Raw genomic sequence first — 288,193 nt, 5'->3', positions numbered from 1 at the left:
CACACAATTTATGTCCTATTATTAAATTTGTGTATTTTCCGTGTTTTTTAAAATAAGTGAAAATTTAAATGATTTTATCTTTTCTATGTTTGAAACCCATTCTCTTGAATAAAATTTATCCCAAAATCATGTCTAAACTCAACAATAATTTGAATAGTGAATGAATATTTAAATAATGTGTATAAAAGTGGGCATTTTATATCACATTATAATCAAATTGAAAGATAATTGCCATATAATAGCACTTTTACATACTATTGTTGAAAATATATATTCAAACAAAATATGATATAATTGTTCTCAAAATTTTTAGACTGAAAAAAAACTCTTCATTTGCTTCCCATTACATTGGATGAGATAATTGATTAGAAAATAATAGCTTTTATTTTTCAATAAAACAATAAATATAGAAACATTTTTTTTGCTATAATTTGAATAAAAACAATGATTTTATAAAATGAGTCCATTTTTAATAGAAACTAATAAACGATAAAATACTAAAGAAATTTATTATATTTAATATATATTTCATTATATTAAATAAATTGTGATACAAAATATGTTACACAAATTTAGTATTTAATATTCAAAACTTGTGTAAAATTGTGTTTTTATAAAAAAAATGTTTTATATTTATTCAGATTTAAACCACGACATAGTGTTTAATCGTAAACATAAATCAAATACTTGTTTGTATCTAAAAAACAGTGTGCCTTTAATATTGCATTATATATATTATTTCATACTTTTAAAATCAGATTACATTTTATGTTAAAAAGTTTGAAAGGAGTATCCTTTTTAAAAAAAATACATTTAACATAATGCAAAATGAAATATATAATACATCCAAAAAATACATATTCAATTCAATTATTAATATTCAAATATCTGGTCATTTCTCATATATATACAGTATATATATATACATTATATATGGTATGTAGTAATGCAATGAACGCAACAGTTAACCAGTTTTGAGGATCACATCCAATGAATAGTAATAGGAATGAGTGCTTTGTTTTATGATGACTGAGCCGTCGGAAGTAACAAAACTACTAAAATGTTGTTTTTTTGTTGCATATAATATACTACAGTATATACAGTATGTCTTACAATTGATTGGACCCACAATTGAATGCTATTAAAGAATGAGAGACAAAAAGTAATAGAGAGTAAAAAATAAATACATTGTAATACTGTGAATGTCCTCTCTCTCTCTCTCTCTCTCTCTCTCTCTCTCTCTCTCAATGTTATCACAGTTGGATTGTAACGCAAGGTTTGATATGCCATTAGCCGACACTTTTTGTCCATTGAATTGTTTGTTTGCGACAACAAAAACCTCTTTTAGAGACAACAACTATTGCATTGTTTTTTGATGAGTAACTCCGGTATCTCATTCCGGGAAGAGATAAACGCTATACATATTTGGGATACTTTTTTATCCAAAGCTAAACTCATTTACATTATATTATTATTTTACCCGTAAAACACATAGAAATGGATGGCATACTAAACAATATCAAATGACTGATGTTTTTTATATGATTGCACTGTTAATGCAAAACAATTATTTTGTTTGATCTAAAAATGTCAACAAAATTATAGTTTTCCTATACATTCAAATTATAGTTGTCGCTAAATTATAAATAAACTTTAACATCAATATAAATAACTAAAAATATAAATATACAGTATTTGATAAAATATTATAGCAAATTTCAAATATATATTATTATTATTTAGCAATGTTTAGCCTATTTTTGCATATATTGTATATTTTTTTCGAAAAATTTTAACATATTTTTTTAACATTTCTTTATGTAACTATTGGACAAATCAACTTTAAATGCTATTTAATATTATTGTTATTTATCTAAATTATATATTAATAAATACTTTTCAATATTCTTTAAAACGTATTGAAACACTTCAATAGCTATATTAAACATATTTAATAAGTATTAAAATAAAATAACACAGATTTATGATTTGATATATCATGTGCTAAAATAATAATTTTTATAATAATATATATTATTATAAAATAGTTTACATATAGAGGGTTAATAAGATCTCACTATAATGGTGTTAAATAATAAAAATACAGTAATGTTATCAAATTGTAAAACAAAATAACAATATATACAATACTGTATATAAACAGTTAAAACAAACACTTGTATCAGTTTTTCACGAAATATTAATATAATAACGGATTAAATAATAAATGCAAAGTTTGTGTTCACGATTTGAGAATATATTGAATGCTTGAAATTTAAATTAATATATAATTTTGTGTATAAATTAAAATAAAATGCATTAATAATTAGATTATAAAACATCATCATTTGCATCTGAATTATATTATAATATCAAAAATTATTAAGTCATTATAAGTGTATATGAAGTCTATTGAAAAATTGATTAGTTATATAACACCAAAATTAACACTACATTTCTTAGAAATAGTATAAATTTATCAAAAAACATAATGAATATTTGTAGTCATTAACACTATTAGTTAGTCTTATTAAAACATGTCATCATTTACTCGCTATTGAAAACATAATAAATTTCATTTTAATGACTTTGTTTACCAGTCATATCCACACATGTTGTCAATCATTGGTATTGTATGAAACAAAAACACAAATTTACCACAAATTGAGAAAATGATTGTCAATCGTGTGAACAATTTTTCTTAAACAACATTAGTGTTTAGGGTTTAGTGAACTTCTTAATTGACTTCAAAAAAAAGTTTTAAAAAATAAATATATTGAAACATATCTTAATTTGTGTTGCTTTTGATAAGTAAAACATAGTTTTTTTTTGTAAAAAACATATTTAAAGCCAATTTGATTTCTAGTGACAATTTACTCTCAATATTACTGTTATTAAAAAATGTTAATAAAAAATAATTTTTGTGAAAATTGGGTTTTTTAAGTCAATACTATAAAATGATATAATATATTCATAAAATAATATGGTGAAAAATATATATAAACTATATGTAAAAAGATAATTAAATAAACTTTTTATTTAAATCAATGCATAAACATGCAGTAAATTTTTTGTATTACATTATAATTACTTAAGTAACTAATAATTAAGTTTTAATTAATTTAACTAACTTATAGCTATAAAAATAAATAAAACATTTAAATAAATGATTAGCAATACTCATCAGTAAAACCGTTTCTAATAAAAATAATAACATTTATAAACTTCTCGTAAACAAAAATCTATTGGGTTTTATTTTTGTTTATAAAGTTATTTAATAATTAATTATGAAAAAATTGTTTTTTTTATTTTGTTATAAAGTGAATAATTTGAATAAAAAACTTTAATATATGCTTTTCAAAGAAATTTAATGTCTAGACGGATATTGATTACATGATTTGATTAAACGTTTTTTGTTTTGAATTGAAAAAAATCAAATAAATTAAACAAAATATTATATCTTTTATTTAATTAGAAAATATATATAAAAAAAACTTTTCCCAAATATAGAAAAAATAAAATACAAATAAAATGCAAACAGTACTTAAATAATATAAAAATTTGTCTTCAAAAAAACAATTATGAATTGGGCTGAAAATGTTTACAAACAGTGTTTGTGTCGTGCAGTCAAACAAATAATTTTTTGTTTGTTTCATTACTTATATTATTCATATTATATACACAATGTTTTTGATGCCTCAAAATCACATTAAATACATATTTTATACAAATTTTTATTTCCTTAAATTCAAGTCAACGCCTTGCCTTCACTTCACTTCTATTCATATTTTCAAATGTTTTGTTATAAACCAATAAATAAAACGCAAAGGAAATTGTCTTAACTTTTTTATATATTTTTATTATATAAACAATTGAACGAAAACACACAATAAATAACTTAAGCCTGAAAAAAGTGATTATAAAAACAATTTAATAATAATTTTGCTATTTTTATTATAATCAAAGTCAATACACAACACAATTCAGTCCTCTTTTTTGTCAACAGTTACTCAAAATATAACTAAAAATAAAATTAATTATATAAAGTATATATACATCATTTGAAAAATTACATTTTGAAAGCAAGTTTCATATCATTTTATAATATATTTTACTTTAATATTTTGTAAAATAAACATTTTTTATTAAACTATAACACAAATAACTAACAATTCATTAATCAGATAACTGTCATAATAACATGATATAATTAGATATACTTTTAATTATTGTAAGTTATTTTTTATATAATATGATAAGATATAAATTTTAAAAATAAACACATTTAACTTAAATAATGTATTGTTTTGTTGAATTTTTGCCACTTTTGTGTCCAATTTAAATGTTAATCAATTTTTTAATGAGAGAAAAGACTCATAAAAACTATTAATTGTTATGAATGGAAATAATTTTTGGTTTGTAATTAACTTTTAAATTATTGCCGAAAAATTAAGTAAAACTATAAATGAGTGTTTAAGATATACTACTAAAAAATATTGAGCCCACATATATACAGTATATATCTATAAAAATAAGTAAATGTATTATTATATTAAAAAACATGAATTAATTTAATCTCTTTCCCAACGGGTGTTCACAAGTGATACATAACTCTTAAGGAAATTGAGAGCTCAATAGCCATCACATTAACTGATAAGACATCGTTGGGTATATCAGACCTGTTGTGTTCATCACTTATGGGTTGGTCTCAAACTTAACTCAAACTTAAAATATAAATGAATACAATATAATGAATATGTGTGTAAATCTCAATACAACAATAGCATGTGATATGAAAACTATGAAAAAATGCAGTTAAAAATCTAAAGCATTTTAGTATTAGTATTATTATATAAATACTGTGGTATAAAATAATATCACAATCAGTACATTACGTTATATAACATTTATCTAAAGTAAGCCATTGTGTGGTGTTTTGTGAATGCTTACAAACATTTGTATTATTTAAAATAACTATCATTATATAACATTGAATTCAATTTCTTCAATGTTAGACAATAAACAGTTAATGTCTGAAAATAGTCTCTTAAATTAATTTAAATATAATACTGATAATTGTATTTCATTTATATTGCAATAAATTCAAGCGTTGTATTCAAAGTCATAATAGCTGTGATTGAATCATATTTCTAACATTAACCTCATTTTAGTTGTAAATTTTTTAACAATCTTAATCTTAATTACATTGAATTGTATGGATATATCTAAAACAATAGTCCAGACATAGTATTTAATGACAAGCTTATAGCAAACTAAAATTTGTACACAAAAATAAAAATTAATGTCAAAATTATTGTTACATAATTATAATTTAACATATCTTGATAAAAAGATATAAATTAAAAAATAATATCTAATACCATTTAAACAACTTTTAAAATAAAAAATTATAATTTTTTATAATATTTTTTACGATTTTTAATTAGTTTCAATTTATATGTAAAGTATCACCAATTGTAAAACAATTCATTTAAAGTTGGAAAAAATAAAGAAACTAAAAAATAATATTAATAGTTTTTAAAAATTTTATCACATTAAAGAAATATATATTTTATATAACTTATAAAACATATTAATAGATAAGCTATAATAGTGACACACATTTTCTATTTAAAAAAATATAGACACAAACGTCGGACAATAAATTATTAAAACATTGTTTAAACATAAAGACTCAGTTTTTATTAAAATTATAAAAACAACACAAAAACAATTCATACAAATATAGCGGTAATTGTATTGAAATACAAAAACCAGTTCACAGGTAGAGGAGGATAAAGAAGAGACTATTTTATTGAATACCATAAATATATACACAATATATTAATAAATACAAAATTAAATAAACATTTCAAATGATATATATTATACACATTTATCCACTATTTTTAAAATAAAAATAACTTTAAAGTTATATTGTCTTTGATTTTATAATAAGGTCTTAACTGAGAATTGACATAAAAAACAATAAATATTTATTTTTCAAAAATATAAAAATTATATTGTTTGAAAACATTCAATATTCGCTAAAATTCAATTATAAATAAACTAAAAACAATATAATAATATCTATTATTTAAAATCTGACCCAAAATTTTCATCAAATGTCCAACAGTTGTAAACATAAAATTATCAAAATTGTTTAGAAATACACTTTAGATTTAATTATATGAATGAATGTATGTCTAAAAAACAGAGAAACGGAAAGACAGACAAACAGAGACAAAGAGAGAGAGAGAGAGAGAGAGAGAGAGAGAGAGAGAGAGAGAGAGAGAGCTGTCAACTGTCCTTCAATTAAATAAATACTGTATTTATAAATAGAGTTACTATTATTAAAAATAATTGTGTTAAATATTTCTTTACTTTATTTTAATTACGGTTTTATTTGGTTTATATAATAATTATTTTTAAAAATACAATATTTTTCTCATAATATGACTTTCAATTAAAGCATAATTTTATTAATTAGCTCACAATTAATAGGAAGTTAAATACTTTTTTATTATTATAAAACTTATTACAATTTAAGATTCAAATTATAAGTTATTTTTATTTTATTTTAAGACAAGTGACCGATTCAATGCAAAATAATTTTTAATTGTTAATTATGCTCTTATATAAAATAAATATTTATTATTTTAATAACATGTAGTATAACTTTTTTGTTATTTTTATTACATTTTATTTGTCTTCTACTTTTTGTTCAATATATAAACAGTAATATAGTATAAGAGATTATTTTATTGCTAAAGTAAAACAATAGGAAATTCAAGAAAAACAATTTTGAAGTCATTTCAATTTGTTTTAACTATAAAAAGCTATTTTACAGTAAATATGTTAAATATTTTGACACAAATTGTTGCCATTCATTAAGTTTATGCCACATAAATAAAATGCTAAATAAAAATTTTATTATTAATTTCTTTTGATAATCAATTTTGATTTTTGTAAACTATGTTTTTAAAATCAATTTTAAATAAAGTAATCACAAAACACTTATTTTACAAAAAGAAATTAAATTTTTGAATACAAAAAATTGTTTTACTATTAATCTCTCTCTCTCTCTCTCTCTCTCTCTCTCTTTCTTTCTTAATATTAATTTTGAAATTATAATATTTATGTTATTATTCAAGGATAGTCAACTCAAGTTAGATTTTAGGGTATGTTATTGTAGTTATGGTTAAAGTTTCCACTATTAGGTTCATTATTATATTTAATAATAAATTATTACTAAGTTAAAGCTCAGAAAATAAATAACATACCCATCCTATAAATTAAATATTATTTGCATACAAAACAATCTGGATTATTGGCCTATTAGCTTATAATATATTATATAATAATATACACTTCTTATAGAAATGTATAAAATATTTTATAAATAATGCTATTATAGTTGTCTAATATAAGTGAATAAAGCTTTAAATAAAAATTTTTAAAACTTTTATACAAAATTAAAAAATACTTTTATATAGTATTAAAACTGACAAAACACACAAAGATTATTGAAATTACATTGATGACCTAAAATATTATTATTATAATAATAAATGGCATATCAATTGTATAATACATATCGCAAAAATTGAATATTCATTAGAGGTTAAACCAAAAACTGATTTAAATGTTTGGCTTTAAATAAAAACACAATTATATTGACTATAACTGTAATATCGTTATAATAGTAGTATTACTAGACATTTGATTTTTCTATAAATAGTTTGAATTTAAAAATCAAATTAAAGCTTTTCCTTACATTTAAATTCAAGTATCCATCAGAAGACCTCAACATTGAAATTGATGTGAAAATTGCGTGAATTCTATATAAAAACAGAATTTTTTATTTTATTTTATTTTTTATTTTTAATCAACAAAAAGCATAACTAATGAGAATTAATTATAAAATCATTAAATATTTTTGATATTTTTATAGATTATGTTATATAAAAGAATACATTCAAAATAAATCATAAAATTATTTCAATATTAACATTCAATAATATAATATATTCAACTATAATTATCATTTAATATAAAACAGATTATTAATTACATATAGTAAATATTTTTTTAATTTCTAATTTATATATATATATATATATATATTAGAAATATTTACTATTTATTATATTGAATAATTAGTATAGCTAGTTATGAAAGTTTTCACTTATTTTATTAAATATACTAATAAATTATATCAATAAATATTTAAATAGTTTACATTATTTATAATAATATAAAATAAAAACATGTTTTTTGTAAGTAAAAATATAACATTTCTTATATTAATAATATTAAATTTAAAAGTCTATAATTGATTTGAATTTGTCTTTTTTATCTAAAAATATAAAAATATTAAATAATAACTTCAATGATAGAATCAAAAACAAAATAACTTAAATAATTAATATTTATTAAATAAAATACATTAAAAAATTAATAAATCATAAACTTTTAATCAATTATTTGTCAATATTATATATCTATATTACAAATATTTTTACCTAACCATTAAAAACGTTCAATAATTTTACAAAAATAAAAATTAATTTTTTAAAATTGATGAGACTTTTTAGTTTTGGTTCTTAAAATATAGTTTAAAATATCAAATGTTTTAATGTTAAAATTTAATAAAATCAAAAATATTATAATTATGATTTATTGAGTGAGAATACATATTTAAAATTAAGTAATAAAATATATTAAGTTGTTTTAATTTTTTATTAATTTATGTTAAAAACAAACCATTCATAAAATTTGAAATAATCTTCAATATATAATATTAAACAAAAAATAACTTTAATGAATGAGTTTTAATATTCAATTGTTTTATGTAATTAGTTTTTTAGTCTTATATTTCTTATTTACTCCAATAATGTTCAAAACAGTTACAAAACTTAATATAAGTTAAGGATTGGCTTTTTTGATAAAACATATATACTATATCTTCAATAACTTAATGGCTTTAAAATACAAGTATAGTATTGATATTTGTTTTGGATTTTTGTATTTTTAAAATTATAGCAAAAAAATAATTTGTTATCTTTTTATTATTATAACAATATTATGTTATATTATTATTTATATTATTGAAAGACAAATATCAATATATATATATATATATATATATATATATATATATATATTCTATTGTAAAATATTTTATATAGTATTTTAAGGTGAGGTCCAGTCTATCTTTAGTTAATGCCATTCCCTTGCAGCGCCCTATCCCTGGCAGCTATAGAGTGGTAATGTAGAGTCAGAGGGTTTAATAGTAATTACATTTTTAAAGATATAATGCCATCACGAGAATGATCTTCGGGTCAAATGATTAAAAATAAATTCAAATAAATCTTCTTTTTATAAGTCGACTCTCAGTGGCCGCCGGTTTGAGAATCGGTATTGTTCTCAAACATACTGTATGTTACATACAATTCCCCAAAAAAAACAGACACTCTTTTTAAAGAATCATTTATTTAAAAAATATATTAACATATTATTTACACTGAAAATCTTATATATATATATATATATATATATATATAAATATAATTATACTGTATATCCATTAAAATTTTAAGTATGAGCCACTTTTTTACAAATTATATAAATATATTGCTAAATATTACAAATGTTGTAACACTTTAAATAATTTAAAATATTTTTGTGTTCATTACTTATTTTTAAATGTACATTAATAATATTATATGTGATCGCTATTTACAATATATTAATAATGTACAGTATGTTTCCTAAATATACCGTATAAACTGTATTAAAACCAACATTTTGTATTATTAAAAAACAAACTTTTAAAATACAATTTTACTGTAAATAATGAATATATGATATAATAATGAAATAATACTGTAAATACAAATTTAAAAATTTAAGTGTTAAATTCATAACACATTTTAATCACTATATAAATAGATTTTGCAAAAAAATAATAATAAAATTTTATAGATTAAATAAGCTTTGCATTTATATCATAACACAAATTAAAGATTAATTTTTTTGATAAATATATACAATATTATATATAATTTAATATATGTTGTGGATTTGATTAATAAAAAATAAAATAAAATAATAATAAACTTAAATAATTGTTTTCAATACTAAAATGCATAATAACTGTTGATCTTTGTGTACTCATTTCACTTTGCAATTCATATGAGATTTATGTGTGAATTGATTTTTGTTATATTTATATTATATATGAAATCATTAAAAAAAAATTTATTGAGATTACAGTTGATATGAGCTAAAAATAAATGTTATTATTAATAATAATAATAATCAGATTGTTGTATACTATCATTAATATTAATAATATAAAAACTAAGTGATTGAAATTTAGTAAATTATGTGTTTATAAATGAAAATTAAATTATTATAAGATAGAAAATATTATAAATTATAAACTAGTTTATCATTGATTGAAAGAAATATATCATCTTAAATACATAAACAAAATTGATTTTTATTAAGCAGTGATTTTATTAGTAGTTTTAGTTATAATTATTGAAATGATATACTATTTCCATAAATTAAAACTCATCTTATGTTTGTTTGAATATACGTTTGCATATGACTTGAAACACGGAATTGTAAGTCAAACAGATTGAAGTTTAGACAATGAATTGGATGTTTCAAACATATTGTAAATGATGTGAATATATTGTATATATATTAGTATACTTTATAAACCATACTTTCAAAGTGATACACATAACCAAAGTTTAATATAATAAGCTATTAGCCTATAATTAAGGTTTCATTATGATTGTTGTTGTTTATTGTTATCATATTGTTTACAATCATTGATATTATAAGCGTAAGGTGTTATTACATCACGAATTCACTGATATATAGTTGTTATGACTTAACATAAGTTCATAACATCTCATGTCTCCCTATTTTCTTATTTATTTCTCATACAATCCTCAATAATAATAAAAAAAACAATAATTTTATTAATTAACTCTCATTATTGTTAAGATTTAAAAATATATATTATTATTATTTGTTTATTGCATCAAAATATACGTACTAACAAATATAATGCATGTCTTCACAATATAAACTTTAAAAATAAATAGCATTTGTTATATTATATAAATAATAAGCAATTGTTGGCTCATAAGACAACTATTTTTATAATAAATAGCATAATGTAAAAAGCATTTCTTATTATATGTTTTTAGTATTTCTTTTTCTCAACATCTATAGTATTTTTTAGATTAATTTAAATCTATTATAGTATTACATCTAATGTTGTCTAAAGTTATCTGAGAGAGAGAGAGAGAGAGAGAGAGAGAGAGAGAGAGAGAGAGAGAGAGAGAGAGAGAGAGAGAGAGAGAGAGAGATGGGATATAATACGAGCAATAATAAGACACGAAACAGTATAAGTTATGTTCACATCTTTTACATTGATTTTCCCAAACTTTATATAATAATTTGTGACAATAAATATTTTACACATAAGTAATATACACTCAAACCATTATTATGGCCATTGATAAAAGCAATGGTATATTATTAAGCGCTAACTTAGACATAGCGTAAAAATAATTGAAAAGTGCGGCAAACTTACCACAACATCCCCTCTCCTTAACAGTAATAAGAGTATCGCATAAAAACTATTTTTGAAATATTATTGCCACAAAAATTTATTTTTCACGAAAATAACTTTAAATACACAGCAAACTATAAATATATTTTCAATAGTAAAATATCTAATGAAAATTGATTGATAATGATTTTAAAAATTATCAATGCAAATTAAATTTAACAAAAATGCTATTGAAATTATTTATTTAATCACATTATTATTTAGTATTCAATTCACAATTTTTATTTTTTAAACATAAAAAGTGTAAAATTTTTATCAACAGCTATAATTTTGATTATATATAAGTAAAATGTAAATTAATATGTTTAACACATTTAAATATCCATCATAATTTACATAAAAATTATATTTGATATAAAAATTATAATCTTTAGTATTGAGTATATTTTGATTATATGTATTGATTGAATATGTAATACAAACACAATTAAACTCAACAATAAAAATAAGTATTGGTTTTATAACTCTATCTAAATGTTAACAGAAATCAGTACTGAAATGTAAGTCATATTTAAATTTCTGTGTTAAATATATAGGTATCTCTATGTTATATCTCATTCATGTTATCCGAGTATTATATCCGAGAAGCTAACTGTGTGTGTATTAGAGAGAACCGGTAATTGTAAATGCATGCCATCCCACCCTCAATGCCATTGAAAGCACTGGCATATATTGCACTCGTATATTGAGACCAAATCATATATGAAGAGAGAGAGAGAGAGAGAGAGAGAGAGAGAGAGAGAGAGAGAGAGAGAGAGAGAGAGAGAGAGAGATACCTGTGGCCATACACTTAACTGCCAGTGCACTACACTATCAACAGATGTGAACTATTGTTTGCATGCATTTCATCTCATAATATAACTGTAGGAAAGCCATCATTTGTATTGTGTTTGTTCTTTGAAATCTCTCTATAATTCTTTATATACTTTAACAGTCAGTCTATAATTTTTAGACTATATATAAAAAGTCAAAAGTAATTGCTTTTATGTTTTATAAATTATAATAATATTAGAAATAATTTGATAGAAATGCGTGCATTTAGTCTTCACAACAACAACAATCATATGGTTTGGTTAGACATTCATATATATATATATACAAAGTATTAATAATGTTTTATAATATTCAAAAGTAATTGTTCTCTAATTAGCCACTAATCGTATGAACCACTCATTCATTGTTAACAATTTGTTTTGCTTTGCATTATATATTTTTAATGTCCACTAATAACAAGATTTTCGTGAATCAAATTTCAAAATAAAATTCAATACAATATATTAATACATATAACAATATTTCACAAACATATTGTTCTGTGATTAATAGTTTTTTGCTTTATTTAAAAATCCTAATAATAAAGTATTGATAATTCACTTACTAATTGTAATATTTTCTAGATTTTTATACAATTTGCATAAAACAGTTTCATATATTTAATATAAACATATAGCTTTTAAAAAAATTAAAAAACATAGTTATACTAATTAAAATTTATAATAATATATTATTATTATGATACTATAAATATTAATGTTTTTAAATAACAAAATTATAATCTTTTATCATTATTACGTGTGTGTATAGAAAACCATCAAAAATGGGTGTTTTAATACTAAATAACATTATTGTGGCTAACATAACGCTAATAACAATATATATAAACAAAACAAACAATAAAATTTGCAAAAATTAAAAGTTAATGTCAAAAATGCTAAACTTAGTTAAACATAAAATTGTAATTTTAGTATAAATCCGATGATAAAACCCTTAAACAATTATTACTTTAAATCTTAAATTCAATTCAAAAATATGTAGAATAAAAATATAAACTTTAAAGTTTAATATTTTTAAAAATTTCATAATTATTAAAACATCTTTGTGGCTATTTATAATACTTTTAAAATTGCATATTATATTAATTTTTTTCCTTTAATGCTGTTTTTAATATTTATCATATTATCAATAGTTTTATTACATAAAATATAAGTAAACAATGACCGGTACATAAGTATTATTTGCAAACATTTTTATAATATTTTAGGCCTAAATCTTAAAATACTTATTTATAGTTAATCAAAAAATAATAAAATTGTAAAGCCTAGAGAAATAAAAATAGACAAAAATCAGAGAAATAAAGAGAGAGAGAGATATTTGAATTTTTTATATTAAATCTTTAATTGACTAATTAATTGTTAAAACATATAAAATATTAGTTAATTTTTTTGACGATAAATAAATGCATTGTTTTATAATTTATACAAATTTTTTAATATCTCACGAAATCATGGATAGTATGGGAATTAAGATTAAATTTTAAATAAAGATAAAAATTTTACAAAAAAATGTTATTTGAGTCTTTTAATAAATAAAAAAGTATTTTTGAATAATTAAATATATTTTAGTGAATAAATTAATTAGATATTACCTTTCTTTGTTATTTAATTTATATATAAAAAAATTAATTCATGAAAACGTTAGTCTATAATACAATAACTTTTTATAGATTATTAACATTTTCAATAGTATTTTTTAATAAATAGTTTTTTATATGAAAAAGGCTTTGAAATTTCCAATGATTGGCAATGACCTCAAAAAAGTATGTATTTTATAACATTTATGGCAAACAAATGGCCACAACTTTATGACCAATAATCATATTTTTTACTTAAATATTTTGTACTATAGTTTACAATAATGTTTACTCTATTTAGATCTCATCCTAATTTCACACAATAAACGGCAATCATTTCCTTAATATAATTGCATTTTTATTTTAATTACTCATTGAAATAATGTGAAATGATATGTGAATCAAATTAAATACCTAAGTTTGTTGACCATAAAAGTCAACTTAATTAACATTTCAATTAAATAATTAATTTCAACCTTTTATGAACTGAATTAAATGTTTCAAAATTATAATAAATTTTTTAAAAATAATTCGATGTTTTACAATAAAACACAAAATAGTTTTTTAATCTTAAATATAGCAAATATCTTGTTTTTATATTATATAAATTTAATATGAATTTAGCACAATTTTTTTAATATAAAATTAAAATTTGCAAATTATATCAATGTTGAAATAATTTGTACTTCAATATACAGTTCAAAATATATTGTAAGTTTTTTCAAAAAATAAGATAAAAATCATTTTCTAAAATTGAGTGTAAAGTTATTTGGATACAATAAGTAGATGATTAAATTTTTCGGCAAATATTTTATCAAAAAAAAAATTACAAAAAGCGATAAATATTTTAACTTAAACACAAAATAGTCTTTTGTAAGTCTAATGGTCACGACTTATGAAATCTATAATATAAAAATGAATCTTAGCTTAAAACCATATTTAACTTATACGGTATACTAAACTATAATAATAACAATAAATAACATTATAATATCACTTTGCAAAAATATATTGTTTATTATTTAAATGCTATTTTATAGTTATTGTGATTTGTGGTAAATAAATAAACAGAGTTTTTGATTGATAATAATATAGCGTATTGTAAAATAAAAGCCTATTGATGTTCCTTTATGAAGCACCTGTCTATCCTCCCTTTCCCCTACCAAACCAAACCAAACAAACAAAACATTACTGTTGTGACTAACTAACAGCACGTCTAACTATAAACTAGTCTATGAATATCAATAAACTATTATATTATTTATTCTCTATTTTTTCATAATTTTCATATTAATAAAAAAACAATATAATGATTACATCCACTTCAATGGTCTGCAAATTAATATCGATAACTTTTGCAATCTTTTATATACATGCAATAAAAAATTTTTTTTAATTTCATAAAAATAATGATCAATTAATCAAAATAAAAATATAATCAGCAGATTTAAACCAATATTTAATTTAAATATAAATTGAGTAAAAATTCATATAAAAATACATTGAAATTAATTAGAAAATTTAATGTACCATAAAATGATGAGATATGTATGTATGCCATATCATATAATCATTTATATTATTTTTATTATTATTACATTTAGTTGAATAGTCGGCTAACGGGCCATATCTGTGGGTGTGTAGTAATGCCAGTGCTCTGCACTCGTAGTTTTTTTCATAATCTTTGCTCAAATTATACACAATTTTATTCTTGCATTTGATTTAGTTAAACATAAGAAATCTAAAGATATCTCAAGAGATACCCTTATTTTGTTTTGTTTTTTATATACCGCTATATTTTGTTAAATAAAACAATAGCTGTGTAACATATAGTACATAAATATCTCTCAAAAATATATAATATTAAACTCAAAAACTTTAATAGCGATGCCATTCAAGAGATTTATGTTTTGATTAATTTGTTTATTCATTTGTTTCCTTTAGTTTAACACATTTTGGTTGATCTCTATTTGCTATCAAATTATATGTTTAGTAGTAATTTAACATCTAATACATTCATTTAATTATAATATTGTGTATAATGTTTTATAATTTACGATTTAATTTAAATAAATAAATCAAAGTTAAAATTTTATCTAATTTAATATTTTATATTATTTGTACTCCATTTGTTTAAGTTATTATAAATTACATAAAAATACATTATATAATAAAATGTATTGTAATCTTGAAAATATAAACAAAATATATTAGTATAGTATAAACATTATTTAATTTTTTTTAATTTTTACATTTTTAAAGCAAAAGTCTTGAATATCTATAAGATTTGAATTAAATCATTGTTAAAAAATGTTAAGACTGTTTCAATATTTAAATTAGTTATGAAAAAAGTTATAAAAAAGGGAAAATTATTTTTACTTTATTCAGACTATAGTTATGATGAATGTGAGAGCAAATAATTTTAATAATGAATTTTTCATTAAAATAATTAACAGTTGAGAGACTTTTCGTGAGAATAACCGATAAAAGTCATTGTATTTTTTACAACGCCTTCAATGCCTTCATTTAATTAATAAATTACTAATAATTCACTTTTATTTGTGTTGCAATCAAATAATGTATGAATTATATTGTAATTGTTAAGTGAATTAGAAATTTATAAATATTGTTATTATATTGTTATTATTTTTCAATTTTTCCAGAGTTAATAAAATTTATATTTATATGCCTTTTTGAAATTTGATAAATAATAATAAAGAAGGAAATGGTATTTAGTGATGACATTAAACTTGTGAATCTCAATGGACCGCAAAAACTGACATTTTTTGAATGAAATATAAGTATTTTTAAAATTTTCCTTATTTTCACAAATTATTTAATAGAAATATAGTTTTGGACATAATAGAGGAAATAAAGTATTTATATATATATTATTGTAATATTACTTGTAATACAATAAAAAATAATTTCATTCGCTTTGTTTCACTTTAAAATATATTTTTATATAAAGATCTCATTAAATGCAATTCATAAATAATTTATATATTATTTTTAATGTTAAAATCTATTGATATATTTCATAATTCATGCAATTTAAAAATATTTTTAGTAAAAAAAATTTGTTAACTGCTTGAATAAGTAAAAAATATTGGTTTAAATAAAATATTATTTATATATTAATATCTTAAAATGTTACTTAAGTTATCATAATTTAGACGTCAAACAAAATCAATGGAAACAATATTTGAAAACTAAATTTTAGAATTTTATATATTAATGGTATTAAATGATATCAATCAAAAACATAAGTCTATTGTATTGATTAAATTGTTATAAAACTAAATTTGCTTTCATAATTGAATCGGTTATTATAATTCAAATAAATAGTATATTCATATTTCTTTACGAGTAAATGATTATATTATACTATTATAACTATTTGAGTCAGTTTTTTGTTATTAGTAAAGATTATATAATAATGTATTCAGATATCAGTTCAGAGATGTAACACAAAACTTATTGATTGAAAAAATGAATAAACAATGAGTTTGAATATACAGTTATATTCAAATGATTTACAATATTGAGACAATAACTCTATTGTTAACTATTATTCATTGAATACAAAACGATAAAAACAGTAATTGTCTGCTTCTCATAGTTTGCGATGATATTATTTAATGATAAATGATTTTAATTATAATAAGTAAAGTACACATTGTATTGAATATTTCAATTATTTTCAATTATGTCATCTCTTAAATCATTTATATTTTTTAAATATAAATTATATTATATTTATATATTACTCTAATTTGTAAACTGTTCTTCTAATATAAAAGCTTTATGATTTATCTTATATAATAATATATTAAATTCATAAAATTATACATTTAATAATTATAAAAACAATATAAAATTAATTTATATTAATTTACATAAAATATTTGACAATTATATAAATATCTTAGTACATACAAGTTATTTAAAATTATGAATTTATTTGCTTACTTGTTATCTAAATTTTGCCAAAAGTTGATAAAATTGTTTGTAATTTCCAAAACTTTTGCTTAGCACTGGATATCCACAAATATATCGACAAATAGTTCAAAAATAATGAAAACAATAGTTTTTAGCTATTTTTTGTCACCAATTAGGTCCATAAGTGGCAAGATTTTAAAGGCATGACACAAATATATTCATTTGATAACATATGTTATACGAGACAACTGAATATTCATAGGAAACAACACATGAATAGAAAGCGGGAGAGAGAGGACAGTCTACTGACTGGATGTGAATATTTCCTGTGAATAACAGTCTCAGAGCGAGAGACACAACAATTGAGAGGAGAGGAGAGGAGAGGCCAATCGCACCTGTCGTTAGTTATAATGCATACCTTTATATTATAAGTTACATACAATCCAATGCCTTTACACACTTGTATGCAATAGAAAAGCATTTTCATACATACCTGTAGAGCACTATTGTATTATTAATACTGTAGTAAAGTATACAGTAAAGCTGGGCATTTGTAAGTAAGAAAAAAAATTAAATAATTAAGTAAATATATACAGATAAATGGATTATTATTTACATACAAAGATTTTATATCAAATAAATTTTATTTAAATTTATAACAAAAAAATTGTATTAATACAACACTAATAAATTATTAGTACTAATACAATATGGTCACATATTATATGTGGATAATATTTTCACACTTCTATGCTAAATCCCCTGATTAGTAATAGTACTAATAGTACTAATAGTAATAATAATAACAATTATAACAATTATTATCATAAAATTACAAATATAACAAATTTTTGTATACTTAAAATCTACTTATATTGTATATATGAAATAAATAATTTTTGTCATAACTTTCTTACTTTGCCTAGCTGTAGTATACAGTACTGTAGTCTATATATAACTATAGGAAACACCATCTATTAGTTGACTATTTTAACATTTTTTAATTTTTTTAGTAAAAATTAAATTTATATTTTTAAAAAACCAAACCTTTATTTTATAATATAATATATCACTTTTTGTTACATTTTTTTCAGTATTGTTTATATTTATAAATAAAACATTTATGAAAAATGTTAAACCTCAACAAACTTATATAAATAATATGATAGAATAAATATAACAACATAACCAAAAAAAAGTCACTAACAATTTAAAAAATAATCCTAAATTATAATAATTGATAATAAATTAATTTATGAATAGATTGAGTCAGTCATTGAGTAAAAATGTAATTTATATAAAAAATAAATACATAGTTTCATATTTATGTTTATGAATAATATTTTTTCTTTACCGTATGTATTGACTTATGTCATATTACTGGTAATTGCAAACTTTTTATACAATCAATTTACAGTATTGTTATTACTATATTGTTTCTTTACCGGTATATAAGTTTTATTATCACTAGTAATATATTACCGGTAGTATTGATAATATGTTAATTATATTAAAATTGACACTCATTATGATGATTATTGTGTACCGTAATTGTATTTGAATACTTGTAAATCATAAAAACACAATTGATTTTGTAAATTGAATGTATTCATTGTTCAATAAACAAATTATTTGATCAAAAAGTTTGCAACATAGTCAAATAAATAAATATCATAAATCAAATAAAATAGACTCTCATCAAACATAAACATGAAACCATGTACTGTACTAATAATAATAATAATAATAATAATAATAATAATAATAATAATTGTAAATATTTTAATATTAACATTGGTTTTTAGTGCCATATTTTCTTCTAAGTTTTGCGAGTATTGTATTATATATCATATTATTTCTCTTAATAAAAGGCAATCGTTTTTTTTCTTCTTTAGGATCGATATGTTTAATACCCGGCGCGTGAACTAAGAAAGCGTTGTCTAAAATACCCAAATCATAGCCTCGAAGACACATCTCATACATCTATCAGTATTGCGTAAAAAATTTAATTAAAACAAAAATATTTATAATTACCGGTATTTCATTTTTTCAAAATATATTATTAATATTAATAAAACTATTGTATTTACCAATATCTACAACACTATAACTAATTTAACTTATTTTAAATAAAAAATATAATAAAATAATAAATAGCAAACCTGTGACATTTTATCCCGTTTGCCATCCCATGTGAGTCTCTCATCATAAAGTGGCTCATCGTTAGTACCTATATATAGAGGTTCCCAATAATTTCGTGTCCGTGTCCTACGAGTGACCCGAAATATATTCAATGAATTATTTTCGGAAATCACATCAATCCACTAATAAAAAACAAAACAAAAATAATTGTATACTTAATTATATAATTCAATAAAACGTAAAACTAAGTAACGATACATACCTTATCTCTATCGGGAAAGTTCTGACAGGCATCACAAACCCATTTGTGAAAAAATATGGCATTACCTTAATATTTAAATACAATTTAATTACCGATAATTTATATATAATATTTATTTATCACTTATACCTGATTTTATAAGAGTCTTAAGCTGAGACTTATTCATTGGTGGCTCAATGTTAGCCTTAACTTCAAAGATGGGAATCACGTAAACGAGTGGATGAGTTAAGTTAATGTTAGGCACTAAACCTGAACTAATCCTATCGTGTAATCGCATAAAACCCGAAACAATATCAACACTGGGATAGAGCTCTATATCGGAAGCAAATATATATTTTGTTTGTGAGTTAAGTCGAGCGACATTTCGGACAACATTTATTGGATATGGAAGAGAATGATCACTCCTGAAGGTTGTATTGAATTTGCTGACAATATTATCAAAAGACTGCAAACAATCAAAGTTCATGTCCTCTACATAACTGGAGGGCAAAGAAGTGTTGGAATGAGGACTGTGTAGACTATCGTAAACCATATGCCACGTAGTCTTAGCACTAACACATTGGTGACCACATTTGCGGAGATAATATATCAAATTGACAGCTAATGGAAAGTCAAGACCAGGAGCGTAGACACCGACAGAGATAAAGCCGTCCCATCGGATACAGAGGTTCTCCAAGTGATAGAGGAATGAATACGTGCCCTGAGTTGTCAGCGTTACGTTCCTCATCCTATCAGGTGTTTCACTGCTCGGTATATAATTTTTAAGCACAGTATATGACCCGCGAGTTTCGGTTGACCACCAAATGGCTACTTCTTTATCAACGTTTGAATCAACCAATTGTTCTTCAATTGTATTCGAAGAAAGACTTTGTTTATCTAAAAGTGAATCACTATTGTCTTGAATTATGCCTTCAATTTGTTTGCTCTCTTTATTGTCAGTCGGATTGATGTTGTGATTGACCACACTTTCATCCGATTCATTCTGCAATCAAATCATTGTCAATAATTATATATCAAAAAACTATTATATATTATATTATAAATAATCAAATACTTTGTGATTAGTAGCCGTTTGTTTGGATGTATTGATAACAATAAGACAAGGATTGGATTTACTGGAAGTGGTTGTCGACTGAAGAGTGATTATGTTATAAACTGCTAAAACAATATTAAAGGCAATCAAAGCCCTCAGTAATAGTCGCGAATCAAATCTTGGAGTCGACACTAATGGTGTGTACGAGTGATTACTTCTGCTCTTTGACATGACTTTGAGGTGATAGTAGATCAACACAGAAGAAGACAATCTACAGATTATTGAATGGCACTCAACGCGGATATAATGACAAAGACATGAGTGGTGTCTCTCTTGACATCATTGAGTATATGTCATGAGTTATGGTTTGAATTATGACTTAATTGATATGATTTAGTGATAATAACGAAGACATCATTTCATTGAATTCAGTCATTAAGTAGTTTTGCCAAACATTTGACACTTTTTTTTAGTTATAAGTATTTCACGTCATTTGACTTATCTTTTAAATGTCTAATAAAACTCATAATAAATATTATAATTCAAATTAACAACAAAATCATAATAAAAGTGTCGTAAAAATATTTATCAATTCAATGATAAAAATCAACATTTTTTTGTTTGTTTTTATATATATATATCATATTTGTCTCAAAAATTATGAAATTAGTAAAAGTGTATACATTTGTCATACGTTTTGTTTATATAACGTCACCACAGATGACATACACAACTGGCCATTGATTTTCAATGATAGGGCTCTCAAAGTAAACCACTTTTAGTAACAATTTTATGAATGTCTCACTAATTTTGGGTGTTATTGAAAGTAATGCAAAAACTTAAGTGAAATACCAATGCAGTCAATAATTTCTATTAACTAAAAAAAACTTTTTTTCCTATAATTAAAATACTTTTGATTTTTTTTGAAATATAAATACTATAGTGATTTAATGATAAAATTGTAGTTTTCTTGATATATAAATTTATATACCGGTTAGTTTGCTAATTGAGCAATTTTATTACAAAGTTATATAACTTTGTTTGTATCAATTTGTATAGTACTATAAAAATTGTTTTTTACTATTAAATTGATGATAGCATTTATATTTAAAATAATATGACTTCATATTTATTTTACATAAATATTTAAGCAATTTATATTTATTAACACTTATATATTTTATTGATTACTTAATAATTACTAATTATATATTTTTTATCTTAATTTTTAAAATTATTTAATTTTTTTATATTGTATAGGTATTACAATTAAATAATTTATAATTAAATAAATGTATAAAAAGTCAATTGTTTATTATGTTATCTCTATTGTTATATATTTTATGAAACTTCTCACGACTTTTTTTGCACAATAATTTATATTCAATTAAATTTCAATAATAATAATAATTGAGATGTTTGTTAGTCATACTATAATATCCTATACTAAATAAAATTTGTGAATAAATTGTTTGATATTTTATTTTTATATAAAAAATCAATAAATAATTAATGATATCTGGGATTATATTCACTGATTTGTAGCTCAAACTTGACTTTAAACATGTTATTAACCCCTATATGTTGTACAGTACATGAACTGGCAATAGTTGACTATTAATACTAATACTCTCTATATAAGTGTCACTAACCGTCAAACAAAGTCCATTTTAAAATGAAAAAAAATGTTCATGGTTAATTTATTTTTGTCATTATAACTAGTAATAATAATAATAATAATAATAAATAATTTTTATACGTAAATGACCTTGCTTAATATTTATTTACAATTACGTTTTTATGTTAATTATCATGTTTTATAAAAAATGCATTAATTTTTTAGATAAATAAATATGATTACAATATAATATTATTTTATTAAATTATATTGATGATTGATCCAGGGACATTTCTATAATTCTATTGACTATAGAATATATTAATATTTACAATACATAAAGTAATTATTAATAGACAAATATAAAACTTGAAATATTTAATATAATGATTTTAATGATGAGAATACCTAACTATTATTAACTATTATTAACTATTATTAACTAACTATTACTATTACTATTACTATTATTACTATTATTTAATTGGTTTGACTGGTGATTGTATACTTAATGGTGTCATCTGGTGGTCAGTGACACACTGTTGATGGTCTGTCTCATTGAAATCGTATGTTTAGATGTATAGCAAGTGTTTGTTATATCTGTATAGTAGTGTATGATATGAGACAATGCATTGACTTGAATAAGGGGTACAACATTGGCATAGAGTGGGGGCACTGGTGTTAGGCATTGAACTGTAGTTATACTGTACTGTAGTGTGCGTTCAGTACTGGCATTGAGTGTTAAAGTGTTTGTTAGTATTGTTCATACATTTCATACATTGAAGTGACTGTTAATACATAGATATCTATAGCCATAGTATACATACATTTGACTGCTATTCATACAAATCATACAAACAGAGTGTCGTATAAGTTGGCCATTACTTTATAGACCAACTTTACCGCCGATTGATGCCATTGTGACGGATATGACAGACCAGTCGACACTTCTGCTCAGAAAACAACTAAATGGTAAGTCTTTGACAAATATCGAGAAATTGATTGAATTACTAATCCTTCACTTGAGAGCCATTACTACGCATTCAGTGCTTTCTCTGTCGTCTGATTTAAGACCAATTCCTCCGCTTATGTTATACTAGTTATTGATTAACTAATTGTTATTATGACCCGAATAGACCTCAAGAAGAATCCTGTGGAGGGCTTTTCTGCGGGTCTCGTCGATGACGATGATATCTACCTCTGGGAAGTGCTCATCATTGGACCGCCGGACACACTATAGTATGTATAGTATGACTATTTGATGTTATAATTGTCTAATTATTTATTGATTTGTTGTGATTGACAGTGAGGGCGGTTTCTTTAAAGCACAGCTAACTTTCCCCAAAGATTATCCTTTAAGACCACCTAAGATGAGGTTCATAACCGAAATATGGCACCCGAACAGTGAGTACACCGACCTATTGACCATTTGTTTAACAAATGATTGTTTTCTTATAATAGTCGACAAAAACGGAGACGTATGTATATCTATACTCCATGAGCCGGGAGACGATAAATACGGCTACGAAAAGGCATCGGAACGTTGGCTACCCGTGCATACCGTTGAGACAATTCTCATATCTGTAATATCTATGTTGGCCGACCCTAATGATGAGTCACCCGCCAATGTAGACGCAGCGGTCAGTCACGAGATATGATTGAAATTGATTTGTGTTTTAATAATTTTGTTAATTTATTTTCGATTAAACAGAAGGAATGGCGAGAAAGCTTCTTAAGTTTCAAGAAAAAAGTGGCTCAATGTGTCCGCAAGAGTCAAGAAATCTAATACTAAATTCTTTTTTACGGTGAGACACACACTCATACCTGTCCATCGATAGGATATATCTTTAACTTATAAAAATAGTTAATGCGAACTAACAAACAAAACATGTGTCCATTATTTTATTATTTGCTTTAATTTGAATTATATGTATTTATATTTGCAAAATGAATTAGAAATTTAAAATTTGGAACTCGTTTTAATATTTATTAAATTTATAAGTTTTTAAAACTAAAGTTTTTTTTTATTTATTGATGCAAACCATGATTATTACCGCTAATTTTTGGACACATTTATTGATTCATATTTGAATTTTTAAATAATAATATTGTATAATAATTAATCTCTTATTAATTATTATTTTTTCTATTTTTCCATTTTAGTAATAGAAGTCTAGAATTATTCATCACTTCATACTAACGAATCAATTCATATATTTTCTATATTTTTCCGATTTGGTTAAAGCGTTAATTATTTAATATTGATGTCTTATTTAATTTTATTTAAAGATTACCGTAGCTTAAAATGTTTTTTTAAATATTTACATTTATAATTAATTTATAAATATTAACAAATTATTTTAAACGAGTAATGATTTCAAATTTGTATTCATTTTGTACAGTAGTTGCCGACAAAATATACATTTGTCGTATAATTCATGAACATTTTATCACTAAATAAAATACTAATATTTCTAATAAAAATATTGTCTATTTATTTTGTTTATTGCAAAAATATATTTTTAAAAACGTGGTTTTAATTTTCGTGTAGTAATATATGACTAGACAATGAAAATACAATATATGCTAAAATTAGATTATCAAATAAAATGACTATTGTTTGCAAATCATTTTTATTATATATTTTAGTTGATTACTGTTTGATTAATTATTTAAAGATAATAATAATATATTATAGTTAATAAACGATTTTCAACATTTATTTAGACATTTTGTAAAATTTGTATGATTTGTGTCATTATTAAACTACTGTATGTAAGCGAAAACATTTCCGATAAACAATTTTAAATTTTTAAAATTAACATTTGGTTTGGGACTGTAACTTACATATACCCACCATTGGGGTAATATGTCAAGTCGTGGGGATAGGAAATGATTGGGGGATGAAATAATATGTAAGACCGGTCACTAGCTATGATTGTTATACTGATAATACAAATTCGCGTCAAATAAATAAAATAAAACATTTATTGAAATTTTTTATATTATTAAACAAATAATTGATTTCAATCACTGTTTGTCAGGTAATGTAGATTATATTATACAGTGTAGTTCACAATCACTATTATAATTACCGGTACTTTTAATTTTTACAAATTACTGTTAAATACAATTAAATGATTATTATTAGAAACTGTTTGATCATTGAAAACAAGCATTTTTAAGGAGTAATTACAGACATTAACTTAAAAAAAACTTATAATATATTAAAATATTTTCAATAATTTGATAATCGATGAAATTAAACATTTGGTATTTGACTGTAAATCACTTATTTTCCGCATAGTTTCACATATAGCCCACGATGTCTAGGGAGGGACTGTTTACGGTTACGGACGGTAATCAAAACTAATGCAGTTTTATAGTTATTGAGATCAATATAGCGGTAGTTTTATAACTTATAAGTGCAGTCTTAAACAGCGGCAATGATATTAACTACAATTATCTGATCAATCGTACATTGAATTTAAAACTAACAAATGGCAAAGTTATAGATATAATCAATAACAGTGTAATTAATTATATTTTAATTAATTGTATAATTGAACAGATAATTGCAATCAATTGTTTAAATAATAATTATAATTATCTGAACAATCATACAATTAATTAAAATGTTATTTATTATAATTTTATCTCTAACTTAGCCATTGGTTACTATTAAATGCAATGTTTGTTTGACCAGATAATAGCATTACCATTGATTGACACTCTTTCTTATAGGTGTTGTGTTGTGATGACCACCGAAACCATATTATAGATAATATTAAACTCAATATTATTGTACTTGATCATTTTTTAATTAATTGTAAAATTAACTATATAATAGCATCGACATAGAATAATTGTCTAGTGAAACTATTATCTAGTTAATTTTAAATAATTTTATAGTTAATATTATCTAGAGTTATGCCCTTGGTCATTTTTAAATTGAATGTATGGTTTATCATATATTTAATATAAACTAATGAGTCGATTACCTGTTTAACAGAATACTATCCCAAATGACAAAACTACTCTCACTATTATTAGAGACATCAAAATATGTGAAACACATATTTTTTGCGGTTAAATATATTAATCTGTGAATCGATATCTATCAGAATCATATAAAAAAGATTTTTTTTGACAAATTCTCAAAAACACATATTTCTACATTTTTACTACATTTTTACAAAAAATATATAATTTTTAAATCTATAAAACATTCGTTTTTATACAAAATTATTAAATTAGCAAATATTTGCAAAAAATGTTTAATAACAACGACTTGAGATTAATTCAAACATTATGTCATTAAAAATGAAATGAATTATATGATGAAACATATTGTATATACTTTTTAAAAATTAATATTATATAATATATTATTGCTATTTTAAGATAAATAATGTCTTGAAATTAATTATTAATAATATACTACTAAAATATTTAAATTTATTTTCTTTAATTTAACACATATTTTATTAGATATGTTTGAAATATTCACCCCATATATTGATGTCTTTTCGTTTTGAATATATTATAAATTATATCAGATTTTGATTACCAGTAATTAATTTATAGATAGATGTGAACCTATTTTGTAATAACCGATATATAATTTTTAATAAAAATTATTTTATATAAATGTCCGGTATTTACGATAATTAATTTTGTATTAAACATATATGTAATTTACAACTCTAACAAGTCTAGTAATAATTTAATAAAATATATATCTTTTATCTATTTTATTGAAGTTATTTTTGCCAATAATTTATTTTTGAATACAGTATTACCTTTAGTACAATATATCCATTATAATTATGTATATACAGTACTGTATAAGTAATGGACAATTTGATTAATAGTTAATTTTTGAAAAATAAAATCTTTATTAAAATATATGTTAATGTGTTTCAGGAAGTGGTGTGAAATGAAATTTGTATTTATTTTCGATTAAATAAAAGAATTACACAAAAGTGTATTTGATTTACGAAATTATTCTCTTTATAAATGAGTAAACAATTTAATTATTATTGACTAAAATAAGCAAAAAAATTAAAGTAAAATTAGATTATTATTATCTTTATCAAAATCATTGTCCATTTCAAATGTAGTATCCATTTCCTCAAACCTGGTTTGCCTAATGTCTTGGTAGTCATCAAAGTCCAAAACTAATAGTTTAGTTTCTTCGGTTCCATTTCGGGAACCGACAGCACAAACCAGTTTGGTATTGGAAGCTCTGATACGCCACACAACTCCACCACTTCCTCCACTACTAAGCGATACTAAGTTCTTAATAAATTCTCCAGTTTTGAGGTCCCATAGTTTGACAGTTCCGTCATCACTGGATGTGATGACAAATCGTGAGTTAAACTGAAGACATGTGACAGCACTTTGATGTCTGTTAGGTCCCGACAATGTTTGTAAACATTGACCGGTCGTAATGTCCCAAACTTTAACAGTTGAGTCCGCATTTCCAGACACTAATGTATTCCCTCTTAATTGCATTCCACTCGTCAATGACTGATGTCCTACAAGAGTGTGCTTAAGAGTGCCTTCTGCTGCCGACCACACCTTAATTGATGTATCCAGAGATCCGCTTACAATATGTAATCCATCAAATTGTAGAGAATAGACTCGATTTGTATGACCCTCAAGTGTATGCAGACAGGTCTCAGTACTTACATCCCAAACCTTAACCAAGTAATCATAAGCACCGGAAACGCATAATTTACCGTTGAATTGGACACAACGCACTGCGGCCACGTGTCCTGTTAATACGTGATTACAACATCCAGTCTTTATATCCCAAACCCTGAGAGTTGCGTCACGAGAACCGGAGACCACTTGATTCTCATGCAATGCCATACATCTAACGGTAGACGTGTGGCCATAAAGTGTGTGAAGACATTCTCCGCTCATTGCATTCCAAACTTTTAACGTCCTATCAGTTGAGCCGCTAATTATGATATTATCGGATGAAAGCTGTGATGACCAGACACCACCCGTATGACCAGTGAGTGTCCGTTTACAGCGACCCGTTTCACTGCACCACACCTTAAGTGTATTGTCATCACTTCCACTAACAATTAAATTAGAGATGGGATTAAACTGAAGACATGTGATAACGTGATCGTCGTGTCCTTTGAGATAAAGTATTTCCTTTAAAAGACGACCTCTTCCTGTAGGTGTTGTACTCTCTTTTTCTGTGGACAACACTCCATATCTCCAGTTATATTCAATATTTTTCTGTCTCAAGAATCGTATCTTATTCTCAGATCTAGCAAATGATTGCATTGGCGAGTCTGGAGATAAGGGACACAGCTTTGGTGATGAGCTGTTTGAAGGCGGCGGTGATGTCGGTGTTGAACACATGAGTGAACAGCGACTCGACTCAAGACGACGTTTGAAGAAGTCAGTGATACTTTCATTATCGTCGAGAAGTCCCTCTTCGCGACACTTTTCTCTCCATAAAACATTGTCTTCACATAATATCCTCCAATTACGACACGTTTGTGACGCTCTTAACAGATCCTTTGGATCTAAATAACCTAATATTAATAATGATAACTCTTTTGGCAACAATGATATGAAGTCTCTTTGGAGCTGAGGTTCAATCAAAGTCAGCAAATGTCTGATTTGTTGTACTTCGCAAATGCCCGTTGAGACCAAACTGTCTAACGCTTGTATCCTCTCGTTGTGCGACCAATTGTAGAAAGTTTTGAGCCATTTGTCTAAACCATTATCTTTACAATTAATGTTATTATTATTACATTTAATACTATTATTATTCGTCACATCCATGTCAACAAAAGACGAGTCCATGTCTTCCGTTTGTGTCCACTGTTGTATGGCTTCGGAAGAATGCTTTAAATTAACTAATAATGAGTTGTTGGCGGAGTTGTTGTACTGATTGGCAGTAATTGTTTGTGTTGTCGACAGACAGGTTGTGCCGTACTTCGCCTTCTTCACTGTCGTCACACTAATAGCGCAATCGGATGTCGAAGTCATCCTCAGCACAGATGGTGTCAATTGATCTCTAGTGTGTCCTAAACGGTGACCACCAGTGACGGTATGAATGTGGTCTTCATTGCCATTCAGATCAGTGTTCAGTTGGCAGATGTTGTCGATGGCGGACATGACTGTCACCCACACAATCAAGACATGCAAAACAAATCGCTAAACAAATATATTAAATAAAACGTCCGATTTTAAGACAAACAACTAAATGATTGACTGATAACAAGTGATAACTAAATCAACGGTTAATTTAATTGCAATTCAAATGTCATTAATATAACAAATGAGTCAAACAATTGACACAACAATTGGCAGCCATTTTGCAAACCATTTGACAAAACATTAGCCATTAGTATATAACGTATGTATCAATTGATTCATTCAACTCATTGTAATCCATTGCATGACAACAATCAGCTGTTATTACTTATAATCACCAAATAAGTCATATTATTGTCATTAATCTGTCATCAATTGATCCAATATATAAACAATAAGTAATTATAGTAATGATTGTACATTAATAACAATTTATACAATGTATGACATTTGACATTTGCATTACATTTATGTTTATATGTACTACTAGTATGTGAACAGTGCTCTCATTGATTGTCAAGTAATACAGCGATAATACTATTGAATAATATGTTTATCATTACATTAGAAATGTTTATATAGTGTGAGAGTAACAGTGCTTTCAATAATAATAATAATATTAATAATATTAATAATATGCTTATAATTAACTGTTGTTTTATTAAAACTACTAATTATTGTATGAATCAATTAACTATTGTTTTATGTATTGATGTATTTTATCGCTCAATAATGTTGTCAATGGACTTATAGTGTCAAACCCTATGTTTTTGAATGGCTTTTAAACATTTATATGTCATTTATTACTGTTTGTTGTCTAACAATCATATGATTTAAATGTTAACACTAACCATGTATTTAATAATGAGGTAAATTTATTATATAAATTAATTATTAAATAATAATTTATTACATTATAACAAATTTTTAAAAATCATATTACAATATAATACTTGATTTATATCTTATTATAAGTTAATTTAATAAACATTTAATTTCAAATTATTTGTGCTTTCAATCATATGATAAATATATTAATTACTGCATTATTTTAAAAACATTTATTATATATAATATAAAATTAATATTTTAAATATTTGTTTATTTATTTGGCATATAGTTTATAGTGTTATTTGCAGACAATAAAATAATGATATGATATAACTTTATATTATTTTACATATATTTTATTAGATTTATTAATATTAGATATCATATATTGATATAATAATATAAATTATTAAAATTACAACAATCGTTATAATTATTAAAATGGATATTTAAAAAAACATGAGTAAATAAATAATAATAAAACTTTATTACAAATTATTTTTTGAATAGTTATTAATTAAGTGATTGGTTTTGTTTGTAAATTGATATTTAATATCATATTCTATAGCGTTGTTAAAGCCTTATTGTATTTATAACTTTGTGTACTGTATAGTGATTTTTGTATTTTTTCAGCCAATATTTGATATGTTTATTAAATATAAGTTATTAGTATTATAGAGAATATTCTGTAGGTTTTTATATAAATAAGTATTAAATACACTACTAGTTTGTTATATAAACAATGACTTAAAATACAGGCAAACAGTAGAGTTATTTACATTAATGAAAGTGAAAAATGACAGAAAATTGTTGAAAATTTAATGTATTATTTAAGAAAATGTCAAACATTTATAATGATAGACAATAAACAGATAAACAGGATATTTGTATTCATTTATTATTAGTAGTACTTATCTCATAGTGTATAGAATATAGGTATAGAAATACAGTATATATAATATATATGTTTTTGCGAATAAAGCATATATAAGATAATATAACATTATCTGTGATTTAATTTATCAAACATTTTACTTAATTATTTAATGGTTTATTTAGTTTATAATAACTGACATAAAATGAAAATAGAAAATACTGTAATAATATTATTATTATTTTATTGTTTATTTTAATGTTTCTTTTTTCAATAGTATAGTCAAACAATTAGAGCAAAAGAGTTAATACTAAGAATTTAGTCAAGTATTTGATAAATCCTTTGATGTAATGGTTTGTATGAAAACAGTTGGTTTTGCAGAGCTGTGTATCTTTTTATGTGTATGTGTTTGTCATACAATAAATCCCATATCAATACATACAGTAGTTTTTGGGAATCAATACTATTGATTCAATAGTAGCTCTAACTATAGCTATGAGAGAGAGAGAGAGAGAGAGAGAGAGAGAGAGCATTACATATCTCTGAGTGAAGCACTTTATATATTAATTCTTCATTTGTTAAGAATATATTCTTTAGATTTTCTTTATTTATTTATCAAAGACATCCGTTTTGCCAATTATTTAGACATTAAAAGCATTTATTTTAGCGACAGATTTATCGATAAATTATTTTTATAACTAATTTAGTAAAATATATTAAATGATAAACTAATTATATATCTAAAATTGTTTTCATGACACTATTGATGACAATTACAGATACGGATACAACATTTGATGACTTGAGTGCCATTCAAGACATCGGTAAAAATGTTGATCAAAGAGTTCCGAATACCACTGCCATTATCTGTGGACGAGTACAAAGTGGCACAACTTTATATGATTGCCGTATGTCTACTAATATAACTAATATTTATATTTTATTAATTTTTTAAATATATAAATATTTTATTTTATTTTTGATTTATATAAGAATTTTTTAGTAAAATAGTTTTTATAATTATTTTGAGTTATGATTATTCATATTATATATATAGAAAAAAAGCAAAGAAGAAACACAGGGCGCTGGAAGTGGTGTCGAAATACTTGTTAATGAACCATATGATGAGGGACCGGGAGGTTCTGGACAATACACTCATAAGATATATCACGTAGGGTATCATTTACCAGGTATTTAACAAAAATTTAAATTATTTTGTCATTTATTATTTAAATTATTTATTGTTTTCAATAAATGAAAGGTTGGCTCAAAGCATTGTTACCTAAGTCTGCACTGACCGTTGAAGAAGAGGCCTGGAATGCCTATCCATACACTAAAACACGTTATACCTGCCCTTTCGTAGAGAAATTTTTCATTGAAATTGAGACCAAATATTATAATGATTGTGGAAATCAAGAAAATGTTTTTGAATTAAGCAATTCAGAAGTTAGGTCACGGGTTGTCGGTAAATATGATTTCAGAATAATATTTTCTAGTATTTTAACAAATTTATTATATAATTTTGAAAACAATATAATTTTTGTAAACAGATGTTATCGATATTGTGAAGGATCAGCTCTACTCATCTGATTATATTAGAGAAGAAGATCCAAAGTTTTACGTATCGGAGAAGACAGGACGGGGACCGTTGTCTGACAACTGGGTCGATGAGCACTGGAATGTACTGAAAAATGGCAATAAAGGCAAAAACAAGTGCATTATGTGTGCCTACAAACTCTGTAGGGTTGAGTTCAAGTACTGGGGAATGCAAACCAAAATTGAAAAATTTATACACGACTCAGGTTTTTATATATGCATTAATTTTTATACTATTAATATACTATTAGAAATATATTTATTTTTATAAATATTTGTATTATAAAAATTGCTTAATTGCATTTATTAGCATTGCGTAAGACTATGGTTCGGGCACACAAACAGGCGTGGAGTTGGCAGGACGAGTGGGTCGACCTCACTATGGCTGACATTAGAAAGTTAGAGAAAGAAACACAAGAGTATCTCAAGAACAGAATGGCTGTCAATAATGAAAATGCAAATGAAGTCAATGCTATAACACAACAGATCAATAGTCAGACAATTTCAGAGAGACAAGAGATTGATCTGAATGTTATAGACAAAGATAATGAACAATACGAAGAAATTATTGCAATGGAAGTTCCAAAATGTAAAACAATAACACATCCACCGCTTACTATCAAGCATTCCAAAGATCAAGAAGATGGCAAAAGAAAAATATGGTCCAGAAGTAGTTCCAAAGCAGGTCTTCTACATTGTAGGCATTGGTTTTTATATTGTTGTCGTAATCTTTAGAGTAAATTATAATATTAAACATTTTTGTTGATATTCTAGCAGATGATTATGAGTTACAAATAGCTAACTTACGAATGGAAAGTATTGTTAGAAATTCAGATTCCAGTTCTGACGATGAGTTTTATGACGCCGAAGGTATTAATTGATATCCATTATTACCGCTATTTGCTCCGCAATTCTCGCATATTATTTGTTATTATTATTTAGAAATATTAAATGTCAGTCCAATTACCAAATGGAGTTCACTTGAATACATACCATCAGATTTGGGACCTAAAGAGCAACAAAGTATCGATGCCGGCGATGAATGTAAGATAAACTATGATTTTGTTGTTTGAATTTTTAATAATTATTAAACTCTTCAAAAGCTGATAACATATTTTCTGAGGCATACATTAAACGCATACAATCAGAGCACTCGAAACACAAAACAGCTTTTATGAATAGAAATAGTGTGGATACGACATCTCTGCCGAATTCACCCACTCATACAACTCCCTGTCCAACAGATATACTAATTATTATATTACACGGCGGAAGTCTTCTCGATGCTGCAACTGATTTGAATTCAAACAAGACATCGGATATAACGACATTTCGGAGTTCATTTGAAGCAGTTGTTCGACAACATTATCCACGACTTAATGGCAGAATAGCCTTTCGTTTAGTTTCGTGTCCAGCAATTTGTTACGACGCTCTCGTAGTGTTGTCGAGTTTGAGTCCATATAGCTTTCAAGCGTCGCCCTCAGCTATTGACGGCGTTTATCATACATACGATGCTATACCTATTGGAGCACTTCCAGTATTTGCCATCTCATCGCATGAGTACTATGAGAATGTTTCTAAAGTAATATCCACAACAAATCATATCTATAGTGAGTTTTTAAAGAGCGAAGAAGGATTGGGTTTTTGTGGTCAGGTGTGTCTTATTGGTGATAGCATTGGATCCGTAATAGGATTTGATGCTATGTGTCGATCAAATTATCTTTGCAGTCAATATGGTAGTGAAACCAGTATTCCTGATCTACCAGACACTCAAAAAATGAGTGATTCTCATAACAAACCTGTACTAACTGGTCATAAAAATCCATTGATATCTATAAGTGATGGAAGTGGTAATGAAGATGTTGAAGAAAATCAGGAAAAAACAAGTAAATCAAAGATATTATTTCCCAAATCAAATGCTATTCCAGTAAACCGAACATATTTTAAATCCCACTCACATTCCGGTGAAACAACAGTTGTTGATGAAAGTGCAACACATCGTCTATTGACAGCTCCATTACCTCGAAGAAGGAGCTCGTGTTCCAGTGACCAAAGTTGTTGTCATCGCTTAGAATTTGAAATAAACGATTTCTTTATGTTTGGTTCCCCTCTTGGACTTGTTCTCACATTCAGGAAAATGCTTTCCATCGATGACAAGTCATGTAAGACTATGAATGCATTTACGACTACCGATAATTTATTTATACATTATATCATAATTAGGTCCATTACCAAAGCCTTCGTGCAGTCATATCTATAATCTGTTCCATCCGACCGATCCATCAGTTTTACGATTAGAGCCTCTGCTGAGCGCCAGATTCTCACACATTCCACCCGTCAATGTTTCCCGATATCAGAAATATCCGTTAGGCGACGGACAACCCATACATTTACGTAATAATTGAATTTATAATTTTATATTATAAAAATTATATTACAATTAAAAATGTATTTTTATTAAATACAATAGTCGAGTATTTGCAAACATATTGTCATTTATTTGCACCGGACACCAGTCCTCAAGTATCTCACTCTTACTCGACAATGGGTGGCCGTCGGACCAGTGAAGCCAGTATTTCCAGCAATATTTCTATGACTTTTGATTCCCTAACTCTACCAAATATTACTTCACGTAATTATATTTTATTTGCAATTTAAAAATAATATTTTTTAAAGATGAAAATCTTTATAATAAATGTTTATTAATGCGATAGTGACCCAAAAGTGGTGGGGATCTAAAAGACTTGATTACGCCTTATATTGTCCCGAAGGACTTAACAATTTCCCGACACACGCTTTGCCCCATTTATTTCACGCCAGTTATTGGGAATCAAATGATGTCATTTCATTTATTTTAAGACAAGTAAAGCTAAGCAAAATTATTTTAAGCATTAATTTTATTAAATAATTTAATTTTATACATAAAGATTTCAAGATCCGAATATATGAGCAGTAATACGATGGACACTGAAAAAGATGTCCAATGTTTTACTCCGTGTCAACCGAGAGAAAAGTGGCAAAAGAAACGAACTTCGGTGAAGCTTAAGGTGAGCCGAGTATGTCATACCCATACCCTTTTAAGCCTATAATTTCATTTTAATTGATCCATTGAACGTATTGTTTACTCAGAACATAACAGCCAATCATCGGGCAAATGATGTGATTGTCAAAGAGGGCGCAACACAAGTAATATCTGCACGTTTTATGTACGGTCCTCTCGATGTGGTAGCGCTTTCAGGAGAAAAAGTGGACATTCATATTATGAAAAATGGCCGATCAGGCGACTGGACTTATTTAGCTACCGAACTCACTGATAAATCTGGTAGACTTGCATATACTATACCCGATGATAAGTCATTTACACTTGGTTTATATCCCGTTAAGATTGTAGTCAGGTATATATATATATATATATATAGTATATATATATTATTTTGTAAAATTTTTAATTAAAGTTTAAATAACAATTACTTGATATTATCATAAGGGGTGACCACACATCCATTGACTTTTATATGGCTGTCGTTCCGCCCAAAACTGAATGCGTAGTCTTTAGTATAGACGGATCATTCACTGCCAGTATGTCTGTTACTGGAAAAGATCCAAAAGTTAGAGCCGGAGCTGTAGATATCGTAAGATATTGGCAAGAGTTAGGTTATCTTATAATTTACATAACTGGCCGTCCAGATATGCAACAGGTAGCATATATTTATAGCATTATATTTTATATAAAAACTAATTTTTATACAAAATTAATAAGCAAAAAGTCATCTCATGGCTCGCCCAACATAACTTTCCTCATGGATTGGTCTCATTTGCGGACCGTTTATCAACTGATCCTTTACGACATAAAGCTGAACATTTAAGACATCTTCAAAATGATGTAAATTGTGTTATTGAAAACAATTTATTAGTTATATCTATATTTTTAATATATTTATAAATTATTGCTTTAAAGGCTGAGATCGTATTTCAAGCAGCATATGGTTCGAGTAAAGATATTTCTGTTTATCAATCTTTGGGACTAAAACCGGAACAAATCAATATTGTGGGCAAAGTATCTAAAAAACAGCATTCAATGGCAAATGTAAACAATTTAAATATGAATTTTATTTATCATACTTTTCTATATTATTTGTCTCATTTTATATTTTTATAAATATTATAATCAATAGATATTGAGTGAGGGCTATGCTATTCATTTAAATGAGCTGATAGCTCACGGCTGCTCCCGACCCGCACAGGGCAACGCTCGTATGGTTCTTCCTAGAGGTGGCTTCGGCGGTGTCCGACACCGACGGTCGACTAAAGCCAAGCGCACTATTTCTTACCCATTGACAGCACAAGTGTCAGTGCCGTCTATACCGCCACTCAATGCTATACCAAATACTGCTCCGACAACAAGTAATTTTGAATCCGTTTCGTACGGATTTTTTAACACCAAATTTACTAAACAAAACAAATAATTTTACATCACTTATAATAATATCTCAAACAATAATATACCCAATAATACAATATATATTATATGAAAAATAATTGAAACCAAATACCGTAGAAACCAAATTTTGGCAATTTTTATCATTGTTCATAATACTACTTAATTTGATTTTTGAAAATTAATAATTGATAGTTAATACTAATTAAATTAATGCTCAGTTTTGTTTAAAATAGTATTAATCAGTATTTTTTGCATTTCAGTAGACAATAATGATACTATTAAATATACAAATTTTAAAATTGTTACACTATATAATTAATTGATTTTTAAATATACAAAATATAATTTATACAAACTAGTTATTTTTATTAATAATTTGTTGAAATTATATCATTTCTAACTTATTAAATAAAATAAGTGAAGCTCCATAGATATTATGACAATTACCGTAATATCAAAAACTTAATATGAAATTAAAGTCATAATTTTGAACCAAATGTTTATAATAATGTATAATTAGTTAAGTTTAGCCACTTTGTGATAATATAATCCCATATTAACTGTCGTCCCCTATATATTGATTGATTCATTATTTATCATCAATTTCATTGAATGTGATTATTCTTATTGTAATAATATCTGTTACAAACAATTAATAGATAAATGTTTTTGATGTTTGTTATAGATATTAATTATTTTTACTTTTATTATGTATTATTTAAAAATAGTTATAAATCTTTAAAAATATAATGTATTTCAGACAAATAATTTCATTTGAAGTAATTTATATGTTAAATGCAATTGTGAATCACTCACGTTTTTAACAAACAAACAAAATCATTAAATTAATAATTATAAATAATTTAATGTATTAATTAACTACAAAAATAATGTTATTATTATAGTCGATAAATAAGATCTTTTGGTTGTCGATAAGGCCTTATTTTTGGACGATTTTAATTAACTATAAGTTTTGAAAGGGTCTAAACAAAAGCAATAATTGATACAAAACTTGAGTTTTATTGCATTTAAGATAACAAAATATTATATAAGTATTAAATGTGTATTATTTAAAATATTAAAAATATGATCAAATGCAATGAAATAGGGATTGGACTCAGATATTGTTATATATATATATATAGTATATCTATATATTATTTTATTGATAGTAAAAGATATAAATTATTATATACATGAATATACTGTATATTTAAACATTTAGTTGTGAATAATTCGCACACAAAACACATGTTAAGTCAATCATTGCTTCAATTAATTCATTTAAAATAAATTATTATATAATACAACAATTTGTTCAAACATTTGTTATCACAAACTCATAAAATAATTATTTTTATAATTAATAAGATATTTAAAACGATAATTCATTTTTAATTCAATTTTTACGATTTAATTTTAAAAAATTAAAATTGCTTTATCTAAAAATTAATACGAAACAAACAATAAACTGGGAGAAAGTTTTATTATAAATGGTTGTTAATTATAGATTCTTGTTATAAGATTATTAATGTTTTTTAATTTGTTATTATGTTATAATGTAAATCAAAATTCACTAATTGTCTATTTTTATCAAATAATTTTATTGATATATTGTGATCACTATTCAGTAAACCTATAATTTGGGGTGATTTTTGATAGTCATAAATAAAATTTAAAAATAAAATTACTAATATTGTTGATAATTATTATAAATTACTTTAAATATAATAATATTTTATTGTAATGTAAATTTTAAACCCCAAACTTTTTTACTTATCAATAGTTGTTTTAATATTATTCTGTATTTTACAGTAAATAATTTGTTAATTAATTAATTTTAGTTTTTATATGAAAATATGTTGAATTTTTTTATCATTATTTAAATTATCCGATATTGAAAAATAAAATTAATTTTCAACACAGAAAACACTGCCATTAATTATTTTTAATGATAGCCTTTAAAATAAGCAACAAATACTGCAGACTTATAGATATTTAGTTTCTAAGTTATATATTGTACAACAATATCAATGATAAAGTACCCGTTTTTATGCTAAATTACATCAAATAAGTTTAGTTAGTCTACAATTACTTTATCATAAACTATAGTGTATCTATATATTGTATAACGTTATATACATAAAAAATATATACTGTAATTTTACTGTAATTTTACTGTAATGTTACTGTAATTTTACTGTAATTTTACTGTAATTTTACTGTAATTTTACTGTAATTTTACTGTAATTTTACTGTATTACTGTATACATTTGTGCATCAATGTTTAGGCTTACAATATACTGTACAGTATGGCAATTGTCAAAACTTCAGGTATATATTGATAATATAAAAATAAAAATTATTTTAATTTTTATCATTATATATTTTTTTCTTATATAGTCATTAATAATAGTTAGCAAAAATATATGATAGACTTATTTTGAGAATATATATATATATATATATTTTTTTTATACGAAATTCTAATAATTAATAAATTCTTAAAACGGGAATTAAATACATTTTGCAGAAAAGTTCATAGCTTTGGGTTATTTTTCATTAAAAAGTGAATCTAAAGTATATTATTATATAAAAAATTTAAATATATTATTTTCAATTCATTTTTTGGAGACTTCAAGCCCAAGGAATGTATGTTTTCGATGATTTTGTGGCACAAGAAGTCAATAGACAGTCGGATCAATGGTATGGCTGTGAACTCATTTGATTGAGAGATCCACTGACTGAAAGTCAAACTAATATTTATTAAGGCATTCATTCGTTAGTTTGGTTTGTGTCCCACGTTTTGCATGCAATCCAACCACTGATTCACTGATGATATGACATCTCATTGCAAAAAAACACGAGTTATGTATGACTTTAACAGAGTTGGGAATTCCCTCAATATTTCATCCAATTTAATATCATTGCTCTACTCTTCAGTGATGCCAAAGAACTCACAATTATTTAAATTATTTGAGATTTTTATCTGAGAAATCATTTATTTGTCTATTTTTTTAGTTAATTTATTATCATCTCATCCATAATGTCCTATATAGTCAACATTTGTCACATTTTATCCAATGTCTTCAAATTAATTGAAAAATATTTTAGGCGAATAAAGTTAATCTTAATGTATATAAATACTACATTTTGGTCTATAATGCAAATACATTTCCTCCCGGGGCTATACATATGATAGATGTGTTGTCATTTGCTTAGTTATATAACTAATATTTAAAATTGTAAAAAAATATTTCGCAACTCCTTTAATATTAATTTTCACATCTGTCTATCAATTTATAAGTTAAGCTACTATTAAATAAAATAATCATTAATTTATATCATTACATAGCTATAAATCAGGGTTAATCAAAAGGGGTATGGGGTAAAACCAAAATACCCCTAAGATCGTGATTTTTTGGATTTACCCCCCCCCCCATACTTTTTTGACCAAATTGAAAAATTGTAGCTTAAAAACAAGGAGAAATGACCCCTAAAATTATTTCAAGTTTAAAAATTAAAGTTTTAATTACTAATATTTTAGTTTTATGTCTTTATATAATTAATAAAAAAATATTTTTAGAAATAATAGAATTTATTGGGAATTTTCTCTTGACGTTAAAAAAATGCAATAAAAGTAGTTTTATCGAAATTTTTGTCATTTGACTTGTCCTATACCCCTCTAAAATCTAAAACCTTGCTTAACCCTGCTATAAACATAATGCATATTAGTTAATTTATATTATTATGTACATGTAGATTTTTATAAAATACCCTTTTGAATCATGAAAAATAAATTATAATTTAATTTTACAGTAATAATAATAATAATACTGTAATAATTTTACTAAAATATAATAAAAATAATTTCTTTATATTACAAATTATATCAAAATAAAATATTAAAATATCTAATATTATTTAACAACAAAAATTGTTTAATAAATTTTTATTAATAAAAATAAATTTGAATTAACTATTTATTTATATTTTATTAGCTTTTATAGTGATTGACTTTAAGCTAATGTATATTTTTAGCACATTTTTATAGACAGACTATTAATAGTGATAATACTGTAATGCAGTTATAAATGAATACTACAGTACTTTACACTATGTATTATACACTGACTGTACAAAGTGTGTACAAAACTGTATAATACTGTTAATACTATTATTACTACAGTATTATAGCAATAAGTTTATATAAATTACTAATGAATTGAATTCAATGTTATGTAATGTTTAGTCAATAAATCATATGATAAGACTTGGCTTAAGTTTAAGTGACTTAACCCACGAATGCGACAAATGTTTGGTTTAGTGACCAAAACTTTGACGACACGTATTGTGCGTTCACTTCACACGACATCGCAGTTATCAACACTTTTGGTCAATGAGTCCGACGGTGTCAGACATGTGGTGTTGAATAACCCGAAGAAACGGAATGTATTGTCTCTGGCAATGATTGAAAGGTTGCGGGAAGTGATTGTCGACAGTCCATCACTTCGTTGTGTTGTTGTTAGCTCTAATGGACCGGTATTTTCGTCGGGACACGACCTCAAAGAGTTGACAACACAAACAAGTGAAGAATACCACAGAAAAGTATTTGACAGTTGCGGTCAACTGATGCTATCTCTTCAGAAATTGAATGTCCCGGTCATATGTCAAGTGAATGGTTTGGCCGCAGCGGCCGGTTGTCAATTGGTGGCCGCATCTGATATTGTCATTGCGAGTGACAAAAGTAAGTTTAGTACTCCCGGTGCTAGTGTTGGTCTATTTTGTTCGACACCTGCCATACCTCTATCCCGAAGCGTTAACTTGAAAGCCGCCGCTTATATGTTGATGACCGGCAATACCATTACGGCCTATGAAGCTCTTAAGTGCGGATTAGTTAGTCGAGTGGTTTCTGAATCAGACATCAATAGTGAGACCCAGAATGTGGTCAATGCTATACTTTGCAAAAGTAAATCAGTAATAGCTTTGGGAAAACATTTTTTTTATTCACAAATTAACCAAAACTTGGAAACGGCTTATTGTAACGGATCTCAAGTTATGGTCACTAACTTAGGCTTAAGGGACGCTCAGGAAGGCATTGAAGCCTTTATAGGCAAACGGACACCACTTTGGTCTCACAGTACCGATAGATACAAATAAACAATTTATTGAATAATTATTTTTACGATTTATTTACAACAAATAATTTAAATTATTGTATATTTAATGGTTATATTTTTAAATAGAAAATATTGAACATAATGAACATAAATGTTAATTTTTAAATGAATATATATATTAATAAATGAATGATTTTGAAGACAATAATTTAGATGAGATCCGGAAAGAGCTCGGATAGTGTTTCCTTCCATTGCATATCAGTGGTCACATCAATGCTATTGTCAGACAAAACAATATGTGAATTGTCCGACTCATAGCCAGAATCGCTTTGAGAGGACATCGGACTCACGGGTTTGGTGTTTAGCTTCAAGTATTGAGAGAATTCAAAGTCTGTATAGTCGTCTTGAGTGCTGACATCCGACACTGGGATTGGGATATCGTTTGACTCAATTGGTTCTCCTGTTTGACAGTTTTCTCCATTGTCTGAGATTGTAATTTCAGAGTCGAGTAAATCTTGTGAACATTGCTGAAGGAATTGAAGCACTGAATCAGATTCAGAACCGTTAACCAAGAGATGAATGGCATCATCGAGTGAGACACAGCTTTCATATCTGTTTTGGTGGCAATCGTCGCGAGTTTCTGCGGCTGAGAAACATTAATGAGTTCTGCGGACTCAACGTTACAATCGCTTTCCTCTACAGATTTGACGCACTGTTGGCTCATCGATGATAACCTTTCCTTTAGTTCTCTGTTCTCTATTTCCAAAGCTTCATGTCTTGCAATCAACTCTTCATTTGTGTTCAAAAGGATTTGTTTCTATTAATCATAAAAATTATAATAATTACATATAATTGTATTGTTTTTAATTTATATTAAATAAGACATACTTCTCGAGTAAGACATTCAACTTTATCGTACAAATCACTCATTTTAGATTTTTTCCGATCTCTGGCCAACTGTGCGGCCGCTCTGTTGTGAAGTTTCCTATCGATGAAAATCACAATATATTAGATATATTTGGCATCAAATAGTTAATCAAATCAAACCTTCTTTTAATTTTCTCATCGATGGTCAAGTGGTCCAACTTTTCTCTTTTACGCTTTGGTTTGTCCACCGGTTTGTCAGCCGATAGCTGACCACTGGTCAAACATCTGGTTGTCATTGCCTTTAAATCTTTGATCTTAACTTCGATGAACTTTTGTTTATTATTAGTGTTGATATTTGAAGCCATCATTGGTAACACTTTTGCTATTAATATCTTTTTGTGAGTCAAGTCCTGCATTGTCTTCAATTTGGATCAAATGAATGATGAAGTGATGGATAATAATAACTATAATAATAATAATAATAATAATAAACTGAATAAATGTTTAGAGTTTAGTGTAAAACATTGTAATCAATGTTCACAACAATTGTCACACTTTTATAAACATTTGCTTAACATATGTGTCGCTCTCTTATTGGTCTAAATGTGGGGCAAAGAGACCTGTTTTGGTCATCAAAAACGTCATACAAACAATCGATTTAATCATTTAACACATTATTGCATATATTGTTCCCTTAATTACGTTATTGATGTTTATATTGAATGACTAATGTATACAATCGTGTGATGCAATTATTGTTTGCAATTACAGTACATATAAAATACAGTTTTTTTATTCAATAGTCTATTGAATGGCATTTAATGTGTTTTGACTCACTTTACAGTACTTTATAACGCAATGCAATAGCAATGATAAGTACAGTATATATTAGAGTTGTTTTTTAAAACCGACTGAAACCGGAACCGAAACAGTTTTAGTAAGGTTTCGGTTTCGATGTTTCGGTACTAAAAACGGTTTCAGTTTTAAATATATTAATTATACTGAATATTTGTTATCAAAATAAACGTAATATTTATTTTAATTTTAAAAATTGTTTATCAAATTAACTAAAATATAAATATGATATTATATCAAATTATCTGAATTTTGATGTTATAATTTTAATGTAATATTAGTTTAAAGTAGAATAACGTAAATAAATAATTAATACATTATAATGGCATCTATTTTGGCATTTCCAGGCATTTATTTCCTTAAAACCCTGATTGTAACTTAACTTCGGTTTGATTTGGTTTGGGTTTTAAGATCTTTTCGGTTCATACCTCTAGTATATATCATATAAGTATTATATTTATTAATAGATGTTTTTTAATCCATGCATTTTAATGACAATTATTACAATAGATGTATAAAACTTATTTCAATTTGTAATACCGGTATATATTTGTATTTAATTTTTATGCATATATTTGTCAAATTAGTTTCAAATTGATAATTAAAATTCAAAAATATTTACATATTAATTGATATGTCAATTGAAAATAGTTTTAACATTAATGTTATCATTCAATAGTTATATAACCGATAATTAACATTGAATTTTAATGACTTACATATGTTATGATAAACTAAATGTATTAATATTTTTATTTTAATAATAAATACAGTTTTAGTGTTTATATGAATTGAAAGTTTTTTATTGTGAATAATGATTGCGATAAAAGATGAAAATATAACTGAAAAAAACATTTATATAATTTTTTCGGTACATTTCAATGTCCATACAATTTACATAAAAATTACTAAATGTTTTGATGCATTGATTGAATAATTTTGCGATCATTTACTCCAATAAATTGTTTTGATTTGAATGTTTAGATAAAATATATTGCAATACATTAATGCAAATCTATATTTAAATGACAGGAAAAAACAACTTTTATTTTATTGCATTAATTAAGTATTATATTAACCTTTCAATAGTGAACTCTGTTTATAGTTAACATCCTTTATATATATATAACAAAATAATTTATAAAATCTCAACTTATTGTCAGTACTTTTAATTGATTTATACCTTAATTATAGTCAATAAAATAAATGAATACATGATATTATGCATAAATAATAAAAACTGTTAATAATATCTCTATTTTATATACTGTATATACAAAAAAAATTATAGGAAATTCAATTACTATTGATGTATAATATTTCTAATAAGGGAGGGATGGGGTCGGCGGTGGGGTTTTCCGGGAAGATTGGATCAAACATTATGTAAATCTATGTTTATATATTGAAAATACTTTTAATAGTCTTTAGTTTTTTATATTTTATTTCTAAATGATATTCACCTCAATTGACATCTAAAAAAATTCTTATATTACTAAAGATATAAATTAAGCTTAAAATAAAAACAAAATTATGTATAATTAATTAGTTTAATATATAATGCAATCTTAATATTATTAAAAATTTTGATGAAATAAAAAATTGATTAATTAATTATGTGTTCAAACAGTTATATAACATTGTATAGCATTTTGTCTGTAAAATAGAGAGCATTTAATAAGGAGAGAGTAGGGAAAGGTAGGGAAGGAAAGAGAGACTTGTTTTTCAAAAGCATAATAAATGGTAAAACAATTCAAGTGTTATGAGAGCCCAAAGCGTTTTATGAAATACCTTACACTTAGGTATCATCCGATTCGCACACAATTTATGAATATATTTTGAGTTCAATGTCCACACAATTTTGCACTAATTTTTCTCTATATTTTCTTCTAACTTTTACTTATTAATTGTTACCAAAATTATATGCTATTAATGTATAAACATTTAATATTGTATTTTTAAAATGATGAGCATAAGTTTATCAGATTTTTAAATTTAATTATTTTTAAATATATTCTAAATAAGTGATAATTAATTACTTACAATTAAATTATTTATCATTAGATAACTCGATTACAAGCAATTAATATTATTTTTTTTAGTTTAAATCATTTAATGCTATAAATTTGATAATGATTCAAATAACATTAATGTTATTTAATAAATTATATTTTTAAATATCCTTCTTATCATCATCTTATATATATAATTATAAATTCGTAATATATTAATATAAACAGCAATAAAAACAGTAAAATTAAAAAAAATAATTAATTGCTTTCGTTAAGGAAGATAAAAAATCAATTGTGAGTTTAAAGTTAGTTATTATATAAAAACTAATTTTAACACAAATAATAAAAAATTATATCCTCTAATTATTGAAGAACTTGACCTTTTATGTGATATAAAAACTTATATTTTAATTACTTATAAATTATATATTTTTAAATATTAAATATTATTATTGTTGTTTTAGGATATTTTAGAATATTTATTTATATTATATTTTGATTGATTGATTATTATTTAAAGATTTAAAATAAAAATAATTAACTATAATTACATGTTATAAATACATTAGTATGAATTGACATTATCTGTAATAGTTTACTAAAAATATTAAATTTTGTCACAAATGTTTTGCACAACAATAGTAATCAAGTTTTTAATATATTGGGAAAACTTTTTAAAGTGTGATTAATATGAATGATTAATATTATTTAAATTAAATTAATATTTTTGTTATCGTAAACTATAATATTGCAATTATGCTATCATAATATATTTATATCTTACAAACTAATACATCTTTATTATTTTAATTATTTTTTTTGGTTTTATTTTTATCTCAAAGCACCAACAAAACAAATATTAAAAACTTATGTTAATTAATAATAAAATTATTAATTAAAATTATTGTTGAATTAACTTAATTGATTCAATTATATATTAGTAACATTATAAATAAAATATAATAAATTACTATTATTTTAAACTTAAATAAAACATAAAATAATATAATTTATAATTGAATAAAAATGTTTGTTTAAATAGATTTCATAATAGATTCGTTACTTTTGCAAAATCTAAACAAATATTCATGAATTGTTTTATATTAAATGATGATTTAATTTAAACCATTTTAATTGTCATTAATAGTATTTCAATGTTAACTTTTACTGTTTTTAAAACAAATATCATATTATTAGCAAATGGTAAGCCATTAAATGAGAACACTCTTGAAGTTCATCCGCATCTATCCATTGTATTTGAATTTACATTATTTATATTTAAAACATATTTTAAAAATTAAAACTAAATGAAAGTATTAAATCTTTTTTATACTGTATTTATTATTAACATACAATTCGTGCGTTTATTATATTTAATCTTTTGTTTCTCTAATGACATCTAAATCGCTTGATTTTAATAAAATATTTTCAATTTACGTTATATTTGAAAACACTATATATTTGTAAATTCATTGACTTTGCAAATATATAAATGCTTATTATACATTATAATTTAATAATTAATGTACAGTATAGTATAGTTATAAAAATAACAAATCAAATTTAAATTGTTAATTATTTTTTATTTACAAAAAAAAGTTGTTTTGCTTTATACGAATTAAAGTCATCAATGATATGATATAACGATAATTGCGATATCATTTATTTAAAATACTATGAATAATAAATAAAAATGTGCAAATTATAATATTAATGGTATATTATTAGTAAACACATATTATAATAAATATCAATTAGTTTTTATGTTTATAATTTTAACAAATTATTTACTTTTATAAATATAATTATGACATTTGATGGCCAAACTATACTTACAATGCAAATGAAATATTTTATTTACTTATATATAGTATTAAAACAATATAATGTATTAATATATAGATATTTTTGATATATATATTTATATTTATATAAAGAATTTAAATATCTAACTCATCATTTCTGCATTTTATTATTTTTATACTTTTATTGTGACTCAATTTATTATAATTCAATGAAACTCAATAATATAATGAATATGTTTTTATTTTAAAAATCAAAGATGTTTTTTAAGCATAAGTTAAATATTAATTTTTCTTTTATACGTATGAATTACTGCATATTCTAATGCTATATTATTATACTGGAAATTATTTGTAAATAAACATTAAATAAGGTTAAAATGTATAAATATTATTATTGATATTTTTATATAAATATTAATATCATATACAGTATATAAATATATGTATATAATATTATAATATTGTATCTATAATATTTAAAAAATAATAGAATTTATTGTAACTGTAATAAGCATTATAATTTTTATTATGAAATATATAATAATTTTTAAGTATATATATTTAAATACTTAATGATTTAAATTTAATGTTTAAATTTAAAAAATGTAATTAGTAATTAATCACATTATTATTAAAAGTTTATGGCAATTTTATAGACATGTTTTTATTAAATCAGATGACTTATTATGTTTTTTATATTAATGATTATAGTAATAACAATTATTGTATATATTTAATATTATTTGTAAATATTGTTAATGCCAATTTTAAATCATTATTAATATTATATTATTTGCTTTTGAATATTATTACAAACCTATTGCTGTTCAGTATTTTATGATAAAAATGAGATAATGATTTGATAATTAACCATAAAGTTGAGGCAATCATTTGTATTAATCAATTTAAATATCGTAAATACAATATGAGACATATGTTAATAATGTTTAGTCACAGCTTTTATAGCATTAATTTTGTAGGGAATTCCTAATATTCCGGCGCCTTATTTCTAAGTAATACCTGTTTAGTAATATAACTATTAAAAGCATGATATCATACAAGCTTTAGTCAATTGATTTTAATTCTAAACACATTCTATATATAAATACAATTATATGATTGAATATTAAATATTAATTGTGTTTTTCAATAATGTTTTTATGACATATTTTATAAACAAATGATAGTATCAGTTGTAAAGAATTTCAATTATTTAATTAACACTTAAACAATGATTTGATGAGATTTAATAAATCATTTAATGTTAATGAATGAGAAATAAATGGAGAGGAATGACATGATATAAGAGAAATGATATTTAATAAAAACAACAGCTTTTGACTGATCTGTAGCCCAGAGAGTGGGCCATCAGTTAAAGTGTAACCAATGCATTGGCACAGGTATTCATTGGCATCTCTATAGATAATTCGATACATATTGCGGTCCAATGGTAAAGAAAATCACGATTTATTTATAAGCGATGAGCTATGATGTTGTGGCCTCAGGGAAGGTCGCACTAGCACTGGTAGTTCAGGACATTCATTCATTTCATCTGTAATTTTATTTTCAATGTCACGCAATCTTCTCTCAATTTTCAATTATTTTGTTATAGACTTATAAACACAAAAAGTCTAATTTGAAGCAATGAAAGTATTTTGACTTTAATTTTGTACTTTTTCACAAAAATAAAGATAGTTCATGGTTTATGATTTTATATTATTAAAATATAATATACTATTTATAAAATATATTGATTTCTATATTTAATATATTTTTTACTTTAAAAAAATTTTATAGTTGCGATTATTATTGAAAATTACTTAAAATATTTATTACACTATGCATTAATATTTTATTTCTAATATTATATAATATGATATATGATATGCATAAATGTGACAAATTAGTTTGTGATAAAATGATAAAATGTTTTACTGTACTTTATAATAATATTATTTGTTTAAAAAATTAAATTATAAAAATTATTAATATCACAAACAATATAGTACACAACCAATCATACAAAAAAGTACACACAATTTATTTTAACTAAAAATGATTGACTAAATCATGTATGATATCATATCTCTAATGTTTATAAATAGTTATAATAGTAATATTAAGAACACCGGAATATAAGGAATCCCCTTCAAAATTAATACATACTATAAAAAGTTGTGACTAAACATTATAAACATTTACATTAAAATAGTATATACTATATAGTATACAAATATAATCAAAATGTTTATTTAGATATTAAATCATTGTTTAGTTGATTAAACACCGACTCTCATCAATTGATTACTAAAATGAAATAAAAAGTGATGACTGATGACCACAAACTTTTGAAGGCTATATTTAGACACATACTGATTATTATTATTATTATTATTATTATTATTATTATTAGATTTTTTAATGAAAACTTGACGAATAAATATATTCATTCAATTCTAATATATTGTTGTATATATTATATTAATACATTATATTGTTTTAAACAACATTACACTTCCTTTTAAAATACTATATATAAGTAAATAAAATATTTCATTTGCATTGTAAGTATAGTTTGGCCATCAAATGTCATAATTATATTTATAAAAGTAAATAATTTGTTAAAATTATAAACATAAAAACTAATTGATATTTATTATAATATGTGTTTACTAATAATATACCATTAATATTATAATTTGCACATTTTTATTTATTATTCATAGTATTTTAAATAAATGATATCGCAATTATCGTTATATCATATCATTGATGACTTTAATTCGTATAAAGCAAAACAACTTTTTTTTTGTAAATAAAAAATAATTAACAATTTAAATTTGATTTGTTATTTTTATAACTATACTATACTGTACATTAATTATTAAATTATAATGTATAATAAGCATTTATATATTTGCAAAGTCAATGAATTTACAAATATATAGTGTTTTCAAATATAACGTAAATTGAAAATATTTTATTAAAATCAAGCGATTTAGATGTCATTAGAGAAACAAAAGATTAAATATAATAAACGCACGAATTGTATGTTAATAATAAATACAGTATAAAAAAGATTTAATACTTTCATTTAGTTTTAATTTTTAAAATATGTTTTAAATATAAATAATGTAAATTCAAATACAATGGATAGATGCGGATGAACTTCAAGAGTGTCCTCATTTAATGGCTTACCATTTGCTAATAATATGATATTTGTTTTAAAAACAGTAAAAGTTAACATTGAAATACTATTAATGACAATTAAAATGGTTTAAATTAAATCATCATTTAATATAAAACAATTCATGAATATTTGTTTAGATTTTGCAAAAGTAACGAATCTATTATGAAATCTATTTAAACAAACATTTTTATTCAATTATAAATTATATTATTTAATTAATTTTTTCACTTAATATTTCAATTTAATTAACATCATTTTATATCTCAAATCTTTATTTTTTAAATACAAATTCGTTTTGAAGCATTTTTAATTAATAAATAATTTTTAATCTTAATTTATATTTAACATTTTTAGCTATTTTTATTTGTAAATTACAATTCAGTTACTATTATTTGTATATTTAAAAATACCACATTTAATAAAAAAATTCTTATATAAATTTTGTATTTTTGTTAAATTTTTATTTGTATTATTTTAACTGAATTATATTATTTGGTCAACTGAAATTTGTGATTTTAAATAAATTATATTTTATATTATATTATTAGTTTTTATATTTATAATTAAGTAAATTCAATAATTAATAATATTAAATAAATTAATATATTGTTTTTAGATTTTAAATTTAATTTGAAATTATTTTGAATAATTAAAATAAATAGTAATCAACATTTTGTTGTAAAATTTTTATTGATTTCCGTTTATAATTAGAAAGAAAGTAATAAAAACAAAATGTTATCATTAGTTGATATATAAAATGTTTTTGTCTGTAATTATAATCATCTAATCGCTGCCGACTTCAATAAGTTATCGTTTCTATTGAATTGAAGCCAATTTTTGAAGACTTCCAATGAAACCATTTTTTCATTTTTAAAAACAAACTTTTTTATTGTTTTATTTCAAATCGTTTTCAAATAATTATTTATATAACAGTTAGTTATCATATATGAAAAATCTTTAGTATCATATCGGAGGTCAAGTTCTACACCAAAATAAAGGATATAATATTTTTTATTGTTTGTGTTTAAACTTGAAAATTAGTTTTCATGTTATGTCTAACTTTAACTTACAATTGATTTCTTGTATCTTCTTTAACGAAAGATACTAATTATTGCTTTTATTTTAGTATTGTTTTTAGTATTATTTATAAAGGATATAAACGGTATATATTTAATGTATAACCATATATAAATCATTTAAAATATATAATAGTAATGGGATAGTGATATTTGAAAATATAATTTATTAAATAACATTAACGTATTTGAAACAATAACAACAATAATAATACAAATAGCAAAAACAGTTATAACATTAGCTCAAACTTTTCAACAATAAATAAACAAAATGAAAAAAAGTAAAAAACAAACTTTTAATAGCACCTGATTTGCAATTTAATCGATGTATCAAATGATTAATAATTTAATTGTACAAGATTAAATGCCGTAAACTAATAATAATAATAATAATAATATTGTTAATACAAAGTTAAAAGTTTATATAAATGCTCATTTTTGTTATAAGTTACATATACTATATAAATATATAAGTATTGAATTATTGTATGGCATATAAAAGCATAATATATGTTGTTATTTAAGTTTGAAACTATCGATAAGTAAATGTTAGAAGAAATAGTAGTGAAAATTAATGCAAAATTGTGTGGACATTGAACTCAAAATATATTCATAAATTGTGTGCGAATCGGATGATACCTAAGTGTAAGGTATTTCATAAAACGCTTTGGGCTCTCATAACACTTGAATTGTTTTACCATTTATTATGCTTTTGAAAAACAAGTCTCTCTTTCCTTCCCTACCTTTCCCTACTCTCTCCTTATTAAATGCTCTCTATTTTAAAGACAAAATGCTATACAATGTTATATAACTGTTTGAACACATAATTAATTAATCAATTTTTTTATTTCATCAAAATTTTTAATAATATTAAGATTGCATTATATATTAAACTAATTAATTATACATAATTTTGTTTTTATTTTAAACTCAATTTATAAACAATTTATATATTAAGTTTTATAATATATTTTAAGTATTTTTTCGAGATGTCAATTGAGGATATTATCATTTAGAAATGAAATAAAAATTTAAAACCATTAAAACTTAATAAATGCTTTCAATGTATAAACATAGGTCTACATAATGTTTTAAAACACTCTTCCCTGAGTCTAAGCCCCACCGCCCGACCCCATGCGACCCCTTGCGACCCCATCCCACCCCCATTAGAATGGCTTCAAAAAGGATTTATAGAATTTCCTATTTTAAAATAATAAAATAAAAATCTTCTTTTCCGTGATTCAAATATACATTTATATGATATTAATGTAATATTGTATATAATTTTTTTTTATTGAAGGATTCAAATGAAAACAATTTATTTGAGTAAATGATCGAAAAATTATTCAATCAATGTATTCAAAACATTTGGAGTATTTAATTATTAAAATGTAATGCATTGAAAGGTACCGTAAAATATCATAAACTGTTTTTTAGAAAAAACATTTCTGTTATGTTTTTCTGTTACTTTGAAATCAAATCTCAACTTATGTTACAATCATTATCTGTTAATAAAAAACTATCTAATGTTATATAGAAATTACACTAAGATATCATTTAAATAACGACATAAAATGTCAATATATATAATAATCAAATCTTATGTAAATCATTAAATTCAATGCTAATTATTAGTTATACTGTTTATCTAATACTAATGTTTAACATTAATTTTAAACGCATTTCAATTGACATACAGTAATGAAAATTTACTAATAATTTCCTGTATTTTTGTGTAAATTATTTGAAATTTTATCATCAAAATAGATGCAAAATTCAAACATATCTAAAGTGAACATATAATTCATTTATCATTTTAATAACATTTATTCTATACTATTATATTATATATATTACAAATTTTTCAGTTAATTGTCATAATATTTATATTATATAATCTTTTGTTGGCTTTATATATGTTATGATTACAACACATAATTCACATGTGATATACTGTATGCCTCTCATTGCCGGACATTTGGGTCAATAAGAGCGAGACATAAATATTTTTATAAAAGTAAGTTTCTATCAAAGAGTCGACAATTTTGTTATAATTGATACAAATATAGCACCAAATGGTTTGATTGACCCGACAATCATGTAATTGTATTGTTGAGTTGACATTAACACGTGACCAGATAGACACGTTCCGGGGATACCAACTAAAAGTCATATCAATCGACAATTCAAAATCAAATAATAATGTCTTTAAAAAAGTTTATATACATCACACAGTAGTTGCTTTTCATTCGTTATAATAATAATAATTATTATTATTATTATTATTATTTAATTGTTTAAGACATCACTTCTTCACTAAAATCATTCTAAGCGAAGACATTGTAGAATTGATTTACAAAAAGTTTTTGAATGAGATTCAAATAATAACACAAAACTTAGAAACATTTGATAAAAAGTAAGAATAAAGATTTGAATGCAAAGGACATCAAATTCGTGACCAGTGGTCATCTATCGGCCAAGAGTTGGACCACTTAACCATTGATAAGATGATTAAAAAAAGTTTCTTTTGATTTACTTTTGTTTTGATAGAATAAATGTCTACAGTTTTGTGATATTTATCGAAAAATTAAATAAATTTTATAAAACTATTGAATGTCTTAATCAAAAGATTTATATCAATTGATTTTGATCTGAAAATTTGAAACCATTTGACTATATTATAAATAATTAATAGTTTTTGAATTGAATTAATAAAAACAAATACTCTTATCATATATAATATTAAGACTTTACTTATCAATGTTTGTCAATATGACAACACAAACACAGTCAGTATTTTTACACATAATGTCTTATTAATAATAATTTAATTAATAGATTACATTATCAGACATTTTATTTTAAGCTACAATACTATAAACTTGTCTTAACTTACTATAAATAATAATAATAAAAATCATTGATGATTGTTTGATTGAAAATTTGTTTAAAAATTAAATAAATTGCTACATAAATTTTCATAAAATAGATAAATTTATTTGGAAAATATTAAATCATTTTAAAAAAATAATAGATATTAATATTATATTGTAAATATAAAATTTATTTTTTATATCAATTAATTTTATAAATTAAAAAAATATCTTTAAAAACAATTTCCTTTAAATTTAGAGTTTATATTAGTTACAGTTATTTTTATTTTAATAAAATGTTTAAATAATTAATATATTTACTACTTTTACAAAATTATTACATGGTTTACAAACATAATAAATACAAAAATTATTATGTGAATCTCTTTTTCTGATTTAATAAAAAATTTAAATAGAGTATAATTTTTATTAATAATTAAAATTATTTTATCGCAAATTTTATAAACCAATTATGAAATATTAGTATTTTCCTTAAAAATGGATAATAAAAAATATATAAAAAAGATAATTTGACGCAAAACTATTGTATCAAAAAAAGTCATTACGGGATAATAGTTGTGTCAAAATGATGTATATATTGTAGATATAATGTACTAATAGTTTGTTCCGCGAAAATGTTGTCATTATTTAACTCCACATCAAATCCTTTGCAGATCATGACTTACCGGTAGATTTGATGAGTTAATGAAAAGTGAATACTTTGTATTACAGTAAAGTTATTTATGAACACACCTCTCCTTTTTTCTATTGGCTACCTGTGCTTACCTTGGATAGTTGGATAGCTATGTATTATATATTACCTGTATAACTTAGCTGTCGGTCACTTACAGTTTATATCTAACATTGTGCACATCTTTTTTAAATAGTTGTGTTGAAATAAAAACTTTTTTAATCAGTTTATTAATTGTCTTATTAATTAAGTATAATAACAATTAATAATAATAATAATAACAATAATAACTTAACCTTGCTTAATCTATCTTCAAAAAACAACCAAAAATTGTCATTGAACTTGGTCATATCAAAGAAATTATTATTATTATAGTTTTGATTAAGTTTAAATAAAAGTTTTGTTTAAAAAACGATTCATATAATTAGAAATTTGATACAACAATGTTCTAATAAGTTATAGGATTAAGTGTTGTATAATCGGGTCCAACGATGGACCTGAAGATGTTTTGTGGTCACCGGATGTGTGCCATATTAGTCGCAACCTTTGTCTTTCTGGTCATTTTACTTTCACCAGTATTTTCAGGTATTGTATTCATTACCGGTTATAATACCAATGATATTAATAATTCATGAAATGACTTATAGCACCGTTTCATTCATACGGAAGATACAGATCTCCGCGAGAAAAAGGTATGAAAAATAAGTTTTTTTAATAAATTCTTTAATATATTTAATTTTTAAATAAATTTTTTAAAATTACTTTTAAAGGCTGCTATTATTTACTAAAACATTATAAGAATGGCCAACAAATTGAAACAAATGAGCCCTGTTTGAACTGCACCTGTAGTAATAGTATGCTTATGTGCTATCTAAGGGTCTGTCCCTTTATCCGACCTCTTGGAGAGCGATGTATTATTGAGAAAGTCAAGGGAGAGTGTTGTCCAGCCATAACATGTCCGGACGGTATGTATTCAATAGTTTTTTTTCTCTAACATTTATCGTCACATAATAAAGTTTGACAAACTTTTTTAGTTAAGTAAACCGGTATAATGGGGACTAAATTTTTTATAGAAATTTATTTATTTTATTAGTTATTTATTTTAAAAATTACTTTATCAGTAATTAAAAAAATATATTTATTTATAACATACGCAACCCGGGTATAGAAAGTGGGAGGGGGTCTGTCAATTAAGTTTGATATTTAAATTTATAAAAATCATTCAAATAACTTGTTTACTAATAAGACTCAGTGCTTCCATCTATGTGTTATTGACCGCCAACTGTAAAGTTTTTTAACTGTAAAAAACAAAGTTTAAAATTGTATGAATCATAACTTTTTAGTTGTTTTCGCAATTTTAATAAAATTTACACTAAGTTTTTGCTTACTTTTATTGTTGAAAACACTTATCAATCACTAAACTAGTGATAATGTGAACGATAGGCCATCGTTTCGCTGATCAGTTTGGTCACCATATATGCACTGGTATTTTTTAGCCACCAGTGCTGTAAGCGATACGGGAGGTCGGCAGGGGTTGAGTGTTGTCACTCAGGGTGACACTCAACCCCTGCCGACCTTCCGTATCGCTTACAGCACTGGTAGTCAGTGGTATCAGCGAAACGATGGCCTATCGTTCACATTATCACTAGTTTAGTGAATGATAAGTGTTTTCAACCATAAAAGTAAGCAAAAACTTACTGTAAATTTTATTAAAGTGTAAAATAATATTAATTTCTATTAAAACTAAAATATTAACTTTTAGTATAAATTTTATATTACATTTTTCATTTAAATCATTGTAATAAATGATTTTAATTTCTATATATAGTTAATACGTTTAAAATGTATAAATACTATGATTCATGGGATTTTCAATAAATATTAAACAATAAATTATAAATATAGATATTAAGGATAATTGAGATAACTATACATACATTGATACAACTTCTAGGTTTAAGTGCAGTCTTTCAATTGATGCACAGATCTCCGTATATTTGATTACTCGATATTTCTTAATAAACAATTAATAATTAATTTTATAAATATTTATAAGTGTTGTTAGAAATACATGAAATTGTTATCAAAACTTTCAATTTGTGCTAAAGTCTCCAAATGTATTGATTTATACAGTAATTTAGTTGCATTATAACTACTGTAGTGTTGGCAAAAAAGAGATTTTATAAAATAATAGAGATATTTCTAGAAAGTTTCTAAAAGAAATTTCTATGAGATCCCCAAGTTAATTCTGTTATTTCAATATTTGTTATCTTGTAACATTGTTATTACAAGTAATAATTAAATATTATTATTAGTATTTTAATTATTAATTAAAGTAAAAATAAATTTATTTAATTATATTTAACTATAATATAATAAAATGATGAATAAAATTTTATAAAACTGATTATTATTGGATAATTATACTTATTTATATAGGTATCCCATTTGTATAATATTATATATACAATATTATGTCTCATTAATATATTTATAGTATTTCCAATAACTATAGATATACGGATCACATAGTTAACAATAAAGTTAAATTTCTATAGAAATTTTCTAGAAACTTTCTATTTGCTCATCTCTAATTATAACTCACAATAGTAGTAATAAATATTTATATTGATTATATATTAATAGTAATATATTTTTTATTTAGATTAACTTAATAAGCCAGGTCAATTAATTTAGTCAATTAAAATTTTTCTTTAAGTGAAACTTTGGATGAAATATTGATTTGGATTTCGGATAAAATATTTTTTGACATTTTTTGTCTAAGCCTTTGAATTTTAAATTTTAAATAAACAGAACTCTGATTTAAAAAATACATTATATAAATCACATTATAGTTCCCGATCCCGAACCTGAACCCGACTTTCAAACGACTACAACAACAATGGAACCAATGGAGTCCGGACCAGGTTTGGCATATATATTGATAGTATAATACATTATAAAACACAACATATTTTTAATATCTATTTAGGCTGTTATTTGGACGGACAGTATTATAAAGAAGGGGCACAAATACCACAAGAATATGGAAAGCCGTGTGAAATATGTTATTGTTTACGAAATACCAGTGCGTGTGTCGTCCAAGAGTGCGCTCTTCAGGGTGTCAGTGGTTGTACTCCTATTTTTAAGACCAACTCTTGCTGTCCAACGAGATATAATTGCTGTAATATTTATATAATTTATATAAATATTTTTAAATATAAATTTATTACTGCTTTGACTAAAAAATAACAATTTAATGACTATAGCGAGCAAAGCGGCCACAACTGTGCCAACTGTGTCATCCATAAGGGGAGGTATTTCACGTGCAAGAGGTTGTGATTTAAATGGCATTCACTATAGCGATGGAGAAGCCGTTCCTTCAAAGAATTCTTGCGAACACTGCTATTGTATGAGAGATGAAGTGGTTTGTGCCGTACAAGAGTGCAAACCTCCCTGTGATGGATGTGTTCCCATTCCCAGCGATAACGATAGCTGTTGTCCGGAACGATATGAATGTCGTAAGTTTAATATGAATCACATTTTTCTTACAAATCAATCAAATATTTGCATTAAATAGTTGTCACAACAAGAACTGTGTCCTTCACTAACACTTCATTATCAACCACTCCGTCGACTCTTACCACTCGCACAGCCACTGCTACGAGACAACCTTCTGCTAAAAAAGACGACTTTTCAGACACATTCGATACGGAGACGTCCACCAAAGCATCGGGAATTCCCGGAGAAGTTAAATCAACTACAAAATATCCTGTCAAAGGTATTGTTCCCGGAGAGAGTCAGATTAGTGGTCAGGAAAGGACCACAAAAAGGACAACAAAGAGACCCGTTATGACTCCTGGAATGATACCCGGAGAGGGTATGCAAACAATTATGTCAATTAAAATATTCTAATAGTTATTATATTGAAATCAATAGGTATTTGTCGACAAGAGGGCCGAATCTATCAAAATGGTGATCGGGTTATATCCCGTGACCCGTGTATGGACTACTGTATGTGTATTAATAGTGTTGTCTATTGCGATGAAATAATGTGCGAACAAAATGAATTGACTTTGAATGACAAATGCAAGAAAATTACAGATGAAAAGCAATGCTGTCCTAAATATAAATGCGGTATTCATTCAATCATTTAATACAAATTCATTTATTTTTATTAATTTTGTTATTTTTTAAAATACCGTAGAAAACGGTACTACAATTGCAACGACAATAACCGCTACAAGAACTACAATAATGATGGACACGACAAGCAAACAACAAACAGATATATCGACATCAACTCAATCAATGACAACTGTTTCGGGTATTACAGAGAAAACTATAAGTGATATTCAATCAACAACTCAATCAAAAGAAACAGTTAAGACATCAGAGGCCACAATAGGTAAAGAAATGACTACTGTTTCCATACAACAGATAACAACTGAATCAACTAAAGACATGGAATCAACAACTATTGCATTCAATATTACAGATACAACAATTAAATCTACAGAAGTAATGAAATCAACTACTGTTTCAGATATAAAACATCCAACAACTGATGAGAGGTTGTTTACAACAGTTTCACCAATAATTTCAGATATAAGTCAACCGATTACTGAAATAACTGACAAAATAAAAACAACAACTGTTCCGACAATTGTTTCAGATATTCAACATCCAACCATTGTTACAACTGATGAGACATTGTCGACAACAGTTTCATCAATTGTTTCGGATATAAAAACAACAAGTAAACAAATTGATGACATCAAGACAACGAAGAGTGATATAGAAATAACCACTTCTTCAGAACCACCAGTTATTGATAAAACAGATAAAACTATATCAGAGACAACACCAGATAAAAATGTGACAATTACTTCAACAAAACAGACAACAATAATAGCAGAAGATATGGAGTCGACATCTGTTCCGCCCGTTGTTACAGATATAAGACATTCGACGGTTAAAACAACTGATGACATAATGACAACAACAAGTGATATACAGACAACTACTCCATCAAAACCATCAGATTTTGAACAAACAACTAAAAGAACATCAGATTCTACAACAGATAAAGAAGTTACAACTGTTTCGATAGAAAAGACAAAAACTGATACAACTGTTACTCCAATTGTTTCAGATAAAAGATTTTCGACAACAAAGACAAGTGATATTGAATCAACCACTCCGTCAACCGATTTTGAAAAAACAATTAAAACAACATCAGAGACATTGACAACAACTAAATCAAGAATAGATATGGAATCAACAACTGTTACACCTATTGTTGAAGATATAATACATCCAATTACTGATATAACTGATAATATGAAGACCACAATAAATGATATACAATCAACAACTTCATCAAAACCATCAGATTTTGAACAAACTATTAAAACAACATTAGATTCATCAACAGATAAGAAGGTAACAACTATATCAATACAACAGACAACAACTGAATCAACTAAAGACATGGAGTCAACAACTATTGCACTCAATATTACAGATACAACAATTAAATCTACAGGAGATATGAAATCAACTACTGTTTCAGATTTAAAACATCCAACAACTGATGAGACGTTGTTCACAACAATTACATCAATTGTTTCAGATATAAGTCAACCGATTACTGAAAATACTGACGAAATGAAAACAACATTTGTTCCGACAATTGTTACAGATTTAGGACATCAGACAACTGAAACAACAACAGAAGAAATACCTATTGTTAGACGTTTATCCACATCTCAGCCAAAAATTAATGACACAACTATTTCGACACTAATACCAGATATGACTTACTCGACAACACAGTCATCCATTACAATCAAAAGTGTCGATTTTGATAAATCTGTAGAAATGACCACTTCATCAACTGATGACATATCCGCTATAAGAGAGACATCAAGTAATGATATGACCACACAAAAGTCGATTACAGATAAAGAGACGACAATTGTTTCAATACATCAGACAACAGATAGATCAACTAAAGATATATTGTCGACAACAGTTCCATCAATTACTTCAGACAAAAAACATTTAACAACTGAGGCAACTGATGAAATAAAGACAACAGAAAGTCATATAGAAAAAACCACTCAATCAAAACCAACTGATTTGGATCAAACAGTTAAAACAATATCAGAGATGATAACAGATAAAGATGTGACAACTATTTCAATAAAACAGTCGACAACTGTTCCGTCTGTTGTTTCAGAAATAAGTCATTCGACGGTTGAAACAACTGATAAAACATTGTCGACAACAGTTTCACCAATTGTTTCGGATATAAGAACTACGAGTGAAGAAACTGATGATATAAAGATAACGAAGAGTGMTATAGAAATAACCACTTCTCCAGAACCACCAGTTATTGATAAAACAGATAAAACTATATCAGAGACAACAGCAGATAAAGATGTGACAATTACTTCAACAAAACAGACAACAATAATAGCAGAAGATATGGAGTCGACATCTGTTCCGCCCGTTGTTACAGATATAAGACATTCGACGGTTAAAACAACTGATGACATAATGACAACAACAAGTGATATACAAACAACTACTCCATCAAAACCATCAGATTTTGTACAAACAGATAAAGATGTGACAACTGTTTCGATAGAAAAGATAAAAACTGAGACAACTATTACTCCTATTGTAACAGATATAAGACATTCGACGGTTAAGACAACTGATGAAATAATGACAACAACAAGTGATAAAGAAACTATCACTTCATCAAAACCACCAGATTTTGTACAAACGGATAAAGATGTGACAACTGTTTCGATAGAAATGATAAAAACTGAGACAACTATTACTCCTATTGTAAAGACAAGTGATATTGAATCAACCACTCCGTCAACTGATTTTGAAAAAACAATTAAAACAACAGTAGATAAGTCGACGACAACCGATATTTCAGATATAGAAAAGTCGACGACTGAAGTCACTAATTATACAAAATCATTAACTTCATCGAAACCATCAGTTGAAACAACATCAATGTCTACAACAGATAAAGAGATGACAACTGTCTCACAAATTGTTTTAGATATTAAACATCCGACAACTGAAACAATTGGTGATATGAATTCATCGACAATTGATATACAATCAACCACTCCATCCGATTTTGAAGAAAAAGTTAAAACAACACCAGAAGTATTGACGACTACTGAGGCAACAGAATCAGTCACTAAACTAATAACTGATTTTATTTCAACGACAATATCTGCTATTAAATCAAGTGTTAGTATAGAATCAACCGACACATCCAAATCTGATGTCACGACAACATTACAAAGTATAACCAAAGTTTCAGATATTATGGATTCGACAACAAGTGAACCAACGTTTACAGGAATGTCAGTCTCTAATGTCTCTGAAGATGTCAAACCTATTACAACAGCTGTTCCAATGAAAGTAACGACAGAAGCAATTTATATCACTAAAGAGCCACAATTGAAGACAACAATTGCAATACAAGACACTACTCTACAAGATGTTACAACTATTGAAACAATGACAACACGTGGAGACAAATTAAAATCAGATTCACATATAACTACAGAAATTTCAAAAGATGATGATATGACTACAATTGAACCACAAATACGACAAACAACACCTAAATCTCGAGAGTCGACAACAATTTCTACAATTGATTTAGATATAAGACATCCAACAACTAAAATACCCGAAGAAAAGAAAATGACAGCTATTTCTACTAAAGATTCCGATATAAGAGAATCAACGACTGATACAACTGATGATATACGTCAGTCAACATCCAGTGATGTACAAACAACTACTCCATCAAAATCAAGTATTTTTGAACAAACAATTAAAACAATAGATATGACAACAGATAAAGAAATAATAACTGATTCAGATATAAAACACATGACAACTATTTCATTAGAAAAAACAACTAAATCTACAGTAGATATGGAATCTACAACTGTTTTACCGATTTTCTCACATATAAGACATCAGACATCTGAAAAAACTGATGATATCAAGACAACAATAAGTGATATACAAATAACCAATCCATCAATTCAGACAACTTCAGAGTCAACAACTGATAAAAAATTTGTTACTCAAGATATAATACATACAACAACTGAATCACCAATGGATAGAAATGTAACAAATGTTTCAATAGAAGAGACAACTAAATCAACAATAGATTTGAAACTGTCAACTGTTCCGCCAACTGTTTCAGACATTAAACAACAGACAACTGAATCTATTTATGATATCAAGACAACACTTATTGATTTACAATCGACTACTTCACCTAAAGTGAAACCAATTTCTAAGTCGACAACTGATAAAGATTTTACAACTGTTTCGATACAACAGACAACTCTTAAACCAACAAAAGATATGGAATCGACAACAGATTTACCAATTATTTCAGACAAAAAGCAAACGACAACTGAAGAAATCGATGAGATGAAGACAAGTGATTTACAATCAACTACTCCATCAATGTTTACAATTAAGACATCAGAATTGACAACTGTCTCGAAAGAACAGACAACGAAATTATCAAAAGATAAGGAGTCGACAACAATTCAGCCAATGGTTACTGATATAAGTCATCAAACAATTGAAACAACTGATGACATAAAAACAACAATAAGTGATATTCAATCAACAACTTCATCAAAAATATTAGACTTTGAAAAAACAGTTAAGACATCAGAAACCACAACAAATAAAAAGATGTCAACAGTTTCAATGATAGAGTCAACAACTGTTTCACCCGTTATTTCAGATATAAGTCATGAAACAACAAAATCAACTGATGGCATAATTACAACTACAAGTGATGTACAAATAACAACTCCATCAAAACCATCAGATTTTGTACAAACAGTTAAGACAATATCTGAGACGACAACAGACAAAGAGATAACAACTTTATCGATACAACAGACAACTGAATCAACAACTCAACAACACATGGAGTCGACAACAATTTTGCCAAAAATTACAGATATAAGTCATCTTACAACTGAATCTACAGATGAAATAAAGACAATAACAAGTGATATACAATCAACCACTCCATCAAAACCATCAGATTTTGAACAAACAGATAAAGATGTGACAACTGTTTCGATAGAAAAGATAAAAACTGAGACAACTATTACTCCTATTGTTACAGATATAAGACATTCGACGGTTAAAACAACTGATGAAATAATGACAACAACAAGTGATATAGAAATCACTTCATCAAAACCATCTGGTTTTGACCAAACAATTAAATCAATAGTAGATAAAGAAATGACAACTGTTTCGATAGAAGAAATAACTAAATCAGATGTGGAGTCGACAACTGAAACACCAAAAGTTATACCTATTGTCAGACGTTTATCAACAGCTCTACCAAAAATTAATGACACAATTGTTTCCACAATAATACCAGATATGACTTATTCGACAACACAGTCATCCATTACAATCAAAAGTGTCGATTTTGATAAATCTGCAGAAATGACTACTTCATCGACAGATGACTTATCAACAATAAGAGAGACATCACGTGATGATGTGACCACAGAATCAGTTACTAAACTAATATCTGATTTTATTTCAACGACAATATCTACTCTTAAATCAACTGTTAGTATAGAAACAACCGACACATCCAAAGCTGATATCAGTGATTCAACAACAATTGGCTCCACTTTTACGGTCGCCAATGTTTCAGACGACTTTAAACCCATTACAACAACTGTTCCAATAAAAGAAATGACAGAAACAATACTCACGAAAAAAGAGCCACAAATGGACACAACAATTGCAATACAAGAGGTTACAACTGTCGAAACAATGACAACAAGTGGCGACAAATTAAAATCAGATTCACATATAACTACAGAAATTTCAAAAGATGATGATATGACTACAATTGAACCACAAATACGACAAACAACATCTAAATCTATAGAGTTGATAACTCTTCATCCAATTGATCCAAACAAATCAAGATTGACAACTGAAACTATTGATGATTTAAAAACGACAGTTAATATACATTCTACCACTTCATCAAAACTTTTTGATTTTGAAAAAACAGTTAAGACATCAGAGACTACAACGACACCACCAACAGATCAAGAGACAACTGTTTCTATACAACAGACAACATCTAAATTACCAAAAGATATGGAATCGACAACTCTTTCATCGATTATTTCTGACAAAAAACAATCACCAACTGAAACAATTGATGATATGAAGACAAGTGATATACAATCAACTACTTCATCAATTGACATAACATTAGAGTCATTGTCGACAACTATTCCATCCATTATTTCAGACACAAAACATTTAACAAATGAATCAACTGATGAAATAATGACAACAATTTATATACAATCAACGACTCCATCAATATTTTCAACTAAACCAACCTCTGAGTTGATAATTGATAAAGATTTGAAAACTACTGAAGATATAATACATATAACAACTGAATCATCAATGGATAGAAATGCAACAATTGTTTCGATAGAAGAAAGTACTAAATCAACAACAGATATAAAGTTGTCAACTGTTTCGCCAATAATTTTAGATATAAAACATACAACAAATCAAACAAATGATGATCTGTTTTCAACAACAGTTTCACCGTTTGTATCAGACATAAGAGACCCGACCACTAAAACAACTGTTACACCTATTGTTACAGATATCAGTCATTTAATGAATGAAACAACTGTTGATATGATGACAACAACAAGTGATATTCAAACTACAGTTAAGACAATATCAGAGATAACAGCTAAAGATATGACAACTGTTTCACCCATTGTTTCAGATATAAGTTATGAGACAACAAAATCAACTGATGATATAATAACAATAACAAGTGATGTACAAACAACTACTCCATCAAAACCACCAGATTTTGTACAAACAGATAAAGAGATAACAACTTTATCGATACAACAGACAACAACTGAATCTACTAAAGACTTAGAGTCGACAACTATTGCACTCAATATTACAGATAAAAGTCAGCCGACAATAAAAACTACAAAAGATATGGAGTCGACAACTGTTCCGTCTGTTGTTTCAGAAATAAGTCATTCGACGGTTGAAACAACTGATAAAACATTGTCGACAACAGTTTCACCAATTGTTTCGGATGTAAGAACTACGAGTGAAGAAACTGATGATATAAAGATAACGAAGAGTGATATAGAAATAACCACTTCTCCAGAACCACCAGTTATTGATAAAACAGATAAAACTATATCAGAGATAACAGCAGATAAAGATGTGACAATTACTTCAACAAAACAGACAACAATAATAGCAGAAGATATGGAGTCGACATCTGTTCCGCCCGTTGTTACAGATATAAGACATTCGACGGTTAAAACAACTGATGACATAATGACAACAACAAGTGATATACAAACAACTACTCCATCAAAACCATCAGATTTTGTACAAACAGATAAAGATGTGACAACTGTTTCGATAGAAAAGATAAAAACTGAGACAACTATTACTCCTATTGTAACAGATATAAGACATTCGACGGTTAAGACAACTGATGAAATAATGACAACAACAAGTGATAAAGAAACTATCACTTCATCAAAACCACCAGATTTTGTACAAACGGATAAAGATGTGACAACTGTTTCGATAGAAAAGATAAAAACTGAGACAACTATTACTCCTATTGTTACAGATATAAGACATTCGACGGTTAAAACAACTGATGAAATAATGACAACAACAAGTGATATAGAAATCACTTCATCAAAACCATCTGGTTTTGACCAAACAATTAAATCAATAGTAGATAAAGAAATGACAACTGTTTCGATAGAAGAAATAACTAAATCAGATGTGGAGTCGACAACTGAAACACCAAAAGTTATACCTATTGTCAGACGTTTATCAACAGCTCTACCAAAAATTAATGACACAATTGTTTCCACAATAATACCAGATATGACTTATTCGACAACACAGTCATCCATTACAATCAAAAGTGTCGATTTTGATAAATCTGCAGAAATGACTACTTCATCGACAGATGACTTATCAACAATAAGAGAGACATCACGTGATGATGTGACCACAGAATCAGTTACTAAACTAATATCTGATTTTATTTCAACGACAATATCTACTCTTAAATCAAGTGTTAGTATAGAATCAACCGACACATCCAAATCTGATGTCACGACAACATCACAAAGTATAACCAAAGTTTCAGATATTATGGATTCGACAACAAGTGAACCAACGTTTACAGGAATGTCAGTCTCTAATGTCTCTGAAGATGTCAAACCTATTACAACAGCTGTTCCAATGAAAGTAACGACAGAAGCAATTTATATCACTAAAGAGCCACAATTGAAGACAACAATTGCAATACAAGACACTACTCTACAAGATGTTACAACTATTGAAACAATGACAACACGTGGAGACAAATTAAAATCAGATTCACATATAACTACAGAAATTTCAAAAGATGATGATATGACTACAATTGAACCACAAATACGACAAACAACACCTAAATCTCGAGAGTCGACAACAATTTCTACAATTGATTTAGATATAAGACATCCAACAACTAAAACAACTGATTTGAAGTCAACATCCAGTGATATACAAACAACTACTCCATTGACTGATTTCGAACAAACAGTTAAATCAATATCAAAGACGACAATTGGTAAAGATTTGACAGCTATTGAAGATATAAAAGATACCACAATTGTATCACTAATGGATAGAAATTTGACAACTGTTTCGATAGAAGAAACAACTGATAAATTTACAAAATATATAGAGTCGACAACAGTTCCGCCAATTGATTCAGACATAAGACATACGACTAAAAAAACTGATGATATAAAGACAAGTGAAATACAATCAACAACTTCATCATCAGATTTTGAAGAAACAGTTAAGATAACATCAGAGTCATCGATGACAACTAAATCAAGAATAGATATCGAGTCAACAACTATTTCATCAATTATTTCAGATAAAAAACAACAAACAACTGAATTAACTGATAATATTAAGACAATAACAACAACAAGTGATATACAATTAACTACTCCATCAATACTAACAATTAAGACAACACAAGATAAAGATGTAACAGTTATTGTGGATTCAAGACATACCACAACTGATTCGATAGAAGAAACTACTAAAACAACAACAGATATGGAGTCGACATCTGTTCCGTCAATTGTTTCGTCAGATATAAAGCATTCGACGACTGTTTTAGGAAAAGATACGGATTTGACTACACTTTCATCAATACCATTGAAATCTGACACAATAACTGGCGTTAATGATAATACCATTTCGACTACTAGTTCGTCGACTTATACTTCAACTGATTCACAGTCCACTTCAAGAGTGTCTGAACCAACTATAAAATTGACCACAGATTCTAGTATATCATCGAATGACTTCATCACAACTTTGATGACCACTAGCAGTGATATTATAAAGACATCATCTGTTGATACGACAACAGAGTCAGTCACTAAAATGATAACTGATTTTATAAATCAAACGATGAAAGAAATTAAAGTACAGACGACAGCGTCTGTGACTCCATCTTCTGCTTCTTCTAATGTTTCTTCGATGACAACTGCGGGTGAAATGGATCTTCCAGAGGGAGGTTTGACATTCATTTCAAAAATAGTTATTATTTTATATAACAAACTTGTTTTTCTCCAAAAGCCTGTGTTTACGACCAAAGGGTCTACCAATCGGCCGAACAGATCCCTCGCCCACATCCCTGTGATTTCTGCTTCTGTTTCCGTGGAGATATCATATGTCTTCAACAGACATGCCCTCCGCCTATCGCCCGGTGCTTTGAAACACATATCGAGGGTTTTTGTTGTCCACGATATGAATGCCGTAAATAACTAATACTTTATTTTTCGTTAAATTTTATATTAATTTAAAATTATGTAATTTCATTCAGCTGTCCAATCGACTACAGTTAATGTAACACTCACTACACCCGGCCCTACAATGCCTACACAAATGGTTGAGAAAAAAGGTATTTATTAAAAATTGAAATAAATTTCACTTGACTTATAATATTTGAAATTCATATGAAAGGCTGTGAAATAAACGGAATCTTTTATGGTATCGGAGAAGTGGTTCGGACGGCTAGTAATCCATGTCTTGAATGCAAGTGTGACCACAAAGGAGTCATGCAATGTGACCCTAAGGTTAGTCATCAAAACTCAGTCTTCAATTTAAAAAAAACCAAATGTAATCAACTCTTGTGTTTCTATTTTTTTTTATAGGAGTGTTCACCTCAGGCACCGTTACTTTTAAGAATGAACCGACAGTTCTTTGACGGTTCACAATCCAAGCGATGATAATTTATTAATTAATTTATCAAAAAACTAATTGTTATTTATATTACAAAATGTCATAACTATTTAAAACAAAATACCAATCAAAGTGTTCGTCACACTTAAGTATCGGACAAAACTTAGCGCTCAACTCATCAAACAATTACTTAATTATTACCAAACATTTTGTGCCAAATCTAGTGTACTCTTTAATGACAAAAAAGGAAACGATTGGCTATAAAAACACTTATTATTTCTCAAAAATCAATTACTCATAAACAAGAATATTGTCCAAGAAGTCACTCAATAACACAAAACTATTGATATCAATATCAGACACAAAAATCCATTCAAAAAATATTGTAAATTAAGGTATTTCTCTACATTTGGTGTGGGAATCATATATTTTATTTGGACATTAGTTTTAAAATTACGATTATTAACTTAAATTTGCAAATTGATTACAATAAATAAGCAATAATAATAATTATTATATAAAACTATACAATATGTTATTTTTAATTGAAAATTACATATTGTGTTCAAGTTAAATGTGATATACAGTAAAATAAAATGATATGAGATTAGTGGTCAATAACTGTAATAAATTATATTTGATTTTGTATAAAGTTTTTATTTTACTTAAAATTAAAAAAACTAAAGTTATATTTATTGTAATCAAATGCATATTCAAATGGGTTTTTTAAATTCAAGTGCTCAACAAAAATATATCGCAACCAAACTTATTGCTCATTATATCTAATGTCTGATTACAAGCGGTAGTGATATTTGTAAAATATAGTATATATTAATATATTTGATATAATAATGTCGGAGCCATTGACCGTCCCATTGGTTACGGGCTTTGGTGGCCACCAATGGCTCTCATTCTGGGATTCATTTTAACAGTTTAACACGTGTTAAATGAGAGACACGTATTTCATGTGATGGATGTGAGGATCACCCAAAACATTAGTCCATTATATTTACTATTTTTATATAATACAGTATTATAATTATTTGATAGTTGTAAGCAAAAGCATTATTTTTAAAAATAAAAAAACAATTTCTTAATATTTATCACTTAAATTATTTCAAAATATCTATAGCTTATACAATACATATTTAGTTTTACAAAAATACCGATATATACGGTACTAAATTGTAAAATACTATAAGCTATTGTATACTATCTGTCCTTTAAAATAATGGCATAATTAAGAAATATTAGTTATCATATAATTAATAAAAAATTTAGAATATTCAATATATATATAAATTTAAATATATTTTTAAAAACCAATGAATTAGCATCAGAGGTATACTTTGTAATATTAATAGTTAAATACTAAATAAGTTTATTAAATCAATATTTTTAAAATACTGTATAATGTAAATAATTTTTAATACATAATTAATTATCAATTGATAAGGTAATTGTTATTTTTTAAATTTATACACAATTCATAAATATATAGCTGAATTTTTAAAAATATATAATTTAATTACATTATATAAATAATTTTGAAAAATAAACTAAAATAAGTAATAATAATACACTAATTATTATTGAATTATTGTTTTATTAGTTTTTATAAAAATTTCATTGCATTCACAGTATTATGTGATTTCATACGTTTATATCAATAGATGTCAGCATTGATTGCAATATTGAATTCAATCATCATTTGTGTCAATGAATGACAAAATCAATGAAACTTTATATTAATTTATCATTTAATTAGTGAATGATTTGAGACAATCATTTGATTGTATACAACACATCACATGTTTCTCAGATCATCACATTGTCTATCACTTAACTGATCCACAAATTTCCATCCATTTTATTAATTTAATTAATTGAAGTCATTTTTAATATACAGTTTGGGTAAAATTTATAGTTAACCGTAAGTTTTGCATAAGTTTTTAAATATTTTAATATATATGTGATACTGTAAATAAATTAATTGCTATAGCATTTAAATTTATATATCTATAATTTATATATATATAAGTTTATATAATTTTATACAATTTAATACAATTTAATATAATTTAATACAATTTAATACAATTTAATACAATTTTATACAATTTTATATAATTTAATACAATTTAATACAATTTTATATAATTTTATAAATTATTAACTAAACGATTGTCATATCATATGTTATATGTTTTCAAACGCTATGTATTTTGTAATGAATATATAGATGGCGTTATTTGTCTTTAATTTAAAATTTTATTGTATTTAAATTTGTTTGATTAAGTAAATGTTTTGAATGATCATGCTCAGTTTTTTTAATTAGTTTAGTTATTGTAATTATTGTTATTATTGTATTACATTTTATCAATTTATTTACAATATTATTAATTCAATATATTTTAGACAAATGTCAATTAAAATATTTTTTAGTTTTTCAATTTAAAAATTAGATATTTTTTAAATGTCAATTATAGTTATACTATATACCCTATATCAATATATATATATATATATATATATATATATTATATGATATTGTTTTATGGTTACTTCAAATAAATAAATGAGAAATTAAATTATTAATTAAATATTTGATTTTAATGTTTTAATAGTGTTAAACAATATAACCTATAAATGTTAAGACATTGTGAGACACCGATAGACACAAACATTAATGAGATATTCATTGAATGCACTATTGATTTAATTGACTATAATTTTAAAACTAATGACTAAAATGTTGTCATTAAGTACTGGACTGACAGTTGACATGAAATGACAAATTATTTATGAATTACATTAAGTTTATGAACATTATATACATTAGCATTACATATATTATAATGCAGTATATAATAACATATATAATAATATTATATTCAAACAAATGTATTACTAAAAACAAATTAATGAATTATATATTTTTGTTAATTTTAACCAATTTCTAGACATATATGTTGATGTCTTTATACTGAAAATGATATTTTTTTATTAAACATTTAATTTACAATTTATGATAAAATGTTTGAGTGATATCTTCAAATTAAGTAATTATATTATAACTACAAAAAATATTAAGCATATTTAAGCATATTTTTATAGTAAAACAATTTCAGTGATGACTTGTTTACATTATATCATATACTTTATACAACATTATATATAACAGTAGTTTTGATGAAACATTTATATTAAGAGAGAGAGAGAGAGAGAGAGAGAGAGAGAGAGAGAGAGAGAGAGAGAGAGAGAGAGAGAGAGTAGTTAGATATATAGAGATCTTAAATGTTGGAAATGAATGGATTGAATAACAGAATCATTGCATACAATCAGATCATTAGTTATGAATTCGTGTTGCAATCGATTCATTGCTTTACATTAAAACTCATTGAATATTCAAAAACGAAACCAAAATTATTTTAATCAAAGACTTGGTCTTTGTTTTATGTAAATCAAGTCATTTATAATCAATTGAATACATAATACAGTTTTATGCTATATATTGACATTAAAGTATATAAAAAGATAACATATAATCACATTTTCAGAGTTTCTTATCATTATTTTGCTGCTATTTGTGATCAAAATCTCGGAATTTGTTAATAAAATCTATTGTATTTTTAATATATGATAGTTAAACATTAAATTTGTAATACAATCAAATTATAATTTGCTTAATTTTGTCATTAAGTTTATTCAAAGTACATTAAAAAACATTTGAAAATTGTATTACAATTAAATATTGCGCATTTGCTTAACAAAAAAAGTATATTTAATAATTTTAATAAAGAGACTATTTTACAAATATTTTTGCATATTTTCTCATGAAAACAATATGTCATACATTGTCTTATTGAATAAATTAAAAACAATGTATGATTTGAAATGATTTGATACATAACTACAGTACAAAATAATATGAATCACGAATCTATAGTTTATGCTATTTTTGGTTTACTTTGTGTGTAGTAATTGTGGGAAAATGTTTGATACAAACGTGTATTTTTTAGATAGTATTCAAATATATAAATAGTATATATTGTTAAACCAATAGATTTCTATATTATTCTATAAGAAAACATTGCATTTAATGATTTAATTACTTATTAATCATTAGCTGATTATATTTATCTAAATATTATAAATACAGGGGCATTAAATTAATGGTTGATCCATTGAGTGATGAAATAAAAGACATTATTTAAAGCTATAATCTATTTTAATAACGATTTGACTGTAATTTAGCTGAAACAACGCCAAAAGCAAATTCAATCAATGTTTTAGTAAGCAATCGATTTATCAAATAATCATTAATTCAAATATTATTAACTCTTTAAACATTAAAATTAATGTTTAGGAAATATAATTTATATAATTTCATTATTCAATGTACTGTATGTAAAAAACCACATAATTTTATGGCTTTGCACTGCATATCAAACGATTAGATGTCATATTTTTATATTGCATTCAATTGCATCACTTAATTGAATATAAAATTAAATGTAATTATTTGTAATAACTTTATTATATGCGAATTGTATTTTATCAACTATACAAATAATTTTATTAGAATTATTATCATATTTTTTGTTTGTTTTATTTTTTAAATGTTATATACATTATTGATATAATAATATTATGATTTACAATTTAAAAAATAATAGTTATTTATGTAATGTTATTAAATGTTGAATGAATGGTATAAATAATAATTACATTGTAAATAAAATGATGATTATTTGGTGTGGTCTTTAGGATGATATTTATATTGAATTTATTGGTTTTTTATATATTTGATAGAAAATTAGTTTTTTCAATCATTTGATCCTCTATTACACGATTTTTATGTACAAGTCTTGGCGGTGGGTCTATCAATTTGTTTGACCTTTTTTTTGCTAACTGGCCAAATAACAAATTTACTATTGAATAGGTCATTACATTATCCTATATTACCCTATTTGAATAATTATTAGCTTTTTATATGTATATAATTAATACTTGGTTTTTCTAACATTTTATATATTTTTTAATTATCAAATAAGAAATTAATTTGTATTTGCAAATATAAATAACAAATATTTATTATACATGTAATGAACTATTTTAAGATTGCAAACTAATGATATCTAAATAGTATTTTAATTTTTGTTTAATGCAAATTACATTAATAAAAATTATATAATAGGTTGGATGAAGAAGTAGTTATTTTAAATGTATATTCTATTAGTTTGTATTTATTGGTAGTTAAACAATCAATAAATATGTTAAATAGTAGATAATTGAAATTTATATATAATATCATAGTGTACTTAAAGCAGTTATTCATGTATTTATTTCGTTAAACTTTTTTTACGATTTTTCAAAATACATATTTGGTAATCAATTAATTTAATATTTAATATTATTTTTGTTAATCATGATTATAATATTAACCTATTTGATTGATAAATTGATAAATAAGTCGAAAATTACTAAAGTAAGGGATTGTTTAGATTATGATAATATAATATTCAATTATAAATATCTATAGCAAACTTAAAATCAACGATAATATAGAAAATTAATTTACAACATGTTTTAGTATTTTATAGCTAATTATTGCTATCGATATTGAAATAAATGATATGTAATGTAAAAATTTTGAGTTTGTTGGTGGCATTTGTCTAATTTGCAGATAATGTTAAAAATAATGTTTTTTAACACAAAACTCATAAAACAATTAAATTAGATTAACATGTTTTGTGTTTTTATTTGAATACATGTTATGTGTGTTGTATTCAAATATAAAAGTCAAATAAGCGTAAAATGATAGCATGTTTTACTAGTTATTAACAATTTCATTAAAAATGGCTTAAAAGAGTTTCAAAGGGTTTGACAGGAAGTTTGAGTCGCGACTCAATAATTATAAAAAGTGCTGTTTTTAACCTCTAATGGCTATTAAATTGAAACTTAATATCTAGTTTAAGAAGTTTTCTCAATAAATTCAATGTCTGTTTTGACAAAAGACTGTATAAAATACTGTATAGACTGACTAATAATAAAATAATTAAAGCATTTGTTTATAATTGACAGTCAAATATACTTTAAAAATAAAACAAAAGTTAGATTATTTTATACTATGAAAATGCAATTTAATAACACTATAAAACTGTTAATAATCGTTTTAAATTAAATAATGTTTGAAAAGTTTTATAAGTTTTTAAAATCATATGAAAAGTTTTGGTAACAAAAAATTTTTAACAAACATTTAAAAAATGATTTACCTTTATTTTTTAGGATAGTTTAATAAAACTATACTTTAAAAACTATAAATAACTATATATAACAATTACTTGAAACCACCAGTCATTAATGATCTAAGCATTACTTAAACTCATGTTTATATTAATAATATTAATATAGACTTAACCTACCCCTGCGTTTAATTTTAAAATATTAGAAGTAATTTTAATTGTAATTATTGTTATTTTTTAACATTTAGTTATGGAAACCTATTATAATAATTCATAACAAATGCCTTTTAAAAAGACATTAATATTATAGAAATGTTGTTTCATTTAATAGGCTATCGACAGATTGTGGCCCAGAATTTAAAGTATGATTTTAATTGCTTAACAATTAAAGAGCAGATGATTTTGTAGACAATAAGCCATTACTTGAATTGTCGATTACGTGAGTCATTTTGAGTCAAATAAAAGGTGTCTTTGCACTGAAACGATACTTAATTGTATTTTATGACTTAAAATATAATTGGATTTAATGTTTTACACATTACGACCATTTTTTAATGTAAAAAAGACTTTCATTTTATGCAAATCAGTTAAACAAATAGTAGATCAGAGACCAGAAAGAATGTTGTCTTGTTTGGTGACCCGACCCGATGTACCACAAGTGATGTTTGATATGTTGAAAGAGCACTGTCATGTCGACATCTGGCAAAATGCATCGATAATGCCCAGGGATGAGCTAATGGTGCGCATCAAAGGCAAGACTGCATTACTCTGCACTCTCTCCGATCGCATTGACTCTCAAGTGCTGGACTGCACCGATAACTCACTTAAAGTGATCTCTACCTTATCTGTTGGTTACGATCACATCGACATCAAAGAGTGTCATAAAAGAGGTATTGTCGTCGGCCACACACCTGATGTACTGACCGATGCAGTCGCTGAGCTTACCATTGCTTTATTATTGGCCACATCTCGACGTCTTTTTGAAGCTGAAAAATCGCTCCGAAAGTAATGCAAACTATTTTGATAAATGTTTTGATATATAGCTTAGAGAGGAATTACTATAAATATTTAGATTATCTTAAGTGTTTAGAGACATATTAGGTTTAAATAATGAAATAATAAATATTTATATAAATAGCGGTCAGTGGAAGCCGGGATGGAATCACATGTATATGTGCGGGAACTCCATAAAGGGTAGTGTCATTGGGTTTGTGGGCGCCGGTCGTATCGGTTTGGATGTACTTAAGAGACTTAAGGCCTTTGAACCAAAACAGTGTTTATATTGTGGAAATAATGCAAAGTCTTTGGTGGACTCAATGGGCGCTAAATTTGTATCGTTTGAAGAATTGCTAGAAAAGAGTGATTTTGTAATAATTAGTTGTTTATTGAATGATAAGACGCGTCATATGTTTAATGAGATGGCATTCAAACGCATGAAGAAGAGTGCAATTCTTATTAATACAAGTCGTGGGTCTGTTGTCGACCAGAAAGCCCTCTACAATGCTCTCAAAAACGGAGACATTAAAGGAGCCGGACTTGACGTCATGGAAGTTGAACCGATTCCTATGGACGACCCCCTCCTCTCCCTGTCCAACGCCGGTATGTCTGCACATTGACATCGACTCTAACATTGAATTTAATTAAATACGGAGTCTCTCTAAACTCACCACAAAATATACTCAATAGCAGAGGCAGTGCTTTCAATGACAGCAAACATTAAAAATCTTTTTTCATTTTAATGTTTCATTCAATACACCCAACAATACACTAGAAAGACATTAAAACTACAACTCAATGACTGATTGAAACACTGATTCATTTTTGAGACAACCACTCAATAGTGAATAGTGTACTGCTTTCTAGTCTATGCTTTAGTTTATATATATTACTATAATATTAGTGAATTAGTCAATAACTCAGTGATAATGTTTTATTTTGTGATGAAAGACAAGTTTATATTAGTTTTCATATATTCATTGGATTTAATAGCAAATAATTTATTAAATTATTAAAATATATTTATTGAAAAATATTTATATATATTTATTTTATAGTAATATTACCACACATTGGAAGCGCTTCTCATGAGACTCGGGTGGCAATGGCTGAGCTAACGGCTCGCAATGTGATAGCAGGCCTACAGCAGTGCCCACTGCCCGCTGCCGTACCCGTCAGCCAATAAGCCTATCCTCTGCACTCCTCATAGATTAGTGTTGTTTGCAAAACATTTTTAAAGCTTATAATTATATTTTGCTATTCAATGTATACCTGTATATCATATGTTTTGTTATAACTAATGGTAATTACTATACGAGTCTTGACTTTTCGTGTTTCACTTTTTATATGTATTTTGTTTTCCGTTTGCACTCATAATAAGACAACCTTTAGGTTAGGTATCGTTCTTAGAAAATATGAGCACCACTTGTGTGGCCTCAGAATTAAGCGAAGATTATGTGCCATAAGGAGACTAACCTAACGAGGCTGTCGTCATCCAAGTGCCCAAACCTTACTATAGGCTCCACTCATCCCTTATAGAGAAGAGAACCGAGAATTTTTCACAAGACTCTCAACGCTGGGAACTACACTCAGATGTATGAGCCAGACATGTATGAGACAACTGATAACTATATAATACCTGATTTACTGTATCTATGTATTTAGGGGTAAAACACATACCTATTAGATAAGCATTATTTTTATCTTTAAAAAGTAGTAAAACGTGAACTAAACTAACTTTTAATGAATACCATATCAAGCGTTGGAATGTTTTTTACACCAATTTATTGTTAAATCTTTTTTTACATTCAATTCCCATATAATAGTTAATTATTTTCCGTATCTTCAATATTAATGTTTTTTTTTGTTTTCAAACTTATACTATACTATTGATATATTATTGGTAAATATATTTATTTAATAATTGTTTTTTTTAAGAAAATTCAATAAAATGTAGTTAATTTAAAATTAATCACTAAAACGATAAATGATTTGTCACTAAATAATTGACGATTAATTGCAAACTTAATAGCATTTTGTTTTGTAATGATTTGCAGGACTGGGCATTGGATTCGTTAACAAAACAAATCGATATCATTATTCATGACTTGACTACTGTTGTTGTCATTTACTCATTAAGACTATTATTCAAACTTTTCTCAAGCCATACATTAACACTATTACATCATGAGATCAAAAACCAACCTTATATTATTTGAATTCAATTTGTAGTAAATTGAATAAAAATTATTAAAATATTAGTTATATTTATATTGATTTTTTTTATATATAAAGTTAATTAATTTTGATATCAATTTTAACTATACATAGTTGAGTATTACAATGTTTTTGCTATTGTTATAAAAATTAATGACAACTAAAATAATAATTAGCAATTTGATGAAATGTTTGGTTATATTTGTATATAATTTAATGAAACATTTGTAAGTCTTGAAAATGAGTAAAACGATTGAATGAATGGATGTATTGAATGTATTGAATGTATTGAATATTGTAATAAACTAAGAGATGTTCAGTTGTAAAGCCTGTGTCGCCAAACCCTGTGGTCATTGCTATCAATGCTATTATAAGCGCTTAATGTAATGAAAGTGAGATATACTGAGTTTGACAGCAATCACTTCACACTTTAATAAACTCTATGTTATTGTCGAGTCAATGGACTCATTGAGGAACCCATAGATTATTTTAGGCCCACATTCTTAGCATACATACAAATGTATTACCGATATAACTGTCACTCGACTTAAATTTATTATCGAAATAATAGTTTAAAATATAAATATCGAATAAAATAAATTTTGAAACTACTGTTTGAAACGATTATTTGAAATGTTAAAAAATATTGGTATCATTTTTATTATGTATAATATCTATTGTGGGACAGGTTTTATTGCCACCAAAAGGTGAGTAAATAGTGTTATATTTATGCGTTATTTGACTGCATTTACTGTTAATATATAGCATTTGTGTTGAAATATCTATCACTTTATGAAGTGTCAGATTATAAACGCAGAAGTATTGCACAGGTATTAGTTGATTGCATTATATAATATAATATTAGGAATAACACTGTGTTTCCATAGCAAACACTACAGAGACGTGAAATTTAATTCAAAACAAACTTTATTTTCATAAATATTATTAATAATATTTATAATGAAAACATCGAGAAATGCGTATAAGTTTTGTTCATAAAAGTCATTATAAGTTATGAATAGTAAGAATAGTCTTACAATTGTTTCTCAAGTAATGTTTGGCGAAGCGATGCCTTACAGTGTTTATCATGCAATAAGACAATCACCACTTGAATCAACACTTAATCTTAATAATCATTATTACAATCATAATAAACGCTTTATATATTATTTTTTACTGCATATATTAACGCCATTAATAATGACAATGTCTGACATAAGGCATATTTGATGTCATTTTGTGGTCAAATATCTGATTAAAATATTCTGTGATGACTTCGACAACAAATTCTCGAAGTATTGATAGCAACGAACAAATGACAGGAAGAGGAGTGTCTAATAATGCTGTGTTTCACGACCAGAGACCACCAGAACTTGGTTTCGACAATATTAATGTTACCATTAGGTTAGGTTTAACCACATTTGTCATAAACCATACCTGTAATTACTAGTAAATAAATTTATTGATAAATATATATTGAATTGCAGAGTACGGCCGGTGTCAACAAAATACGGTCTTTATAGCGATCGTAAGGAATCGTCACTCAATTTTCCAGACGCCGGACAAATCCAAGTACAGCCCCTCATATCATATCCCTTAATATTTTTACACACAACTGTTCCCAACATATTTGTAGTGAACCCTATGGCCCTATGGCTTGTTAGCACTCAATCACCAAATTTGTTGATTATGTTTTTTTCAAAAGCCTAGAGCCTCTCTCAGCCTAAACTCAGGTATCATAACAGTGCTAATGATGAGGTTGTAGTGCAACTGTTTTAGTGAATCAATGTATTCACAATAATTGCAAACAACTATAAGCTTTACTATAACATTGAAATGTTATGCCATACCATACAATGCTTGTTATCCCAGTTATAGCCCACACTACTTATGCTAATAATAGGTTAGAAATATGGATATAATCATCACTTATTACTGCATACCACCAAAGTTGATATTATTGTTGATGATAATGTTGTTGATGATATTGATGACTATTTTGTTGGTTTTTCTTAATCACTGTATTGGCACCGATAGGTTTGCGATCCTATATCAGGAACGAGTCGTTCGTTTACATTCAATGTAGTCTTTGAACCGGAAGCGACACAAGAAGAAGTGTTTGAGCACTCGGGAGTCAAACGGCTCATTGATATGTCTCTCGATGGGTAACACTGATACCACACATGATCTCTTGTCTGTTATTTTTTTTGGCTAATTATAACTTATGTATCTATTTGTCATTACAATAGTTTTGCCTGTACAGTATTGGCTTACGGCCAGACCAGCTCAGGAAAGACATACACATTGACAGGCAATGCATTTGAGGTCTGTGTCTCTTATATCTCATATAACAGTATTTTACTGCCATTTCCTTAGCTCTTGTCTCTTAAATATTGCTATTAAGTAATAAATTTTGTTTAACGAGCTCTTCATAAGTGAGAGAGAAAAATATTTATCAAAACAATAATATTGTATATATTATATAATAAGAGAAATGAGAACTAAATTGAATGATAGCTATGATTGCAATGAATTGCAAATTGCTATCCAAACGACATATATTATATGTTAGCAAATGTATTATATGTTTGTCTAAATGTGAGGCAATAACACATTTGAGAGACAATTTGAATGTGAAATGTAATGCCATTCAGCCATTCAAACAATTTTAGCAAAAGAGATGCCAATTGCCTGAACACACACTCTCTTACAAATTACTTGTGTTTAAGTATATTATTAGTTATGAGTTGTAACTATAGGTAACATTTGTCTCTATTTATTCAAACTGTCATTATATGGTTTTACAGCAAATTTCTACGTCCGAGAGTACAATCACTGGTAAAGGAAGTCCTAATGATGGCAGAGGAGAGGGACAGGGAGATAGAGGAGAGAAGAAAATGATTGGTGTCATGCAATTAGCGTTTGCATATCTGTTTGAACAAATCAAACTCAGAAAAAACAGAAGTCTTTTCTACATTATTCATGTCTCTTACCTTGAAGTCTATAACGAACAGGTATTATCATATTAGTCATTATGAGCCACTTTCTCAGCCCCTCCACTCACCTGAGTGACAGCCCCACCAACTATCCTAACTAAGCGCTGACATGTCTATTACCAAATAATATTTGTTTGTATTCAACACTTAATTACTATTATTTGACTCAAATCATTCATCTCCAGGTTCTCGATCTGCTTAACCCATCGCCAAAGAGTCTAAATGTTAGGTGGGCTAAGGACAGGGGTTTTTATGCTGAGAATCTATTTAAAGTCGAGTGCGAAGACATTGGAGATCTCGAGGGAGTTCTCGAAGAAGGTCTATATTTAATTGTACTTTAATTAGAATTACTATTATATGCCAGTCCTCTGCTATAACAGGATGTAAGAATAGACAGGTTCGCAGTCATAGTATGAATGATAACTCGAGTCGATCGCACTCTGTTATGACCATCACATTGGCCTCTGAAACCCAAGACCCAGAGGATCCACAGGTAATCAATAGGAAAATGCACTTTATTTACATATATATATCAAATGACAACAAATACAATAACTTATATATCAATACTTTAATATCTATGCGCTTCACAACTTTTATAGTATAGTTGTGGCGCCTCTCAGATAACTCATTAGAAACACTTAAAACTGTTTTACTTTTTTTTCAATGAAAAGGGATATATTAGACGAGAGGGTCGCTTATGTATTGTTGATTTGGCAGGCAGTGAGAAAACAAAGAGAACTAACAGTAAAGGAGAGACACTAATTGAAGCCAATAATATCAATCGCTCTTTGCTTGTTTTAGGTACCAGTGCTTAAACTTGAAAAGTCTCAAATTTTCTCAAATATTAGCCCTATAAATAGCTTTTTATTTACTTTACAAAAGGCAACTGTATTTCCTCTCTGGCCGACCCTAAGAGGAGAAGCGGTCACATTCCCTATCGAGACTCTACTCTCACTAAACTATTGGCAGACAGTCTTTCTGGAAGTGGAATGACTTTAATGGTAATAGTAATGGACTTTATTTTTAATTAATAGACTTTATAATACATAATATCATATCGCATATCAATATTAAATATTTCAGTGTAATTGTAATAATTGTACTAATCTTAAAGATAATATCATAATCAGTTTGCTATTTGCGTTTAACATAGCAATTGAAAATCAAATTAAATATTAATTTCAAACAGTATTACAACTTTTTTAGATTTGAATTTTTTATCAATATGAATGATAGTTAAAATTACAAATATATTTATGAATTTATTTCTTATACAAAACAAGGATTTAGTTTTGTGCAAATATATACAGTATCATACACTGTATGACATACAGTATTATACAATAATATTTGTTTATATTTATATAATATCATATTTCTCAAAAATTCATTTTAAAAATTAATATAAAAAATTCTAAATAATTAAAATTATTTTATTTGAGACATTTTTTATAGTGAATAATAACTTAAATAATAGAATTAAATTAATATCTTAAATATTTTTCAATTAAATTCAATATATTTAATATAAAAACACTGTTTGAGACATATCACTAAATTTATATGCATTTGCTTTTATTATTAGCTATATTTGCCATCAAAACAAAAATATTCTAAATTTAATGTATATTATACAGTATATTGTATGTACAATATACTCAATACTGTATATAGTATGTAATATACTGTTTATACTGTACATGTTCAGTATAATATATTGTAGTATTATATGTTAGTTGTTTTACTATTTATAAAATATTCAAAATATACATTTATTAACTACATTAGCTATGTTGTAGTATTTTTTTATATTGTAATAAATGAGCATAAATTTATTGGTAAACATTTGACCAAATTATATGTAATACTATTTATGATATTTATGCTAATCTTTTATAAATTCAATTTTACACAATAATTGTTGGCTGAAAATACATCTCACAAAACTGTGTTAAGAGAACACATTATTCTTCAATGGTTTACAAAAAATAATAATATTTGCTTATAAAATGCATTTATTATTATAAAAAAATTTACACAACTTTATTTGTTTTATCATCATTTCCTATAAAAATACATATTTAACATTGTGTAATAACATCATAAAAAACAATATAACATTAATAATAAAAGAAAGATTATCTAAACATTAAACTTATTATTTTATTGTAGTTTTTAGTGACTGTGTAATCACTAATGATTACAAAATATAAAAAACAATTTTTATAGATTAGTGATATATTGTATATACAGTAATAGTTTACAAGTTTTTTTGGTTAATGATAGACAAGATTAGAGAAATGATGAGAAAGCAAATAAATGATAAATTATTTGAATTGATTGATAGATAGCTTGTGTATCCCCCCATAAGTTGGACGCATCGGAAACAATCAATACTTTGCGATACGCGGCCAGAGCTAAGAAAGTCAAGACTCATCCTATCGTTCAAATGGTTTGTCAATAAAATGCTTTCATTTGTTTTTGTTGTCGACAATAACGACAATAACAGCAAACAACATGAAAATGAATGCATTAATTATATAGTAATTGTCTCCTCTATTAATGCCATACAATATACTGTATATTTAGGATCCGCGAGAACTACTAATATTGAGTTTGAAACGAGAGGTCCGTTTGTTGCGAATGGAGAATAACTATTTGAGACAACAGGTAATTGTAATGCAAAGCAAAACACATTTGTAGACCATTTGAGGCAATCCAGAGCTCACACCATTTGATACGTTTGTGCAAACATTGCCCAAAGCATGTGTTGTTTTAAACTTATCATTAAAGTGATTACAGTCAACTCAAACTCTAATTTGTTGGGAGGGATACTCAATGTGTGTGTATGTATGTGTATGTGTGTATGTGTGTATGTGTGTATGTGTGTATGTGTGTATGTGTGTATGTGTGTATGTGTGTATGTGTGTATGTGTGTGTCTATTGTGTAATCAAACTTAATCTATATGTTTGTCTCAATATATCTAAACTACACAAACTATGGATGCATGCATTAACAAGTTATAGACAAAATATACTGTATTTGCATTTATTTAAATACAGCTGAATCTCGGCAATGGATATTTGGTTAGTACTAGTAATGGATTGGCCGGTAATAAGACGAGCACAGAGAGGCCCACTTCTAACGAGTCAAACGGATCAATGGATGAGAAGATCCAACTGAATGGAGAAGCAGGTCTACAGCCAGAGATACTAAATAAATATATGCAGGAAAACGAGTCATTGCGGTCAGTCTCTTATGATTTAGACATGCATTTCATATACATATTGAAAATATATTATATTTGTTGGTTGGAGTAAAACAAACAATAAACTTATTATCTATGACTAGCATAGCGTATATGGTATTCATAGTGAATCATGTATTTATAATATTATCTATTTTTGTATGTCTGATGACCTCCAATACCGCCAATAGAGCCGAGAACTCGCAACTACATCAACAGAGACAGACCCTAATACATGACCACGAATTGGTTTGTCGCGAAAATGAACGACTCTTGAGAAGACTGTCTGCCGCCGGAGATAATGCCGACTCAACCGCAAGGCTTACCATTGAAGATGAATGCGTTGACAGCAATCACTTATCGTCAGATCTCAAGAGTAATGCTATGAAAGATCTAAAGGGGAGTCGTAGACAAGCATTGGATAATGAGAGACAAACAAAAGCCATACAACAGAATCAACTACTGGTCCAACACAACGGTTCAGTTGGTATGTCTCATAATATATATATGCTATATATCTGTATATCTTATATATTGATTATAATCTTATATTTTAATAACTGCTTGAATGTGTGTGGCTTTTGGTTAATGCGTTTCTCATCATAACCTCATTGTGTAGATCTGAGCCCAAACTTTGAGTTGAGAGGAACGTCAGCAGCAGCTGCACGCACCAGAATAATTAGGAAGAGCAACAAATAACTACCTGAGCTATCATAACATTGATGCCCATTAGCCACAATCATTGGTGTGCCTTTCCTCGCAAATTCCTACCTGTAATCTGACATCACTTTACTATTTATTGCTGAGCATTGAGAACATGGAGTCTCCAAATAGTAGAGTCAGACCAGTGATGATTGTAGTGATGCTGAGTTAACCATTGAGCTCCAGTGATGGCCTATTTTATTATGAATACCATTACCGATGGTCGTCACGATTTATCGATTGTATTACATATCACTTATAAAGAGCCCAACAAATCACGCGCTTAACAACTGTGCGCTTCTCATCATAATTAGTGCTCGTTTGAAATCATTTAAAACTATTTGAAATCATTTTAGGATAATCACTAATGATTCATATTTAGACATAGACACGAATTTTTACATTTATTTATTTATTTCAATGTTTTGACATAACAATTGAAAATTAGCTTTTGTTAAATGTTGTTATAATATAATCATACGATTCCTGTCTCTAAATACAAGCATGAATCACAAATTGTAAGTTTTAAAAATATATATAATTGTTTAAATCAATAAAACATAAATACAACATACACGTTATTGTTATTATAGATAATGTTATTTAAATTAAATGATTATTTTTATTTATAATTTTAAACAAATTGAGAATTTTTCTAAAAATATAAAGTACTATTTGCTCATAAAATAAATAAAACATATACCGGTATAATATATATGATATATTATATAAATATATGTCAACGAATCATAAATTAATTTATATAAAATATGAAATATAAACTAAATGTTATATATATTGTATGTTGAATACTATATAATCAATTAAATTAAAATTTTTTATATACTATTATGTATAATGTATTAACATTTTATAAAACAAATAGTGTATACAATACACTGTATAGTACTAAAAACAGAAAAATAAAAAACTAATAAATTCTGTAATTTTAACAATAGTTTATTTTTGTGTAAATCTCATCTTAAATGACTGTTTTGTGTGTTATTATAACAATAATAGTAATAATTTGAGAGTATATCTTATGATATAATAATATGAGAACATGTGTATTGTGTGTTGATATTAGTGTGTATTTAAGTGAGAATAGAGTGCATGAAATGCCATGAAATGCAATTCATAGCAATGTTTGTGAACAATGTATTCAAAGTTTCTATTATAGATGTCATGTATTTACATGTATTTCATAATTATTTTTATACTCTTCACTAAATCTTTCCGACACTCAGTTGGAGTTCTCGACTCTTTCACGCAAATCGTTAGTAAAAATGTTAATTCATTTTATATATTATAGCATAACATAGTCTACATAAAGTCTATGCTTTTATGCAAAACTAGCATTTAGTAGATTTTGTTGTGTGTGTCATATACTCTCTCTTATGTTGCCATTAAAACTGGTATATATTATACTTTATATGTGCTGACAGTGCACCAGAAACTGTTGGTTTGCTTTACAATATTGGTTACAATTGAATACCAGTGAGTGAGTGAGTGAGTGATAGAAAGACAGACAGACAGAAAAAAAGAAAGAAAAATAGAGAGACTGTATGACAGTATGAAAGTATATAACGAGGACTAGTTGTGTGACAGATAAGTTGTTATACACGAAACTGTAGTGAATCAGTGAATCAGAAATGAAGGGATGGTATGGGATGCGGTGCGGATGCGACTAAATGAATAGGGCTTCGCTGGCTTTCGTGAGGCCGACTACTCCTACTGCTAATCAATTTTCAATAAAGGATCTAAAACTCATACAAACTAATACTAACTATACAACTGTGCAAATAATGCAAACAAAAAATATACAAAAATAGACAAAACAGACATTAAGTCTAAAATAGAGAGACAGTACAATTTGCATGTGATGTGCATTACCGGTGCTGTACTCACTGATTATATAGCATTATATTACATGTATTTATTCTAAAGTGGCTCCCATGTCATGTCATACCCTACCAACGCCTTATCCATTGATTTATTACTAAACCAATCGATACTTTGTTTCTCAGTTTAAGATAAAAAAGAGAAAATTGGTCTAAATATTGATGGAGAAGACAAACACACGACTAGTTGTGTATCGCATAAAAAATTGATTCGTTAAATGTTTGCCATAAAACACAAGTGAATCACTGAATGAGAGCTGGGATGTTGACTACCACTAGACGTATGTTCACTATTGTATTGTATATACAGTATATACACTATTTGGTTCAATGATGCGAAAGTTTAAATAAGATTATTCAATGTGTAATATCCTCATAAAGTATATTCTCTACTATTCCACAGCTCTCTCTCTCTCTCTCTCTCTCTCTCTCTCTCTTTCATTCACTCATTGAATACATCGCAATGATTACTACGACCACCAGTGCTGTCATAGAAACACAAAATTATTTTATATTTGTATAATATTTATGGAGAGTTGTGAGTATGAACTAAGCTTTCTCTAAAAATTTTGGATCAAATATAAGTCGATATAATATGAGATGAGTCTAAGTTAAGATGAAAGATGATTCAATGAATGAATGAATGGGAGAGAGATAGAGAGAGAGAGAGAGAGAGAGAGAGAGAGAGAGAGAGAGAGAGAGAGAGAGAGAGAGAGAGAGAGAGAGAGAGAGAGAGAGAGTTGAAAGGAAGTGAAAGAAAGAGATGAGAGATGAGTTTAAATGAAAAAAGAGATAAAATGATGGTTTGAGAGCTGAGAATAAAGTTGAGTCAATAAAGAGAGAAGCGATAGAAAAGAGAAAAAGAGAGTAAAGAGAGACACTTTGAGATGAGTTATATATTTGTGATATCATAGGAAAGGGAGAGAATTAAAGCGCGAATTGACGGCGTGAACATTGACTGCACAGTGTGTTTGTTATGACAGCTCCACCCTATGGGCTGAGTGTATGCACCGGCAAATGGTTTGGTATCGGTTTTATTGGTTGACACGCGCGAGTGCCACGTCTATGGATAAGTAATTCCTACGGGTTTGTGAGGAACTGGCTCTGCAAAACAGGCTCTGCTATACTGTAAACGCTATGAACTCGCTTTATAACGCTTTAGGAGACTCCTCTCACAGTTTTTGTATGACTGTTCACAGTTTCGTACCAAAGATTCGCACGTGAGGTTTGAGCCAATCCACCATATCTTGAGAGAGAAAGAGAGAGAGAGAAATAGAGAGAAACACCAAAAGAGAGATTGAGAGAGTGTTAGAGAGAAAGAGAGAGATAGATAGAGAGAGTTACCTCACTTTGCCAACACTGCCTCACATCGCCAAAGTTGGCACACATAACATATACAAACTGTCCTCACATTCATAAAATTTGGTGTCATATCAGAACCTATAAGTTTTTAGGCGACACATCCAGGCATGTCATCTCAAGCCAACGTTCACACATATATGTATGTCGTTCTTGTGGCCAAATTCTCGTGAAGCCGTCAGCACTGGTATATCATTATACTTGTGTCGCAAACAATACTTTTCACAAATTATTGCGTGATATTTACAACACTCTCTCGTCATAATAATAATAATATCACCACCGACTAAAAAAATACGACTGTCCATCAAAACAATCAAAACATTACTGATTTTGTGATTTATATTTTATTTATAATTTATTTAATATAGAAATGTGTTTAAATTTAAAGTCCTAATTGTTGACATTGCTTTTATTATCATTAGTTTTTTAAAACTAAAATCTTACTTTTTAAGTGCAATCAAATTAATTAATAACATATATAATAACATAATTTATTATCTAATCTTTCATACGCCTAACCATTTGATCCCATTCTCAACACTAAACAATCGGTAAGTAATTTGATATTCAATTTAGTTTATCATTATTTGCATTTAATATTTAATTTGTAATCTTTAGTAGAAATGTATTTAAAAAATATTTAATCAATTTTATAAATGTCTTTAATATTTCTTTTTAGAGACTAGTTTTGACACTAAATGTTGTTTATGTAAAGCAAAACTCAGAGATCTCATAAAGAATTGATGTGAAGAATATCATTGATAAGTAAATGGAGAGAACAACGACTTAGTGATCGTATGTCTCAATCTCTGTATAAGTGGTACTAAAAGTGGAAAGCCTTGAGAATCGACTGACAACAACAACAACAACAACAACAACAACAACAACAACAACAACAACAACAACAACAACAACAACTCAAACAATTAGCAAATCCTACGAAAAGTTTATATTTTAACTATATTTTTATTTGACTAAAAAAGTCAAAACTATTATCGTTTAGCAAATTAATAATTGTTTAAAAATCATCAAACGATATACACTGTGAATAATAAATAATACTAATATATAAATAATATATAAATATATAAAGTTTGGACTGTTTTTATTAAGTAGTATCTGATTGTAAATTTGAATGTTAGTGTTTGTAATAGACTTGTATTGGTCATCACGTAAAATAGGGATCAATGAAATTTCGTCTTGATGTAGAGCCCTGGCCAGCACACGAATTCAGTGATATGGCATACCAACAGCCTTTCCTATTAAGACCGGCTGATTTTAGCTACCGTTCAGCTCAGCCACAGTCGGCTTATTTGTCAGCTTTGGCAGCATTCGGACCCATGTCTGGACTGTTCGGTAAAATGCCCTCACAATTGCCAGCGCCTCTGTCAGCGGGCGGTTCGCCCTTCATTACAGCTGAGGACGTGTTGGCGTCGCACTCACTCGGAGGCGGCCCTCAAGTGAGACCCTTCGAACCTGAAGATGACGGCATTGAAGACGACCCTAAAGTCATTCTTGAATCCAAAGATCTTTGGGAAAAATTTCATGCATTGGGCACTGAAATGGTTATCACTAAATCTGGAAGACGGTATGTTTGCTCTTAGCTATTGCCTGTTTCTTATGTTGCACTGTATAGTCACAGTGATTGCCATTATAAGCCAACTTAAGTGAGACAGACTATAATGCCTGTCCATAGTATGTATGTGTATTTCATGTAAATTAAGGGATCGCTATAACAGTGCTATTAAGTTCACAGACTTAAGAGACAGGTCCTCATAGTAGTCCTTATAGTAGACCTCATAGTCGTCGTCATAGTCTTTATAAAGTATGCGATATTAAGGCAAAGCATAGACTTCTTATTCTGACGAACTATGCTTTGATGGGAAAGACAGACGATTTGTGAGGTTATAGCGGCTCAGGGCTTGTGAGGAGACAAATGTAGCATTAGGTGACACCATTTTAGGCAGAGTATACAATCCTCCTATTGTTCTCAGTGTTGGAGTCTTCACATTAAGCGTTTAAAGTTGGAGACACTCATCACATCAAATATGACTGTCTGTCGCCCGTTTGACTTAAACCAATACTACCCAATACAGCCCAATAGCCCCAACATTAGTAAACCACTACTTCCCTTACCAGTCGGTCTCTCTTTCAATTTGACCGCAATTTCTCTCTTAAATTGTTCGCTTAAATTGTCTTCAAATCATAAATGAGATGCATTTCACTCATTCAATAACGATATGAGTCTTGTATTTGAATATATAGTCGATATCGAGACTCAATTCAATGACTAACACAACAATTGTGTTAACAAACACTCTCTACAAACCATATATTGCTTTGTGTTTACCATTTGGTCCTCTCATTCAAAGTAAGACACATTTAAATGCAGTCATCGATGAGATAGTCTTAATGTTTGAATCACTAATAAGTGAAGCGCTGTTTCCCTTTAAGCCATACGATATGATATACGGCTTAACTAATGACCCGACGTATGGCTATACTTGTCTACCAACTGACAGTCCATGAGTACCACTAAAGTGTGTACACAAACATTCAAACTTCAAGTGTAGACCACTCTTGGACTAAAATTCTTCAATAATGAAAAAACTGTTTTGTAGATAATGTTAGAGTTTGTTTAACAAATTATTTTTCGTCCCATTTATATATATACATACAAATTGTATATATTTATATATACATACAAATTGTATATATTTATATATACATAAAAAGTATTAAGAAAGCAAATTAGAGCCACTCTTACAAAGTGCAATACAAGTGGTGCTAAAAATAAATATTTATTTCGTTTTGAAATACAACTTATTATTTACTGGTGAAAAGGCAGCGGTTTTTAATAATAATCATAATAAAAGTATTAAAGTTGTAAAATGATTGCTAGACTATGTTATGTATGTTTTAAAGTGTTAGCAAACATTAATAGCAAAAAAAGTAGAAACCACTGCACTATCTTAATATCAAAAGCAACTTTAATAAGACATGTTTTCTAACTATAGTCTTATATATAAATAAATATAAATATATATCTCTAATGACTTTACTGCTACTGTGATAATGGATAAAAATACATAGATTTATGTGAAGTAGTCACTAGTTAACGATAGATAGCTAGCAATTCTCAAATATTATATGACTGGTGTGTGTGTATGTATTTTTCAAACCTTGGGGTCATTTTTCTCGCATCACTCACCACTACCTCCTAATCAAAATAAATACATTTTCAAAAAAATTATACTCAATATATCATAACATATCATAACATCAAAAGTATGTGTTAATAATATTTGGTAATTTTTTTTCTATCGTAAAATAATTATTATTTGAGATATAAATTTATATCGTAAATGTTGTACTTAAACATAAAATATTAGGAAAATTTATGTATTGTTTGATTAATAAATTATCACAGATTGCTTAATGATTGGTTTGAATATCAATTAAAGTTGTTTTAACACAAGTTGTTGTTTAGGGTTTGTGATGGTTTTGCTGGTGGGCAGTGATGCCAATGATTGCAGTGATTGTAGTAAATATAGTGATTTCAGTGTTTGTTAGTTGATTTCAGTGATGATTACCACCAGAATGTGTGGAGGCGTGCATTCATTTCCATACTATTCTTCACATTGTCTTATAGTGAGTGAACCAAATAAAGACCACTTCATTCAGCACTGGCTTCATATGTATTTTGAGCCTTAAATTCCTATCTAACCTCATGGGCTGGCAATTGAAACGCTAGTCTGGAGTCTAACATAATTATATTATATAAATCTTTTTCTAAACATATCTAAAATTGAAAATTATAGTCCAGGCCTTCTAGCAATACAATGTTTGGCTTCATTCACTAAATTATACTACAATTTTCAATATATTTAAATTGTTTGCTTTACTCCAATTTGCTAATGTTTACAACAAATCACTTATTTATTTATTTTTTATTAAAAAAAACTTTGATGAAACCAAACGTACGCTACAAATGTTATCAATATTGTTGGCTTTGAGTTGATTATTATCATTCAATTGATGGTTTTGATGGCCAACCAATGTCTTTGACAATTGCCTCAGACTATGCGCTAATATGTTGTGTACTTATATTTTATTCATTCGTCTAACTAATGATAGTTTGAAATTTATTTTTGTTTTGTCACAACTTGTGTGTTAGCAATGAGTGCCAGTATGCCTGTGCTCTCACTTAAACCACTTTTTTTTATAGCTCTCTCATATTGTTTGTAATGTTTTGCTACCCCTCTATTGCGCGTCACTTGCATACTAAATATTTGCAACTATCTCTACCATTACCATACAAACATATATATTATACAATAGATATATGTACATAAATATATATATAGTATATGATGTCTATGTACAGTATATGTTCAATAGTGAATTAGTGATCTGGTAGAGAGCATCGTCAGTTGTGGTGATGTTGAGTGTTCATAAAAGAGAGCATCCAATGAAGTGATCCTATAGCAGACCTATATATTAGTTATGACTCGTGACGGGCACCCGAAATGTGTAACTTTGGACGCCTTGACCGAGTCTGACCATTACAATTGACTAACACAAAAACAATAGTGGCATCACTTGGCATCAGATGATCAAAACGAGATCTATAGAGAATAGCCTACAGTTACTTATAGCCAAACCTATCATTTTTCTCAACCAAGCCCTTCAATTTCCTTGACTATGCACTGACTCGTTGTACAAATAGCCCGGAGCCAGAGTCACTTAATAGGGCTATGACTACAACTGAGTTTTTACTTGAAAATAAACTTCATATGAATACTCTATGAGTACGAGACAGCGTTTATTGTTTAGACTCCAACTTCTTGTTGTCTCAACAGTGCCAATGTTGTGGTAACTTTCAATCAAGAGTCTCAAACTGTTCATTCATATCGCTATTTACAAGTGACTGGTAGTACCCAATGTTGTCATTGTATATAATGTTATCAATAAAATTATATTATATATGAGATATAACATTGATATTAGTCAATAGCACAATATGTTTGTTATATAAATTCTGTACCATTTTATATAATGAGAGAACGCCTCTAATTCATAGTAAATTCATTCATTCATTCATTTCATTCATAGATTCATTCATTTGTTTATGTGTTTACACGTTGTTGTTATTTATTATGTGTTTCACGTCATATATATTTTACATATTTAGCGCATATCAGCACACAGTTATGATAAACCATATATTATTATTACAATCATAGAAATGTATTACTGTTGTATAACATATATTCATATAAATATAATATTCAAATATTCTCTATAAACATGACTTGTGTTTTACACATAAATACATTTACACTGTTAACCAAATTTTTCTTTCTCTCTCTTTCTATCTTTTTGTTGTTTCACATTTAACACGTTGTGATGGGTTAGGGAAAGGGTCGTACGGATAATGGCATTTCATTGACACTGCACGTGCCTATGAGTGAGTGACTCTCATTGCCACCGGAGTGACAAATAGCTGTTCCTTCGGTGAGTCCCCTCATCTCTGTTGGTGTCATACAGTGTTGACAATGCGTGCCAACGGCGGCCAACCCAATGTCCGACAAACAGTCTAACGGTCTAAATGTTAACAATTGCTTCTCTATGTCAGTCAGTGCTGACTAACTGATAGACTAATCGACTCTTTTCTGTCAATTCTTTATTGAATTGAATTCTTAATGTTATTACTGAAGTGATCGCATGTTTACATTCATTGCTCACAAGTTTATTGTGAATCTCTTATTAGTATTTGTATGTAATGTCTAAAGTGTTGATAACACGCACATCACTCCTAACATGACTACAATTGTCTATAGTTTATAACTTTTTGTATAATTGTCTGGTCTGTCATACAGAAAGTGTTTTTAGTCGAGCATCGAGTAGAGCACCGAAACATCAAATTTATATATAATTTATATTAGTGTATATCTGGTGTCTCATAATTTGCATGTTGTCTCACATATTGCGTGATATTTGCTATATATGACAACTATATACATATATACCATTAAAATAAAGACAAAATATATATACATTATACAGTACTTTAATGGACTCATGATTGCAGTCATACTTTCAAAACGTGTGCCAATTTTGTGCCACTTTTTATTTTCACATAACGTATAATAAAAAGCTAACAATAAAAATATAGGGAATAAAATCTTTTAGCAAATGATATGATATATTGAAAAATTGATGAAAAGTTTTTACATGAGATGTCAAAATGTGTGAGACAGACATTATTACAGTTATTTATATATTGATGATATGATTGTATGATTAACTAAATGCTAGTTTCTATGAGGCATATCATGTCTTGAGTGTGGTTTGAGAGTTGAGACTGAATTGAACACCAATTGAGACCTTTTTGACAAAACATACTTTACTAGCATTGCTATCATTATAGTGATGGCTTTAATACATGGTTTGCCAAAACACTGTAATTTTGTGTTGTGAACCATATTTGATGGTTGACTTGAGTGATGCAAAAGCAATACCTAACCACTAGTGATAGATATATGCACTTGTGATACATTGTTCACCAATTGTAGGGTCCATAACAAGCCATCACCAGCCAAGGCCAGGCTTAGAGTGAGACTAACTTACAATTTGGTTATGTCTTACAATTTTCATGTAAAAAATAGGACTAATTTTTACTACTCTCTGCTCTCTATTTCATGAGATTTGCATCCATTGCTAGCAATTGTTGTCAAAGCAGTGCATTTAATATTGCTTTTAGAGGCAATCTTTCAAACAACAGCTTAATGTTAAACACAATGCTTTTACAAACTATAATATAATAGTTATTGTAAGCTCTCGTATCACATCCCTAATCAGTACTCTAAAAGTAATGCTAGATTGTGGACCTACTGGGCATAGACTGTCCTCGTAGTTCATACATTCATATAAAGCTTATGTGTGATTAGTCTCGTTAGTATTGCTTATTCTTTTCATGTATGATATGAGTTACTGGAAAAATACTTATACTGTTGTATATAATGATATATACACACAATAAATTACAATACAATGTTTGTTGTGCAAAAATGTGAGTTCATTAATATGCTGTTATAATTTACAACATTTACAACAATCATCTCTTGATTATAAATGATATTAAACGTGTGGACCACTCCTTCTAGTTTAAAGCAATGGCCACTAAATGTAGTCTCGAATTAGTCTCTCAGCAATTCAATGAAACATTATTTCTCAACTAATTATAGTAGATTTGAGTGAAACCAGAGTATTACACAGTCAGGCATACATTTTATACATATATATATATAGTATATATGTACAGTATATTCTGTATACACTATATGGTATATAATGTATATATTATATGTTATAAGTTGTTGTCTTCCCATTGAATTCCTAATGTATTTCAATAGTTTTGAGCTATACATAGCTATATAAATTTATATATACAATTGCCATACAAATGCCTTATCCATTGCTTTCATTATGCCTTAGGGTGTGTTTACTTAAGAGACCAAATGTCTGACGTAATGTCGATGACGTGTTGTAATGAATGCGATCAACAAAACAATATTTTAATCATTTTTCTCCTTAATATTTGAAAGAATGCTAATTGCAGTGCACATCAAAATGTTAAATATTTCACTATTCGTGAGCATACATCCCATTACATCCCATTCCCAACCACTCGACCCCACACACACACACACACACACACACACATACATATATACATATACACAGTATTTCTCAATTCACTCACTCACTCATTATTGGCATCACTTGATATGTGAGGTTATGATATGTTTTTTATGTGTACAAGAAGTGGAGGTAAGGCCGCCAGCGTTTGTAGCAGTGATGCAGACATTGGTAAAGGTGTGCACCAAAACTTATAAAAGGATCAATTACTGGGGCTCTGCTTACAGTTTGTCTATGGAGACTGCAAAAGGACATACATTCCCTCATTTAGATATTTTGGGGCCGTTTTTCATAATTGTTAGCTAACATGCCATCAATTGGCACTCAATGCAGGCGATGAGTGACTGCTATGCCATTCATAAAAACAACAGTTTCTATAATGTGATGATATATTATTAGTTAAGACATTTATAATAACACTGAGTTGGGTCATGTATTTTGGGTGATCTTTCTTTTGTAAAAAATGTTGGTTTATATTAATTATAATAAATACCATTGATGTGAGTCAATGTCCAGCATTTACAGCCATAACTATCATTCATATAAACATATTATGAGCGCATCCCCGCATCTCAACAGTGTTGAGATCATAAGTAAAGCACATTTTATATTTAGATACAATAGGATTGTTTGGTTGCATATAAATACATAGAAATGTACATTTACTGATGGGTACATCCAATTAGATGCAGTCTATACTTCCGCCCAACAATGTTATGAATATATATATTGAATATATGTTATGATATGAATTGTCTGCATGATGTCGATTAATGACCTGACAGAGTGCAGAACAAGCAGTCAGTAGTCATACATTACATCAAATTAATATTTAAGGCCTTAACCAGCAGTCGGGGTACAAATGACATGAGGAAAGCCTTATGGCATTTGCTTTGTTACATATATTATAATATACAATAAAACTTATTTATATTTCATCTATTATTTCAAACCATAATATAACAGTCAATGTTTTAGTCAAATATGTCAAAAGTCTCGATTAGCCCTCAGGTCACTACTGGTGACGAACTACTTCTCAACACTATTGACTACAAATAAATTTTCGCGTAGTTTTAAACCGCGTGCAGGAAATGCGTGTAATGTCACGTGTGAGTGAATGCGCATATCTAGGCTTAGTTTTATACCATTATATGCATCATATTTGAAGGTATGTGTTATCTATTGAAACACACTATCACACAGTTGATGGCATTTATATTTTTTCATACATTGGTCTCAAATCAGTACATCCGATCTCTAAAGAGGCCAATAAGCACTCTATACGATACACATATATCACAAAAAATCATTGGGTTTTCTTACTAAAGACTCTTTTTATGATAAGCTAACACACTATTGATTACTATAAAAGTAAGTCTCTGTTTGGGAGGAAAGTCTAAAAGAAATGTTGAAAAGCGATTAGAGTTAAAGTTAAAGTATGAGAAATAAGTACATCATTGAAATGAACATATAATGAAACTATGCTTTCATACTATCAGTGCAAATGATTGCTGCAAAAGGACTACATCTGCCAGGGGTTTAACGACTTGAACTGATGATAATATTAGTGGGATGTATAGCTATAGTCAAGTACTGGCAGTGACTGCCCTTCCTCTCTCATTGTCCTAACGTCACGTCTTAGTAAGGAAATTAGCTTTACGTTTGACTACAGTATACCATACTTTAAACATACTCTTAGTTCACTCATGTGATGGCATATCTTTCTTATACAATCATAATATATATAATATATATATATATAAACAGTAATTTCAAAATGCAATAATACATAACAAGTGAAATGTATGTGCTATCAGTGCTATGTGTGTGCAACTAATTACAGTGGCTTTCAATGTGTTGTGTTTTGTGTGTTGAAACACATGAAGCACAAGCAGGTGAAGCAAAGTCTATGAAAAGTGTATGAAAACTCAAGTTTTGCTGTTTTGCCACTTACTTAATGACACTAACTCTCCAAAAAAAGTCCACACATTTATTACTATTTAGCTCTGAACTCCAATAAACATCAGATAAAAGGTGTCATCAAACTTATACCACTCCACTGCCTGCCTGTGCTCTCTATCTCTCTGTTTTTCTCTCAATTTGAATGTGTGTTTCATAAAATTTCACATATTTTGTTATTTTACGACTTTTTTCTATTCACTTCAAATTTGCCTCAAATATATCAATCTATAGATTATTATTGTGTATTACAAACACACACACAATTGTCTCGTATAATGTACTGAAATATAACTTACATTTAAATTACGAGTTTATGTCAAATGCATGCAATCATTGATTATAAATGCAATGCAATACCTGTTTAGCCTTATTTGCACTCAAATATATGACACTAACAATGATGTGTAGTACTATTAGTGCTGGGGGTAGGAGTTGGGTGTTGTTGATAGTGGAGTACTGGACAATATTTATATATCATTACCATTATTATTATTATTGAATTACATGTTAATGCATTTGTTGTGAGCACTGGCAGTGTTGTAGAAAAATAGAGAACCCATTGATATCATCGAGTGTTTAACTTATGGATGCAATCATTAAATATGTATAAATATATGAAAAGTCAAATGCAAGCCATAGTCGTTCATACACTTCATTAACTCGCTATAAGAGCACAATTAGAGTGCACTCACATATATATGCCGTATGTTTCTTATGGTATCCCTGAGTACATCCCCGTGCTATAGCCAACAGCCCTATTACTCTTCTCAATGGAATTTAATATGTTATATGTATGTGCACTTGTTATATAAGTTATATATATATTATTCAGCATACAATTATTGCATGTTATATATTATATATTGTATGTTATTTATAGTTTGAACAGTTTCACGACTCAATGTGTCCTAACAGTCCTAACAATGCAAACATAATTCACGGCTTTCTAATGCAAAATTGGGCTAATTTTTAAGTCCCGTTCCCAGCTTTTGTGTCATTGAATATATAATTGGATGCATTTTTGTGTTTGTGATGACACCAAAGTCGTGCCATTTGTATCGCAAACGTTATTTTTAAGCATATTTTATAATCATTTTGTTATAATCAAAACGTGGCTAAACTTTGCTAAGATATGCGCATACATACAAACAATTTTGCTGAATCTACCATTCCTCTATATTACTGTATATCTGTATAAAATGTTTTATTTTTAATCCACAATTTCGATTCCCTCAGCCATACGACCCCTATTGACTGTCTCTTCTCTCTTGTGTTAGTATTGTCACAAAAATACTTATAACTGCATTGCCTTTAGGCTCAATCAAATCAGTCCTATAGAGAGGACAGAGAGATAAAGAGAGAGAGAGAGAGAGAGAGCAGTTGTGATGTTTGGATGCAATTACTGCGGCTTGTTTTAGGCATTAGTTGGACTGTTTCAGTGTTTTATAAGTTTGATATATTTGGTTTGTTTTAGATGTAGTATTGAATATCATGTGGAGCGCAAAATCAGTCATCCATGCATGCAATGCAATGCTATAGCAATGGTTACATACGAGAGCCCCGAGGAGTCGCATCACTGTTTGCTTGGCTCTGCATTTGCGAGCTATGAATGCAAGTCCGATGAGGACTGAGTAGGACTGAGGACATGACATGAGTACTGTTTGAATGTCGCGTTTACTTAAGGTTTTTTAAGCTAATATATCGGCACATCAGACAAAAGCCGCCGTATGGGCGCCGCTCTGACGCTATGATAATCATTTGGCAAACACTGACAAACACTACCAAACAGTGAATACTACATAAGCACTACATCACTGACATCACTGGCACTTATGTATCACAGCTTATTAGTTGTCTTAAGATTTACTTGTCTTATGACAGCAACAATCCGATCAAATGAATGTGAATCTCATTATATTTATGTTTTACTGATTATAAATAAATTCTTCAATCCATTCATCACTCTATGCCATAAACTTTATGAAACTTATCTGTATTACTGTAATATCAATGTTTAACATTACGTCAGTAAATGTAATGCCTATTACAACCATTGCAGTCGTCTTTCAAGTGATTTGACACAAATCTTTATCATCTCTCATATGAAACCACTTTCATTGTCTCAATACAATTGTGTTATGTTTGCTAACAGTGCATACATTACAACATTACAGACTAACAGTGCTATAGTGGGGTCGCTTTGAGGTCTTGATGTCAGTTAAGGGCATATATCACTTTAGTTATCGTTTTTGGTTTTCATGTCATTTAGTAACCCAGAGATAGTTTCATGGATTTAGTGATTTACTGCAATACCAGTGAATCGTAAATATGGCCACAATTGCTGCAATCAGTTGATGAAAGTGATGCCAATCTGACTCTCACAACACATATATTGTGTAAATGCTATTACATTATATACATATCAAGCATCACAACATCGCTATCTTTTATATTATATTTGACTGCATCTGAGAGACCAGAGTCTGAGTTAATGTCTCATTTGGTTATTACTCTCAATTGGGGAGCACTACCAGTGCTATACCATTGAAATAATGTTTGTCTGAACTTTTATTTCTAATTATTGATGTTTTCATGTCTGGTCACTATCACATCGCAACTCATTTTATATAATTTTTTTCAAAACAACTCATTAAACGCCACTTTTACTGCATAAACAATTTTTGTATTTAATTTCTCAATCAATATATCAAACAAAGTCATTAATGTTTATCTCTCAATTCAATCTTTATCCTTATTATACAGTACATATATTTTTACCATTTAATTATTATTTTAATAAATATTTAAATTTAAATGAATAACCATTTAAATATATCATAATTATCATCATTAGCCAAGAATTTTATTTTTATTTTGAAAATGATCTAAACATACATTTTTTGTTTGTCTTTATTAACAACTTTTATGATAGAATGAAAGGGAGAGATTGATAGATAGATAGATAGATAGAGAGAGAGAAATAAAGAGAGAGAGAGAGAGAGAGAGAGAGAGAGAGAGAGAGAGAGAGAGAGAGAGAGAGTATAAGAAAAGTACATAATTTCACTTATTATTATAATTTTGTCTAAACTCGAGAATAGTGTATATGTTTTTTAGTTGTTTTGTAAGTGTTATATAAAATCCCACTTTATTTATAACAACCGATTGTTTTCAACAGATAACTAGTTTAGGTTACGTTCAACTGTTATCATAGCTATTGTTCATTGAAAAGGGGTTCTGCTGTTTAAAGAAGTGATTGATTGTCATCACCCGATAATTGGTGGCTCTATTGCACACATAATACATATTACACTCTCTGTATGTCAGTTCTGTAGCACTAAACTTGTTTTTTATTTTAAAAAATGGCAAACAATGCACATAAAACTCAATTTATTTTTTTCCACTAAATCATAGGTTTAATATTAATATAATTTTATTATTTACACAAACATTTTTATAGATTTTTATATTATAGATTTTTATGGATAATAATATATATGCAGAGGAAATGTATTGTCAATTTTTTACATGTCTGGTAAAAGCATAGACAGGACTAATATTATGAACCAATATGTGCCTAAAGCGCATCTCAGATGAGTTACACGTTTGTTAAGCTATTTTTTGAGACAATGAATAATAAGAGGTTTCAATGTTTCAAACATATAATTATGACAAATAAACACTTTTAGCTAACATTCACTGAATTTGCCAGCAGTTATCAGTACTAGTTTTTTTTTGTTGATTTTATAAATAACTATTTTTCAATGCAATCACTTAACTAATCTAAATATTTGTTTAAGACATGTTTCAGATTAATAACACAACATTTAAAAAAGTAAAGTAATCACAAAACTTATTGTTTAAAGTAAAAACAAGTTTACTTAACCTTTCACACGATACTTAAAGTTGATAAGTGTTAATAAAGTGTTAATATACACGGTATATATCAATAATGTGTATTTGAAATTATTTTTGTAAGTAATCTAAAATAGCGAAAGTATATATACCTTAAGGTTAGAAAATCAGCAAAAAAACATTAGTCGGTCTGCCCCTCGTTTGTCATGTTTATTGTAACCATAATTTATATTAAATATTATTAGACTAAAATAGGGTTTGTCCAGATTTACTGTAATTACACTGTTTTAACACATTTGCAAATTTCATATATAACTACAGTATTCTATATCATATCATATGTTTCAACAATAAATAACATTTTTTTGATACGTTAATATCAAATGTTTAAAGTAGCTTATATTTATTTGTTGGTGATATTAAGTGTCATATTTGTTAATTATTTTGAGTTTTATATTATCTTATAATTAGATGACATAAAATCAAACTCACTGTTAGACATCCTATCATTTAATTTTTAAAAAAATATATAAAATTAAATTCTTGTCTAAGATGTGCAAAGAATATAAAAATATAAGGTTTTTGTAGAAACAGATAATTCTTATCTAAATAATTGGTTGCCTTAAGAAAAATTCCTTGAATTTTAAAAAACGTTTTCATGTGTTTGTTTAGATAGATATGAGTTTGCGTTGAGAGAGAGAGAGAGAGAGAGAGAGAGAGAGAGAGAGAGAGAGAGAGAGAGAGAGAAATAAGTTTTGTGTGTTTTTTGATGAGTTTATCGATTGTTATTCAGTGAGAACTGAAACACTAAAAACGAGCTCTCATTTTATCAAAAGTGTTGATTGTATTAATCAAAAATAATGTTTATTTAGAAAAAACTTAATTTTAAAAAGTAATGCGTTAAGTAATAAACATTTTTACGATTTGCTTTCATCGGTTACAGTATATGTTATTGTTTTTTATTGAATTACACGGTTTACGAGAAATCAAATGCAAGATTTTATTTTTAGGAATTCAAAAAATCTTTTGAAAATTAGAAATATTTTTTGGCGAATAAGTCATTAAAATAATTTCTTTAAAAAATATTTAGAACAAAGAATTTTGACGATAAATAAAATAATTAGTTATATATACGATATATAAAATTGTTATTTGAAATACAGATGTTTATGCTATTTTTGTTGAATACCACATTAAAATAACGTAATTATATGTATATTTAAATTATTATAATAATTTAATGATCTGCTTATTTAGCAATTATGGCATCACAATTACTGTATTTTTTGAATATATTTATTAATATATAAATATTTGTTAAAACCACATCCTCTAATTAATAATTTTAGGAAATTATATATTATTAATACAATATATAACAAAAAATTCTAAATTTATTTTTATTGTATATTTAGTTTTGTTTAATATAACAACCATTGCCTAAATTTTATAGTGAATATATTGAAAAAAATTTACAAAACAAGAGTCCATTTATTTACTGTCACATTAGTCGTTGTTTTCTAACTTTATACCCAAAAGGCCTTTATTTTTTCATTACATTTATAATACTATTTGAAAATATGTTGGATATCTCCCTCTTTTTATATATAATTTCGGACACAATCTCCTGAGATATTTTAGTGTACATATATATATGATAGTGCAAGTGCTGGGGAACAACATTGGCGGACATCCCTTGCCTTATGTCTAGTAAATCAACAGTTTTCCCATACTTTTATCTCATCTCACACTTAACAGCACAGGTAATGCTGTGAAACATAAAACAGTTTTATTTGTTTTGAGAATTGTTTGGTAATTATTGTAATACTATTTTATTACTGGAACTCAAAACGATTGCCAAAACACATATAATTTTAAATAAGTTTTTGGGTTTATTTGAAAAAGTGTTTCAATTTTTTATTTGCTTTACTTAACTATACATTATATTATATTATACTTTATTCACTACATTAGAAACAATTTTATTTTTTTGAGACAAATTTTAAAACTTGTCGATAAAAACAAAATAGAAATTATCTTTTGATTAAAGGCGTGAATTGAATATCTAAAAAATGTAATATTAATATAATAATAATTTTTTTATTTATATTATTTTTCTTATTATGATAATATTAGAACTTTCCAATACATGTATGATTATTATTATTATTATTATTATTATTATTAGTAGTAGTAGTAGTTTGGCAGCATTTATATTCATGACTTAAATTAATTATTTTTTGTTTTTTATACAAAAGTTATCACTTTAAAAAAGGCTTGAGGGCATTTGTTATTCAAGATATATATATATATATTTCCAATAAAGAAAATATAAGTAATAAATAAAATATCTAATAAATTGAACTTCAAATTTGTGTTTTATATGATTTAAGTAATGTTTTTTCTCAGCTTTTATTTTATTTTTTAATATAATTTGAATGAATAAACATTTTAACAAAATAAATATTTAATGAAGAAATAATGCATTTGATATGTATAATGATTGGACATTAAATTCATTTTTAACGCACATTTCAATCAATAAATTATTATTATATTAGTGTTGAGACTCACTTAATATCACTCTATTTTCTCATTAGTGTATTGACTGCCGCTGTTTTCAGTCATTTGTTTGCTTTATTTGACATTTGCTAACAAAATATATGTATATAATATATAAATATATATATATATTATATATTTTTCTAATATTATTGTAAATTATACTGAATAAGTAATTTTTATGCACAATATTATAGGCTATTTTATGGATTATATATTTTTGAAATTTTTAACAAAATTTAGTTATTTTGGTCACTAATTTTAAAGAATAGACATTTTTAGACATAATTCACGTATAAAAAGGAGACAAAAGTTGTGGCAAATTATTGATTTTTTCAGAGCAAACCTTTTTCTGTATAATATGATAATAATAAATATTTTGAACAAAAGCAGAGCTTATTTGCTTCAATTGGTTATTATTATTATTATTGAAAGATATATGAATAGTCAAAACACAATAACTCATATAATAAGCAGTTATGATATTTTTTTGAAAGCCAGAGACTATATTAATAAAATAGTTGTAGATTTCAATTATGAATATCACTGGTGTGTCTGGTCTGGCATTGAATTAGTGGTGAATTGCTTACTATATGTACTGATATATACTGAACGCATCATTTGATTGTTAGTGAAGAAGGGCTCAAAACAATGGACACAACTTTGAAGTAGTGGTGAAGCACTGGACACACGCATGAATGCATCGCTTCTAGAGATATGACAATATTTTGAGCCATCGATACTATTGATATGAGAGATGAGTGAGAACAGGGAGTATGAAAGCCGACAGTTGAGAGGTAGTCTGGCTTAGAGTTTTGGGTAATCAGAGAAATATGAAATGATAAGCAATGATAAGTGGATCAACTGTGGAGCTGGTGTTGCATTGGATGTTATGTCTATGTATTATATTTGTGTATTTTATATGTTTTCAACAATGGATGACAAATCAAATGACATCCTTTATATAGCAATTGTCTGCACAAACCTATTATTATATGAAATGCTTTATATTATGAGTGCAGTCATTCAGTCTATCAATACTATGAATACATTTATGGATATGAATATATATGTATGTATTCATAGTGTAAACAATTAATCTATGAATATATGCAATATGTATGAGAGTCTAATGTCACAGAATAAGCATAATTTAAAGGTACAGAATATACTGTTATGTGTATAACGTTGAGCACAAACATAGCACAGCACAGCCCTAATGCATTGACAGCCAATTGAAAAGAATCTCTTTATGATTATATGTCAAAATGTATATACAATTATTGAGTTTTGGATTAAACATAATCGGGTGGTACATAAAACTAATGCTTATTAACAACAAAAAGGTTGGTTAGGTTTGTCCCACCTATTCATATCTGACGCAGGTTTGGCCCACAGGGCTATCAATGAATTAAGCCGACAGTTAAGCATTACCATTGCATTAATAGATGATATAGAGCTAAAAAAGTGATGTTATGTCATGTCTTGTGTGATGTTGTCATACCAGTGATGCTGTTATGCAGTTGTTGTTGAGCACTGGTTATACTGGTGCTGGTTATGGACCTCCAAAGAACTCATATTTATTATCAACGACTATATTATTATATAATAATCACTACATTCTAACAATCAAATCTACAGTTAATTATGTCTTAATCCTTATCATCTATTTTATGCATTACATACATACATACATACATACATACATACATACATACATACATACATACATACATACATACATACATACATACATACATACATACATACATACATACATACATACATACATACATACATACATACATACATACATACATACATACATACATACATACATACATACATACATACATACATACATACATACATACATACATACATACATACATACATACATACATACATACATACATACATACATACATACATACATACATACATACATACATACATACATACATACATACATACATACATACATACATACATAGAAATATTTATATATAAATTGTTTCATCATTTCGTTTGTTAATTGTATCCTTTAGTTAAATAATGGGTTGTCATTCTGTAAAAAAATATTGTTTATAATTATACATTTAGTGTGCATTTTAGTTGTAATTATCAACAATTATTAAATGATTGCACTTTTCTTTTTAATTATTTTTATTGATATTAAAAGGAATAATAACAAAGATGTTATAAGTTATAACTCAAATGAACTTACATTTAATAAAAATATTAACTAATTATTAAAACTAGCTTTTATTGTATTGCCATTTGACGCTTTTATAATAATTGTCATTTACAGTATACATATATACAGTATATATAATTTACTGCTTATTATTGTATATGTTGTACATTATATTATAACCTATGAGTATAATATATGCCTCGCTTTTAATCTGTCAACCAATTAATGATTTATAAATTCATATCAATTTGAAAGCAAATAAACAAATCAATATTATTTAAATGAAAGACTAACAAAACAAAGCTATTTAGTAAAGACATATAATCTGAGATTAGCATTTAAATCATTTAAAAACAATTACATCAAAACAACTGGTTGTATATATTTAATCACTTATTTAATTACAATTAAGTGAGAAAGCAAAGGGTTAAACACTATATTTATTTAGTTGTATGTATGTGTCGGCTCTAAAAAGTTGGCTTATTATGTAAAACACGTTTAGTCAGTAATTGCATTCATTAATAAATATTCAAAATAAGTATAATTTTTAATGTTTTGAATACATAGAATGTTTCCCTCATTTCGTATACGTGTTTCGGGTTTGGATAAAAAGGCCAAATATATAATGCTTATGGATATAGTGGCCGCCGATGACTGCAGATATAAGTTTCACAATTCGCGTTGGGTTATGGCCGGTAAGGCTGATCCCGAAATGCCTAAGCGAATGTATATACATCCAGATTCTCCATCAACTGGTGAACAATGGATGCAAAAAGTGGTCTCATTTCATAAACTGAAACTAACAAACAATATCGCAGATAAACACGGATTTGTATGTATTATTAATTTGATAAATGAATTAATAGTTTAATTAAACTAATTGTTGAGCTCTTAATTTGGTAAAAGCAGACAATATTGAATTCGATGCACAAATATCAGCCCCGTTTCCATCTAGTCAGAGCTAATGACCTCTTAAAACTACCCTACAGTACATTCAGGACATATGTCTTCAAAGAGACTGAATTTATTGCAGTCACTGCATATCAAAATGAAAAGGTATTATATTATACATTATATATATTATATAACAACCATTACATCATTGATCATCATTTCACTCATATTTAACCACTAATTACATGTTTTTATAGCAAATAAAAAAGTAACTGATTTTTATTTACAATCTCTTAATAATAGATAACGAGATTAAAAATAGATAACAATCCATTTGCTAAGGGCTTCCGTGAAACCGGAGCCGGAAAAAGGGAAAAGAAGTATAATTTTTTGATTATTTAATAATTATAATTAAATTTATTTAATGTTTTAATTTTGTGTTAAATTTCAGGCAATTAGTGATTGGTATGAATAATAGTCGATCTCTTAATTATGACAACGACAACGACTTGAAAAATATGACTTCAGGAATGTTAGACAAACTTAAAGATAATGACAAAGACTTTTCCGACGACGACGACGAAAGAGTCGATATCGATGACGACTCTCCTCTTCCCAGAAAAACTCCCGACCGCTCATCGGATCGGTCCGACAAAGCAGAAGGTTTGCACAGTTAGACATACATTGTTGACATCAAACTATGTATTATATATGCAGATAGTTGTGTTCAAACAGCAATCTCTCTCTCTCTCTCTCTCTCTCTCTCTCTCTCTCTCTCTTTCTCCCTTATTTCCACTCATTCAGTCAATCTCTATGTGAAACCAGAAATAATTGAATTAAAAGTGCAATTAAACGAATGTAGTTGAGATGAGCCAACAAAATGGTAGTTACCATTTGGTCATCACTGGCGACCCGACATTACTGCCCCTATGCTCTTATAATTGCTAGAAATAACATTTGGTATGAATCGTACCAATTAAGCAAATGTATGCAAAACTATGGTTTACTTTAGAAAATGCATTGATTGCATGCCTTTCCCGCATCACTGCATTGACAGCAATACATCCCTTGTTTCTAACTCTACATCCTTTTCTATGAGATCTTTATGTTTGAGTTCAGAATGCATATCATTGAGTACAGTGAGAGAGCAGCTTATGAACAGTTACGGTGCCAATGCCTACCGCAATGTCAGTGCAAAATTTACAGCAAATTTTGTTCAAAAACATTGTAAAAATATTGTCCGCTATTTTAAAAAGAGAAATGTTTTGTTGCATCGTTTGCCTAACATTTACGCTTTCGGTGGTCTGGTATGGCATCAAATGCTTAGGGATAGGGGATGTTGTTTGCCATTTATGATGTAAGACATACTTTAGATGATTTTGGTGTATAATTAGTGTCCGTGACGTACGACAAAGACTAACATTTTTATAAATTTATATAATTTATGGCATTTATCGTTATTATGGGCGCGGATTGACAATATTCACATGTCGGTGCTCTCTATAGTAATATTAGGTTATACTACAGTATATACTTATGATGTCGGGTGCTGTCAGTGTTGTCTCAGTCTTTTTTTTGACTTCATTAATGCTATATTAAGCACACATTCACATCAAAGTTATTAATGTTATACTATTTTATCAAATATTAATAGCAATGTCTGCTAAAAACCGTTTACATCTCTCATACCATTCATTTACAATATATTTACAGAAACACATTGTATATTAAATAGCATATACAGTATGTTTATATTAATATATTAATATTATTTATATATTTGCAAACATTACATACAGTATGAGACACTGTTAGCTTATATAAGCATTTGCTGCCAGTATTGGCACTCTTATGCATATTAATTGAGTCGTGAGTTGTTTTATGGCGCCAAACCTCTGTTTAGGACCTCCTCACCAATGCCTCACAATTGCATACATCAGTGCCTAACCATTGCCTCACAAATGGCTCACAAAATTAATTGTTTGCCTCATATATACACTAATAGCTATATATATATATATATATATATATATATATATTGCACACAAACTATCATTAATGAAGTTCTCTATACTATCATCTCATATACCAATACTACAATCAAATACATTATATATTCTCTAACATTGTATACAAAAATTTAGTTAATTCCTAAAATACTATAATAATAATAATATCATATTTGTAATGTACTCCTAATGCTAAATAGTTAGAAATGAGCCATTCATTAGACATTTTACAATTCCTACTACTTTTTATTTTAAAGTCTAAAATTTAAAGCCCTAAGCCAAACACACACACACACAAACATACATACATACACACTCATACACACTCATACATGTAACTTTACATACATACATATATACATAAATAAAGCTTTTGTAAAAATTAAAATATAATATTTATTTTTGTGCTCTACATTAAACCTATGATCTCAATATCAATTCATCTCATTGTTTGTAGAGTACTGTTTCTAAAAGCTTTCATAAAATTGAACAAAAAATCATAAATTGAATTGCATTTGATTATAAATTCAACTATGATTTTAGGCGATATTGTATTGAAACTGTATAAAAATATTTGAATAAAATTTATCTTTTTGAAGATAAATTAACTTTATTATTATATACAGTAATTTGAAAAGTGCTATTGTAAGTGAAATATAATAATTTTGGTTTAACCACATTTCAAATAAATGCATTTAAAAAATATATTTTAATAAATAAAATAAATATTTAATTTGAAAAATACTACATTATGTTTTAAAAGTTTAACTCATTATCTAAGATTTTATTTTAAATTAAAATAAAATTCAATTTATAATTAAATCTTGATTATAAACACATGTCATAAATAAGGGACTACCCATTGATTCATTATTTACACATTTGTTTTTAAAAATATTCAAATAGTTTTTTCTAATATTTTATATTTATCTTAAGTTTTGTTTGTTTTCAATTAGAAAATAACTTTTTTGAATAATAAAATAAAACGATTTTTAATAATTTTATTTGTTTTTCAAACATAATATAACTTTAATAAAACTTATATTTTACTAAAAGAATAGTCTCATTATAAGAAAATATATAATAATAGATTTTCTGTTAATAAATTGATAAAATTACAATTTATATATTAAATAAAAATAAATAATAAAATTAATTTATGAATATTGATATAAATTAAGGTACAGTCGTTCAAAACAAAGAAGAAAAAGTGACAGAGTTTGGAGCCAACAATTGCAATGATATTAATAGCGATCACTCATCGGATATGAATTATACGAATGGACTGAACAATAAGCTGATGTATGGTTTTCCCTCTGGTATACCCCGCTTATATGGCGCACCGGGAGCTTTATTTCACGGAACTAATACATCCGCCGAAGAGGCCGCCGCAATGGCGCGACTGACTGCTGGTTTAGGAGCTATGCCTCCATTTCTGTCTTCATACTACCAGCGCTCAGACGCCGCGTGCAACGGCACACTTGGTTGCGGACCATCAACACTACCGCTTCCTTTCTTTCCCAATGCGCTTGGCTTTCATCCATTAGATCTGAGAGTTCCGATGCCAGGCCTACCATTTGGCAACTTTGAGCTTAAAGGCTTTGATACGAGGAGTTTCCTCAACGCTTATATACAACACGGCAGTGATCTTACCAACAATCGGACTGACACTTCACCTCAACTCATACCGCAACTCAATAACAGCAAACCTAATTCAGTGCTTTCCACATGTGAATCACCTCCAACTAACTGTGCCAACAGAGTGTCACCAATTGATAGGACAGTTCAAGACAATCGCGACACATTGGCTGCTCTGAATAATGTCGTTAAATCTGTAAATAGTGATTACAAGTGATCACACAACCGGTCGCATCTATGGTCACAATGGGCTAACATTTTCTAATAGAGGGTCTTATGCCACCCTCTCAATCATCCAAATGGCAAATCTCCTCAAAGATACCAAATGAACGCCTATTTTTCATTTGTTTATAAAATTATTTTCAAATTTTATATTTTAATGAATTTTCGATTATGATATCGAATGTAATTATTAAATGCAAAAATGTTTTTTTGTTTAATTCGCGATTTAAAAGCGATATTTTTCATTAATATAAATACATTTTCATCAAATACACAACAATCATGTCATTACAATCTATTCGTCTTAAATAAAAACATGTTTTAAAATAAATTTTATTAATTAGACTAATGGTTGCCAAACTTGCAACAGAAGTGACCGACCCATTGATAAGCTTTTAAAAGACGACCATTAATGGACATAAAGGACATCAGTAATGAATATATTTAAATATATGTCATTTTTAATTAAACAACAAAACAATTGTCAAAACAATGGTCAAAACAAAATAAAACTTTTATTAGTTTCAATAAAAAAGTTATGTTATCGAAATGATATTTTAGGCTATTTAAATTATAATGTAAATTAACCCACAATTTAGATAAGTAATCTAAAACTATTTTATCATTATTTATTATATGGGAAACAATTTTTTGTTGCTTCTGTAAGCTTTATTAAAAAACAAATAATAATAACTAAATTTTATTATTAAAGTAAATAAATATTATAAATATTATCCATTAGTATAAAATCAAGCAATGATTTTAATTCCTATGTATTATTATTATTATTATTTAATTATTACAATTATTATAAATAAGTAAATACGTAAAAAAATAAAAAACTATATTATTTAAAATATTTTTGTTGTGTACAATATATTTTTTGTATAATTTTCAACATATGTTAGATTTATGAAAATGAAGTATTGTTGGGGCAATGTAAGGGACTGACTGTTTAATAAGGTTTGGGAAAATAACAAAACATTTATTGTGCATAAATTAAAGCAAATATTTTGTGCACTAAAATATGTTATTGACAACATGATATAGACACATAAGTTATATGGCACAGGTATGTGAGTAAGTGTGTGTGTGTTTGTGGTTCGTGTACATTGTGAATGAGTGTTGTGAAAGCCCCCCAACGCCCGGCAGGTTTCTTGGAGCCACATATCAGCAGCCTATAAGTGCCATTGATATAGCCAGTGATGCCAGTGCTGGTAGTGGTGGCATAACAGGCTAAGCCATAGGTTAAGTTTAAATTAGATACTCAAAGTGCAGACACTGTAAATTATCGCTGTAGTAGAGCTGTATTAATGTTTTGTGTGTTGCCTATGAATGCATGAATTTACAGTCACTATAATATACATTACTATTACATTACTATAGTATTTGTTTTAAGAAGTGCTGCCCTTATGTGAGCCTAAACTCATCAGTTTATACCTCATGTCATTTGACTCCAAGTAAAGGCACCAAAAACTGTATGAATAGGCGACCGTTTGGCGCCCATAAGCTGTCACGACCCCCGTCATAGCCCTGACGACCCCTACGGGCTCAGCCATTGCAGAGGTGGTCACAATTTAGTGCCCCCTCTTCACGCCTAACACTTACTGATCATATGAGATGAACAGTCTTTTAGTTTTTCTTGTTATATGTGTTTAGTATTTAGTGTTTTATATGTATAGCTATAGCTGTGATAGCATTCAATTCTAGCCTTTGGCTGTAAAACTAAATCAACTAAATATCAGTCCATCTTCTCGTAAATTACATTCACAGACATCCCAAAAGGCGCCCCACTCTCCATGTTCTTCACTTACTACTAGTGATACCTGTGCTCGAGTATCTATGATATACCTGTGATACTTATGATACTGTATGCGATGATACCTCTGATATACCAGTGCTGTGATTGCCAGTAATTCAAACGATGTGTGCCTCTCATTGCTATCCCATTATCGCTATACTGTGTGAGCGTATTAATGATATACTGTAAACCATTTATAGCCAAACATGTAAAGTACCCAAAAAACTATAAAATTGTCACAATCGGTGCGATCTCGCTATCTATGCCTATCACTAACTCTCACCATTGCCTCAACTGCACCACAACTGGTCTCATATCTCAACCAATTCAGTGCTTTCAATATGACTCATGAAGACGACTAACTAAAATCAATATAAATGATATCAACTTTTTAACCATTCAATACTCTAAGCTATAATAATATCATATATTTTAGTTAAGCTTTAATTTACAACTTATCTTAAAAATCTAGTTCACTAATAAAAATTAGGAATAAATTTTACTCAAATTTTTTATTCAATAAAAGAAATAAAAAACAATTATAATACACTAAAAATAAAAATTTATTAAATTAATATTCAAAAAATATATATTGTTAAATTAAATTTTTATAATGATTAATTGTTTATTTAAATTATTACTTGTTTAGTTTGTGCATCTAAATAAATTTATTATACAGTATATTAAGCTTATATTAATAACTTTATGTTCATTAAATTAATTAATTTCTAGTTATCAAATGGTTTTTTGATTAACATTCTATAAGTTTTAATTATAAATTTTAAAAACAATCAACGATAACATAGTAGTATCAAATATTTTTTCAAAAATATTATTTTTAAAATAATTTTATGTCATTATCAATGATTATCAGTGATAATTTATCACTGATCAATATGACCGGTATAATATACTAATAGTATAATACTATTATCTATCAGTTCATACTATGCAGTGTATTCACACACATATATACAGTGTAATACTATAAAAATTAAAAATATTCAATTGAGTGCAAATTATGAAAATTTTTGAAATACACAAAAAATTATATTATTTTGTATTAAAAAATAAAGTTTGTATTTTAAACAATAGTTATAATACCTATTTTGACATGTATTTAAAATTAAATTCTTAAATATACAATAATTTTTTATATTTTCTAAAAAAATCTGAACAATTTGAGTGAATAATTTTTAACACCAAATAACGATTTTTTTATCAATAGATAAACTAATATAATTTATTAATAACAACTAAATTAATATCTTATTTTTATACGTTTTATTTATTATAGTAAATTTAATATCTAGCACAAATGTCATTTTTTAAACACAAAAAAATATTTATTCTATTTTTTAGCTTGCGTAAATATTTTTTAATTAAATTATTAAATTTTAATAATTAACTTAACTATTAAATAAATAATTATTTTAATCAAATAAATATTAGTATACTTATAAATTAACATATTTTTAATTTATTATTATTAGAATATATACCTAAATAGATTTTAATTAAATGATAAATTAAAAATTATAATTATAATAGCATTAATTAACATAATGAAAATACTAATAAATTTAAAACACAAAAAATAAATAATAATAAAATATTTAATTTGGATATATACTGTTAAACTAAAAAAAATAAATAAATATATTTTACGTTTAATTTGATGTAATTTAATCAAATCAAGTGTTGCGTAAAGATGTAATTTTTAACAATAATGATATGTTCAATAAAACTTAACTAGCTTATTTACTCAACCAATGCAACTATTTAATGTATAGTATATATATTCATGACGTGAATTACTATAGTTAAGTAAAAATAAGTAATTTGTATTAATGTTTGTCTTTAAAGCGATTGCAAGCGACGACAAACACAAAAAGTGTATAAAAAACAATGCATTTGAACGAGTGTTCAATGTTTAGCAAATTATATGAGAGAAAAGCTTCACAAAAGTGTCTGTCATGTGAAAAATTGTCAGATCTCTGTGCTCTCTCTCTCTCTCTCTCTCTCTCTCTCTCTCTCTCTCTCTCTCTCTYTCTCTCTCTCTATTTCTACTATCATTATAGCCACTAATATTAGGACTGTTGAGCTGTTCATAAAGTTTTTGATGATTTGCTAATCGCATCGTTTAACATAAATATATTTATCAAATGCACGGATTCTATATTTGAATGCATTAACTAATTTATTAGTGCATCACTTGATCCCTACATTTATATATATTGATAATATTGTTGTGGAAAATGTGGTGAAGTTTTTATTGTTTGTTTTAAAAATTTGACAAAATATGGCAAAAGTGGAAGTGCTGTCAGTTCAGGAAAGAAATCAATTGCGATCTCATTCATGATTTCCTGTCATTTGATGTGATATTCAGAGCTGTTGTGTCCATTTGAATAAGGGATCCATTGAAAGACATCCATAAATTTAGTCATTAAAGCATTAGAAGTGAACATTGGGATGACATAAGTCGGGTCTGTTATTGTAGTCAAATGTCTTTTGTCAGCAAAGGATATGTGCTTATGATATGATTGTCTGCTGAATATATACTATAACTGCTTGTATTAAATGTAGAAAATATAGAGAAATCAATGACACTGTCAAGTGATTGGGCACCGGCTCTATGTTCTAGTGCTGATGGCTGTGGTCCTGGTGGTAGTGGTGGTGGAGTTGGTGGTAATGGTATGAAGCATACAATTGATGTCTAATATACATACTCTTAAGGCCTGATGCGAGTCATGCGAGACGTTTCCGTGAGTGGTATTTGCTATTCAATACTCAATTGCAATAAATTGTATGCAACTATAGACACATATCCTCATACATACATACATGTCCTAACCATCAACTATAATATGCTCCGAGAAGTCATTAAAAAGTGAAAAGCATTACAACCATTAGGCCATCGCAACCGATTGTTATGGAAAACTGTTATATGTGTCCAAACAACAGTCATACCATATATTTTTTGTATATTATATAATATATATATATATATATATATATAACTTAATATTACATATTATAATATACAATATTATAATATTCGTGATAAGCTTGAGCTCTCCTATTTTGAACGATATATTGATGTGAAAAACGACAGGAAAAGTGATGAAAAAGTGCTGAAATCAACACGTTTTAAAGTCACGCGATAAACATATCATAAAATTATTTATATTTATATATATGGTATATATATATATATAGTATATCCAAATAGAGTGGTGAAAATCGATACATTAACTTATAATTTCCTTCCCTTCCCCTTCATATAAGAGCCAACGATCCATATTATACGACACTTGTATATAATACTATCCAATATTCATATGTCATATCAATGAAAACAAAGTCGAGAAAATACTTTTAGTTGCAAATAATGTTTATAATCATTGAATAGATTCACAAAACACAACATAACAAGTATTGTTCAAAAATATCTTCAAACGAGTAATCAAAAAGTGAACTCAACTGAACCTCCAATTTGTTTGTCACGAAATCCACAAACGAGTCAATTATAAGCCAAAAAATATTAAATTATTCATTGATTGTGTATCTCAACGATGATCTTTACTTCTGTGTTAACTTTAGTCTCACAGATCTTAAGTATTATCTTTTTTGAGATAATTTCATAATTTTTGGTCTTTCATATTATATAACTATAAGTTTTGTTATGCCATCAAATATATAATACAATGTTTACGTTTTGCACTGAAATGTAATACAATGGGATATAATGTTGGCTTATATATGATGGAAGTGTGACATCAAAATTGTTTGCCTCCAAAATTGCTATACCATTAATATAATGGCTATTTTTATCAAATAAACTATATTTATTTTTCTTATTTATTTTTACAACTTGTTATCATATTATATGTCTATACAATTATTGAATTTTCTTTATATTATTCACTAACTTTATTATTTGCTATATTTATATAATCTATATCATATTATTATCTATTTGTGTGATTTTTATTATGTTGTTGAATATAAAAATGATTATTCGAACCATTAAAGCAATGATTACATTATATATTAATCAAATAAAATTTACATTATATATAATGATTAAATAATGATTGTTGTCAATTCTCATAATAACAAGTAACAAAATTTAATGTTTTTTATGATATAAAATATCAAAAACAAAATATATTATCTTTACATAAAAAAATTTATAACAATTTAAATGATAATTAAAATTGATTATTACTTTCTAAGATTCATATATACAATAAAATTAATAATAATTAAACTTTTCAAACATAGATAAATATCTGAAAATTAGTTGATATATTGATAGAATTAATTAAGTACTAATTATATAATTTTAGTTACATTAAATATAATTTAAAAATAACTAATAATTATTTTATGGTTAGTTCAATATTAACTTTATTTTACATTTTAACTATTATATTTAGTATAAATTGAACTTTTGTATATTTCATAATAAAATTTTAATTGTCAGCAATTTTAATTGAAAAAATATAAAATGCTAATTAGGAAAGTATAACAATAATAAATAATTTGTTTTTTGGTAATTGTAATAATTTACTATTAGATTTTTAAAAAATTCTTTATTATAATATAATAATTATCAATTTGATTGAAATACAATATTTAATCAAAAATACAAATCAGATTATATTACTAAATTAAAATTACAATCAATCAATAATATACAGTAATTTACATTTTTAAGTGCATTTTTAGAATGAAATTTACAATTATCATTAAATATAGACTTTATGTTAATTTTTATGTGATATATTAATTAGTGAAATTTGTTTTTACATTTTTATATAATATTGTTACATATAGAATATTTTAAAAATTAATAAAAATATAATATCATGGCTTAATAATAGCCTAAAACTATATTTAATTTAATAGATTTTCACGTTTTTTTGCGTAAACGACAAGAAAATTATAACAAACTTAAAAGTTATGTTTCGCTAAAAAGCTTTAATAAAACATAAAAAATTAAATTAATAAAAATCGATTCATAAAGAAAACAATAATTTTATATAAAATATGATTATAACATATGATTAATGAAGCAAACATTATAAGACAAACCAGAGTAAACCAATTTATTAAAATAAACCCATAAATCTATAATTTTTAAAATTGACAATATTTTATATACTGTATATATTATGTATATTAAACTGTAAATAATGAAATTTTAAAATTATTATGCTTAAAATTAGATTACATATTATACGTTATACTGAAATTATAATATCATTATTATATATGTAATTTAATATTTAATAACATATTTATTTAATTTTATTTAGTTTCACCTAGTATATATTAATAAATATATATTTATTTTCTTATTTATCCATATATATTCACTATATACTGGTCGATCCATATATATTAAAATACTACAAACAATATATATATTTAATTTTATTTAAAGTAATCCTCCTGTGCCTGAATGCACTTGGTCATACGCCTTATTTCAAACGCCTCCTCCCAGGCAGTTTTCGCAAGCGACTCAAAATACTCTATTTTTCGAGTCATCTTCATCTTCAGACACAAATATCTTTGCTTCCCGCGACAGTATTGGCCCGTAATAATCATAGTCACTTCATCAACTTTTACTATCTTAGTGGTGGTATTATCTCTGAATTTCTTCCAGGGGTTTAGAACTTATTGACATTTTTCCAACCTATCCCCCTTTTGCTCTCCACTTAGAAGATGGGGTACAAAACCACAAAATTGCTTCTGTACCTTTAATTGGTCAGCACATATTCTTCAAAGTATTTTGCCCCGAATGCCTGATTTGTACTTCAACTCGTGGTATGTAATACTTGGATCAGCTATTATGTCTTCGACAATCGCTGCATTTTCCGGGGTATTCTCCGAAACAGGCCGTTCCTCAATAGGGTTGTTTTCAAGTGACTACTGTCACCTTTTGAATTCACGGATCAATTTGGTGATTGTACTAAAACTTAAAGTAATATGTCCTTATATGTGTTGATGCGCTGGTCAATCACTTCCAACTTTTAGTAATCCATTGATAATAAATGATGGCCCGAATCTGGTTCGCTTTCAAATCATTTAGACTGTTCAAAAAAACTCTGACACCACTTATTTAAATGACTATAACTTTTGAACAAATAAACAAAATTTGATGAAAATCACACCAAAAGCAAATCAAATGTATACAAATAAGAGAGTGTAAAAAGATTTTGGCTAACATTCATAAATAACGTTTCGCTACCTTTATATGGCGCGAAGAGTATATATATTTATATTAAATTAATAAATTATATTGTATAAATGTTAAATAATTAAGGTAAGTGTAAGTAAGTTGTAAAGTCAAATAAATAACAATATATTTGTTTATATATATTAATTAAAAGTAATACTTAATAATTATTATATAAATTATCAGATGAACCCTTATATTTGGTGAGTCTATCGGATACATTGTAAGTATTACTGGTGTGTCTCCATCTCAACCATCATTATAACAGCAATGACTGCTTGGGTGGTACTCAACGTATCACAACTACCGTACTCTCTATACTACAGTATATATATATATATATATATATATATATATATATAGTAAGCCTCTCATCATAATTAGTAATCTCGTGATGAGTCACTAGACGTCTAAAAATCTTGCATTTGTTCGCATCCATGGATTAAATGAGTGATTCTTTGCTATTATATATATATATTCTACTATTGAATAACATAACAGTTGTATAACGTGAGGACACAAACATAGAGTACATGATTACTGTCTCTTTGTATAAGTCGTGTCATATAAATACACAAATTTACTGAAAAGTATTTATTTTTACACAAAAGACTAACACAATTAGTGTTTCTTTGTTTGCTTTAAATTTATATCAAACTAACCGATAATTAAATTACTAATTAAAACTCATTTCAAATAGAGATTAATTTGACATAAAGTGTTTTGAGAAACATTTACTCATTTATTACATAAATTTTAATCTCTTTTAACATTTAATAATAAAAAATAATATAGATTTTTATTTATATTAAATTAATATTTTAGTTATTTATTATTTATAATGATTTAATTTTAAATCTACAAAATTTAAGCTATCATTTATTAAAATGTCTATTTAAATGATTTATTTTTATAAAACAACTAAACATTTAATGTTATATCTTAAAGTTAACGACAATAATTGAATTAATTTTTAAATAATTTTACTTAATGTAATAATTATGTAATTTATATAACTCATAAAAATAATATTTTAATTGATTAGTAAATTGTTTAAAATATATATCTTATAAATGTTAAATCAAATACTTGTTAGTAGTAATTGTCTAAATATTAATACAATATAATACTGTACTGTAGTCTGCAATGAATTAAATTATATATTTTAAAATTAATAACATAAGTATCGCCATCTCAAGTATCTTGTATTTTAAATATAATATTTAGTTTATCTATTTATATATTATAATAATAACTTATTTATTTCATCATTCAGTATAACAAATTAATAAATATATATTTACATATGTTTTTAATACTTTTACTTAAAATAATCAAAATTAAATTTATAAATTATGTAAATATTAATAAAATAAAAATAAAACAGTAATAAATTAATTTTTACCCTTGTTTATTCATTATTATTAATGTATAGTTTCGTTTTTAAAAATTTATATTTATTGTAATTATTGTAATACTTTTATTATATAATTTTTAATGAATTTAATAATTTATAAATTTAGTACTTATAATATATGATAAATGATTATTAAATAATTTAATGATTACTAGAAAACCACTTCACTGTAAAACACAATTTACTTTTAGTGAGTTATAAACTCAAAAGAGGGCAAAATATACACAAAATGCTTATAAATTTATATTTAAAATACTATTATATCTGTCTGTATCTCATAAAACTTGTGAGTCTTAAACCTGGGCGCCGGCGATGCTATTAATTTCAATTATCTGGTCAACAATATGTTGGATTTAAAAATGACCAAGGGCAATGTTATAGATAATTTTAAACTAAATAAGATTGTAATTGGTCATTTTTTTAATTAATTGCATAATTGGGCAGATAATTCCAGTCGACTATCAGTTTTAAAATTTTTTAACAGTCGATTGTATATTATATGGCCAATCATACAATTAATTAAAAAATGACCAATTACAATATCATTTAGCTTAAATTAATCTACAACATTGCCCTTGGTCACTTTTAAATCCAATGTATTGTTGACCAGATAATTGAAATTAATAGCATCACTGCTGTCGTTGCCGGCGCCGCTGTTTAAGACTCTCTGAGCAATGAATAAAATTATATTTTTAAATAATTGCTATCTTTATACATGTTTAATATAATAGTCAATTTTAAATTTATTTGAATATTGATAAATATTAAATATAACACCATTAGACTAATTGCACGTATTTTTAATAATATATAAAATATTATTAATAATAATAATATCCTTTCGTTTTTATGTTAATATTAATAGTCTATTGTCTCTGAACTTCCTTTTTCTTATTTTTTAATACTATTTTTTCAATTTTATTATTATTATTATTATAGTAATTTTCTACTTATTAGTTTAGTTTATGGGAACCAAAAATTGTTGGGAAATTATGAATCACCTAAAATAAAGGACAAATTATATAATATATTTTTATTATTATCAAATATATATATATATATATCTCATTAGATCTCATGAAAAATAATTTTGAAATACAGTATTAAAAAAACAATGAAAATCAAGTGATATATATGAAGGTCACAAAACTTATGTGTTTGTGATGAGAATATTCTGATAAATACTTGATTTTTTAAACCCCACTAAACTTAATAATATGAAATGTCAAACAATGATATTAGTGACCCCACAACCATTGTGTGTGTGTGTGTGTGTGTGTGTGTGTGTGTGTGTGTGTTTTATTGTATAAATTATATTAGTTTATGTTTTGACTATTTTTATTTAATAAATAAATTTAAATAATTCACGAATGCATTGATGCAATTGTCATGATTTGAATTATTATTATTATATTTTGTTTGAAACTATATGTTTGAATTGTATTTAAGTATATTGTGTTGAATATACATGTATTTGATGTATTGGCTGAAAGAGATATCTTTGAGTAGCCAATGGGCAACAAAAATAGTTTTAAGATTTTATGACCCGACTGTCAACAGTGAGAAACTGTTGTGAGTTTATGGGCACCGATAGTACAGTTGGAGAGCACAGTCACTCTTGGATTGGCGACCAAACTGTATAGTTATATACCATTTGTATCAATAGATCACAAATCTATTGACTATTACTTTTCAATATATCCAACCAATAAACATATTTTATTAAAACCAAAATATACTTAATTATTAAGTGACTTCAATAAAGTACCTAGTTCACATAATAATATCCTGACAAATAATAAACAAAACCTAACATTTTGGTGTCACAACCGTGGGATTGAAGCACTTGGAGGACAAGTTGGAGGACATTGAGAAGAGAGAGAGAGAAGCGAGACGACCGATAACTGGACTATCATATCGGTATAACAATTGATATTTTGAGGTTTGGTATCATTTTATTTGTGTCTGAGAGTCATATCAATGAATTGTTTGCGCGTTGATATCATTGTGGTTAACATAACTTTATAAATTTGGGAAAAGTATGGCAGATGAGGTAGATCCAAATGTAGGTAATGGGGTACCGGAAATAAATTTAACACAGATGAGCAATGCAATCGCATCAAATTTAGTTAGTTCACGTCAGCATCACATACCAGTATTCAATGGGACTAGAGATGAGGATCCTATTAGATTTTTGCGCACATTTGAGAGAGTCGCCCGTGCATTGACATGGAGTGACAGTGCAATGATGGCAAAATTTCCCAACTATTTAGCTAATATTGCTGAGGAATGGTATTATTTAAATGTTGATTGTGCTGTTGATGAGGCCGATCATGAGGATGATGACGATGATGAGTGTGTGAAACCCAATACATTTGTTGAACTAAAAGATTCATTTTTAAATCACTTTTTACGCGGTGATTATAAAGCATATTTAATGAGGGAATTATCTAAGAGAAAATATACAGGAACTGAAAGTATATTAAATTATATAACTAGTGTCAAAATTATATGCCATGATATAGATTCAGATATGAGTACTGAACAGAAATTGCAATACATATTGCAGGGAATGGACGATGAAACAGCCGCTCAGATAACATATTTTAGTCCTAAAACAGTTAAGGAATTAGAGAAGATTGCCCGGAATATAGAGCAGGGGAGGGAATTATTGCAAAAGTCTAGAACCGATACTAATAAAAATAAAAAAGTAAATGCTGTTCGAGTTGATAATCAAGAGAAAAAAGTTGATAATTCAAATGACAGTATGTTAAGTGCTATAAATAAATTAAATGAAACATTGAATGCTATGAGTGTAACTAAACAAAATAGTAATAACAATAGTTATGGTTATAATTACAGTAATAAAACTGTTGGTAATGAGAATAAATTTGATAGAAATAAAAATTATCATTTCAATAAAAATAAGTATAAAATGAATGGGCAAATGAATAGTCAGTACAACAATCAATATAATCGTAATAAAAATTTCAATTATAAATTTAATGGTAATTGTTTTCATTGTGGGAAAAAGGGACACAGAAAAACTGATTGTCGATCACTACAGCAAACAAATAGAGAGTCAAACAATGACAAACAAATTGAATCAATTAAAACTGATAATCAATTAGTTAATACAGTAAACAAAAATATTGTTAAGAAAACTAATAATTTAATCTCAATAAATGTTGAAATTAATAGTAAAATGTATAATGGGTTAATTGATTCTGGTAGTGAAGTGACTATTGTTAAAAAAGTTATATGCGATGAGCTAGGTCTCAAACCTATGCCTTATAAAGGTCCTAAAGTAACTGCTGTTACTGCTGATGAATTGAAACTTTTTGGTACAGTTGATATCAATATGATTATTAAGGGTATAACAACAAAAATATTCAATATTAATATGTCTGCACTTGTTGTTGATATATTGCCCGCCGATATATTGATAGGTATGGATCTCATGGAAAAATACGGTATAGATATAGACTGCAAAAATAAATTGGTTAAAATTAATGAGACTATAATAAGTACAGTAGTTTTGTCTATATTTGATTCAAATGACAAAATTATATGTCAAAGCGATTCAATGCAAAAATGTAGCAAAAATAACACTAAAAAAGTTTTAGATATTAATGATTCCGTAAAAACACTGATAAACAAAAATATTGAAATTGATACAGAAATTGATGGTAAAAATAAAACTGTACAGGGTAATGTACATGTTTGCTATAATGTTAATGTAAATCCAAATACTGTACAAATAATTGATTGCAAACTAAGCAATAAAAATAACTTTTTAAACAAAAATGTTTTATTTTACACAAATGATATACAGTATGATAAACACAACATAGCTATTAGAAATGCTATTAGAGTTCCCAAATACCAGACACTCACAGTTCAGGTGCTGAACGCAACAAACAAAGTAATAAAACTAAATGAGGGATCAGTTATTGGATGTATTGAAACAGTACCAGAAAAACATATCATACCAATGCATGATTTATTGGATGACAATATAACTGAAAAACATTTAGAAAATAGTTACACAGTAAATGCCGCGAATATAAACTATACCGATAATAGCAAAAACAATATAAAAGAGTCGAAAATAGTTATATTTGAAAGAGAGGTCACATGTGGTACACACTTGAATGACAAACAAAAACAACAATTAGTTGAGATATTAGAAAGATATCCAGATTTGCTAACTTTTGACGACAATAAAGTCGGAAAAATAAAAGATTTTGAATACACAATACATATGAAACCAGATGTTAAACCAATTCATTGCGCACCGGCTAAGGTCACAGATGAACAGTTTAAACTAATTGAAACTGAAATAACAAAATTGAAAAATAAAGAGATAATACAGGATAGTCAGTCACCATATAGTAGTCGTATAGTATTAGTTATGAAGAAAAACGGATCTCCCCGTATGTGTATCGACTATAGAGGTGTAAATGAGTTGATAGAGTTTGATGCCTATCCCTTAGTAAATACAGATATTTGTATTAGATTTTTGGCAAATATGCGCTATATTACCAAATTAGATGCCAATAATGCATTTCATCAAACAGTACTAAGCAAAGATTCTCGAAAATACAGTGCATTTGTAACACCTAGTGGACAACTATATGAGTATACGAGAGTACCGTATGGATTGTCAATATCTACCGCTGCATTCAATAGGGCATTACATTTAGCTATTGGTAACTTGAAATTTATTGATTGTATTACTTTTGTTGATGACATTGGTATAGGAGGCAAAACATTTGCTGAGCACAACATTAGGTTAGAAAAGGTTTTAAATAAATTGTCTGAATATAACTTTACACTTAGAGCTGATAAATGTAATTTTGCTATGGATTCAGTCATATTTTTGGGCTATAAAATCAGTGAAATAGGTATACAATTAGCACCATCACTGACAGATACCATAAATAATTTAATACAACCAACTAATGTATCGGAAGTTAGGCACATATTAGGTGTACTAAACTTTGCTAAGCGTTTGATAGGTCACTATAGCCTACATGTTGAACCGATTACAAAACTTTTAAAGAAATCCCAACCATTTATATGGGGTGAGGAACAGGTGAAAGCATTCAAAACAATAAAACAATTGTTTAGAGAACAACCATTTGTTAAGCCATTTGATTACAGCCTTGAAACTGAGCTCAGGACAGATGCATCACTTACAGCACTGGCAGGTGTTTTGATGCAAAAACATGATAACAAATATTATCCATGTGGTTATTTTAGTCGCACAACTAATGTAAATGAGAGGACATATCCTATTTATGACTTGGAAGTTATGGCTGCAGTCGAGAGTATGGAGTATTTTTCAGATTTAATTTCTAATAAATACTTCAAATTAATTACTGATAACAAAGCAGTTTCATTCATTAAAAGTAAAAAGGATTTGAAAGGTAGACTAAACAAATTTGCAGTAATAATGTTAAACTATAATTTTGATATAACACACATACCTGGATCACAAAATAAATTACCAGATTTTCTATCAAGGTATCCAATCAATCATAAAATAATTGACAATAAAAACATAACAGAGTCTGACATAAATACATTAGAATCTAGTGAACACATAATAAACTGTAATATAATTAGTTTAACAAACAATATACAGTATAATGTTAATACAGTACATACTAATGTAGATAATATCAAATTAGATAAAACTTTATTTTGTAATAAAAATAAATTTGATATTTTAATTACTGAACAAAACAATGACAATGAGTTGAAACAAATAATTTCTATGCTAAACAATGATAACATTCATAAGTCTATCAAACATAAAGTTGATAAATTTATTTTAGTTGACAATATATTATGTAAGTTTATGATACGTAATAATATACCTAAATATCTCATATGTATTCCCAGATCAATGATTTTGAATATACTGTATCAATATCATGATTTAGCTACTAGTGCTCACTTAGGTGTCAAAAGGACTATACGTAAAATATGCGATCATTTATATTGGCCTGAAATGTCTAAATACATTAAATACTATATTAAATCTTGTATTGAGTGTCAAAAGAGAAAAAGGTTGAGACAGAGACCAATAGGTTTAATGCAACCAATAATTGTTAGTTATTGTTTTGAACAAATAGCATTAGATCACGTAGGTAAATTAGTTAAAAGTAATGGCTATGAATACATTATTGTATTAACTGACACATTCTCAAAATTTGCATTATGTAAACCTGTTGTCAATTGTGGTGCCAAAGCAGTTGCAAACTTTTTATTTTATGATTTAATATGCAGTTATGGTATACTACCGGAGCGCATACTTACTGATTGCAATCAAGCATTTTTAGGCAAAATATTTACACATTTAAACATACTATTGGGCATAAAACAAGTAAAAACTTCAGGTTATTGCCCACATGTTAACTCTATAACAGAGAGATATAATGGTACACTAATTGATTGCTTAAGTATGTTTGCCAATGAAAAACATACCAATTGGTCAAAATATGTTAAACCCGTATGTTATGCATACAATGCTACTATACAAAGCACTACAAACTATAGTCCATTTGAGATAATTATGGGTAATAAACCTAACCTACCACCAGATTTTAACTTACAGTTACCCAAAATTAATGGAACAGTTAATGACTATGCTTTAGGTTTAGCGCAATATCTTACAGATGTTAGACTAAAAGTAATTGAAAATCTAAATAAAGGCCATAAACGGGATAAACTCAGATATGATAGCAAACGTAGAGAACATTTGTTTACAGAAGGAGAACAAGTATTAATATATGACCCGGCTATAAAAGGGTTACATTATGATAAAATGACAAAACGTTGGACAGGGATATACACTATAGTTAGGCAAATATCACCACTACTATATCAATTAGATTTTAAAAGTACAGCCCATAAGTCAAACATTGTCAGAGCTGATAGATTGAAACCATATTTCGATAGAGATTTACTTTTTAATGAGTTGACAACAAACCCCAAACCATTCATATCTAGTTTGTCAACACAGCCGATAAGTTTAACAAAAAGTGGAAAATACAATAAACAGTTGCTTAATAGCAAACATTTTGGAGATAAAAGACAACAACCAGTGATTCCAAAACAAAATAACGAAATACTGTACTCAACAACCGATTCCAGTGATAGTGAAGCGGAAGACAACAACAATCAAGTAATGTATAATATGTCTCAATCTACTGAATCAATTGATACTATTATCACCCAAATTGATACTACAAGTACTGATACCGACAGCAGTAGTAACGATAGCCCTAATTATCGTACGATTGACGGCCTTAGGCGTAGTCAACGTACACACAATCCTATTAATAGATTAACACTTATGACAATTGCTTGTCTATCTATTATATGTTATGTACCATTGATTGACTGTTTAGCAACTACTGATCCAATCATATGGCATAAGAGTAAAAATCCAGTAGTAAAAGGTATTGAAACTGTAACTACAGTTGTTAATTATAAATCACCTTGTACATTGTTTAAAGAGTTCATATTCAATGAAAAATCTAGTAATGAATTGTATGACTGGTGTGTCAATGAATACGATAATTCATTTTTAAAACCACTAAATAGTTTTTGCACTAATGTTGGTAACAAAGACAGTACTAAATTTGGTTTAATTAGAGAAAAAAGATTTATATTTTTAGGTTCAATTGCATTATTTACTATCATCAGTATAATCACTAGTATAGGTTTAGGTGCCACTGCTGTGATTGAAAATATTAATAATAAGCGTAAAATTATTGACTTAGAGGAAGAGTCGCGAATTGCTATGAAAAATATACATCAATTAAAATTAAATGATAAAATAGGTAAACAGATTTTTGAACAATACAATAACTTATTACATAATATATCAAGTGATGTAATTGAACTGAAAAATGACGTTTTATTTCTCAAAGAGATAACACCAAAAGCTATGAGAGCTATGAGTCTATTGATAACAAGATTACATTATACTAAAACACAAATGACAGAAATTGCCAGAGATTTTAAAAACAATAAAATAAATTATAAATTATTAGATTTATTTAATTATACAGTAAATTGCACTGAATCTTGCCCTCAAGATTTTTGGCAACCATTAAATTGTTATCATGATGAATTAAGACAATTAGTTATTATACGGTATCAAATGAAAATAATTGATACAAAAATGCATGTTATGACTGCCGATAGTTTTGATTTAATACAAAAAGTCAATGATAATAATGTTGAAAAATTATGTCATTCAATATATGTCGGACCTAAAAACATATTGTTTAATGAGATAACAAAATGTGTAAAACCATTGAGAGGTAATAGCATAGATAATGTAAATTTAATATTAGTTCCCAGAGAATCTGAATGTAATATTAGTACTAATTATTTTGATAACAATAAATACTGGAAACGAGGTCAATGTGATGATAAAAATAATTTTGATATTATGGATATCATACAAGTTAAACAAGCATTAAATTATAATTATGTATACTGTAACACATTGAATATTACACTATTTAATCGCGAAATTATGTGCCCACCGGAACCGTTTGTCATACCGGCAAACGAATCATTTAAAATAAGTGATTATATATATGAATCTCAAACATTAAATTTGCATACAGAGCTACATTTTGTACCGATTTGGTCATATACTATCAATCATGTGATTGATCCATATATGAGACAAACAATTAATAATAATTATTTTGCTAAATTAAATGAAAGTATTAACAAAATAAATAGTTATGACACAGTAGATAGTTATTTATACAGTACTACAGGTACTCACATTTTTATAAATTTTATTTTATTTATAATTATAATTTGTATGATTATTGCTATATTATATATTGTTTTTAGAAATAAAAAGTTTGATAATATTTGCAGTTATGTTAATCATACAAATGATATTGATTTACATTCAATTCAATGTACCAGTAATGAGACACAAACAGTAACTAAACTATCTAATAAACCTGAAAATAAAATTGTTGTTACTTTTGACAAATAAACAGTTATTTTTATTTTACTAATTATATTTAAGTTTGTTGTATTAGATGGCTAATTATACTAAGCATACTACTGATTATAAACGAAAAATTAAACTAAAGATAATACATGAGCGCATTGATACACTGTATGATACGGCAAACAATCTGTTGGCAACTATTCATCAATCATCGGATACAACCAATACTAATGATACCGTTAACTGGGTTTCAAAACTTGAAGTTATTGAACAAACATTAAAAATGATGACAACTATGTATGGCCAACAACAGTATCAACAAACTATTGCTACCGACGTTCAATTGGACACTAAATGTGATAACACTTTAACGACAACCAATTATATGCCATTAACGTCACTACAACAACAATATCCTAATTATAATCAATACAACAATTATGACTATTATAACTATTATTATTAGTTATTTGAATATTTTGTGAATTGATTTATAATGTAAATCAATTGAAAACTTATTGAATATTTATAAGTAAAACTTATTTTGCAACTTTATATTTTTGATAATTTTGATGTTTTATAATTATATGACATATTATAGTTTTGTAACTTTATTTTGAATTCAAATGGGTATTTGAATTGAGAGAGAGAGGATTATGTCATGATTTGAATTATTATTATTATATTTTGTTTGAAACTATATGTTTGAATTGTATTTAAGTATATTGTGTTGAATATACATGTATTTGATGTATTGGCTGAAAGAGATATCTTTGAGTAGCCAATGGGCAACAAAAATAGTTTTAAGATTTTATGACCCGACTGTCAACAGTGAGAAACTGTTGTGAGTTTATGGGCACCGATAGTACAGTTGGAGAGCACAGTCACTCTTGGATTGGCGACCAAACTGTATAGTTATATACCATTTGTATCAATAGATCACAAATCTATTGACTATTACTTTTCAATATATCCAACCAATAAACATATTTTATTAAAACCAAAATATACTTAATTATTAAGTGACTTCAATAAAGTACCTAGTTCACATAATAATATCCTGACAAATAATAAACAAAACCTAACACAATAAGTTTGTGGAAATTTTTAACACAATTGTTTTATATGACATTTCGAGTCATTGATTCTTATTGTTATTTTATATAAAATTAATACATATTTATAATAATATAATATCTATAATATTATCATAGACCTATCATTTTATAATATTTTATTTTATTATGTGATTAAAATCAAATAGATGTTTATATATAGTTACATTATATGTAGTGTCAATGTGTGTAAATTATGGACATCCAGGTGTTAAAATTGCTTTTTTAATACTAATAAAATAATATGTTTTATATCAGAAACACGATAATCATTATATCATAACGGATATACAAATTATTTAACAATATAATAATTTATGTAATTTGTTATATTTTCCCATAATAAAAACTGTTGTTTAATTTTCAAATATAATATTAATACATATTTAAATAAATACTATAAAATTAAATGTATATTAAATTTCTAATGATATTTCAAATTTAAACTTTGTTTAAATTAACATTTTTGCAAACAAAACAACTTATTATGTAATGAATAGAGTGAATGCTCTTTGACTAACAAATAACTAACAAAAACATTTAGATTTTATATATGCTGTATATAAGAGATGTGTTAATCAATTCGGTTATAATTACAGTTTTATCGCTTTTTCTTTTAAAAAATATGACAAAAAATATGAAAAAACATGACTTAGTTCTCTATGATAAAGCATTTCATGTATTGTATAATAACTATGAATATTATGATAGCATATAATAAACGACAAAAGTTTGTGAAGCGTTAAAAATTCATTGAAATTTTTGAAGAGAAAACTCAGCCAAACGTCTTATATATGTTTTTGTTGCGAACCGTAAGGAAAAAGTTATCTCTTAAGGGGAGACTTGAGGGTTGCCTAACATAGCATAGCCCGAGGCATAAGTGTAAGGAAGATGTGATTTCCACAAGTGTTAGGCCATAGAGTTGTTGAGCCACTAATAGTAAGGACACACATATAATAGCTGAGCTGTAGTGACGACCCAAACATATACACCAAAAGCGCACGTTTTTTAAATGAAAGTGAAGTAAAATTATTATTATTTTAAGAGTAGTGCTAACAAAAAACAGTGCGAACTCGTAAAGCACTCGACGTTTCGGAACCACTCTTCCCCAACACATACATACCAGTGCTTTATATGCATTTGCCAAATGTTCTAGTGATAAAAGTGTACTTGCTTAAATAATTAATATGACAATTTATTTTTTTATAATAAGTTTGTAAATGTTAATCTATATAATTTTTACCAATTTTAATTTGATACTGTATTTTTAAAACATCATATTTATCGCTAATATGCTTCATATTAACATTATTATCATCATTACATTTATCAGTACTGTTAATACAGGTAATAATAATATCGTTTTTTAGTCATACAATATAAATTTTATTTTAGCAAAATGTTAAATTAAATATAATTAAGTATCTTATGGTTTCTCATTTGATAAAAAACATTATAATTTACATATGCTATTAAAAGATCAATTTTTATATTAAACTTATTATTAAGCTTATAATTAACATTTTTTAATAATTTTAATTAGTTTTATTATTCTCTCAAATACATTACTTTGATGTGAAAATTTTGATTATTTTTAATAGTGTTTTATATGAAAATTTTTCAAATATATTTCAACAATTCTCTTATTTAAGTTGTGTTAAGTCAATTTTTATGCTCTCTCTCTCTCTCTCTCTCTCTCTCTCTCTCTCTCTCTCTCTGCCAGAGTGATGTATGTAAGAGAGAGAGAGAGAGAGAGAGAAATTTTAAACACACAAAATCTTTCATTATATTAATAGAAAAATAAAGTATAAAGTTAATAAAATCATCAACATTATTTTTTTAATTTTATAATTCATTCAACTATATAATTTGACACTTGAAAATGATGTGAGATTTTAATTAATCTATAATTAAATATTTAAAAAACAGTTATTTTAAATAATATATAATCAGAAAAATAATTATCTTTCATATTTTATAATAATGAGTATCATGGTTATTTACTTATATATTATTGATTCTTAATGTAATATTTTAAAATATTTGTTTATATTTTTACATATAATGTTTAATATAAAAGTGTTCAAAATTATTCATAAGATATCTGCAAGCTTTTGATAAATATTGATATTATTAATGAATCTTATTGTAAATAGCATTAATGCAATACACTGTATTATATACATTATATTCATTTATTTAAATTTAAAATATTTTTGATCAATAATTTGGGTGTCATTTAAATAAGAAGACCATACAGTCAAACAAATTTAGACATATATTTAGTTAATATATAGAAAATAAATTTATAAATATATGAATTGTAAGGAGAGATGGTAACAATGTACCAAAAAAATATGATTATCTTATTGCGTAAAATCTTGCTATAAATTAATAAAATTTATAAAAATTTAAATTATTATATTAAAATGATTGATATAAAATGATTACTATTGTTTGTTATAAACGTCAAGTATATACCAAATAATGTCAAATTGATTTTTTTAAATATTTAATTTTTTTTTCTATATTTTACAAGTTTTAATACATATTACCGGTACATAAAGTATTCTGATTCTAAAATTATATAATTTATTAGTTAATGATTATAATTTCTTTTTATTTCTTTTTTGTGAAATACTAAAATTAAACATTTTAGTAATTTTTTTATTTTCAAAATAATCTACCCTTTCAATAAAATCAGTAAAATAACGATAAAAGATTTTTTTTAATAATAAAGTCATTAATTTAGCATTTATATTTAATTTAATGGTTAAAAACCGTGAAATATACCTCAAAACGATTGAATTTAAATGATTATTTAAATTTTTAAAAACAAATTATCATAAAAATCATTTAATTTTTAGTTTCATTTCATTATACTCTAAATTGATTGATAAAATAGTAGAAACACATAATAATAAATTTGTTTTTGTATTTGTTTTTATTGAAAATGAGTGATGCGTTTATTGGTAAATATTATACATTGTTACTATTATTTATATTAATAATAATTGTATTCATTAAATAACAATTCAATTTTATAGCTTATAGTATTATAAATCTTAGTGTAAAACAATTAAATTATATTTTATCTATAGTTATATCAGTTTAATGCCTTTGAGTATTAATACAATTGAGTTTAATATGAAATTTGTTGATATGTTGGGTGACTTTCTCTATAAATATTATTTCTATTTTTTTTTAATAAATAAATTGTAATATAATGTCATTCAAAGTGGCGTCTCTATGATTAAGAGGTGCTCTAAACCGGCTATTTTTACATCAATATTAACATATATATATCTTTTATTAAATAACAAAAATAATTTATATAGATTATAATAATCAGAAAATTAAAATTTACTTTAGATAAGTAGAAATTTTATTTAAAAAAAAAGTTTGAATTGATTAAGTTTAAATGTTAGGAATTTTTCAAAATTAATTTATATATTTTTTGATAGCATTTGTCGGATTGTTTCGTAAAAAATAATTAACAACAAGATATAACTTTTAAAATAAATTAACAAAATATTATATACCATTGCGAGTGAACTATACGATTAAAAATTTATTGATTTTTTCATTTTTTTAAAACTCTTAAATGACTTTTGCTTTAAATTAAAAAATAATATTAAAAATGAAATGTTTCTTATTTAAAAACTGGTTGTATTAAGCCTTTGAAGCGTAGAATTAATGGTTTGAATTATTTACATCAAAATTAAATTAAAATTTTTGATTTTAAAACTGTGATTTACATCAAATCTTGCGAAAAAATAATCAATGAATCATAGAATGAAAAAATGAAAGGACAGCATAAAAATTACTTAACTTTAATAACTATATTATTATTAATATGAGAGAAATGTGAGTACATGTGATCGTAGCTGTAATTTAGATAAGAGAAACGGTTTGGCCTACACTTAACTCCTATTACCTGACAATACAATTTGTCCACTTATCATGTAATCCATAATGAATGGCAATGAAAAACACTTAAACATATATAATGTTTGTATTTTGTGTTAACATTTCCTCATTACGACTACTTTAACCAAAAAGAAACCTTAAATATAACCGACGAGTGAAGCCATTGAAGGCATTGACCTGTTCTTTGAGAGACTGTGTCTGAGATGAGACTTCAATACTTCAAACATTTACAATGTTGTTGTTCATCGTCTTTATAATAATATTATATAAGTTTTTTTTTTGAATAACTAAACATATAATACATAACAAATATATGTTTAAATAACAAATTTATTTTTAGTAAATTTTATTTCAATGACTTTATGTACATTTCGACACTTCCTGATGACACAAAAGGTATAGACTTAACATATAGTCAATTGAAAGGGAGAGCCTTTTGAGACACCATATGAGTGGACCTCCGCTAACATAGCCGGAGGGCAATCATATAATATATATATATATATATATATAGTAATGTTGCGGTCAAACACTAAAATTAATGGCATAATCATAATAATCATAATTCTGTGAATTATAAATATTAATGTAATCATACAATTGTAGATTTTTTCAACAAAAAAGTCACTTATAATATATAACTCATAAGTCATTTGAAAAATTAGTTTTTAAATCACTTTTTTCAATTGCTTTTCAAAAGTTTATGGCAAACTTTCCCACAACAACAATAAACAACAAAAGTTTTAGTACAAAAATAGTTGTTTTCCCAAAAATATCAATTATTTAAAATATAATGTTTATACACTAAATAATAGTTTTAATCATAATAAATTAATTTGAATTTAGGGCCCATTTATTATGAGAAGCCATCGTCTGGTCGGTTGGCGGCCGCAACTCATACCCCACCCGGTAAGTCAGGTCACTATAATCGTGATAATCATAAAACGTGATGTAAATTATATTTTAAGTTGAAATCATTTAAATTTCTATACAAGAATACTAAGAAAACAAAAATTAAATAACACTATTTTAAATAAGTATTATATATTTATATATCATATTATTTGGTTGTATTAATTAGCAAATATTTAAATTAATTTTATATTTATTATAAATATCATGCTATAATATTAATAAGGATAAAACGTGTAAAATAAATATACAATATATAAATTATTAAATTATTCATTAGTGTAAATAAATTGAATGTAAAAATTTTAATAATATTTTTATATAATACGAAAATTATGCAAAATTGTTTACATGTGTTTTAATGTCAAACTAGCATGTACATATCAAGGCAGAAAGTATGCACATGGCCTACAAGTGCCGACCCCTGAGCCGTGTTTGAATTGCACCTGTAGGAAAGGCGTTTTGCTGTGTTTCCTACGTGTTTGCCCTACGCTTATACAAACATCACCTAATGATAATTGCAGGACTGTTAGAGAGCCCGACCAGTGCTGTCCTGTACTTAAATGCGAGTCATTATCCGTAACCACTGCTGACTCTTATACGACAACACCTGCTGTGACAACAAACCAAAGCAATGAAATTAGCGATTTAACAACTGGTGAGACATATATAAGTGAATTATATAATTATAGTGACATCTTATTTAACAATTATTTTATAACAGAATCGCCTACTTATGACTCCAATAAACTCGTCTATATTCCCGGTAATTCTGATTTAATATAACTTTATTAATATTATTGTTAAGAAATATTTTATTAATTTAATATATATATATATATATAGATTACCCAAAAAATATAGAGAAGTCAATTAGCAATAAGATTGACAACAGAGTTAGTGTGACTCAAAAGGACAGAACGACCACAATCTTCCAGACGAGTCCGTCGACTACTTTCCACGACTCACACCTATTTGTGACATCCAGTCCCTCACAATCGATATCAGATAATCAGCAAACATTTGTTGCTAATTATGAAGGAAGTTAGTTATTATATCATAATATTAATAATATACCAATAATTGTCAAATAAATTTTTTTAAATGTCGATCAATTAGACTGTTTATTAAATGGTACGGTTTATGCTGAGGGATCGGCAGTAATATCCTCATCATTTTGTGAATACTGCTATTGTATTCGGTTAGTACAACATTATTGTTATCATTATAATTACATATATATATATATATATATATATATAAATATTTAAATTTATTGTAATTTATATAAAATAAAGATCTAAAAGGATGTGTATAAGACCCCGGTGCCATCTCTCCATATTAGGCTGTTTGCCCCGATATACCAGTCAATATGCCTGTTGTCCTACCAGTTATGTTTGTGGTATGTTTACAATAATAGAGTTAATTAATTATAAAAATTTAGATAATATATAACTTGAATTTTTAAAAATACTTATACAATAAATTATCAAATATAGGCGATGAAGCACTCACTACGCTCCCTATGACTACTACTACTACCACTACTACTACTACAACAATGAGTACAGAATCTATCAGAATATTTGGTAGAAAAGCAGGTAAAGTAACTATTATCAAAAAATATTAAAAGCAATAATATCAATATGTTTTAATATCAATATATAAATTTATATTTTTAATAAATGTTAATAAATGATCGTTTTATACATACAGTAAAGTAATAGATAGTATATAGTTTAGTAATAGTATAATAGTTATAACTATAGAGAATAGTATTCACTGTACTGTATATTGTTTAGTACAACAATATTATAATAATACATATATTGAATAAAAATGAATTATATGATTCATAATATGAATTTCATACCTTAAAAATATAATTTTGATAAAAGAAATGCTTACTAAACATGAGTTGTCAAACATATAAATTTAATAATTCAAAAGTTATAATGAATTAAGTTTATATCAGTTATGATAAGTTTATGCTAACTAATCAGTTTGTATGCTTGTATAGCCTGTGTGGTGGACGGCATAGAGTACAAAGTGGGTGATCCCATGGCAAGTGATGAACATTGCAAACAATGCTATTGTTCATTAGGGGGTATCAAGAAATGCAAAACCATTGAGTGTTCGCCTCAAATGGATGGATGTGTTGCTGTCATACCTGATGGGCACTGTTGTCCAGTTGAATACAAGTGCAGTCAGTATTGAATACATTTGAAAATACATTAGTTTATGATAATCATCTAATCACACATTGATATTATTTGTTAACATTTGAATAACTAATTCAAATAACAGATACAACAATTCAGACGTCAACAGAAAACTTGATGAGCTTTAACACAGAGACCACTGCAAAGCCAACCCTAACAACACTTATAACACATCAGACAAGTACTGAATCTACAGAAGTTGTCACTGATTTCAATAATAATTTCAAAAATACAAACAATGAGTTGAATACAACTAAAAATAACTTTCAAGAGATTGTTGACACAACTGTTTCCGATAACACTTCCAACACAACCAACACATTAAATGATGACATTTCCAACATTGAAACAACCACTTTATCAACCATTAAATTAGAGTCTGCCGTTAATTCTTCAAATATAACAATTCAGATGGAAAATGGACAACAATTAAGAAAAGAGGATTTAATTGTTAATCAAAATTATGATATAATTAAAAATTCAGATAACAATAATTTAAATCCGACAACTACTCCAATAAGTTTTATATCAATAGAAACCACAACTAACGGTGTTTTTGAAGTCATAACTGATCCAATTGAATATCAACCAAGCGCTGAAGCATACATCCAAAATGATACTATTGTTAATAACAAATTTGAATCAAATACCTTAACGACAACTTTGATACCATTGACTTCAGTGATCACAACACAGTCAGAAAAGTTAATTACTTCAGAACCAAATGTATTGACAACTGTTTTAAATGATACCAATATTAAAGATATTGATAAAAGTGCCAAAAGTGATGATCAAAATGGGACGGCATTTGATTCGATGCACCAATTCTTGAAAGGTATCATTAATGTCATCGATAGTCAACTCCATAAACACATACCACTGGAACCAAAAATTAAAAATAATAGTTTAACCAATGAATTAGTTAACAAACAAATTAATACTAATAAGCATTTGACTGCCAGAAGTGATAGCAAAACAGGTCCATCACTTTCGTCTTCCTTTCTAATCAATGACGATAACAATGAAATGCCCTATAAATCTGATTCTGGAGTTGAGATTATCACTGCAAAGACAGCTTTTTATGATTTTGATGAGAGTCCGGGTCAGTCTATTTTGATTAATTTAACGCCCGGATCAATGAAAGTTAGCTCTTCGACTGTAAACCAAAGTTCGAGTCCAACAAATGATAAAAATTATGATGTATTGGCACAAAACAATAGGGCAACCGTTTACGGAAAGCCTTTACAATCTAATTATCAACACTTTGTGCAACCAAACAATGACTGGCGGGTTGTTAACTCTAATTTTGCCCGAAAACCAATGTTTGAAGAATCTCCAGAATCACACAAACCAGTTGAGTCACTCTATCTTAGTAATCAAGATATTAGAAGACATGACATGGATGTCATACTCGATCAAAATGGACCCGATTTTGATAAAAAGCCGAGACTTGAATTTGAAAACTCTTCAAATCGGATGAAAGTTATTCCATTCAAAGTAAATGATGCGCTCAATAGTCAGTTACAGAAGAAGAAGAATGGATCGTTTCTCATAAGACTATCGCCCACTAAACCTCCGGCCACTCCTAACTCTACCCCAAAATCAAGTCAACAAAGTATATATATTATTAGATATATAAAAAAAATTTTCTAAACATTAATTAATTATAATTATTTAATATAGTTTCGTGTATATATAATTCCATTGAATATCCTAACGGTGCAACCATACCAAAACCAGATCCCTGTACTCTCTGTCGGTGTTTCTATGGTCAAGAGCTGTGTCAGCAACAGAAGTGTCCGGGACCTCCTGAAAAAGATTGTGTACCTGAAAAAATGTCCGGTTATTGTTGTCCCAGATATATATGCAGTTAGTTTATAAATCTCATAATACAGTATTATTATAAAATATACAATAATATATTAATTTTGTCATATTTTTTGTTCAAAATTAAGGGATAAGTGAAGACTCAAAGGCATCTCAAAAGCCGTCGAAAGTTGAAGGAGTTGTCAATCAAATGAATCCAATTCAAGACATTTCAAATGTGTCGCCCGTAAGAAAAGGACCGCAGTTTTCAGCAGATGTTAATAATATAAATACAAATAACACTTCAATTACTAACAGTTTTAACAATGACAAGATTTCCTCAGAAAATTTGCCACAAAATAAATTGGATAACAAACACACCAATGAAGACAAACACTCTCAAGTTGTGTCTGAAGGTAGTGGAGGAATAGGTGTTCAATCATTAGCAACAAATATATTGCCACCGCAACCATTACAACCACAACTCTTGGAAGTGACACCTAAACCATTCCAAAGAATATCTGGATTTAATTTGGGACATAAAAAGCAAACCGAAAATCGCATACATTTTCCGGTTGGCGGTGACAGTGGACATAATAATCCATTTGTTTCTCAGCCAATACTTACGGACGCAATGACAGCAATGTCTCCACAGAATTCACCTGTTTTTGCTCACAAACCACCGCACAAACCAATTATTAATCCATTACACAATCAATATAACAATGCAAATAAGTTTCGCTTAAAGCCGGCACCCATTATGAATCAAGCAACTGGACCTCAATTATCACTGGGAAGTCCACAAAATCCTAATTTACGAATTCCACCATTCCTTCTTCCAAACACTCCATCAGTCAATAATATTAGACATAAGCCGCCAAACATTGTTTCAACCGTTCAATCCGATGTCAATCATTCAAAACCTGAGATAAAAAATATTTCGATTGCAATCATCAATGAAAATAAGATACCAATTGTAACATCAAATGAGACTAACACTCGACCGATTCAATTGACATCACATTTGGTAATAAATAACTTTTTGATTTCTTTATATGAAAAACTAATTATTGAATTTTATAATTTTATTTGCAATTTAGCCGGAGTTGGATCAATTGAGTACAACAACGACGACAACAACAGCCAAACCAACATTTAGTACAACAAAAACACAATCGTTAACACAAAGCACTGATGAAGTATTATTAATGAAGACTTCATCTACAACTACAACAACTACAACTACAATACCAAAAAATATCCCTAATGTCGAAAACTCAGATAAAAATAAAAACCATAACTCATGGGACTTATTCCGAGTGTCAGGTATTTATAACATGATTGCTATAAAATTATAGTGTAGTTATTGTTAAAAATTTAATACAAATTAATTGTTATATAGGGTGTAACATATATGGAATTATGTATCAAATCGATCAGCAAATTGATAAACTCAGTACTCCATGCAAAAAGTGTGTCTGTTCTGCACAGGGAGTTAATTGCTCAGACATTTGTTAAACACTTTTGTCATTTAACTAACTAAATGAATAGTGAACCCAACTTTATTACAATACTGAATACCTGGACTCTTGTCTTCAATTTGGGGATTGGTTTTACAATTTATGATAAACTTACTATAATTCAAACAAAGCGATCATCACATTTATTATTTATTTATATTCATAACATTTAATCATTTAAATTAAACTTAATTTTTATTGTAAATATTTAATTTTAATAATATTTATAAATAAATCCTTATTTTCTAGTGATTGGTATGATTTTTAATATAAATATTTTTTTTAATCAGTTGATTGCAATGATTTTATGAATATTACACATCAATCTATTAAATTAAGGAAATATTTCTAAATTGACATAAAATTAATAATTATTTTCATAGACATGTAGTGCTTATAGTTAATAGCGATTCATATTTTATATAATGAAGTAATGGTTCAAATGTAAAACATATGATGTATGAGTTTTATATATAGTATACATATATAATAATATATAATAAAACATTTTTTCATATTAAATACATTATTCAAGTAAAAGTTAAAATGTTTAAAAAAGTAAAAATAATGTCTTAAAAATCTAAAATGTTAAACAAAATTTACAATTTGATGTATTGTTTGGGTTGTCATATGAGTGATTCATTTATATATATAAATATATATATATATAAAACTTATATATACACACATGTAATGTGATTCATGTATGTGTTGTGTCGTCTTCGACAAAGTCTTGTGCTTCTTCTCTGCAAACGACTTCGATATGACTGATCTGTTATTAAATAAGACATATTAGACATAAAAATACCATCGATTGACTATTAAAAAACATACTCTGTTTCTGAATTTGACGCCATAGAATTTGTCCGCTTTTTCTAACAGTTCGGGTCTGAATGTAGTTGTAATAAATTGGGCGTCTTTGCACAGCTCATGTATCATATCTATGGTATCAACAAAATAATTTTGAAACATTTGACAAAATAATAATAATATTATTAATATAGCAAACCTGCGACAGCTTTTCTATGCTGTGGATCTAATGCCTGATCGATTTCATCAAAGAGATAAAATGGCGCCGGGTCGCACTTCTGAATGGCAAATATGAAGGCTAACGCTACCAATGATTTCTGTCCGCCGGACAACTGTTGCATGTCTTTCATTTCTGCATTACTTCCGGTAAATGAGACTCTAATACTAACACCACTGAAATTGTCGAAAGTTGGCGGACCCGAGTTGTTCTGAGATTGCGATCCCGTGTCATGATTGATGTCTTCAGTTTTCATGTCGAGATGTGCTCTACCACTTGGTACCAGACGTTTGAAGACTTCACCAAAAAACATGGAGACCTGTCTGAAAGTCACTTGAATTGCTTCATATTTGCGTTGTTCTAAAGCTGTCATTAAGTCAACAATAGATCGATGACCGGCGTCTAAGTCTGCCTTTCTTTGTAATAATTTTTCTTTTTTCTCAGAGTTTTCTAAATACTGATCCAATGCTTTTTTATTAACGTGACTATACTTTTGGAGCTCTTGATTACATTGTTGTAGTTTTTTGTACAGTTGTTTAAGACTAAGATTAGCGTATTTAGTCTCAGCATCGCCGGGAAGTGTACCCAACTCACGAATCTTTCGCATACATTCTTCAACTTTTTTAGTGAACACCGCCTGTTTTGAAGTCATTTTCTCCAAATCTTTCGAGTCTTCGTTAATCCTTTCAATTGTGTCTCTTTCGTCACTCTTTTTCTTTTCTAAATCAATCTGAAGTTCTCTTTGTTTTTTAGTCATCGATTCAAGATTTTCGTCAATAGTTTTAATTTGTTCGTTCACGTCATCAATTCGACCACTAATTACATTTAGTTCTTGTCTTTCACTTTCCAACTTTTGTTTGCGATCTTCGACAGAGATCTCCTGTAAAGCGGCCTCTAATTCGTCTTTACGACGACAGAGATTGTTATTTAATAAATTTTCTAATTTATTCTTCTGTGCCTCCAAATGCATACGTCGACTAAACGCTTCTTTATTCTTTTGAGTCAATTGTCTTATATCATCGTTAAGACGATCGACCTCTTGTTGATCGGTCACAGATAGATGGGTCAGTAAGTCCTGTTGCAACTCATTTCTTAGTGATTCTTCTAAGGATTCCATTGAATTCAAACTCGATTCATGACTTACAAGACTTCTTTCTTTCGGTTGTCTCGACCTTTCAATAGTCGACAACTCATCCTTCAAGAGTCTGATATCGGTTTTCATTTTATCGAACGTATCCTTGTTTTTGCTATTCTTGGTCTCCGCTCTTTGCATTTCACCGACAATTTGATTGATTTGTGACTCGACATCATTAAGTTTCTGGTGGTGTCCGTCCAACTGTTGCTTCTGTTCCTGTATTTCTGACATTAATGATGAATGTGTTTTGTGAAGTTCGAGACGTGAGCGACGAGAGTCAAAGTAACCGCCGGTTAGAGAACCCTTATGTGACACTTGATCGCCGTCTAACGTAATGCAATCTAAATGAGAGCTTCGAGCCAAAGAAGTGGCCACTTCTAAGGACCGACAAATTAAGGTCTTTCCAAATATAAATCTCATTACTATTTCATGTTTGCTATCATAACTTAATCGACTTATCATAGGAATGGCGTCCTATAAAGCAATAGAAAAATGGTAACACAATTAGCAATAAATTATAAATACTATAAATTTGACGATTACTAACTCCAGAATCGGGATATGCTATCTCTTTGGAGAAAAGTCTATTAATTGGCATAAAAGTCACTTCACCCGGAAGTTTCATTTTATTCATTTCTTGTAGTATTCTTGTCCCCACTTTGTCATTCTCGACGATGTGATGGAACAGTTTGTTTCCGGCGGTCATTTCGACGGCCGTATAGAACTCCTTTCCACAGTCAAAGTTCTCGATAAGCATTCCATAGTAATGTTTGGACACCTGTTCGTCTCTTCCGCCTCTTTCGCGGAATAACTGTAATACTCTTCTAACTGAATCCCTTCCATTCAAAATGGTTTTACCGACCATTGATCTCAACAATTGGTCTTTTTTGGCCTTTTCTTCAATAAGCATATTATGGTTTTGTTGCATTGAGTTTTCCTGACGCCATAAATCACTAAACAATTATAAATGTTTTTAATATTGATTAACAAAATAATTATAAGTCGATTACAAACTTTCTTTCATTTTGAAGCGTATCCTTCTTTTTCTTCATATCATAAAATGTTTTGTTTTGATTGTCAATACTCGACCGATTATTCTCTAATTCTTTAGTTAGTTCCTAAAACAAATCATTTTTAATAAATTATTTCAAATTTTAAATAAATTTAAATATCTTTAATAAAAAATACTTCAATCTTGGCCTCCAATTCTTCCTTTCTTTTGGCATCTTTTTTGAGATCATCTCTAAGTCTGTCAATTTGGATTCGTTTGTCTTGAATATTGCGTCGCAAAGATTTTAACTCATTTTGTATCCAATTATCTCTTTCATGTTTGGATGTGAATTGAGATCCTCTGCCCTGTTTTGCATACAATTCTGATCTTTTTTGTTCTTTAAGACTTAGATTTCTCGTACAATCTTCTTCCATACGTTTCATTTCTTCATATTCGGGTCTAATTTGGTTCAATTCCGCCTGTTTTTCAGTAATTCTTTCTTTAAGTGTCGCCAACTCAGTGTCAGCTCTTTTCTTAGAGGAGGCGTCGCCTTCGACTTCATCCTTAAGATCTTTAATATGTAGTTCAAGTCGTGTTTTTTCTTTAAGAAATGATGACTGCTCTACATTAAGAGCTTCCTTCTCATCCCTATAGCTCTGTAATTTGGTTCTCACTTCACGTAAATCACGACTAAATTCTTTAATTTTATCGGTCGACCCCTGAAGCGCTTCTCTTAGTTTCTCAGTAACTAAGCCACTGGTCTCTCGTCGGGTATCTAACTCGCGCTGCCGTTTACGAGTGTCCTCTAACTCGTTATTATAAATGGTATACTCGAGTGCACGTCTCATTTTGTCCCATTTCTGGTATTCTTTGAGCTCTTCCTTTTCGCCCTCCAATGTCTGAAGGCGTTCTTCAATGTACTTCAAAAAATCAATAATTTTTTCCAATTTATTTTCAGTGTCTCTTAAAAGAACCCGTGATTCCTCTTTCCTTTCGTCATAAATACGAGTTCCGGCCACTTCTCGTAATATTTTAAGTCTTTGTGGATCAGGTGCGGTAGCCATTTGGTTGATCTTTCCCTGTTTGACGATATAATATGGATTACTTCTGGAAAATCCTGCGCTTTCCAAAACATTCATCACATCACTTCTGGTGACAATCTTTTTATTCAAGTAATACTGGTCTTTCTTTAGACCAATTTGTCGTCTTAATGTGACATTTACTTCATCGATGGGCAGTCTATTGTCGCTGTTGTCAAAGATGATCTCTACGTATGCAATCATTGTCCTCTGTCCGGGTCCCTCGTGAAGCAGTTGTTGTCTTTGATCGGGTCTCAGATGGGAGAACTCATCCGACAGTACGAACTGAATGGCGTAGAAGAAGTTACTCTTTCCCGAACCGTTGCGACCAACGATCACATTATGTCGGGCACTGAACGGCTCCACTACTGTCTGCTCCCGATATGACCGAAAACCACTAATTATTACCTATAAAGACATCAACCAATCAATTGTTAGTAATTATCAATTAAGACACCAATCGGTGATAAATACCTGTTTTATAAACATTTTATATGTGTTTCAAATATATAGCCCTTTATATCAAACAATGTTATAAACAATAAGTTATTTCATTAATTGAAATCAATTGTTAATTAATTTAAACATTGATTTCAAAGCAAATGTCAAAAAACTTTTGTTGCAATCATTTGTTTTCAATTAAATCTAATGTTTTGGTCTTTCAATTCAAACGATGGCATCATTTATATTAGCAATCAATCAAATAACACATGATTTATATCATTCAATCAAACAATAAATATAACAAATATATTAATTTAGTATTAAATTTGTAAAAAACAATAAAATAAATAAATAATAAAACATTAAAACTATAAAACAATTACTTTTATTCATTCAATATATAAATAAAGTGCAGAAATGTATAGAAATCTCTCAAAAATTGTGTTTACATTCAAAATGGCTTTTGTTTGGCCGGCAGTGCACTCATCGCTACAATGGCTTAACAGACACACCATTTGAAACATGGATTATATAATACAAACACATTAAGCATTGGTTTATCAAAATTGTTTTATACAGAGTCTGTGTCCGCATTCAAGTTGTGACCCAAAGCAGTGGTCTAATCACTCAATTGGTTGTGAAGTCAATGATGTGTTGCTTCACATGTCATGATTGGCGCCAATACTATACCATTGATTTGCATGTATTCAATAGTTATGCCTTTTTTCATCAAACTTACAGTTATTTAAAAGGTGTTAACAAATAATAAAAGAGCTTAACTCACTTTTACATTAATACAGTACAGTGTATAATATATGACAATTTGATCATGATTATTTTCTATTTGATAAATTATATTAAATAATATTTATAATAATTTTATTATTTATTTATTTATTTAAAGTTAAGTTATTTATAATGAATTTATTTTAATTATCAAATAAATTATAAAATTTAGTTTATTATAGTATTTATTTGTTAAGAAACTAATAACCGATGGATAGTTTAGAAAAAAACAAAATTATATTTGTATTATAAAAGCATTGAATCAATCAATTGTTTGCCTCGACTTGTGATGGACTGTAGTTTTGATGAATCATCTCTTCTTTATTAATCAGATGATTAGTCTTACAAACCAATTGCATCAATGAGTTGATGTCTTTGGACCAGTCGTTAAGCACTTGATTCGGATCTTTTTGTTGAGAAAAGTTTACGACAGCTGAGGATCGGTCGACTTTAGCCCAAATGGTTTTATTCACTACCAGAACACTTAACGCTTCTTCCGTTTCCTTTTAAATAACATTTATTTTAATCACTGTTTTCTTAAACCAATAAATTTTTATTAATTTGAACGTACCTTAAGATTAAGTCCTAAAAGTTCTGACATTCGTTGAAGTCGTAAACGACTGTAATATTTAGCCATAACTCTGATATTCTGAAATCAAATTACCTAATCATTAGTTTGATTAAAAAAAGATTAGTTATTTATATCATACATATTCAACAACTCTATTCTTGAGGTCATTCCATCTCTTGTTTCCGCTTTCAGAGGCATCAAAAGCACCGGTTGGTTGTAACTCAAGATCTGGTCCACCAACACGTAAAAGCTGTTGCAATGACACCTCAATTGAGCGCCAATTGATTAGTTCCCAATTGGTGAACATCTTAATGAGTTCATTATAACGAGTGATATCCTGCAAAGCCTTTTCCCCTTTAACTCTATTGATGAGATCGCTCTGTTGGTTATCAAACGGCGCTAATATTATATAAATCACACAATTCTTCAATATATTGGTTCGTTTATTGACATCCGATTGAACCGATGGTGAGTTAAATAATGCCAAATAATGTTTACAAATGGCTAAATACGAGCCCTCGGACTGATCCAATTGGATCATAAGATTGTAGTATTTGAACTTCAAGTCCTGGACTTCAGGATCTTCGAAATACTTCGTTTGAATCTTTTTACTGATAATTTGAGTCCTGACAAAGTCCTTCTTCGCCAAACAGAAACGCATTTGTTCTAAAATAAGTTCCACTTTCTCCTTCTTATCCATTGAACCAAATGTTTCCACTTGAAGTTCCTGAAGAATATCTGCCGCTTCTTCTATTTTTTCCTCTTTTTCCTTCATTAGCGCCAACTTTAGTGTCAGTCGAGCCCTCTCTACCTCAACATATATCTAAGAAAATCAATTAAATAAATATAAGTCAAATATATTCATTCAATAATTATTATACCTTTCCGGCTGTTACTGTCCTCAACGTATCGATAAACTCGAGTTGAACTGCTTTGTCGTCAATTAGATCCACATAACTACAGGACTCTTCAATCATTTTGGTTATCGATTGCTTTATTTGAGACCTCCTTTTAGTTAACAAAACGATGTTTTCATTCAACGCCTTAAAGTTTTTGGCCTCAAAACAAAGCTTAACGATTGCGACCAATACTCGGCTCGTCGAGTGAGTGTCTGATCCCTAGAAAATATGTCCAAAGATTTGATAATTGGTTTCGAAATCAATGATCATTCAGTGGTTATACTTACGGTTCGGGTTTGCTTCTCGAGTGACAATAATATGTCCAACGCTTCACTAAGTTTTCCCTCCTTTAAACCAAATCAATAAAAATAAATATCGGATTAAATTACATCAATAAATATAAAAAAGTGAAGAAGTAGTGAACAATGAATCAAATGATTATAAGAGATGACTCGTCAAAGAGTTACTAACTTTAGCTAATCGTTCACAAACTGGTATCTTCTCATCGACGGTATTGCTATAATCAACTTCCATCTTAAGGAGTCGACTGCCATCGTATGTGATGTCTGAAGACATATCTTTACCGGTGATGACAACAAAGTCAGTGACAAATGATTAAAGAAAAGCAATGTTTAGATGACTTGTGTTTTGTGTTCACAATAATTGCTAATTCATTGAACATTAATACATGAATAACATTAATATTACATGTATTGCCATCTATTTGTCATAATTTTCATTAATATTATAATCAATTTATTAAATGTAATCAAACTTTTCAATAATTTTACTATTATTTTGTCTAACATTTGAGTACTAATTAGTAAATTTGTAATTAATTAAAAAAAATATTGTTAAATTATTAATGATACAAATTTAAGATTATTTTTTTGCATTTAATTTAAAATATTTTAGTTTAATTGAATTAATTAACTTTTTATTTAAAAGTTGGTATATTATACATAATGTTATTAATTTTTGATTAAAATTGATTATAAACTTTAAATTACTGGTAAATTAAAATATCAAAATATCGTAAAAACTTTTTTTTTAATACTAAATGGTAAATAGATTTATAAAAAAATAGTTTTAAAATATTATTTATATAATAAAATATATATTTTTTATACTATCAGTAATAGTTTACTATTTAAAAAAACTTATTGAATATTTAAATGATTATCAAACAGTATTTTCGGGAAGTTGTCTGTTGGATAGGGATGAGCCTATAATAGTGTTACCATTAATACTACAAACAGTGCAATCAGTTGAATGGGCTCTCGTTTCGTCGGAATTACTTCTTTTGGGAACAAATTCAATAAAATTGATGTTTCGGTTAACACTATTTTGCTGTTCAGCTATAAATTGTTGATATTTATAGTAGTCTTTAGCACTGCATAAAGGAGTGTCCACTTCATATGTATTGTTGAATCGTCCATAATCTACACGATATTCACCCGACTCTCTCCTATAAGAGACTAACTGTTCAAATCTATGACCCCATAGTATTTCTGATGGCAAATATGAACTGCGAGCCTGAACTATAGTATATGAATCATATATATATTATAATTTTGTTAATTAAATATAGTAAACATAATTATTTAAATTACCCGACTGTCCGGTTGACTCTATAGTTCCCTCCAAAATGACAATAATCTCAAACTTTTCTCTCATCATTTCATCGGAACTCAACTAATGATTTTTGAAAAAATTAAATAATGTTATAAATAGAAATGTATGGATAGTTTATAACAAATAATTACATTATAAAAAGGACTTTTTTCGTCGATTTCATGAACTATAGTCGCGGGCCAAATGAGTAAGACATTGGCATTGCTATTGTCAAACTTGACCGGTATGTATGTGTGATAGTATGATATGACTTCACCCTCTTGTGTCACTTTTCGGCTAATTATTTGTGCGCTAACAGAGGCGCCGATTATGTGCGACCGGTTGCGGACATCGCCTTCAATGCAAATATTTGTTTAGTTTTGGATTTATTTTGCAATAATTGCTGTTAATTAATGTAATGTATAATAAAATTTATTTTAAAAACTAAAATAAATTATAAAATACTTACAAATTCTAAACATAAGACACAGCTTTGAGTCGCGAAGACAAACGATTGCATTGCGACTAAACATCAATGTTTGAGATCTTTTCTGCGGCCGCGAGAGCTTCGCGAAGACAAAGCCAACCATAAAACACTGAATCATAACTCCTACCACTGATTGCATACACATCACAAATATCGCTTCCGGACATTCCTCAGTAGTATATCTCGAACCATAACCTTTGTGTTAAAATTTATTTACAATATTATGCCATAAAGTATATTGTATTGGGTTTATCAATATAATTACAACAATTTTCAAATTAACTGTAAACTAATTCATACCAATTGTATGTTGGGTTTCAATGGAGAAAAGGAAAGCACTCGTGAATGACTTGACATTCATAACACATGGAATCCACTCATTATTGTCTAAATTGTCGAAATCCGAGTGCGAGAAGCATATCAACCACCATAAGACTGAAAAGCCTAACCAACTTAATATGAATCCCATTGCAAATACCAATAGATTCCATCGCCACTGTATGTCAACCATAGTTGTGAACAAATCCTGAAGATATCGTTTGCTTCTCTTATCGATGTGTTCTTTGCAAAGATTGACGTTTCCATTCTTCAGAACCACTCTTTTCTTTATTCTTCCGGGAAATATCTTTGTCTGTTTGATGCTATCGATAGTCCGATAAAGTGGTGACGTTTGGCCATCATTTGCACCCAATTTAGTTGAACCCGAAAATGTCAGAGTCTTTTGCAATTCCTGTGCCCGCATTCGGATCAAGTAGTTCTTGGAGTGTTCGGTAGTTATGGTTGAGTTCGGTGTCTCGGTTTCAGTGACCAAATCAGATGTCGGCGACCGAAGACCTGATGGTAAAAGTTCTTTCCAAACGCCGTCAGATTCCATGAATGCTTTCATTACATTATTTTGTTTAACTATTTATATGTCAAACAAATTTATTATCATTTTTTATAACAAAATAAATTGATAATTTTTTTTTAATTATGTATGATTTAAATGACGTTTTTACTAACATTTAGTATAAAAAAAAATTTGCTTAAAATATTTATTTAATTCCTATAAAAATATTTACAATACATATGTCTTATGCTTATCGGACACTAAAACACTATTTGCAAACAAAAGTTAATTAAAGATTAAACGAAACGACTAAATAAATCAAATATAATTTCAGTGATATTATTAGTATTATTGATATATTAGTATTAAATGTATAAAATGCAAAATCATTGCTCTAATTGTGATTAATTTTATTTAATATTCTACACAACTCTTGATAACTATTTATAGTTTTAAGTTTTTCATATATTGATTTAATTTGCATTTCAATCACAAAAAAACATTTAATTTATGAGTATTTATCACAAACAAGAAAAATTTACTTACAATTGACAAAAATTTATGTAAAATCATATGAATGGTTATAAATTTTAGCTACAAAATTGTGCTTGTTTAGCTAGAAATCAAATATTTATAACTTGATAATAACAATTTATCACTTCATAAATCAATACTTATCAAAACCAACACATAATATCACTAATGTATTGTAATGTACTGTAGATCTCAGTTATCAAAAATACTTGACAACTAAAACCACTTATTATGTATTTTATTATTTCTTTGACAATCTATGCACTGAATAAATATACTGAATATCTGAAACTAAAAATTTGAAAAAATAGTTAAAAACTTTATATTCAAAGATTAGTTTCAATTATTGTTTGTGGTCTACATTATAGCCAACAGTAATTGTTAGCAACAATAGGATCTGCCTCTGAATGTCTGACAATCCCATACAATGACTGTAACATTCAGTTAGTGTCCTATAAATTGGTATTAAGTTTGCAAATATTATACTGTAATTGTTATATTTATATATCATATGTTACTAAAATTGACTCTTTTAACAAACTTAAATTTAATATATTGTGTTATATTAAAATTAGTTAACTAATAAAATGTTCAAGGATAATTTATTATTATTAATGAAGCGCTAAATTCCTCTTTAATAATACATTTCTATCCTTTAATATGTTTTGATTATTTATTTATAACTAATGCATTCAAAGTTAGTTAAAATTTTATTCTCAAACATAATTTGATTTGTTATTTATTCAAACATTATTTATAATTAAGATACTGTTATTACCAGGTTAATCATTAATTTTTAAAAAACTAATAATAATTAATAATTAATTTACAAAATATTTTTTTTAAACTTTCAATATCATAGTAAGTAAGGATGTAAGCGATTGAAAAAAATGAAAATTCAGTTTTGAATATTCAGAAAATTCAGCTAAATATTCAAGGGTTTAAAAATAAATTAATTCAATCGCCCTTTTGTGTCAAATTTTAAATTATTTAAAAAGGTATAAATTTAAGGTTTTTGAAATGTTTTTTAATTTAATAAAATATTTTCAAATAATTTTCTACAATGTATTATCAATAAAAGCAATTTCGAAAATCGAAGGTTAATATAATGAAAACCGAGATTATTTGATAAATTTCTTAAAATAAATATAAAATAAAAGCTTAATTTAATTACACAAATAAGTATTTAACAAATAATTATTATTTTAATCGTTTTATTGTTTAGTTTAATGTTTTTTAATTGATAATCGAAGATTACTTGAAGATATTTTATTATATTTATTAAAATTTAATTTAATTATTTAATGTAATTAATGTTTTACAAATTCAATAAATTATCTGAATTTTCAAAATTTTCAATTGAATATTTAATTTAAAATAAATTCAGCTGAATTTTGCATCACTAATAGTAAGTTAATTATCAGATTTTAATATTTCTTATTATAAAATTGAAATTTTTAAGATTTGTAACAAAGTATTTATATGTTATTTTTTTATTAAATCTAAATTTAATAATAATTATTATCAAAATATTTCTAAAGTCTCATCAATTAATTATTTGATATTTGTGTTTAACTGTTAAACTAAATTTAGATAATTAATATTAAAATTATACTATAAATTTTAGTCTTTAAACTTATGGAAACTTGCAAAAACTTCATATTTTACCAAATGCCAAATATTTTTATTTATTTAATAAAACTTTATATTATAATTGACACAAAACTTAAATCAGTAATAAAAATATCATTAATTTAAATTATGTTTTATCAATTTTAATAAATAAAAGTAGTAATGAAATAATCAATTTTAAATGTAATTTACAAATTAATTAATAAATAAAATTATCATAGAATAAAATAAAAATTTAAATAATCCTACAAATATTTTGTAGTATTTATTACGTAAAATAATTTATGTATTGATTATATATTATATTTAATTAACAATTTTTAGCAAATAAATTATATATTCATAATTACATAACTATAGACATAACAACTAACAACTCGTAAAACACATAATACTTTATTTTTAGTATAAAATAATAATATTTATTTATTCAAAACATCATTTGTAATTCAATATAAAACTATTTGCAAATGTAATAAATTATAATTTATTTTATGATAAGTATTGATGTTAGTATTAAAGTGTTTTTTATTTGAACAATAAATTGTCAAAAATCGATTGGAAATTAAAAACTTAAAATTGACAAAATCAGAAAATAAAACGAAAATAAGTCTCGTTTAAATTACATGTCTATATTTATAATTATATTTTTCTATTTATAGTATATTTTATGCAAATTATTTTTTAAAATAAAATAATACCTAAATATTAAACACAACTTATGACTAAACATTTATTAAATTAGAATAATATTATTAGTTATCATTAATAGTGAAGAATTTGTTTATAAGTTAATATTAATTTGTAATTTTTGGTGTCATATATTGATTGTCTTTTAATAGTAGATTTGTTTCAAAAGTTTTATAAAATAGACAAAACAGTCCGGAAATATGTCATAATTCTCACATTTATTATAGAGATTTAATATAATTAAATTGAGTATTAAAAAATATTTAATTATTAAAAAATGATAAATAAATGAAATCTGTAAATTAAGAAATCTCTAATTCATAAATAGTTTAAATGATTGATCATTTATTTATATTTAAGTTATATCTAAACATGCAATTAATGGTTAATTGATAAATAATTTCTATTTTAAGTTTATTAATTTTATTAATTTATAAAAATATGAAAAATTTTCAATCTGTCATAATATTTGATAATGTCATATAGAGTATATTAAATATTATTTAAAATAAAGTACTAAATTTTTTTAAAATTTCAATATTTTTTAATTAAATAATTATAAAATGTAAATCGAGTTTAAAATTTAAAAAACAATATTTTCAATTATTAATTATTATGTATAAATAAATTGTTATTACTAATTGATTATTACTCTTTATTGTCATTTAACTTAATAATATACATTAATAATTTAATATTTGCCATTAACAATTTTACCTGTATATAAATTATACTTATAAATGTATGATTACTTTTTGTTTGATAATAATTATATAATATTTAAATTATGTTTAAAATAATATTTTATTTAAAATAATAGCTGAGTTAATAGTTGCTAATTAAAGTTATGTCAAATATTTTTCTTAATTCAATATTGTAAAATATGTATAAAATAAATATATATCTTACCTAAAATTTGCTATAATTTGTGATTACAAATAATTAATTTAAAGTATTTTATAGATTGCATACTACACAGTGTATTATACACTGCAGGACATAACACCAAATAATATTATTGCGAAATAACTTGAAATCAAAACTACAAATGAAAATGTTTTATGATATTAAATATTAAAAAGTTTTATTTTGCTCCAAAATATAAGTCGTCAACTATTTGTGTAAATGTAATTTTAAATTGAAATTTAATAAAAGAAAACAAAATAAAAATCACGTTTTGTTTGTAATGTATAATTATAATGCAATTTGAACTGAGAAATACTAATTGAATATGAAATCATTTAATTCATATATTCATAGAAATCAATTGAGTCTTAGTTTAGCTATCATTTCAATGGCAGTGATCGTTATTATTCAATATTTTAGACAAATTCCCAATTATTGACTTAATTGCTGTTTAACAGTATATTACAGTATAATTACGATATTATAATATTATAATATATTTTAGTATAAGTAATACGACTTTAAAGGGAAAGATCAAAATTATTATATATTAATTTTGATGAATTTATGTCAAATAAAAACTATGCAATAAATATGACAATAAAATATTATTTTTATTTAAAATGTGTATTTAATTGCTTATTAATGTATCTCAAGTTCAACCGGTTCTCACCAGAATTGACCAAAATTTAGCCTAAATTTGTTTTTTTTTAATTTTGTGATTATTTTCTTCGAAGGTTTTCACGACTATAGACTTCTTTTTAAACAATTATTTCATAAATTATATATATATTGTTTGTTTTTTTGGTCCGATTTATTACCCTTTATAATGATGGGTGTCTTCAAAGGAAACTGGAGGTCATATAATTAAGAATTTTTTGGCAAATAAAATAAATATATTCAATGAATAATTATTATTTTGTATTTTATTTATAATTTAGCATAAAATACAATAAAATTAATAACAATTGGTAATATAATTTTTATTATTAAAAATACATAAAATAAAGTTAAATATACTAAAAATTAAATCACTACTTGCAATGTAAACAACTTTTGTATAACTTTTTTTTATAAATAAACTGTACTATACTGTACTGTATATAAAGATGAATAGCATTTTGGCATACATTTAGTAATAAATAAGTTATATTAATTTGTGTGGTGAATACATCAATACATTAATTACAATAATTGTTAGTAATATTGAAACAATTATTAGGAAAATATTATGATTTTTTAAACACATTACTAAAGAAATTTAATTAGTAAATAAAACGTTTGGTAAATTAAATATTCATAACAAAAAGTTATATAATAAAAATGTTAATAAATAACATTGAAATATATTATATTTACTCACAAATATAATTACTTACCTTTAAGGATAAACACCTTTTATTTGTAACATTGATATAAATTATCTTTAAAAATAAACATTAATTATCAGTTATATAATGGCATAATATCAATAAATAAATAAACAAAACATATTTTTAATTAATTTTATTGTTAACTTATAATAATAATTGATATACAGTATTAAGCGATAAGATTAGGATTAGAGCCATATTTTGGATTTTTTAAAAATAGGCAGCACTTCGATACATACAATATCTATACTTTGCATTTTTGGCAGAAGTTTAACAATTAGTTTTTTGATATCGTTTTTAAAATAATTATATATTTTTTGTAACACATTATTGTAACAAAAACCACAATCAATTTTACGGGCAAATAATTTTGTATTCGTTTACATATTTTGAGTGTATTTTTGCATCTTTTTGTTATACAATTTGTTTTTATAAATAAAAAATCTAAAATATATTTTGACATATAATTTGTCATAACAGTCGTTTCTCTCAATTTTTATATATATGTATATATATACTGTATATACAATATATATATATATATATATCATGTAACCCTTTTTTGGTGTAAATATACTGGAAATTCAATACTATGTTTTGTGATTCAAATGTCATGACTAGATATTAATTATCATTTTTTTTTTGTTTTACATATAAATTTTATTGTGTTTTGTATGTGTAGTGTATAAAAACAAAAATAAAATTACAATTAAGTTATAAAATCGTTAAAATCAACCCATACATGATTATAATAGTGGTTTTACAATTGTTTTTTAATTATAAATTTCAATAATTTAGATCATAATTTCAAAGAAATGATGTCTTAGTTAAAATAATTTGTTGAGATCTTTAATATACTTAAAATACATAAACAAATAATAATAATAAAATAATAGAAATTTTTGTCACAATTAATAAAATCAAATCATATCAACTTAAACTCTATAAAATTGTCATTCAATACAATACTACTTATTATTGAGAGATAAGAGATGTAAAAAGTATTTGATTTTGGCTTTTGAACAAAGATTTATAATATCTTTAATAATAATAATAATAATATTTCAGTACAATTCACTATAAGAATAATATCATTAAATAATCTATTAATTAAAGTCAATCATATAAGTAATATATTATAATAATAATAATAATAATGCATTTATCGCATACAACACTATCAATGATGTGTGGAATGCAATTAATTATCATTTAATATCATCTTATCTTCAATTTTAATGCTTTAAAACAATTCTATCATTTTTTTGTTAAATGTTTCAAAAGTAAAATTTGCTTCAATTAGTCAAAAATAACTTATGAAAAACTCAGTTGAATTTTCATTAACAAATTTCACACACTTTTAGTTAATATAAAAATAACACATTCACACAAATGCACACACAATGATTGCATATTAACAAAAAAGAGCAATCAATTGTTAATGAAAATCAATTATTTTCAAAGTCATTGACTAAATCAAACAATTTTTACTGTAATTATTTGGCTCCAACTATAATATATAGATAGCAATTAAGGCTTTCGATATTTTTATTACAATAAAAATCAATTTTTTGGACATTTAAATGTAGGAACAAAATAAAACCTATATTTTTGTAATAAATTTATTTAATAACTGCAAAATTAGTCCAAAAATATGTTCATATTATAGGCTTTATATGATTGTATGAAATACTTGAGAGTAAACTCATTATTATAATGAATTCGTTCAATGCATAAGTCATACATCATTTGAAAAAAACTTTTTGTTTGCTTTTTATTAATTTTGTGTCAAAATTATTGTTATTTGAGTTAATTTATATAATTAATTATTCATAATAATTAGTTGTCATGAGAGATCATTTAGCCAGCACAATGTGTTGAAAATGCGTTCAAAATTGTTTTTCATAATAATAATAATTTTAATTATTTTAATAAACTTAAAAACAAAGAAATGCTTTAACGGAATAAAGAATTATAAGTTATATATTAATATACTTAATAACACAACACAACATTTTTGGTGCACCAAAAAAAAACCTCATCAAAAAAGGGAAGACACTGTCCAGCCCTGACCTAATATGACAGTGCCATACTTTAAGGTATATGCAGTGGGCTATTTTGAGGCTAGAGTTGATGGCCAGTCAACCATTTGGATATACACAACCAGCTTTGAAACCTGGGATTTATGAGGACAATGGACTCATCAATTTTTAAATAAAAAAGGCTAACTAACTGGTGTGTATCCCATTGCCTGATTAGATAATATGTGATAAAATTTAATAATTAATTTTATAAAAATGTCACATTTATTAAATTAATAAATTATTTGTTAATTTATTTAATTATCAACAACAGTATATTCACAACAAGTCGTCGTTTTTGAAATTTGTTTGGGTTTATGGCATAGATTTATGGGAAGATTAAAAGCAACTTAGACTTAAAAAAGAAAGCACCGCTTTTGTATTAAAACATATAATAATTATTATAATTACATTTACAATAATATCTTTTTATAACTAATTAATGCTTTTATTGAAGCAATTTTTTAAAATAAAAACAGAATATTCTTTAGGAATGTATATAATAATTGAATGACTCTTCAAGTATTTATTTGTAAGACTTTTATTAATCACTTTAAGTTTCTAAAAATTATATTTATATATATAATATATATGTGTGTGTGATAAATGATAATCTTATTTATTTCATTATATAAATGCTAATGATTTAAAATCAGAGCATAAGTTAAGTGATACGAGTAATAAAATTTAGACTAACTTTTGATATACACAATTGTAATAAATTATAGTAGTTCTGAATGCATCTTAAAAGTTCATTTTAATTAAATAATTTTTAAAACTATGTTTTGATCAATTAATATTGAATTATATAATTTAGAGAATCCATGTCCTTTTTGGTGGGACATCACAATTGGTGAGCTCTTGAGATAAATATATGCAATATATTTATTATCAATCAATAACCGAGAGGTCGATTGTTAATCAAAAGGCACAGAAAGAGCCTATAAATTAGAGATTTATCGATACAGTTATGCATCGATTCTACTGAAGTATTGACTTATTTGTTTGTTTTGTTGATAAAATAGTGATAATTATATCATTCAATTAGTTGTGCAATAATATTAATAATATGGAGAAATAGATGCAATTCACCGATTAATGAACTAAAAACTATGTAATAATGAACTAATGATTTAATGAAATTAAGCATTTATTAGTGCATCGATATAATGGATTTGTAATGAAATATTGAACATCAATACATCAATGCACTTGAAATGGTATCTCAAATCACAATTTGACTCATCAATGATTGCTAACAATTATGCACTATATTTATATGTCAACTATTCAAATACATCTCTTATTTTAGTTAATTAAATTAATAACTAATTTCCTATCAATCAATCAATAAGTGTTTTACAAATTATTGTTTTATAATAATTCAGTTTCAATAGTTTAAATATTTGTTTCGCTTTATTGTGCATTTTTCTCGTAATGATTAGCAAAGTTTGTGACAAAAAATATTGATTCAAAATCAGCACTAAATTATGAAATAGTGAGCCAATTTAAATGATGATAATATCTATTTTGTCAAATAGTTTTTATGTTAAACATTTAAATTAGAAAATATCGTAGACTGTGGTATACGGCGCCCACATGTGATCACTGAGCAAAAAGCACCGCAACCTTAAAATTAAAAGGAATTAACGTATAGTCTTAACCATAATAACAACGATTACCCGCTTATATCATACATTTAGAACATTTAATAATAATAATAATATATTTATATCAATAATATATACACAAAATTATAAACTATTTTTACTTTTTTTTGTTATTTTTTCACTTTTTATGAATAATAATAATAATACACTATTTATTAATATTAATATTGAATTTGTTTGGAAAGTCGTCAATAACTATAAAGCACGCGAAGTATCACAAGATTGCAATGAACTGATCCGACCGGTGATGGCCAACAAGTGTGTGATGATGTGGTCCATCGTGTGGTCAGTTCATCGCTTTTCTCAAAAAATAAAATAATAAATAGAGTCATCAATTCTGGGTTTAATAATTCGCACAAATTTGATATTTCTTTTTATATAATAATAAAAATAATAATAAGAAGTGGTATTTGCTCTAAAATTAGTAAATCACACTATCATTTAAAACGTTGAAAATAAAACACAAAAATGTTTTTTTTAATAATATACTAATAATATAATATTTAATAATAATAATAATTAAATAAATTGTATTATTGTATTGATTTGTTTGCGTCAAAATAGCGCTCATTAAAAGCACAATTAATTTGGCGATTATTCCGATAGCAATCACTTTATATAAATTGATTGCAAATGATTGCTATTCAGAATGTAATGGCATTTAAATCATTGGTTTAATGTTAATTTGAGTTCAAAATATGTCAAAATACAAATGTGTGTCAATGTTTGTGTTTGTTTAAAATGATTTGTTTTATATTTTGTAAAATATTTTGTGTGTAATGTAATTGTTGTCAAATTGTTCATTAAAAACACCATAATTTGGTCGGACCTCATGTCTATGCAATTTCTGATACTTTTATATCAAACATAATTAATAATTTAAAACAACAAATATATACTGTATATATTTATATATATATTTATATATATCAATGTATAAATAAAATAAGATGCAAGAAATGTATAGATGAGAAGGAGTCGCATGAGTGAGGCCTACCTTTGGTGCGGTTAAGCAGTTAATTAGTTTCACTTCCAAGTAAATCGCCGGGTAATAGACTTTGGATTGATGAGGGAGTGCTCCTGTCTTGAGCACTGGGAGCGCTCCATAAGTTATTGCCGGAATTGGCAAATCCCCACATGCCTATACTTGATGTGTTCCAACCCGGAGAGGTAGTACTCGACTCCATCTTTGATGGATTCGATGTGGAGTTTCCGGCAAATTGGAGAGAGCTGTTGGCGTTACGATACAGACTCGATGACTGATTCACGCCATTTGATGAACTGTTGTTTTGGCCGTTTTGAGACCAGTTTAGGGGATTCGATGCAATTTGTTGACCACCACCTTGAATAAGCTGCAGATATTGTTGAACCTCAGCCTCTTGTGGAATATCAGCCAATATTGAAGTATTGCCTAAAACACAATTATTCAAAGCTGACTGCGCTTTGATGGCCTCTTCACGGGTTGAGTATCGAGTCAGTGCAATGCCATGATTTAAAAATAAGTGAAATAACTGCAACGGCCCGTGTTGTAGACATAATGTCTTGAGGGTCGAACCATCAATCTATTCAATAAATTAACAAAATATATATTAATTATTAAACATAACTTTCATATCTCTAGGATATACTTGAGGCGTAAGATTGCGGAGTAAGAGAAACTCCGAGCCGTTATGACGATTGTCTGAATTCCAGAGAGTGTGAGCTGAGCTCACTGTCTGATTGACAGCTCCAGAGTTAGACAGAGTTGTGGCCGGACTTTTGATCTGAGGCGTTAATCCTGGAGGGGGTCCTCTTGTCTTGGAAACAGAACCGCCACTCCACAGATTATCAGTGCATGAGTTCAATTGAGGCTCAGCCCAATTGGACGGGGATTTTAGGTTATTCTTTGTTTTATTATTGTCAACAGTATTATAAATGTGCGAATTTGAAGGCGGAGTGAAAGCCCATGTACTTGAAGACAATGACAATAAGGAATCAGCATTTGTATTAGGAGTTCCAGGACTTAGTTTTGAGGGCCAATTAAAAAGTGGATCTTTGATTGTGTTAATTGAAAGTGGAGAACGATTAACACTACCCGGAGTAATAGTCGGGTCGTCTTCAATACTTTTGAGACTCGAGTTACCTTTCCATGGTTTTCCCGGCTCAAACTCTGGCACCAAATCATTCAGATTATAAGCATCGGGAATAGCGTTGGACAGAGAATTTGAAATATCTTTTAAGTCATTGTGCTTTGGAAGAGTCGCACCGGAAAGTGAGTTAACAGTCATATCCGAAGGCCAACCGCCTAATTCGTCAGTTTGGCCAAAGGCAGTCCAATTGGAGACATCATTTCGTGTTAAGCCATTGTGTTTAGGCATAGGTCCGGGAGCTCGACTAAAATCATTGGTTATTATATTATTCACTTTCATGTCATCCTTTGTAAATCCTTGCTTCCAAGTGGTCTGAAAGCGGGACAACGATTGAGGGCCAAGTTCTCTGTCATTGTTTATCACAAGTGTATTGTCTTGTTGTGGACTCTTAAAAAAATCATTATTTGCAGTTTGTTGTGAAATCAATGGCGTCGATGTATTGGCGCCGCTGTTCATAGAGTTAGGAGTTTGTGTAACAATATGTTGGCTCTGTTGCTGTTCCTTCAGGAAGATCGCCTGTTGGGCAGCGATTTGGTTCTGAAAGTTAAGAATGCGTTGTTTCGTTTGAGTGATTTGTACATTAATTGACGACTGGATGGCCGGCACTCCACCAGCATTTGTGGGACCGGTTTTGCTTAAGTGCTGATTTGCTGAGATTTGCAACTGATGTAAGATTCGGATTTGTTGTAATAACTGATATAACAAATGCAATGTTGGAGGTGCCAGAGGTTGGTTCAAGATCTGTAAGAAATTTAAAATAATTACTCAACAAATACTTAATCAGTCCTTTCATCTGATGCCTACCTGTGCATTGAGATGTCCGGCTTGAACTGCCAGCTGTATCTGTTGTACCAAAAGTCGGAGCTGAGCTGCATTGGGCTGATTGGACTGTGCGCTACCACCGATGCGACTTCCATTCGGGTTCGATCCTAAGGCACTTTGAACCTGATTGGCCTAATTTTAACAATAACAATGTTTAGAAAATTATGGACTATATGTACATCGATATAATAAACTACTTGTGTGAATGACTGTGTCTGAGCTGTTGATTGATGTGGTGGTGGTGGCGGTAGAATTGATCCCAAAGGGTTTCGGTTAATACTGGAAAGACTAGAGTTGGCAATGCCTGATGTGTTGCTAAGTAGACTAGGAGTATTGCTCGAACCCATTCCTGATCCCTATTTTAACAATTTTATTATTACCGGTAATTTTAGTTTCAAAAATAATTAATACAGTATAATCTAATTATTATTACCTTTAACCGCTGCAAACCATCCAAATCCATGGCATTTGAATCACGAGTGGAAGAGTTCTTCAATTCAACTTAAAAAGCAATAATTTCGTTAATATACTACTACTACTAACTGTAATCAATATCTTACTAATTGCTTCCTCGAGTTTCATCGAACTGTTACGCAAAGAATTCTCGATATCTTCTTTCTGTGAAATCAATCAAATTATTAGACATTAAATTAATATAAGATATTATGTGTTAGTAACGAATAAGTGGTCAATCAGTGTGTCTAACTGTCCAATACCTTGAAGCCCATTTCAGTAAGAATGCGGAACTGTTTACTCGCCCATATAATATCTCTGGAGAGAGGCTTTCCCTGTTTAGGTCCGCCCCAACTGCTTGTGTCTATCTGGCCGTCACTCCAGTTTGCATTGGGATTATTAGTTGCCTTTGGCTTTGCTGCCCAATAGGCCAGTGGACTAGAGTTCGAAGACTCGGCCCAATTCGGAGTATTCGGTGTACGAACTGAACTGTTTTTATTGTCGGAATCACCCCAAAGTGAAACCGAATTGTTTGACGGAGAATCACGAGTAGATGTCTCTGACCATGAGTTACCTCTATTAGTCTGAATGGGCGGAGAGGGTTTACTCCAACTGTCACCGTTTTTACCAGATATGGGCGCACCGGCGGGCAATCGAATCATTCCAGGACTAGAAGGAATCATTGCAGAAATTCCACTCAAGTTATTGCCGTTTGGATTTGAGTTTTGTGGGTTCATGGGTTGCTGTTGTTGTTGATGATGATGTTGTTGCTGTTGTTGTTGTTGTTGTTTGGCAGTTTGCGACTGTTCCTTCCAATGTGATACCTTTCCTTGACGGACAGGATTACCCCAAACAGCGGTTCCGTCATCAAAATTACCGCCGTGGCTGTCGCTTGAATCTTTATCCCAACCGGAAGAGTTTGGATCCTTTTTATGAGTCGACTCCGGAGCCCAAGTGCCGAACGACTGATCAGATTTGGGTTCACTCCATGAAGAGTCGGGTCCATTGGAATCATTTTGTTCTATTAAACAGTATTTCATTTGTAACAACTTTTATCAATCATTATCATCAAATTGACTCACCATTTGTTACACCAAATTCAGACCAATTAGAGTTATGATTAGTTTTCGGTCTATTTTCTCTACCTTCAGAACTGTGTCTTGAATTGGTCTCAACCTTATCAATGTTGTGATTCCACTGCATATTTGAGTTATTGTTACCATTGTTGCCATTATTAGAATTATTCGAACCATTGTTCGTCCAATTGTTGGCATTATTATTGGGATTATTATTATTATTAATGTTATTATTATTATTATTAGGATTAATATTATTATTATTAGGATTAATATTATTATTATTGGGATTAATATTATTATTATTATTATTGGGATTGTTATTATTATTATTCACTTGAGGAACACCTGTCCAGTGATTGCTAGAGTCCTCTTCCTCACCCCAGGTGCCACCGATATGAGTAGAGGGAGTGTGAGTGTGTGTGTGGTGACCCCAGGATGATGACGACGAGGACATTGATGTGGGCGTAGGCGTCGGTCCTTTGCGACGGACGGTATTTTCCCAGATCTCAGTTCCTTTTGTGCTACTCTTCCACTGCGAACCACTGTTACACTCTTTTGGACTCGACTGAGGGGACGGAGGGAGTTTCCAGGGGCTGTCCTGGTTTATCACCTATTAATCAATGTATTATTACATTATATCTCATATACTGTTATACTGTATATGTCTTACAGTTATTCCCCAGTTGTCATTGATGAGAACCGTGTCTTTATCATTAGACAATTGTTGCAAATCACTATTGGTTTGTCTTTTAGTGGAATTGTCATTATTGCCAAACACACTGAGATCATGGTTTGGTCCAATTGGTCCATTGTTCAGTCCTTTACCTGCCGCCTGTGCCCATGAACTCGAAGGCTTGGGAGATGTCGACAGAGTTTGATCACAGATCGCGTTTTGTCGCGAATTATTATTTGGCCAATGATTAGCACTTGAATTAAGAGTTGCAGTATTACCACTACTGCCCCATTCGGCTGACGATGAGCTCATCGGTGGCAGAGATCCCCAACCACTCGATCCACTCGTCACTGACTCTTCACCGCCGCCGTGAAGACCCATTGCTTGCGATTATAACAAATCACTTGTGACAACAATGGGCTCTAAATTATGAGTAATCTTCAAGACTATCAACGATTAAATCTCTTCGTTGATTACTTGTGTCTGCAATCATATATAACATTGTATTAAAATAATATATACATCACTAGTCAATCATTACCAACAAATGTCACTAAATTATCACCAATTTGTCAAATAGATCGACAATATATGATATTCACAATAATTAACACCATTTATACTTCAATTAAAATATGTATAGCAATAGATAATTACTCTTAAAAATATTAATTAAAAACATTATAAATATTAATAAAATGTTAAATTCTTAGACTATTTGGTTAGCCATACATTGAGATTGGGTTGTGTTAAGAGCACAGTTAGCTTATTGTGAGTTTGCGCTCATATATAGTCAATATATGCTTTGCTGATGGAACTCATATGAGACACACAAGTCAACCAACAACTCTATGCCTCTAATTATGTGCCCAAACATACATACATATCAAGCTATTAGCTATAGTAGAGCACTATTGGCACTACCATTGCTTAACATTTATAGCACTACTGTATTGACAGCATACTCTCCTATACACACACACACTGCTGTATACACACACACACTCAATACATACTCTCTCTCTCTCTGCTCTCTTAATAAATAATAATAATATAATATTTCGATTATAATATGTAAGACAACAAAAACATAACATAAATACAGACACTATTTGTTACACAATTTGTATAAAAATATTAATAACAAATCATTCAATAATAATAAACAATAAAATGTTAAATGAAATACAAATTAAAGACTTAAATGCATTTAATTAAAAGGTTTCGAGGCTTTGGTGGACACAAAACATGCAAATCATATGACATATCAAACAAATCAAAAGACACATCAATGCCATCATTACATAACAGTGTCATTCAATGGATTGTCACTTAATAGCACTTAAGGTATTTCAAAACACTAGTTATCGGGTCACGGGTGACGATGTTGGCACAGGTAGCATAACATACTGGTGCACATACACACTATCAATTGATATATGATAATAAATATATATTCCTATATATATATATATATATAGATATATAGTGTGACAGTATTGGTGTTGATATTGGTATAGACTTACCCGTAATCACAGTAGTGATGACCGAAATATCATAACAGTTGGACAACGATATGGCCGACTATGAGTGAAGCCATTTTAGATATCATTATAACATACAAACACTACATTCAATCAGTCAATGCATATACTCTAGTGTTGAGCGCAACGCTAAACACGATTGGCTTAAACACTGCAAACCTGTTGTCTGTGTTGTCACTACCAGTGCCAACGCATACTGTATTAGTACTACAATATACAGTATATCATACATTATACATAACATTATACCATATAGTATATGGCATATACTCTCCTCTCTCTACTGTCAATGGGTTGCTATCGGACTATCGGTACTCAAGACGTGCTTATATTATAGCATTAGTCTAATAGACAAATAGACAAATAGACACACATTTATTAATCAAATACTTTATAACATATATAATACCATCGGATATATCAAACAATTTAATAGATTTCAATCAAATAATCCTTACTTTTAATAATATAAATATAATTATATTATTAATATATATATAATACTAACAAAAATACAATAACTATAATTAAAATACAATTCTTACTAATCTATATATACGCTAATATAACGAGAATATACTGTATATAATCATTGAAACCTAGATTTTATAAATTGAATATACAGTTAAAACACTGAAACAAATAAAAATAGACTAATATTTGCCATTAATATTATATACTGTATTGAAGTTTAATACAGACTATTATATTGTAGATTAACAAACTTGTGTTAATTAACGCTAATATTGATCAATGTTTTTATATAATTAATCATTAGTTTATATACTTTTAAATATTAACAATTATTTATTTATTTATTTATTTATTTATTTATTTATTTATTTAGTTATTTAGTTATTTATTTATTATTATTACCACAATATTTGTTTTAAATGACAATATGTAGTACTTTATATAAAGTGTGTATTTAGTTATTCAAAATATTTTTTCATTAACTATCAACTAATTATACAATATTTTGTGATATATAATAAAATTTGTAAATAAATATCAATGATATTTGAATCGGAAAAAAGTGTTGAAATTTGTAACTAAATAGAGACCTTCACTATAGAGCCAAAAGATATATTAAATTACAAATACCATACAATCAATGATTAGATAATTAAAATAATATCGTGAATATGTAAAACATATGAATTGAAGAAAAAATTGTATTTTTAAAATAAAAATTAGTTTTTTTAAAAGTGAATAAATATTTAGAAATAGCATTACATTGAAGGCCATTATGTCTTATATAATATCATTTTCCTGGTATCGCACAGACATGTCTTCAAAAGACACCCTTTTTCTAGTATTTGCTCTGAAAATTGTAAACTCAATGAAAAACTACAGAATATTTAAATTGAGAGACTTATACAGTGTATACACACTATAGTGACAATAGACGGCAAACTTGTAAAGTTGTAATTCTTTCATTCAATTGGTCTCTAAATTGTAATATTAGTTGTCATTTGTTTTATTATCAATTTATTGTTTTTTGTTGTCAAACATTTTATAATTAAATATATTGTATATAACATTATATTATAGCATAATAAATAAAACAACTATCACATACATTATATTATTAATTAACATTTAATGAGATTTTGTTATTATTATTGTTAATCTAATTCATTTAAATATTATATACAAAATTACATATTAATAGCTTATATAACATACAAGCAATTTGTCATAAATATATTTTATAAAAAAATCAGTGAATGCATCATAAAATAACATTTTTAAACGCTATTTGATTTTAAGCTGAAATAATTGTTTTGTAGATATCTTTTATAAAATATTCAAACACTTTATGACTCATTTCTGATAGATTTACATGAAATGTATCTTTTGTCGTAATTACAAACATAAGTATAATAATATATAATTAAATTAATGAGTTTTTCAATATCCCAGGTCTTTACCCTTTTTTAAATCTCATTTTTTAAAAAGTCAAATATGTGTTGAAAATAATTATTTCAAATTAAAAAGTTATTTTCTCTAATAAACAGAGCATTTACCGGTAATATGACTTCAATCCAAAATTGAAATCTAATTGTAATGTATTTTATTTAAAAATAATAAAAATAGCTGTCAATGTTTATCAATTAATTAAAAATATATTTATTTACTAATTTTACACATTATTAATATAAAAAGTGCTAATTTAATCACACAATCAAACTTCTATCAAATATACACGAGTCTGTTATCAATAAATACTTATAATTCATAAATATTATTATAATTTATTTTACTGTATGTACAGTACTGTATATTGTAATATTAAAATATATGTTATTGATTAATTATTGAAAATTTATAATATATAATAAATCAATATTATATAATATTTTTTTTATTAATTGTCATTTAAAATACTGTAACTTATATTAATAATACTTTAAAATTTTAGTCGTTTAGCAAATTATTTGGAATAAAAATTATTATTGCTTTAAATAATTTATTAATAATGGTTTATAACTACCACTTGAATACAATATCTTAAATGAAAAATTATATTTTAACCAAATTTAAAAACTGAGTACACGTTTCTTATGTTCACTATTTCTGAGTACAATATTATGACTGATCACTGATCCTAAACTGAACCTGAAGTTCATCTGATAATTCTAGGCTTAGAATTATAAAAAGACAAATGTTTAAACTATATATCTATAAATGCAAAATTAGTTTATAATATTATAACTTAGTTTTGTATTAATAAATAATGTGTTCATTAAATGGTAACACAAATTATTAAACTTTGAAAAAGTTTTGTTATCGAAATGCATAAATCTGTCTGTCTGTCTGTCTGTCTGTCTGTCTGTCTGTCTGTCTGTCTGTCTGTCTGTCTGTCTGTCTGTCTGTCGCATTTCAGTATGAAATTCTGATTTCAAATTTTTAAAATTAAATAAAAGTAAAATTCATGACTAAAAAATGACATTTAAGCACCACCTGACAATTTTTTAGAATTTTTAAAAAAATTAAATATTTAAATCCCGGAATTATGTCTTATAAAAATGAAACTTTTATTTAAAATCAGATTAATAAAGACAATTAATATTCAAGTCCAAACAACTTGATCCCGTCACCGAAAGTGACCAGATCACGGAACCCGATTTTTAAAAATCATACCGAAAATTGTTAATAAATTTCTAATTTTTAGACACTATTTTTAAATGTTAATATTGTGTGTTATTTTTACTTTTAACTGACTTTTAAGCCCAAACATAAACTTTTTAAATATCGATATCTCGAGTATTACTTATAAAAACTAAATTTATATAAATTTTTCACTTTTATAATCGAAATGTTTCTAAAATTAGTATTATTATTATTGAACACATTTTATGATTTCAATTACTAAAGATATGGCTGCATATAATTTTCGGTTATTTTGAGACTCATTTTGAGGTCAATAAAAGAGTACATCCTATACGATGAGGGAGATATCAATTTTGGATATTATGGTATAGCATGTCGTCAATGGATGAACTGATCTGATTATGTATTTTATAGTATTGCCATAATAACCACTGATTTTTTAAAAAATCGACTAAAATTACAATTAACTGGGAGTATAGCACTCTATGGAAGGTTTTAAAAAAATCAAAATTTATAATTTGTATTATCATTATTATGTATGTTGTGACCAAATTGTTAATACCTAACGTATAGCCGCTATGACTAATACTAATGGTTATCAACCTATTTATGCCATTAATTTTTTTTCTGACAATGCTTTCTATTATTCTCATTGTTTTAAATATGAAATTAATTATAATATATATGAATATGCAATATATTGAAGTTTTAGAAAGTTGTCTAAATTATTAATTATTATGTGATAAAAGCAACAAAAAAAATTTATTAATTAATAGTATTAAATAGTGGTAAATTAATTGTGACACAAGTTATTAGATAAACATTATTGTGATTTATTAAATTATAACAATTAAATTAAATATATTGATTAATATAAAGTAATAGTTAGATAATTATTGAATATATAAAACATTATATATAAATGAGTGGATCTCTTAAAATGAATCCTATATCCCATATAGGGATCTAATTAACAGTTGTTTTTATATTGTTGAGGTCTATGGCTCTGATAGTTACCAATAAGAGGTCAGATTCATTGTTGCCATTAGTACTCCATTGGAGGACTAAGTATTGATGCAACATATGGGACAAGTTTGGAGGTCTTTAACTTATTAGGGTTTGGTTGTACAAAGTTTGTACAAATTAATTATTATTTGTTTATAGTTATAGTACTCTGAAATCAAATTTGGTATAAATCGCTAACCGGGAAGTATTAGTTTTATGACTTCAAAAGTTTATGTTTTTTAAAAGACAAATAATCATTGATAGGGAATAAAATATAAAACATTAATTAAATGCATTGTCTCTATAGTGGACATACAATATATATCTTATAAACAAAATAGATATATTGAGAAATGTTTTTTAAGTAAAACCATATAACTATTTATTATTTAGATTTAATTTTTCCCTCATGTCTTACATAATATAAACTTTGTTAATGATTGTAATGAAATCATTGATTTAATGAGTATTTTATTTTGTATTTTTTAAATAAATTATTTTCAATTAATACTTTATAAACTTTTTATTTAAGATTAAGACTTGTTTGTTAGTAAAATTAAAAACATATTATAATTGCAATCATTACAATATATTAATTAGACGAACATTAGTCGATTTTAAATATACTAAAATAATATTTGATAATTTATAATTTGAATTTTATATTAATGTAAACTTTATTGATATACTAAATCAACAAAAATTTATCTTAGCATTCAAAGTACTGTACTTTCACTTTTAAGTTTTATGATAAAGTTGTTTACAAGTCATACAATTAGTACAAATAAATAACTTAATTTTCAATTTGTATATAAAAATATTTACGATTTTATAATAACAATTTTATATAAGCATTTTTTGAGATATTTTTTAAATAACTATTAAAATATAAGTATAAGTATATATTGATTGATTGATTTGTATTTATTTATACTGTATTTATCAACAAAAAAATAGAATTACAAAATAAAAGACCACTATTTTTATTGTATAAATATTTAGAATTAATAAACAAAACAAAAATATCTAAAATTAAATAATGCTTTTACAAAATTTGTAGTCAATCTGATATAACTTTTTAAACAATCTAATTATCGGTAATAAAATAATTAAAAAATATATTTAAATATAACAATACTGGTATTAATTACTATACAACTAATTTTTTAATTGAAATTTAGTTTTAAGTTAACTAATATATCTTGGATAATTACATTTTATATTAAATTTGTTGTATGTTTTTTTTTTAATCATTTCGTTACTTTATATTGAAACAACATATGCTATTTAAAATATTTTGAAATATTTTTTATACGATTACAGCATAAAAAGTTTAACAGTTGTTAATAATAACTAGTTATCACATGTTATTTATTGCTTATTACGACTAACGGATATCTTTAATAAAATGATATTTTTTAAAAAACAACTTTAAATTATAATATTTAATTCAAATACTATAGATTAATAATATACAAATATAGAAATTTTAGTAGCTTTCTTTACTAAATACTATAATTTATTATACTGTATATTATTAAATAATTAAATTAAATATATCATATACAGTATATTTAACTCATGATATTTGATTTGCTAATATATTGAAACAATGTAAGACAATTTTCTATGAAATTTTGTATAAATAATTAATAAAAATGACATAAATATGTTTAAATTGTGTTACAAAAAGCAAAAATATAAAGAAACTAGAAATAAAGTAAACTAGAAATAAAGTAAACTAGTTCATATTTAGTACAGTATAACTTAATTATACAATAAAGGCGTTACATAATTTATATTGAATAGTAAAATTTTATTTTATTTTATATTTTAATGTATTTATAAATAATAATAACTTAAAAACAGTAGAAGTTCTCTATTTATGCGAATATTATCATACAAATCAATATATATCATGTGATTATTATTATTATTATTTAAAATAATGTAACGTTTAATGAGATTTATATATTACTATAAAAATTGTTTTTATACATAACTTATAACATAATTAGAAATGATAAATATTAAGGCTATATATAAAGTATTATTATATTAGTATATATATATATATATTGTATTTAATAAATGATGAAAAATGCAAAAATTTGCAACAAAAAATGATTTAACAAAAAAAAAACAAACCAATAAATAATAAGATTTATAGGTAGTATAGAAGTTTGCATTTTTATTATTAATAGTTATACAGTATTAGTGACATTATTATTTAGGACCAAAATTACCTTTAGTTTGAAAATTGAATTAAAAGCTAATATTTTTAAAGATTTAGTAAAAGTACTAATATTTTTTTATTAAATTAAATGTTTTTAGGATAAAATGCTTAATAAAATTGGTTTGTAATATTGTTTTAGATTTTACTTTGATTTTTGTCATATCATTAGGTATTATATTTTATATTAAATCTATTAAATAAATTTTTGTATAATAATTTAATACATCAACTAATAAAAACAATCTAACAAGTAAGTTATTATATATACAGTATATTAATTTTAATTACAATTTGCAACAATTGACACATTAATTTAACCTTGTTAATTTTAATGTACATTATAAATTTATTCAAGTTTATTAATTTAATAAAGCAAATTGTAATAATTCTATTTAAGTAAATTTAAATGAATTATAAAAAATAATATTAAAAAACAATCACTTATTGTTTATAATAGTAAACGATATAATTGATTTAAAATTGATAAATACTGTAGTTATTAAAAAATATATTAATATCATATAATTAACAATTTTATCTATTTATATAACAATTTATATAAAATAGTAATTTATATGTTTAGTCATCTAATTGATCCGATTTAGTTACAAAGCTATAACAACTATCCAATCAAATGGTTCAAGTCATGTATAAACGACAAATTGGGAATCATTTGTAACATCTAAGTCATTATTATTAGCAAAAATCATACAAATATTTAGCGCACTTTTGTTTGAATATATTGTCGTCCAATAGAAAAGTAAATAAATGTATGAAATATATAATTATAAATGATTTGTTAAAACAGTATTGTATATGAAGTTGATCTCTTTTATAGTAATTTGATTCAATGTTTAAAAAATATTTTTAACAATTAATTGCTTTATTAGATGTAAGTGTTGTCAACCATAAGTGCTATTAACATAATATCTACTGATTTGTAGCTAATAATCGTCAAATTATTTGTCGCTTATCATTGTTTACAGTGTTATGACTTTTGCGATATTAGTCTATCTTTGAAATTATCTACAAAAAGCAAAACCAGATGAGAGATGTCCTTCAATTGGTTTAACTAAATGTTAGACTATAAGTCTGTGCCAATACTGGTCCTCCACTACTAAATACTATTGATTTAAATACAAGTTTTTTGATAGCAATAACACGTCTGCAAAAGTTTTGCAAAACTTTTTTTCTCTTCATTAAAGAGATATTTGATTGAATAAAATAACTGCATTTTAATGTGATTTAAGTCATAGCATTAGTGACAACCCATAAGCCATATCTCCATAACATTTAATGTTTGCTTTACATTGTTTTACAGCAGTCTTAGAGCACATTCCTAACCATTTTCATCGATACTTCGCTAGAAGTCATCAAATCAATCGATTGTTTGCAACGACAAAAACTGTCCGTAAAATGTCTTCAAACAAGTGGTATCTCAACCAATCACTCGATGAGAGCGATCCCGAGCTCTTAGGGTTAATCTATAAGGAGAAGAAGCGACAAATCCGAGGCCTTGAGATGATTGCCTCCGAAAACTTCACGAGTCTTTCGGTTCTTCAATGTCTCAGTACTTGTCTTCACAACAAGTATTCCGAGGGATATCCCGGACAGAGGTTTGTCTTAATATATCGATTATCCAAAAATTTTTCGTATTATTTATAATTTGTTTGATAAGCAAACATTAAGACACAAAAAGATATCAATTTCTATACATTAATATACAGTACTGTAAATGATTTGATAAATATTACTATTTATTCACATTGAAAACATTTATCATATAAATTGAAAATAAAATTTTTATATTCAATCAATCTATTGATTATTAAAACTAATAAAGCATTTTTTGTAAATATTTTTTTTAACTATTATAGTTATAAATTTGTATTTTAATATTTTAAAGTATTAGATAATATCAAATAGTTTTTATAAAATTAATTTTATTATTCAAACGGCAAACCAGTTGACTCTATAGACCAGTTTTGAACTGTCGTTTGTGCTATCATTACCAGACTATTGCTTAACTATTAATTATTTACTTATGAGAAATAAATGTAAAATACTGTATTAGTTTATATAAAAAATATGTAATACAGAGTCTCTATGCATATACTTAATGAATATACGTTAAACTAAAAATATTTTCCGAAAAAACTTGTTATTTAGTTATAAATATATGAAACTAGATTTAATGTTATATTAAATTTTTAAACCAAATATGAATTGATTATATGATTAGATATTATGGCGGAAATGAGATCATCGATGAGATCGAGCGTTTGGCACAAAAAAGATCTCTCGAGACATATGGTCTGAACCCCGAGGAATGGGGTGTTAATGTTCAGCCTTACTCGGGATCTCCGGCCAACTTTGCTGTTTATACAGCACTGGTTGGACCTCATGGACGCATCATGGGTTTGGATTTACCTGATGGCGGACATCTGACTCATGGATACTTTACCGAAAAAAAGAAGATCTCAGCCACTTCTATATTCTTTGAGTCGATGCCTTATAAGATTAATGTCGGAACCGGTTTAATAGATTACGATGAACTTCAACGAACAGCAAAGTTATTTAAACCCAAACTAATAATTGCCGGAATCAGTTGTTACCCAAGAAATCTTGATTACAAACGTTTCCGTGAAATTGCTTCAGAAAATGGTGCCCTTTTGATGGCAGATATGGCACATGTAAGTGGTTTAGTGGCCACCAAATTAGTTCCGACACCATTCCAGTACTGCGATATTGTTACTACAACTACTCATAAAACTTTGAGAGGTCCGCGCGCTGGTGTCATCTTCTATAGGAAAGGACTTAAATCTGTTTCCAAATCTGGAGAGAAGGAGTTTTATGACTTCGAAGATAAGATAAATCAAGCAGTTTTTCCTGGCCTTCAAGGAGGTCCTCATGACAACACTATTGCCGGTATTGTTTGATATTTTGATTTACCGTAATTGACATTTGAATTCATTTGATAAAATTATCTAAATTTAATCTATAAATAAAACTAAGGCATCGCCACTACTATGAAACAGGCCTCGAGTCCTGATTTTGTTGAATACCAGAAACAAGTTATCAGTAATGCGCAAACATTGGCAAAGAATTTGATTGCTTGCGGCTATACCTGTGTGACCGGCGGTACTGATAATCATCTCGTGTGGGTTGATCTCAGACCAACTGGTATTAATGGCGCACGAGCTGAGAGAGTGTTGGAGGAAATATCAGTGGCCTGTAATAAGAATACAGTTCCCGGCGATAAATCCGCTTTAAATCCAGGAGGTATTCGATTGGGAACTCCTGCACTTACCACAAGAGGACTTAAAGAAAATGACATCGAAAAAGTTGTTCAATTCCTTGATGAAGGTGTGTATGAAAGAGATAAAAAGATTGGTTATTATGGTTTGATTACATATTATTTATCTCAATAGGTCTGAAATTAGCCAAAGAGATCAAAACGGCATCTCCTGGTGTTCTGCTTAAAGACTTTTTTGCGACAATGAATTCCGACAAATTTAAGGCAAAAATTCTTGAGCTGAGAGAAAAAGTAGAAGCCTTTGCTGAGACATTCCCAATGCCTGGTTATGACAAATATTGAAATGTCTTTAAAATGTTATTATATAAAGTGTTGTTTTATACTTTTGATTAATTTGTGCGAAATCGCGAAATAAATTTTAATTTTAGAAAATAACAAAAGTATATGACATTAGTTTAAAATAATTTTACTTATACTGTATAATAATAATAAAGATAATTACAAATACGAAAATTTTATTAATTATAATAATATTACATAAATTTGGTCAAAAAAGTGAATGATTTTTAGTCGCCATTAGAAAAGGAAGCGGACATGAGATCTGATATTTTAGTAAACTTTACTTTTTTCTTCTCCAACTCATTTTGTGTCCACAAAAGTAGTTTAATGAGTGAAACCAATTTGGGTTTTGCTGCGTGTCCTTCACCCGATTCCTCCTTAAGTATTGCTTCGTTTAATTCAGAGGCCAACTGTTGTCTGTGCGATGCGTGCATTAAGTCTGCGTACGGACTGTTCTCCGGCTTCTCGAAGGCCAACAGTGATAATGTCCTCTCAAGCTCTGGAAGTTGTAGATAATCTCCGTCGACACTCAACTGTTGCTGTGAGAACTGTAGGGCCTCTTCAAGCAGATGATCGCGGATCAGTTCAATCAGTTGTTGTTGCTGTAAATCACACCATTAATTATGGGAACAATTATTTTATAAGTTAATTGATTATAATTACCTGTAGTTTGAAATATAAGTGTCTGTTATTGTCGATGAGTTCGGGATAGTATTCATTAATCTTATTCATGGCTTCTTTGATCTTTCCGTCTTCAATGGCATTCCTTACTTCAATTCTTCTATCCATTTGGTCACTTGTCTCGCGGATGTTAACCATTTCACTCATCTTTTCGGTGTCTATATTGGCCTCGCATTTGAATCGTTCGGCCGCCTCTTTAAATCCCTCGGCCATCAAGTAATCCATAATTAAAAGGTTTAGTTCACTCCTCTTGAGTTGCATCGACTCAAGACGTGATAACCATTCATCCATTATCTGTATAAATATCTTCAGATAAGTGAATCAATTCAAGTGATGTATCGATGAATTGACAGACAATTCAGTGATTTGTGAATAATATTTAATATTTATTATGAGTTCATTGAATATTATATCAAATCATATATTTCTCTCATTTATTACAAACAATATTATTTCAAATATGTTTTTAGAAAATATCTTAATATATGTATAATATTATAGTTGTATAATAGTTTTGACCCCTAATGCTATTACTTTACTGCATAACAATTGGCAGTTTTGACTCAATTGCTATGTTTGTAAAGTATGATTAATATTAAAAATTACAATAAAATTGTAAATAAATTACGCAATTTTAATGATTAATAAAATTCTATCTTATAAATGGTTTATTATTTATTATAAATATTTTTTATCAAATATTTACAACAAATTAATTTAATTATTTTTAAAATCTTAAATTAAAATTTTTATTTATTTAATTGATTTATTTATTTATACTTAAAATAATAAATACAATTTGTTTGTATATAAAACGTTATTTATGTATTGATCTCTTAAGCGGCCAAACGATTGATTTAAATATTATGTAATGTTTTGATACTTTCGAATGATTTCGACATTTGGTTCACATTTACAGCGATTTTAGACATAAATGGAGACAATTGTGGAGACAAACGATAGAGACATGAATGACATGAATGACACCAATGATGGACAACAAGATAATACACATACAGATGATTACACACACATTGTCAACGATGGTCAACAACAGTCGGGTGAAGATAATAATAATAATAATGAAGAAGAAGAAGATGGCAACGAATCGTCGGATGATTTCATGAAAAATATGTACGGAAATGAAGAAGTATATGAATTGGATGACGAAGAGGAAGACAATAATGAAGAACAATCGGCCACTACTAATGCACCGGTTCTTGATCTAAGTGCCACTAATATTGTTAATACTTCACAAGTGGTCGACTCCGCCACTCAACGATCACACAAACGATCGTCCGATGAGTTCATTGAAAGCAATAATCAAAACAAACGGATTAAATCAGAACCAACTGATAAACCAAAATCTGTTTCAAATAATCGATTGACTACTACTTGTGATGCCATTGAAATGATTCCAATGAATATCAAAGAGTTTATGACTTATTTGTTGGATTTGAATGGCAATGATTTGGAGTCAAAGGATAGTAATATATCAATGGAAAAACAATTACAAGACATAAGTAAAGTCATAAAATTTGATTCACATGAAGAACTTCTTACTGTATTTATTCCATATATTTTAACTGATTTGTGGTTAAAAATGAAACGCGAGTATAGTATGAGAGCTAAGAATAACAGTAAACACTGTTCTGTTTTGACTAAATGGAGATCCGATAAGACAGACAATGGACTCGAAATGAAATGCATATCTATTTTCAATCCCGAAGAGAGTCCGTTCTTTAAGTTCGGTCAGTTAATAGTGTTTCAAACGGCCGTCCAATTGAAGCCAAACAGTGTTCAACACTCTATCACTCGCAAGAAGTATTTGGCTTATGTTAACAATCACTCAATACGTAAATTGAATTCAGAAAATCAGTCAGAAATGAATCACTTAAGACTTTTTAAGGATTATAAAGTAGACTCAGTTCTTGTCGAAGAACTATCTTTTGTTGTTAAATGTAGTGAAGAGTTATTTCTAAGAAATGATGCCCTAATAGTTGCCGAACCAATCATATGCGCTCACTATTACATAAGTCAGGCCAGAGCTGCCATAAAACTACAATCGTTTCCGATTTGCAAACAAATATTTAATCCAATTTTTCATACAAAAAGATCAGGTATTGTAGTGAATGTAAATGAAATGAAATTTGATTTACAACAGATTGAATGCATTCAAATGGCTTTCGATGTCGTCACCAACTCTTCAGAAAATACTTCAGATTTCTTTCTAATCAAATCAACAGATAAAACACATTTATTGTCTGAAATTGGACGACAAATAGCATTATCCGAAGTCTTGAAAGGCCAAAAAGTGTTGATTACCTCTTCATATGACAGTTCACTTAAGAAAATTGAGGATATATTGAAAAGTAAAAAACTTAAAACTTATAAAATGGAAGATCATCACTTCCATCTGAATCAATATGCTATCAAAAACATTAAACATAAGCTAACGAAGGATATCGACGACAACAAGAAAGCACTTTATGAACAATGTTTGGTATATTTGGAAACGTCTGCCATTCAAAGTGAACTGTCTGTCGAAAGTGCACTAATTCTCGACCAAATCTACAATCAAGTGAAGAATGATCTAATGAACACCTGTTCCGTAATCATCGGTCGTATCGATCTATTTTCAAATGATAGATCATTTTATACGAAATTTGCAAATAATTCAAAATCCAAATTCAACTGTTGTTTAATCGACGATTCGGCGACAATCAGTGAAACACAACTTTATTCACTGTTTTGGTATGGAATTAATAAATTCATTTTTGCCACCAATTCTTTTGACACTATTTGCAACAAAAGTGATATTTTTGTCAGTCATGGTTTGTCCCGTTCTCTATGTCAACGATATTACGATCTATTTTCAACCAATAAGTCTAATACTAATGAATCAACTATTTATGAATTCACTAATGATTACTCTATTACTTCATAATAACTTTTATTTGTTTTGCATTATTTGGGAATAAATCATTTTATTGATGCTTATTGTGAGATAAAACAGTACTAAAAAATGATTTAATAATATAGATTTTGGTTATAATTATCGTAATATTAATTAAATTATATGTATCGTTAAATTTCTAACTATATATCTTTTTGTATAACTTTATGTAAATTACTTAAATTATAGTATAATTTTCTATTATGATTTATATTGTTAATTTATAAAACATTAACATTGTTTGATTATTATATGATTTAAGTATTACTGTTATAATATATCATTATTTGTATTATATTAAAAAAATAAAATCATTGAAAAATACTATTTATTAAGTATTTGATAAAAAAAATTCCCCAGGTGAGGCTCGAACTCACAACCCCGGCATTACTCAGTATAATGCACACAAAGCACTGTCATATAAGTACCGTGCGCTAACCAATTGCGCCACTGGGGAGTGTGACGGCTCATCATATTAGGCCTATATATGGCAGTTAAGCCCTATTTTTGCCGGTTTTTAGATTAATTATTGTCTTTTAACGCCAAACACCAGATGTCATAAAGATTATGAAAAAAGTTAAATCATTTGTTGCATAAGGTTTTAAATGTATTGTGTATTACTTGGGGTGCTTTAGTCCTCAGGTATTACTGAGTGCGAGTAATACCTGTGCTGTGGGACAGCCTTGAGCTAAGCTAAGGAACACATTCCTCAACATTGAAGCCCTTAATAACCATATCTTTGGTTTGAAACACCTGTAGAACAGCTTTCGTCTCAAATGGAGAGCCAATAGTTTGTTGTTAATGTAAGAAAAGGCATAACACTTAACATAAGACATACACACAGCACAAACATACCTGTCCTTTAGTTGATGCCATCGATGCCAAGTTGGCCTAACCAGCAGTGATGCCAACAAATGATTTTGTTTCAGCACTTAAAGTAAACACAACATCACCGCTATTGTGTTAACCCCTTTCATGTCATTCCTCTTCATGTTTAAAAATATTGTTAAAAAACTTTTCTATTAGTTATTTAATTTACACACACTTTATATCAAGTGTTCGCTAATTGTTATCAATTTATATAATCATTTAAGTTATCCATTTGTCATCACTTTTTAATCAATGAGTCTATGAGTATATCCAAAACAAGTGTCAAATAATGAAATCTTCGACAGCTTTGCTTATACTCTCCAATAAGTGCTATTCAGTTCTCACAACTATTTCATCTATATTTGTAAAGTCAATCGTCTTTTAATAATTGTCATTAATTGAGTGAATCAATTGATAAAATGGATGACAACGATCTGGAACGGGTAGGTCACCAAAAGATGGTCTATATTTGTCTGCATTTGTCTAATTTGTCTATATTTGTCTCATTTGCTCAAAGCCTCCCGATCTGACCGACGAGGGGGTCGACGATATGGTAGACTTAGTGTAAGTTGTATTTCATTTAAAAAACTAAATGACAAAATAACATAACCTTTTTCTGAAATTTTAAAATGTAAAATAGTAATCAATAATAAATTAATATATAATTATAACTAATGTCTATGTGTTTGCCTCAAATTGGTTTGAAATATTGATTCAAAATTATACCATAAGTAGATACAATTGCTTTACCTATAATTAAAATGTCGATATATTTACTATAATTGAATTCAAGCGCAAAGCCAATCATTATAACAATTACTACTTTACTTATTAATTGATTTTTAAATATGATTTTACAAAAAAAAAATTATAATTAATATTTAAAGCATTTTATAAAACGAGAATATGTTTGGCATTCAATTGACAAAATTTTTTCTCATCAAAATTTTATTGAAAACTTTTTTGCAGTAAATTTTTGTTTGAATGTATTTTTCATTTTTGAAAATAGTTTTGTAAAATTTATTGAAATTATAATTACATTTAAATAATTTGTAATTATTTCTTTATAAGTGTCGACAAAATTGAATAACTCGTTTGTCAGTATATATAGAAATTCTTAAAGAAATAAAACCACATTTTATTTCGAGAGTCTATTTATTACACATTTAAATGGTTGAGCTGAGGAACTGGTGGTCAAAAAAAAGACAACCATAACCTAACTGTGTGTGTAATGTATTTTATTAATTCACTCAAAAGATTTTACAGTCAATCATCAATCTGTTTAAGCAAATTCTCAAGAGATTTACTAAAATAAATAAATAGACTTTAATTTATGGTTTTTATTTTATTATCTAACCTATCATATATAAGGCATACTGTATTAGTTTTACTTAAATAAATTTATATATGTATTTAGTTATATACAGTATATTATGTATCAATATAATAATTGGTAACAAACTGATTCATTATAATTTAATAAATGTTTATAAATTATAATAATAGTAATTTAAAAATATCTTTTAACAAATCGGAATCATTTCTAGATTATTCTAATTTTATCATATATTGTCTTCAATTAATGTTTTGAATAACATGAGAAACTATGGTTTATATTAAATAATTAATTGTGCATTAATTTACATACAGTACAGTATTACTCAGTATATTGTAAGCTATAATTGTATGCATAACTACAGACAACCTTTTATTTGACTCATTTTATAAGCAAATCAAAAGTTTATTAACGACTCGTTTAGTGATTCAAATAAAAAAAATAATAATTTTATTCTTTGTTATTATAATATAAACTAAATGAAAAAACAAAGCAATAAAAATCTGAAATAAAATCTTTTAAAAATCCCAATTATTTATTATCATATAATATGTGGACTTTTGGTAACTTATTGTTTATTACAACAACAAAATAATATTCAGTATTACAAACTTTAGCCTACTTTAAAGTTAGAAATATTTTAAAATTGTGATTTTTAATTGCAAGTAAAAGTATCTAAAATTATTTTATTATAAATTGAATTATAATTTATACAGTATATATTTCTTTATTTATTGAATTTTAAAATTGTTTAATATAATATTTAATTTAAAATTATAAAGTATTTTTACGAGTTTTTAAATACATTTTCAATGAACTTTGTTTGCAAAATATTTGCAATTCATCAATAAAATTTTATTATTTATAAATAATATTTATTAACAAAGTTTTATAATTTTCAAAAGATTTTCTAAAAATAGTTTAGACATTGATTACTGACACAATTTTTTAACTTTAAAATTATAGCAATAAACGTTTTAATTAAATGATTAAATGTTTAAAATCATAAACAATATTAAAGCGAATATATAAAAACAATATATTTGAAAACAAATCATTTAATATTTTTAGTTTTTATATATCTTATATAAAATTATAAAATAAATTTAAACATACCATATACTGCACAAACCATATAAATAATGAACATAAATATCTCACGTGTTGTTATTATTTAAAACAATTTAATTCATTACAAATTACATCCAAATTTTTGTTGTGTATTCAATGATTTATTATATTTAATAATAGATTAATAAAATTCATGAAATCTTAAAGTTTTGTATTGAGAAAAATGTCGCGCTATTTATATATCGATTTTCGCATAAATTATTCATTCAAAGGGAAACAACAATTAGTTATTCACTATTCACTCAATTATTCGCCTCTTTTTTTTGTTGCAAAAAAATAAGTTTACTATTTTTAAATATATATGAAAAAGTATTGTATGAAAATATTGAAACCACTGACACCCAAATGTTTTGACATTTCCCCTCCCTGTGCCAGTCCGGGTCCCACAACTTCATTAATATGCAGTTTATTTATGAGTAAAATACGTGTTACCAAATAAATATGTTTATATAATATTTTATCCCTAATCATATTAGTAATACTGTATTATATTTGTTTTTTAAATAATAAATGTTTAACCAAATGTTTTTAGTACTTTTAATTATTTTCTATTTTTTAGTAATACTATGAAAACATACTTTTAAACTGTGTATAGTATAGTAATAAAATATTATTAAATTTACAATACATTTTTGGGGCAATTTTTTCTTATATCACATACACAATGACAATAAGTTATCAATTGAAACAATTGACATAATTAAAGTAATTTTAACAAATTTTAAATTAAATTTTGTTTATTTTTATAGTGACTTAAATGAAACTTCAATTCTTTGGAATATTAAGACACGATATGATGAAGAAATAATAAATGTGAGTCTATTTTTGTTTTTATATTAAGTTATAATATAGTAATACACTATCGGTATTATTGTTATATATTTTCTTATATAATAATTCATGTGTCGATTACACTATATATCATATCAAACAAAAGTGTATTCACATAATAAAAGAGTTTGTTTTGATAACATTGTATGAGAAACTAAGCATTTTTTATTTGTAGACACGATATATAAAAATTCTGTGACTTTTATTACAAATTTTGCTATTAATAGAAATAATATGTTCACAAATGGGAAGTCATTTTTCTCAGATGTTAGACAAGAAAAAATGTATAAAACTTGAGGCAATTTCTATTAAATTATTTACTTAAAGCCAAAATTTTCTTCTTAGGTCATCAATGATCTCTCTCTCTCTCTCTCTCTCTCTCTCTCTCTCTCTCTCTCTCTCTCTCTCTCTCTCTCTCTCTCGCTATTGAATTTAAAAACACACATGAGTTCAGTTATACCGGTATTATTATTATTAAGCAATATATATACTATATATATATATACGTAATATATATGACTTGTTATTAGATTTAATGTAGTTTTCAAGTAAACTATGAAAATAACACAGACGTTGCACTTTCCCAAATCAAGAGAATATACATATGTTTTAAGTGATAATTACTTTTTGTGGACAACTTTACTGACTCGTCAATGAGTACTTCTAAGTATTCATTATTAAATAATCATTAATAGCATTATATTATATTAATATATATTGAATTTAAATAATTATGTTTTATGTTCATATCATACATAAGAATTTAGGGCGTGATCTCGAAATAATTCAATGACCCTTTTATTTCTGGTTATCTCTCAATAAATTGTATATTATATTATATATTATATATCGTATTATAGTAATCATAGTTAGTGTTTTAAAAACTATTTTATTGACACAATTCATAAAAATAAATTTCAAAATTCTCTATAAGTTTCACTCAATAAAAAAATTAAGAATTGTCTTAACATAAGATGAGAGAATCACATAATATATAATAATTTATATTTGCTTTAAAAACTAATTCACTTTAAAGTTTTTTTTTGTTTTTATTTATTCTTTTGGTATATAAAATATAATTTTCAAAAAAAAAAGAATAAAAATTTTGCCAATTTTTTATGGTTAGCACTTTACTTTTATTTATCGATTAACTTTTAATTTTTTTAATTAACTTTGAAATTTTTTACAATTTTTTCATCGATTGGCACAAAATTTTCTAATAATTTATTTATCAGTAATTAGTTTCCACACAATTTTATTAATGTTTAATTAGGATTAATAATTTTAAATAAAATGTTTTGTTATTGCATATATAATTTTAATTGCATATCAATTTTAAGTAGTCAATCATTTTTTAATTTGTTAATACTATAAGTTACAATAATTTTATCTGTTTATGGATATATAAATCTTATTAAATTATTTAGATAATTATGCATCAATTTTGATAAAGTTTAAATAATTATTAATTTAATTAATTATTTTTTAAATTATTTATGCTAGACATTTATTGGTAGTATTTTAGTATCAATAAATCCCTACAAAATGTATGATATCTATGGTCTAAATATGGTTAAAAAATATGAGAGTCAGATATTAGGAACATTACCCCCGTAAGTGACAATAATTAGTGCCGATTATAAAGAGCAATGAGTTTTAAACCAAAAATGCAATTACAGTCACTTGTTTGCCATCGGGAGCAGCGCTTACAGCAAAATGAATGCCGACAGCGAAGGTCAGGTTGTTGTGGTTTGCGGTGAGAGTGGCGCCGGAAAGACTGAAAATACCAAACTTTTGATGCAATATTTGGCTGCTGTTAACAAATCTTCGAGTAATATCATTACCGAACAGATCTTAGAGGCCACACCTTTGCTCGAATCCTTCGGTAACGCAAAGACTGTTAAAAATAACAATTCAAGTCGTTTTGGAAAATATCTGGAAATTTATTTTAAAGAGTAATTCAATAAGAATAACATTAAATTAAATATTATAATAATTAATTATATATAATGTTTTGATATCTAGTGGTATAATAAGCGGCGCCAGAATTACTGAATATTTATTAGAAAAGTCACGGATTGTAACCCAATCACAGGATGAACGCAATTATCATGTATTTTACGAATTATTAACTGGACTGACAAATGAAGAGAAAGAAAAATATGGTCTACAAGTCGCTGAAAAGTACTTTTACTTAAATCAGGGTCAGTCGTGTGAAATTGATGGTAAAGACGATGCCGAAGGATTTAGATTTTTATTGAGTGCAATGCAAGTCCTTGGATTCACTAATGAAGAACAGGACACTATATTCCGTATGTTGGCAGCAGTTCTTCATTTGGGAAATATATATTTTCATCGCAAACAATTCAGACACGGACAGGAAGGTGTCGAAGTGGGAAGTGATGCTGAGATCAGATGGGTCTCGCATTTGCTTCAGTTATCTTTAGATGGAATCTTCAAAGCGATGACTGTTAAGGTGACAGAAGCCAGAAACGAGAAGTTAGTTTCACCTCTTAATATTGATCAGGCATTGGATGCCAGGGATGCCATATCTAAAGCCCTATATTCTTGTCTGTTCTCATGGCTCGTCCAAAGAGTAAATTTAATGATATATAAAGGAAACCAAAAGACAAGTCTCGCTATTTTAGATATCTTTGGTTTTGAAAATTTTAAGGACAATAATTTTGAACAATTGAGTATCAATTATGCTAACGAAACACTTCAGTCCCATTTTATTAGACATGTCTTCAAATTAGAACAATTAGAGTATACAAAGGAAAAGATAGATTGGCAACCATTGAGTTTTCCCGACAATCAGTCAATAATATCATTAATTTCCAAAAAACCGATCGGAATTCTGTCGCTTCTCGACGATGAAAGCAATTTTCCGAAAGCAACGGATCAATCATTTCTTGAGAAGTGTCACTATAATCACGCACTCAATGAACTATATAGTCGACCGCGTATGTCATGTCTGGAGTTTGGTATCAAACATTATGCCGGACAGGTCTGGTATTCAGTTGACGGCTTTCTTGACAAAAACAGGGATACACTTAGATCTGATGTAATCGATTTGTTAATTAGTAGCAAAATGCCAATGATTTCAAAGATGTTTCAAAATCTTCGCGAAACATTTGAAGCCAATAAAACCTATAGTCGTACTGACGGCAGATTCATCACAATGAAGCCGAGAGCGGCCACTGTTTCGGCGCGATTTCAAGATTCACTACAATCGTTGATTGATAATATGTCGGTTTGCAATCCATGGTTTGTTCGCTGTATTAAACCAAACAATGAAAAGACTTCAATGAAGTTTGAAGTGCCGGTAGTTTTGGAACAATTGAGATATTCGGGGATTTTAGAGACCATACGTATCCGCAAATTGGGATTTCCTATTAGACTTAAATATCAAATTTTTGCCTTAAGGTTTGATTTTACATTTTTTTATTACTACATATTAGAAAATAATTAAATATCTTTTTTTAGATATCGATGTTTACTGCAGAGTAAGACACTTACACCTCGAGGACAATCATCTAAAGATGTCTGTAAAATGATATTAGAAAGAATTGCTTCCTATAGCCAACAATATCAATATGGCTTAACTAAAGTAACTTAACTTTTGTTGACTTATAATAATTGTATTTTTAAAAGTATTTTTTAATATAATGTTTTCATCGATTTGTTTAACAGATATTTTTAAAGGAATTATTACAACAATCGCTGGAAAAGGAGAGAAAAGAAATAATGATTTCATCGATTATTAAAATTCAATCATATATTAGATCACATTTAACACGTCGTGGTTATTGTAATTATCGGAAAAATATTATAAGAATTCAATCATATTATAGGGGATATAAAGTGAGAAAAGAGTACAAAAATTTAAGAAATAGTGTCATCAAAATGCAGGCAAATTTCAAAATGAAGAAACAGAAAGTTGAATATCAAAAAGTTTGTTTAATATTTTTATATACTATATATCTGTGTTATTATAACACATAAAATACAAAATTATAATTATTAGTGTTTCACATATATTGATAAAATAGTTTCACAAAAAAGTGATCACTTACTATTGTATAATATAAATATAGTAATAATTGTTTCTAAAATTGGATTTTTGTATTTGTATTATACAGTACAGTATTATTACCTCTATTTTATATAAAATTATTTAAATGATATTTTTAATGTATTGATATATAATATATATTTTTAGTTAAAAGCATTAAAATATCGTCAATTGGAGTCCGAGAGAGTATCGGATTTAAAATCACAAAAGGAGTTAACAAATAGAAATGTCGATGAATTGGATCGACATTTCAGAGCTGTTACTGGTATTAATCATTTGGAAATACCCGCAGAATTGGCGTTCATATTCACCAAAATCGATGGTATAATGACATCAATAATTTGGTAGTTATTCTTGTATTACAAACAACTAATTGAAATAATTAATAGACTGGCAATGTGTACATCAAAGTCATCAAATAGCAAAAGTTAATAGCGATGTAAAACAAATACGATATAAATGGAGACTTCCAGCAGATATTGATTATCACGCGTTCACAAAGTTTACTAATATATACTTCAGGGCTCATATATGGGGTATGAAAAGGGAACCAATTAAGACACCATTTTTGGTTAAAAACAATGAAACAGACTTTCAAGAATCAGTGGCCATATTTAAACTGGTATTTCAATAATTATTGATTATTAGATTTCAGTAAATTTAATAATTTAATAATTTTTTAACAGATACTCCGGTTTATGAATGATATTAATTTGTGCGGAAAAAAGGAAAAAGTTTTAGCAGATTATATTATACAAAAAGGTTTGGCAAACCCAGCGCTCAGGGATGAGATACTGTGCCAATTGTGTAATCAGACATGGAAGAATGACAATGAAGCCAATAATGAGAGAGGATGGCAGTTGTTAGCTAACTGTTTGTCATGCTTTCCTCCCAATCCTTTACTTTATAAATATATTTTAAAGTGAGTTAATATAAAATAATTTAATAAAATATTATGTTTAAACAATTATTATTATGAATACTTTGCAGATATGTGTCGGATCACGGATACGATGGATACAAAGCCATTACTCAAAAACAGGTATATCTTTTGACAATTAATTGACATAATTATAATAAGGGTATTAATATTGATGACACCATTTGTGATGACAGTTACTTCAAAGTGAGAAGTCTGAGAGTCTGAATGTAAGGACATACCCGCTCTCTCTTCTTGAATGGAGAGCCAACAAAAAGAGGTGTAATATGGCCTTAGAGACAACCTTTTCTGATGGTATGCAAACAATTTACACTTATAACTGATAAGCTAAGACATAAAGATATTAAAGGAATGCTAGAGATATGATATGATATGTTGTAATAATGCATTTTAGGTGACACGAGATACGCCCCAATCGATTCCTGGACTACAGCCGAAGCATTTACATCGGAAGCACTTCGAGTCAAAGGCATTAACTCAAGCTTTGGATGGACTGTCGATCTCGACGACGAGGGAGACATATATGGTCTCAATGGCAGTGACTATGTTATGGATGTCATATCGCAAATGGAAATCCCGAGTTCTTTCCCGGCCAACAAAAGCTACTTCTTAGTGACGGCCGATCGAAATAAACAGAGAAGCGATAAACAGAATTCGTATGTATTTTAAGTATAATATCAATTCAACAAATAATCTGATGATTTGATTTCAGATATCACAATCCGGAGCGCATTTATAAACTTGATTTGAATATTGAAGAATCAATACCAATGCAATCTTTTAATCTTAACTACGATTCCCAAGAAACTGGTCATAAGAGTCAACAATCGATGACTAAATTAGACATGACTTCAGAGGTAAATCCAAGATCGAGATCTCTTTCGAGAGAACAACTCATTTCAAACGAGACAAATGAGAGTCAAATGATTGCAAACGGAGAACAAGAGATGGGTTTATCTAAGAAAAGCAAACTTAATGAACGATATCTTAATAACAATCAAATTACTGAAAATGAAGAAATACAGCTCTCGGAGACCAGTAAATTGAATCAAAGATATATATCAAACAAATCAGAAACGGAGAAAAATATGGTCGACATTGAGTTCAAATCAAAGAAAAGAAATATTCATATGAAGAGTAGCGACAAAAAATCAAAACTTAATCAAAATAAAAGAAGTATTTCAATGCAAGAGTTGGGTTTAGCCTCTTCGGCACTCAATGACAGATACTTCTCCAGAACTGATTTACATAAAACCGCTTCACTTACTGAAGGCAGTGATAGTGGACCTGATGTTAACTCTTCGCCTAATTTATTAAGTCATTCAAACTTAAAAGACGAATCAAATACTTCTACACAATTGGCTGATAGTCTACCTAAAGCCACAAATATGAGTTCCCGTCCATTACCTGCTGAGCCAAACATTGAAAATTCTTCGAAGAGACCACCTGTTAAAAAATTACACCAACGAAAGTCTCATCTGATTCGACCATCAAGTCGTTCATCCACTTCTTCGTTATCATCAGAAATGTCATCTCCAGAAAATGAAATTGATTTTCCAATTATTGAAAGAAATGATGAAGAATTGGCTGAATTTAACGATAAGTTAATCGAACAAAACTCTCGATATCAGAAACATTTGGGTAAACTACAGGTTCCCACACTCAACAAACATTCACTAAACTCTAAAGTTTATATCGACCGCACAATTAGTCGGGAAAGTGATTACCATTTAATTAGGAGTTCCGCGATGTCTGATACATCAGAGTCGCCTTCACTCGCATCTCACGTCCGAAACATTCGCATCCCTTCGCATACATCAGAATTAGATCAATATTTAGATGACTTATTTAATCCGGTATTGGATGCAAATCTGGATGAGTTAAGTGACGCCCGATCTTTGGCCGCATCAATAAAAGGTGGTAATAGTTATAAAAAATACAAATCTAATATTCAACTCAGCAATTGTTTGCCAAATAATCAAAAACATCACAAAAGTATGAATCCATTGAATGATTTAGATATCAACACAAATGAATTTGAGTGCTTAGTTGAGACCAACAAATTAGTGTCCACTTTGAAAGGCGGAGGAAATAATGATTTTGAAGTAAATAATTAATTTGTATTTTAATTTTATTAAATTTATATAATCACTGTTTTAATCTTTTACTAAACTTATTTCTATAAATAATTATTTCATTTAATTTTATTCATAAAAAATATGAGTGCATAGGATTAAAATATTGTTTCAATTGATAATCTAATGTATTTATAAGTGATGGTACTTAATATGATATAATAAATACGACTTATGCGGGTATATAAATAAATAGACTATTTTTGATGAATAAAATTATTTTCATACAATACTATACTATTATATTTTAATATTAATACTACATATATAATATATTTGCTTTATTTTTCATTTATATCTAACTTATTATATTTAATATTAACGTTATTATATTAATTTTATCACTATCTCTACTTCAATATTAATTTATTAGTCGTTTATTATTTTCTTGATTAGATATATATACTGTATATATATATATATATATAACTTTACAAAAAAATTATCAAAATTAATTTGAAATTAATTTTTTAATTATCAGACAAATCGAAAACACAATCAAAACTCGAGTTTCAATACATTGACAACCATTGACTCAAATAGTCCTATCAGTCAAACTGATGGTCAAAATGAATCTCAAAACTCAATGACATCGCCATTAAGTCTTACAAACATTGCGGGTATGACAGTGCCAATGGTGGACACATCTCAGATGATTCAGCAACAGGTTCTTCACCAGCAAATGGTTCAAATGCAACAAAGGGCTTTCCTCGCTTCTTCACTACAACAGAATCTCGAGATACAGAAGCAACTTCTGCAGCAAAACCAACAGATTCAGCAATTGTTAGTCCAGTCATCTATTGGTAGTTCCAACTCTCCGATAAGCAATGGTCAAACAGGCGAAGGTATAGGGAGTACATCACCAAATGTTTCGTATCCAATGTCTTCACTTTCTCCAATATCACCATTACTTCAAATACCATCCATACCTTTATTGCATTCACCAATTGGCGACAATCAAACATTATTATTAAGCACTGAAAATATTACATTATTAGAAACAACATTACCTCCAAATAAAGACACTAATACTAGGTCTCAAATTCCCGGCTCAATTCCACCCCCACCTCCTCCACCTCCACCACCACCACCTTTGTCACCAACTGATGCCTATGGAAGAGCTAAGACTGTCCGTATCGGTAAATGGCGGTGGCCACCACCTGCTGAAACAAATGAATTGCCAGCTAATAATTTCTTTGAATTCAAACGTAAAAAACAAATGGAGAAATGCGAGAAAAATAACGAAGAAAGATTGGATCAGTTTAGTGATACACAGGTAACACAAGAAGTTAGTTTCCATACTAATAATACTAGTAATGATAATGAACCACGAATTTTAAGTCCTCAAAATAAAAATAAAGAAAACAAAAACAATGAAAGTATTGATAAACAGGAGAAACTCGTAAAACGAGAAGAAAAGATAAAAGTGATCCGTAATGTAGTTCCGGGAAGTATTGGAAAATTAAGAATCAGTTCAGAAATGAAGGCTAAATTGGAACAATTGACAATCGATCAAAGTGTACGATCAAAAAAAGATAACAGAGAGAGAACACCAATGCAAAGCAGAAGTATGGATGACATCGCAAATGTTGGATCAGTGAAGAAGTTATCTGAACAGAGAAAAGCATTGCTTGAAAAACAATTGATGGGATCTTTAAGAAATAATAACAACTTAATTGAAAGCAATAAGACTCCCCCTAATGCTCGGCGAGGCTTTAGAGACGAGTCTGGAGAGAGTCTACACTCAAAGTATGCCCAAAGCGTTCCGGTTCTCAATAATTATGAGAGCAGTCATAGCAGTCATGCGGACAACTTCTCGAAGAATGTGTCGAACCGTTTAGAGAAAAACAGGAAAACTCAGAGTAGAGAAATACGTGAAAGACGTGATGAATTGGGACCTTTTAATAGACGCACCGGTACTGTAAGTTCAACCATTCAGGCCGAGTGTGGCGATGGACTCAGTTATTCAACTGAACCCGAAAGAGTGTTCTTCGATGAGATGAGTGCCACAAATAGTATTGCTTATGAAGAAAGCATTGCCTCGAGTCATATGAATCATCAATCATCTGGTCTTCGAATAAACCATGACTTGAATTCATCGAAACCTATTAAAAGAATGAATGTTCCGCCGCCTCCGCCACCAATCAATATGTCGACTCACACACCATTATATAAGCAGACAAGTGGTCCGCCATCATTGGCCGCTTCCAGTAGTTATTTTGCACCCAATTCTCCAATAATGGCTAAACGTAATCGCAAACTTCCTCCGCCACCAATTGGATTGTCATTATCTCAAGACAGACTATCATTTGACAGAAATGATTTTGAAGAAAGTAATGACTTTCTTAACCCAATTGATGCGCCGCCACTGTCGATGATTTCACGGGAAGAACAATTAACAACAGATAAAATAAAGACCAAACTTTATCAGCCAAACGACTCACCATCTCTTACCTACTCTAAAGTCAATTGGAAATTAAACGTTAGGAAAGAGGTTTGAAATTTTAAATAAAGTTAATTTGATTTAAATTTTCAATTAATATAAACTAATTGTTTAACAGGTGTTCTCTCCTCAAGAAACCATTGACAATCCAATGGCACTTCACTTGATATTCTTGCAGATAGTTAGGGACGCCTTTTCTGTTACTTGTATTCGTTTGACACAAGAAGACAAATTTAAGATACAATCAAAACTTCAATCGATTGGCATTAATGCCGACAATGTATTAACGTCTTGTCCTAAGATCCAGTTTCAGAAGAGTTTGATTGATTTGGTCAGAGAAATGCCCACTTATTTTGCTCGTCTGTATCCAGTGTCCGGCGGAAGAAATTTACCAAATGTTCATTTTCTGGCCATTTCTCACTCTGGCGTCAGATTAATCCAACGCGAAAGAAATGCCATTTGTGATTATCTTAAAGTTTTAGATAAACTTAGGTATTGTTTCATCATTTAATTCAATATTCATATATAATTATAATAATTAAATAACTATTTTTTTATTAAAGTTTAAACGATATCTCCGAAGTAATTATCCCAAAAAGTTGTACTCTTCAGATACTATTAAGTGGTGGCGGATGGATAACATTGATATCACCAAAAGTATGACCTAATAATATTAAGTATACTGTAATAGCAAATCACTTATTTGTAATTTGTATTATTTTATTCAAAAGGCAATTCAAATTAAAAGTCTAATCGAAAGATTTGCATTAGAAATACAAGAGGTAATCATTATATGAATAATTTATAAGACTATCAGTGAAACTAATATGAATTTGTGACCAATTTTAGAGTCAAATAGACTTTGTTAGAGCTCTAAGAAACTATAGCAGCGATGAGCCATCGATTCTCAACATTAGGAAGAATGATATCATTCGTATTCTCAAGAATAAGAATTTGCAAATAAATAAAGGTTTGACAAAATATTTTATATATTTATATATTTATAACTTTTTCAATATTTATAACGAGTCTACAGTATTATCATTACTTTAATATTTATTTTTTGAAAATATTTACAAATTTATTGATAATTATTGAAATATTTACCAGTAATTTAAATGTATCCCAGCTTATCTGATGTGAAATATAAATATTTGTAATTTGTATAATAGTTTTGCTTTAATTGTTTTTTATTCACTTATTATTTAATTAAATATATAAAAGAAATTAAAAATTCTTGAATTAATAACACTTAAGATTTTATTGAGATTATTGTTAGTATTATTAAACAATACAGTATACAATATATTACTTGTATACACACTAGAGACTGAAAACTGACCTGATTTTTCAGGTCAGGTCAGATAAAAGTTAGGGCTCAGGTCAGGTCAGGTACGGGTCCGAACACCAAAATTTTTTGGTCAGGTCAGGTCTGAAAATATTTTATTCATTATTTAAACGACAATTATTACAAAATATGACAATCAAACACAAAATTTATTAAATTATTATTTATAAAATATTTGTATAAATTAAACATAAAATATTACAAAAGATGATGGTTTTGATTTAATAAATAATAACATATTAACTTTATTAGAATCTAAGTTAGATCTACGATCAGTTAATACCGAGTAATTAAAGTTAATTTAGAGAAATTTGTTGAGTGTATAGTATGAATAAAATTGTTTTTTGATAAAATTATTTTCGGACAGACATAGTCAGGTCAGGTCAGGTCAGGTAAATTTGTACCCTATGTTAGGTCAGGTCCGAGTCCGAGATTTTAGGTATCAGATCAGGTACGGGTCCGAAACTTTTCGCTCTCTAATATACACTGTATATTATACAGTATATAAATTAACAGACAATAGTTATTTAAAATAGACTGTCATTTTAAATGTCCTAAAAAATAGTTTTAAATCACTATAATTTATTTTTCTTCATTTTTTACATTTTACAGTTTACTAATTTTATATATTTTCATTTTTATCACTAAAATTGTGTTAAATTAAAGGATTATTCTATAATTACTTATTTTTTATATGAAATACTCATATATTTAATATGAGCTCATTCTCCGAAATCGGTAAAAAATAGTTAAATAACTTGAAATTGAAACTCTAGTTATTAATATGAACGTATAAATCAACAAAAATAACTTTTTAATAGTTATTAATTAAAAGTTAGAAAAAAATTAATAAAAATAAATCATTTTTACAATACTACTATTATTTGGCAAAACAACAGTTGATCTTAACATTATTGTAATGGTTAACACATCGCAAAATTTTAACGAAACTTTTTTGTTTTTTGCACTTAAATCAATATATCAATACAATAATAGTATAATATTTTAACATATACTGTATATATATATATATATATATCAATAGTTATGTATGTTACTGTAAATTAGACATAATCTTAACTTGGATCAATATAAAATAATTAAAAATAATTTTACTGATTTTTCTTTAAAATTAAAAAAAATTACCATAAGATTATAAGAATATATATTATATAATACTGTTATTATTTAACAGATTTCTAGTTAATAGACTTTTTATTCCGTGTTTATTTATACATCAAAATATGTTATTACATAAAAAAATAACTTCCGTTAAAATGATACTTTTTAGGTTATTTTATTGTCACTCATAAGATTTTTTTGCTATATAATGTTTATATAATGTGATTGTATGAAACTCCTCAATTTAATTATTATTTTTAATACATTAATGAATGAGTTATATATATATATATATATATATATATATATATATATATATATAGAGAGAGAGAGAGAGAGAGAGAGAGAGAGAGAGAGAGAGGAGAGAGAGAGAGGGAGAGAGAGAGAGAGAGGGAGAGAGAGAGAGAGATAAACAATATGTATTCCCATCCTTTCATTTTATAACATTTCCTAATTATTATATATTTTAACAAATCATACATAATATACAAAACCAAACTTTAAATACTTAATGAATTGACTTAAAGATAATAATTAATGAAAGATACAGAATGTATTAACTAATAATTTTCCAAAAGTAGCATGCACATTTATATAAAAATTTCATAAAATAATAATCTTCTTAATCTAATGCAACATTGATAATATTGATATTATATTATATTAATATATTATTTTAATTAAATCACTTTATAACTCTTTAGTTTTTCACTTAAGATATTATATTAACTAAAGGTTTTATAAGAAATAGTTTAATTTATTTTTAACAAATTAATTTGCGATTAAAATTGTGTAATATTATATTATCAATGATAAATGCAATTTAATTTTTTAAAAACTTGTTTGTTACTATTGAATTTAAATTGTAATTTGCATTATATCAAAAACAAAAATAATGACTATTTATTGTTATTATATAATCCTTAGACATATGAATTACAAAATACAACAATTAAATATATATTAAATTACATCATTTATAAATAGTTAATAAAACAGGGTTAAGTAAGGGGGTAGGGGGTAAGGCCAAAATACCCCCCCCTAGGATCGAGATTTTGGGATTTTACCCCCCAGTCTTTTTGACCAAATGGGAAAAATTGTCGCTTAAAAACGAGGAGAAATGACCTCCCCTAAAATTTCGGTGCCGAAGGCGCCGAATTTTTTTTTAAGTTTTAAAAAATTTTAATTTTAATTAAAACTATTTTAGTATGTGTTTTTATGTTTATTAAAATTTATATGAATCAAATTATTGATTAAAAATAAGTAAAAAAGTTAAAATAACGTTAATACTCATCTAAAAATAACATAATTTTAATTAAAATATTAATCTAAAAAATTAAAAATTACCTATTTGTTGAAAAGAGTAACCATATTACAATTTAAATATAAGTTTAAGATAGTTTAACAAGTTAATGAAACAATAAATACTTATATTACAAGGATTTTATTAATATTTTTTAAAATTTTAACTAAAAAATTAAAAAAAAATCAATTTTATAATTAGTATTCAGTCAGTATTTATATAAAAATAACATTAAAAATAAAAATATATATCTATAAACTATAAACTTTAAGTATTATTTAAAAAATTAATTATTTTAAAAGTTAAAAATTACTAAAATACTAAAAAACTCATAGTGTATCATTAATGCTTTTATCAACTATTTTTAAGTTTTAAATACATTATTATTTTATTTTTTATTAAAATGTTTTTATTAATTTTTAAATTTTTTTTGTATTTTTGGAAATTTTACCTATTTTCCTGGGAATTTATACGGGAACTTGTGGGAACTTTATCGAATTTACATGGGAATATTCGGGAATTTAAAGGAATATTAGGGAATTTTCTCTTGACCCCCACCTTGATTTTGGATTTTCGAAAAAATTGCCGTTTAAAAATGCAATAAAAATCTTACCCCACCCAATACCCCCCAAGATTTTTCGAGAATTTTTTAAATTTTATCCCGGTCTACCCCCCCCCCTAAAATCCAAAACCTTGCTTAACCCTGTTAATAAAAATAACTAATAAAATGTTTTTAAAATTAAAATTAAAGATGTGACACAAATTATATTATAATTTTAAAATGTTAACTTAAAAAACAAAGAGTTTGAATATCTAATGACTATATTACTGCAGTTTTTTGGCAAATACTTAATGATTTAAAGTAGAAAATAATACTAAAAATGATTAATTTTAAGATTTTTAGAAAGAATAAATAGTCTGTTATATAACAATATTTAAATTAATTATATAAATAAATAAATAATTATAATTACAAATATATGTTTTTTTAAATAATTATTTAAAAGCTTATATTTTTGTGATAAGTAATAATCTTAGGTATATCTGATTAACAATGACTTAACTATTATAAAACAATATAAATTTTTATTGAATTACATTTAAAATTATTAGAACTTGAAATCTATTGTTTGAATACAACTATAAAAATAAAATAAAAGTCAATAAAAATATTATATATAATTTATATATAATACTTTATGTTACAATTGTATGTTAATAGAGTTATTATCAAACATTTTGTCAAACATTTTGTCAAATAGCTTAACAATATTAGACAATAATGTTTTGTTGTTATTAGTTATTATTATTACTGTTTAAGACATTTCAAATGACGATAAGTTTAATGGTAATTATAATAACAATTACAAACAATCATTAATAAAGTACAGTATTTTTAAAGTTTTTAACGTTATATCATGTATGTTATGATATTATTTTGTTTAAAAATAAAATTTCAAATGTAACCTCAATTTATGAATAATTAAGGTTAGGTTCAGCGCACAAAAACACGATTTATATCATATAAATCGAGATAATATGAATTTTAAACATATCTTTACAGATATTTTTAGTATATCTAACATATAAATGAAATTATATTTAAAATAGTGGTTTAAAATAAATTTAGAAAAATTGTAAATATATATAAACAACATTTTGAATGAAATTTATAATAAAAATTGTTTAATTTATTATATATTTTTTCAAAAGAATTATTCATATATTTTTACTAAATAACTAAAATTAAAAACATTTTTTCTTATTCAATAAATAATAATTTATACTATTTTTGATTTATAGTTTAAAATTAACAAAAATAAAATATTTGATTACTACTATATTTGATTACTAACAATACTATCGAAGAAAGTAATTTTGTCTATTTATAAAACTTATTTATTATTGATAGAGTATTATTGTTAACTTTCAATAAATATTATGTTAATATAGATTATTATATACAGTAGAAAACTAATATTAAAATGTAATGTAATGATTGTGTAATACAGTATAACAAATAATTATACATTTGAATGCATTTTGAGATCACAGACATTACTGACAAAACTAAATGAATAAAAAAAGTCATTGAAATACAAGGTATACAATATATATGAGACTCAAACAATAGTTACTTCAAGTGATATACTTTACAGTAGTATAGAGTATATCACAGTTTATGAAGCTTTCTTTAGATATGCATTTGATTGTCACAAAACTTGTAGTTTAACACAACTTTTATGGCTAATAGTCGATAGTTAACAGTATATCGTAGTACACACACACCCGTGCCCTATGGTATGGGTCCTATAAAATAGTTGTATGTTCCCAGTGGCTGACTGTGCGGAACAGGCATTTCGTAAGTGTTGACCCTCACTACTAATACTACTACTGACTAACAATCATTTCAATCTACAATCTTTCAGTCAATTGTTTGTTATAACGAAAAACACTCATATTATCGCAAATTTGTAATTTTTTTCGACTATGTGTTCAAACTCAATGTTATGCCATTGAAAGCGATTGGAAATAATCAAAATATATTAGTGTCTATTAATATACATAATAGTGTCGATAAACTATTATATTAAATGTTATTATTTTGTCGACAAACCATTTAAATAATAAAATAAAAATTTGTGAAAAAAGATTTTCTTTCTTAAGAAAAAAGTTTTCTAATTTATACACAACTTTTGTTTTGGGATTAAATTATTTGTTTTGTGTGATAAGTCTAATGGATTATCTCAACTCATAGGTTGGCTCTTTGGTGTACTGGAAACAGGAGAAGGAGGTATATTCCCGTGTGATTTAGTCGTACCATTGAATAGACAGGAAGTGACTAATATATCACACAGAATGGTATACATCGTTTCAGTTGTCAATCCTTTCATTTGTTTTATGCTTTTATGTGAACCAAAAAAACCATTAAAAATATGTTTTTTTGGTTGACTTTAGGATGAAGTGAGAGAAGAAATGAATGGTCACACAAATGGTAATATTCATAAAGACATTAATGAGAGACACGACATGAGATCCAATGACCAGAGCTCTCAGCGCGACGAGACTTCACTATGGATTGAAAGCAAACATGTATTTAAAAATATTTTTTTCTAATTTTTTAAACAAATTGATTTCAATCTTCAATTAAAATTTTTAGGAACAATTCGACGACTCTAAGAGTGATATCACACAAGTTTCACAACTAAATGATGGAAAGTTTTCATTACTTCAGTTCGCTTTATTCAACTTCAGAGAGTCTATCAATAAGTAAATACTAGTTTTTTTTTAAATTATATGTTATTATAATTATTTTGTTATTTTTTGTTAAGATATGATTTGCGTTCAAAGGAGGGTTCAATTAGAGGTTCAATAAAACTGATTGAAAGTATTAAATCAAAGAAGAAGAATAAGAAAGGAAAGGGAAGCGATTCGACAGAATGGACGTGGAGTGAGATCGCAAACTTAGTCAAGTTCTCCAATGTATTCAAACATATTAAGACATTTGCCATCAAATCTAATCATTTCCTTATTTACTTTCAAATGACAGATTCAGATACAAAATTCATTGTTAATATTGTCTCCAGAGCTCAATAAGATAGCCGTTGAATGTTTTGTTGGTATGTTTTTTATGTAATGGTTTAATGAATTTTTGAGACTTCATTGAATGCATTTTACATTTTTATATTAACATTTAATTTAAATCATTAAATAAAATATTCGTGAAAACATAGCAATTATGCGATATATGGGAGACTTACCAATGCTTAAAAACCAAACGGAAGTCAATTGCGTTTATAATATACTTTTGGTGAGAATTTATTTAAATGATTTATTACAACAATTAAAGTCTGACATAACTTATGTGTGTTTTATACTATATATAAAAACACAGAATTGTCACAAATATCCCCAAATCAGAGATGAAGTCTATTGTCAGCTTATGAAGCAAACGACAAGCAATAAAAGTGCCAAAATGTAAGCAATTGATTGTATTTTTAGGATTAATTAGACATGAAATTTGACATTTACTGTTAGTTTTAAAAATGCTTGAAAAAGCTATTATAATATTTGAAGTTTAAGTCAATTTAAAATTCACTCATCTGTAAGACTAACTGTTGCGATGAACACTCATTGAGTGTATAATTGTTTTAAAACAGTTTTAAACACCGAATTAATGTTAATTTAAATGATTTTAAAATACAGAGACAGTTGTCAGAGGGGTTGGCGCCTCTTCTCTATAGTCGCCGCCTATTTTGACAGTTCAGAGCTGTTGAGACCCTATTTATTCAAATACTTAGAAACGGCTGCCTTTGATAAGAGGCGTGCTTTTCACGCCACTGCAGATGTTTGTCTCAAGAACTTGAGGAAGACATTTAAATATGGCGGCCGTAAAAATGTGCCGTCAATTGAAGAAATTGCTGCCATATCTGCCGGGAGAAACTCCAAGAGACAGATGTATCGACTTCCCGGAGGCACTGAAAGAATCATTAATACGGCTTCTTCTACGGTCGTCAATGATATCATTGAAGAGATTTGTCAAATGCTTAACATTAGAAATGCCATCGAAATGGAAGAGTTTTCTCTTTACTGTATCATCGAAGGAGGTCTTTGTCTTAAATATTTTTAAGCTTTTGAATAACAAAAATTCTAATTTTCATTTACTATTATACATTAGATCCGTTTACAATGCCTTTAAATAGAGATGAATATATATTAGATGTAACCACAGATCTTATAAAAAACGGACAATTATTTTACCTCATATTTTGCCGATCCGTTTGGTATTACCCTTTAAGACTTGATAGTCACTTATACATCGAAGTGATCTTCAATCAGGTCGCACCCGATTATTTGGAGGGCTTATTGCTTGTGATTCCTAATGAAAAACTACCAGAAGATGTTGTCCCACAAATTGCAAGAATTGCATCATTGCTTCATAGGGCGGCAGATATGGAACAAATGCCGACCAAAGATGAAGTTAAGTATCTGTTGCCAAAACCAGTTCTTGTAATGAGAGAACTGCGTCCACCGCAATGGGTTGAAATGGTTCAAAGCAACTGGAATGACATGTCGGCTCTGACCACTACCGAAGCAAAAGCTCAATGTCTTGATATTCTGCAAAAGTGGCCACTATTTGGTTCATGTTTTTTTGCAGTTAAGAGAATTCAAACCGATTCGACTACACAACAGCAACAACAACAACAACCCGATCACATACTTGCCCTCAATAAAGAAGGCGTCCATTTCATTGATATCATCACTCATGTAAGTATAATAATTAATTTTGTATTATTTATTTAAAAATATTAATATATATTTTTATAATTTTAGGAGACATTATGGAAACATCCGTTTTCTGAAGTAATCTCCACCCGAAAAGTCCGGGCCGAAGACGGGACTCTATTTCTTGATATGAAATGTGGAAATCTTATGATTCAAAAAATATCTCGAATACAAACAGATCAGGTATTAAATCTGCAAAATATTTAATTATATAAACAATTAATTATTGATTTCTCTTTGCAAGGCTCATGAAATCTCGCGATTGATCCGTCAATACATCGAAATAGAGCAACACTTCAAGACAACTGCCAAAGAAAATGGCAATAATTAGGAAATACTTAAAACAACTTTATTGTAATTTTGTTTCTCAAGTCATTTATAAATTATTATGTTTTATACTTTTATATAAATATAAATTATATATATATAATGTGAATTTTTTTTATGTATTTTTACTTAAATTTAATGGAAGGGTTTTGTGCCAAAAATACTTTATATTAATAAAAATATGTTTTATTGGTTTTCGTAAAATTACTTATAAGTATACAATATTTATATAATTTAATTTTGGTTATCATCATCACTGAAGTAACTGATCGTTCGGTCGCTACAAAAACATCTTTACTGGTGATAAGGTTGCCATCAAGTTTGAGAAGACATCGGTAGCAAAGCCACAACTAGTTCTAGAGTTTCCATTTTTCAAGAAGTTAAAGGCCGATAAGTTTACTCCTCAAAAAAGGTATTCCTCGACTATTACTTTGGGACGTGCGGTGACAACTGGAGCGCACTGGTTATGGATCTGTTGGGTCCGAGTCTGGAGGATGTGATGGAAACAGTCGGCGGTAAGTATAACATTATTAAGAACAACGTTACTGTTGGCCATACAATTGATCGATATATTCGAGTACTTTCACGGCGTAGGACTCATCTATAGGGACACCAAACCCGAGAATTTCTTGTACGGTCCGTCGGGAAATGACAAATACAATATCGTCTATATCATCGACTTTGGTCTCTGCAAACAATACTGATAACGGAAAGCACATCCATTTTCGTGACAGAAAAGGTATTATAGGAACAGCACGTTATATGAGTATTAATAACCACAAGGGATACGAACAGAGCCGACGGGACGACATGGAAACACTCGGCTATATGTTAGTATACTTCTTGAAGGGTGAGCTACCGCGGATGGGCATCAAGATTAAGGAAGTAAAAGAACGATACAATCAAATCTCAAAAGTGAAACAGCGAACAACCACTGAGTCCCTGTGCGCTGACATTCCCGTAGAGTTCTGCAACTATTTGAAGGACATTAAGTCTCTCGAATTTACCGATGAACCCAAATATAGGGAATACAGCGCTTGGTTTAAGCGATTGTTAAGAAAGAAGTCAACTAACAAAAGCAAAGAAGGAAAAGACATCTATGACTTCAACAGAACTCATCAAAAGCGCTGACCATTTGATCATCACTTTCCAGTCATTCATCAATCAATACATTAAACATATGGTAGTCATATAGTAGTGACCAATCATTTATATCACTGAAACAAATCAGTTAAATAGATATATATATATATATATATATATCTTTTGTTGTCAATTCAATTCAATTTATTTTGTTTTAATAAAATGTCATTAATTATCTCAAATAAATTTTGTTATATAAAGTTTGTATTTTAAATTAAAAGATATTTTATTGATTTTTTGAATACATCTGAAAAAATACCTACTTATTATGTTTCATATAAAGTAAATATTAATAGTTTATGAAAATATAGGTAAAGCGTTTTGATTCCAACAGTCAGTCCAACGATATTTCAAAAAGTTTTCATTTAAATGATTGCGGAATGACTTCAAGTCTTTGCTTTCTTCAGGAAAATTCTCAAAAAGTTTTAACAAATGATCGCATAATTGATGACTAGTCTTAAATAACAAACCATTGGTTTTATTAATTACCAACTCATCGATACTATAAATGTTAGAAATAACAGTAAATACAAAAATTTAAAAATAAAAAAAATTATGTTTCGGCAAATAAATACAAACCAATCGTAATCAAAGGCACAGACAGGTAGACAACAGCCAAACATGTCTACCACTTTCATCGGTAAATCAAAATTACTGGAAGACTTATGAAGGCATATACCGAGATCAGCACTGGCGACGAGTGTTGGATAGTCCTGTGCTGTCAACCAAAGAAATATCACTTTAACTGACTTAAAGTCTTTGTCGGCAATTTTTCTTTTATAAAATTCTTTAAGCGGACCTTTTCCAGTGACAGCACATATTAATTGCGGTAATTTATTTGACTTTTTAGCACAATTATCGTAGAGTTCCAGTGCTTCAAACAAAATATTAAAGTCTTCATCTTCTGTCCAACTCGTGCTACTCATTATAAATACCGGTCGATTGGTATTCAACGATATTTTATCAGTTATTGTATCATATTTTGTAAAAATGGTTTCATTTTCATCACTTCCCATAAACTCATTGTATTCTGTTTTTAATTTCTGAATTAAATTATGTTTTTCTGTCAAAGAAATGGTCCGAAAGATATCAGGCGGTCTGTCGTATAAAACGGTTGATCTATACATAAAAATATATACAATTAATTACCAGTAAATAAAAAATTAAAGCAAAAACTAATCTATGAATTAATATAAACCTAATGTTGTATTTAATCTTCAAATCATTCTTTAATGCTTTTGTTACACAAAAATTGTGATCAGATTTGGTGCCAAAGTAGCTCTCAAACCATTTACATGTCTTAACCAGTATATGATTGTCACCCAATGTTAGTCCTAATATAGTAAATCCATAATTATGCCAATCAATAACAAAAACAGAGCCACGAAGTCGACAAACAATCCAAATGATGGCCAGAGTTGGAACAGATGGCGGGTTCTGATTATTAACACTTGTATTAAACAATTACAACTAAACTATAAATAATTTGTGAACAATCACCTGAACTAATATATAATCAGATTTTGTTAAAGACATTAAACAATACAAAAGTATTATCGACTGCCACAAGACTTTCGATGCATAGACAAGAAGTTTAGGCAAATCTTTAAAAACAAGCAAAAGATTTAATGATTAAATCACTCAAAAACATCAAATCTCTTCATACTATTAAAACATTGAGGAATTTGTCTCATATAATGACAATCAATGTTATCATTAGTGATAATCTCTTGATGTGGTTTTGAACCTAATGGTAGTCAACAACAAATCATTAACCATTACTTCAATTGACATCACATTTGTGTCCAAACCTTCAAATCCGATCAAATCGACGGCCAAACCATTTTGAGCTAAAGATATCGAGTGGTATTGCATTCGTGGACTTCGGCCGATATCACCTAAAACACAGACACAGACGCGTCTTCTGGGATCTGAAGAACTCATTGTTTTGTTGGTGTTTTCGGTGATGACATCGATGTCAACAAAACTAAAGACACGTGAAATGTGATGAAAAACTAAATTTCAAAACATATGACTTATTATTAATAATTTATATAAATATTATATTAATAATAAACACAACAATAATAACAACAAAAACGTCAATTTGTTGTGTTTTGAGAGCTAATTGTCGATCATATGATTGACCAAACATTTGATGGTTTGTTATGTCTTGTAGTGACTGTTGATGTCAGCCGACGACTCTGGTGTTGACGCCGGCAGTAATGCCAGCGATGACAGTATCGGTATGTCGTTGGCCTCATCGGTCAGTGACTACGACAGGGATGAGTTCAATGACAATGCCGTTGACATCGCTGTCATTGATAATAATATCAATCGTGACAATGAAGACAACAATGGCAACAACCAAAGCGTATGATTAATATCTTTAAATATTTTATATCATATTTACATAAAATTGAGTTATTGTTTTGATTTAAATATTTATTTAAAATCAATGTCCAGGACTTTGAGTTCAGAATGATTGTGTCTTCTTCACCATCAACTTCTTCAATACCAGCTATGGCTTCAGTGGCGTCAACATCTGTAGAGACGTCAACGTCATCACATTTGTTGCCATCAAGTAGTCATCACTATCCATATGATAGTCTTTGTCTGCCATCCTCTTCACATAACAACCGAATGGTTCCGATGTTTGACAATCAATCAGAACATTCTTCTGTCGATTATAAGAGTGACAATAATGTCCAAGTTTTCAATGATTTAAATTATAATAGTGAAGAACAACACGATTTGAAACCAAAAATGAGATCAATTAGACCTAAAAGTCATGATATAAAACGCAAACATATCTCAAAAGATATAACAGGTCTTCAGTAAACAACTTATCAATAGTTTACTAATTGAATGAATTTTTATTTGATATAATAGGCGAACGACTATTGAGAAGATCTGCAAATTGTAATGATATTGAAACAGTTCGGCGATTGCTTGACGAAGGTATAGATCCAGTGTCTTGTGATGAACGCAGTCGAACTGCTCTTCATTTTGCCGCCTGTAAGGGAAACACACAAATAGGTATTATCTCATAAAAAAGTCAAACTAAGAATGTCTTCAATTTTACTGTAATTCTTAAATAATTGTTTTTTTGTGAACTTTTAAGCGCAACTGCTCTTAGAAAAGGGCGCGAATCCGAACCAAAAGGACGCCATTGGTAACACACCTCTTCATTTGGCCGCCTGTACTAACAATATACAAGTGATTACATTACTGTTGAGCGCCGGAACCGATATCCACTCTTTGGACAACTCTGGCCGAACACCACTACATTTGGCGCAATCGAAACTCAAATTGATTCAATCGATGCAACGATCAGACTCTACCATCAATTCAAAGCACCTGAAGAATGAGGTGATGCAAGTGCTAGAAATGATGTCCATATATTGGCACCGGTCGGGCAAAAATGCAGAACTCGAACTCCTCACCACATTCACCAATCGATTACATTTGTCTCAAACTAGTGAAGAGGTTTGTATATATCTATTAATTTTTCAGTAAATTTAATCAATTTATTGAATGATTTGTTTGAAATAAAAGGTTGGAACAGATGTGTCTGATTTGTTGACCAGTTTGTCTCATCTCTCACTTTGACTTAACGCCGAATTAAATTCATTTAAATTTTTTTATCTCATTATTCATTAAATTTTTAAAATAAATTTAATTAAATATTTTATTTATCAATTTATCAGCAAATACTTTTGTTTGCATTGTTAAAATTATGCAATTATTTAATAATTTTATACCATATTGTATTAAATAATAATAAACTATCTCTAGTTTAAAATCATATTTATAATAGTAAACTAACAACAGTGTGGTTTTATTGAATAGAAAAATATTTTATTGAAAAATAATTGTATCAATAATTTCCAAAATAAATGCTAAAAGATTACATTAAATGTCATTTTAATAATTTTTATTCATCTTTGAAATTTGCGGCTCTTTTCTCAGTAAATGCTTTCATGCCTTCAGATCTGTCATTCTGTTGATTCATAGAACCGGTAGTTATAATCAATTAATAATGAAATTATATGTAATAATGACTTACAGTTGCAAATGTCGAGTGAAATAACCGTTTTTCAGTAGCCAACCCCTGCTTTAAAGTTGTCTCATAAGCTATTTTTTTAAATCAATAAAAAAATTATTATTTTCATAAGCTATTGGTTATGATTTAATAGTCCAAACCGTTATTAACAGATTCTTTGCAAATGGCATTAATTATCTTTGAATTCTTTGAGATTCTTTCACCTAATTTGATGGCTTCCTCAACAACTTTGTCTGTTGGAAACACTTTACTAACTATTCCTTTAAAATATAATTTAAATAATTTAATTAAAATATAATTTAAATAATTTAATTAAAATATAATAATTAAAAAATGTTTCAAATATTTAAAGCGATGTCACTGTTACCCCAATTTGCGGCGTCTTGAGCAGTGATCTGTTGACCGGTTAAAACCATTTCCATAGTCCGTGATTTGCCAATAACTTTGGCTAATCTTTGTGTTCCGCCGGCACCTAATAATATCGATTATATTTATGACAAAATATCAACAAATCTAATGCAAATTTCCACACCTGGAATGGTTCCGATAAGAATCTCCGGCTGACCAAACTTGGCATTGTCTCCGGCATACACTATGTCACACATGAGAGCCAATTCACAACCTCCGCCTAACTATTCAGTTATATGACATTCAGTTTTACTAAACTTTCTTTTCTCTAATGAACTCACGGCGTATCCATTAACTGCTGCTATAACTGGCTTTAGAGATCGGGACACACGATCCCAATGACTCAAGAAGTTGGTTGTGAAACAGTCTTTAAAAGATTTGTCAACCATTTCCTTAATGTCAGCACCGGCTAAGTTAATATATAAATAAATAGTTGTTAAATGATAATATATGGTATAATTCATATTAAATTAATATGAAAACCTGCGAACGCTTTTTCACTTCCGGTCAAAACAATGGCACCAATTTGAGAGTCGGCCTCAAACTCATCCATAGCTTTGGACACCTCATGCATGAGTCCATCGCATAACGCATTCAAAGCTTTCGGTCGATTCAATTGAATATAACCGATGTTTTGTTTCTCTCCCTTTACTCCAACATTGATATGAGTGTAGGCTTACGATTATAACAGTAATAATCATTAAATTATTTATTTTATGATAATAAGTGCACAATAATAAAAATCTTATTTTTAACAAATTATTTTATAAAATGGTAAATAGACTATCCATTTAAAGCTATCTAACTATTTTTTTATCGATATCGGGGAATAAACTCATATTAAATTAGTAAATATTTTACCTGTGATTTGTCGTTATTAATTTAGTTAAATCAACTTTTGCATAATTATTGAGAAAAATCCGTTTATTTTACACAATTTAAACGGAAAATTTTAATAATATCTAAGATTAATAGATTAATTTTGTTAATTATAAAGAGATACCTAAATGTATAACAAAATAATGTCATCATATAATAGATAATCACAAAAAAACATTATATGATTTGTTATTAAATAAATATTCTTGTCTTACAACTGATGATATTGAACGCAGTTTTTTCATATTATAAATTGATTTTAAATAAAAACATTACATTTTACTAAAAATGATTATGCTAATATATTAAAATATATAATATAATAAACAACAAAAAGTTTTAAAAAATAATTATTAAAACTTAAATAAAAATAATTAAATTTTAACTAATTATTTGCTTATTTGTTACTAACTTTTTAGTAACTTTGAATGGATAACATAATAATAAATAATTAAAATACATTTGTGTGTATATATTGAATAACACCATTCAATAATGTTATTTATTTTATTGGTTTCTAAAATATTTATTATTATGTAATGGTTTAATAAAAATAAAATAAGTTAAAAAATACTTTAAAATCACAATTACTAATAGATTTCAAAAAAATAATTTTATATTTGTTAATAAATTTGTCTTTTAAAATAATTATAAACATTTAAACTGATTAATATCCTAAAAATTATTTCAATACATTTCAATTATCTAAACAAATATTTTTTTAATATCCAAATTTGATTTGATTGAATCAAATAAAAATTTATAGTTATTTATAATTACAAAATACAATATTTATTATGAAGTCCAAACTGATCAATATTGACCTAGTTTATTTTATAATTTAATTATATAACTATAATAATTAGAAATATGAAATTAAAAAGTAATTTATTTGATGGTATAATGAATTTAAATAAAAATAAAACTTTTATTTGCAAATACCTGTCGTCGATAGTAATCTCATTTGTTTTGAGACAATGTATAAACATTTGAGATGTCTTGTAGTGATCATTGTTTGGATTAATTGTCAATAACTGGACTCAATTTAATTAGAAATCAATTCAATCAAAAATCACTGAAAATTTGGTTAAATGTAAGTAAATATGTGTTTAAACACTACAAACAATAAGAGTATTAAAGTCCTAAAGTGAGTCTCCCTTTAAATCTCATTATTCAATACAAGTGTGTATTGAAAGTCCAAAATAGGAGGAGTTATACCATATGTCTGATAGACATCAACGACAAGTCTATAATAAATTTATTTTATAAATTATTTGCCAAATTTATCATTAAATTTATTGATAATTTTTGTTAATTATAATTTAAAGTATTTTTTATTTATTTAGAAACATATTATTACATAAAAAAGTATTAAATAAAAGATGAATTAATCCTAAGTTTATAGTGAAGTGTTGTAGACCTCTATATGTCTATTGAAAGAGTTGTTGTTTAGTGAATGCAATCGAAAGCAGTGTTTGTTTGCAATCTTGACGTTAGTGTTGACACACATTGTATACAATATATTGAGTGTTGTATTGAATGATAGTTTGATGTCAACGACAATGACTGCAATCAATGGTCACAACAACCGACTCTTGTTTTACGGTTTCAATCAAGACATGGGTTGCTTTGCATGCGGTCTTCACAACGGCTTTCGGGTCTATAATGCGGATCCCATTAAGGAAAAGGAGAAACAAGGTTTGCCAATGACTTGATGTCATATTTGCTGACCATTTGAATGACCGCAGACTTCGGAAACGGTGGTATCGGGTTTGTCGAGATGTTGTTCCGTTGCAATTATCTGGCATTAGTAGGTGGCGGCAAAAATCCACAGTTTTCCACCAAAAAAGGCATTTTATCACACATTATATAACACTATAAACTATTCCGTCAATTATAATATGATTGTCTTTAACCAGTGATGGTATGGGACGACCTCAAGAAAAAACACGTCATTGAACTCGAGTTTCAATCAGATGTCAAAGCAGTTCGTTTACGTCGAGACAAGTATTGCAGTGATTGTGTTGTCATTTATTAGCCAAAGATTGTCTCAAATAACCAATTTTTTTGCAGAATTGTTGTCGTCTTAGAAAATATGATAAAAGTTTATACATTTACTCAAAATCCACAACAACTTAATGTGTTTGAGACCTGTAATAATCCAAGAGGTGAACAATTGATGTCTTATTGTTTACACAATTAATAATGTTGTGATTTATTATAGGTCTTTGCGTTTTGTGTCCAAATAGTAATAACTCAATGTTGGCCTTTCCGTCGCGTAAGACCGGACACATTCAAATGGTCGACTTAGCGGTTAGATATTAATGTCAATGTTTATATACCGGTTCTAATCAATTATGATATTCAGAATTCTAATAAACAAATAGATGTGTTCGCACACGAGGGTCCACTCAGTTGCCTTTCATTGAATCTTTCGGGTACACGACTGGCCACTGCATCAGAAAAGGGAACTTTAATCCGTATATTTGATACCTCTAACGGAACACTTCTTAACGAATTGAGAAGAGGCGCCAATACAGCTAACATATATTGGTTTGTTTTATGACCTATTGTTGTGTTAATTTAAAATTATTTATTTGTTTTGAATATTACCGATAGTATTAATTTTAATTCGGATTCATCGTTGCTATGCGTGTCCTCAGATCACGGGACGATTCATATATTTGCTGCCGAAGATTGCAAGAAAAATAAACAGTCGAGGTTTACAACAATTGACTTAAATGTGTTTATGTAAATGATTTTATTGAACTAATTGTAATAAATTTTAACCATAAGTTTGGCGTCGGCATCGTTTCTTCCTAAGTATTTCAGCTCAAAGTGGAGTTTTTCCCGATTTCAACTGCCGGTTAACGCACATTGTATTTGTGCCTTTGGTGCCGAACCAAACTCAGTGATTGGTTTGTTTATATTAATTTTAATTTTTATAAAAATAATTTATTAAATATTTGTTTATTACTTTAATTATAGTGATCTGTGCTGACGGTAGTTATTATAAATTTTTATTTAACTCAAAGGGCGAGTGTACTACTGATATATGCGTCAAATTTCTGGAAATGACTGACGATGAATCCACTTGAAGATACCATTGATTTAAAAGTATTTAAAAATAATACCAACAAAAATGTATATTTTGTGCCTTTTTGTAAATTGTCATAAATTTCATAAAATATTACAAATCATTGTTTAGTAAATTAATATATCAATATACAGTATATTAATATACAGTACTATAGTATATACAGTAAAATATATAACTATTACCGGTACTATAAAATTTAAGTTAAAAATGTATAAATTACTGATTTTAGATAAATTGATTGATTTTAATCATTAAAATAATTGATTCATTTATTTAATTGTTTGTTATTTACAATAATTTACTTTAAATGATTGTATTTAATACTACTGTAAATTTATAACAAATATTGAAAAATGTGTAGTAATTGACAGTTAAATGACATTACATTACAGTATTTTATTAATACATTTAAACGTAAGTAACGTATTATATGTTATGAGAAATGCATTAAATATAAGTCAATGTGTTTTCAATTGATTTACTGATATTTTTACAGAAAAGTTGTGTCCATTTGAGTGATTGATAGCCAATATGTTTAAGAAGTAAGTTATATATTGTCACCAATTAATGTCAATCAATCAACTAATGTCTTATCATTTGATGTCAGGTTTGATGAATCCAACGTTTCCGGTGTCACACAACTCAAGTCGTCTGTTCAAAAGGCAATTAAAAACAAAATAGTGGATCAGTTCCCTAATATCAGTGACTATATCGATGAGATATTGCCTAAGAAGGAGGCCATTAAAACATTGAAATGGTATTATAATTTGAAAGTTTATTATCAATATTATTCTTGAGATTAATTGATTGACTCATTAAATGTGTTTGTCTACAGTCACGAACATATTGAGGTAGTTATTGGACCAAATGGTGATCATCTATTCTTCAGACAGAGAGATGGTCTATATATTCCTACATTGAAATTGATTCAAAAATGTAAGCAATTGATTGATTAATCAATTAAGTGGTGAAATAAAATAATTGTTTTTATGACTGGATGTTTCATTAGATCCATTCATATGTCCCCTTATGCAGGTAGACAAGGGTGCCATCACTTTTGTCTTGAGCGGTGCTAATATCATGTGTCCGGGACTTACATCTAAAGGAGCTATAATGACACCCGACCTACCCGTTGACTCTGTGGTCACTGTGATCGCCGAAAGTAAACAACACGCACTTTCTATGGGAATCTTAAAAATGTCAACAAATGATATGTAAGTTATTTCTTATTTTTATATAATAATTATATATTGGTTTGTATTTAATAATAAAGAGCTAAAATCAATCGGGGAATTGCCATCGAAAATGTCCACTTCTTAAATGATGGCCTCTGGAGATTAAAAGCTTATAAATAATAGCTATTTTAGGATAGTTTTTACAATAATTTTTTTGTATTTAAATGGTTTCGGTTTTTATTTTATTAATAAATAATTTGCTTAAATTGATAAATATTACAATATTTAAAATTTCTAAGTCATTATACAATTGTATTTAAAAAAACAAACAAACATTGCGTTTATAATTGATTTACTGTAAATTCATATTAAGGTAATGTATGCTCGTATTTATGCGTAACTTACGGTAAGTGCCGGCACTACCGACAGTCACTCATAATTATAAATGTCATAATTTGAGTCAAATAGTTAATAACTTTTTGATATTTACTAATATGTTTAAAATAGTCGATATACAGTATTATAAATTTATGCAATTATATAGTCGATTGTATACCAAATTATAACATTATATTATATTAGGCATAAACTTAGGCCAATGGCGCTCTAATGTCATTATTTGCATTTAAACACATATTTGTTGTACACATTTAAAACTTAACATTTAATTTAGTCATAAGCTTTAGGTGAGTGACAGTCACCTAAGGTCTTCACATTTGTTTTGTTGTGAAAACCTATTTATCAAATCTTGTAAATCTTTGGTAAAAAGTCATACAATCAGTCAACAAATACAAACAATATTCATATATAAAAAGTGGACTAAAATGTGAAAATGTGCCCAAAAACAGAGCACTTTAAGTGAATTAATAAATATGTGAATATAAAAACCGGTCTTTAATTATAACATAAGCACCGGCTTTATTGTATACACAAATGAATTAAATCAATAAGCAATTCAAAGCGTATGCTCAATGACTTCAAAACATATACTATATATTCATTCATCAATAACAGACCCTTTCTTACAAATGGATGGATTAAGTCGTAACTGAGTTCACATGTTCGCTGCTTTTTGTTGGATCAACTAAAGAATAAAAGGTTTATTATTAATGATTAATAACGGTTACAATAGTGGTCACAAAAACAATACAAATTTAAACAATGGGTTATACCTTTGCTTTATCAGTTGAGCCGATCCTGCGATCACTTGCATTGCTATTGGGATAATCGCGGGACACAACGCACAGGAATTCTGCCTGTTCTTCATAATTATAATTTGATCCAATATTAATCAACTGTTCAAACTTCCAGCCATCAGATAGAGTGGATACAACATGTGTCAGCTCATCCTCATGGCATTGGAGGACACGATAAACATGTTTGCGACTATTGTCCACTTTTTTATTGTTATTGCGTTCAGTGATTCTTTGCTTTAATAACTTTATTAATTCTGTTATGTTGTAAAACTCTGCTTCTTCTAAGACTCCTAATGTTAAGAAGTGGACACAATTTGTAATCAATTATCAATTAAATTCATTCATTCAAACCTTCTTCAGACAAGTCCTTATCAATGATAAGCTTTCCGTGTCTTAAGTAATTAAGAATAGGTCCGAAATAAGACGGATCTCTATCTATAAGATAAGCTCCCGTTTCGTCCTATTATTGATACAATTAATCAATTAATGAAAATTATTTATTCAAACAAATTGTAAATACTTTATCACTGTTGAGGTCGTGGTCTTCCTGACAGAGTCTATAAAGAAATGAGTTCTGATCTCTGCATAAAGTGATTCTTGTGGTCATAAAGTGAGTACCGCCGACATTCAATTTGATCCATTGATTGGACCGCTTCTCATGTGTTAATCGTGGCGATTGTGTCGGTATGTGTGGTAATGAACTGGTCGTCTCATTAATAACAGAAGAAGTTATGGATATATTATTAGTGGCCATCGATTGACACCAATCAACACAACTATCACTTTAATACCAAATAAATGTTAACAATCAATGAGTTAATAATCTAATGATTACTCATATAAACAATGATATCACTAATCAATACAAAAACAATCCAAACATTAATTGTTTCATTCAATTGATATTTGATTCAAACAAATGAGTCATTAATTGAATGGCAATCAAAACATTCACTCAATTTGAGTCACTTTTGTTTACATGCAATCAATTTGACTGATGAGTCAATACAGTCAGTCCTCAATATAATTCAAAATCAATTAATTATTTGTTTCACTTATTGTTGATATTCTGTATATAAAGTATACCAATAATTATATTTACATTATATTTAGATAAATTCAATCAATAATTAATTTATTGTTTGTAATTATAATGTTATATAATTTAAAATTTATATATTAATACTGTAATATCGATATTGTATTTTAGATGATATACTATCACATAATAACTGGGATTTGTCTGTAGTATTGTACAGGTATTTGCATTTATAAGACAAACATATAATTTACAGTATAATAATAAATGTGCATGTTCAATTATATAATTAAACAATTATAAATTGACCATTTAATTAATTAATCATTTAATTGTTTTAAAACATTTTATATAAATTAAATGTTGATGGTCAATTTAATTATAAATTAATTAGTATGCATTTGTTAGTGTATTTAATTTAATTTAATTTAATTTAATTTTTTTATTTGTATTTAAAATTAATTACAGAATAATCGATATGTTTGCCGACAATCCTATAAAATAATAACAATTTAGTGATTAATTAAAAGCGATTTTATGAACAATTGACGCCATTTTATGTTAAAAATATAGTCATAAATAACACAAATATATTTGAAAACCCTTTTATCAAAAATATATTGAAAAATAACTTTTATTTGAATACAAACTAAACGTAATTTCTAAACAAATTTATTGAATCCGACATTTGTTTTACACATCTGATCTTAACTTCAGTTGAAATCAAAATAAGAAGTTCAGAGATAATTGTCTGAAGCGATGGCCGCAAAACGTATCACCAAATCAGCCATAGATTGGGCCAAATTCAATGAAGTGGTTCCCAAAGCTGAGAAACAGCTATTCAATCAATTCAAAGCCAAGTCCGATGGTTACCTTCGAAGGTCATAATAAGTTGCAATTAATTGTCTCATTGATTGATTGATCACTAAATTGAATGCTAATTGTATTTAACAACAGAATGCTATCCTATCCCGAAACGGCTCCGACCATTGATTGGGCCTATTATAAGAAAAATGTCATCAATAAGACAGTCGTCGATCAACTGGAGAGTACATACAAAGCACTGTCTATTACTTACCCGAAGGACACAGTGTCGGAACAGATCGATGGACAGGAAAGAGAAAATGATAAAGAAGTGCAAGAATTCATTGAGTCTTCAAAGCGGACTCAGACAGAGGCTCAAAAAATGGTGAGACATTGTCTTAAATGAATGATAATTTTGTTAACTATTTTGATCATCAATTTGATGGACAGTACAACAAATTTGATGTAATGCTTGATGTAAAAGACATGTCGATCGAGGAATTTGCGCTAACATTCCCCGATTGGGAAGTTCGACAAACTGTGCGTCCGTCGTGGTGGCCACACGAAGAAACTACACCCGGACTCACACAACAAGAAAGAGATGAAATCACTAAACTTGATGGACGTCCGCATTCACTCATTTAGACATTCAGTCAATTATATTAATTCAAAAATGATTATACAGTATAACTGTTGAGTATATATGAGATCCAAATTAGAAACTTTTGTTTAAAACTTTATTTAAATTTTAAGATTTGATTTATAGATTTAGAATAAATTAAAATTAGGTTTTAATAAATTATATGAAATTTAAAAAACATTTTAATGAATTGCCTTATCTTTAAATTATTTGTAATCACATTTTATTATCAAAATAGTTGTCATATTCATTGATTTGTGTCTTCATATCAATGACTTTATGCCTTAAATCACTATCAGTTGGATTGAAATCTTTATATTCATTAAGTCTGGTATTAATATCATTCAAACGTTTCTTTAACTCAACATTACTTTGTTTGATGTCTTCAAGTGATTCATGTCTTAAATTAGCGGTGAAACCGATCTTTGAAAGAATAGACTCTTTAGTCTTAACTGATGTATAATACTCTTTAAGTTTAGTTGAATAAAAGCGAATCTTCTCAGAAATGGTCGACTCGAAGAACTCTTCGCGCTTCAGCTCGCGATTGATTTCATTGAGTTTGTCTTCAAATGATCTGTTTTTGGTCTTCATGTTTGACAAACTCTTTTGCATTAATTCATTGGTTCGCTTCAATTCATACTTATTGGTCATCAATTGAAGTTTATCGGCAATTATCACCCATTCATCCATTGATGACAAGTTGTTGCCATTGATATCAAACAAAACTAATGCTTTTGATATGAGATCCAAATATATTTGACAATCACTTCTTAATGAATGATCAATGCATTTGTCGTTTTGTGTAATTATCGATACGAGTGGTAACTCATTGACCAAATCGTCGCTTATTTGACTGAACAATGTCTTTAAAATTGTCTTCTTCTCCATTGAAGTCATTTATGTCAATATATGGACACAATTAATGACAAATCATTGACAATCACATCAACAATACATTCAATGCCTTATTGTTTAAGTTTTAGCGCCAATAGTGTTGACACACGTTATGAATATATCATATGATTTGTAAAAAACATTACAATATTACAGTCAAACCTATTATTTAATAATCAAAACATTATTTACATAAAATTAATTATTTTTATTTAGAGTTTTTGAATAATAAATGTTTATTTTATTAACAATTTAAATAAAATAATATCTAATTTAATTAAATTTAATAAATTTATAAAAATATATATAAATAAACTTTTTTGTTGTATAGTATATATAATGTGAGTTAGAGTTGACTCAATTTATTAATATTTGAGTCATTCATTGAATTGACGTAAAGATAAGTAAACACTGAGTGTTGAGTAATAATGTATTAATCAATTGATTATATATTTAATACTCATTTGAAATACATATTCAATGAATTGATTGTTTGAATTCAGTGTTTATATAACTAAACGACTCTTTTGTTTGTCAACTCATTGAACCAATTGATCAGTTGTCCGACAAAAGCCGTAATGTCTTCAATGACTACTTAACCACAATAATGATTGCATCACAAGAATCACCCGAATCTTCCTCAACGTCTTCATACTCTTCAGCCAAAACAACACCAAAGTGTTCGCCACTTAATAAGGCAGAGCTCAAGAAGTCAGATGATCGGCAAACTAGTGATAATAATGACTATACGGACAATGGACTGACCAGCGGTCACAAGAAATCTAATGTTGCAAACAAAAGGAGTTCAAGCGATGGCGCAATGTTTGTCATCAATGATTCATCTCTTGATGGCACTAAAGATTGCGCTAATAATCATCAAAGAAGTAGATCTGATTGCGACGATTTAATTAAAGCCACCAAACAACGTATGACCGAAAAGTTTAACCAATTGGAGGAAGAATCGGGACTTAAGTTATGGTCAAATTCTTCTTCAAAAGAAACCAAAGAAAAAACTGATCAAACATTAAATGAATCTTCAGAATTATCTCAAGATCTTCTCAACAGTTTGACTCTCTCTGAGGTCAAAGAACAGGCGTATCAAAGGATGCGTTCAGAGTTGAGTAGAGCTCAGAACGAACTCAAACTTCGCGACGAAGAAGTTGCAAAACTGAGTCGTATTAGAGCTGAAGTCGAGTCAGAATTAGAGGATCTGACGGCCAGTTTGTTCGCTGAAGCGAATGATATGGTATATAAGGCCAATGTTTTGAGGAGTAGGGCTCAGAAAGAGCTTTACGAAGCAAACCTTAAGATTGATGTCTTGCAGGCAGAAGTACAGGCACTCAAAATGCTTGTCTTGACATCGACGCCATCCAACCATCGATCTGTTCGGACAAATGGTGTCAAACCAATCAAACCTAAAACTAATGATTTTGCCAAAAAGTCTCCGAGTAATTATGAACTCGGAGGCAGTGCTGCCGATAAATTAGATTCAATCGCACAAAACGGTGTCAACACTTTTGGCCAAACCGACAAAGACGACTCAATGTTGTCACAAGAAGTCGGTGAAGTGGATCCAGTTTTTCACGAAGAGTTTCTTCAATGGAAAAAATGCCCAAATTTTGAAGCAATGAATAGTGATTTTATGAAAAGAATTTACGACGAAGAGATTTATCCGGTTTTTAATTTTAAAGACAAAGATTTAACAGCTCGTGTTTTGCGAACCATTGAAGACAATACAATTACCATTGAAGCGATGGCAGATAAATCGTCTTTTCCTAAACGCTGTGCACTGTTAGATGCGCCCCGAAGTTGTAAATATCGTATGAAAATCGATGACAACTGGTATAACATATCAGAATTGTGTCGAAACAGAATTATAGCCGTTTGTGATTTGTTTTGTTATTTACGATACATTGAGAGAGGACTCGTTAAGAGTAGCTTTCATGAGGTTTACTGGCAAGTGATTCGGCGCCGCCGTAACATTGCTCTGTCCAAACTCGGCTTCTCTACCATTTAAATAACATAATATTTTTATTGTCATATTTTAATGACAAATGTTTGTATTCAAAGTATAGATTTATTTATATAATGGCTATTACTGTAGTTATTTGCTATTTAATAATTTAGAAGAAAAAAGTTAGTTCCGTAATTAATACCAGTGAAAATAATAATTATTTTATTAGTTTTTATTTATTTTTTGTTTAAATCACAATAGTTATTTGACTTATCAATTTTAACTTTACAATAAGGGCGTATATTTTATTTACTTTAATTATGAGAATTTTATTTACCGATTCTATTGTGCAAACTATTTAATAAAAATTTTACGTTTAAATATATATTAATTAAAACATAATAGTTTGCAATTGCTGTCAAAATTATTATAAATGCTATTGGCCTTATGTAAATGGTATCATAAATATTACACAATTAAGTTAACTTGAGCAAATATATTTATATATATACTACTGTAAATATACCAATAGGTATATGGTATATAAATTTTAATATAAATCTATATATTGATCAAATTTTAAATATATTATTGGTACAAAAAAATAATTACATATAAATGAATGAACTTAATTGTAATTATATAGGAATACTCTTATTTGTTTGTAATTGTATTAATTTATTTCAATGAATTTAGTAAAACTTTGTTATATATACCAAATACAAAGTGTGAATATATTATAATATGTAATATAATTGACACATTTAGGTATATTTATGAATAAATTTAATTATTGTTATTGTTGTTGAAATATTTTATTTTATTGTAAATCTTTGATTATAAATAAATTGCTAATTAAGTGTTAAATCTGAATTAATCTTTTTTTCTTGTAAAACGTGATTAAATATTTTACTTCAACTAATAATAAAAATAAGTATTTAAATATTTCAAAGATTAAACATTTATTTTATAGTAACCATATGCATATTTATAATTTAGATATGAATATTTTAATTTTTTAATTAACCAAAAATTATCAATAAGTATAGAGTACTAGAGTATAAAACTTAAATTATTAAAATTATTGTAATATATTTAGTATTTATAGTTTTGGAAAACATTTTAACATTTAAGAGCCAATTCATTGGTCAATATGAGTCCAACTGATATACTTTTAAGTGATTACAACTATACTACAGGTATTAATATCAATAGTAGTGAATCTATTGGTGATAATATTACTAAAAACATATCAATGGTTATTATTGAATCAGTTGATCCAACGAATCTTATAAATACCACTTTAATAACCATTGAGACTATAAAAACATTAACAAATAATCGATTAATAGTTATGATTCCTATACTAACCATTGGAATAGCAATCATATCTCTGTTATTAACATTACTTGTATTCAATGTATATAAAAATTGTAAGTTTTAGTGATAAGATTTTTTAATCAAATTATGATGAAATTCAAAATTAAATTAAATAATTTATACTTAGCTAACAAATTAAACCAAACGTTGAAATTAGCAAAAAGTGACCCTAAAGTCAAAGTTTTATTGAATATCAAATTGTAAATTAATTGTCAATTTTTTCCGGAATTATTCAATAATTTTTTTAAAAAATTATTTATTAGTATTAATGCATAAAAATTCATTGTATTTAAAAGTATTTTTATTAACTTTTGAGCTAAAAATAAATATTTTTAATCTATAAAAATAAAATTACAATATTTAAATTAATTATATAATTTGATATAATATACGGTAATATAATTAATAGTAAATACTTTTGATTTTAGACAAAAATGAACTTAACTTTGTTTATCAAGTTAAATTTATAAATATTTTACAAATGTGTAAACTAGCATGGTACTATTATTAGAAAAAATATGACTCAAACTTTCAAATTATATAATATTAATTGTATGGTTTATAATAAGATATTTATTTAAATATAATTTTTAGTAATAAATTATTTAAAGTTTACAATTAAATTGATCTGAATTTTCAATAATAATATTAAATTTGTTAATATTTTTAAAGTCAAACTAAGCGCTAAAAGAGTGAGTATTTGATTGAATGAGTTTATCATTGAATACGTTTGTCAATAACAGAGACCCTATTAATAATTATAATGAAATTACATTCAATTGCATTGAATTCAATGATTCAGTGATTGTATTGTTTTTCATAACATTTTCACTGTTTGTCAATAAGTGTTGACTCAAACACTCAATAGTTTTACATTTGTTAATACATTTTGAAATGTTTTCATCAATTGATCACTAAATTGATTGACATTAGGATCAAGTGTTGACTTATTTCAAGACTTGGATTCAATTGCGATGCGATGTCAGACATGAAGAAGTGCGCCAATGATTTCATATTTGATAGGGTTATCGGTGAGGGATCCTTCTCTACGGTAAGACATTGAAGTGTCACTTAATTGATCCACAAATTGGCTTTATATTAATGAGTTGTTTGAATTCAATTGACTTATATTATGGATGAAGTGTTAATTGTATTGAAATGATTTGATGGTTAGGTTTTTTTGGGAGTAGAGGTTCACAGATCTTATGAAGTGGCCATCAAAGTGTGTGAAAAAGCTTTAATCAGAAGAGAGAAGAAAGAAAACGCCATTTTTCGAGAGAAGACATGTCTTCATATGTTAACCATCAATCCTTCGCCATTCTTCATACAATTGTTGTGTACATTTCAAGACGAAACCAGACTTTGTATGTCATTATTTGTCTTGTAATTAATGAATTAATTGTTTGGTATTTATTTGTTATTACAATAGTTTTTGTTATGAATTACGCAAAGAATGGTGAGTTGTTGTCATTGATAAATGAGAGACAGGTCTTCAATGACCATTGCTGTCGGTTTTATTCGGCCGAAATTCTGTTGGCTTTAGAACACATGCATCGCTTAGGAATTGTTCACAGGTTTGGACAACTATTTTGATTATTACCGCTAATATTTAATTGGGATTTAATTCGTTTAATTGCAGAGATTTGAAACCCGAAAATATACTATTGAACGACAAATTACATATTCAAGTATCTGATTTTGGATCGGCATTACTCATGAAAGAGACCAACAATGAGAATAATGACCGATTGTCACCCAATAGTGACGATCAAAATAATGTTCGGCGAAGAAATTCATTTGTCGGAACAGCTCATTATGTTTCTCCCGAAATGTTAACCAATAAGACTATTACTTCCAATTCCGACTTATGGGCGTTCGGTTGCATCCTTTATCAAATGGTTTGCGGATCGACACCATTTCGGGCAGCAAATGAATATTTAATATTTCAAAAAATTATTAAATTAGAGTTTGAATTTCCCCAAGAATTTGACAAAACTGCCAGTAATTTGATTAAAAAAATATTGAAAATTGATGCAAATGATAGATTGGGTTCTAGTGATGACGTTAAAAATGATGGCTACATTTCCATTAAATCTGACCCATATTTTAAAGCATTATCAGATGACTGGTCATTGCATGAAAAGAAGCCTCCAGTTTCTGAAACATATTTTTCAAATAATTCCCGAAACGATACAAATATTACATCAATTAATGAGAACATAGAGCCGGGTTTAGCTGAGAATCAAATCACTCGAATTATGGGTTTAGCTCTTCATGAAGATTATGATAAAGTGGATTCAAATACCAAAAAAGGTATTCTTGACATAACTGAAGTAGAGTTGAATGAAAGGTTGAATCAACAAAAGGAGCACAATATGTATCATCGATTTGTTGAAAATAATTTGATTTTAAAAGAAGGATTTATTGACAAAAAGAAAGGTCTATTTGCTCGGAGAAGAATGTTTTTATTGACAACTGGACCGCATTTGTATTATGTGGACTCATCTAATATGGTTCTTAAGGGACAAATACCATTCTCGAAAAATATGAGACCAGAAGCTAAAAATTTTAGAAATTTTTTTATACATACGGTTAGTAAATGAGTTTTTTGTTTGTTTATTGATATAAAATGATTGCAAATATACTGTATATTACAGCCGAACCGGTCATATATTTTGGAAGACATATCGAACAACGCTCCCGAATGGTGTCGAGTTGTCGAAGAAGTTAGAGATATGACATTTGGTCCACCGATTGCAGAAGAGAACTCTACCGGTGTTGTTGGTAAAGATGTCTGTCGACGCAAAATTAGTGTTAATAATAAGTATAGATAATATTAATTTATAGTTAATTTAGAAAATTATTTTTAAATAATTAGATTTATTTCAATTATAACTTATACAGTATATTACATAAATAAATATTTCATTGAGGAATTACCGTAATTTAGTTTTATATTATTGTTATAAAAAGTTTATATATTAAATCACAATTTGTATTATTATTAAGATAGTTATTGAGCTTTTAATTTATTGAACATTTGTTTCATCAACAGTAAATTGATTTTGTTTGTATATAAATGATGGAATGTCCTTGGTAACTATTGTGTATTAGGTCAACTGCTTATTGTTTACAGTATAGTACAGGTATTTGACACCTATTTATAAATCACATTTCATTTACTAATTTAAAGTGTTTTATGTCTTTATATTTACAATGTATTTCAAGACTTTTAATTCCAAACGTATTTTTTCAAAATGAACATCAATTTCATTAAAAAAAAGAAATTATTTATTTGAATATTACAGTAATTTTTAGAACAATATTTAACACATTAATAAATTTAATTTCTTTTACTTAATTACCTTAAAAACTAATATTTATATACCTTTAATTTATTACATAAAAATTGTTTCTACAATATGTTTTGTAATAATTTGTTTTAACAGTTTTTTTTTATTTAATTATGTAATGGACTAAAACATTATTTACAATATATTGAAAAATATTTTTGGATTGAAATGKTTTTGAAATACTATACTTTGACATAAAAACATGAAATGTTGGTTCACTGGTAAAACATTTTAAGATATTCAGTAAACTATTATACAATAAATCTTTTTAATCTTTTTTTTACTGAGAATTATTGTTTAAATCCAACTCAGTCTATAAACTACCGATAATTAGCGAAATACCAGTTCATGTATTTCAATGTATTYCCAGTTCAATGTGAAGTCACTGATTCATTCATAACTTTTTTTTCATTTACAAACTTATCTTAAATTATTAGAGTTTATAAAACCTAATTACGGTAACAATTGTTATTTGTGCTCCACTTTGTGTATCAGTTTTGAGATTTTTATACCGATATAATTAGTGATCTTACAAATTGAATTACCGGTAGATAAATAAACTATAAGACAAAAGCTATTTTGATTTTATATAATTAAATAAAACATTTAACTAACAGCTCATCTTTGGTCATCTTTTATTTATTTAACATAATTATCACCATTTGTTTTGTATAACATCTGTATTTCGGTTTGATTGATAAAAAATATAGTTTTCTAATATGGATAATAATTGTTGATGATCTTCAAGTAATCAATTTCCTTGATAAACATAAACTTTTTTCAAATACGTAAATCGTTAATTAGTCCAATACTATCTATATATTACAACCCACACTTCCCACACAAATATTAATATAACAAACAACAACCACACAAACACACACATATATATACACACATACACATACACATACACATACACATACACATACACATACACATACACATACACATACACATACACATACACATACACATACACATACACATACACAYACACATACACAACTCTACTAAAGAGAAGATAAATACATACCATAAGTCCTTAAGTCTCCAAATAATTCTTAATATTTTAAAAAATTTGTTATAAAAGTTATTTAATATAAATAGCAAATTTTGAATTAATAACTTTTTTATAACTTTTGAATTATTAGATGTGAATAAAATTTCATGATATTTAAAAATAATGTTTTTTATTATTTACAAAATAAAAACAGCATTTAATAGCAATTAAAGAATTGGATTGTTTACCACAACTGTTGCATACATTAATTAGTTTTTGTTTTTTAAAAAAACTTGCGAAACAAATAAATTTCAAAATATGTTAAGTTTTAAATGTAATCTTAGAGTTGGGACTATTATTAGCTAAAAAACATAATTAATTGCTGACAAATGCACTTTTATTTAGTAATTACAATATTACTCTTTAATAAAAATAATGTAAAAATTATTTAATATTTATTTAAATCTTATATAAAAATTTCTTTTCTATACTCAACAAAACAATTTATTATTTTTGTTATAAATGATAAACTCTTATAGTGTTAAATTCAAATTAAATTATCGATTTACACTTCATTAAATAATAATTACATTTATTAGATTACTTTTATAATTATCCGTTTATTCAATTATTTTAAGCAATTTATTTTTGAAATATAATAATAAGCATAAATCTTAATAATTATTAAACTATTTAGTTTATACTTTAAAAAATATTAATTACTATTATTTAAATATACATAAATTATGATTGAAATTAAATATGATTATATACCAGATATTTACTGTAAATTATTTTTTGTTATCCGTATTGCTATTAACAGTACATTAGAGCTAATACTAGACTCAAATGTTTTGAGAAACAATAATATTCTTATGTTTGGAAATTCAATGAAAATGTTAACATTGTTTGTATAACTAAATAAAAAAATAAAGTATTTATAAATAAATATAAAAATCTATTTAATGAAATCTTTTATAAAAAAGTAAGTTTTCTATTTTAACATAAAAACTATTTACAGCTATAAATATATGTAATATTTTATAATGTCAAAACAGATGTTAAATTTAAACAATAATTTGCTAATTTTATATTTAAAAACAAACATCAATTAAATTTTGTTTTCAAAATAAACCAGTGATAGAATGCCAAGCCTAGCATTGACAAACAAACTTCTAAATTTCATTTTAAATTTTGTTTAAATTTTTAAAAAATATATGGAATAAACATGAATAATATCATAATTACATTGAATAATTATTTTTAAAATGTGAAATTACTTAAATGTTAGTCTACCCAAAGTGGGTCAGGTGGTTCAATGGGGGGGGGGTCAGAGGTTATATAMTCGTGGGATTCAATAAAGTGGATATGGATTATACAACTGTATATAATATATACTGTATTTAGTAAAGAGCATAAAAACACATTGTATTTATACTGTATATACAGTACTCATAGATATCAATTTGTAAATTTTATTGACTACTTTGAATTTATGTTCATTAAGAGAAAACATCAGTTTTTATAAATTTTTATTTTTAAAATTTTTGATCTACTATTTGATTCTGGAATCAGAATTTGATAATAAGTTTGAAAAGGCAGACATACAGACATACAGACAGACAGACTAATCAAATTCAGATCCGACCTCTTTTCACGATTGTTTCAATACTTTTAATTCCAACAATTTATTTCAAAATTAGTTTTTTTTGTTTATCTCAATTAAAGATATAAATTATTTATTGTAATAATTTGTATAAAAAATATTTGCTGTAATGAATTAAATTACAAAAATATTGTTATAAATGTTTTTTAGCGATAGTTTAACCTTAGGATAGCATTAAAGGATTTTATTGAATAATCACATCCACTGTAACGCAATGCGCAGTATTTTCCTATTATATCAAATATAAGGTAAACAAGTTTCTAGTGTTGAGTATATAAAAAATTTTATTATTTTTCCCAATCCTGTCCTGTTCTGCAAAATAACTGTTATATAAAATATTTTATTTTTGAAATCAATTAATTGTTTTATAATATTTTTAATATCCATTACTATCTTTATTATGACACATTCATTAACATAATATTAATTGACTTTTATATATCATATTATATATTACTATATTTTATGATTTACGGGACAATATTGTTTGATATATATCTGTCCTATTGTTAGTCAAGTGTTTGTGTCATATGTTGTTTTATGTCCAGTTATCCGGTTATTACACGGCATACGGTGTGATACGGGACAAAAAAGTGAGACTCTATTGTGGGATGTGTACTGATGGCTATATATAGCTATACCCAACCCAACCCAATCCAACCCTACCCTAAAAACATAGCTCAGTCCTACACTACAGAGTTGTTACTTTGCGGTTATTATTAGTAACATTCAGTAGTATTGCAGTACTGATAGAAATAAAGGGAACGAAAGCATAGATTCAATTGACTATTGCTTTCATAGCATTAATAGCTTTGATACCAATTTAGGCAGTGATCACACCATCACTACTCAAATACATTCAAATAACTGTTGTCTCCAATCATTATATGTGAACTAATTTATACTGTTTTGTGCCGATCTATGGCCTCGAAGATTGGACTCATGAGATAATACTTGTTGACAAATGTACTGCCAGTCCAAGTGGTCGACACCGACACCAACAACACGTAGTGAATGAGTGACTGACATAATGAACGCTATATTGAGTATGGCTTTCATTTGATTTGATTTTATTTATTATTTTAACTATCATTTTGTAGCTAACAATCATAATTAACATGCATTTCATATTCACATTTATTTGACTATTAAAAAAACTTATCATTTGATATATATTTATATTTATAACAATTATTATTATTTTCATATGAGATATATGTTTATAAGATATGGATAATTGAATTGAAAAAATTGAGTTAAATTATGTAATTTTGAATGCATTGCAAAAACCGGTTCATAACAGCAATGATTTATAACTATTGACTTTTAAATAACTATTATATATATAAACTATATATGAATACAGATATACAGTGTATATATTGAGACTTAAGACTATAGTCTAGACGTTTGACTGTAATATCACTGAATGACTCTATCGTTTAGTCCTTTGGGACACTATTTTATAAATAAGTTTTTTAAAAAACATTTTTATTTAGAAACTAATTATTTATTTATTTGAGTTTAACTACTGATAAATTTAAAATTTAAATTAAGATAAATATAACCATCAAATAAAACTGTGTATATTATTAGGCATTGAGATAATGATTATTTGGATTATAATAGTTATTCTATCGGTTATTATTTCTAATTGAAACAATTAGAGTATAAGAGTTGATAAAATTATTTGCAAATATTAATAATAATAATAATAAGCAAAAGTAAGATATTTATTGGATATAATTTCATTAATATTAGGTGTTGTATAGCATCTGATATCACCTGTATATCACCTGTATATCTATTAGGTGAGGGCCAGACCACGACATCGCGCCTGTATTGGGACATTCAACTCGATCAGGACTTATTAGAAACAATAGTGAATATATATCCCAATTGGTTTAAAGAGGATAACAGTCCTAACAATATGAATGAAGAGTCAACCGATTCATTGATAACATTGATGCAAACAACTCCTCCTAATATTACTTCTTCTACTTCTTTAACCAAACTTGATGTCGACAATCAATCCATTAAGAATTCAATGGACAAGAATAAGGAATCACTGAGACTTAAGCTTCAACTTAGGCGACCAATTAATCAATTGATTGCACAGGGAATACATCCCCGTATGTCTAATATGTCTAATATTTGTTATAAGATATTTAAATATATATATAATTTAATACAATTGATATTTAAATGATTTGATTAGCTTTGGGTTCTTCTCCGGTATTTTACGAACAGAAGACAAAGTTAGAGCGGGCGAAGACCGGAGACTTTCTTAAACATAAAATACAAAAAAGACCGCAAAGACAACAATTAATAGAACAGCATATTCTTGAAGACACTACTGTTGATCCCAGTCTTCATGAAAAACAGAGACAATTGAAGAAGGCTCGACTCGCCGATGATCTCAATGATCGTTTATCTCACAGACCAGGACCTCTTGAGCTCATCAAAGGTAACATTTTGCATACGGATGCAACCTTTGAACAAGCAGTCAAAGAAGGACAAATATCATTTAAGAAGACATGCGAAGGAGAAATCGTTAAACATCCGCCGCCAAGATTTATATTTGCAGAGGAAGAAAGTAGTTCTGACAGCGCTTCCTCACCAGTTAATAATGAACAACCATTGATTGCAATTGAAAGTACAACTAATGTGACGACAACAACGACACCAACAATAGTGGCCACCACTTGTTCTCCAACTAATGTTTCATACATTGTTTCATCGCCCGTCACAAGTATACTTACATCTCCATCAACAGTTCACTCAATATTAATTGGTAACGGAAATGCTGTGGCCATTGCCTCTCCCACTTCAACCGCATCAGTAGTAGCTGTGACTTCCAATACAACGACTCCTATCATTAATAGTACACCATTTTGTCAGCCAACGAATCAGCCAACGATATCTCTCAATCTTCCAGTTATTTCGGCCTTCAAAGAACAACATTCTTCGAGTTCTAAAATTCGTACTAAAAAATCGAAATCAAAAACCCAACCAAAGGCCAGAACTATTAAATTTCATGAATACAAAGTATGTTTGTATAATATAATATAATTATTTAATTATTATTATTATTAACTATTACTAAACTATTTAATATTATAGGGACCTCCAAATATTAGTAGAATTCAACCAATCTCTGGTCAATCACGTATAGAGTCATCGTATGAATTACTTCTACAACAACAACAGTTATTCCTTCAGTGGCAACTTGAATGGCAACAAAAATGTCCTCAACTTATACTTAATTCTTCCACATCACCGGTATGTTATTTAAGACAATTGATTTAATTACAATTTACAATAATTAAGTTTGTTTTTATTTCAAAAAAGAAGCCTAATTTGGAGCAAATCCATGATCAGGGAACAGATGCTCAAATGGCCGCAAATATCTCGAAATCATGTTTGACACAAACAGCGGCACGAAATACATTTCAAGTGAAACCAAACGCTCAAAATGTGACCAACAATGAGATTAATGGTTCAGTGGGTTCGCCACGCGATCGATCCAATAGTAACTCTTCGTTATCTCGGGAATCGAAAGGAAACTCTGTAGTCATTGGGAAAGTAATATCAAAGTTAGAAGATATGAAAGTAAGTGATCTCAAAGCGGAACTTAAAAAACGAAATCTTCCCGTTTCCGGACCCAAACAACAACTTATAGATCGACTTAAACCATTTGCCGACGCGGTTATGGCCAATGCTAACAATTCATTGATTGTTATAAACTCGAGTGATAATAGTTATGATAAAAGTATTTCCAATTGTGATGTTAAAAGTGAAGCCAACAACGAGTCGGTTCCCAATTCCCCAAACAATATCGATTCACCCATTGATAACATTGAACCAAAAACTGAACCAATGGATACAAAATCACCTGAAAATTGTGCTATGGATGTGGATTCAATGGGTGATGACATGAATCATAATTGTTCAATGGATTTGGATATTGATAATACAATATTGACCACAAATACCAATCCTATAAATGATCAAATTCTTATATTACAACAGCAAAAGATTGATGAATTGAAACGAGAGTTACAAAAATCTCAAATGCAGTTACAGTTACAACAAACAACTGGTCTTCCGATTGAATCACAATTAATTACAACTGAACCACAAATTCAAATCGTTTCCAATCCCAATACAGAGATGAATGGTTTTACACAAAAATCACTTCAGCGTCAACTCCTTCAACAACAACTACAACAAAAAATTCAACAAAATATTAATCTTAAGCCACAGTTATCTAATAACGAAACAAATATTACGACATTTTTTACAAATAGCAAAATTTCACCGACAGTTAAGGCGAGTTTAGCCGCTTTTATTCAACAACAACAACAGCAACAACAACAACATTTGGCACCGAAATTATTAACACAAAATGTAACACCGATTCAACATTTTGTTTTGTGTCCCACTATCTGTTCCACAACCGATGCCATTATCAATGAACCCGAAGCAGCAAAACAGCGAACAAATTCACTTCCCAATGGGTTATCCAATAACTTCTTAACTCAGACATCCTTAAGGTTTGTTCAAATAAAGAATATATTTTGAAAACTTGTTGTTAATTAAAAATTAAAAATATTTTTTACAAAATCTAAACAAACAGAACCACTTCACTCCCAAACTTTGATTCATTGCTTGCAAATAATACAAATGATGACAAAAACATTTCTAATGATATTAAACCAAATGTTATGATAACGAAAAGTCCGCCCAATTATGACGAGGCGACCAAACAATTGAACAAAAATAAAGAAAAGAAAAAAGTTGTCAAAAGTCAAGCAGTTGACGACGTTCTGGAAATATTAATAAAAAATGGTGAACTACCTCCCAGTGCAGCCAATGATCCCACCACTCCTACAACTCCTGAAAAGTTGTCTTTGAAAAGTCAAACCAATCCATTGTTTTCAACGGATAAAAATTTACAAAAGTCCTGTGAATTAAAAAAGACTGAAACTATTGATAATATTATTGATAATAACAAAATACTTAATAATAGCAATAATTTAAATGAAAATAGCAGTAAATTAAATAATAATAATAATAACGAAATTAATAATAATGTTAGAAAAAATGATGAATCGGCTCAAAATAATACTACTATTGATTTTGATTTATTTCTCGATCTCGAAGGCTTAGCTGAAGCTATGGATCTAAATGTTGCTATTAATGACAAAAATAAAATCAATATTAATAATGATATTAATAATGATATTAATAATGATAATAATAATAATACTAATAATAATACTAATATTAACAGTAATAATATTAGTAATAATAATAATAATTGTAGTAAAAATAGTAATAATAATAATAACATTAACAATAATAACTCATATCAGTCTCAATGTAATTCATCACAACATAAAAGTCAATCAAATACTGAACTTTGTTTGTCTGAATTTATGGACTTTGAAGAATGCAATCTTAATGTTGATGACAATCAATGGTTAGGTTTGGCGTCAACATCGAGATCTACAACTGCTGACCAAAATATGTTAGATTATAGCGATAGTAATGATAAAAATCACACTAATATTAACTTTGATAACAATAACAATACCGACAATAACGCCATTCAGAATAACCACAATTTGTTGACCAACTCTTTAACAAACAAAAGTGAAACTTCAAAACACGATCCCATTCTTCCCAATACAATGTTTGGTGGACCAGCTGTTGACCTGTTGGGTGGCGACCTATTCTTCGACGACAGTGACTTCAGGTCATCATTAGATTTGGGAACTCTTATGTGGGATAAAGTAGAGTTCACTACTTGATTGACAATTTAATTGGTCATCAATTGAATTACAAGACACACATAACCACACAAAAGCTCATTGATTGACATTGTATTGACTCAATTGTCTCAATCAATTGCGGACCAAATTATTGATTCTTTCGACCACTTAATCAGTCAATTTTTGTCCAAATATTTGTATAAAAAAAGATAAATTAGATTTTTAGTGTTAAATACAATTTTAACATTTTATTTGTATATTATATTACAAATAGTTTTATTGAATTTGTTTTTGTTTTTTGTTTAACTAATTGATAACTAATTTTGAATTTGTATTTAAAAAAATTGAAACAAAACTAACATTTTTTGAGTGAATTGACGTTCCATTGAATTACAATCCAATTAATGCAAACCAAATCACGTGTGAAACTATTAATGCATTCATAGACCAGTTGTATAGATATTTAACACAAATTGTTCCTAAAATGACAATTAATTACAATTAGTTGCACTACTGTTGTACTGTTTGTTCATTAGTTATCTAATATTGTATTGTATTATACCGTTTGTATACAATATATACAGTATATATAAATATATATATATATATATATAAATATTATAAATATTATTATTTAATTATATAACTTATTATTATTGAGTTTTCAATTGTAACTAATTATTATTAATATTTAATAATAATAATATTATTATTATTTTAAATATATTTGTTGACCATTTGGATGACCATTAAAATTATATTTAATATTTAAAAAAAGTGAATAATAAACTTATTTTGCAATCAAACAAAATTATTAGTTGTTTAATATATAATCAGAATATTTTACAGAATTTGCATTAATTAACAAATAAAAAATACATTTAATTTGTTTAATTGAAAAGTTATTTTCAATATTAATTGGCGGTAAGTGTTTGTCAATATTTGATAAATAAATATATTTTATTAAAAAATAGTAATTCAAATAAACAAATGATTAGTTAATTTATTATATATTTGTATTTAAAATATAATTTAAGTATTAATAGCTAATAATGTCGTGTATTATAGAGTACTGTACTGTATATGTCATACATATATACACTACTATATGATATATCCTATAATAAGACTATTCTATAGGATTGCATCAATCATTTCATTGTTTTCAATATAAATGTATGTATTTTGTAGACCTCTTATATATAATACATAATATGTATTACATATACACTAAATACTGTAATGAAATGTCATTGAAGTCCAACTTTTAAAAAACAATTTTCATATAAACAAGTGATTAAAACAAAACTAAAACAACAATTCATTTGAGACTATGATTATGCATATAATTATTTAAACTATGTTTTTAGATAAGACTTAAATTAATAAACCAAAAATTTAAACAAAATTTAAAACAAAAATTTCAGTATTTATAGCCTAACAGCGATTAAATAAAATTTAGCGGATATTTGTCGGGTAATTGTTAGGTTTGATTGGTCCGCACCTCTACTTAGAATGTATGTGAAAGTCGTCACAACATATGTGTTGTATAGCAGTAGTGAGTGAGCAGTGAATGACTATTAATACAGTATTACTGTATTAGAGTGTTGTCTAACATATGCAACAAAAGTGCAGTCAATGTATAGTTTGAGTGGTTTTTGATGGTTAGGTGTCTTCAGTCGCTTCAATCACTTGACTTCAATCACACCCTAAACCACACATTCAGTCAATAAATATCCGATTGTTTCGCGACTTTGAAGTCAATTGTTGTCATTTGAAGTGATTTGAGTCACCATTTGATACGTTAATCAAAATATTTGTTGATTTGTGTGTTTTGTACGACTGATTGTCTCAAGACTTTAAACCAAACAAAGACAACAACCCATTGAAGACCAAAACCAATCAAATGGACGATTTGGACGACGAATGCAACTCTTCCGGTGCAGACAATTGGGTCCCGAAGTATACTAATTGGGAGATGGAGTGCATCAATAGGTTGGAGACAACACCCGATTTGGACCAACAGATTGAACTCGAGAAAGGAGGTAATGATTGTGTGATTGTTTTGATAGCCATTTATTTACATTAGTTTTCATCCATTTTTCTGCTAATTATTTGACAGGAAATGCCCGCAAACTATGGGTTCACTTCCAGACGGCCGCCTGTAGTATCGCTCAGTTATATCAAAGTAGGTTTTAATTATTTATATTAACAGTTGTATCCAACGGTTGATCATTAATGTCATCAAATGTCTTGTAGGCCGTGAACAGAATGTTTCAGTTTGGAACCCCTTTCAAAACGCGGCCTCAGCGGTGACCACTCTATACAAAGAATGTATTGAATCTCAGAAACGTTTCTTTGAATTTGGTCTCCAAAGTGGACAACAAAAGCGCAATAAAGAGCTGTTGTCGTGGCTCAAGAAGAGGAAGCGTCAGATCAGACGCGAAGACCTGATCGCGTATTTGTCGGGCGCCACATCTCAGGGTCATCCACTACACCATCACTATCATCACCCGCACCACCGAACTTGGGGTTCACCCAAACCTCGTCTCTCCATAAGTGACAGCACTGGTCGTTGCGCTTTCACTCGTCTTAGTCTTAGCGATGGCTTAAGTGATGGCAACTCTAACCTAAACACCGATACCTCTAACACTACTGATGAAACAGATTTAGAGACATTTCGTGAAGCACTCTCTTTCTCAGGTATTTTGCTATATATTTAAATACCATTTTAAATGCTTATCACATTTGTTACTATATTTTAGGAATTAGAAGAAGTGGATCTCCAGGTTCTCAGTCCTCCGATCGCAACAATATTTATCGTCAAAACAACAGAAGTCCGTCAATACGTGTCTCAAATCATAGCAATAATTCATACGAAGAATTGGATGCTTTTATTAGTGAAGAGTACAACAGACACGTGGAGTCCCGCAAACGGGTATTGGAATCAACCAGTGATGTGATTATGGACTCACCCACTCATAAACGCTCAAAATATACATAATTATAGTACTATTGGTTATTACAATTAAATCAAATTACTATTGTTTAAATCAATTAATTGTTTTTAGTTCACATATCAGTTTAAAGGCGTGAGTTATATTCAATACAATTTGTTATATATTTCTCAAATAATTGTTTTATTAATTATTGCATTATTATTATTATTATTATAATTTTTATTATTACAATTATATTATTATTAATTATCTAATAACCATTTGAGTTATAGTTAAGAAATCTAACAATTTGACAATAAATGTAAGTATTTGTAAATAATTTTTTTTACATAATTATCCAAATATTTAATTATTGTTTAGCTTCTCATTTGTTAAGATTTCATTTAATTATTAATTTAGTAATTCAATGAAAATCAAATTTTTGTTTAACATATAAATACCTTATATTTTGGAAATATTATAAATTAAGTATAAGTTATTAAATATATGCAGTTATATGTGAAATCATAATTAACTTTTTTCGTATCAACATTTTAAATTAAGTTTTATTTTAAATATATTAATTTTAATTATTTAAAATAATGTATTAATAACATAATATTATTGTATCAATTAATAAAATCATATTTCAAAAACTAATCTACACTTTAAATATGGTTTTTAATAATTTATACTGAATTTGCTATCGTTTTGTAATTATGAATATAGTGACCAAAACATGCAAATTATCTAAACATCAATACAGGCTATAAATATAATAAGTTGAAGTAATTCATACAACAATGTCTAAAGTATTAAAAGTAGTAAAAAGTATATATAATTGTATTACCGGTGGTTCGGTTATGTCAACAAATTTTGGAAAACAAATTCATTAAAATTTTATCATCATTTAAATTGTTAATATTATTTACGATACAATATTAATGGGGATTTTAAATAGTATTAATATAAAATATACAATCAAACAGTAATAATTCAATTTTAATTAATATAATAATAAATTTTAGTAATAATATTTAGACGATTTTAAAAAAATTTCATTGCTAATCAAAAAATAACATAATCTACAAATAAGTATAATATATTGATATAATATAATACATGTATAATATGATGAAAAATGTATATGTATTTTGGCGACAATTCAATCAAATATTAAATAATGCCATTTATTAAAAACTAGCTCTAATTGTAGTGTTGGCAAAAAAGAAAAATTTATAAAATAATAGAGAAATTTCTAGAAAGTTTCTAAAAGAAATTTCTATTTATGGTATTCCCATTCTAATTTTGTTCTCTAGATAGTTGTTACCTTGTAAGTTACAATACATTGTTTTTTTCAACTCATAATTAAATATTATTATTAGTATTTTAATTATAAATTAAAGTAAAAATTAATTAATTTAATTATATTAAACTATGATATAAATAATAAAATGAAAAATAAAATTTTACATAATTAATTATTATTAAATAATTATAATTATTTTATACATATTTGATATATCCAAGTTTGTATAGTATATGTACCTGTATAAATTAGTACAGTATTATGTCTCATTAGTAATTATTAGTACTGTATTACAAATTATAATTTAAAATAGCTATAGATATGGGGATACCATAGTATAATAATAAAGTTAGATTTCTATAGAAATTTATTCATCAGTAATTTTCTAGAGTTTCTAATGGAAATTTATTAGAAACTTTCTATTATTTGCCCATCTCTATCTACTTGACTACTTAAACGATAATTAAATTTTATTAAATTGTTATTTATAGTAAAATTTTTAATAAAGTATATTACGGTAAAAATATAGAAATTATGAATTTGAATGAATTTGTTTTAAAAAAAGATTAGAAAATTTATTTCTAAAAAAATTATAGTTAAAAATTTGAGTGACAAATATCATAGAAATGTTATTAAAAGTAACGAATCAAACAAACATTTGGAATCTTTCATAACATATACTTTTCAGACAATCTTTTTATATCACAAATCAATTTCGTTTTTTTTTGTTGAATTTTATTTTTATTTTATTTTATTTATTTTTTTTTTTGAATAAACAATTCTTGTATGTCTGAGAAACAAAAAGCATTTTAATAGTCAAGTGTATGACTCAAATGAAACATTATTTTTACTTATTTAAAAAGTAATATTTATTTAAATAAATTTTTTTATTTAGATTTATTTTTTGTGGAAAGTATACTAAACTTGTCATACAATAAGATTTTATTAAAATTTAATTAAAATATTATTAATTAAATTAATAGATATAATTTGAATATCTTAATAAAAATATATATAAGTTTTACATAAATATTTTAAAAAATTAAAAATCTATATTTTATGAATTAAAAAAAAGAATTTTTTAATTAAATTAAATTGAAAATATTATTTTAAATAATAATTCGTATAACAATTTATGAATCCGTGTATCCAAAGATTTAAAAAAAATAGTTTATAAAATTTAAATATATTATAACAATTAATTTTTTGCAATAAATATGGATTCCATAATTTTAAACTAAAAAATGGAAAGTTTTGTAATATTTTATAATATAATAAAACTTTTTAATATAAATACATTCTTATTATAACAAGTATTGTACAAAAATGTACGAAATTAAGTAAATTTAATTCAAAATTTATTTTAATTTTTGTACCAAAAAATTATACAATTTATGAGATGGCGTTAACACTATTGACTACAAAATTTCACAGTCAATGACTACATATTGAAAATACTGTATATTTCTATATTAAGAGAACAATACCTGAGCTGAGAGAACAGGTTTTGGTTTCCTTTACAGCACCTGGAGTTAGGAGAGTCAGTAGTTTCATAACATTTGAATCATACAATTTGTTAAACATTGACTATCATAACAACTAAAATAAATTTACACAAAAAGTCATAATAATTATTGAAAATATGATTATAACAATGAATCTAAATATTGTGGAATTATTAATGAAAATATATTATATTTAATGATTATTAACAATCAAAGTTTATTGTTTGATAATATGATCAATTGTGACCATCGATGGCCAAAATTAATGATCACCAATTGAAATATTCACAGAATGTCTTATTATTAAAATTTCAAATGTGCTAATAAATCACTTTTTTATTTTTCAATCAAATAATAATTTAAATTTATTTATCAAATTGTATGAAAAATTATATAAAATTGAAAGACTGTTGTTATAAAAGTGATGTCTTTAGCAATGAATGAACGCTTCAAAAGAGCGGCCAGAGATGGTTACCTCAATGTTCTACAAGAAGCCACTCGTAAGGACTGCAACGCCGGAGATGAAGACGGAATAACTCCAACACTTTGGGCGGCATTTGCCGGAAATTTGGACGCTTTGAGGACATTAGTTGGCAGAGGGTATCAATCATTTTGTTGAATATAATGTTTAAGTTTAGTTAAAATTTTTAGTTTAAAAACTTTGTTAAATATAAGTTAATCTTAAAACTTGTTATATTTTAGTTATATATAAAATAAGTAGGTTTTATATTTTTTTAGTTAAAACAAAAGTTTAATTTGATTATTTACGCTTTTTTTATACATATAATAATAAATATTATGATTTATGATATTATGATTAAGATCATGAAAAAAGTCTCAAAATATACTGTATATAAAGTTATAAACAGTTGTTTTCAGCTCTTATATAAAAAATAAAATTAAAGTTTTGCTTATTTTTTTGTCACAACTTTTCAATTGGCAAATCATATATAAAGTGAATTTTACGTTAAAATTATAATAAATAAAGAAATTTAATTACATTTCATACAAACTCTAATATAATAAATAATATGAATTATGAAATCTCTTACAACCCTGACTTCACTCATAGTATGGCTATTAAGACAATTGTAAGTATATGTCAGGTTTGGTCATCAGTTGACCACTACTGCTGAAGAAGAGTCGAATTTCATCAAAACTATTGTCAGCAAATATACCCATAGTATTCAAAGTATATCAAAGTTAAACAAATAGTAATCAAAAATTACATCTCATTTAAGATTTTTTTAAACATCTATTAATATATTTTACTTTATCTTTATATTTGATAAATGTATTATTTAGTAAAAAAAATAATTGTTTACTAAAATTATTTTTTGTTTGTTTATTTAAAGTTTTTATATTTTACTAGTAATTTAATGATTATATTTTAATAATATTTTTAAAATATTAAAATTTCGTAATAATATTTATATATATACTGTAGTATATAAACAAATATAGCCTTTAGTAATACATTTGCTAAATTATTATTTTTGAATGCTATTTCATTAAAAGCAATTTTATTTAATTAATATAATAATCATTATTTAAATGTTAAATTTATAAGCCATATGTGTAATCATTACAGCAAATATACATTATTTTATTTAATACAATACTAAACTTGAAACTAAAAATTTTAATCACAATAAAATTATTGATTTAATTGACAAATAGGCAATTATTTAGTTAATATGCAATTTTTATATTATATTAATGATGATAAATCGTTTAAAGTAATAGCATAATTTAACATTATAAAAAAATTTATATTAAAATTATAATTGAAAAATATTAAATTTTTAAAAATAATAATAAAGTTACAAAACATTGAACTTAGGAAATGAAAGGAAATGCATCCCATCCCATGACATACCATCCCATGTCATACCATCCCATTACATCCCATTCCTGTCTTCATATGTTGACCACTCATGCATTGATTTTATGAATTATTATTTTAATTAATTTTTTTTATTATTTCTGAATACTTCAAAAAAATATATAAAACAATTGTTAAATTAATTTCAAAATCATGATAACATTAACTTTAAAAAGTTAGGGTTTTAGGATTTATACTGTTATTATTTATTAAAAGTCAATATAAAATAATTAAACATTTGAACAATATTTGAAAAATTATTTTTAGTTAAAAATTTAGAAAAATATTATTTTATTTATAAATTAAATTAAAATTATTTTGTCTGTAAATTCTAATCATAATTTGTTGTATAATATAATTAGTAAAATAGTATATATGAAACATTAGTAATAAAATATATTTTAAAGTAAAAACTTTTTATTTGATAATCTAATTATAGTTACAATATAATCATAATTTTTTAAATATTAATTGAAATTTTATTGATTAAGTGAAATTTTGAATGTGTTAACAATTATATTGATTAATTAAAATAATAACTGTTGAGACAAACCAATTATAATAGAGTTGTGGTAATGCAATCCTACTTTTTTTTATTAATTTGTATTATTACTATTAATTTAATGTGCTTTAGTTAGAAAGATATAAAAATTGAATAATTAATAAAATAAAAATATAAAAATTTATTTTTGAAGAAAATTAAAACTTTTATGTAATTTAAAAATAGGACTCCAAAAATAATTACATTTTTATTATTTTCTAAAGACAAACCCAAACACGAAATTACTTAAATTTATATATATTTCTATACTAATAATGAGTTTACTGTAAAAATAATTAAAAATAGAAATACAAAGAACTTGTTTTTGAATAATAAATGAATTAATGAAAAGAGTGAAGTATTTATTAAAAGCAAAATTAAAACTATTGTAATCTTATAGTTAAATACTTGTCTAATGTGTGCGTAAAATCTATAGTTGATTATCATTTAATCACAGTTTTATCATTTAATCAAATGTATTAACAATTTTAATGTTTAAGTTTAATGATGCGAATCTAATCGATGGTGTATTTAGAGTTATTTTTATAAATTTTACGATCAAAATCTTTAAATATTATTCAACAATTTAATTATAATTTAGTCAAAACTTATATTTTGATTAATATAAAGTGTTTTATAATAACTTAATAATAATAAAATACAGTAATTTTTTTGTTTTTATATATAATTGAAACTTTGAAAAATTAGAATTAAAAACATTTTATTTAATATCTATAATATTCTGTATTTTTATAATAAATAGTTAACAAAATTATTGTATTAAAAAAATATTTAGATAAATATTGATAATAATTATATGAATATTTGTTTGGATTTAGTGGTGATCCGGGAAAATGTGATCACTTGGGGAGTACAGCGCTACACATGAGTTCAGCCAACGGTCATCTCAATTGTGTTTCATTTCTAGTCAGTTTCGGTGTAAACTTGTGGTCACTCGACAATGATTATCATACGGCCAAAGATGTGGCAGCCATTAACCATCACGAAGATGTCATACAATTCTTGGACAATGTTATAGCAAAGCAAAGTGCACTCAACACAAAAGTGGTACAAAAAATGAAAGAAAAGTCTATAATAGAGGCCGAGAAGCGAATCAAAGCCTATCAAAAGCTACAGAAAAAGGCAACAAAAAGAGCTGAAAAAGAGGAAAAAATGTTAGAAAAACAACGAAAAAAAATTATTGAAGTTATTGATAGTAAACATAAAACTGCAAACCTCTCTGTCATCACTCAACCCAATCAGTCAATTATTACGCGAAAAGACAGTCGTCCGCAACAAAACAACTCTTCTCTTAAGTTCTCCGATATAGTGAAAAACCAATCAAACGGAACGACAAATAAAATCAAAATTTTGAGTGCAGTTTCCCGAAGAGTTCAACAAAAGAAACTCAACGCCGATTCAATTTCGGCCGCCAATGAGTTTAAAGTCCGCGATGTGTCCGGTGATGACTGCACGCGGTCTGTCAGGTCATTGACTGGCATCCGAAGGGATAGTCAGATATTATATGTACCGAAGTTTGACACACATTCTAATTATGAAACAAATTATGTCAACAATAATAGGATTCATATGAAGGATGTGTTTAATGGCCAACAAATACAAAGGATTGTCATTAACTCGACGTCTAATTTAAATGTGAATTCAATGCAAGAATACGAGACATTAGAGGAAAGAAAGACTAAACTCTACCGAACTATTAGTGAACCCGACTTTCTTAACAACTTTGAAGACATACAGACAATTATAGACCGCAAAACTCCAGAGTCAAGTATTTTTGTACGACCGGGCTTTGGATCAGTTTCTTTCAGAGGAAAGTTCACTCCCGAAACACTTTTCTCTAAACATTTAAGTGATGAAAGCAACGGAAGAAAAGAAAGTGACATAAGTTCAGTCAGTTATGCCGACAGTATTGGAAGCGCTGGAAGTCTTGCTCACAGAAATGAATTGGAATTAGGTCTGAACCAAGTCTGGGATGAAGATGAAGACATTGATCATAATGTTTCCAAAACTATTCCTATTTTACTTTTTCTTTACGCTCATGGATTGAAAGATTATTTGCCACTGTTTTTGACAGAAAAGATTGATTTGGAGGCACTTATCCTCTTAAATGAAGACGACTTTATCTCATTAGGTATACCTCTGGGCCCGAGGCGTAAGATATTAAAAGCAATCGATAGGAGAAAACAAGTGATGGCTAATCCCGGAGCTATTAGAGATACAAGACTTTAAGTCAAGATTTTTTAAAATCACCAAAAAATTATTTATATTTGTATTGAAAATTAATATAATGTATATTTATTGATATATATAAATTATATGTTTGATAATAACTTATATATTTTATTATACAGTATATACTGTATTAAAAAGTGTAAAAAGTTATGATTAATTTCATTTATATTGAAATTATGATATTATAATAAAATCGCAATAATTAAACTATTATTAATCAACTATTGAATTTTTTAAAATATTGTTTAGACTATAAAATTATAAATTAAAAAAATATATTTTTATATTAATCATAAATTAGAAAACATATTAACATTTGTTTACTACAGTACTGTATAGTACATCATCTAAATGTCTAAAATAGTAATTAATAATTAGATTCATTTACAATAAAACTTCTTTTCTTACTAAATGTATAACTAGTTATTAAATACTACAAAATAAATATATTTATATAATAATGATGAGTATTTTATTTTATTATATTTTGATATTTAGACATTTAAATAATTATAAAGTTACTAGTTTTAGATTACTATTTTATAAAACAACATTTAATTATTTTAACAATAATATTATTATATCAATAATTCTTTATTATATAAAGTCATAAATTACTTTTAATATAATTTTTGTAACTAAATATTATATATGATATTGATATACCGTATAATTTAGATAACCATTATTTTTTATAAAGTTTTTAAATGATATGAAATCACACATTCATAGATAGACATTAATATTATTAATTAGGTACACATGAATAGACACTAAATATTTAATACTAATTTTTGTCAAATTTTAGTCTTAAAAAAGTTCAAAAAACTTTCAATAATTGCGACAATAGTTTGTTAACACAATTGGTCTCAAATCGAGCGCTTATTTAATGCATTCATTGACTGTTGTTTTGAATGTTGTTTCGCTGTTATGATTGTATTGAATGAATGGCATTGAAATGCATTGAAAGCATTGAAAGGCAATGAATGCGTCAATCAATTGAAACACCCATTAGTTGTGTCTCTAATATCACAGTTTGAGTCAACACTTAATTCAAGTTATTATCTGAAGACTTGTTTGAGACAAAACAATCGGTGTTTCTAATGATGGTTCACATGTCTTAACGTATGGCAGATCAACAAAGTGATAGTCAAGATAACGATAACATTGTCAAGACTGCAACCGTTGATGACAAAGCCAATGATGACAAAGGTATGTATTGTTAGCACCATTGATGACCACATGATTATTGTCATTGATATTAATATAACAGTTGAAGTGTTACTCCGATCCGCCGGTGACGCGCCTATTATGAAGAAGAAGAACTGGAAGGTTGACTCAAATCGTACAATCGGTTGGATATCAGACTTCATTAGGAAATACATCAGAATTGAAAACAACGAATCATTGGTAATGATTGATGTCTTAGTTAGAGATCTAATGTCATGATTTCTGTCTGTAGTTTCTGTACGTAAACCAAACATTCAGTCCCTCTCCCGACCAAACTGTTCGCAATTTGTTGGAGTGTTTTGGATCAGACGGCAAATTAGTCTTATATTACGCCAAAACCCAGGCTTGGGGTTAACCACAAACTCTTGTGTTTATTAAAAATATTTTTGTGATTTTTATGTACTTTAATTACAATGTCTTTTAAAACATTAAGTTTAAGTGATTGTAAAACTGATAAACAAGTGATATGCCATTCAATACCTTGTAATGTAAAGAGTGATTGTAAAGAGGCTAAGATTGACACTTATTTTGAGCCAACTATAAGAAGTAGTGATAAAGACAATAGTGTTTTGTTGAGTTCACTTCGTGGACGACCATTAGTTGGTCGTCACATTGATTTACCTGAAAATTGTTGTGCGTTTACCGTTAACCATAAGAATGACAAAGAATTGGTGGCAAATGAAAGCTTTGGAAGAATAACTCATTGGAATTTAGATAAAACTTCTTCAGACAGCGATTCATTGCCACAAATAATACAATGGATTCAAATATCAAATGCTATTCACTCTTCACCTGTTTGTCAATTAAGTGATAAAAACTAATATTAATTTGATTTTTGAAAATATAATAAACAATTTTATAATTGTGTGAAAAAATGGATTTTTGTTTTTTTTCTTCTGTTAATAATGACTTTGAATTTACATTTAGTGATAATTTATATACAATTAGTTTTCGTGAAAATCTTACAATTCCTCTACAAAGTAATGTTAATTATAGAGAAATAGGCCATCAATTGATTGAAAAACACAAAATTCCTATATTTTTAGCCAAAGAATTAATGGTAAGACTTAAGAGTTTTATTGATGACCAAACTGATGAACTGCACAAACAAAGAACCAATCAATTGCTCGACGATTTGTCTCAATCAGACCTCTGTTATAATAATGATTTAATTGTGAATAAATGTCCCGAAATAAGCACCAAATATAAAAGCGATGATAATATAAATGAAAATAATAAGTTTTATGATATGTATTATGAATTGATTCATTCGGGTGTCTTCACGGAATCGCTGATGAAATTTGAAAACACGTATTCAATTGCAATACAAGAATTAATATCAATACGCGATCAAACATATAATGATTTATTGGCTCAACAGACACATGAAATGGAAGAAGCGGTCAAAAACATCGGAACCACTCTTAATGAAGATTATATCAATAGTTTATCGCTTCGACACTTTCAAGATTCAGAGAAACTAAGAGAAGAGTGGAATAATACGATATCTAAGCTAAAGATTGAACAAAAGCAAGAATTTTACGAATGGATCCGTAAAGTGTATGAAGACTTCAAGAATGGTAATCCGGAATCATTGACTGCAAACATGAAATCTCTTTCACTCGCGTCAAACAATTTGATTAATCAATCACTTTATGACGACAATGATTGGAGTAACACATCTAATGAGAGTCACATTCAAATGGAAGAAAGTTTTACTATTAATTTGGGTTCACAGCTAAAGACAACACATAATCTTAGACTCATTTCAATGGATATTCTTGACTTATGTCGGATTAAATTCAGGTTATTTACAGTTATATTATATACAGTATGTTTAGACTCGCGATTATTTCAAATATAGTTAAACCTATTATAAGTACGTTTATACGACATCACCTCACATCCCATTAGCACATTGACTAATAAATATAATGATATAATTACATGAAATGCATTTAAATTTATTTTATAGTACACAAACTACTAATCAGTAATGCCTTATATACCATATTTAATTTGTGATTACATTAAGTGTCGATAATCAAAATTTATAACAAATACATACCGGTAACTAACCGATAAATTTAATACGGAATGCCATACTATACCACAATAATAATTTGTTAAAAGTAAAATATAGTGTTAACGGTAATTCTATATAAATGAATCCAATTAAACTATATTATTAATATTGATTTTTAATTTTTTAAAAATCTTTTAATGTTTGTTTCTGATAATTATTGTGTTATAAATTTATCAAACAGCTTAGAGATCAAATTTCTAATATTTTATTTTTTTAAATATAAATAGTTTTTAATGATTGCAATTACATTACTCATGAGAAAAGTTTTTCTTTATTTTGAGCTATAATTCGATTAAATTTATAGAAAATTAAATAAATTCAATTATTGTAATTATAGTAATCAGATTATTATTTAATTAAACAATAATTAAAAATAATTTATAAATTTAGTATTTCAAGTAGATATGCAAAGATATACATTTAAGTATCACTTATAAAATATCAAAAGTATTTATGCAAATAATTATAGCAAATAACAAGAAAAAATATATAATTTATTATAACATGTTTTAGAAATTCTAATAAGAATTATTTAATACGTTTATTATAACTAAAAGTTAATACATTATATAACTTAAATTTTATAATTTTAAATTACAATATATTAATTGCAATAGTGTTGTAATTAATAATTATATATAATATAAAAATGATTTATATTTCAGTCAAAACAGTCCCCAACGTATTCAAACAGCGATGTCTTTGTATTCAAATTCATTATCAGCTCTCGTCTTATTAGTAGACAATCGTATTAACAGTTATTCGGGGATCAAATTAGGTTAGTTTTGCAAAGCTATTAACCGGTATTTAAATTTTATTTAAATAAATTTCAGAATTTGATAAAATCTGTTCGAAATCCACTGAATTTCATTTTCCTGATCTCGAGACACAAATGCAAGAATCTAAACAAAGAGCTGAACAGATGATAGCAAATACACCAAACAAAAGAAATTCTTCTCACGGTTTACAAGTCGGCGACTTTTATGTTACAAAACATTCAAATTTATCTGAAATTCATGTCGTTTTTCATTTGGTTTGTGACGATTCATTGCGTTCTTCAGAAATCAATTCCAGACATCCAGTGATTATAGGTTTAAGAAATATTATGAAGACATCACATCTCAATGATATCTCAAATATTACGATACCATTACTTTTAATTCATGAAATGAGCGAAGAGATCACTATTCAATGGTGTCTTAAAAGAGCTGAATTAGTTCTTAAATGTATTAAAGGTTTTATGATAGAAATGACTTCACTTTCTTCAGGTTCTGACGAGAACCGAACCGTTCAGTTTGTTGTTCCAAAAGTTTGTATTTTTAAAGTTTGTTTTATTAATATTATTATTTAAAATATTTTATCTTAATTTCAGGACATATCACAAGAATTATTCTCTAATTTGACGACAATTTTACCTTCAATTTTCAGGTTATCAAACCCTCTGGTTTTGAGATCCAGTTATGATTGGATTGATTAGCCATTACCGTAATATTTTTGAATTAATCAATTGAATATTTTATTAGTTAGTTATTAATGAAATTACAAGAATATCAAATTTTGTAACCTTTGTTAAAACAATTTATATAAAAATATTTTATTAAATATACTTTAAATATAAATTTTGAATGAAAACTGAATTTTAAATAAAATTGTATTGAAATTAAATGCGCAAAAGTGTTTTACAATTACCGGTATATTTAATATTTAAAATTAATTATTGGATATTACTATATATATATAGAATTTTAGATATTTAATAAAAAAATTATTATAATAAATTATAGACAATTTATGGTATACTTAAAACATCAATAGAGAAATATATTTTATTATTTATTTGAAAGTATTTAGAAAAATCAAATGATTTATTATTATACATAAAATACTGTATAATATACAATAAAATTAACAATTTGCTACTTTCATGCAATTTTCAAGTTTACAACTTTTATGTTAATTAATGGACAAATTCTAAAACATATAATAATTGTTAATTTAATCAAATGTAGTATATTTTTGCATTATTTAATAGAATATCACTAACTTTTTGGTTTCTTTAGATATTGCACATCCCTGAGCTTACATACCGGTGCTGTACTGAACATAAAAATATAATATGTAATATGATAAAAATAAATTCAAATGGCAAATGATATTAAAAATAAGCAAAAAAAAGTATATTATAGTAAAAATGAAATGTGTTTTGAATATTATATAAAATAAGAGGCAATTGACTGTATATTTGACTTGTATTTAAAATACCGTATATTCATGTAATACAGTAGTGTATAACAGTCTACAGATAAATAGTTTTATAGTTTTATGTAATTTTATTTTTAAAGCGTTTACAAAAATAGTGTGTTTTTCATAGCTTTCGACGTGGCTTTCAATAGGCATTGCATTGAATGTTATAATACCGCTATTATAGCTGTAATACATTTACAGACATTATAATAGAAACACTTATTTCATAACATTATTGTTATGAAAGTAATGTATTTTTAATGCAAACTATTAGTCCATTGATTAGTGATTGCATTAACACTAATGTATTGACCGACTGATTGACCACAAGTGTGACCACATATGCAATGACTTATTGATTGGACAATACTGATGGATATCTTGAGCCATCAAATATTGTCACATCTATTAGTGACCAGTGATTGATTATTGCCGATAATAACAGACCCATGATTTGTGTCACAATTTGGTGATCATTGTGTTAAAGGTTTCTTCACATCAATTGTTTGATTCATTTATTAGTCAAAAACTAATTGAAAGCCGAATTAATTAAACGGACAATTAAACTATCGGACAATGTCTTCGAGTCCGTCGAGTCGTCGCAATCGGTCTACTGATGAGTCGTCGACACGAAAGTCAAGACATGACAACTATGACCACTACACGGACAGAGACAGAGACGACGAGTTCAATACTCGAGGTCACGGCCCGCCTAAGATCGAGGGAATGGTTTCACTCAAAGTGGATAATATCACACAACGCACGGGTGTTAACCTTTTGAAGAAAGTGTTCGGTAAATTTGGTAATTTGGGTGATATATATGTTCCCCGATATCCGGATACATTTGCCAGCCGTGGGTTTGCGTTTGTCCGCTATTATCGCAAACGAGATGCTGAGGATGCGATGCGTGCCATGAATGGCGAACGATTAGATGGCCGTATATTGAGTATTCAAATGGCACGATATGCCAGACCTAACTCTAAAACTGACAAATACTTGTCCGCCAATCGCAGTCACTATAGTTCAGATGATAGAAGAAATGGTTTTAGTCGTTCCTACCGACGACCCGCTTATAGCGACCGTTTGTCATCGAGACGTCGGCGATCCAGAAGTCGTTCTCGTTCTCGATCCCGGTTTGTATTGCTGTTGTTGTGTCCATTTCCTGTTGATTGCTGTTAGCAAAGACTAAAATGTCATGTATTTTTGTGATAGAAGAAAAACTGATTCAAGACATAAAAGAAGTAGAAGTGGAAGCAAAAGCCGATCATCCAAAAGAAGAAGATCGCCTTCTCGTGATCGATCCAAAAGCCAAACTCCTTCTAAAAGTAGATCCAAAAGCAAATCCCGAAGCAGATCCCGAAGCCAAAACAGGAGCTCAAGTGAAAGTAAATATAGTAATAATAATAATATTAATATTAATAATATTAATTGTGATGAAAAAACTGTTAAAAAACAAGAAATTGAAGATGAAGTTAATAATGACGTTGAAAATGAATGCAATTTAAATGATAACAATGATGTCAATTACGAGTCTGAAAACGATAGAAAGTCCATATCATCTTCGGGTGACAGACAAGACAACAATCAGTTAAATGATTATTAATTGACAATCAATTTGATTTTACCGGTAGTAAAACAATTGGTTGAACCAAATGGGGTCTTTATATGACAATAATTTTTTTTTAATAATATGATTATGTTATATAATTTATATACTATCATATAATATATCCTATTATAATGTTTAATATTTATGATTGCTTTTATTTATGAAGAATAGATTTATAACAAGTTTTTAAAATAATAATTTAAAATATAAATACAGTATATATATGTTTGTGATTTGGAGGAAAAATGTGTTAACAAAAACACCAGTTTATTATCATATTGTGTATTAGTTGATTTTATCTATGCATCTCATTAAGTTATAAATCAAATCATTATTGAGTTTTAATAATTTTAATTACCATTTACTTTTTATTTAGAAAAATTATGATTTTTTAAAACTATTTATTTATTTTTATAACAACATATAAAGTTATCATGAGATAAACATTATTTTTTAAAGTAAATTTTATTTCGTTGTATTTTTTGGGTAATAATTATTCATTACTAAATATTATATAAATAGATAAATTCTACTAATACCGGATGATTTTTGCAATACAAACAACCATTAATATTAAATAAGTCATATTTTTAAACAATGGTTAAACCAAACATCTAATTATATATATAATAACAATAATAATAATATAAAGATATATTTTATATTAATAATTGTGTTTATTATATTTTGTTTGACATGTACATTTTTTTTAAAAAATGATAAATTGTCAAATAATCACTATATAAATGATTTTATTTTAGACATAAAAATTAGTATATTATCCGTAAATATCAATTTGTTTTTAATTATAATTAAATTTATAAAATTTGAAAATAATATAAGTTATATCAATGTAAACAAAATTCTGTTGCATATTATAATTAATTTAAAAGTTTTTTAAATAAATTTATGTCAGATATTTAATTGCTATAATTTTATTAATTATATATTTTTAAAGTAAATTTTTGTTTACATATACCGGTAAGTATTTTGTAAACTGTATAATTTTTCAACCGATTGAACAAGCTTAATTTAGAAAGTTTCATAAATGAGGCGATAAATGCTATTTTTTAAATGTGCACATTTTAAACATAATAAATTTAAGCATATCCAATTATAATTTTCCAAAAATCTCTATACAGTTATTAATACTAGTATTTATAATTTTTTAAATGGTATGTTAGATTGATTACAGCTTATATTAGATTAGGTTAACTCAGCAAACAACCTAATTAATAACCTAATGTGCCTAATATACAAAGTTATACATTTTGTCATTTATTTATTTAAATAAAAATGAGATTTACTTAAATTATATTTTTTAGTTTTTAATTGATACCAAATTCATAAATAAAAATCTGAATATTCTATCAAATAAATAACAAAAATGTTTGCTATAAATAACATTTAAATTAAGTTAATGTTTTATTAAAATATAATCGTTTTTATATCAATAATAATTTGAATAATACTGTATTGTATACTTTAGTATAAAATATTTGCAATACAAAACTTTATATAAAATTTATATGATAAAATATTGAATTTTGAAATTTATTATTTACTAATAATTAGATGAAATATTATTTTTAAACAAATGTTTAGAAATTAAAAATAAATATAACTTTAGAAAAATATAATTTATAATATCTAAAGTTAAAACCATATGGAGTACTATTATAATTGTATTTATCATTTAAACTATTTTTTAAAAATATAGTTTTATTAACATTATTGAATGTCATAATTATTTAGTATATCGTGAATATGATATAGTATTTGCTTTTATATAAATGTATTTATTTATAGCGCGATTCATAGGATTGGATGCATTGAATGTATTAGAGTATAGTTTGGCGGTTCACTCATTTCACTCACTGTTATATCATATTATTAGTACTGTATATACAGTGTATATACTGTAAGTGTTGTTAAGCATTAATACGTGTGAATATGCTTACGATGACTGCCACTAAAATAGTGGTCCATTTACTTACTATTAATTGCAATCATGTATTTTGACAGCACTGTTATGATCCATACCATCACTGGTATAGTCATCAGTGACCACTGACACCAACACAAAAGGTATGTTATCATCAATAATGACCTGATTTGACCTCACAGTTAGCTCCCAGTGTTTGCTGTATAGTATATACTGAGTTTGAGCTCATGTCTCGTGTATTGCATATTTAAATATCCATTAAAATCATATGAGATATGAAACATATATACATTGATATACATTGACCTACTATTTGAACAAATTGTCAAATTGTCGGTTAATTATGCATATTTGTATTATAAGTTATTAATTATAATTAGCAAATTTTAACATATATCCAAAAATTAATAATAATTATTTAGTGCAATGTCCATTCAATGACCATGATCATTGATGATTGACCATGGATCTACTTTTTATTGTATTATATCATATAATTATCATATCAAAGCAGATTCGCATTTCATATTTCAAATTAGTTTTGAAACAATTTTTTTATAAAAAAATGCAAAACTATATTAATTGTTATATTTTATAATTTAATGTATAAATTGGACAAATGTTGTCAACTTTTATTTATTTACACTAATTTTGTTATCTTATTTTATTTCAATTTTCATTATTTATTTATTTATTTATTTAAATTAGTGTTTAATACTGTATAATGTTTTATTAAACTTGTGTTAAATAAAGTTTTTATTTATTATTTATTTATAAATGGTTAGCATTTTAAATGAAATGATGTCTCGGATTATCAATGGTATTGATTATACTTATGAATGAATGGTTTGTCGTCTAACTATAGCAATGCCTATAGACTATAGTCTAACAGTTAGTTGTGATGTATTGGTTGGGGAGTTGTCTCCGCATCCCATCTACTCATGTGTCGAATAACGGCATAAAATCGATGGCAAAGTCTATAGTAATACTCGACATATCTTAAGGTCTAAAATATAACTCAAATTTGGTTTTGCTTTCAATATTTTACAATAAACTAACTCTTAATAAAATTCATTGCATAACAAGTTTGTCTACATTTACAGCATTTTATTACATTTTTATGCATTTATTAGATTTCATTATTAAAAATAAGTTTTTAATTTCCGATTTATTAATCTTGAATTTTGAATATTAAGACTATTAAAAATATTTATATTAGTGATTTACATTTTTTACATTTTTATAATGACACACTACTATTTATAAAATTGATGTTTAATAAAGTATTTAATTTTACTTTAAAATATTAAACAAAATACATAATTATAATTATTTTCTTTATATAATTTTTATTATTATTAAAGTATAATAAAATTAATTTTTAAAAATAAATTGTATCATTTTTGTTGATAATTTTTAAACCAAGGTATAATACAGTAGATTAAATAAAATTTATGATTTAAAAAATTTCCAATTAAATATAGAAATAAGATTATTTTATTTTATAGACATTAAAATCATTAAAAAATAAATATTTTAAATAAAAAATTATTTGTTGTATTGTAATTGTAATTTAAAATTAAAAAAAAATTTCGATTTCTGTTCTGTTAAATAATTTAATATATTTTATTATTATTAGTATAAAATAGGGTTATTATACTTTTTTTTAATATAAAATATTATAATGGCATTTTTTTATTTAATACAAATAAAATCATTTTTAAGCATGGTTGATTTATAAACTAATGTAGTTTTGTTGATATAATAATTTATTAATAATTAAGGCATTAATATTTTATTTTATAATTTCACTTTTATTTGCTTAGAAATAATTACACTGATTTAATTATAAATAAATTATAATATAATGTATAATTTAAATCATTCAAATTATATTCAATTTTTTGTTGTTGAATACAATATGATATATATTATATCATAAATGAAATATAAAATAAATGATGTACTGTACATATGTATGTAATATAAATATTTGAAAAATATAAATTAATATAAATATATTACATATTTGTATAGATATTTATTACATATATGACAAAAATCTATATTAGATTACATTATTTCCAAATCAATTAAATATTAATAATAATAAATAAACTTTTTTTTTGTTGATTTGATTTCAGTAGCGCTCAATAAATCTGTGGTAAAGTATGCAGAGTTCGGGCCATTCGTATGATGGTATGTATTGAGAATTATGTATTAATCAATTGTATATAGTATTAGATGGCATACAATATGCAAACAATGCAATGCATTGACACAATCGATGCTCTCTTTTATATACTGTATATAACTTACATTACTTTCATATAAGTAGTGAATAACAACTGTATTATAATGTTTTGTGCAAAACATCTATTGTTTAATCATTTAATTAGTGTATAGTTTGAGTTGACATTTAAATAGTAGTAAAACATAGGATTTATAAAAATTATGATTAAATTTATATAATTTTTTGGATATATTTTTTACCAAATGATATAAATTTGTTGTTTGTCTCAAAAACAAATTTTGTTTGACTTTAAAGTAGTAGTCATTGAAAGCCTAAACTTTTTAACACATTTTGATTCATACAATGCGTTGAATATATTTGAAGACACAAAGCAATAGTTTTATTAGTTTTACCACTTCTTCAGCTAATATTGTCTTAAACTAAAGATTATCTAATTTTTCTGTCAAATTGTATGTGAATTAATGATTTGAATTGAATTGATAGGACCATCAGTGGTAAGCACTGATATCTACGAGCCATCAACTTATCAAAACCACGACCTCGTGAGTACATCTATTTATTACATCTTTTGCTTTAATATTAATATTTATAATTTATTGTTAATACTTAAGACATCTCATGGAGTGTCCAACAATTACTTGACATATCATTCGCAAGTATCTCAAGATTCGGGATATTGTGGATCAAATCACTATACAAGTAGTTCAGCAACACATCCGACACATACACACATTACATCTTCAGCTCATATCTCACAATATAATTCATCCAATTTAAGCCATAATTATGGCCAATCCATGAGTCATCTCAATGATATGTACAGTAGATGCGGTTCATATGCAGCTTTACCTCCAGATATAAGACAACCAATTGGTTCTTCAAATATAAAATATTGGAATTCAGATCAATTATCGCACAATAATTTACATAACAATTATCAGGGAATACCTCCGCCACCGCTCACATCACGACCACATCCATTACGGTCACCAACTGATCGCTCACATAACCTCAACAACAACTATAACAGAACTTCCGGTCAGCACAGGTCTGCTTCACAGTCACCTCAAGATTGGTGTCGTTCATCAAATGTGATGCCATCTCCAAGCGCCACACCATCACCTCTTCCCTCACATGTCAACAATAGCCGATCTCCAAGTCATGTGTCGCCACAATTTTCGCCTTCACATACGTCACCATCACTTGGAAACGAATCGTCTCAACATTCGGTACAAAAGATAGATAATATCTCTTATACTAATCAAAACCATAGATCTAGTCATTTGAATACATCAAATCCATTACAATCATTACAGAAAATGGTTTTGATTGAATCGGATGGACAGGATGTTCGCAATAATAATGATAATATAGATGACACCGGTTTGCAGACCAATGGAACCGTTTCGTATACACCAAACAGCATAAACAAGAATTATTCAAACGACCAAAACACTGATCCTGACAGTCCATATCCTACTTATTATAATATGGATCAAAACCGGATGTGTACTCCACCTCAAGTGAGTCCTCAAACCAATCCTAAAGTTTATGCTAACATTCCCGACGCTTCACGTGATGGACAGCAAAGTGAAAGTGATAAAGAGCTTAATAAATGTGACAATAGTGTGGATAAGTGTAATAATCATAATATGAATAATGATCTCAATTATTCAGTTAAAGACGATTCCAATTCAGAAACTACTATCCAACCAATTGTCAAATTAGAGGAACCGCTTACCGGTAAAAGTGCTAATTTGATAAATGGAGAAAACGGAAAACATAGTTTAGATAATGATAGAAATGGAGAACAAACTGTAGGACCTCATTGTAAAAGATCATCTCAGGAATCATTGCCAACCTCTGACTCGGAGAAGACTCGTTCGACATATAATGAGAATCGAGGACATCATAACTGGCCGATGGAAAACAATTATTATGATAATAGAAATACAAACAAAAATTCATGGCCTCATTGGCAGCAAACCTCACAAATGCCGCCAATGCTATACAACTCAAACCCCGTCCCATCTTCGATGACTTATAACTCAGCATTTAATGTCACTCAATGTGGTTCAGGTATGTGGAGTGCATCTGGTTCTTCGTCTCAAAGTTCGGGCTCAAAGCAAAACTTTGCGCCACCAAATAATATGAGACAACAGGGATCTGCTGGAAGAAAGCGCGGCCGACCATTCGGTAGTAAAAATCGCAGAAATAGTGACGACACTAATAGTGAGACAAATACTTCCGACGCATCTAATTCTGTTAAGAAGAAAAAGAAATGTGTGTCAACTGAAGATATGTGTGTCAATACAGAAGTGACACTCGATGCTCACGGATTTGATGAATTGTCTGTTGTTAACCCTCTTAAGGTGTCCTCTAAACGTAAGAAATTTATTGGACCATTCATTCGAGTGGAAAAAGGAAAAGGAAGAAAAGCAACTGTTTATTCCATTGTTAATACATCGACCAAACCTGAAGATGAAAAAGATGGTAAAACTAAATCACAAACTATTAAATCGGAACCAATTAAGCAACCTATTAGAAGACCGTCACTTTTAGTTAGTTCCAAGAAAGTTATGTCGACTTTTTCACCTGAATATGACTATAACACCAGAGATAAGACATGGGTCTGTGCTCTCTGTCATATGGGACCCCATTATAAGGGTTTGGGTGATCTCTTTGGTCCGTATTATATTTCTGAAGATAAAACTAAGATTACATCATCACCACATTCTAGTAATTCGCGTTCAGATACTGTAAATCAAACAAACAAAGAACAGATAGTGAATAAAGAACATTCAGGAAGTGATAAACCAAGAAGAGGTCGTCCAAAGAAAAAATCTGAAACAAATGAGATAATTGAGTCACCAAAGAGTAGACCAAAAGTTGTAACCAAATCAATAAATTTGTCACAAAATAATGAAATTAATGAATCAACTGAAGTGTGGGTTCACGAGAATTGTATAGTTTGGTCGAGTGGTGTCTATTTAATTGGACACAGAGTTAGACATCTCGAAGAAATCATCTGTGAATCGATGGAAAGTGTATGTATTGCCACTAAAAAATAATTGTTTTTATAGTATATTAGATGATATATAATTTGGTAATTCATATATTAATTTAATGATAGTTTTGTACAAAATGCAAGCTTTCGGGCGCAACATTGGGTTGTCTTCAGAAAAGCTGCAATACTTCACAATATCATTATTTGTGTGCTAAAGAAATTGGTATTTATTTTAAACTTTGTTTTTATCGATAATTTAATTTTTGAATTTATTGTTTGGCATATAGACTGTGAATTAGACGACGAAAACTTTTCACTATTGTGTCCCAAACATAAAGTTAGTATTGTTTTTATACATAAATAGTTTTTATTCAATTTTATAATATTTTAATCAATTTTTATTGTTTTAATTATATAGAAAAAGAAGAAAAATACTTCAAATGAGCCATCCGTTGCTTAGATTTAGAAAACCATTGATTGATTGAATTTTTTCACAAAACATACTGTTTTTATCTAAAATTATATTTAATATATTTTTAAGTGTTTGTGGTTTTTGACTATTAATTACAAAATTGTAAAAAAAACTACTTATATTATATTTGTTGCACACATTTGTGCCAATATTTAATAATTTAATGTAAACATTTTTAGATAAACAAAAAAAAGTTATTAGAATAATGACATTTAAAATATATTAACCGATTGTAAAAAATATTATAAATACAAAAAATTTAAATAAAAACCTAGTCGTGAATTCAGTTATAATAAAACAGTTTTTTAATCAAATATTTATTATTTGTTTTTTATTATTTTTAAACTATTGTTAAGTTTGGTTATTAACTCATCTCTTCTCTTATTTCTTTATTTTTTAAATTTATATTTTATATAAGAATTATAATATTAAAATACCGTAAACCATAGAAACAAATTGTACCAGGGAACAATTGAATGCTTACTTAGTTATGAAAATATTCTTAATTTTGAAGTTTTTCTTTGGACGTCTGTAATTGTTGCCACCCTTAAAATATGTCATCTATTGACCGTCTATTTAATGCCAAATAATGGCTACAAATATCAAGTAATTTTCAATTTAATGACCGATCGAAAGCTAATTAATATCGTATTAATTATTATTATTATTACTGTATTATAATTTATTTAATTTAAAATATCTTTACAATAATTATTGCTAATTGATTAGCCATTAAATAGTTACCTATTGTAATAAAATGGTCTCAAATAGTTTCCCGTCCCAAGTGTTTGGTGCCTTCACTTCATCACATTTTTTCTTATTGGTTGGCAATAAATGTGATAACATAACAGTTGATGTTTAAAATGTTCACATTATTCAGTTGTATAATATGTTCGTACATACGGTAACCCAAATTACGGTATAGTATATAAGCTATGGTAGATTGTCTTAATCAGGGATGCGTAAGGGGTGGGTTTGGCCGGTTTACCCCTCACTGAGATCACAATTTTTTAGATCTTATCAATCCTGGCCTAAAGACAAAAAGTTAGGCCCGAATCGCAGAATTTTTTTTTATTTATATGAAATTTAATATTAAATAAAAATAAATACTAATTGAGTTTTAATATAAATAAATAGCTTATGTTTACAAAATAAATAAATAAAAACCAGTTAAATACTGAAAAATAATTAATTACATCAGTATTACATTATTAACTATAAATATACAGTATGTAACAAAACAATAAAAGTTTAAATGTTTTTATATTTAAATATAAATAATTATTTATTTATTTATTAATATTAACGCAAAATATGTTATTAAAATAATAAAAAATGAAGATATTAAATCAATATTACATAAATATAATGTAGATTTCGTGCATCTTAACTATGAAGAAAGTTAACTATTTTACATTTAAGTTATTGTAGTTTACAAGTATATGTTTTTATGCAAAATTATTTATTATTTTTGAAACTGTTGTAAAAATAAATATTAATATTTTAATAAAATATTTTGAGAGTATTAAGGAATTAAGTTGGAAATATTTTCGTTTATACAGTGAATTTATAGGGAATTTACTAAAAAATTCAATAAAAATTGTTTACCCCACCCTATACCCTCAAGATTTTTAACAGATTTTGATCATTTTACCCCCTATACCCCCTATACTCCCCTGAAATCGAAAACTTTACGCAACTCTGGTCTTAATGTTTCGGTGTTTGTATAAAAATTTTGTTTAATGTATACAATGTTAGATTAATTTATATTATATGATTGATTATTAGCTGAGTTGGTTTTTTATCATTTAATAATTATTTACTGCTATTTGACATTAATTATAAATTTTTATATATAATAAATTAGCATAAATAAAAATATTACAGTACTTATATCATTGGATATATAAAATAATTTCAAGAGTGTTGACTGTAGATAATAATGCATGTAATGCTGATAATTGTCTACAACTAGATTTAGTAAATTTATTACTGAATTCATAAATAACATGAATTTACAAAATATCTTTAATAAAGTATATGTTGTAATAACTAGAATATAATTTATTTAAATATAATATATAAAGTATTATTCTATAAATATATTACAGTATTTAACTTTATTCTATAAAACAATTTATTAATTATTACTGTTTATTATAAACTGTATAATACAGTATTTAAACTATAAATTTGTGTAATACATAAAACTATTTAGATATATAGTTACAATATTATTTAAAATTTTAATAAGTGTTATTTTATATTGTTAAATTTGATAAAATAAAACTAGATTTATAAATATTTTATTAAAAAATAAATCATTTTAATTTAGTCAATAAAAATAAAATTGTTTTTTCTTCTCTTAAGTAATTCAATGACAAATCGACTTTTGATTGAAATAACTTAAATGAAAACCTATTGAATCATTAAATATAATTATAATAATAATACTATTTTTTATATTAATGAGTCACTATAATCACTATAATTTTAAATAATATTATCAAGGTGATTTTGAAACCTATTTTTCATGGATTTTAATAATTTCAAAATTTATTTGTTTAGACAAAAATCAAGTTTTTAAACACAAAATGTTTATTCAGTATTGAAGGAACATTATGTCAGAGCCAATGACCTGTCAATTGACATCCCATTCCTTGGGTTTAGAAAATGAGAGCTTTTTTAAGAACCGAAACAAAATAAAAATTTATTATTTGTTTGACCACTCATTTCAATTATAAGTTATATAATTTATAACAGTTTCCCATTTGTTATTTAGTCAAAAATATATAATTATTATGAATCATAAATTATGACATAAAATTCAAAATATAAAATTGAATTTATTTAATAAATAATAAACTAATACTTTTTTTGTACTCCACTAACTTGTAAGTACTGTACAGTATATAATATAGTAGTGTTCTTTAAATAAGTATTATTTTAATCAAAATACATCATTAAATTAGCAAATAAAGTGTTATTATATCAATGATTAACTAACTATTGATAAATTTTAATCAAATGTTCAAAACTATAAATATAACTAAAATAAAAAATACTAAATAACTGATAAACTATTCACTTGTATTAGTGTTGAAAGTCTGATGGCATTAATATTAATATATTGATAATGAACTCAATGTGTAAGCAATTATGTATGCATTTGATGCTAACATATGTAATGATATACAGTATGGGCCATACATTGTATAAATTATATACAGTATAAGGTTGTCAACTATCATTGATTATTAATTTTTACATATATAAATATATATATTGACTATTACTCTAATTATTATAGTCTAATAGGATTAGGTTTCGAAACATAAAATATTTTTAAACATTTTGATGACTGTAAGCGAACTAAATTGACTGAAATATTTAAATTTCAAAAATCAAATTTTAAAAAACTAAATACTTGTTTTTTAAATTGTATCAAAATTAAATCTAATAGATAGTATATAATTTACTTTAATAAAATTAAGCAATGATTGATTCATTATAATTGAACGATGAATTAGTGCTAAATCAGAAACAATAGAAGTTTAATTACTCAACAAATTAATTTTAGCACTTAAAGTGTAATATTCAATATGTATTTTAAATTATAAATTATATATAGAATTTAATACTCAAAATATTGTTATATTTATACAATTTATATATTAATTTTAAATTGATTAATATAAAAAATACTTGATTTGTAATTTATGAGTTGGTCACCTTAATTCTAATGCTATTGAAAAAAAGTTAGTCAAATGTTGTTTGAATTGTCAAACAATTTAATGTAATATTTATTATTATTATTATTTTTGATAAATAGTGTTTAAAATTACAATTAAATTGAATGAATTGATATTTAGCTAACTATTGAATGAAAAGTTTTTAAAAACAATTAAATTGTTTAATATATTTAACAATAAGTGATGTTTTTTAAACAAATAAACACTTTTTAATCCAATAGTAGTTAAACACGAAGCAAATAATTGTGACGTCAGGTCACAGCTCTGGTAGACTTTTGAAGGGAAAGGCCTGAGAAAAGGTGTGACACAAACATACTGTAGGCCTATGTATTCAACAGTATTTGAAGTAAGAGAGAGCACCAGTAGTTTGAGTGTTGGAAGCGATATATAATATATTGAATGCTTAAGTAATACCCAACTAATGCCACGTTTGCCATACATTGCCATACAGTAGATATTAGAGAGAGTTTGTAGTTATAGTGAGAGAGAGAGTCAATTGAATATAACATTCAAAGCAGTCATACAATTGTCGCACATTTAAAGCGCCGGTCGTTAACAACACATCACTGACATCGACAACACTGAAGACATGAATCGATTTGTCTTTCTATCACTACTGTTGATCGGCTTCTCCACCGCCGATGACATCAAACGCGAAGAAAATGTTTTAGTTTTAAATAAAGACAATTTCGACGATGCAATCAAAAACCAATTCATTTTAGTCGAGTTCTGTAAGTATTATCACCGCTGATGTCATCTCATTATCTCTACATTGCTTATCAATATTATTGTCTAATACTTTGTTCCAATGCTTGTTAAGACAATCACATTCTCTGTTAGTGTCATAATTGACATAATAGTTGTCATCAAATGAGAAAACAAATTATATAATAAAGACTTAGTTTTAGTTATCCTATGTCTGGAAGTTAAGACTCACTTAAGTTACTATTGATTGAAACGATGTATAATGTATTGTATTTATTAGACGCCCCGTGGTGTGGTCACTGCAAAGCATTAGCTCCCGAGTATGCAAAGGCCGCCACACAACTACAAGAAGAAGGCTCTGAGATTCTGTTGGGTAAAGTCGATGCAACAGAAGAGTCAGAATTAGCCGAAAAATTTGAAGTCAGAGGTTACCCAACTCTCAAGTTTTTCCGAAACGGTAAGCCTTCTGAATACGGTGGCGGACGTACTGCTGAAGACTTAGTGAAATGGTTGAAGAAGAAGACCGGACCGCCAGCTGTGGAATTAACGAGTGAAGAACAAGCAAAGAAATTCAAGGACAGCGCTTCAGTTGTTGTCGTCGGCTTATTCTCAGACAAAGATAGTGCTGACGCCAAGACATTCCTCGAAGTTGCCGCTGATAATGACGAACATCCATTTGGTATTGTCACCGATAAATCAATTTACGCTGCTTTAGGAGAAGACAATGACGGTATTGTTTTGTACAAAAATTTTGATGAAAAACGTAATCAATTAGAAGGAGAAGTGACTTCTGCTCTCATTAAGAAGTTTGTCTCATCAAATAGTCTGCCATTAGTTGTTGATTTCAGTCATGAGGTTTGTTTTATTTTTAATTAATTACAAGACCTCTCAAAGAATTTACTAATTATTGTTATGTCTGACAGACCGCACAAAAGATATTTGGCGGCGAAATCAAAGCACACAATCTGTTGTTTATCAGTCGTAAGAGTTCTGATTATGAATCGACTGTCGAGTCTTTCAAAAATGTAGCCAAAGAATTCAAAAGCAAAGTTCTTTTTGTGACTATTAATACCGATGAAGAAGATCACGAAAGAATTATGGAATTCTTTGGACTTAAAAAGGACGAAACGCCATCACTGAGACTCATTAAACTTGAAGAAGAGATGACTAAATTCAAGCCCCCAACTGATGATTTGTCAGAGAAGAACATTAAAGAATTTGTTGAGGGAGTCCTCAGCGGTAAAGTCAAGGTATTAATAATGTGTTTATTGTTTTATCCATTTGTTGTTAACCTTTTTGTTTTTGAATAGCAACACCTTTTGTCACAAGTACTGCCCGAAGATTGGGACAAAAATCCTGTGAAGGTATTGGTGAGCACTAACTTCGATGAAGTGGCCTTTGATAAGTCCAAAGACGTTTTGGTCGAGTTTTACGCGCCGTGGTGCGGACATTGCAAACAACTTGTTCCAATCTATGACCAATTGGCCGAAAACTTTAAAGACTCGGCCACTGTTCTCATTGCAAAATTGGATTCCACGGCCAATGAGTTGGAGCACACAAAGATCAATAGCTTCCCGACCATCAAATTGTTCAAACGGGACACAAATGAGGTAACCAATCAATTGTTGATTACATTAATCTTAATTATTTTTAGTGACATTTAAATTGAATTACCAAATCATTGTATATGTAATGTTCAGGTAATAGAATATAACGGCGAGAGAACTCTCGAGGGTTTGACTAAATTTATAGAGACTGACGGCGATTACGGTCGCGCGGCACCCGATCAGGTGATTGTTTACTAATTGTTATTATTTATATGACTAATATCAGGTGGTGGACTATAACGGGGAGCGGACTCTTGAGGGTCTGACAAAGTTTTTAGAAAGTGGCGGAAAGTCAGGCGCTGATCCCAAACAAGAGGTGCGCCAACTCTTTGCATGAATTGACACTTTCTTCTATTTGTGATGTGTTGTCAAAAGCATTAGATATACATTCATAAGTACTGTATCTTTATCTTTAAAATACAGTATATTTATAATAATAATACTATTATAACGTATTAATACAGTTATAATGTATAAGTATTTGACAAATACATTAACATTAGCACACATTTTAAGCGCTTATGACTCGCATCACAAATACTCTTTATTTTTCTCAAACCATTTATTTATTTTACTTATTAATGAAATGTTTGCAAATGACTTAATAGGAAGTGGATGAGGAAGAGGAGGAAGACAAAGCCGACTCTGCGAAGGATGAGCTCTAATATAGTCTTTCATATAATTAAACTAATTTGTTATCAATTTGTTTCATTTAATTATTATATCATATAAAAAATTTGGGCATTTTTTAGAAGTACAGTAAATTTGTAATTTTTTGGTAAAAAAAACTTATGTTTAATACAACTACACAAATATTTTTTACACTAAATAATTGACATTAAATTATTTGGATAAAAATTTTTTGAGTTTAAATGATTTATATGTGAATATATAGTATTACTGTTTATCATTAAAATGAATACATTTAAGATTTAACGCGAAGAAGAGCGTGAACTCGAAGCTCGTCTTCTGCGAGGAGATCGAGATTTGCTTCGAGAGCGACGGCGAGGGGGAGACCTATATCTCGGTGGAGATCTAAAGAATAATTGTATTTTAATATAACAGTAAATAATTGTATCAACAAATACCTTCCGCGTCTTCCTCGAGGTGGCGAAGGTCTGCGCCAATTAGGTGGAGGACCGCGACGGGGAGGCGGGCCTGTAAATGGTCGCTTCGGAAGAAGAACCAAAGTAGCACTCACTTCTTGGCCGTCAACCTGTCCGCCGTCCATATATTTAATTGCTTTGTCCGCGTCTTCGCCTTTTTCATAGTCAACGTAAGCAAATCCTCGACTAAGATGTGGATGAATGCGATCGATTGGCATTTCAACGGTTCTTACGGTTCCATAAACACTGAATATTTCCAACACATGATCTTTAGTAACATTTCTTGTGAGTCTTCCGATGTGGACTCGTGTCGGTCGTGGAGATGGTGAGGGCTTACGAACTCGTTTTGGTGACGGAGACCGACCTCGACGTCTGTGCGAAGATGAGGCGCGAGATCGCGAAGAGCTGCTCGAACGCGACGGCGAACGAGATCTTGAGTGTGATGCAGATGAACGAGAAGATCCTGAACTTGAAGAACGAGACGATGAACCACTGGAACTGCTTCTTGAAGCACTTCGACTGTTAAATCATATAAAATAATTTAGAAAACAATTGACTAATTGGTAAAAACATGTCTTAAAGTCCAGACCTACGACTCGATCCACTGCTACCACTGGAACTCTTTCTTCGTCTATCGTCTCGTTTGGTTTTGCTCTTCAGTTGGGGAGACCTGTCATTCATTCAAACAAATCATTTATAATTTCTTTTGTTATCAAATGTTGTCAATCAGTCAATCAATACATACATGACATCCAATCCAAACAAATTCAAAATCAATTCAATTTGAATACAATTTCAATAAAAAATCAATTTTATTGAAAACTAAATGTTTTGTCAAATATTTCACACAAAACGTGATATCAATTACAAACAGTTCACAAACAACGTTACGATTTATGTAAAATAGTAACTAATAAATAGTGTATTGATTAATAATTTTTTATACTCTATTAAATAGTTGTTATAATAGTTGCTAATAAAAGTCAAATAGTTTTTAAAATAGTTATTTAAACTGTATTAAATAGTTGTATATAGTTGCTAAAAAAGCCAAATAGTTATTGAAATAGTTATTTATTTTTTTTTATAAATATTTAAACTGATATATAATTCATTTGTTTTCAGCATATTTACAAAAATGATTTATATAAATAAACTAAATATTTCTATTGTTAAAAAAGTAATATGAGTTGAAACAGTTTACACATTTTATATAATTTATATAACTATTACTTTTTGTTTTTACATATATTTGTGCTTAATTTTACAATTTAATGCTTATATTTTTCAAAATAACTGAAATAGTTATTTATAAGTTTTTATAGTTTCTAACCCAACAAATAGTTATTTATAGTTATAATAAAATTTCGGAAATAGCGTCCACTGGTCAAGTTAGGTGGTTATACTAAGTCCCAGTTATAAGCGTTGAACCGACAAAATAATTTTTTTAGTTGGAAATCAAGACACTACTAATAAATGAATTATGAATTTCTTAAATTAAAATCACATTTAAATTTAATTTAATGTTTTTAAAGTTAAAACACTTATCAATAGTCTTAATAATTATTGTTATTTAGTGAACATTTAAACATCAATTGTATTATACAGATGTGTGTCAATTAATTATTATTATCAATATATTATACAATTATATAATTAATTATTAAAATTTATGAATTATGTGTTTTTTAAATAAAACTATAAACATATTGACTGAAAATTATTATAAATCTATTGAATTTCAATAACAATTATATTCATATTCATTAATATTAATAAAGTGCTGAAATTTTGTTACATAAATATTGTAATTAAAATAATAATTATAAAATAAACTTTTGTTTCAAAATTTTCATCACTAATCATACTGTAATTTAATATAAATGATTTATAAAGGACCATGATAATTAAATTTTTAAACAATTTTTATTGAATTTTTATTAAATATTTTTCAGTCAATTACAAATTCTAATAATAATAATAATAATAATAATAATAATAATATAAAAGTATTGTAATCTATTTAATTAATATTTAAGATTAAGACTCCACACCTATATTTTTATAATAATAGTAATAAATCAAAACATTTATATATTTAATAACATAATTTATATTAAAAATAAAATATCGAAATTAAAAAAAGTAGAAAATATATGAGATTATAGTCATTAATAAATCTTTAAAGTCGATCATTGATCAGTTGAGACACTTTCTCCAAATTGTTTAACAAAAATGTTTTGTGATTTCCGGGCATAACATGGGTCTCGCATTTGCCGGTAATCGACTGCAAAGTAAACAAATTAATAATTAATTTTAATTTTAACGACATATCTAAAGATTATTGAAGACATACCTCAGAAACGCCGTAATCGTGTGGCAAATGAATGTCTTCGCTTTTGACAATCAATTCTTCAGCTCTAATAAGAAGGATGTCTCCGTCAAACTTCTTGTTGAATCTATAGTTGTGCATCATTTTCACTTTACGGAAAAATGCTTCGGCAGCCAATGCGATGTCCTTCGGGTCAGACTTGGGTCCGCCGTTCTCTACAAAAATCTCGGCCGCTTTCTGGACGCGGAGATCATCCTCAGCAATGGCTGACAATTCTGATCTGATCTTTTGATAGTTGATTGGAACGAATTGCATGAGGAACTGTACCAAAGCCTCCACGTGCTGCACTTTATCATCGTTGGCCTGATATCTCTCTCGGAACTGTTCAGTGCTGACCATCAATTGAGTAGGAGATCCGTCCAAAAGTATCAAATTTACTTTAGTCTTGGGCTGTAACTGAAGACTCATCTCAAATGATAAAAGTGAACCAAATGAGTAACCAATCAAATCAAAGCTATTGCTATCATTTAGACGTTTAGCCGCTTCAATATAATGAGCCGATACTTCTTCAATTGTTGTCATATTTTTGAAGGCAAGAGTCCAATTAAGACCAATAACTGGTCGTTTGATTTGTTTGGCTAACACTTCCAACAGATTGAAGACACCTTCCAGTGGCGGCAAAAAGAAAACAGGCATTCCTTCTTTAACGTCATTCAATCTGACGATTGCTTCGGTTGGTAAACCAATTCGAGGAATAGAGATATTGAGCTGAAGAGGTGCTTCATTACTGATACGATTGGTTACTTCATTATTACTGCCATTAATTTCTTGGAGGTGACCAACATTGAGTGATCTCAACTCTTGCATCGAAAGAATCACATCATAGTCTCGTTCTAATGTCTGTTTCACTTCCACTCCCATAAGCGAATCCATTCCCATTTCAGCCAAAGTGGTCGTCGCACTCAAGTTCTGGTAGTCTTTAATTCCAAGAATGTTTGCAATTGTTTTCACTAAGTCTTGTTTTTTACCACCCGATGTGTCGGTCTGTCGAACAGCTTTAACAAGACTACAACAAACACTTTCATCTAAATGAAGGAAACGATCCAAAACTGATAAACACGAAGGCATACGCTGTGGTAGAGTACCGCCAACGACAACATCATTACCGCCCATATTCTCTGAAACAACACCGACGTCTCCGATAGCTCCCCATTGAATGGCCAAACCATGCAAACCATCAGATATTCTTTGTTCACAAACTCTTTCCATCGATGAATTTGCAAAACCATAGTTGCTTTGTCCGGCATTACCTCTGCCACAACTAACCGAAGAGAAGGCCACAAAGTAATCCAATTCTGGACATAATTGACGAGAGACTGCATCTAAATTCATGGTACCGTCGACTTTAGGTCCGCACACAGTTTTGAATGACTCAACAGTTTGTTTGTCAATAAAAGCGTCACTTAAGACCATAGCCAAGTTAAAGATACCACCGACAGGTCCTAAAGATATGGCTTCCTTCATGAGTTGAGTCGCGCCTTCGATTGTAGACGCATTAGCCGTCGAAACTATGACATGAGCGCCATAAGAGCGAAGACGTTTAATGCAAAGATGTTGATAAGCATCTCTTGGACCACTTCTAGAAGTGAGAACCAATTTACGAGCTCCTCTTTCAACCAACCAATGGGCCAATTCGAGCCCAAATCCACCTAAACCTCCGGTAACAATGTAGGACTTAAGTGGATGAAGTGCTGTACGGGGTAAGGCTTTAACCACTAATTTTTTGGGTTTCACTACTTTCTGTGATTCTTCATCTCTAATTTTAAGAACAACTTTGCCGACGTGTTTACCCGAAGCCATAAAACGGAACGCTTCTTCTGTCTGATTCGTACCAAAGATAGTTCGCTTAAGAGGTCGAACCGAACCACTCTTAATTCCATTCATAACCAGATTAGCCACTGCAAGCTTTTGGCCCTGAATTCCGGGGGAATGTGTTGAAGACGGACCAAACAAAGCGTCCAAAAGGATGCCATGGAATGCAATATTCTTGAGGAATGCAGACATTCCTATAATTCAATAGATTTATTAAATATATTTCATTTTAATAACAAAAATAATAGAATAATACCCAATGGATTGTTCTGTGATAAGTCATATTTTCCAATCTCTAGAAACCTTCCGTGTTGTGCAAGACATCGAACACTGGCCTGAAGTTTCTCTTCTGATAATGAATTGAGAACAACATCTACACCTCGACCAGCTGTTTGTCTGAGTATGTGTTGTTCAAAACTGGTGTCACGAGAATTAGCAAAGTTTTTATTAGCCAATTGTGGGAACTCTTTCTTCAGGTATTCTCTTTTTTCTTCACTTCCAACAGTAGTGTACACTTCGCATCCCATACTGAGGGCAATAGAAATGGCCGCCTGTCCGACGCCACCACTTCCTGAATGAATCAAAACACTTTCACCTTTTTGTAGACCACCTCTGACCACAAGCGCATAATAAGCAGTACTGTAAACTACGGGTACAGTACTGGCCTCTTCCATAGTCCAGTTATCGGGTATTTTCCACAAGAATTCGGGGTCATCGCAAACAACAGTTGTAGCCAAACCTTTAGCGGCAACCATTCCCATTACTCGATTGCCATTGTGGTCACGACCAGCAAATTCAAGACCGAGAATGCAGTCTTGGAGAGCCAAATCTCCTGGAAGAGCATCGGGAGGCAATTTACCGGTAGCCAGCATAATGTCTCTAAAGTTCAACGGCGCGTAATATACACTACAGAGAACTTCATTAGGATTCTTGTGTGCCGATGGAAGTGCTGTCCAATATTTGTGTTGCGCTTCGTACCACTTCAGACTTGACAGATCACCTCTTGTGGTAACATTGAGGTAAGCGTGTTCGGTATCAATCAATTCATTTTGTCGATTATCACTCAAATCAAAGTGTCTGAATGATCCTAATTTGCCGTCTCTATAGACATTCATTACGAGATCTTTCTTAAGAATATCTGAATAAATGGATTTATCGAAAGCAACGGCAGGTAAAGCCGTCTTGTTTTTGTTGGATTTGCTGGCATTAAATATACAACGAATCTTATCACCTCCCGGTTCCTGACGCAGACATTTGACGAGACCAACCACTCCGTTAGCGGACGAGTCATTGGCAACAAGCCATACATTTTGTCCATTTTGTTTGTTCTGGTGTTCTTCGATTTTCGACTTAAGTGTCTCAACCCAAGTGTCATATTTAGTTGTCGTTACGTTTATAATACTTTGATCAGAGGGTTGTTTTTTGGTTATTTTTCTCAATAGTACCACTGATGAGGTCAATGAATCGTTTTGATTGGAAACAACAGTAAATCCAACTTTTTCGGCCTTTGAAATGAATTCATTGGCTTTAGTGTTGGGCACAGTTTGGTCGACAACTTTATAGAAGAATCTTTCAGCGGGTGTGAAGTTGGTTCGTAATAAAGCGATCACAAATCCATTTTCTTTGGTCACTGAATATAATGATTCAGTAAGTGCTTCAATATTGACACCGTTTGAGGTATTGGTCGACGAGTAAATGTCTTTGTAGACGACGAGATCCACAGTATTTGCCTCCAGAGGAACATTCGATTTGGTGACATTCCATTCAGCAACACGAATGTCACCCAAGTCTGTCAGATTTGCGGGCGACGGATGAGCTAATGTGTAATTCACTGCCAAATTAAAACCGGAACTATTCAACAAACTATTGATCCGTTCGTTTAATATGATTGGACTGGCATTCACTTCGAGAACATTAAGTTTCAGTGACGTTAGGTTTTCAACAACAACTTCCAGAGCCGGTCGAAGAAAACTTTGTTTTGTGAATACATTGGCGACGGTGTCCTTTGACAACTCTGGTCCATATTTATTAAGAACTTGAGAAACATTGTCTCTAAGGCTTACTTTCTTGTCAAATGTTATTAAATCTTTAAGAACACGAAGCAAAACGTGTTCTTCATGAGGAGCAACTAAATATTCTTTGACGATATCGTCTTTCGCTTCTTTAAATTGGTTAAGAATTTCCTGAATTTCTTTAGTCTGTTTTCCGTAGGCTTCCAAAACTTTTCGTGTAAGTGAAGTGCAAACTTCAATATATTCATTCAAATCTTTCAATTCGTTGTCTTCGAGAGCTTTATCGCCATCGTATGCAACAAATTGATACTTCTCCAGAGTTGGCACCTGTGCTCCCTGTCTTCGTGGCGCTAGATTTACTTTAAGGCCTCTGATTTCCAAACCTTTAGCAACGCATACATTGATTCGTGGATCGCAAACAACATTAAGAAGTTGGTCACTACCGGACGATTCAATAGATTCAGTAAAAACTCTGGGATCGCATCGAACCGATTGGAATCTGACGGGTAGATAAAGACCACGAGTGGATTTGCCAATAATACCGATTTGAAGCATAGCGTCAGCGAATGCAATCCAACTTCCGTTATATCTAATCTTTCCGTGGCGTCCATCAGCAGTAGTTTCAGCTAATCCTTGGAATGTCGGTCCGTAATCATAGCCTCTAATTCGGAGTTCTTTGTAAATATCTTTGGGTTCAAGTTTTAATGTGTTCTCATTGGGAACTGAACCGTCTGTTAGTAAATGTTGTAAACTAAGATCAACATCTTCGGGAACAAATATTCTTCCGGTAACCGCAATAGTTCCGCCTTCACTGATAGAAAATTCGCCGCTGGTTTCCATCATTCGAATGACAAACTTTGTCTGTCCTTGTTTTGGCAGAATTGTCGCCCTATGGAGAGTCACGTTCTCAAACTCAACGGGCAATTTGTCCCAATATTGACCCTTTTGTTTGGCCAACATTTGCCACGCAAGCATCAGATAACCGGTGGCCGGGAATAAAACGCGTCCATCAATACAATGACCTGAATAATATTCGTCGCCCTTTTCTTGGAGATCCACTTTAACCGTATAATCAGAAGAACTGCTGGGATTGAAATATTCGGGATAAAGAGTGACCAACCAGTCCTGCGAGTGGTCCCAACCAATCAATGGACTTATTGATTGGGTTCCGCGAGCGACTGGATATTGCACTTTAGTATAAAGTTTGTCAACTCTGGGATTTAATCCTAATTCGTAAAGTTTTCCGATGGCCGACAAAACCATATCGAGATTTCCTGCATTGTTATTACGTTTCATTAGACCAACGTATGCAATGTCTGACCCAAGACTTCGCTTAAGTATCGCCTGAAGCAAACAATGGGGAGCTATTTCGATAACAATTGCGTTTTTAGGAACCAATTGAATGGCTTCGTGGAACAGCACCGGTGATGTCAAGTTGTTTACATAATAAGCCGGTGCAGAATATTTGGCCAAATCCTCTCCCCAACGACTTTCAGGAACAGATGAACTGAGCCATCGGGGACTTCGAACTTTTGGATCTGTAATAACTTTCTTGAGTTTATCAAGAAGTGTCGGTGCAATGGCTTCCATGAAATAACTATGAAAAGCGACGCCCGAACTCTTTACTTCGCGAGCAAAGATATTTTCAGCTCTGAGTTCTTCCAAAAATTTATGCGTCTCTTGATATGAACCAGAGATAGTTACCGAGTCTTCCGAGTTATGACAGGCGGGAACAACGCCTTTAGGACAACGTCTCTTAGCCTCTTCCCACGTCAGACCGACCGCAGCCATCAAACCTTTAGGTAGTTTGGCGTCTTCTACACACTTTCCTCTCCAGTAAGCAGCCAATAACATTTGTTCATGGGTAAAAACACCATCACCATAAGCGCAACCTAACTCTCCAACAGAATGGCCAACTATGCCGTCGGGTTCAATCTCCAGTTCTTTAAGCAAATCAGTCAAAGCTATCTGTACGGCAGCGATGGCCACAAACGGAGCAACAGTTGTCTCAAGTGCTGAGTCATCGTCGCTAAGAATCAGATTAAGCAAATCAATGCCCAATGGTTTTAATATTTGAACAGATTTTTGAATTGATTTGTTGAATACATCCAAAGTCATCATTCCCTTAGCCATAGCTGTCCATTGGCTTCCCATTCCTATTAAACAAATGTTTTTATTTTAAAATATACTAATATATAAAAATAAACAAAATAACTATAAAATCAATGATATCTGTAATCACCTGAAAACACGAACCAAAGGGGTCTCTTGTCTTGGATTCGAGACACTTCTCGAGTAAATGAAATGGTATCTTCTTCTTCATTGTTTTTGGCCAAAAGATATCCGCGATGATTCATACCTGAAGATTCAGTGGTCTGCGAGATATCAAACAAGAGAGACAACAGTTCTCGAGTGACTCGTTTAGGATTTTGTTCTAAAAAGTCGAATATATTGTTAACGCTTTCCTCAGTTCGACCACAAACTGGGATCAAACGCGGAATGTTTTCAATTATCTTATAGCTCTCTGATGTCAACTCTTTTTGATGCGGTTTAAGCAAAATATGGACGTTTACTCCTCCAAATCCAAACGAATTGATGGGAACTACACTGTCAACAAATGGTGTGTTCTTTGTTATTGGAACCACTTGACCATTAATTAAAGCTGGAATGTTAGGGTTGGGTGTATTGAAGTGGAGATTTCCAGGAATGCATTTGTTCTCGAAAGTGATCAATACTTTGGCCAAAGAGTTCAAACCAGAAGCAGGTTCTGAATGTCCTAAATTGGATTTAACGCCACCAATCAAAAGCGGCTCTTTTCGGTTTTGACAGAAAACTTTGGCAATGGCATTTGTCTCCGATGGATCACCAGCAGGAGTTCCAGTTCCGTGAGCTTCAATATATTTAATATCATTTGGATCTATATTCGCCTCTTTAAGTGTTTGGTGCATAAGTGACGCTTGAGATATAGATGAAGGAAAAGTGATGCCTTCGTCTTTATATCCATCAGTATTGGTCTTCGCGTGAATTACTGTTGCGTATAAACGTTTTGCTTCACTCTTTTTTTGTAACAATATTATGGAACAGGTCTCGGATCTGACATATCCATTGCCACTTTCATCGAGAAATTTACACTTTCCGTCAACAGCTAACATATTAAGTTTGTGAAACTGTAGTGCAGATACCGGTCGCAAACAGACGTTGACACCGCCAACAATAGCGGCATCGCATTGACCGGTTCGGAGACCAAGTAAGGCCTGATTAATGGCTAAAGCACTGGAAGAGCAGGCGGTGTCCATTGAATAACTGGGTCCTTGAAAATCAAACGTATATGAAATACGGTTAGCAAACATAGCTCGACTGCATCCGGTCAGAGCATATCCAGAAACTTTCGATATATCCATAGATAATCCTTCTTCTACTTCTGAAACACAGGCGCCCACATAAACACCGGTGCGACTGCCTCTCAGAGTCTGTGGGTTTATACCTATATTTGATATTTAATTAATTTAATACAAAAACAACAAAAAAATGCCTTAAAATGCATACCGGCGTCAACTATGGCCTCATATGTAAGTTCCAAAAGAAGTCTCGCCTGAGGATCCATTAGATTTGCTTGTTTTCCGTGAACACCGAAGAACTGTGCGTCAAATTTACTCAAATCTTTTATTTTACCACATCTTGTCGGAAGTCCATAGAGACCTGAAGGCCAACGGCGATCGTCTTCCGTAATCATATCAACGCCATTATATAAGTTGTCTCTAAGTTCGTCAATATTATCAGATTCAGGATAACGTCCGGCGACACCACTAATCACTATATCGTCATTCATCTCCCACTCTGGCATCTGATAGTTATCTCCAGAACCCAACTCGTAATCGATAGCCATTGTCTGAAATTATTTCAGTTTATATTATTTTCTAATAAAAACATTTTCAATATTATAGCTAATTTAAATTAATTGTGTTTTACAAAGCTATCTTTAATTTGATAAAATTAAATTAATAAATGGCATAAATAATAATGTCATAACAAATTAGAGCTATTGAAGTAAAATTAATCATTAAATATAAAGAAATCATATAAATACTAAAATAGACATATTTAGTACTAAACAATAAACTTTATGTTTCATTTAATTTTACAATAAATGCATATAATCTAAAAATATAAATCTAATTATTTTAATTTTCAACCAATTTATTCATATTAATAATTAATAAAAACAAAATAAAATAAACAATAACTGATTTTACTTTGATTAAAACTTAATTAATAATTATAAATAGATAATATTTGGGAAATTGGGAAAATTTATCACAATTATGTTGTTTGTGTCATATTTCAACAAATTTCCAACTCATAAAATAATTATACTTATGATTATATATGAAAAAATCACACAAAACTATTAAAAACTATGTAAACTTATTAAAAAATAATAATGAATAAACATTATTAAGAATTATTTGCAATTAATTTAAACTTATTATATTTTATATTTAAAAACTGTTTAAACATACGGTATATTTAATAAAAACTCAAACAATTTTTAATTAAATAAATCAAAACAATTAACTTGATTTGTTACTAACTATTATTAAACTAAAAAATAACATTAATGTTTATAATAAAAAAAACTATTTAATTAATTACCTATTAGTTTAAATATTATGATAATTGTATAATAGTGCAAAATTATCTAATTTAACGTAAAAGACAAAAATAAATATATTATTTTTATTCATAAATTTATATACCATATTATAAAATAAAAAACTTTTCCTCTTTTAATATTTAATAAAATGTTAAATTCTGGGAAAATTGTGTTTTGTTTTTTGGATAATATACGGAAATTTACAGAAAGTCATTAATATCTGTATTTCAATTGTTGTGAAATTGTTTTTTGACATCAAAAGTAGACGCAATAAGTTATGTCCTAATTTGGTTTATTTATAATAATAATGGGCATTACCACCGACATTACAATATTACCATGGTCATTCAGTATAATTATCATTATTATCATATTTTGTTAATTTATCGTTAAAAAGATTTATAATTTAAACAAATTTAAAGGTAATATAAAATTCTATAACTTAAAAAATTAATTAAGTAATGTTGTATATAAATTAACTCAATACTTCATTTTTACTGTAATTTTAATTGAAATGCTTAAAAACTATAGAAAATTATTTTTAGCACAAAATTTAATTAAATGTTAGTATTAAATAAAATACAATTTTATAGCTAAACTATATACTGATTAAGTTTGACTAATTATAATATACCTGTAAAATCGTGTTTTATTTCACACATAGAATTAAAAAAAATGAAAAATAACATTTTCAATGGTAAAAAACTGGCAATTATTTACCACTTCTGCTAATAATTAAACACTAAATTATTATACAAAGTAAAAAAACTATTTTTTTCATATGGGAGAAAACTCGCATTATTTCCCATGACTTAGACATATCCATATGGGAATTTAAACACAATTTAACGGTAAATAATTTATTGATTATTTGAAAACTACGTTAATATAAAATTAATTACAATTGTTTGAGTATTTAATCTTATATTTAAAATAAATGAATAAATAATTATATTTATATAATAAGTAAAGATAAGAGCATTCAAATGCTATACAATATAACTGTTAGACTGTATGGCCTTAACCTTGAAATTCTGTTCAATAAAACTATCGATTCGTAAGAATATTCTTGAAATGACATTACTTTCAATTCATAACAATTAAAAAACAGTTTATTTATGACAAATACAAATAGTTTTATAAACAAAAAATTTACCTCAAATTTGTTGATTTTAATAGTTGTTCAAAAATTTAAACACAAATAAATTGAAACAATATTTAAGTAGAGACTTAATTAAATAAATAATTGAATAACTGTTTTAATGAGTTATGTTGTCTTCAATTGAGTCCTTAAGCCGGTGTGGAGTCGACTGAAGAAAGAGTGGACAACAAGTGATGGTTTGAAGTGAGAAGTGTTTGAGTCTTATATATGATATATAAATGATAACAAAATTATCGGAAAGATGTTGTCATTGAATGAAAACAAATTGAAATCAAAGTTTGGTTAATAAGTGGATAGTCTTCTGTCATACGTTATGATCAAATGTTTGGCTCTCGAGGGCTGACAGAGGATGAGGTTTCAGACTGGGCTCTAGTATTCATAGGCAGTACTACTCGGCTTACAGACTGACAGGCAATGCATTTGAAAGACAGTATCACCTGATATACAGTCAGATCTGCATTCATATCACATGTGATTCAACACTAACGCTGACGTCGAGTGAGTCTCGCGTGAGATATAATGAGCCAATAGTAGGCCTATCCTATCGACAGACTCTCAGCCCTCCCCTCACTATTGCTTCTCTATTTGAAGTACCGGTCTATACATTCATTGACATTACATAACTATACAGTTTTAACACAAACTACTGTAATTGCATTCAGTCTACTGTATGTCAAATATTAATCGTATTCAAGCTATGCTTAATGTAATTCAGTATTAAAATTGGTTTTTATTTTACGAAATCATTTAATTGTGATTCGATTGCTAACTATTGATAAAATGTATTTTATTTGAGACTTAATTTAAAACTTTTAAAATAATTTATTTCAAAGTGAAAAAACTTTTGATTAGTATTGAGTAAACACATGATTAACACATGAATTGATTCATACGATTCACACGATTTCCTATGATTTTCTCAATTATTAATAAATTAAAAAGCAATTCAAACTATTTGTTGTCAACCAATCAATTGATTTAGTTTTTGTCAAATTGTCACTTAATTTCCTAAATATTTTGCTATAAATGTTATTAAATATATTTTATGCCAAAATTTACTAAACATGTTTTTTTAAATAAATAAAAGTATTATCAATTGTTTTATTCAATGTATATGTCTATACACTAGTGTATTATGATATAAATAAGTTAAGCTTTAATATAAAACATGATTTTTTTTGTTAAAATTACTAATTTTAATAATAAAATAATAAATTTTTAATTAATGTTTTGAATGGTTTATTTAGTTCTTATTATATACTTATTGTATTTAAATTTAGTTAATAATTTATATAAATAATTTTTAAGCATTGCTATGGTAATTATTACTAATACATTTATAGTAAATTTATTACCTGTTTAATACAGTTATTTTTGATAATTGATAATTTAAGCTATATACTTTTAGTATAACCATTTAATACATTTATATACAATTATATGAGTTGCTATTTTATATTTGATATATTATACAGGTATAGTATATTTATTGCAATTACTAGATTATTTAGCTAATATTTTAATGGTTAAGACAAATAAAATTATTATTAAATATTATTATACTAATTATACAGTTATAGTTAAAATTAGAGTTATAATTGTTTACATTACATTTAATTTACTTAATAACATCAATTATAAAATGGTTTTCAAAAGTCATGAGAAAGATTTTTAATGCAAACTACAGTACATTAAATAAACTAATTTATTTAAATTTATTTTTAACACTCAATTCATGAGACGGACATAATTGTGTAAAAGTTAATGTGATTTAGGGCACCGTTAAATCAACTCAGAAAAGTCTTATATTTCTATAAATATATAAAAATTATAAAAAAAAAACATCTAAATATAGTCATAATATTACAAAACAATATAATTATGATTAATAGCGGGTGTTTTTTTTGACGACCAAAGTTTCGACTTTTCCCTATATCTAACATATATTAAAATTTATTTATAAAACAGATGTTTTTACAAAACTATTACAACATTTATTGAGCTATTACTTGAATATGATGTTTAGCCCATCAATACCTATTAAATGATATTATTTATTAATTAAAATAAATACTACAAACATAGTCGATAAGTCAACTTTAATAACATATCCTTACAGTACTATTAGTATACGTATTATTATTATTATATAATTTAAAAACTTTAAATTCAAACTACAGTAGTCTATGTCATAGACTCTATAACATTGTGTGAGATAGCAATACAACCTGAACTGACGTGTTTGAGGTCAACATTTATTAAACTATTTTTCTATAATCTTGAAATATAATCTAAAATGACAGATATTTTACACATTTGTCTATAAGGATATTGAATTAGATTCAAAAATTATATTTAATGTTTTGTTATTTTATATTTTAATATAATGAAAAATAACATAAAAATCCCGACTAAAAGATTTTTATTTCGTGCATTTAAATGTGGAAATCATTAAATAATTTTGCAATAATAAACATAATTACTTTTAATACGACAATACAAAAAACTGCATTTTTGTTAAATTAAATTATCCTTAAAATATACCGTTAATTTAAGTCATATTTAATTATAAAATATATTTTTGTTATATAAAATTTGATAATTATTACATTTTAGAAACGAAAGTAAAAAATTATTACCACTAAGTTTATCATTTATGATTATTTATTTAATTTGATTTAAAGCTATACATAATCTATTAATAAATACAATGTATATAAACTTTATAAATATAGATTAATTTACTAAATGGTAATATTAAAGATATAAATGAGTATTTTATGACATTAATAAATTATCGCATAAAACAATAATAAATATAAAAGTAAAGCTATTTAAAAATATTTGCAAATATGTAAATAGAAAAATTATTAATTGTTATATAAATATCTATTAAATAATAAAAATAAAATTCATAAATTAAGTATTATTATTAATAAATATAATATTGTAATAAAAGGCACATTATTTGATAACTAGAATAATATAGAGATGTCTGACTTTGGATCGGCTGATTGCGAGCTCCAATCAGTTGAGTGACACTCTGGAAGATGAAGATCACAATTGAAATCAACTCCAAGACTAGTCTTATCTGACAAATAGCATATGCGTTGAGCAAACCAGAACTTAGAGTACAAATGATGAATCCAATTAAGCAATTGATCTCTGGATTTACGAGAATTTTTTAGACCTAACACTTTCTCCAAAGGATTTTTGCTCTCAAATCCAAGAAATTTCTCAATTGAGCTAAAGTTATAAGCGGTATATAGTTGTTTGGGACCGTTATGTAGTTGTTTGGCCATCTCTTTGTCAACTTTAGTATTGTTATAAAACAGTAATGGAGTTATTAAAAACTGAGTTTCAGTAATAACTGTCCATTTGTGTAATACAATTAACTTCCAAATTCCGGGACGTAATGGTGTATTGAGTTGTGGTTTTTGAAGTAATGGCTGATCAAGTGTTGCATTAATCTGAATCTTAACTTCATAAGAAGCGGCGACAGTATTAATGGGATCGACCCAAACAAAGGTTGCACTAAATGGTTGATTAGAGTATTGCCATTTATGAAGAGCTATTGGTTTAGAAAATGGACCCAAAATGCAACCAAAGTTGCGAAACACCGACTCTTTAACATCAAAGTCGGAACAGATCTAAAAAATACAACAAATATTATTTATAATGTTTAATATCGTATCAATTATACAGACCTCAAGAGAAATCAATATTTTAGGCGATTTATTTGGTTTGTTAAGTGATTGACTTAAAGGACGGATAAGTGTTTCAAACGTCAGAATTGAATTAAACTCGTCATTAGCTTTGGACTCAAATGTAATTAAAATGCCTTCAAATGAATCGCTTTCAAAATATAAGTTAACTTCTTTAACAAGACTTAAATGTAATGCTTTTGAGCCTTTGTTTTGACTATAAGTATAATCAGAATTACATTTATTTTCAATAATTTTTTGACTATTTATAGCAAATGCATAATAGAAAGTTAGTTTGGCGTCATTGACGAAGAAATGACTGTCTTTAATGTGGTAATCATTTTGCCAATACTTATTGACAGCTATTATTGATTGACTAAAATTTTTGTTTATTAATTCTTCTAAATTGTTTATTATATTTTGATTAACTATTGCTTCAAATTTGCGGCCAAAAAACAATGGCTTTGATTGAGTTGACACAATACGTGTCCAGTCGTTTGTCTTAAAATCATTTGGAGAACATCCACACCAATCAACAATATGTTTGTACTGACACTTACAACCCTGTTTGCGACGCCAATTGGTTAGACGCAAGTTATGGTCAACTATTGTTGTGCAAAATTCGCTGTTTTGTAGGACAGTGTGAAAAAAAGACTGTAAAATACAGAGTATTAATAATTAGTTAACAGAAAATATTTATTTAATTAATACAGTATTCTTACCTCTGCTGGTAATAAAGTGTATTTAAATAGATGTTTAAGACCTTCAAGAAGTTCATTGTTTTCAAAAGTTATATAATGACAGAATTTGTAACTCAATACAACCCAATCACTTCCTCCATCCCAATGAATACCTTTAAACAAAAATAATTTATATATAAATAATTTAAATAAAATAATATAAATATAAAAACCAGTAGGAAGTTGTCGGTCGCCGACTCTCCACATATGAGTATCGCATTCATAAAAAGTCTTATCTAATCCTTGTTTTGATATAAATCTTTGCGAGTCTTGTCCGTGAGATTTAACAAAATTTTTATTTATATTTGCGGCCAAAAAATTTTCCAAATCACTAATTGGTCTAATTTATAATAAATAAATAAAACAAATAAACAACAATCTTTATAATACAGTAATATAATACTAAAAATTATTATCAAAAATTTACTTTAATGGAAAATCAGATTCACTTAAATTGATGATAAAATGCCAAGAATTAGACCAAATATTAAGTATTTGTGATATAGATTTAATAATCATTTGCAATAGACTAGCGCCGCCCCATATTGTCGACAATCTGATCCGACTCACTCTTATATTTGATAATTTTTCTTCTAAATAAACCATTTCACGAAATAGATATTCCTGACGCTGTTTTCAATTTCATTAATAATTTTATAATTATTAACAATTATTAACAATTATTAATCAAAATAATTAATTCTTACGGAATCGATATGAATAAAATAGAAATGTCTTTTGCTGTATATATTCTTTAATAATCTTTTTATTTGTCTAAGAGATCGACCGTTTAGTGTCATTAAGAATACAATTCTGATATCCCGTCCATTGATTGTTGTCTCCAAATTTGGCACCACTTTAGGTATATCTGTTATTTCAATGTTATTTAATTATCATATAATTTACAATATTATCTACTAAAGCATTTATAAAGCAAATATATGTCAAATACAGTAATACTAGTATACTGTATGTTAAATAAATTATTATATACAGTATGTTATTGATCAGTAAGTTATAGCGTTAGTTAATTTTGATATATTTTAAAATTGTTGTTAATATGTTTGTTAATTAAGTGGTTAATATAAATTGAATTAAATTTATGAATTCTTACACTTGATTCCTGTTTTATAAATATCAATTGAGTCAAATCCACCACATTTTAAATGAGAAACCCCTGAACACCAAATATTGCACTCATTTATCGGCAATTTATGACTATTAACCGATAATTCGTGGCCACAATAACAATCATTACTAGCTTTTAATCCGGCAAATGTAAAACCCGATTGCAGGCAAATAGTCAAACATTTGTCGGGACTATTATCTGAAAATTTAATCCGATATCCGTTTAAAACCCGTGGTTTACTATTATCACTAAAACAACCCAAATAATCACCATATTTCCCGTCTGTTATAAAAATTATTTAAAAAACAAATCAAAAACCCAAGCATTCAATTACCGGTAAAATTAAAATAAAATATAAAAATACTGTATATTACCAGTGAATCATTTTATTTGAGATATACTGTAATAATTTTATCTACCTTTCAATGGACAATATCTGGGAAGTGATTGTGGATATAATTGTGCAGTGATTGTGGAACAGGTTATGTCAGCCAATCGTTGTTTGCACTCATGAGTAGTGGCCCTCTCGATGGCCGAAACACCGTATTTGCCATTTGGTGATAATATATCACATTTTATAGATATGTTCATCAAATCTATCTGTTGCTAACAATTTCAGCGATAAATCAATGTTACAATAATTTATTATATATTAATATTTATGTATTATATTTATATACAGATACTGTAATTAATAATATTATATATCATAATAGATAATATTATAGAGTATATGATATAAAGTATACGTTTATATATATAATTAAATTAATGATACCTTAAAATCATTTAATTGTTTTTGCGATAAATCTTTTTGTTTTAAATCCTTTGAATTACTAAATGATAATTTATTTTCCAATTCGTAATCACCTATCGATTGATCAGCTCTTTCCTGACAATAATAACAACAATTATCTTAAAACCATTGACTCTTAAGACTTACTGAAAGTTTTTTTAATTTATCAATTGATATGAATTTGGTTTGAATTTGTGATTCAATGCTTGAATTGTTTGTTGAATAGAAAGCAATACATAATAACATTTGAATTATTAATATTACAATAAATATGTAAACATATGATGAATATCTACGAAATGGTCTCTTCATCGCCACTGACATCACACACAACAACCATCTCATCCATGTCTTCTTGTCATTCATTGTGTCCATCGATGGCCATCAATGGTAACATTATTATCACTCACATTATGTTATCTATTCATATGATATATAAATATATATATATTGTATATATATACTCATATATTGTATAATTAAATATATTGTATATTATATGCTATTAATAATCATTTATTTTAGTAATAAATAAAAATATTATATATTATATAACATTATTTATGTAATAAATTGCAACAATTTTTATACAATAAATGGCATATTTTTGGTCACAATTGGCACCAAATTGTTAGATCTGTCACTCAGTTTGCAATAAATTTGATATAATTTTCAATATTATTATAATATTTATATTCAAATACTTTGCAAAACTGAGTATTTGTTTGAATAATGACTTGATTTGAGTGATTCGTAACTCAATAGATGTCTCAATGCTTTCAAATATAGTACTAAACATTTGGTTCTAATTATACAATAATATAATATTTTATTAATTAATATAATAATTAAACACAAGTTGTGTTCATTTATTTTATTTACAATAAATTATAAATATATAGTTATTTAAGTCATTTTAATTAATTATATTTATATAGAAAAAGAAAGATTTAATAAACTCATAATATAATCAAAAAGGTTATTATATGATATAAGTTTTTAAGTTTAATTATTATTATTATTATTTGTAATTAAATTATTAAAACATATACTGTAGTATAGAAATAAAATATATATTAATAAAATTTTGCTAAAATTCAATAAAAATAAGTTTTTCCAGTTTTATATTTGCTTTTCGTCATTTATAATAAGATATTTTTAATATATTTTATATA

General features: G+C 27.2%; 39 protein-coding genes and 1 non-coding gene across 54 annotated transcripts; 25 read left to right on the top strand and 15 right to left on the bottom strand.

The window, feature by feature from the left end:
• Window positions 1-19,771: 19,771 nt before the first annotated feature.
• Window positions 19,772-22,036, bottom strand: LOC128953713 (beta-1,4-glucuronyltransferase 1-like). The gene is made up of 5 exons (XM_054299231.1): window positions 21,470-22,036; window positions 20,545-21,397; window positions 20,416-20,480; window positions 20,174-20,335; window positions 19,772-19,994 (listed from the first exon to the last, which is right to left on the bottom strand). Exons 1-5 carry the CDS (start codon window positions 21,677-21,679, stop codon window positions 19,800-19,802), a joined length of 1,485 nt encoding a protein of 494 aa, XP_054155206.1. The 5' UTR covers window positions 21,680-22,036; the 3' UTR covers window positions 19,772-19,799.
• Window positions 22,037-23,652: 1,616 nt separating this feature from the next.
• LOC128953714 (ubiquitin-conjugating enzyme E2 G1-like) lies at window positions 23,653-25,401 on the top strand. Of its 2 annotated transcripts, XM_054299233.1 has the most exons (6): window positions 23,653-24,038; window positions 24,203-24,305; window positions 24,373-24,470; window positions 24,528-24,706; window positions 24,778-24,871; window positions 25,230-25,401. In XM_054299233.1, the coding sequence occupies exons 1-5, from the start codon at window positions 23,996-23,998 to the stop codon at window positions 24,850-24,852; spliced, it is 498 nt and encodes a 165-aa protein (XP_054155208.1). In that variant the 5' UTR covers window positions 23,653-23,995; the 3' UTR covers window positions 24,853-24,871; window positions 25,230-25,401. The 2 variants fall into 2 exon arrangements, with proteins under 2 accessions (XP_054155208.1, XP_054155207.1); XM_054299232.1 differs by lacking the exon at window positions 25,230-25,401 and having other exon boundaries at window positions 24,778-24,958.
• A 2,588-nt stretch (window positions 25,402-27,989) lies between these two features.
• LOC128953711 (F-box/WD repeat-containing protein 7-like) lies at window positions 27,990-30,452 on the bottom strand. The gene has a single exon (XM_054299230.1). The coding sequence runs from the start codon at window positions 30,213-30,215 to the stop codon at window positions 28,131-28,133; it is 2,085 nt and encodes a 694-aa protein (XP_054155205.1). The 5' UTR covers window positions 30,216-30,452; the 3' UTR covers window positions 27,990-28,130.
• A 450-nt stretch (window positions 30,453-30,902) lies between these two features.
• Window positions 30,903-38,128, top strand: LOC128953699 (protein retinal degeneration B-like). Of its 3 annotated transcripts, none has more exons than XM_054299215.1 (18): window positions 30,903-31,063; window positions 32,679-32,807; window positions 32,957-33,089; window positions 33,161-33,364; window positions 33,450-33,701; window positions 33,806-34,192; window positions 34,273-34,365; window positions 34,438-34,539; window positions 34,599-35,657; window positions 35,719-35,889; window positions 35,966-36,127; window positions 36,210-36,358; window positions 36,423-36,551; window positions 36,625-36,890; window positions 36,983-37,193; window positions 37,256-37,378; window positions 37,454-37,582; window positions 37,671-38,128. In XM_054299215.1, the coding sequence occupies exons 2-18, from the start codon at window positions 32,730-32,732 to the stop codon at window positions 37,959-37,961; spliced, it is 3,939 nt and encodes a 1,312-aa protein (XP_054155190.1). In that variant the 5' UTR covers window positions 30,903-31,063; window positions 32,679-32,729; the 3' UTR covers window positions 37,962-38,128. The 3 variants fall into 3 exon arrangements, with proteins under 3 accessions (XP_054155190.1, XP_054155191.1, XP_054155189.1); XM_054299216.1 differs by having other exon boundaries at window positions 34,270-34,365; window positions 36,423-36,542; XM_054299214.1 differs by having other exon boundaries at window positions 34,270-34,365.
• Window positions 38,129-42,151: 4,023 nt separating this feature from the next.
• LOC128953870 (enoyl-CoA hydratase domain-containing protein 3, mitochondrial-like) lies at window positions 42,152-43,139 on the top strand. The gene has a single exon (XM_054299398.1). It carries the CDS (start codon window positions 42,242-42,244, stop codon window positions 43,094-43,096), a length of 855 nt encoding a protein of 284 aa, XP_054155373.1. The 5' UTR covers window positions 42,152-42,241; the 3' UTR covers window positions 43,097-43,139.
• Window positions 43,140-43,157: 18 nt separating this feature from the next.
• Window positions 43,158-44,465, bottom strand: LOC128953871 (X-box-binding protein 1-like). The gene is made up of 3 exons (XM_054299399.1): window positions 44,104-44,465; window positions 43,945-44,041; window positions 43,158-43,873 (listed from the first exon to the last, which is right to left on the bottom strand). The coding sequence occupies exons 1-3, from the start codon at window positions 44,337-44,339 to the stop codon at window positions 43,424-43,426; spliced, it is 783 nt and encodes a 260-aa protein (XP_054155374.1). The 5' UTR covers window positions 44,340-44,465; the 3' UTR covers window positions 43,158-43,423.
• A 12,423-nt stretch (window positions 44,466-56,888) lies between these two features.
• LOC128953847 (mucin-2-like) lies at window positions 56,889-71,238 on the top strand. Its single transcript, XM_054299369.1, has 13 exons — window positions 56,889-57,007; window positions 57,070-57,114; window positions 57,193-57,387; window positions 59,278-59,349; window positions 59,415-59,606; window positions 59,692-59,943; window positions 60,003-60,302; window positions 60,362-60,559; window positions 60,630-70,157; window positions 70,220-70,399; window positions 70,467-70,544; window positions 70,607-70,719; window positions 70,798-71,238. The coding sequence occupies exons 1-13, from the start codon at window positions 56,914-56,916 to the stop codon at window positions 70,870-70,872; spliced, it is 11,322 nt and encodes a 3,773-aa protein (XP_054155344.1). The 5' UTR covers window positions 56,889-56,913; the 3' UTR covers window positions 70,873-71,238.
• A 1,385-nt stretch (window positions 71,239-72,623) lies between these two features.
• Window positions 72,624-80,256, top strand: LOC128953867 (glyoxylate reductase/hydroxypyruvate reductase-like). Of its 2 annotated transcripts, XR_008484471.1 has the most exons (5): window positions 72,624-72,758; window positions 77,405-78,078; window positions 78,212-78,672; window positions 79,128-79,679; window positions 80,127-80,256. XR_008484471.1 is itself a non-coding variant. In XM_054299396.1 (4 exons), the coding sequence occupies exons 2-4, from the start codon at window positions 77,600-77,602 to the stop codon at window positions 79,253-79,255; spliced, it is 1,068 nt and encodes a 355-aa protein (XP_054155371.1). In that variant the 5' UTR covers window positions 72,624-72,758; window positions 77,405-77,599; the 3' UTR covers window positions 79,256-79,883. The 2 variants fall into 2 exon arrangements, 1 of the variants encoding a protein (XP_054155371.1); XM_054299396.1 differs by lacking the exon at window positions 80,127-80,256 and having other exon boundaries at window positions 79,128-79,883.
• A 1,115-nt stretch (window positions 80,257-81,371) lies between these two features.
• On the top strand, window positions 81,372-87,622 carry LOC128953862 (kinesin-like protein KIF12). Of its 4 annotated transcripts, none has more exons than XM_054299386.1 (14): window positions 81,372-81,690; window positions 81,774-81,858; window positions 82,324-82,451; window positions 82,536-82,611; window positions 83,094-83,300; window positions 83,468-83,600; window positions 83,663-83,775; window positions 83,957-84,086; window positions 84,168-84,286; window positions 85,657-85,737; window positions 85,875-85,955; window positions 86,349-86,533; window positions 86,725-87,020; window positions 87,153-87,622. In XM_054299386.1, the coding sequence occupies exons 1-14, from the start codon at window positions 81,557-81,559 to the stop codon at window positions 87,230-87,232; spliced, it is 1,848 nt and encodes a 615-aa protein (XP_054155361.1). In that variant the 5' UTR covers window positions 81,372-81,556; the 3' UTR covers window positions 87,233-87,622. The 4 variants fall into 4 exon arrangements, with proteins under 4 accessions (XP_054155361.1, XP_054155360.1, XP_054155362.1 ...); XM_054299385.1 differs by having other exon boundaries at window positions 85,633-85,737; XM_054299387.1 differs by lacking the exons at window positions 82,324-82,451; window positions 82,536-82,611 and having other exon boundaries at window positions 85,633-85,737.
• Window positions 87,623-91,611: 3,989 nt separating this feature from the next.
• Window positions 91,612-113,630, top strand: LOC128953863 (T-box transcription factor TBX3-like). Of its 2 annotated transcripts, none has more exons than XM_054299392.1 (6): window positions 91,612-92,086; window positions 109,343-109,607; window positions 109,685-109,831; window positions 109,973-110,049; window positions 110,121-110,332; window positions 112,860-113,630. In XM_054299392.1, exons 1-6 carry the CDS (start codon window positions 91,686-91,688, stop codon window positions 113,531-113,533), a joined length of 1,776 nt encoding a protein of 591 aa, XP_054155367.1. In that variant the 5' UTR covers window positions 91,612-91,685; the 3' UTR covers window positions 113,534-113,630. The 2 variants fall into 2 exon arrangements, with proteins under 2 accessions (XP_054155367.1, XP_054155366.1); XM_054299391.1 differs by having other exon boundaries at window positions 109,682-109,831.
• A 30,532-nt stretch (window positions 113,631-144,162) lies between these two features.
• Window positions 144,163-148,465, bottom strand: LOC128953689 (structural maintenance of chromosomes protein 3-like). The gene is made up of 7 exons (XM_054299203.1): window positions 148,216-148,465; window positions 146,860-148,149; window positions 146,686-146,789; window positions 146,219-146,624; window positions 144,519-146,145; window positions 144,344-144,450; window positions 144,163-144,281 (listed from the first exon to the last, which is right to left on the bottom strand). Exons 1-7 carry the CDS (start codon window positions 148,228-148,230, stop codon window positions 144,210-144,212), a joined length of 3,621 nt encoding a protein of 1,206 aa, XP_054155178.1. The 5' UTR covers window positions 148,231-148,465; the 3' UTR covers window positions 144,163-144,209.
• Window positions 148,466-149,145: 680 nt separating this feature from the next.
• LOC128953690 (26S proteasome non-ATPase regulatory subunit 12-like) lies at window positions 149,146-151,135 on the bottom strand. The gene is made up of 6 exons (XM_054299204.1): window positions 150,913-151,135; window positions 150,729-150,788; window positions 150,424-150,660; window positions 149,682-150,365; window positions 149,543-149,620; window positions 149,146-149,474 (listed from the first exon to the last, which is right to left on the bottom strand). Exons 1-6 carry the CDS (start codon window positions 151,015-151,017, stop codon window positions 149,238-149,240), a joined length of 1,401 nt encoding a protein of 466 aa, XP_054155179.1. The 5' UTR covers window positions 151,018-151,135; the 3' UTR covers window positions 149,146-149,237.
• Window positions 151,136-151,623: 488 nt separating this feature from the next.
• On the bottom strand, window positions 151,624-154,001 carry LOC128953754 (G protein-activated inward rectifier potassium channel 3-like). The gene is made up of 6 exons (XM_054299274.1): window positions 153,918-154,001; window positions 152,843-153,445; window positions 152,525-152,737; window positions 152,208-152,410; window positions 152,055-152,136; window positions 151,624-151,982 (listed from the first exon to the last, which is right to left on the bottom strand). The coding sequence occupies exons 2-6, from the start codon at window positions 153,426-153,428 to the stop codon at window positions 151,624-151,626; spliced, it is 1,443 nt and encodes a 480-aa protein (XP_054155249.1). The 5' UTR covers window positions 153,429-153,445; window positions 153,918-154,001.
• A 9,159-nt stretch (window positions 154,002-163,160) lies between these two features.
• On the bottom strand, window positions 163,161-169,162 carry LOC128953599 (protein Gawky-like). 2 transcript variants are annotated; one of them, XM_054299095.1, is made up of 10 exons: window positions 168,940-169,162; window positions 167,411-167,896; window positions 166,744-167,350; window positions 165,925-166,682; window positions 165,769-165,826; window positions 165,642-165,709; window positions 165,406-165,564; window positions 165,191-165,340; window positions 163,886-165,127; window positions 163,161-163,819 (listed from the first exon to the last, which is right to left on the bottom strand). In XM_054299095.1, the coding sequence occupies exons 2-10, from the start codon at window positions 167,792-167,794 to the stop codon at window positions 163,274-163,276; spliced, it is 3,972 nt and encodes a 1,323-aa protein (XP_054155070.1). In that variant the 5' UTR covers window positions 167,795-167,896; window positions 168,940-169,162; the 3' UTR covers window positions 163,161-163,273. The 2 variants fall into 2 exon arrangements, with proteins under 2 accessions (XP_054155070.1, XP_054155071.1); XM_054299096.1 differs by lacking the exon at window positions 168,940-169,162 and adding an exon at window positions 167,955-168,007.
• A 7,041-nt stretch (window positions 169,163-176,203) lies between these two features.
• Window positions 176,204-179,068, top strand: LOC128953591 (serine hydroxymethyltransferase-like). Its single transcript, XM_054299083.1, has 4 exons — window positions 176,204-176,931; window positions 177,558-178,243; window positions 178,331-178,681; window positions 178,747-179,068. Exons 1-4 carry the CDS (start codon window positions 176,612-176,614, stop codon window positions 178,911-178,913), a joined length of 1,524 nt encoding a protein of 507 aa, XP_054155058.1. The 5' UTR covers window positions 176,204-176,611; the 3' UTR covers window positions 178,914-179,068.
• A 23-nt stretch (window positions 179,069-179,091) lies between these two features.
• LOC128953590 (glucose-induced degradation protein 8 homolog) lies at window positions 179,092-179,995 on the bottom strand. Its single transcript, XM_054299082.1, has 2 exons — window positions 179,574-179,995; window positions 179,092-179,512 (listed from the first exon to the last, which is right to left on the bottom strand). The coding sequence occupies exons 1-2, from the start codon at window positions 179,880-179,882 to the stop codon at window positions 179,138-179,140; spliced, it is 684 nt and encodes a 227-aa protein (XP_054155057.1). The 5' UTR covers window positions 179,883-179,995; the 3' UTR covers window positions 179,092-179,137.
• A 2,904-nt stretch (window positions 179,996-182,899) lies between these two features.
• Window positions 182,900-183,004, bottom strand: Trnai-uau (transfer RNA isoleucine (anticodon UAU)). Its single transcript has 2 exons — window positions 182,967-183,004; window positions 182,900-182,935 (listed from the first exon to the last, which is right to left on the bottom strand). It is a non-coding gene; the product is annotated as a tRNA-Ile (tRNA).
• Window positions 183,005-183,836: 832 nt separating this feature from the next.
• On the top strand, window positions 183,837-205,698 carry LOC128953753 (unconventional myosin-XV-like). The gene is made up of 31 exons (XM_054299273.1): window positions 183,837-183,878; window positions 183,935-183,981; window positions 186,634-186,697; window positions 188,219-188,328; window positions 188,395-188,670; window positions 188,741-190,141; window positions 190,202-190,325; window positions 190,409-190,669; window positions 190,938-191,112; window positions 191,180-191,412; window positions 191,477-191,712; window positions 191,781-191,832; window positions 191,907-192,024; window positions 192,125-192,386; window positions 192,443-193,835; window positions 194,347-196,359; window positions 196,427-196,800; window positions 196,872-196,965; window positions 197,040-197,090; window positions 197,158-197,278; window positions 202,840-202,943; window positions 203,040-203,174; window positions 203,242-203,351; window positions 203,414-203,564; window positions 203,632-203,701; window positions 203,816-203,892; window positions 203,977-204,059; window positions 204,288-204,688; window positions 204,760-205,349; window positions 205,416-205,550; window positions 205,612-205,698. Exons 1-31 carry the CDS (start codon window positions 183,837-183,839, stop codon window positions 205,696-205,698), a joined length of 9,390 nt encoding a protein of 3,129 aa, XP_054155248.1.
• Window positions 205,699-206,160: 462 nt separating this feature from the next.
• On the top strand, window positions 206,161-206,825 carry LOC128953752 (uncharacterized). The gene is made up of 2 exons (XM_054299272.1): window positions 206,161-206,209; window positions 206,302-206,825. The coding sequence occupies exons 1-2, from the start codon at window positions 206,161-206,163 to the stop codon at window positions 206,823-206,825; spliced, it is 573 nt and encodes a 190-aa protein (XP_054155247.1).
• A 309-nt stretch (window positions 206,826-207,134) lies between these two features.
• On the bottom strand, window positions 207,135-208,872 carry LOC128953751 (chitobiosyldiphosphodolichol beta-mannosyltransferase-like). The gene is made up of 6 exons (XM_054299271.1): window positions 208,649-208,872; window positions 208,504-208,584; window positions 208,338-208,441; window positions 208,036-208,274; window positions 207,417-207,956; window positions 207,135-207,339 (listed from the first exon to the last, which is right to left on the bottom strand). Exons 1-6 carry the CDS (start codon window positions 208,779-208,781, stop codon window positions 207,135-207,137), a joined length of 1,302 nt encoding a protein of 433 aa, XP_054155246.1. The 5' UTR covers window positions 208,782-208,872.
• Window positions 208,873-208,932: 60 nt separating this feature from the next.
• Window positions 208,933-210,470, top strand: LOC128953638 (ankyrin repeat domain-containing protein 54-like). Its single transcript, XM_054299143.1, has 5 exons — window positions 208,933-209,211; window positions 209,304-209,667; window positions 209,730-209,876; window positions 209,962-210,326; window positions 210,396-210,470. The coding sequence occupies exons 1-5, from the start codon at window positions 209,026-209,028 to the stop codon at window positions 210,447-210,449; spliced, it is 1,116 nt and encodes a 371-aa protein (XP_054155118.1). The 5' UTR covers window positions 208,933-209,025; the 3' UTR covers window positions 210,450-210,470.
• A 212-nt stretch (window positions 210,471-210,682) lies between these two features.
• On the bottom strand, window positions 210,683-213,372 carry LOC128953855 (enoyl-CoA hydratase, mitochondrial-like). The gene is made up of 8 exons (XM_054299379.1): window positions 213,133-213,372; window positions 211,795-211,986; window positions 211,593-211,720; window positions 211,436-211,535; window positions 211,271-211,375; window positions 211,044-211,163; window positions 210,907-210,974; window positions 210,683-210,840 (listed from the first exon to the last, which is right to left on the bottom strand). The coding sequence occupies exons 1-8, from the start codon at window positions 213,200-213,202 to the stop codon at window positions 210,775-210,777; spliced, it is 849 nt and encodes a 282-aa protein (XP_054155354.1). The 5' UTR covers window positions 213,203-213,372; the 3' UTR covers window positions 210,683-210,774.
• A 216-nt stretch (window positions 213,373-213,588) lies between these two features.
• LOC128953627 (WD repeat domain phosphoinositide-interacting protein 3-like) lies at window positions 213,589-215,438 on the top strand. The gene is made up of 9 exons (XM_054299131.1): window positions 213,589-213,888; window positions 213,939-214,040; window positions 214,110-214,197; window positions 214,264-214,358; window positions 214,415-214,503; window positions 214,559-214,743; window positions 214,810-214,911; window positions 214,987-215,108; window positions 215,179-215,438. The coding sequence occupies exons 1-9, from the start codon at window positions 213,741-213,743 to the stop codon at window positions 215,286-215,288; spliced, it is 1,041 nt and encodes a 346-aa protein (XP_054155106.1). The 5' UTR covers window positions 213,589-213,740; the 3' UTR covers window positions 215,289-215,438.
• A 237-nt stretch (window positions 215,439-215,675) lies between these two features.
• On the top strand, window positions 215,676-216,725 carry LOC128953632 (malignant T-cell-amplified sequence 1-like). Its single transcript, XM_054299137.1, has 6 exons — window positions 215,676-215,704; window positions 215,787-215,832; window positions 215,898-216,047; window positions 216,126-216,226; window positions 216,300-216,504; window positions 216,564-216,725. Exons 2-6 carry the CDS (start codon window positions 215,822-215,824, stop codon window positions 216,643-216,645), a joined length of 549 nt encoding a protein of 182 aa, XP_054155112.1. The 5' UTR covers window positions 215,676-215,704; window positions 215,787-215,821; the 3' UTR covers window positions 216,646-216,725.
• Window positions 216,726-216,808: 83 nt separating this feature from the next.
• On the bottom strand, window positions 216,809-218,776 carry LOC128953630 (BTB/POZ domain-containing protein KCTD5-like). The gene is made up of 4 exons (XM_054299135.1): window positions 218,182-218,776; window positions 218,013-218,121; window positions 217,638-217,951; window positions 216,809-217,549 (listed from the first exon to the last, which is right to left on the bottom strand). The coding sequence occupies exons 1-4, from the start codon at window positions 218,413-218,415 to the stop codon at window positions 217,520-217,522; spliced, it is 687 nt and encodes a 228-aa protein (XP_054155110.1). The 5' UTR covers window positions 218,416-218,776; the 3' UTR covers window positions 216,809-217,519.
• A 507-nt stretch (window positions 218,777-219,283) lies between these two features.
• LOC128953631 (ATP synthase subunit d, mitochondrial-like) lies at window positions 219,284-220,239 on the top strand. The gene is made up of 3 exons (XM_054299136.1): window positions 219,284-219,581; window positions 219,658-219,889; window positions 219,955-220,239. Exons 1-3 carry the CDS (start codon window positions 219,460-219,462, stop codon window positions 220,147-220,149), a joined length of 549 nt encoding a protein of 182 aa, XP_054155111.1. The 5' UTR covers window positions 219,284-219,459; the 3' UTR covers window positions 220,150-220,239.
• Window positions 220,240-221,454: 1,215 nt separating this feature from the next.
• Window positions 221,455-223,351, top strand: LOC128953626 (guanine nucleotide exchange factor for Rab-3A-like). The gene has a single exon (XM_054299130.1). It carries the CDS (start codon window positions 221,646-221,648, stop codon window positions 223,053-223,055), a length of 1,410 nt encoding a protein of 469 aa, XP_054155105.1. The 5' UTR covers window positions 221,455-221,645; the 3' UTR covers window positions 223,056-223,351.
• Window positions 223,352-225,155: 1,804 nt separating this feature from the next.
• On the top strand, window positions 225,156-227,253 carry LOC128953625 (3-phosphoinositide-dependent protein kinase 1-like). Its single transcript, XM_054299128.1, has 5 exons — window positions 225,156-225,423; window positions 225,547-225,736; window positions 225,802-225,946; window positions 226,012-226,963; window positions 227,030-227,253. Exons 1-5 carry the CDS (start codon window positions 225,352-225,354, stop codon window positions 227,204-227,206), a joined length of 1,536 nt encoding a protein of 511 aa, XP_054155103.1. The 5' UTR covers window positions 225,156-225,351; the 3' UTR covers window positions 227,207-227,253.
• Window positions 227,254-231,115: 3,862 nt separating this feature from the next.
• Window positions 231,116-236,379, top strand: LOC128953750 (myocardin-related transcription factor B-like). Its single transcript, XM_054299270.1, has 7 exons — window positions 231,116-231,440; window positions 232,206-232,526; window positions 232,613-233,442; window positions 233,518-233,676; window positions 233,746-234,950; window positions 235,034-235,649; window positions 235,758-236,379. Exons 1-7 carry the CDS (start codon window positions 231,425-231,427, stop codon window positions 236,208-236,210), a joined length of 3,600 nt encoding a protein of 1,199 aa, XP_054155245.1. The 5' UTR covers window positions 231,116-231,424; the 3' UTR covers window positions 236,211-236,379.
• A 1,341-nt stretch (window positions 236,380-237,720) lies between these two features.
• Window positions 237,721-239,262, top strand: LOC128953628 (HUWE1-associated protein modifying stress responses-like). Its single transcript, XM_054299132.1, has 4 exons — window positions 237,721-238,216; window positions 238,294-238,359; window positions 238,431-238,874; window positions 238,937-239,262. The coding sequence occupies exons 1-4, from the start codon at window positions 238,078-238,080 to the stop codon at window positions 239,173-239,175; spliced, it is 888 nt and encodes a 295-aa protein (XP_054155107.1). The 5' UTR covers window positions 237,721-238,077; the 3' UTR covers window positions 239,176-239,262.
• A 3,086-nt stretch (window positions 239,263-242,348) lies between these two features.
• Window positions 242,349-246,600, top strand: LOC128953624 (ankyrin repeat and SAM domain-containing protein 4B-like). The gene is made up of 2 exons (XM_054299127.1): window positions 242,349-242,524; window positions 245,190-246,600. Exons 1-2 carry the CDS (start codon window positions 242,349-242,351, stop codon window positions 246,598-246,600), a joined length of 1,587 nt encoding a protein of 528 aa, XP_054155102.1.
• Window positions 246,601-247,547: 947 nt separating this feature from the next.
• On the top strand, window positions 247,548-248,263 carry LOC128953635 (autophagy protein 12-like). Its single transcript, XM_054299139.1, has 3 exons — window positions 247,548-247,815; window positions 247,877-248,013; window positions 248,066-248,263. The coding sequence occupies exons 1-3, from the start codon at window positions 247,731-247,733 to the stop codon at window positions 248,186-248,188; spliced, it is 345 nt and encodes a 114-aa protein (XP_054155114.1). The 5' UTR covers window positions 247,548-247,730; the 3' UTR covers window positions 248,189-248,263.
• On the top strand, window positions 248,182-248,710 carry LOC128953634 (uncharacterized). Its single transcript, XM_054299138.1, has one exon. The coding sequence runs from the start codon at window positions 248,247-248,249 to the stop codon at window positions 248,652-248,654; it is 408 nt and encodes a 135-aa protein (XP_054155113.1). The 5' UTR covers window positions 248,182-248,246; the 3' UTR covers window positions 248,655-248,710.
• LOC128953623 (protein C12orf4 homolog) lies at window positions 248,695-251,404 on the top strand. The gene is made up of 4 exons (XM_054299126.1): window positions 248,695-249,639; window positions 250,585-250,697; window positions 250,753-251,228; window positions 251,292-251,404. The coding sequence occupies exons 1-4, from the start codon at window positions 248,708-248,710 to the stop codon at window positions 251,394-251,396; spliced, it is 1,626 nt and encodes a 541-aa protein (XP_054155101.1). The 5' UTR covers window positions 248,695-248,707; the 3' UTR covers window positions 251,397-251,404.
• An 865-nt stretch (window positions 251,405-252,269) lies between these two features.
• On the top strand, window positions 252,270-253,899 carry LOC128953629 (serine/arginine-rich splicing factor 2-like). 2 transcript variants are annotated; one of them, XM_054299134.1, is made up of 3 exons: window positions 252,270-253,296; window positions 253,379-253,548; window positions 253,621-253,899. In XM_054299134.1, the coding sequence occupies exons 1-3, from the start codon at window positions 252,740-252,742 to the stop codon at window positions 253,764-253,766; spliced, it is 873 nt and encodes a 290-aa protein (XP_054155109.1). In that variant the 5' UTR covers window positions 252,270-252,739; the 3' UTR covers window positions 253,767-253,899. The 2 variants fall into 2 exon arrangements, with proteins under 2 accessions (XP_054155109.1, XP_054155108.1); XM_054299133.1 differs by having other exon boundaries at window positions 253,376-253,548.
• Window positions 253,900-255,629: 1,730 nt separating this feature from the next.
• Window positions 255,630-261,472, top strand: LOC128953621 (GATA zinc finger domain-containing protein 14-like). Of its 4 annotated transcripts, none has more exons than XM_054299124.1 (8): window positions 255,630-255,693; window positions 255,798-255,860; window positions 257,862-257,916; window positions 258,455-258,513; window positions 258,583-261,018; window positions 261,105-261,201; window positions 261,266-261,315; window positions 261,397-261,472. In XM_054299124.1, exons 3-8 carry the CDS (start codon window positions 257,889-257,891, stop codon window positions 261,436-261,438), a joined length of 2,712 nt encoding a protein of 903 aa, XP_054155099.1. In that variant the 5' UTR covers window positions 255,630-255,693; window positions 255,798-255,860; window positions 257,862-257,888; the 3' UTR covers window positions 261,439-261,472. The 4 variants fall into 4 exon arrangements, with proteins under 4 accessions (XP_054155099.1, XP_054155100.1, XP_054155098.1 ...); XM_054299125.1 differs by having other exon boundaries at window positions 255,635-255,860; window positions 258,583-259,200; window positions 259,288-261,018; XM_054299123.1 differs by having other exon boundaries at window positions 255,635-255,860; window positions 257,865-257,916.
• A 4,030-nt stretch (window positions 261,473-265,502) lies between these two features.
• On the top strand, window positions 265,503-268,322 carry LOC128953838 (protein disulfide-isomerase 2-like). 2 transcript variants are annotated; one of them, XM_054299360.1, is made up of 6 exons: window positions 265,503-265,933; window positions 266,188-266,762; window positions 266,831-267,157; window positions 267,218-267,517; window positions 267,608-267,697; window positions 268,123-268,322. In XM_054299360.1, the coding sequence occupies exons 1-6, from the start codon at window positions 265,792-265,794 to the stop codon at window positions 268,177-268,179; spliced, it is 1,491 nt and encodes a 496-aa protein (XP_054155335.1). In that variant the 5' UTR covers window positions 265,503-265,791; the 3' UTR covers window positions 268,180-268,322. The 2 variants fall into 2 exon arrangements, with proteins under 2 accessions (XP_054155335.1, XP_054155334.1); XM_054299359.1 differs by lacking the exon at window positions 267,608-267,697 and adding an exon at window positions 267,741-267,830 and having other exon boundaries at window positions 265,505-265,933.
• Window positions 268,323-268,392: 70 nt separating this feature from the next.
• On the bottom strand, window positions 268,393-269,500 carry LOC128953839 (RNA-binding protein with serine-rich domain 1-B-like). Its single transcript, XM_054299361.1, has 4 exons — window positions 269,366-269,500; window positions 269,210-269,290; window positions 268,603-269,139; window positions 268,393-268,549 (listed from the first exon to the last, which is right to left on the bottom strand). Coding segments are annotated over exons 1-4 (723 nt in total). The 5' UTR covers window positions 269,368-269,500; the 3' UTR covers window positions 268,393-268,446.
• A 1,207-nt stretch (window positions 269,501-270,707) lies between these two features.
• LOC128953708 (fatty acid synthase-like) lies at window positions 270,708-281,188 on the bottom strand. Its single transcript, XM_054299225.1, has 6 exons — window positions 280,644-281,188; window positions 278,380-278,722; window positions 277,076-278,317; window positions 273,078-276,989; window positions 270,974-273,015; window positions 270,708-270,904 (listed from the first exon to the last, which is right to left on the bottom strand). The coding sequence occupies exons 2-6, from the start codon at window positions 278,717-278,719 to the stop codon at window positions 270,800-270,802; spliced, it is 7,641 nt and encodes a 2,546-aa protein (XP_054155200.1). The 5' UTR covers window positions 278,720-278,722; window positions 280,644-281,188; the 3' UTR covers window positions 270,708-270,799.
• A 2,423-nt stretch (window positions 281,189-283,611) lies between these two features.
• LOC128953749 (xylosyltransferase oxt-like) lies at window positions 283,612-287,440 on the bottom strand. The gene is made up of 10 exons (XM_054299269.1): window positions 287,166-287,440; window positions 287,001-287,114; window positions 286,642-286,828; window positions 286,208-286,504; window positions 285,801-285,961; window positions 285,521-285,723; window positions 285,267-285,433; window positions 285,076-285,206; window positions 284,357-285,007; window positions 283,612-284,299 (listed from the first exon to the last, which is right to left on the bottom strand). The coding sequence occupies exons 1-10, from the start codon at window positions 287,391-287,393 to the stop codon at window positions 283,625-283,627; spliced, it is 2,814 nt and encodes a 937-aa protein (XP_054155244.1). The 5' UTR covers window positions 287,394-287,440; the 3' UTR covers window positions 283,612-283,624.
• Between the last annotated feature and the right edge of the window lie 753 nt (window positions 287,441-288,193).

Source organism: Oppia nitens, unplaced genomic scaffold, assembly GCF_028296485.1.
Source record: "Oppia nitens isolate AA-2021 unplaced genomic scaffold, nextdenovo-longstitch-racon4-pilon3 scaffold23_pilon_pilon_pilon, whole genome shotgun sequence".
In the NCBI taxonomy this organism is placed as follows: domain Eukaryota; kingdom Metazoa; phylum Arthropoda; class Arachnida; order Sarcoptiformes; family Oppiidae; genus Oppia; species Oppia nitens.
This window is presented reverse-complemented; position numbering and strand designations above follow the sequence as displayed.

Excerpts from the sequence above, each read along its gene's own strand:
- LOC128953713 (XM_054299231.1), bottom strand. The coding sequence starts at position 21,679 with ATGTCAAAGAGCAGAAGTAATCACTCGTACACACCATTAGTGTCGACT. Across the intron at positions 21,398-21,469 it reads AAACGGCTACTAATCACAAA|AATGAATCGGATGAAAGTGT; the intron begins GTATTTGATTAT and ends ATTTGATTGCAG. Across the intron at positions 19,995-20,173 it reads AACGGGATAAAATGTCACAG|ATGTATGAGATGTGTCTTCG; the intron begins GTTTGCTATTTA and ends CAATACTGATAG.
- LOC128953714 (XM_054299233.1), top strand. The coding sequence starts at position 23,996 with ATGACAGACCAGTCGACACTTCTGCTCAGAAAACAACTAAATG. Across the intron at positions 24,471-24,527 it reads CGAAATATGGCACCCGAACA|TCGACAAAAACGGAGACGTA; the intron begins GTGAGTACACCG and ends TTCTTATAATAG. Across the intron at positions 24,707-24,777 it reads CCGCCAATGTAGACGCAGCG|AAGGAATGGCGAGAAAGCTT; the intron begins GTCAGTCACGAG and ends TCGATTAAACAG.
- LOC128953711 (XM_054299230.1), bottom strand. The coding sequence starts at position 30,215 with ATGTCCGCCATCGACAACATCTGCCAACTGAACACTGATCTGAATGGC.
- LOC128953699 (XM_054299214.1), top strand. The coding sequence starts at position 32,730 with ATGTTGATCAAAGAGTTCCGAATACCACTGCCATTATCTGTGGACGAG. Across the intron at positions 37,194-37,255 it reads GCCGTCCAGATATGCAACAG|CAAAAAGTCATCTCATGGCT; the intron begins GTAGCATATATT and ends AAAATTAATAAG. Across the intron at positions 37,583-37,670 it reads AACAGCATTCAATGGCAAAT|ATATTGAGTGAGGGCTATGC; the intron begins GTAAACAATTTA and ends TATAATCAATAG.
- LOC128953870 (XM_054299398.1), top strand. The coding sequence starts at position 42,242 with ATGCGACAAATGTTTGGTTTAGTGACCAAAACTTTGACGACACGTATT.
- LOC128953871 (XM_054299399.1), bottom strand. The coding sequence starts at position 44,339 with ATGCAGGACTTGACTCACAAAAAGATATTAATAGCAAAAGTGTTACCA. Across the intron at positions 44,042-44,103 it reads GATGAGAAAATTAAAAGAAG|GAAACTTCACAACAGAGCGG; the intron begins GTTTGATTTGAT and ends TTTCATCGATAG. Across the intron at positions 43,874-43,944 it reads TTGAATGTCTTACTCGAGAA|AAACAAATCCTTTTGAACAC; the intron begins GTATGTCTTATT and ends TATGATTAATAG.
- LOC128953867 (XM_054299396.1), top strand. The coding sequence starts at position 77,600 with ATGTTTTACACATTACGACCATTTTTTAATGTAAAAAAGACTTTCATT. Across the intron at positions 78,079-78,211 it reads GCTGAAAAATCGCTCCGAAA|CGGTCAGTGGAAGCCGGGAT; the intron begins GTAATGCAAACT and ends TTATATAAATAG. Across the intron at positions 78,673-79,127 it reads CCTCTCCCTGTCCAACGCCG|TAATATTACCACACATTGGA; the intron begins GTATGTCTGCAC and ends TTTATTTTATAG.
- LOC128953862 (XM_054299385.1), top strand. The coding sequence starts at position 81,557 with ATGACTTCGACAACAAATTCTCGAAGTATTGATAGCAACGAACAAATG. Across the intron at positions 85,956-86,348 it reads ATAACTATTTGAGACAACAG|CTGAATCTCGGCAATGGATA; the intron begins GTAATTGTAATG and ends ATTTAAATACAG. Across the intron at positions 87,021-87,152 it reads CCAACACAACGGTTCAGTTG|ATCTGAGCCCAAACTTTGAG; the intron begins GTATGTCTCATA and ends CTCATTGTGTAG.
- LOC128953863 (XM_054299391.1), top strand. The coding sequence starts at position 91,686 with ATGAAATTTCGTCTTGATGTAGAGCCCTGGCCAGCACACGAATTCAGT. Across the intron at positions 109,608-109,681 it reads TCGCAGATAAACACGGATTT|CAGACAATATTGAATTCGAT; the intron begins GTATGTATTATT and ends ATTTGGTAAAAG. Across the intron at positions 110,050-110,120 it reads GCCGGAAAAAGGGAAAAGAA|GCAATTAGTGATTGGTATGA; the intron begins GTATAATTTTTT and ends GTTAAATTTCAG.
- LOC128953689 (XM_054299203.1), bottom strand. Across the intron at positions 144,451-144,518 it reads GCATAGAAAAGCTGTCGCAG|ATATGATACATGAGCTGTGC; the intron begins GTTTGCTATATT and ends TTGATACCATAG. Across the intron at positions 144,282-144,343 it reads GCGTCAAATTCAGAAACAGA|ATCAGTCATATCGAAGTCGT; the intron begins GTATGTTTTTTA and ends ATTTAATAACAG.
- LOC128953690 (XM_054299204.1), bottom strand. The coding sequence starts at position 151,017 with ATGTCTTCAGACATCACATACGATGGCAGTCGACTCCTTAAGATGGAA. Across the intron at positions 150,789-150,912 it reads TTTGTGAACGATTAGCTAAA|GAGGGAAAACTTAGTGAAGC; the intron begins GTTAGTAACTCT and ends TTTGGTTTAAAG. Across the intron at positions 150,366-150,423 it reads GGACAGTAACAGCCGGAAAG|ATATATGTTGAGGTAGAGAG; the intron begins GTATAATAATTA and ends TGATTTTCTTAG.
- LOC128953754 (XM_054299274.1), bottom strand. The coding sequence starts at position 153,428 with ATGAAAGCATTCATGGAATCTGACGGCGTTTGGAAAGAACTTTTACCA. Across the intron at positions 152,137-152,207 it reads AAAAAAGTCCTTTTTATAAT|TTGAGTTCCGATGAAATGAT; the intron begins GTAATTATTTGT and ends AAAAATCATTAG. Across the intron at positions 151,983-152,054 it reads AGAGTCAACCGGACAGTCGG|TTCAGGCTCGCAGTTCATAT; the intron begins GTAATTTAAATA and ends CATATACTATAG.
- LOC128953599 (XM_054299095.1), bottom strand. The coding sequence starts at position 167,794 with ATGGGTCTTCACGGCGGCGGTGAAGAGTCAGTGACGAGTGGATCGAGT. Across the intron at positions 165,565-165,641 it reads ATGGTTTGCAGCGGTTAAAG|GGATCAGGAATGGGTTCGAG; the intron begins GTAATAATAATT and ends TTGTTAAAATAG. Across the intron at positions 163,820-163,885 it reads TCCGCAATCTTACGCCTCAA|ATTGATGGTTCGACCCTCAA; the intron begins GTATATCCTAGA and ends TTTATTGAATAG.
- LOC128953591 (XM_054299083.1), top strand. The coding sequence starts at position 176,612 with ATGTTTGCTTTACATTGTTTTACAGCAGTCTTAGAGCACATTCCTAAC. Across the intron at positions 178,244-178,330 it reads TCATGACAACACTATTGCCG|GCATCGCCACTACTATGAAA; the intron begins GTATTGTTTGAT and ends AATAAAACTAAG. Across the intron at positions 178,682-178,746 it reads TGTTCAATTCCTTGATGAAG|GTCTGAAATTAGCCAAAGAG; the intron begins GTGTGTATGAAA and ends TTATCTCAATAG.
- LOC128953590 (XM_054299082.1), bottom strand. The coding sequence starts at position 179,882 with ATGGATGAATGGTTATCACGTCTTGAGTCGATGCAACTCAAGAGGAGT. Across the intron at positions 179,513-179,573 it reads ACTTATATTTCAAACTACAG|CAACAACAACTGATTGAACT; the intron begins GTAATTATAATC and ends TGTGATTTACAG.
- LOC128953753 (XM_054299273.1), top strand. The coding sequence starts at position 183,837 with ATGGATGACAACGATCTGGAACGGGTAGGTCACCAAAAGATG. Across the intron at positions 190,326-190,408 it reads ATCAATATGGCTTAACTAAA|ATATTTTTAAAGGAATTATT; the intron begins GTAACTTAACTT and ends TTTGTTTAACAG. Across the intron at positions 193,836-194,346 it reads GAGGAAATAATGATTTTGAA|ACAAATCGAAAACACAATCA; the intron begins GTAAATAATTAA and ends TTTAATTATCAG.
- LOC128953752 (XM_054299272.1), top strand. The coding sequence starts at position 206,161 with ATGGATCTGTTGGGTCCGAGTCTGGAGGATGTGATGGAAACAGTCGGC. Across the intron at positions 206,210-206,301 it reads TGTGATGGAAACAGTCGGCG|GGACACCAAACCCGAGAATT; the intron begins GTAAGTATAACA and ends ACTCATCTATAG.
- LOC128953751 (XM_054299271.1), bottom strand. The coding sequence starts at position 208,781 with ATGAGTTCTTCAGATCCCAGAAGACGCGTCTGTGTCTGTGTTTTAGGT. Across the intron at positions 208,442-208,503 it reads AATTCCTCAATGTTTTAATA|ATTTGCCTAAACTTCTTGTC; the intron begins GTATGAAGAGAT and ends TTGTTTTTAAAG. Across the intron at positions 207,340-207,416 it reads TGTGCCTTTGATTACGATTG|TATCGATGAGTTGGTAATTA; the intron begins GTTTGTATTTAT and ends TAACATTTATAG.
- LOC128953638 (XM_054299143.1), top strand. The coding sequence starts at position 209,026 with ATGTCAGCCGACGACTCTGGTGTTGACGCCGGCAGTAATGCCAGCGAT. Across the intron at positions 209,668-209,729 it reads TATCTCAAAAGATATAACAG|GCGAACGACTATTGAGAAGA; the intron begins GTCTTCAGTAAA and ends TTGATATAATAG. Across the intron at positions 209,877-209,961 it reads TAAGGGAAACACACAAATAG|CGCAACTGCTCTTAGAAAAG; the intron begins GTATTATCTCAT and ends TGAACTTTTAAG.
- LOC128953855 (XM_054299379.1), bottom strand. The coding sequence starts at position 213,202 with ATGATCACTACAAGACATCTCAAATGTTTATACATTGTCTCAAAACAA. Across the intron at positions 211,987-213,132 it reads GAGATTACTATCGACGACAG|CCTACACTCATATCAATGTT; the intron begins GTATTTGCAAAT and ends TATAATCGTAAG. Across the intron at positions 210,975-211,043 it reads CAAAGAATCTGTTAATAACG|CTTATGAGACAACTTTAAAG; the intron begins GTTTGGACTATT and ends TTAAAAAAATAG.
- LOC128953627 (XM_054299131.1), top strand. The coding sequence starts at position 213,741 with ATGTCAACGACAATGACTGCAATCAATGGTCACAACAACCGACTCTTG. Across the intron at positions 214,359-214,414 it reads GACCTGTAATAATCCAAGAG|GTCTTTGCGTTTTGTGTCCA; the intron begins GTGAACAATTGA and ends GATTTATTATAG. Across the intron at positions 215,109-215,178 it reads CGAACCAAACTCAGTGATTG|TGATCTGTGCTGACGGTAGT; the intron begins GTTTGTTTATAT and ends CTTTAATTATAG.
- LOC128953632 (XM_054299137.1), top strand. Across the intron at positions 216,048-216,125 it reads GCCATTAAAACATTGAAATG|TCACGAACATATTGAGGTAG; the intron begins GTATTATAATTT and ends GTTTGTCTACAG. Across the intron at positions 216,505-216,563 it reads AAAATGTCAACAAATGATAT|AGCTAAAATCAATCGGGGAA; the intron begins GTAAGTTATTTC and ends TTAATAATAAAG.
- LOC128953630 (XM_054299135.1), bottom strand. The coding sequence starts at position 218,415 with ATGGCCACTAATAATATATCCATAACTTCTTCTGTTATTAATGAGACG. Across the intron at positions 218,122-218,181 it reads ACGACCTCAACAGTGATAAA|GACGAAACGGGAGCTTATCT; the intron begins GTATTTACAATT and ends TATCAATAATAG. Across the intron at positions 217,550-217,637 it reads GCTCAACTGATAAAGCAAAG|TTGATCCAACAAAAAGCAGC; the intron begins GTATAACCCATT and ends TTTATTCTTTAG.
- LOC128953631 (XM_054299136.1), top strand. The coding sequence starts at position 219,460 with ATGGCCGCAAAACGTATCACCAAATCAGCCATAGATTGGGCCAAATTC. Across the intron at positions 219,582-219,657 it reads TCCGATGGTTACCTTCGAAG|AATGCTATCCTATCCCGAAA; the intron begins GTCATAATAAGT and ends ATTTAACAACAG. Across the intron at positions 219,890-219,954 it reads AGACAGAGGCTCAAAAAATG|TACAACAAATTTGATGTAAT; the intron begins GTGAGACATTGT and ends TTTGATGGACAG.
- LOC128953626 (XM_054299130.1), top strand. The coding sequence starts at position 221,646 with ATGATTGCATCACAAGAATCACCCGAATCTTCCTCAACGTCTTCATAC.
- LOC128953625 (XM_054299128.1), top strand. The coding sequence starts at position 225,352 with ATGTCAGACATGAAGAAGTGCGCCAATGATTTCATATTTGATAGGGTT. Across the intron at positions 225,737-225,801 it reads TCAAGACGAAACCAGACTTT|TTTTTGTTATGAATTACGCA; the intron begins GTATGTCATTAT and ends TTATTACAATAG. Across the intron at positions 225,947-226,011 it reads CGCTTAGGAATTGTTCACAG|AGATTTGAAACCCGAAAATA; the intron begins GTTTGGACAACT and ends GTTTAATTGCAG.
- LOC128953750 (XM_054299270.1), top strand. Across the intron at positions 234,951-235,033 it reads TTAACTCAGACATCCTTAAG|AACCACTTCACTCCCAAACT; the intron begins GTTTGTTCAAAT and ends CTAAACAAACAG. Across the intron at positions 235,650-235,757 it reads TTAATAATGATATTAATAAT|AATAACTCATATCAGTCTCA; the intron begins GATAATAATAAT and ends AACATTAACAAT.
- LOC128953628 (XM_054299132.1), top strand. The coding sequence starts at position 238,078 with ATGGACGATTTGGACGACGAATGCAACTCTTCCGGTGCAGACAATTGG. Across the intron at positions 238,217-238,293 it reads GATTGAACTCGAGAAAGGAG|GAAATGCCCGCAAACTATGG; the intron begins GTAATGATTGTG and ends ATTATTTGACAG. Across the intron at positions 238,360-238,430 it reads TATCGCTCAGTTATATCAAA|GCCGTGAACAGAATGTTTCA; the intron begins GTAGGTTTTAAT and ends AATGTCTTGTAG.
- LOC128953624 (XM_054299127.1), top strand. The coding sequence starts at position 242,349 with ATGTCTTTAGCAATGAATGAACGCTTCAAAAGAGCGGCCAGAGATGGT. Across the intron at positions 242,525-245,189 it reads AGGACATTAGTTGGCAGAGG|TGGTGATCCGGGAAAATGTG; the intron begins GTATCAATCATT and ends GTTTGGATTTAG.
- LOC128953635 (XM_054299139.1), top strand. The coding sequence starts at position 247,731 with ATGGCAGATCAACAAAGTGATAGTCAAGATAACGATAACATTGTCAAG. Across the intron at positions 247,816-247,876 it reads CAAAGCCAATGATGACAAAG|TTGAAGTGTTACTCCGATCC; the intron begins GTATGTATTGTT and ends TTAATATAACAG. Across the intron at positions 248,014-248,065 it reads TTGAAAACAACGAATCATTG|TTTCTGTACGTAAACCAAAC; the intron begins GTAATGATTGAT and ends TTCTGTCTGTAG.
- LOC128953634 (XM_054299138.1), top strand. The coding sequence starts at position 248,247 with ATGTCTTTTAAAACATTAAGTTTAAGTGATTGTAAAACTGATAAACAA.
- LOC128953623 (XM_054299126.1), top strand. The coding sequence starts at position 248,708 with ATGGATTTTTGTTTTTTTTCTTCTGTTAATAATGACTTTGAATTTACA. Across the intron at positions 249,640-250,584 it reads TTATGTCGGATTAAATTCAG|TCAAAACAGTCCCCAACGTA; the intron begins GTTATTTACAGT and ends TTTATATTTCAG. Across the intron at positions 251,229-251,291 it reads TTCAGTTTGTTGTTCCAAAA|GACATATCACAAGAATTATT; the intron begins GTTTGTATTTTT and ends TCTTAATTTCAG.
- LOC128953629 (XM_054299133.1), top strand. The coding sequence starts at position 252,740 with ATGTCTTCGAGTCCGTCGAGTCGTCGCAATCGGTCTACTGATGAGTCG. Across the intron at positions 253,297-253,375 it reads CGTTCTCGTTCTCGATCCCG|AAGAAAAACTGATTCAAGAC; the intron begins GTTTGTATTGCT and ends TTTTTGTGATAG. Across the intron at positions 253,549-253,620 it reads AAACAGGAGCTCAAGTGAAA|AAATTGAAGATGAAGTTAAT; the intron begins GTAAATATAGTA and ends TTAAAAAACAAG.
- LOC128953621 (XM_054299124.1), top strand. The coding sequence starts at position 257,889 with ATGCAGAGTTCGGGCCATTCGTATGATG. Across the intron at positions 258,514-258,582 it reads CTTATCAAAACCACGACCTC|ACATCTCATGGAGTGTCCAA; the intron begins GTGAGTACATCT and ends TTAATACTTAAG. Across the intron at positions 261,316-261,396 it reads TATTGTGTCCCAAACATAAA|AAAAAGAAGAAAAATACTTC; the intron begins GTTAGTATTGTT and ends TTAATTATATAG.
- LOC128953838 (XM_054299360.1), top strand. The coding sequence starts at position 265,792 with ATGAATCGATTTGTCTTTCTATCACTACTGTTGATCGGCTTCTCCACC. Across the intron at positions 267,158-267,217 it reads TCCTCAGCGGTAAAGTCAAG|CAACACCTTTTGTCACAAGT; the intron begins GTATTAATAATG and ends GTTTTTGAATAG. Across the intron at positions 267,698-268,122 it reads GTCGCGCGGCACCCGATCAG|GAAGTGGATGAGGAAGAGGA; the intron begins GTGATTGTTTAC and ends ATGACTTAATAG.
- LOC128953839 (XM_054299361.1), bottom strand. Across the intron at positions 269,140-269,209 it reads AGCAGTGGATCGAGTCGTAG|TCGAAGTGCTTCAAGAAGCA; the intron begins GTCTGGACTTTA and ends ATGATTTAACAG. Across the intron at positions 268,550-268,602 it reads CCTCGAGGAAGACGCGGAAG|ATCTCCACCGAGATATAGGT; the intron begins GTATTTGTTGAT and ends ATTATTCTTTAG.
- LOC128953708 (XM_054299225.1), bottom strand. The coding sequence starts at position 278,719 with ATGGCTATCGATTACGAGTTGGGTTCTGGAGATAACTATCAGATGCCA. Across the intron at positions 273,016-273,077 it reads ATCACAGAACAATCCATTGG|GAATGTCTGCATTCCTCAAG; the intron begins GTATTATTCTAT and ends ATTGAATTATAG. Across the intron at positions 270,905-270,973 it reads ACGATTACGGCGTTTCTGAG|TCGATTACCGGCAAATGCGA; the intron begins GTATGTCTTCAA and ends TTTACTTTGCAG.
- LOC128953749 (XM_054299269.1), bottom strand. The coding sequence starts at position 287,393 with ATGGACACAATGAATGACAAGAAGACATGGATGAGATGGTTGTTGTGT. Across the intron at positions 287,115-287,165 it reads ATAAATTAAAAAAACTTTCA|GAAAGAGCTGATCAATCGAT; the intron begins GTAAGTCTTAAG and ends TATTATTGTCAG. Across the intron at positions 285,008-285,075 it reads ACACTTTATTACCAGCAGAG|TCTTTTTTTCACACTGTCCT; the intron begins GTAAGAATACTG and ends TGTATTTTACAG.